This window comes from Vidua chalybeata, chromosome 6 (assembly GCF_026979565.1).
Source record: "Vidua chalybeata isolate OUT-0048 chromosome 6, bVidCha1 merged haplotype, whole genome shotgun sequence".
NCBI lineage: Eukaryota > Metazoa > Chordata > Aves > Passeriformes > Viduidae > Vidua > Vidua chalybeata.
Genome location: NC_071535.1, coordinates 43,448,745 through 43,737,102, shown reverse-complemented (window position 1 = coordinate 43,737,102; position 288,358 = coordinate 43,448,745). Strand labels below are relative to the sequence as shown.

General features: G+C 42.2%; 3 protein-coding genes across 7 annotated transcripts; 2 read left to right on the top strand and 1 right to left on the bottom strand.

The window, feature by feature from the left end:
* The first annotated feature begins 74,479 nt into the window (after positions 1-74,479).
* Positions 74,480-183,507, top strand: LDLRAD3 (low density lipoprotein receptor class A domain containing 3). Its single transcript, XM_053946230.1, has 6 exons — positions 74,480-74,554; positions 108,795-108,941; positions 127,580-127,705; positions 130,189-130,323; positions 176,695-177,031; positions 178,656-183,507. Exons 1-6 carry the CDS (start codon positions 74,521-74,523, stop codon positions 178,915-178,917), a joined length of 1,041 nt encoding a protein of 346 aa, XP_053802205.1. The 5' UTR covers positions 74,480-74,520; the 3' UTR covers positions 178,918-183,507.
* Positions 183,508-215,527: 32,020 nt separating this feature from the next.
* On the bottom strand, positions 215,528-222,275 carry COMMD9 (COMM domain containing 9). Of its 2 annotated transcripts, XM_053946330.1 has the most exons (6): positions 222,177-222,275; positions 221,971-222,096; positions 221,489-221,628; positions 220,782-220,816; positions 219,460-219,563; positions 215,528-218,643 (listed from the first exon to the last, which is right to left on the bottom strand). In XM_053946330.1, exons 1-6 carry the CDS (start codon positions 222,225-222,227, stop codon positions 218,503-218,505), a joined length of 597 nt encoding a protein of 198 aa, XP_053802305.1. In that variant the 5' UTR covers positions 222,228-222,275; the 3' UTR covers positions 215,528-218,502. The 2 variants fall into 2 exon arrangements, with proteins under 2 accessions (XP_053802305.1, XP_053802306.1); XM_053946331.1 differs by lacking the exon at positions 221,971-222,096 and having other exon boundaries at positions 222,177-222,261.
* Positions 222,276-242,539: 20,264 nt separating this feature from the next.
* PRR5L (proline rich 5 like) lies at positions 242,540-284,312 on the top strand. 4 transcript variants are annotated; one of them, XR_008431626.1, is made up of 11 exons: positions 242,628-242,804; positions 255,311-255,670; positions 257,045-257,125; positions 260,534-260,582; positions 269,384-269,441; positions 272,356-272,447; positions 275,748-275,888; positions 277,454-277,580; positions 280,726-280,903; positions 281,176-281,261; positions 281,413-281,486. XR_008431626.1 is itself a non-coding variant. In XM_053946571.1 (9 exons), the coding sequence occupies exons 2-9, from the start codon at positions 255,501-255,503 to the stop codon at positions 281,742-281,744; spliced, it is 1,050 nt and encodes a 349-aa protein (XP_053802546.1). In that variant the 5' UTR covers positions 242,540-242,595; positions 255,311-255,500; the 3' UTR covers positions 281,745-284,312. The 4 variants fall into 4 exon arrangements, 2 of the variants coding, with proteins under 2 accessions (XP_053802546.1, XP_053802545.1); XR_008431625.1 differs by having other exon boundaries at positions 280,726-280,934; XM_053946571.1 differs by lacking the exons at positions 242,628-242,804; positions 280,726-280,903; positions 281,176-281,261 and adding an exon at positions 242,540-242,595 and having other exon boundaries at positions 281,413-284,312.
* The last annotated feature ends 4,046 nt before the right edge of the window (positions 284,313-288,358 follow it).

The following is a 288,358-nucleotide window of genomic DNA, read 5'->3' as shown; positions in this document are numbered from 1 at the left end:
TTTCTGACAAAGCAGTCAGTAGCTTATACAAGAGCTAGCCTGCTCTTCTCAAAACCAAAGGAGCAATTCAGTACATGCTTTAAACCTAGAGGCTCCAGAGTAGTTCTACCAGTGTCCCACTAACTGGGCCCTGATATGTTAGGAATTTCTCTTCCCTTATGCTACACAAAACATTTGATCAGGTATTAAGCAAATTTGCACCTGGTGTCTAAAAGCAATTGATGATGCACAGGATTACTGTTCTTGTTACTCAAAAGTGAAGGAAAATTATTTTTGGGTTTGTGGGTTTGGAGGAGAGGTAAAAGAAACAAATATTTTGTATATTTTCCTCTCCATTCAAATAAGTTCATTGATGGGATTCTTGCAATGATGCTTGCAACTGAAACTCAATGTCTCTGTGAAGAGACTTCACAGAGCAAAGTCAAAGCAATGAAATTGATTGCATTTGTGCTCTGTGGATGGATCTCTCTTGTGCTCTCCTCTGAGTTCAGAATTAAAATCAACTACAAACAAATGTGACAGTGTTTCCCTTATCCATTTCTCCTGTGAGAAAGTGATATAAGAAAGACACACAAGATAATAATGAAAAGAAAACCATGTTTGTAGAATTCTATCTCTCATAGCCAGCCGTCTGGTGAATAGTTTCAGAGAAGGGGTTTGATTTCTAAGAACCCCCCTGGTTCCATGCTTGCCTACAGGCTTTGTGTTTTACTGTGTATCTCAGGTCTTTTGCAAGCCTTTCCCACCTACAGGGGTGAAAAACAGTAGGGTGAGTGAATATATACAGCCAGATTTCTGTCCTTGCCCTGATGGATGGTGAGGAATTAGCAGCAAGAGGATAGTTTATATAAATGCCTAAATACCAAGAATAAAATTATCTGTAAGCAAAGGTGTCTTAATGTAATATCTTTCACACTGATGTCCACAAGGCTTCAGCTGGCCTAAAAGGTGGTTTGAGCTTGAAGTGGTATGAGCTGTGCTGAGCTATGCTGTACATGTTTAGTTTCTTAGTTATGCAAAGCATGTTGAATTTGCATGCCTGCTTTGGTTTATGTGCTATAATTCCTTTCCAGATTGCCCAAGTAGTTAGAAATCAATGCCTGCTTAGTGCAGTTCTGTCACTCTGTTTTCTGGGTGAAAACAGTGGAGAGTAGGGAAAAAAGTGTTTTTCATGTGTGCCCACAGCAAGAACTCCAGTCTGCACAGATCTTGTGTGATTGATGCAGTTACCATCACCTGATACAGGTAATCTTAATTCCTTCTGTAACATATATGGCTTTGGAGAACACTGATTCTCTTCTGATACTTGCTTTATACCTCTGGTGTTATTGACGTGACTGGAGTTTGTTCTTATTGCAATGGATTGTGAGAAGAAAGAATCTGTCCCTATGTGTTTTGCAGCATTTGCAGTTTAATTTAAACCCTGCTATGAAACAGAAATGGGATCTCTGAAAAGCTTGGTATCATAAGGCTTGTGGTATTTACACACCATCTGCTTCAATACACAATGGATAACTGATTAGCTCTTTTCTGTAGCAGCAGGTAACATGGTGTTCCTGTGAATGGATAATATTGGTCCCAGTTCTCTACTAGTGTAAAAGGAAAGAAAACAGGTCTTAGAATGTATTCTCATTTTTCCTATATTGCTGTGATCACATATTGTTGTGCAACCTAAGTGCAGTAATAAAAGCATGTGGCCTGTTAGCTCCTTCATACACAGTCATCTGTAAGGATGATGCCCTCAGCCATCAGACTGTAAGATCTTGTCTCTGCTAATGACAGCAGGATAAAGACTATCCTGTTGCTAAGTGTTTGGTTCACAAAAAAGAGTTCTCAAAAGTGCTGAATCTAACACCCTTGACTTTCTCTCTCTCTTTTCTCTCTCTTCTTTTTTTTTTTTTTTTTTCCCCTTTTTGCCTGTAGAGCCAAAATGTGGAATGTGGGCAAGAATACTTTTTTCCCCTGCTGTTCTATTCCAGCTTTCTTTGATATCTGAAATTCAATTTTGAGAGAAGCAGCTCTTAGAAACTTGTATGAGCCAGTAGGGACCGGTCACAATATTAATGTTGTAAAATCTTCTAATGCAATTTGTTCCAAAAGGTGCTTGTTGTTAAAAGCCCAAACATATCTAAAAGCAGGCTGAAATGGTTTGTTCTTAGCGTGTGCTATGCATCCACAGGTCCCATTAGCTTTGTCTGGCCCTGTGCTTTGACTTTTGATTATTTGGAAACCAGTTTTTACACTACATTCTTTTATGCCTGTCAAGAACATTTAGACTGGAGTGGGAAAGAAAGCTTCTCATCTTCAGATGAGATAAGTTCTTGACCAAAAGAGGTGAGAGAACAAGATCCCAAAGAGTTCCAGCATTGTTGTGTTTATTAAAGGAATTGTGTTCTTGAATCAAGAAGAAGCTGGCAGAGAGAAATAAAAACTGGTGGACACAACGTGTTTTAAATGACTGTGTTACAAAGGAAAATTTAGCAAATAATGTTCTTGAAGTCTTAGGTGTTTGTAGGTATGGGTTCTTCTGCTTGCAGTATTACTTTCAATTTTATAGCTATAAACCTAAGGAAACCCAGCTAGATGATGACCCATTGATTACTAGTATTATGTATCACCTATATTCAGTCTGAAATTTCCCTTAAAAATGAGGAAATTAACAAGCACAAGATGGGGAGAAACAATCATTGGATATGATGTTTCCTACTACTTTCTATTTTTTATCAGTTTTTTTTTTTTTTTTAGCATCTCCATCCTCTTATCTGCTTACAGAATATATGTGCTCAAGTCCATCTGCTAAGGTTGCATCTGTGAAAAAATGGAGGCTCATCTGAAGAACATCTGTTGTGTCATTTAGGAATCTTTTTTTTTTTCTTGACTGATGTCAGCTCGTCAGCAATATTTAAGCTGCAAACTTGCAAGCTGACCTGCTGAAGGGCTCTTTCTAGTTCTTTTTCCCAGATTCCTGCTGGACTTTTAGAATGCCTTGCTGTTCTGCACTGAAGAACAGCAGAACTAGTTTAAATCTGCGGGGACACTCAATGTTCTCAGCTTCCCCAAGGAAACTCGTAGCATTTATAGACCATCAGTCCAGCGGAGACTTAGGAGGGATGCATACCTTTCTGAGGAGCCACTCACTTTACCTGGATGAAATCTTGGATATCTTTGATTTGTGGATAGGCTGAGTTGAATGCTGCAGTGTGAGAATGAGTTGGTGAAGATAACCTTGGGATAAAGCACAAGCAGATCTTCCCACTAGATCCTTGTGGGACTCTTGCTCTGGTACCATATGTTTTAATGCCATTTTGAGAGTAGAGACAGGGAATAGGAAGGAGTGCTAACTTCTTAGAAGCCAGTGATGGAGTGCTGCCTCTGCAAAGCAGCCCTGCTAAACTTGTTGGTGCTAATTAGTTTGTGTCTGTTGAGCTTCCTTATGACACAGTCTGTTCTAATTAACACTTCCCTGTAGATTGCTGCTGAACTCCAGAAATCTCATTCATTTGTGACACACATTTCACCATCCCAAGGAGACAAATTTATTTTGTTGACAAACAGGCTGATAACACTATCGGACTGCAGTTTAATGTATGTCTCAGAGATGGAGAGAGGTGACAAGACAGCCTGAGTGGGAGAATGAGTGAAAAATGCTACTCAGAATTGCAACTGTAATTTATCTACTAGGTTGAATTGTTTGAGCCCCTGTATTGGCTACAGACAGTTATGGTCAGTGTTTATTCCTTCTATCTCCACCTCTTTATTTCATGTAGTAACATCTATAGACACAATAGATACAATTGAAAGAATGAGATGCTCAGAAATTATAAAAATATACTATGTATATATTTGTAGCTAAGCACACTATGCACAAATCTCCGTGTCTCTCTATAGTCTATATATATCGTTTGCTTTAAAAAAATTAAAAAATTAGGAGCTACTCTGCAAGTTAAATATAGGCCTTGCAAATAGAATATAGGCCTTGCAAATAGAATATAGCTGAAACTACTGCAAAATTTAGATCAGAGGCAGCAGCACCCAGGGACCTTGCAACAGGTTTTAGAAATAATTTGCAACTAAATATATGAGACCTTTTTTACTCAGGCTCTGGCACCTGTCAGTGAGGCTGGCTGTTGCAGCAAAGAAAGAAGTAATTGCAAAAAGCTGTCTGACTCCATATGTACAAGGAAACAGAATTGGACAAGGAGACCTGTGCTATTTCCAAAGCAGCAAAGAACTCTGGAAAGTCTGGAAAGCCTTCCCCTGCCACCTTAATCCTCCTGCACTCACAGCATAAGTCTATGCTGAAGCCTATCTAAAAGTGGGAAATGCTGGCCAAGGATTGGGGCATTTTGTTCCTTCTACTCAGAGTGGGCACCAACTAGAAGGCACCACCCTTGTAGTTTACATGATGTACTCTATGTGAAAGTCCATATTTTATAGTTACAACCATTGAAGTCAGGAGCTTGTTAGCATGAGTTCTTCCCAAGGTCAGCTTTTCCTTGATGCTCACGGTCTTCTCTGCATCTTTCATTGCTCCCTTCTGAATGGCTTTATGTTTTACTGCTGTTCTGTAGCATGACAGAAGCTCCTCTGGAAATGCAAAAGGCAATTCCTCTACCTTAACAGCTAACTCAGAATGAGTTGACTTCTGCCATTTCTCTTCAATCCTCTCTGCAACATAACAAATATCTCATCCCATATTGTGGTTTCCTCTAGACATTTTGGTGTTGGCAATGTCCTGTACTGTGGTATGCCAGAAACTATACTTTCTTACCACATTTTATTTTTCCTGGGTCCAGTTAGTAATTATTCTAAGCATCACATATATCCCTGAAAAAGTTGAAGAGACCAGTGTAAAACGTACAAGGATAAAATGAGGCTTGAACAACCTGGTGCAACACATGTAGAAAGCTTGCATGGAGTTCTCTGAATTTTTCTGATATTGATCTCTAATTCTGTTTTTTGCAGCCCCATTCAGAAAGATTTCAATTTTGTATATCAAAGATGATCTCTGTTGTTAAAGTGACTTTGGACACTGCCTTTGGGGAGTCCAAGCCAAGCTAAAGCTGTCTTCCTCACAATAATAAAATGTTAACAGGATCGCAGCTGAAGAATAAATCATGAACCAGAACAATCTGCTCACCTTACACAGACCAGTATTGAGTTAATAGCTTAGCTTTGCTACTGGGGAGTGGTTATCCATTGACTTCCCATCTGCCCATCTTCTGTCTCAGCTTGATTAGAAATGTCTTCAGATGTGGGTGGAAATGGAGATTTAATTAATTGTAGTCAATTTAAAAGGGTTTTTGCAAAGAATGCCTTTAAAGAGTGGCTGTTTAAACAGGAAGCTTCCTATTTTGAATAAACATTTTTCTATTTCTGCTCAAGTTTTCTTTTTGTTCAGCTTGGTTTTGCCATTCTGCTTAATCTGAAAAGAAGATGGTAAATTATGGCAAATGTTTTAGAAAAGTCTACCAGCCCAAGCACGAAATCTTCCTGGGATCATGAAAAGGCAAGTGGTTTGCTTGATTTGACAGGCAAGTACTTACCCTATGTTTTACATCTCAAAAAGCAATATTGCAGCTCCCAGGCTTCATATAATGCTCATGTCCCTTTTTCCTATATAAGCCATATTTTGTTTTAGTAGCAAGTGGTATACCAAAAAAGGCACTAAGTAATTTGAAACTTGAGCAATAACTTCTTTGCAGTTTGCAGGTGCAAGAATACAGACCTTCAGTGTTTCCTGTGCCAGGACTCCTCATGGAAGGATATCCTAGCTTTAGAAACACCACTTTGCTCTTGCAGAGCTGATCAGCTTTCCCATACTTGGAACGGAGACCTGCTTCCCTTCATGCTGAGGTAAAAACAGTGTAATTCAAAAACTAATGAAAAGAGTTCCCAGCTGGCCTAGGAATACGTAACAGGAGATTCAGGCTTCTGTTTTCACTTTAACATTAGCAACATCTAATTAAGATAAGCAATATCTTTGTCTTTGAAGCATCATGGTTCATTAATCCTTTCCCTGCTGCTGTGCTTTAGATACACAAAATGTTTCTCCAGCCACTTTGTGGCCCAAAGAGCAAAAGTGTTACTTCAACCACTTCTTTCCATTTTTCAGATACTGGTCCATTGCTCATTTGTTGCATTGTCTTAATTTCAGTGCCCTTGTGAAGAAACACAGGCATGTGGCATGAGGCTAGGGAAGCATGAGATATGAGAGTATAGTCATTCATCATTCAAAGATATGTTGAGGCATTCCTGTAGGACTGACATGTGAGGGCCTCTCATAGGGCAGATAAGCTAAGTCCTTTTCCTCTTCTCTCGTTTAAGAGAAAAGCATTTTGTATAAACTTAGACAATTTTTCTTTTGATCTAATCTCTAGTCAAGCAATTCATTTCCAGAATAAACAGCTCAGTAATCACAGCTCTCACTGAAAGCTTCAACATGATTCTGACACATTCTTCTCCAAAGCAGTACATGTGAAGTGGCCTGTTAATTGCTTATAGTATTGATTTAATGAGGCCAGTTTTCTTTATGATAGTTTGGATTTATCAGAAATCTTCATGCTTGTATCTTCTACTAGCATCTTCAGTGGACTCACCTAACATGTTACAAGCTTCTTAGGCTTTTTAGTAACTTTTCGCTTCTTAGTAACTTTTTGCTTCTTAGTAACTTTTTGCATATTGATGAAACAGGAAGGAATATCAGCATTCACAACAGGTGGCAAAAATACCAAAGTAACAATACTTTGCTCTATGCCCTGTGCACAGCTCGAGGCACTTTCCAGAAGACATATCTCATCCATTTGACATATAGAGAAATGGAGACTGGGAAGTTTTGTTAAATTTCTACAAGTAACTGTGGCAGAAGCCAAAGATTTGAGAGTTTCTTGGCCACATTCTCAGGGAATTAGCACTTTTCTTATAGCTGCATGTTCTTGGTTATATTCACTACTGCCTTTGAGGAGGAGAGATTTTACAGTAGCTCCAGATCAAACTTTGGTCCACTAAGGACAAAGATAATTGGAGGATGTTTACTGATGCCACAGCTGGTCAGTTGTCTTCACAGTGAAGAACTTTACTCTGTGATGGTGTTCTCAAGGTGAAGAACTGGACAGTTGTTCAGAGCTGCAGGCAGCCAGGCAGTGCATTGTGTTGTTTTTTGAAGAACAGCAGAACACACAGGATGTGCAGCCTTGTCAAAAGGTTTCACTAAATGTCTCAATGCAAGTCCCTCTGGCATGTGTGGGCTATCTTCCTTTTTGATGTTAATTGTTTATCAAAAGCAGCTCAGGTGTCAGGAAACTAACCACAACTTGTAGTCTGCTGTGTTCAGACTATGCCTACATCATCTTTGAAGCAACTTCTTCTATGTCCTAAGGTCACCACAGTTAGTAAACCCTGGGCAGACCTCAGGAGCACTCCATCCATCCTGATGTAGCGTCCTCTGGTGTGGTCTGGATGACCCCTTGCCACAAATAGGCATGGTATGTAGACTTACTCTACACATTCAAATGCTGAGGCAATTTTTTAATGAGCACTTTGTTTTCAGTGTTAAAATGTTCCTTAACTCACTTTGCATGTAGTTAACCCAAGCATGTTACAAGGGCTTTTTCAGAGGGTGACCTGTTAGTACAGATGTGGCAAAAATCCATAATGATGGTTTGACTTGTTTTAATTATTGGCCAGTGAACTCTCTTGACTTGTGGAGGTTTGGCTGGGAGGCTGTTCCTGTTAACTGTGCTTCGTTGAAGTGATTGCCAGGCTGGGAAGGCGGAGGGAGATCTCAGCTTTAGAAAAAGCCAAGGAAGTAAATAAAATACAAGATTGGGGAAATGTTTTTTTTTTTGTGTGTGTGTGTGTTCAATATTAAACATTCATGTAGTTTTCAACTTTCTCTGCTCCTGCTGTTATCAAGTGGTTCATAATAAAGTTTTGTATTTGTTTTGTGGTCACTTTAGTTTATCTGTGAACTTACATTGTGCCATGTTTGTCAAAGTCATATCATTTTGTGTTGCAATAGGTGCAAGCCAGAGTGAGGTCTTCAATGAGTTAATTTTTTCTCACTAACTTAATCAGATCATACTGAAATGTCTGATTTTCCCATCTAAGAAAAACCCAAACCCCCCAGATTTTTCTCTAAGTAAGGAGTTGTGAAAAACGCCAATCCTTGGTTTTTAAAATTTTTAAAGTTTAATAATAATAAAATGGTTATAAAAATAGTAATACAATTAGAGTAATAAAATTTAGAGCTAGGACAATTACAAGACAATAAAAAGCAAAGAATTACGGACGTCCAGATGCTCTTGGGCACTTAAGCCACGACAAGCATGCCTTGTGAACAAAGGAATCACCTTAAAAGCAATAGCCTGTTGCATATACAAAACACTTAATGATTATGCATATATTTTATTTAAAACAAGAACTTCGTCTGGTACTTGTCAAAAAGTTTCTGTTAATTCCCAGGTGCCTTTGAGTCTCAGTCAGGCTTGAAGAAGTTCATTTCTGTTGATAAGGAAAGCCATAAATTCCTCTCCTCTGGAAAATTTAGGGGTTTCTGTAATTGTTATCCTTGTGCGAAGAATTCCTTGATTATCTCATCTCTTTCTTGAGATAGTTAAAAAGAATCTTACATAGTATAGTTTCTATTTTAACATTGTGTTATAACCTAAAAATACATTCAACACACTACTTGAGAGAATTAATACAGCATAACTTTCCAACATTACACATATAATATTCATTGTAACTATTGCGTAAAGCCAATCATAAAATATGCATTTTTCACACAGTTAACAAATCAGATGCACAGAAAACAAGACATATTCAAAATACTTTTTGTGCAGCCATGGCAGTACAAAGCTGTAAATGCCTCCTGTCCTACACTGAGAATTTCCCCTGAACTGGACGAATTTGATTGCCCAAGCAGAGGGTCTGTAACAGGTGTGCAAAGGTCTGAATACTGTTATTTCTCCTATCTAATCCATATGCTGCTGCAAAAGGAAATTAAAATAAGGGCCTGCATCCAGCTTTCCTCCTGTATTCAAATCCTACTTCAGACCTTGCATTAGCTGAATATGGCCATGGCCAAAATACCTCTGCAGTGTCTTTAAAAAGAAAATATAATCTGTGTAAAAAAATAAATAATATCTACATGACAAATAGCAGTTAACATTGCTGACTCTTTTTTTTAAGACCTGGATGATCTTTCCTGTGCTACTGAGTGTATCAGGTCTAGGGAAAGTATCTTTTAAAATCCCAACCATAGCTGTGCAGCGTTCATTGGAGTACACAGACAGCTCCTCAGGGCAACTCTCAAAGATGCAGCTGACAGCACGATATCAAACAGCAGAAGAAAGGAAGTTTGTCCTCTCCCAAAGCTGCAGGGACTGACGCATTAGTGGGGCAGGAAGAGCCAAGTGTGTGCAGCATCTGGGAAAGAGGTGGTGTAAGTCACTGCTGAAAGCTTTCCTGGTCCCTTGACTGCAACCTGTCTCATTGGATCACAAGCAGTTTACTGTGACTGCAGGAGGGCACCTGCTTCCATGATCACTAAACAAACAAAGGATATATTCCTGTCTTCCTAGCTGAGTTTCTCTTTTCAGTTGCCTCCTAGAGGTTCAGCAGCTAAGGAAAGAGGAATGTTCATTAGTCACCCTGTTGATGCAGGGTTTTCTGCTCTTCTCTACCCAGGGGTTTTGTTTCCCACATAGTGTAATAAAACAGGATATTGTGGGAGAAGATAATGGGTGGGTCAGGCCCTCTTAGTATGAAGCCTTTTTTAAATTAAAAGCTGCTGCTGAGAAACCTCTGGATTCTCACCCACATGTGCCCACTAACAACACAATCAGCACCTGAGAAAAGGGACTATAAAGTGAGAGAGGTGGGAGAAAATAGGTTTGGTGCTATGTGTCCCCCAGAAGGGATATGTGTGTCTTCTGTCTCTGCAACTTCTTTCCTAAGAATGGCTGAACTGGAGCTATTAATGTCATGCAGTTGTGGTGTTATGTAGGATTTGAAGTAAGTACTTGCATATACGATGCAGAAGGATCTTGTGTGGTAACAAGGCAGAGACGTACAGAAGGCTGCCAGCTGCTCAGCTGTAAGCACTATGGTGACCACAGTAAGCACTATGATCGGGTCATTCTGACATCAGGGTCTCACACTGGCCTCGCAATGTGGCCAAGACTTTGGTGCTTTTCCTTCTTCAGTTGTTGCTCTTACATGGCAAATTCACTGGAGGCCATTGATAGAGACCATGGGACACAGACAAAGAGGACGTCTGGGTACAACACCCTTCGGTGGAGTGGCTTTAAAGCCACACTGGATCACTCCTTTCCTTCTGCCCCTTCTCCTTTCCCTTCCCCCACTTTGACTTTCCCTTTTCCTAGGATCTCAGTGGTTGGAGATCCCTTTATTCCCTTCCTCTCAGGCAGATGTCTCCGGGCTCTTACTTCACACCTGCAGGCAAACTTTTTGTTGCTGGGTAAGTTTTCTGTTGTTAACACAACATCTTGTGACTGTTTCCCATTTTTACCCTCTTAAAAATTTATTAAAAATGCATCATTTTGTTTCTTATTATCTTTCTTCAAATACCTGCTTTCTCTTTTTTTTTTTTTCCCCTCAAGCTCCCACTTCTGCTTGTCCATTAACAAGTAAGTGCTTATTAGAAAGGTGCTCCTTCTTGTGTACTGTTCCCCAGACTTTTTGGAAGATGTAGTGTCAGAACTATTCTTCATATACCCATTCTTAGGAGTTGGTATGTATCAGCTGACTAACACTTCTGAACTAAGAGCAAAGGTCTGTCAGTTATCCTTAAATTCCCTTTGGGACAGGGGAAAGGGGAATGCCTCCGTGGTCTGGCAGTGATCTACAGTGATCACCACCTGAATTTCCTGCACAATGCATCTGCCAAATGATTACTGACCCAAAACTGTTAATATTTTACTGAGGTCCAAATTATGACTTGTGCATTTGCATCAAACCTTTTGTTGTAATCCCCATTTTCTGATAGAGGCCCTGGAAGACCAGAATTTTATTGTCTCACAATTCTTGGACAAAACATATGCTTTTCTTGCTGCAGAAAATAGAAGTTACGGCTGTATTTTACACAAACAAGGTACCAGGTTTAGGTTTCTTGTTCACACCTGCCTGTGTTTAGTTTCTGAAAGAGCTTGTCAGCTCCATTTTGTTACCAGATGGAAAGGTATGAATATTTGAAATGTGTTTCTTTAAGACCAAACAGGAATGTCTCAAATTTAAGAAGGGAGCCAAATGCCCTTTCTGAATGCAAGTTGGTGGCAGGACTGCAGGTGCCAGGTCATCTCACTATGGCATCTCACCTCCCACCTCTTCCCAGCAGCATCCCTCTTCACCCTCCTTCTGCCTTCCCTGTTCTCCTGGCCTGAGGGGATATTAAACACCTCTAGGAAACAGCTTTTCTTCGTCAGGTCTCCGTGTCTTATCTTGTAACTCCCTCCCTATTATTGCCTTGGTCCTTGGCTTAGGGCTGAGTGGAAGGACATGGATGTCACCTACCGTGCTTCCTTCGCTGCTCTGGTTTCTCCTCAGCCAGCCCTCTCAAGGTGCAGCTGGGCTTACCTCTGTAAGAGGTAAGTCTTACCAAGTCTTACCTCTGTGAGACTTGATGGCTCACAGGGGCTGTGGTTTGGCTTCATTGGCCACTGCTGGGGCTCAGCTCTGCTGCCTCTGTGGTGCCTCAAGGACTGCCTCCCCGATGGTTTGGGCAGGAGAAATTTTGGGGAGGAGACGTGGAAAGTGGATGTGCCCTAACAAAGTGACCTACTTCTGCCCATCCTGCTGGGATGTCTGCAGCTCCTATGTTGAAACAACAGACTCTATCCAAGCAAGGCCTCCCAGAGTTGCTGTTGGTTTTACTTAATAAGGGAAACTGCCTGGGTTTCTTGCCCCCTCCTCTTCCTGGAGTTTTACTGCTTGAGAAGAAGTTGTTAGAATTTGCAGAAAAGCAATTAATGAAGGAGTTGGGATTTTTGACTGACATAGTAATTACGCTGGAAAATGTAATTTTCCCTGCATATTAGAGATGGGATTATTTCAAGGAAATCTTTTTAATGTGCTGTTCACCAACAAAGAGCCCGGTAACCTCTCTCTTAATAAGATTAGCATGGGGGTCATAATGCGGGAGACTGCTAGGGTGATATATTCAAGGTTTTGTCCTAAAGAAATAAATTATCTTCTCCTGTCTGGTGAGGGCATACAGGAGTTGATTTCAGTTAAAAGACATATCCTCATTTCCTAATAGCTAGTGGATAACCTGTGCCCAAACTCCTTTGTCCAGATGCTCTACATCAGCAGTGAAATCCCAGGGTTCGGAGGGGAGCCTGGAGCAGAGGTCAGAGCAGCTGAGAATGAGCAGCCACGTAGTTCCTCTGGCATCCCTCCTTAGATCAGTGACTTCTTCCTGTAGCTGCAAGCATGACCCTCTACCATCTGCTTCTCTCTCTGTCTATAACATGGGGATAATAATTGTCCACAAGTCATTTAAGATTAATGGCTGTTTGTGCAGCATTCCAGCTCCCATGGAGCAAGGTCTGCACCCCTCATCACAGACTACAGCTACTGCCATCATATGTGACCTGTTGTGCTCTGAAGTGGGCAGGAAATGGGAATACAGAGGGATGGAAAGGGGTGTTGTCGGTTTGGTTGTAGTTTGATCAACGTGAAAATTCAGCTTTTCTGGGACACCATATAAGTGATGCAGATGCTTTTTCTGGTCACACAAAACTTCTTCCACTCCCTGCTCATGGCTGTGGGATGTTTTGGGGTAAGCCAGAGAGTGACACTGCTAAAAACTTTTCCAGGCAGCTTTCCCCTTCCTGACTCTGCTCATATCTGTCCACCATCTGTTTTGATTTTGCCTCTGTTGTGCTACATGTAAACATCCTCTTGAAATGTTCAGGGCACAGAATGTTTTGGAGATCCTCCCTTCCAGCATGGGGTGTGAGGTGCAGCCTCCTGCTGCTACATTAAACATGGGAGATGCTGCCCAGTGCCATAGAGGAAAACCAGCTGGCATTTATTATCGGCACTGCGGGTCTGTGTGAATCTCAGTTATGGGTCAGGGGTCTCTGCTGTTGGGCTAAATGTGCAAACAGCAACTGAGTCCAGTCCGTACTGTCCTGTGCTAACCTTTCCACAGCAAACCATCATATACAAATATTTTTAAAGTTAAAACCACAAGTTAACTCTACTTCAAAAAGGGAGATATGTCCAATGGTAGAGTCTTCAATGTCACTATTGATTTTTACCAGAAAGGCACTGATGTATTGTAATAAAGTGCAGTGGTATTAAACCCCTTGATAGTTTACCAGAGGAACCCAGGACATCTCTTGCATACATGTTATGTGCTTAACTGCTTTAGCACTAAAATAAATAAATGAAGCATTGCTTATCCTCTTGGTTCTTGATACCTCATTACCTTTCAAACAATATGCAGAAATAGGGGTAGGGAAAGGCTACTTCAAATTTATGTGGGTTGAAAGTTTGCTCAGCACAGTGTAGTGAGCTGCAGTTAGGAAGTATATTTTGATGCAGGTTCAGTTTGTTTATGAGTTAGATAATAGTGCAATAAATTGCAGAGTCATAAAGCTTTCAATTCTGGGTCATACGCTGAAGGTATTTGTGCAAGGTATTGTGTGTTAAATGTTATTAATTTATGGTTTGAGCCAGAAGAAGGATGCTATGTCTGAGAACATTGCTTTGCTGGACTTGGTGAAAATCTAGAACACAAGGTTTTCCCTATGCCAAAGAAATGATTTTTGAAAGGTATCTCATTTAACCTAAATATTTTGCAGTCTAAACAGATAAGCATGTTAGTGGTAAGGCAGAAGAGCCCTGAGGTGAGCGGAGGAGGGCTTGCAGTAACATTTCTTGGGCAAAGGAGAGTAATAGTTTCTCTTTTTCCCCAAAACACCTTTCCTAAAGGCCACAGTGAGTTACCAGTTAAGTGAAGCATTTGTATAGCTGAGAAACATCAACCCTTTTAAAAGTTGTTTAATATACTGCTGTGTCTCAGTGGAGTTGAAAATAGGATTTTCATATTTCTGGATAGGGAAATCATGGGAAGAGCTCTTCTGGCCACACAGTCTTGACTACTTTCTTTTAGCCAGTTGCAGGCATAACAGAATGTCAGTTATGCTGCTGTATCTGCTCATCCTCTCCTTGTTAAAAGAGACTAAATATAAAAGACTAATGATCAGGGGGTTCATTGGTGATAGTGGAAGGAATTGATAGCCAGTACAACTTCTCACTACTCCTAAATCTCAGTTACAGATTTTGGAAGTTTTCACTTTCTTCTTCCTAAAATACTGCTGTTATGTCTGTTTTTACAAAAGTCTTACTTGCCAAATGCTATTGCATTTTCAGTGTAGATAAACCAGGTCAGAGTCAGTATCAGCACAGATAACACTCCCTTTAAGTAAGTAAACAAAAACACTGAACATGTTTCTTTCCTCTGAAAGCTGTATACATTGCTTCATCATCCACTTGAATACTGGATTGGTATTTATGGCTTAACTTATGATTTCAATGCTAAGGCAAATTAATTCCACTGCTGTTTGTTAGGCAATGCTTCTTTAGAATCAAGGGAGTGTAAAGGCTCCACTGGATTGCAGTCCTAGGAATGGTGAAGGTGAATAGCATGATTTCAGTGAGTTACCACATGTTAATGTTAGAAGCGATGGTCTGATCATACCTCTTGATGTCCACAGAAGTCAAGGCTGGGAGTTTTATCTGGTGCTGCTGTGCTGGACCTTAGTTCAGCCAAAGTATACCTGTCCAGCAAAATCTCTGCATGGAACACAGGGTTTGAGATACCTGTTCAAATGCATTCTAGCCTGGTCAGAACCAGAAGAGTGATTGATTGGTAATGCAGGATGGGAGGAGGTAAACTGTCTCATAAGACAAGTGATATACTAAACTGCCTGACTGCCTTCTGCTCTCAGGGTCCTCTGTGAGTATACTAGCAGCCACATCACCCTGGTCTCCTTTGGGTTCAACCCTTTTTGTGGCTTTCACAGTATCACTTCTTTGCCTATCAAACCCTTCAGAGACAGTACTTTTATTATCTCTGTCTCATGTATCGTTGGATGTTCTCCTGTCAGTGTTTTACTGCTCGCTTTCATGCAACAAAGCAGAGGGAAGGCTGTTACTGGAAAGATACATGTTTAGTGTTTTGATTTTTTCCCCACTTGTTTGTTTTACGGTCACAGTGAGACAGATATGGGGGGAAATCCACAAAATGTGTACTCAGCTACTGTTGTAGTTGGGCTGTAACACTGTAGAATATTCTTGTGTTTGAAAAATAGAACTTTTCAGGCTATTGTAATTTGACATCCAATCTCAATATATGGCAGGATTTCCAAGTTGACTTTTTTTCTTTTTAAAACTTCCTAATAGCTCCTTTTTTAGCAGTTTGACTCTGCAAAATTTGCAGTTTTAGTGTGATACACTACTTGGTGCTGGTCTGGGGTGAAGTCTGGCACTGTGCATTTTTTTTGTTGTTGCACTTAGGAAGGAGCCTCTCTTGCCTGCACTTCACTTGCTTCAGTAGTGGAACTGGTCTCTGAAAAAGGGAAAATTGTGTCTTGAAAAGATAGTCTGACCAAAACCCAAGAATTTTATGATTCTCCCTTTGCATCCAAAAGCTAGGCACAGACAACAGTGTGGAAGGCCCAGAGTTTGGGCTTAGCTGGGCACTTGGGCCACTTCTGGAAAGGTCACTGCTAGCCTTTGCCAAGATGGAGTGGAAAGTCAGGCTCAGGTTCTTCCCATTGACTGGGGTCTTCAGAAATGGAACAGGGCAGCTTCATGGCTTTGTTTCAGAACATGGTGAGAGAACTGTGGGACTTGTTATTTTCTTTTATACTGGGTTTGAAAGCCAGCAGAAAAAAACAAGAAACAGGTTATCCTTTTTCATGAATTCACTATAGCAGTAATTTTGCATATTATTGAGCAATAGCAGCCAGTCCACAGCCTGCAAATGAATTTCTTGGTTGCTTTCTAGTTCCCTTTTTTTCAGGCCTGATATACAGCTTGGATGGAATGAGACAATTTTCTACAAAAACACTTATGTTGAAGCAAAGTGAAAGCACAAGAGCAGAGGTGCTGAATGAGAGCCTTTTTTGTATTACAATCCTCTAACAAATATGAGGTGTTTTTAAGCTAGTTTACCAAGTTTTTGTGAAATTGATTGCAAAAGGAGTCACATTTTAAAAGCACATAGGAACAACTTCTTCCTTGTCATCTACTTCCTAAAGCAGGTTAAAACATGAACACCACTAGCTTTCATGGAAATTTAATGACACTTGATTACAAAGATTGCTTTTGTGTACGAGAGTTCAAACCTATTTGTTCCTAGCATCTGAGCTTTTAAATTTTTTAATAAAATTGTTGAGGTTATAAATATTTTTGTTGTCAAAGCATTCTCAGGAGCATCGCCTTAAGACAGCACCAGCAAATGGTTCTTCTCATTGCAAGCACAAAAAGGAGAGTCTCTGGATCTTTTTCAGTTTATATGGCAGGCTTACAATGTAACTCCACCACCCTGCTGTGGCCTGTCTGTGTTAAAAAAGGAGTTTTGTATCCCAGGGAGAAGGTAAGGGACAACATAAGAGGAGTAGGAAAAAGAGATGTTTTACTGTGGATCATGGATATTTAATAAAGTGCTGAAGTCACTGAGCCAAAATTTGCACTGGTGGCACTGACCAATAAAACACCTGTTTTTCAGTAGTGCTGCACTCATTTACTTCAACAATTCCCAGGTGCTTTGTTTCCTGTTGGGTATTTTTGACCTGAGTTGTTGGGATGAATAGCTAACTACCTAAGATGTTTTCAGTCTTCCATCACAGGGATATAGAAAAAAGGAGTTGCCAAATGCTGATGCAACTTCTGCTGGTGGTGTGATTTGGTTACAGCCATTGCTGACTGTATAGATATGGCATTTGCATGGGAAGTCTGAATATCTGTCCCAGGAAATATTTTTTTTGCCTTACTGCTCTGTACATGCACACTTGCACATTCATTTTTTGCACTGAGGTGTGATTCATAGTAACCAATGCTTTGCCTTCAGTGAGATGAATTTGGTTTCTGCTGAATGGCTTCATGTAATAGTAGAGATAAAACTTGCATGCCTTAGGTGTCTTCTAATCCTGATCGTAGATAACAGAGAAATGATACTTGGGTTGAGTTACAGGTGCCTGTTCCACCCCTTAACCTTTCTGAGACTGCATAGAAGTTTTAAAATTTTCCAAGGGGATGGTTGAAAGCATCTCTTTTCAGAAGTCTGAAAATTGGGTTGGATACAGCAGTAGCAAGCATCCTATAGGGAACATTTCAGCACTGTAAAGTGGTCTACATGGCTCAGATTCAGAGACAGAAAAAATCCAGTAAGTACAGAGCAACAATAATTGTGCAGCTGAGGTGCTAAAAATCACAAGCATTTGCATTTGTCTTTTGAATCTTTGAAGCATCAGCTTGCCACTACCTGACTTCCTCTTAAATATATGTGACACAGCCATTTCCTTATTATCACTTTTATAGACAAGGGATCCAGTAGCAAATTACTTCTTAAATGTCCTGCCATTATGAAGGGATTTGCTGTTCATTGTAATAATGCCAATCATGATGAATTCATTTTGCATTCATGTAGATGTCATGAGCACTTTAGATTATTTTCTCCCCTAATTTAAATCAGTAAAGGGACACTTAAAAGCAGTATCTGTACCCCTGTTGCTCTGCCAATGAACAAAAAAAAAAAGCATGCCTGTAGATTCAGGCTTGTATAATCCCCTGCACAGCAGGAAAGCTTCCTCCTGGCTAGAAATTAGCAACCAACCCTTCTGGATTGATTGACTCTTCCTTGTGACAGCATGGACCTTAATCAATTTGTTGCATGCACACCGGGCACATCTGTGCCTGCCGAAGGCATTTCACTGTCATTTAGAGGCTGGCTCAATTTAATGGACCACTTACTGTATCAGATACCTGCTTTGAGGGTCTTTTGGAGCTGGGGAAGGGAAGGAGCTCCCTGTATTTATCAGAAGAACCATCCTCTTTCTTTTTTTGCAGAGTGCTCTGTGTGCTTCCCCTCACATAAGTGCACTTTATCTGTGAAAGGCCAGTGCTGCCATGATCAGCCTGTTGTCAGTGGATAAACTCTGTAGTTCAGTGATGCAGAATGTCTGCTCAGTGAACTGGGAGAGAGAAATAATTTGGTGGCAGATGTTTGGAGTTCAAACAGCACTGAACTTCCAAGTGCTAATGTGAATTGCAGAGTGTGTGGGGAGGGTACAGGAAGGGAGAAACATCGGGGGGACCAGAGGGCTTATGCAGAGTGAAGAGAGCCAAAGGAAGGCATTTAAATTACTCCAGAGTTCTCCTACTTAACCCAAGCTCTACTGGGTCATCACACTGCAAAGAAAAACATAGAAGTTTTTACATACCATACACTCACATCATTTCCTGATACTCTCCAAGATTTTTGAAGGTCTGAGTGCTTCAGTTGTCTCTGGAAACCCACCAAAGCTATTTTGTGTATCAGTGGGCACATAAGTTACTCAAGTTTCCCAACACTCTTGTGAGTCAGCTGACAAAACAGTGGCATTGAAGAACTATGTCATCATTGAGGGTCATTGATGAGGTAAGCTGCAGGAAAGATTGGAATGTTGAAGCTCCAATCCCTAGATTTCTGTCCTAGATTTTTAGTCTCCTCTGTTCTTTCCCCATGTCTTGGTAAGTAAGTCTGGTGCCATTTTACTACATCAGACCCAGCTGACTCCAAAATATCTGTGACTTCACAACAGGACTATAGGGTTCAGGACTGTGTCCTGAGCACTGAGTCATCAAATCAAGCTTTCAGGTATCCAACTGGCTGGTTTCATTTTCAGAGCCTGAAAGAGGGAAAGGCTGGGAAACAAAAGAACAGGAGACCCAGTTTAAACCAGAGCAGCACAGGTTGGGAAAATGCTGAATAGAAACCCATAGACATTTTTGATAATGCAGTCACAATCTCATAATGAATAAAACAATGTGTTTCACTTGACCACTCCATCTAATAAGGATTCACCTCCATGTGATTCTATAATTTTTAAAATAATGAAATCTCTGCATCATCTTGAAAGAGATAATTTGACCTTTGCATTTATATGCATGTGCATGACAGCAATTTCTAGAGTCGCCCAGTAGGTCCATTGCTACTTACCTTTTTGATGCAGGAGAAAGGCTGCTTCTCAGGTTTATTGGTTCAGACAGCTAGCTGGGAGTCATGGGCTTGAAACCAGCAGTCTGCCCCTGCTGCAATCAACACTCTTTTTCCACACCAAGAAGGCTACCATGTGGTTTAGGCATAATCATTTCAGACACTGAACTGCAAGGAGGAATTCTTAATGTGAAAGGGGAATGTGCAGATGGGGAGTGAAAGCAAAATAGCCATTGTATTTCAGAAAGAGATTCTTAATTCATTTGGAAATATTCCTTTATGGGTAAGTTCTTACAGGTACTACTACCTTTTATTGGTTTTTTTTTAGGTGGAAATTTATAACGATTAATATCTGCTGCTTTGTGTCTATGCTAGAAGAGACTGGGCAGGGGACGGGGACAATAAACCTGCTCAGGTCCTATGGTCACTTCTTCAGGTGGTCTTAGCAAATTAAGTCAAATCAATTACTGGTGCCAAAACTTCCATATACCTTATTTCATTCCTGAATCCAAGGTTTATAATTGTGGGACATTTTTCTCTCTGGTTTAGTAGAACTGAAGGGAGCAGATTTAGTTTGGTCATGCCCCTCCTGTTGTGTAATGTGTCAGAGCTGTGGAGATTGATCATACAGGCTGCTATAGCTTTTGGTCCTGGCTCGTTTTTAGGTTTTTAGCCATTCTCAAAAAATCTCAAGTATTTCCAGCACTGAAGGATCCTTCCTATCTCATGTTCCAGTAACCACTTCAGTTGAAGTCTAGGTAAATTGCACCTTTGGATGGAGATCGTATAAACCGTGGTGATTTTTTTTCTTGAATAGTTTTTATGGGTTTTTTTTAGAAATGTCCAAGAATCAACTCCAAATTCAATTTAGGAGCAGCAGCAGGCTGTGCAAACATATGTGAAGTTAGAGAAGAAAGCAGTTTGTTGTGAAAGGAGACTAGAATTTTTCACCTTCCAGTTTTGAGCAGCAGTGGCACACTGAACCTCAAGAGATTACTGTGAGTAAGAGTGTGACTACAGTGCTCTTTGCTGATCATTTACTTGAGATGCAGAATTCTTTTTGTGTGCTATGCTACTCTGCAAGATAAAAAAAGGAATTCAATATATAGACCAGTGTTTGCCCCATTATCTCTTAATTTAAGTTGTTCTTTGGCATCAGTATTTACAGGCATGGCATCAAAGTGCCACTCAGAAATGCTTGTGGAGATTACAGCTGGGAAATTACATCCTCTCTTAAGACAAGGCCAGTGCTACACGGGTAAAGGACAATTTCCTAAGTGCAGTGACAGCAGTGTAAGCATCAGTGCTGCTTCTGCCAGGAGCCTGCACTGCCCTAGAGGCAAAACTTAATGGTGCTCTAGCCTTGCAAACTACCTCAGTGACCTGGTGGTACCAGACTGTGAAATCTGTGTAGAAGAGCGTTTATGGTAATTAATCCACTCTGTCCCCAAGCCACTGGTGGTGGACTGAAATATGTTTTTTGTCCTGTTTTAATCAGAGGTGGATTGTATGGGAAATGGAAAACAAGAACTGAATCTTATATTGGATCATAGACTTGCTCTAGTTACTTTGCAGGGTTTAGTTTTAATTCCTGCTTTGGCTGTGCTCAGATGAACCCAGCCAAAGTAAGTAAACTGCACTACAAGAGGCCTGGAGACTTGACATTTCACCACTGGAATTCGGGAGAGTTTGAGGATGAAGTGTGGGAATCCTGAGCTGGCCAGTCTATCCTGAAGATTAAAAACAAATGATGAAGGTGAGATTAATCTGAAATACCCTACATAGTTTCAAGGGAGGTGGTTTTTCTAAACAATTTCTGAATGATTCTCAGCTTTTAAGAAATGCATATTTTGCAAGAAATACATAGTACTCACTCTTCAAACAATAAATGTAAATTACTCTCTTTAGTGAAATCATGCCATTTTATATAAGAGAGAACATTTTCCATTTTAAAGCTGCATTTATTCCTTGTTTTATCTAGTATAAAGCCTTTGCATTAGCTGGCAGAATGGCTCATTAAACACTCTCCAGCTTGAGTGTGTGTGTGTTGAGCAGGCAAGGGCACATGCCACTGTCAGTGGTGAAGAACACTTTCTGCCCTGGCTTCTCAGGAATGGCAGTTCCCACTCCAGTCCTCTCTGCTTAGAACAGGCCTGGAGAAACCTTTTTGCTTCAGAGGGACGTCACTACCCTGGTCCCCATGTCAGGATTATGCCACTGAGTTATGGCATATTATCAAGGAAAGGAGTTTATGTGCTGTGAAAACAGAGAAGTGTTTTAAGACATCTGAATACTGCGTTCCCATAAAAAATAGAAGTCTATGGGCATCCATATTATCCATATTGCCCAGGCAGCTTCGGAAACATCAGTTTTAGTAGTAGTATTAACTCTAGTTCATTAGCATTAATTGTAGAAGTGCTTCCAGAAATGAGTCAGAGGTCTAAGAGGAGAAAAGCCACTGTTTCGAAGACCTTGGTTAGCCATGTTTATACAAGAGTACACTTGACCGCAGTGGGAATTTTGGTTTGCTTTGTTTGGGTTTTTAGACAAATGTTTGGATTTGGCCAGTGTAACAGTAGGCTCTTTCCAGAGTTTCGCTGTCAGCTGCTTTTTCCAACTGTTTTGGAGTGCATGAGTCTTCTGAGAAGCACAGCTGGTTCCTGCAAGCAGGCATGCTGACCAGCTGTCTACTGGACACTTGGGCAGGGCTCTGGTGGACACATGGGCAACAGGATGAGGCCTGGGTCAGCTTGCTGTATCTCAGCTTTGTGCCTGCACACGTGTCAGTACTTCCTGTTGGATGTGCCATTTGTGTTGCTCTATTTGGCTGATCTGCAGGCATGCTACCAATTCTGTCCTAGCTACTGTCACATCTGAATGCAGTTCTATTTTGATCAATAATTATTAAAAGTGAATCTGTACTTTTTTCTGTTCTGGCATCTAATGGTTCTGGGGGTAGGTAATTTTATTGTCTGGTCTAGAAATGTGAAATTTTTGTAGTGCTACTTTTTTATTTATGGTCCCAGATGGAAAGCACTCAAGTCCTGAAAAATGTCCAGATGTCTCTGTGGCACATTTCCTCTACTCTTCTGAGGGCGTATGAGAGGTGGAATTCTATCCTTCATTTAGATATAAATGCTCTCCACTTTCCTCATTTCTTAAATACACTTCCTGGATACTTCATAATGGGAAAAAGTACTGCTCAGTTTTTCTGCTTTTCTTACTCTATAAAGTGAGTTGTTGGAAGAGGCATTTGCCTCTTCCAAAAATAATCTCCACTAAATTCACTCTTCTAGAGGAGCCTGAAGACAAGCAGGCTGAGAGCCTGGGGCACTATTAGGTACAAGACAGTTTATCTCTGCCCTTGGAGCTGTTGCCCTTTGGAAGTGATGGAGAGCTGCCAGAGCTCAGGTTTGCTCACAGCAGTCATAGGGCCTGTCCCAGGCTCCCTGGCTAAATGGGGGCCCCAGTGCAATGTGGCATCAGAAGCCCTCTGAGAACAGGGATTCACTTTGACATAAATACCTCTTTGTCCATTTTGTCCAGTGTTTCTGGAAGGGAAATTGCTAATGAGTCATGGTAATGGGTGGGAGTTCCTACACATTCAAGCAGAGCTAGTGAGCAAGCAATAACTGTAACCCTTTGTCTTCTAGTCTTCCTATCTTTTCCAATGTGTATTTAGTAGAAAAAAGTGTTCCTGGTCCTTCTCATCTTTTATTATTGTTGCTCATTATGTGGGATCCTGGGAGGCATTCCCAGTTTTAATGTGAGCCAGTGTACAACTTACTTATCAGATATTCATGGAGCTCCCTCTTTGTCACTGAGAAGAAGTGGAAGAATTAATTATGGAGACAATCAACTCTTCAAACTCAAAGACTGAATCAATATCAGTATGTGGTATCTCATGGGGAGTGAAGCAACATGAATGAGATTTGTTCTGAGAGTTTCGCCTGTTCTTCTCAGTCTTCAGGTCATGTAAGTTAGAAAAATCTTATTCAGAATGGATGCTTAAACTACAGTGAACATGATGTTGGACAATCTCAGCCTTAACATTACTCTTATCCTAAGGGTGATTCTCACTTTTGACATTAAAAAGTTCTAAAAAGCAGAAATTGAATTTTTAGGCCCTAGGTCTAAATTAATAATGTAGCTTAAGTAAGCATAAAAGTTTAAAACTAAGGGGAAAATTTCACATGCCACCCTAGAGAGAAAAAGCTGTCAAAATCAGCTTGAGCTGGACTCAAAGCAAAGGTAAATAAAGCAAATAGAAAAAAGATTTTGCAATCAAATAATTACAAAGTGAGGAAAGAGTGGGGAGGATGGGATAAGATACTGTGCAATAAAGGTGGGTTACAATTAAATGTAACATCGGTGGAGCTCCTAAACTGAGAAACTGCTCTGCCTTTCTGTTCAGAAAAAAATTATTTTGTTGGACCTGATCAAGCCAATGCTTTTCCACCTTTGTTCCTTATGGGGGTGGACAAAAGGAAGGTGACAGTAGCTCTGAGAGAGCTACCTTATTCTACGTGGTGTGGAACTTCGAGACTTCAGGGACAGGACTGAGGGGTTGGTTATACCTTTCCCAGGATCCTGCTACAATTTGGACATGAAGTCCTGGTGTCAAAGTAAGAATTTTGTGGATTTTTAAAATAAACATGTGAAATCTGAATTTACCCTGTTTGACTAAACAAAAGAAAATCGCAGGGATAGGCAGACATACTAATCTAACCTCAGCTCATATTCATGAGTGCATCAATTTGGGAAGCAGAGCAAAGTAGGAAAAAACTTAAAGATTATCCTGATTTGGAAGGAACCCACAAGGACTGACCAGTTGCTGAGTAGTGTGCACCTTGCTTCTCCCACTGGACCAGTGGAATGGCTTCCTGTGGAGAGGCTCTCATCCTGTGAACTGCCATGCCATGCCATGCCCTATTTGGCTGCTCTGTTCACCAGCAGTACCCAGGATTACTTATTGTGGCAGCAGAGGCATCCAGCATCCCTCCCAGTCCCACCCACACCTCTGCAGCCACTCCCTGGGGAGTTGCCAGCTCCCAGCTGGTGTTGGCATTCTCTGTGGCTCCCCTGGCTCTAGAAACTTGCCAGGTTTGCTGCAATTCCCTGCTCCACTGCAGGATGTGCCTGTGCCAGAGTTATTCTCCTAGGCAAGTGACCAAATAAATACAACATCAGGTTTTCAGAGATTGTGCCAAATGTATATGATACCTTTAAGTAATGAAATAACTGGTCATCTTGGCAAAGACATGCAATAAACAGAAATTATTTGAAGCAATTCACAGGGAGTTGGAGAAACTGGAGAAGATGAGGATTAGAAAGTAGCAGAAGCACATGGGTAACAAGGAAATGCCAGGAAGTGATAGGAAGGTTGGAGGGAAGTTATTGAGACTTTATCAGGGAATGGTTTGGGACCAATCTTGCTTAAAATTTTTATTAGTGATTTTGGCTCAGAAAGTAGAGAGAGTTAATGAAATGGCTTTATGTTGCTGACATGAAGTTGTGAGACACATCGATAAAAGGAAGATCAAGATACTGTGCAAGAAGAATTGGATGACCTTGAAGATTATGCAGTAGAAATGTTATAAAATGGCACGGTACCAAGTCCAAGGTTATTCACCACTTTGCTGGAAAATGGACTCATAACTTAGAGACGAGTGAGGCACTAGTGCTTGTGGCTTGGTCCAGATAAGACTAGCAGCATTTGTTTTGTCTAGAAATTCAATTATTTTATTGTAGAAAAGGGTTGAGCTAATTTGTACAATATCTTTTTTTGAAAACCTGTACCATATTTTACAGCATAAGATGCCAATGTGATGCAGCTGGGGAAAGGGCAAATGCAATAATGCAATCGTTCCTGTGCAGTTGATAGAGAGGAGCTTTACAGCTGTTATGTACCTGGAATCAAGAGTGCAGTTCTGGTCACTCATATTCAAGAAGGATAAACCTGGAAATGTGTTGACTGATGGTTTGCTTTAAGGAAAAGGTAATACAAAAAGAGAAGATTTGTGTCACACAGTAAAATGATGGCAAAGAGGCAACAGAGGTTTGCACCGTGTGTTGGAAAGAATAATAAGCTAACAGTCTTGGCACAAGAACAGCAGGGCATAGATTATTGACTAATACATTCAAGCTAGCAATTAGAAGAAAGTTTTTAACTGTAGGAAAAGTAAGGCTCTGAAGTGGACTTCCACTTAGAGAATTTGGAACAGCACAATTTTGTTCCTGACACAAAACAAAGGTGAAAATATTATTAGTTTAAGATGGAGCCTACAGAATGTATTTACCTGTGATGGATGGAAACAGAGCTTGAATGGTTCAGAGGGAGTCTTTGCATCCTGGAGTCTCCATTTTATCCCATTATGAGTGAAGAGTGAATGGAGCTGCCCTGTGTCCCTGCAGATCTCAGTTTTACATATATATAGTAGGAAACACTGCTCACTTGTGCTAAAGAGTATGGTTTGATCACATTTGGTGTGGCACTTTGAGAGCTTGAGGAAGAGATTTGGCTGAGGAGATATTTGGTGAAGCAGGTGAGAGGAGTATGCCAGCAGGTAGGAATCTGGCAGCAATTAAACAACAGGTTTACAGCAGTCTTTCTAATGAGAGCATAATTTGAAACCTTGTAAAAGCACATGAATACATGATCAATCACTAATCAGTTCTCTTTAGGGAAATGGACATGTGATGAGCCAGTGCATCAGAGTGCATGATGTGGTTTTGGTGAGTGCTAGGTGTGCTCTAGGGGTTCATCTCACCATCTTAATTATGTGGATTTTTTTTTTTTTTACTCTTCCTTTTCCCTCTTTCTGTAATTTCCCATCTGTCTTGTTATCAGATTGCATAATGAAATTCCTCAGCTCCTCTTTTGTTATAAGGGATATATTTATAATTGCTATAATATAATTTGTAGGTGTTCAGTTTTATAAAAAGAGGTGCCTGAGTATGAGCCAAGTGCAGCCTAAATAATTTTCTGATCTGAGGAAGTCAGGGATTGTACCTGGGAAGAACCCCAAATATTTATGATTTAGCAAATAATCGCATTTCTAGGTAAAGAACTTCCAAATAAAAACAATTTTGAGACAAAAATCAATAACTCAAAGAAATAATGTTCTCAAGTCATGCTTCTCTTGTCATTTTTATGTACAGCCTTGCTTTAATGTGTCTTTGTTTACCATAAGCCATGACTTCTCACCCACTGCAGGCACAGCATCATCTCCTGCGCTGTCACTTGCACCATTTTGATGAATCAAGGAGTCTGACATCTATTTCAGAAGAACAGTTTGGTCATGTCTCTGTTCTAGAAATCTAGCAGGGTCCTGGATATTACAGAAACAACAGTATTGAGCAGTCAGTTGGCTGGGTGTCTGCATCTTTCCCTTAAACTGTAGAAATGGACAAAGACAGTGTCTTGTGTAATAATTCATTTTTCTGCTGGCCCCAGTGCCCCTGGTCAAAGGTATCATTCCAAGATGCTGAGTGCAACATTTGGAACAGCACATTCTTGTTCTTATGAAAAATCAAGCTTGAATGGCAGTGACTGAGTCTTTCATGAGGCAATGAACTGACTGCTTGTCAGCTGCTTCTCGCAGGTCACATCTGCCAGGCAGCGAGAATGACTTGGAACCAGCCTGACATGGGCAGCAGGGTGAAATGCCCCACAGTGCTGAGAGCAGAAACAGCCACTGCGAGAAAGGGTGGGGCAGTGGTGCAGCTGGGGACCTTGTTGGGACCGTTCTGGTCTCTCCTCTTTACTTTTTGGATTTTTACCTACATCTGCAATATGAACTAAAGGCTTTCATGCTTGTGCTGGAAGTTGGCCTGTTTTAAAGGGAGCTGGGCCTTACAAGATCATTCTTCTGTTGAGTGGCACAGAAGATGTTCCACACTGTTAAATGTGGCAGTGGTCCTTGTCCTGTTGCAGCTCCGATGCAAATGACTAAGAACACTCCTGCACCAGTTGTGTGGGAGGAATGATGGCTTTCACTGGCTCTGAAATCATATGTCTTGTGAGATGCTGTGACAATTCAGAAAGAATCAAGTATAGGCACATTGTACAATTTGCATTACAATGCTTGTAGTGGTTCACAGAATACAAATAGGAAAGAGGTGAGAGGTCTGACTGTTCAGCAATATTTTGTAAATACTTTGAAAAGATGGTAGCCAATCTTAATGCAAAAGGCTCTAGCATCCATATTTGACTGCAGAGCTTTACCTGTAACATCTATTTAACTTACAGAAACAGTAAAACATAATTTTAAAAGTATCAGCACTAAAAACAGAAATGTGGGCTTCTGGTTACTTTTGTCCCCTCTGGTCCCCTTGAACACCAGCAGTACAAATCCAGTTCAAGCTTGCTTTCATATTTCCCTGTAAGGTGACTTCCAAAAACTTTTAACAGCTCCTTTGCAAGCCCACCTGAGACTTCTTTCTGTGTGCAGAGCAGTGGACATTTCATCCCTACTGTCACTATTTGGACACTTCATCCTATAATGACGCCCTGTAGCACTGTTGGGAGGTCAACGTTCCCAATCCTGTGATGTCTAGAGGTTTTTCATAAGCCTGTGTTCCCTGGGAAAACGAATCACTGCCTCTCAATTTCTCCTGATCTAGCCTCGGTTTAATGGTTTGTAATACTTAGGAGACACTGTCTTCTTCATATTATGAACTATTATCAATGATCCATGCTATTGGTGCATTGTCCACTGAGGTTGGAGCTGGTTTCCATAGCTTGGATCACATTGCGCAGGAGAGTGCAAAGCTGTGCTGGCCGCTTCACATGCTGGGGTAGGGTCCAGTTCTTTCAGAGTGTCCCTCTTGACAGCTCTTAGGCAGTGACACATTCATGGCCTTTTGCTGTGGACCAGGATCTGGGTTCATTAGTCCTGGATCATAAAAATTCCTCTCCATGACTCTGAATGGTCCAGCAGTTCTAGGAGTATACTGAAACTACAGAAGTTTGAGCTGACTCAAGGGGTTAATAAAAACAAACCTCCAGCTTGCTGTTTTCTGGCTGTATATTAATCAAATTATAGGGCAGAGGATTCCTGCCCCAGTCCCACTTTGGAAAGTGTAGATTCAGTACACTGGTTCTTATGTTCAAGTTGCATCAAAAACAGCCAAATAGGATACAAATCACTTCCTGTGGATATTTATGTTTTGTTCTTTTTTCCTGTAAGTAGTTTAAATACAAGTTCTTAGAATTTTTGTCCTTTTTCTAAGCTAAATTTTATTGCCTCTTAGTCTATTGCCACGTGCCTCCTATTTCTTGCTTGCTGTGATTTTATTGCTTGCTGTGATGAAGCTTCACTTGGGTATGTTCTCAATGCTGATCCATCAGGAGCAGTGCAGAAATCTCACTAGAGAATTGCAAGGACTTTGTGAGGCTGAAATGTCTCCTGTAAAACCATTACTGTCCCTATATAACTTACTTTCCTTATTCCTTTTCAGAGCTGTCAAATATCTTCGTTGGTGTCCTCCTTTCTTTAAAAACTTAAACATGATACTATATAATTACTTGTTCTTAGAACAGTGAAACCATTTGCTCTTTCACGAATTTATAAAATATTTTTAATCATAAATCAAACAATGAGTAATTTATTTTCCTTGGCAATCCAAAAGAGTCAGTCAATTAACCTCATGTGCTTGGTGGAGCAGCATCCAAAGGAGAAGCAGTACCCTTGGTTTACACAAACATCACTGAATACACTTGAGCAAGTATCTCTGAACTACCAGCCGTTCAGATGAGGCTGTAACTGAATTTCAGAAGTCATAGTGTCACAAAGATATTGATCTCTAATACTTTGCTTTTTTTACCTAAAACTTCCCTCAAAGGAAATGTTTCTTGTCTTAGCAGCAGTGACAATTTTGTTAGAGAATAGTTACAGCTCTTGAATGGTGTGTGTGCCAACCTGTCGAACTGAGGTCTCAACAGCTCTGGCTTCATCTTTGTCCTTCTTCAGTGGACAGCTCCTCTTCTTCAGCAGCACACTAAAGGTGGAACAGACCCACAAAGGCATATACAAATAAGCAACCAATCTGATGCAAACAATGTAAAGGGTTAACCAGACCCCAGGGCAATGGGAATTTACAGATCTTTGTAAACTTTAGGACAAGGAACAAGAGGTTGGTTGCATAAGACAATGTAAGATTAAAATGAGAGATCATGGTTCCCTCTGAAAGATGGCCTGTTAGCTCTGATTTTTTTCTGTGATTTGTATGAAAGGAGTCTGTGGCATCCTTTTGGTTGTCAGTGAGGTGCAAATCTAGATAAAAATAAGAAACAAGTTCTAACAGACACAGCACAAGGCAAAGTGTAGATGCCTTGTGTCACAGGAAAAATTCCTCCTGGCCAAGCTGGAGGTGTGTTATTGCAGGAGTGCAAGCATGGCTGCTCAACCAGTGAAATGAGTAATTTGGGGACTTTGCCTTTTTTCCTCCCCTCTTTTCTCGTTGTCCAGTTATAATTCATTATGTTATATCTGCATGTATATCGTAGTCTCATCCCAAAACCTTACTGTCCAGCTGTGGGGAGCCTCTAAGATCGTCTGTCTTTATGAGGAGATGGTAGAATTGTGTGTGTGATCAAATAAGTGCTGCACATGCCTGTTTCTGCTGTGGCAGCTTACAATGACGTAGACTTTTGTCATCCATCTGTCTTTCATCAAGGACCTTTCATATCTATTCTCCTCTTTTCCTAAAGGAATTGCAGGCAATTAAAATCATCCCAAGGTCTCCCTGGCTTGCTGCTTCTAATCTATATTCTCAAGAATGAAATAAAACCATGAGAGGCAATTGTCTTTCAGTCCTATAGTGTTTAGAGGCCTGGAGTGGAAGAGCAGGGAAGAAAAGAAATGAGATATGTTTATAAACAAAAGACATTCATCAGACAATTCAAGGTCTTACATGAGCACACACGCTGATGTAAAGAATAGGTGTGCAGTGTGTCACTTATTCTTCTTTCCTTAATAAGAGGCTGCCATGTTGTAACTGCTACTCCAAGTGACTTTAAAATATTTTTCCTATTTTGTCTTATTCTTTTGCTGCAGTGTTTTGTATGAAGTTGTCTTTTTGTTAAAGCAAATGTTTTTGTAGTTTCGTTCTGAATTAAAATAAGGAAAATGCAATGAAATAAGTTGCTAGTTTAGGCTAATGCAGGTGTGTTTGGTAGGCACCCATCATCTCTGCTGCTTTTGCTGTGCAGGCCCTTACCTCTGAAGGCAAGTAAATGTCAACAAAACCTGGCTTAGGACAGACCACCACTGAGGTGGTTTGCGGTTTTCCTTCTAAATGAAAAGTGGCTCTGGAAGTCAGGTTGCCTATGATAATTTGCATTTCTGAATAGCCAACAACAACAGAAAAAGTCAAGGAGGGATGTGCAGGACTGGGGCTTTGGACACACAGTCCCATCTACAGACCCCAGTTAACACTTGCAGTCTGTTTCAGCTGTGCAGACTGAAATGCTGCTGCCTTAGCGGTTCCCCTGCCAAAGCTTCATGTTAAAACAACTGCTAAATGGAGGACAATTCTAGTCCACAGCCCATTGTTTCAACACAGATAGAAAGGAAACTGCACAAACCAAAAATAAGCTGCAGTAGCAAAGGAGCATACACACCTCTTAGCCATCCCTGCTCCACTGGCATCAGAGTGAGATACAGACAGCTGAAATTAGAAATTTTATCCAAAGGCAACTCTACCTTTCTCTACAAATGCTGTGAAATGGAAGTGGCCCTTTTGTCTATTGCCGTTTTGGGTTTCTTCTCTGGGCTGCTTGATATGAGTCAGGTGTCTGAGTGAGGGACTGATGTGTATGAAGCTTTAATACAGCAGGGCCCTGATCTGGATCCATAAGGGCTCTTTAGCTCAACTGTTGAACAAATTATCCTATTTAAAAATACTTGCAGCTGGCTTCTGAGTGAAAAAATAGCATCTCTGCACTTTTATGTAAAGGGATCATTGGTTTCCAGGGAGCATGCTCATGTGTGCATTATTTGTATTTACACAAAGGTTTGTGAGTGATACATGAAACCAAGATTGTATTTCATCTACAAAATGGGAAGAAATGTAACTATTTGGGGGTTTTGGTTTGTTTTTTTTTTCTCTGAAACTGACTGGTCACTAAAATAAGGATGAATTCAGAGGAAATTCAGCTGACTTCCTTGGTAAATTGTGCCTGACACTGTGATCAGGAAAGATGACAGAATTTGAATTTTCTCAAGCAAGTGTGAAACCTCTGGTGAATGAGAAGGCAGATAATAGTAATTATTCAGGGGGCATTAAGGGAGTGATTTCATTATTGGCTGGTCCTAGAAGATGTCTCTCCCAGAAACAACGAGACAAGTAGCACAAGTGTTATCATTTCAGCCATTTTTCCATTTGCACACCAGGTGTAGGACAGCTTTGAGAACTCCTTGAAGTGTAAATGCACCTACTTGAACCACTGCTGATCTGCTTTCAGACATCTGTGTTTTTGCTGCCTTCAACAGGGTCACACTGAAAATGTCAGATTATTTAGTAGAAACAGGATATTACTGAACCTCAGATTTCTCTCTTTCCTGCAGGGCCATCAGTACTGCTTCATTTCTCTGAAAGATAAACAATATAATACATTCTCTTCTTTGAACATTTTACCTCTTCTTTTTTCTGGTCTTTTTTTTTTTTTTTTTTTTTTTTTTGTTAGTTAGTTTTTTTGTTTGTTTGTTTGTTTGTTTGTTTTTTGTCTTAGTCATACTGTACCAAAAATCATGGTGTTTGAACAAAGCCAAAGCTCAGAAATCAAGTGTGTTCAGCACTGCTGCATCAGTATATAACTGAACCAATAAGAAAGGTCAGCTTGTCTGACAAAAGTGATTAGTCCTGGATGAGATTTAGCACAAAGCAGTTGGGTAGATTTATTAGGCATAGTCTCCAATGTGAAACTGTCATATGAGCTTTGGAAGTGTATGGCTGGCATGGGAGATTTTGGTTCTGCTTTGGGATTGCTCATCAATTGAGACTGCACACAAGCTGATGGAAATAAGGCCTGCCACTAAAGGAATGGGGGAATTTTCACTCCAGCTGCCTTGGAGGTGACGGCCCAAGATGCTCTTCCCAAGCTCATAACACAAAGACTTCATTCACAAATGACCAAGCTGGCCTTTTGTCTCTCCAGTTGCATTCCCTCTTCTCAGCACTGCCATATTCTCTTTCTCCGTTTCCTTTCTACCCCTCTCCACTGAGGGGAGTGCTCACTGAGGGGAAGCTGCCCACAGCACCGTCACTCCACCCTCTGCCATTACCCCCTTGTGCAACTCATAAAAGGTGGGCTGAGTGTTTGTTTTCCTGCTCCCCACTTCCCCTCACTTCCCAGATGATGGATAGGCTGCAAAACAAACCCTGAGGAAAATAAATTTGACAGAGAAATTTCATCATGTACCGCAAAGTGGAGACAACTTACTGAGATTCCCTGGCAGAGAAATGAGTTGCTCCATTGCCTTTTACCACAGCTGCTCACAGCAGGCCTGAAGTTTTCCCTCATAAGTGCCCTTAACCCCCCTTTAGCCTCCCGTGCTGCTTCAGCACTTGTTATTGCTGCAGTCAGGCCAGCAGTGATTGTATGTCCAAAGCCCCTGGGCAGCACTGCTGCCACCTTCAAAAGATATGGTGGCAATAAAAATCTCCATAACAAAGGAGAGGGAAAGGCAACTGAAACAGTAGCATTGTAATAAAACATATATCCTAATAGTAAATAAAATGCAGGAGGATTCTGGAATAAGCTCTGTGTTCTAAACATGAATTTGCTTCATGTTGAATCTACTTTCTACAACAGTAGTGACGATAACACAAGTGGAAAAGCAATAAAAACCTCTTTGTGCACAGAGTCAACAGATAGGACTGGTTTTTAATAGAGTGGGGAGAATCAAAGTGGTGTGCAATCAATAATTTCTGTGCACTGTGTGACTGTCCCTTACCCAGAATGTGTTGTGATGTAGCCCCACACAATCACCCACAGTGGACTAAGACATCTCTGGGGTCTTGATCTTTCATGAGCCCTGAAGCTTGCTGAAAAGGAGTGAGCTGCTTGCTGGAACAGCATAGCCTGAGCTGTGTCACTGATGTGGTTCTTGGCCTTAGAAGGTCAGTTATCTCCTGACAATTTGGTCCCTTTTGCTGCAAAGAGGAAATGAGGGTGCTTGCCCTGTCTCTAGTGCTGTGGTGGGACTTTACTAACATACTCATGAATCTGCTGAAAAGCCCAGCTAGACTGTAAAGACAGATCTGTCTGTTTTCCATGCCTTGTGTCCCAGATACCTTCATGACAGAGTGGATAGGACAGATTATGGAAACTTGAAGGGCAGGCTAGCTGAATGCCTCAGCATCTCACCTTAGTTTTTTAAATACAGGTTTGAAAATACTTTCTTGACAAGACCAGTGTGCTAAGGGAAACTGCTTTGAAGGATTTCATCATCACACAGAGACCTGGCTTGTTTTACCCACAGCTTGCATGACTGGAAGGGACTAAAAGGTGGACAACTTTTGATTTTTATGATCGACGTCCCTGGTGGATTATTAGGCACATAGCCATCGTACCACCACTCTGGGTGATGTTCATCAGCTCTTGGTAGCTGCTCCAGGAAAGACTAAGAACTGAAAGGTCGTGGATATCTGACCTAGCTCTCACCAGCAGGACTTTCTTGCAGGGTGGGAGATGGTGCCTGTTTTAAGGTTTAATGAGACCTCACCTTCCAGGGCTGCAACAGCAGCATGTTGCAATGACTCCAAAGTCAGGCATCTAAAGAAGCAAATGAATTTGTCATTGCAAGTTAGAAATTGATTTCAAGGGTACAAATTGCAGCTAGATTTGTAGCACTAAAGATATGGGCCAGCCCACTCCTCAGTTATTCGTGGGGACTCTGTCCATACAGGCAGCTTCCTTACTTCTGTTAGTTTCCATTTTCTTTCCTCTGCATGTCTTAGCTAAGCATTAGATGCATGTAGTTTTGCATGTGTGTTTGCAGTCAAACAGGAGCCAGGCTGGTCCATGAGCTCGCACAGCCTGCTGAAGTCAGGATGTGCACTCTGGGAGCTTCTTATTGATGCACAGTGTCTGTGTGTGCCTACTTTTCTCCTATTATTTTTCTTGCTGATGAATTTTTCCCAGCAGTAATTCAGTATTCTTTATTATCAGCCCATCACCCACTTGTGTTGGTAGTCATGGTTGTTTATGGTAACAGATTTCTCTCTCTGATCTGCTCCTTAGTGTAAAGGTCCAGTTGTTCTTTATTTCAGTGTACAATGTGTTACTGTATATGGCAATTTGCTATATGTAAGCTGTGCAATGCCCCAGCTTTATGGATGTTTTCAAGAAAGAGGCGAGCAAAAGACAAAGCCAAACTCATTTTAACTGTCTCTTGGAGAAATCACTGCACATCCAGGACATGTCTTTGAAAGCAAAGGGGCTGCTGAGATTACGAAATTCTTGAACATTTGCTCAGCATGGCTGAGCCAGGGCATAAGGAGATGTGTGAGCCCATTAATCATTCCAGGGCAGCTGCCAGCTCCCTGACTTTAATTGTGACTTTCTAACATTCACCCTCTTTGGAGGTTTTTTGGTCCTGCTGATAAAGGATTTCATTCCTCTCCCATGAAACTGTGCAGAGACAGCAGAGGTGTGAGCTTAATTCAAGATTGCTGAATGACTCGCAGCTACTGGGGGAAATTATGTTACTCAGCATTGTTTTCCTCCTGAAATTGTTGCTTTGGCAGCATCTTGAGGACTTCTGCATATTTGTCTCTTTAAATTTCCTGTTCCTCACACTGCTCTATCTTCACAGTTTCCAGTCACTGCGTTTTTATTAAAGATTTCCATGGAAGTAAACAGTCTCAGAGGGTGCATCCTTCCAATATCCCTGGCTTGAGAGGAGGAAGCAGGAGTGGAAGTGTTTCTTAATAAGGGGAAGATTGGAAAATATGCTATTGACAGTGTAACAGGTTGAAAAATCATTCATGTGAACTCAGACTATGTCTCAAATGATAGACTATAAAAGATTATTATGCTGAAAAGAGCTCTTTTCACTCACCATGATGTGTGTGTCTAGGGACACGCTTCGATGCTCACTTGCAAACAAGCCAAACACAGAATTGTGAGTTTTCAAGCCTGCATGTGCCTCTTCTTTTACCCCCTCTTAGCTGTCACTCACTGTCTTCTTCCCAGCAGGAAAAGCCAGGAATGTTTGTGGGAGGAGAAGGAACAAAACACACTCCAGTACTTGGAAGGTGGCAATGGCCTACATAAACTCTGCCTTCCGTGGGGTGGTAGATGAACGGAGTTTTTCAGGGTAAATTTTCTTCCAGCTTCGCCCAGCTGCATGAGTGCAAATACAATAAAAGAAATTTTCTGGAAACTGCCTTCTCATTTTGCATTTAAAGTGTTGCAAACTTAATTACCAAGCACACACAAGACCATGGAGCTGTATCGGAGTGTTTATGCCAATATATCTGTTTTGATTTTTGTGGCATTGATCACCTCTTTAAATAGCATTAATGTGAGGGTCATCTACCCCCCTCAACACAGCTTGATGCTGCACTGCTTTTGCATCTGGTTGCTCTATCAGTTCAATGTGCAGCCCTTTGTGGGCTCTGAATATCCTTTGTAGGTCAGTTGCCATGCAGGGAGCCTACATGTGTGCGGGGCTTAATTGGTCTCTCAGCTCTTTCCCATTCTCTACTTTGTTTTGCTCACAGAGCTCATCCTTTCCCTTCCATTTCTCTTTCCCAGGAGGAAGGCAAGACAATGATGACGATGCATCCTCCACTAATGAACCCTGCTGAGACAGTGATTTTGGCTGCAAGGGACACTTTACATCTTGCATTTCACATACCAACCTTCCTGAGAGAAAAAATTAAAAGGATCACACACTTCCACTGATCTGCCTTTTTCCTGAGGACCATTGCTGAAACTCTTCCTGCCCTGCAATATCTGCATATCAGCCTGGACTTGGCTTTTGCCCTCCAATCCCACAGCATCTCCCACAAAGCATAAGGCAGTATGATCAGTCTTTATTGACTTCTCAGAGTTTCAGAAGAAAATAAACATGGAGGTTATTAGCTGTGAGCTATGAAAAATGTTACATAGCTAGGTTTCTAAACCATTCAGAGCCAAAAGGGATTTTTGGAAAGCACTTGCACCTAAAAATCTCATCCTTACCTAATAAATTCTAGTTAGCTGACAATTCTACAGACTTGATATAACTTCATACAATGAATGAGCAGGAGCTCATTGTTAGAGTCTAGGAATAATATCACTGTGTTTTAGCACCTTAGCCTCTCTTACTTTCTGTCATACTCTTATTGCCATAATAATGATAATAGATCTTCTTAATTTATAATTATGTTGATTCATATCCTTGGAAAAAATGCAGCTCACTCCTAGTTAATTAATCAGACATTTTAAAATCTGTTTGGATTTTCAATAGTGAAAGGAAAGACAATAAGATCTCACTTGATGTCTAACACTAGTGTAGGCTGTGGATGCAGTTCAAACTCTGCAGGGCTTCTGGTGGGAATGTTTCACAAAAGACACTTTGTCTCCTTTGGAATAAATGCCACCAAATAGTGGAATTTATTTCTTAACTATTTTTCCAGGCCCCCTCTATTTCCAGCATGCTCTCAAACACTTTGCATAGAGATTTGCTTCTTTGGAATGGCATGAGGGAGGACCAGCAGTGGGGATTTGCTTTCTATGCATGTCATGGTTTGCCTCATCTGCATGAGCTTTTTCTTGTTCCTAGGATACACTAGCTTGACTTAATTTATGGGCTTGCTTTATTATTTTTTCCCTTTGGCTGAGATCTGTTTTGACTTTCCCACTAAGCTCCTTTTGAGCAGTGGCAAAACCAACAACACTGAATTTATTTAAGTGGAATTAAAGGGCAGTCCTTGTGTGTGATGTTGGGACTGGGCTGCTAAGCATGCTCAGCCTCCTGAGGTGCTAAAAAACCTCATGTTTCATTCAAAAGCCAACTGCACCGAATAGCAGAGGACCACTTCTGAGAACTGCAGTGGGGCTCTAACACCAGCAGCACAGAATGAAAGATAGGGCTTTAGGAGATGATGGGATATAAATTAAAAAGAGAAAAGAGTTGACCAACCACATTACTTTAAGGTCCCTAGTTTTGTTGCCCCAGAAACAATTTGTGGAAGATGAACTACTCCCTCTGCTCCTATGCTGCAATGGTGACTTTTGAAAATGGGTGAGGTAGTAAATGCACGTATAAACATTGAGCCACTTTCACTAACAAAAATGAAATTCACCTTCTTCAATAGCATTATGAATTGCAAAGAGGGACCTTTATGTATTGAATCATCAACAGATTGTCCTTGAAAATTCACCCCTACTTTGCATCTGTGGTATTTTTCTTGTTCATATGCATGCTGTGTTTTGATTTTCCTTGTCCCCTTTTAAAATGAGAAGCAAACCGAAGCTTTCATCAGAAGCATGTAGAAATGCAGTGACTGGACATGAGAGCAGTATATAAAAACACTGGGGGTTTTGTGAGCAAAAAAAGGTTTTTGTTCTTACACACCAAGGGTACTAGGTATGTAAGAAGTACATCTACCCAGCAAACGAAGGGGTTGCTGATAGTGTTCAGGGCAGCTCTGAACTGGTAGCTGGTTCCTCAGCGTGACCCTGATGGCTGACTCTGATGCAGTAAATGGAAAGCAGTTTTCTGGATGACTCTCTTTCCATGTGGTGCCCTTTGTATTGGTGGGAGAGAGAGAGAATTGTCCATGTATGTGGGACAAGGTTTATTTCTTTTCTCCCTGTTTTCTCTGCTAGAAGAGAAGAGACAGAGCTGGAGTTCAAGAGTTCAAGGAAACATGTTTGTGTTGTTTATAAAAATTCAGTCTCTCTGTCTGATGCTAAATGAAAAAGGCAACAGGTAAGATGAATTACTGAATCTTTCAGCCCTACCCTTGAAGGGCACAGAAGATGGAGGAAATCCAGTAACTCCAGAGAGGCAAAAGATTAAGATTCCTTCTCATACCTGCAGGATGTAGCTGCTAGAGCAAAACTGAAGGTGTTGGGAGTGGTAAAAGAGAAAGTTGTTTTTCTCATCCTGTACTTCTCTTGCTCTGCACATTGAAAGACTGGTTAAACCTCAGAGGTGATTACTCCTACATTTCCAGCTGGCACTAGATTACTTTGGAAAACTAACAGAACCTTTATATAAATCACCTCCAGAGTATCATTCTGGTGGTAGAGATCCCAGAAAACTACTTTTCATTGCACCTTTAGTACAACCACATATGCTGTGGGTTAAAAGTTTTTGACCCAATCAGATGTTGGCTATGTGCAGCTGGGCTTGTGTTTGTCTTTTCTTATTAAAAAGGTTAGAAGAGGAATGAGAGACATCATGTAATACATTATTTGTCTTGTAAAGAAAAAAATCCAGCACGCTCTCCAAAGATTTCCCTGCATTTTCTACTTTATCTCTATTTTCTGAAGTTATTGTTGGTCTCGGGATTTTTACAGGTAATGAAATTGGAAGCCCACATGTAAGAAAGAAACTAGACAGAAAAAGAATTACTGTTATTGTATGAGGTGGAGGTGAATTTAAAAAGATGATGATTGGATACATTGCTGTTCCCCAAGGAAGAAAGCCCATGACTGTGTTTGACTTTAGGATACCGAGGATGTAGTGCTGGGTGTTTTAGTGTCTCCCCACGTGTGCTTCAATCTGAATGCTGGGGATAATTATTCTTGATCATCAGATATCAGAAATTACATTAGAGAACCTGAGATCAGTTTTCCTGCAAGGCAGTGCCCATACCATAAATCTATGAGGTATCATGGCTGGTGTACAGGTGTGTCCACACATCATGGCCGAGGAATGACTTTGGCACAAACAGCTGACCTGAGGAGCAAAAATGAAAATGTAGCATGAGAGGCTTCAGCATAGGCTAACAATCAAGGTAAGGGCATTGTCTTCCAATGTTTCACTGGATAGTGTGTGCTGTCTTTTGGTAAAATGTGTCTTCTGGTTAGGGAAAAGCAACCAGAGCTTGCTGCAAGGCAACCCCTTGTCACAACCAACCCTTTGCATTCCTAAGGAGATTTTTCTAGTTGCCTTGACCAGCTGGCAGGTCAGTAGGGGCCTCTGAAGTGGATTGGGCCACAGAGATGACATTTTTAAACATTTTTTACTCTTTTAACATTCCTGAATTTAGTTGTTGCTCTTGTGTACTGGTGCAGAGGAGTTTGTATGGTGGGTGTCCATCATCTAGACCACAGACAGACCTAGAAAATAGGATTTTCATGATGAAACATCTGTTCTTTGAATCAGAAAAGAGAATGGCAATAGGAAGACTGCAGTACTTCATTGTTAGGAGCCATTGGACAGATGAGGGTTATTTTGGACTGGGGTTATTACTTGGGTGTGTTCTGTGGCTTTGATTAGATATGATCTTGATTTCTTTATTTACGAATTTTAGCTGGCAATTCTTGTTATCCTTTTAGTCCATAAACCCTTTGTTGCAGAAGGTCTCTTTTCTCTATACAGAAAAAAATCTGCTCAGTACCTTTCTGGTAATGAACACCAGAATAATTTCTTGCACAATGTACACACTGCAGGAGAATTAAATTATATTTCCTCCTGTTGCTTTACTTTGACATGTCTTTGGTTCACCTAGATAACATGATCTTTTTTCCACATATTTCTCCTGCAAGAATTCACTGCTTTTCACACTTAATGATTAATGCACTTGTCAAACTTTTTTTTAGGTTGATAAATACTGTGCAAAGATAAGGCACTGCCCTTTGAAAATATGGTGCCAGTAATTAAAATGAAGAATGCATTACAGTAAAGGGTAGAAATGTGGATCTAAAGCCACACTAGTACTTTTAGTGATTGGAGTAATTGAGAGTTCCATTTTAATAATTCAGTGCAGCAGAGATTAATAAATGGTATGAGGTATAACTGGTCTTTGAAGACCAGGGATATCGTTAACAATTTATTTTAGTATATTCTGAAAGATGCTGCTGGAATTAGTGTATAATAACTCAGCACGGTCCAACAATTTCCAAGTCAGTTTTGTTAAAGGAGGAACACACTTACTGAGTGAGGATTATGCAAAGTGAAATGATCCATCTGAGAAGAAGCCAAAAAGGCCCAGTCCCCCCAGCCATACCTGCAGTGGGTCACTTTGCATCGGTTTCTGCACAGGGGGCAGCACAGGGGGGCTGTGTGGAGGACCAAACTCCTGCCCATCCACACCTGTGATGAAATGCTTGTTAAAGACACAAGCCTTCCAGGGCAGGCCAGAAGGAAATCCTCTCCTTCTTATACAGGCGTAGGTTAGTGCAGAGAGTGGGGGAGGAAATAATCAATGTATACGTGAAATGTGACTGGGCAGGGGAGAAGTCTCACCTACTATCTCACGCAGCAGGAGTTGCTAAAGGAAGCACTCCACATGTTCAAAGTTCTGGGTAGATGCAATAGTCATGATAACTTTTATTGTCCTTGCTCCATCTCCCATAAGTCCCAGGAGGTTCCAGGATGGCTTCCCCCCTTACTGAATAGCTCTTAGGATATCAGATCACTTTTCAAATGGAAGGGATGCTTCTATCACCAGAGTCCAGCCATGCAAATCTTACTTGCAAACCCTGTAAACTCTCTTTCTACATGTGGTCCCGTGGGGTTTGTTATCTTGTTGTCTTTTTGAATGCTGTGCCAGAGCATTTTCCAGTTGGACCCCTTAGCTCTTACCATGTTCCACTCACACAGGAAGTCTGCCAGTGTAGAAGCTGTGACCTTCATCTCCTTATGTTTCTTGGCTCAGCAAACCTATTTGAAAGGATTAGCTCTGTGTAGCTGGAAGATCCACTTGTCAGGATAATTTGTTGGGTGTTCCTTTAAGGATCCTTTAAGCATCGTGGTTGTGTTTGATGAGAATTTTTCTCTAGTTTATGAAAAGACTAACTGCAATAAATGATCATGCTCTCTGCTTAAGGTGAGGCCAAGCAGTGCTGATCTGTGGCTGGTAGGCAGGCTTATAGTCTTCCATTTGACTGAAAAATATCTTATGATCAGAAGCTGGCCCTGGACCTGCCAAAAGGTAGAAACCTTCACCAGTTAAGTCCAGTTTAGATCCTGATGGAGCAAGATGCTGTAAGCATGTGAAGAGTTGCCTGGGCTTCTTTTTGCTCTGATGTTGATAGGGTTAAACTCAACAGCTTTATCTTGTTACACTCAGACACTGGAAAAACCTTATTTCCTGTCTGTATGTTAGGTGGGTGAGTTACATTGCAGATGTCTGTTACAGCTGGGATGCATATGTTGCATTCTGCCCTGACTTTGCAGTGACGGTTATGCATGTGGAAATTATTCAGGCTTTCTCCCACTTGCTTTGCCAGGTATATTTTACATACCTTGTGTTTACCCCTAACTTACTCTTTACAGCAATTGACAGGGCACAGGCAAGCACTCTGACTGCCTTCTGAAGTCATGGAATGATCCTACATGAATGGTCAATTGGTTTGAACATAATGGAGAGTTTAACAACTTTCTATACTTCTGTTTCTCATTTCAGTTTCTAGGATAACCTGAAATTATATGAGAATCTTTTAGGAAGAATTTTCCCCTCTGCCCCTGAAATGCCAGTTTGCATCACAGGCTGTTGGATTTCGTGGGTTTGGTTTCATCTGCCAGAATGTGATTTTTTTTTTTTTTTTCCTCATTACACTTAGCTTTCTGCTATCACAATAAATTCCAAAGCAAATAAGGTTTTTCAATCCAGGTTCAAGTATTTCAGCTTCCTCTAAATCAAAATTTGTGGAACACTAAAGTCTATGATCTGAAAACTCTGTAATTATCAGTTAAGAGGCATGGCAGTAATCTTAAGAGAGTTTCTAATATTTTTTACAGTTTAATACTGTCTAGGTCATCTGATAAACTGAAAGCAGCAAGTACATTAAATATAGTGCAATGACTTATACAGACCAAGACCAGGGTTTCTGGTTTACTCATTTTATTGGTTTCAATCCCATGATAGTCCCCCTGACTGCCAGAGCAGGTACCCATAGGCTACACAGTGCTGTCTTAACTCTTGAGCAGGAAAATCACACTGTTTCCATTTTGTTCCTGGACTGTGCTGGTGCATTATTCAGATTTGGACTGAATTATGATTTGATTTTACCTGGCCTACATTGCACTTCTTGCCAAAACACTGAGTAAGCCAAGGAGGCAGGTTGCTCTATTGGCTTGCTCTCCTGATCTCAGGATCAATGATCAGCTCTTATTGTTCAGGTTTTTGCTGTTATCATAGGCTCATTAACCCCAACTGCAGTGTGTGGAGCTGTGCAAGCACGGGACAGAGCTGGCTGCTGCCCCCAGGAGTCCTCAGCCTGCACTTTGTGCAACAGTGCTCTCTCAGCAGAACAGCCACTGAGTTCCTCTCCAGGTTTCTTTGCTTCTCTCAGGCTCACAGAACAGACAATACCAAGGAGGAGAATCTGAAAGAAAAACAGTGATGCCACTTTTGAAATGAAACAATAGATATGCTCTGTTTGGCACTTGGCAAATAGTGACTCAGTCACTGTTTGCAGTGCTTCTGGCCCACAGATGGTACTATACTCTCTCTTTAGGCATACTGATCTTAGCCATTCCATTATACCACTGCAGTCTCTCATGCAGCTACATATAATAGTCTCTCTGCCAAAAAGAGCATTTCTTCTAAATATTGCCACTAAAAAACAAAAAAACAAAAAAACAAAAACAAAAACAAAAAAAACCACAAAAAAAAAAAAAAAAAAAAAAAAAAAAAAACCCAAAAAAAAAACACCTTAAACTTGCAAGCATGCTGTGCTGGGTTTGGCTGGGATAGAGTTAATTTTCTTCATAGTAGCTGGTGTGGGGCTATGTTTGGATTTGTGCTGGAAACGCAGTTGATAACACAGGGATGTTTTCTTTATTGCTGAGCAGTGCTTATACAGGGCCAAAGCCTTTTCAGTTTCCCACGCTCTGCCAGCAAGCAGATACAGAAGAACTGTGAGGGAACATAGCAAGGACAGTGGGTATCCATAGGATATTCCATACCACAGAAGGCCATGCTCAGTATGTAAAGCTGTGGGAAGAAGAAGGAAGGAGATGATGTTTGGAGTGACAGTGTTCATCTTTGCAGGTAACCATTACACGTGACAGAGACCTGCCTTCCTGGAGATGGCTGAACACTTGCCCATGGGAAGTAGTGAAAAAATTCCTTGTTTTGCTTTCCTTGTGAGCTTGGCTTTTGCTTTGCCTATTGAACTGTCTTTATTTCAACCCACAAATTTTCTGACTTTTACCCTTCTCATTCTCTCCCCCATCCCACCAGGGGAGGGAACGAGCAGCTGTGTGGAGCTGAGTTGCCATTTGGGATTAAACCACAACACATACATAGAATGGGAACACAGTGGAGATTTTCACCACCTCTTTGCACATCTTATGAGCCTCTTTGCTTATTTAGTTTCTCAGACTGTTGATCTGAATTAAATTTATTTCTCTAAAGACCACAAATCAAGTCCTGTCATAATGAGAGAGCATGATGTGTCATCATAATTGCTTACCTCTGAATGAACCTGAAAAGCAAGGGGATCAATAAAGACATAATTGTCAGTGTCACCAGTTAATTGTTCCTAAGTGACTGAAGGCCTCTTCAACTGGCAGCCTGTAAGTCTCAGAAATAGCAACAGTCTCAGGAACAGCAATGTAATGTGGCAGACTTTGTGTGGGATGAAAAGACCCTTTTGAGCAAATATCAGTTATTACCAGTAGGCTCTTCTTTCACTGCTTTGCTGTACATTTCAAACTTCACCATCACCAGATGGGGATGCCCTGTGCAGTCTGTACCTTTCTGCATATGGCAAGGATCAACCAATCTTGGCTAAGCCCTTCTTCAGCCATATGTTTAAGCAGGTACTTAGAGTAAAGCATGAGATTAAGTCACACTGAATTTAAAATTAGTCAGATACTTAAAGGCTTCATTCAAAAATTACCCAAATAAAATTCATTCTTGCTCAGTTCTTAATCACACAAGTTGTATGGAAATCTCATCCAAGCAGCATCTGGGCTGCTAAAAAATTAAGACATGAAGAACACAGTATATTATTTGTAGAAGATTTTAAAATATTTTTGACACTTAGAATGAGTGCTGGCCTTAGTAACCATGAAGGTCATTCCAGCTAACTGGAGTTCATTCCAGCACCGATCTCTGTGTCTCCATCAGTGGGACAATGAAACCAAGAACATAAGGGGATTTCCAGGAAAGCGGTTTCACAGTAAGCCATGTTACCCTCTGTAAGTTTTTGAGTTGATTTTGCATTTAGCCTTTATCTCTCAATCCATCTCTTGAACACAAATCATTTGTGGCCAAGGCTTATAGAGAGAAGGTCACTTTTTCATAACATGAGTGTTTAAAAAAACCCTCAAGATTTTGTCATGTGGCTTCAGTTTAAATGTAGTTCCCAGCTAATTAGTCTGGTAAAGTATGTATATTTGCAAACAAAGAATAGCTATAATACTATCCCAGTGGAGATCAGCAGAGGAATTTGGGGAATGGAAAGGTTGATTGCACTTCCTGTGCTATAGTTAGCTGGAACAGACAGATGGCAGCCCTTAAGAAGACCTCTCTTGGTGCCAAGAGTGTTACACACAGGACAAAAGGCAGTAGATCCAATTGCAGGATGAAAGGGCAGATTCTGATGTCCTACCTTATTTTATTCAGTCCTTTCTCAGATAAAGTTATTATGTGGCATTTCCTAAAGGACTAGAAAATTCGCAGAATTCTTAGGTAGATGGAGACCTGGTTCTTTAATTTCTTTTTGGAGAGGGCTGTAATTCTTCTTTCCTTTTTTTTTTTTTTTTTTTTAATCTGTGTCTGACTTACTAACTACCAATATCAGTTAGGTAATTCTGCCTGACTGCACACGTATTCCTGTGTGTGCATGTAGGTGCTTTCTCAAGAACGATGCATTTTAACACTTGCCATTCCTCTGGCTTGGAAAGTAAAAATAACCTTGTTTCTCTTTAAAAGCAAATAAACATCACTACCACCACCAACTCAATCCCACTGATAGACTGATAACTACCATTTTGGCTTAGTTTGCATTGAGCTTTTACTTCATAATATAGATTTTACCAAGCATAGGGATGGTTTGCAAGTCCCAGATAATGAATGGATGAATCAGATGGACTGATTTCAGATGGGTGTAAAGGCTCGTTGGACTAAGGCATTAGCAACATCAGAAGTATTTTACAAATTACTTCCAAAACTTTCAAATCCTGAGGCTTTTATCTCTGTGTGTGTGTGTGTGTATTTTCTGGCTCTGCATGGAGAAACAGTGTGCTGCTATTTGCTGCAGGCTGGTTGTCCAGAGGTGTCAGCTTACAGCTTATTTTGCTCTGAACTCACCAGATGCTTTGACACTGGTGCAAAATTGAAGATATATCTGTTCAGGGAGGCAACAAATGAAGTATTCAAGCAGGCAGTCTTGATGACAGAGGTAGAAACAGAGAGAAATACTTCTTGAATAAAGCCAGCAATAAGCCTTCAACATGGCTTAAACACTGCTGCCCCCATCATAGTCAATCTAACTTGGCTTTTGCTCTTGCAGTCTGAGTGTGCCTGAGCAAAACATTTGTCTCAACCTTGTGCCTCTTAATCATCTATTTTATTGGAATGCAAAAAAAAAAAAAAAAAAAAAAAAAAAAAAAAAAAGTTGGATTTACTTCATACTGTTGTTTCTATTGCAATGGAAGAGAGGTTCTCACTCACTCCCCAGTGCAGCTGAAGCATCCCCACTGATGCTGATGGCAAGTGAGGAGTTCACCATGAGCTCAGTGTCCTTGGGTGAGGTTCTGGGTCCTGAATTTGCATTGCTGCAGCACTCACTCAAGCCTCTGTGCACTCCTCCAGCTCCCAGGCACTGTCTGCTTCCCCTCCTCTCCCTCCCTGCTTGCCAGGCTTTGGGTATGACCACAACAGGAAGTGACATTCTCCTGATGGCCACATCAAACCTCTTCAAGCACTGGAAGCTGAATTTTAGCCAAGAGGCCTCTCCTGGCTGACAGCTTTCACCCCCTTCTTTCACTAAGTCTTAAATAATGAAATCTTCTGGCAAAACAAAGAGGTTTAAGGATGTAAAGTATTCCTTATTTCCTCCTTCCTTAGAAAGCATTTGGTTGAAGTTGATTTAATGATACAAATGTAAGGTTGTAGTTATCTTGTTATACCTCTATAGGCTTTACACATAAAAGGAGACCCACAGAAGGGAAGCAATTGGAGCAGATGCATGTATATGCAGTGTCTCATTTGCCAGTGCTGGTCAGCAAGCACTGCTGGATGGTGATGCTTCACACACCAGCTCCTGTAAATCAAACTGGCAGGAGGAGGCACAGATAAGGGCTATTTTGTGATATCTATGTGGCTGCAATTTCTGGTGACTTCTGCACGTGTGCAGTGAGCAAGAAGATGGTTGGGTTTCTGAAGCTGTGAAATGTTTAGCAATGAGAGAGGTGAACATGGGCTGACAAAGAAATGTAGCGATGTGAAAAGATGCCAAAAATTAACATGACAAATCTTAACCCAAAAGCAGCCCTGTTTGTGTTTGGTGTGCCAGAGGAGAGGAGGAGAGGGAGAGAAGAGATGAGGCTCAGGCACAATGATCAGACTGCTACGAAGAGTTGTACTGAGATCACAGACTTGCCCAGTACTTCGCTTTCCTCAGACATCAGCCCCTACTGTACAGCAGGAGACAGGGATGGTTTTGCTTCACAGCTCATCAAAGCCCAGCTTCTGTCCCGAGCAGACCAGTGGGTCAACTGGGGCACCATCCTGCTAGCAGGACCTGCAGCTCCAGCTGCTTTGAAGGAAGGTGCAGCATCCTTAAAGGGACATTTTTCCTACCTCCAGCCTGCAGATGACTTGGAAACCCAGAAGCCTGAGAGCTGATGAACATTGTCATTTTAACTTGGCAGAGCTGCAGATACTGCTCTGAATCACCTCAAAGCTGGATCTTTGTTAAAAACTTGCCTGCATGCTTTCCCTCCCTAATGGCTGATGGCTCTCACAGGTCACAGAAATCATCTGCTCCAGCAGTTGATACCCAGTTTGTGTCTCCAGTGCCTCCAGTGCATCTCGTGCAGCCTGGCAGTGGCTCCCCTCACCCACATCTGCTGTTTGCAAGGCAGGCAGAGTTGATCACAGGGGAAGAGCAATGCCAGACAGAGGAGTCATGCTTGCCTCCACTTCTGTTACAGCCAAGAAGGATGAGGAACATGCTTCTTCCCCTCGGGCAGCCGGAGAAAAAAGAAACCACAGAGGAGCACAGAAGAGTCCCAGTACAGCAGCTGTGAATACTGCGCACCGCCTCTAGTGGGCTGGCACAGAAGCACATGAAGACAACCCTGTGAGGCAACTTTGCATCAGTTGTTCTGTGGTTTGCTTTCACATGAGAGGAATTAAATGCAAGCTGACACAAGATTAGAGCCAAAAAATTATGTTTTCAAAGGCAGAAAAAAAAACCCTCACAGAAACAGAACATCTCATGGATGTATCCTTCTCTAAAGGAGCTCCCACCTCCTTTAATTGCTGGTTCACAAGTAGCTTAATTAGTCCTCAAACCACAGGAGTGCTTGTGTTCTTTGGCCTGAATCTGTAGCCAAGGGAAGGAGATTCAGCTCTTCACCTGTCCTTTCAGTGTCCAGTCACCTAATGCATATGCACTTCTGTCCTACAGCTGTTTATTTTGAACTTACCTGTAGCATTGTGCCTATGTTAAAGCAAATTCTTGTTACAGTTAAATGAGTGCAGCTCTCAAATTCTTTATTGAACTTCACCTGCTGCTAGAGGGGTTAAATTGTAATATGCTTTAGCACAATCGATGGTGGAGAGAAGAAGAGGAGCCTGACTGGGCTCCTGCTTTTGTTCAGGGTCTGCTCTCCACAGCACATTCACACTGCATCCAAACAATGCCAGGCACCTCTGGAAGTTCTCCAAAGGCAGCCTGTGTCAAAATGGCAATTCAACAAAAGCCAGGGTACACAGCATGCATGTCTCCTTGGTGAATAAATTCACACCGTTTCAGCTTTTCCCAAGACTAAACAAAAGTTTAATAATTGCTTCTCCAAAGCTAAGAAAGAGGTGGGCCTGGGGGGGGGGGGGGATGGATTGAGGCAATATTAAATAGTTACTCTTGGAAAGTTAAAATGGTGTTTGGACAGGCAAACAAAGAAACACTGTGATGCCAAGTGTCTGAAGGAAAACCTTTGGTCTTTAACAGCAGTCATCAGTGGCTGCCATGCTCCTGGGCTGCCTAACGCAGGCTTTACATTTCAGCTGGGAGGCTTTTTAGGCAGCAAAGTATTTGCAGATGGATACACACAAACCAGTGAAGTCCTGTGAGCCCTGTGGTGCATGGCTGGTGCAGGTCTGCATGGTGCAGGTCTGCAGCATCTGCGGTGCAGTTGTGCACATGGGGCTGACTGCAAAACACAGGGGCACGTGCCGGTGCTGGCACTTTGCTTTTCTATCTAATGCTTCTCTTAGTCTGTTAGTCTCATTCCTGGGGCAATGAGCTTCCTCTACTGCTTCAGAGGAGCTGACTTGCTCACCTGTAAGACAAATGCTGCAAGCAGCAAACTGGGGGCATTTCAGTGCAGTTGTTGAGGCTTTGTCCTCTCTGTTGAATCAGGCCATGCATTTCTGAAGGTATCAAGATGTTATGTTCAGAGCTCCTACACTTATTCTTTGTGGTTGTAGTTCAAAAACTGGTTTCAGGGCTGGTTTTCTTTCTCTGTTTTCTCCTTAAGAAGCTGCCTACCTATGAACAGTTCTCTTCCATTGACTTACTGAGAAAGAGACCTGGTTTCAGGGAGGGGGTCCAGGTAGATGAGGTGATGTGTTTTGGCTCCAAAACAGGAATTCAGGGTCTTAGCAGCTTAGGTTGACTGCCTAAACCAGGCTGAAACACCCACTGAAGCTGGAGGCAACAGGCTTGGGATTCTGCCTAGGAACACATGTATGTCCATCCCCTGCTGTTCCCAGAGTTGCCAAGTATTTAATTCTCTGTGGGCTGGGACTTGAAAAAGTTGTATTTGACCTCCTCTGAATGGGAAACGCTCCTGACAGGGTACAAAGGAAAGAAAATCAAATTCAAAGAAAGACAGGAATGTGGCTTGCTAGAGTTGTGATTAGATTTATAAGTTGCTCATTCATTTATAAGTTGTGTAGATTTATAAGGCTGTGTCCCACCCTGCTATTTGATCATTACCATGTTGCAATGGGTGGTGAAAAACACCTGGCTGTGGTCACCTTTTCCTTCTGCAGCACTGGGGCACCTGCCAGCAGTGTGTTGGGAGGCACTACAGCACAGGAAAAGAGATTTCAGACTTTTCATCCTCGATCTATCAGGGTTTAAATGCAAATATTGATGTTTTAAAACTTGGAATTCCCTTATATTTTGGAAAACTCCATATTTGAATACTGTGCTTCAAGCTCCTTATGGTGCTGCAGTGGTCTGAGTGAGGTTAAAAAAAACAACAAAAAAAACCACAAAAAAAACCCCAAAAAAACCCACAAAAAAAAAAAAAAAAAAAAAAAAAAACAAAAAACAAAACAAAAAAAAAACCAACAAAAAAACCAGAAAAAAAAAACCAAAAAAACCCACACCAAAAAAAACAACAACCCAGCTTTAAAAGAGCAGCAGCACTGAGCAGACCTTGTGTGCAGTGGGTGGCTTTGTCTTTTCTGTACAGCCAAATGTCACAACTGCAGGTAAAAATATTTATCTCTGTAGCATACATGAAGAGACCATGAGGAGTCATGGCATCTCCTTGCTGCTCTCTGTTCAGCAGCACTGGGGAGGGTAAATACCCTCAGTGTGCAGATGCCCCAGCTCAGGCCATTGAGAGAGAGCCTCCCCTCAGAATATTATCTCCCACCACAAAATTGCATTGTTAACGAATACCAGCTGAGATGTTTCCATAGGGAAGTAAATAAATAAGGGCCTTCCTCCCTTCCCCAGCTTGTTGCAGGGAAACCACCCACGATGTGTTTGAGGGGAAAGAAAAGAAACAAGCTCCCTGATGTGCAAATCCAAAGGAACTTAAAATGACTGATTCCTCCCTGTTGAGGGTATATTGCAAATAAGGGCTTTGTCTCCCACCCTTAGAAAAGGCAGTGTCTTTAGAGCAGGTCCATTTCCTTGTGCCAGAGGGGTTTCAGCAAAGAACACGGGGATGAAAACAAAGCAGCCTAGCTGGGGTTTAGGGAGGAGCAGCCCGTGCTCCTCTGTGGCAGAGGGTGAGGCAGCGGATGCTGATGTGGTTCAGACAGGGCTGAGGAGCTGCCAGAGCCGCCTCCTCACACACCCAGGGAGTGCCATGGCCAGAAGGGCAAGGGTGAATACCCAGGGCTGCCTGCAGCACTGTCTGCTGTGTGCAGTCTTGCCCTGTTGCTAATGCGAATTTACAGTCTGAACTGGCTCCAAAGCCCTGTTTAATACTAGCAGCCAGGTCCTGTGGGGCACCACTGTGTGTGGCCCTGGAGAGACATGCCAGCAGATGGTTCCTATCCCTGAGAGCCATGCAGCAAAGAGGCAAAACATCCCAGAGAAGGCACAAAAACCCTGTGTATTTTTAAGTGGGGAAACTGAGGCATGAAGCAACAGCCTCTTCAAAAATGTGATAAATAAATCCTCTGCCTCCACTGGCAAGGAGATAGGGAGCGCAGCCATATTCAGGGGCAGGCTGTGGGGAAGCAGCAGAATTACCCCATACCTGGATCTTAGAACCATAGAATAGTTAAGGTTGAGGAAGACCTCTAAGATCATCTGGTCCAACTGTTAACCCAGCACTGCCATGTTCACCAGTAAACCGTGTCCCCACGTGCCACATCCACACATTTTTTGAACACTTCTGAGTATGGTGTTCCATACTTCCCTGGACAGCCTGTTTCAATGCCTGATCACCCTTACAGTGAAGAAACTTTTCCTAATATCCAATCTAAACCTACCCTGGTGCAATTTGAGGCCACTTGCTCTTGTGCTATTTCTTGTTACCTGAGAGAAGAGGTCAGCCCTTGCTTGAGTACACCCTCCCTTCAGATTGTGGTAAGGTCTCCCCTGAACCTCCTTTTCTCCAGGCTAAACTGCTGCTCCTCAGAGGACTTGTGCTCCAGACCCTTCACCAGCTCCGTTGCCCTTCTCTGGATATGTTCCAGCACCTCAATGCCTTTCCTGTAGTGAGGGGCCCAGGGCTGAACACAGGACCTGAAGTGTGTCCTCATCAGTGGGAAGTACAGGGGGACCATCACTGCTGTTACTATTTGGGTTTTTTATCTCATTGGTTTTTTTTCCAGTAAATTGCACTTATCTCAGCCTGTGATCTCTGTCTGGTGTCACCCACCAGAGGGGAGTAGGGAGGAGCAACCCATGGTTTTCTTTTTAATGGGAGCACTAAATTGGGTGCACCACTCCTAAACCATGACACAAGGGCTTTATTCTACTCCCTGTTTCAGTTTTCCATCTCAAGGGATGGGTACTCCAGGGTTCCAAGCTCCCTGTGTGTGGCTGGGGCCACTCTTGATGCTCACTGCTGGGTCTGGCCAGCTTACCTGCATCAGCCTGGACATGCAGCATCTGGGAAGAGTTGGTGTTTAATCCTCATGCCTCAGGCCTAGACATGGCCTTGGTGGTTTCCCTGAGTCCACCGTGACCTCTTTGCTGGTGACACTGGAGATGCTAAGTCCCCACTGCATGCAGGCAAGTGGTGAGAGAGACAAGGAACACCCCATGCTGGAGCTTTGAGAGCCTACCCTGTGTAAGCCACAGAGGACATTTTTCCTGACATTGCTCCTCACCATCACATTGTTTCTTCCTCATCAGTTTTGCTGGAAAGACCCTGACAAAGGGGCAAAGCAGAAAGTGTTAATTACCCTCTCCAATAAAAATCCCACGTCCTATGGACCCCTCTAGGGCTGAAAAAACAACTGACATGAGGTCTACTGATGCACTCTGATGGATCTTTGTTGGGAGGTAGGAAAAGTAGCAAAGCCCCTCCCAGGAAGAAGAATCAGCTGCCTGCTTGACTGAAAGCAGGGAAGCAAAGTGATGGATGCTGCTGTTCCTCCTCAGGGAGGTACAGCCACAAAGAGGTGCTAAAAGCACTGGGAGAGCAGGGAGGTGGATGTGGCAGGGTCAGGACAGGGTGGCTGTACTGACACTCTCAGGATGCTGCTCTGACGGACACCAGGTCCCTCTGCTGCAGTGGGACTTCTTCCATTTCTGAAGTTGCAGTCATTAGTCACCAATCTGATGGCATCTCATCTCTTATACCAATTTCCTGCCCTAGCTGCTGATCCAGGCTATAATCAGTTTGTTTTTTCCCAGGGCCAGGCAAGAAGTAGACTGGAAATTAGTTGAGAGCTGAGGTGAAATGAAAAAGTATGATCCCCCAAGGAAAAGCATTTCTCAGTTAATGAAGTGTGAACCCAAATAGCAGGGAAGGGCTGGAGAGCAGCAAGCCATCATATTCATTAAACCTCTGTGTACTCTGAAACATAATGAGGGCCACAGCCATCCTGATCAGTAGCCACAATGTGAGGCAAAGGGTCAAGGCTGGTGCAGTGAGATAGTCAGAGGCATCAGAGTCACATATCTGCCCATTTCTTGTGTTCCTGTACGCCTGTTAATTTCTTCTCCACTTTAAAAAGAGGTGAGATAGGAGAAAAGATGTCATAGAGCCTCTTTTCAGGTGGGAATTGCAATGCCACTTCTGTTAGTTGTAGGTAGTGTTACTGGGCTGAGGGATGAAATTCCAAAGCCACAAATCCCACTGGCAAGCAGCTGAGTGTGTGGGAAGAGGTAAACTGGCAAGCAACTTCTGCCCACTGTCTGTCAGGTTCAGGGTATCTTTTGTGGCTGCTCTATCAGGGATCTGACAGCCACACTTCTCACATGCTGGGGCCTAAAAGAAAAATGTGCCACTCATTTTATGGTAAGGAGTAGCCTCTTGATCATGCACTGCACTCAAATATGCACACAATACATATGCATACAAATGTTGTGCCCTGTCTCTTAACAGCAGTAACTGGTCTCTTAGTCTTTTTTGGAGATAAAGTAAATCATGAGATTAATTTCCTCTCCTGTTTTTTTTTTTTTTTGGATACCCTTGTCAGCAGTAAAGTATATTAAATATATTGTAAGCAAAAGCCCTCATGCTACCCGAGAAAATATATTCATTTAAGGAGACACCATGCCAGCAGGTTTTCAGCATGTATCTTTATTGCTAACTGGTTCTTTGTAGGTATAGAGATAGGTCATGACCACCAAATCACTTGAGCTTCATGGAAAATCTTTTTTCATATAAACAGCATTTTCAGACAGGCAGGATGAACTTACCATCCTTCTTGAAATGTGGAGGGCTCTGGGTGTTGAGCCTGGGGCATTGGTGGAGCAGCAGCAGGATCCCAGAGCACCGCGTTCAACCTGGGACTCCCCACTCCAAGCTCCTGTCCAGGCTAGGGCATCCTGGGGCCAACCTGGAAAGCTGCTGACCCCTTCAGTGTATAGACACATCCTGGGGTTTTCCTGGCCTGTGTTATGTAAAACCCTGTCAACCACCACCACCAGAGGGACCAACTTTGGGGAGGGCAGCGTCTAGGGAGCAGGCTGTATCCAGCACCCTTGGAAGCTCTGTTCTGTCAAGCTCCAACCCATAAAACCCAAAGCTCCTCAAACTCCTAACAAGCTCTGGCAATACAGTGGCTCTACTCAGAGCTGGAGTAGAGTGATGTCTCTGATGAATGGGATTTCAAGTGCACACCCTGAGGTACCTCCCTGCTCCCACCTCCTACCCAGCCTTTGTACTGCTCCCATGGTTCCCACAGCCTTTCTGGGATGTGGGGTTCTGCTTGTGGACTTCTGCCACTCCCAGAGTGGAAGAGCTGTGGTGCTGCTCTCATTCTGAAAGACCAGGGTGAGCAACAGGGAATTATGAGGACCCCAAAGGCAAAACCCACGTCTCTACTGGGTGGGAGTGAAGCAGGGGTGAAAAGAGGGTCCTGCCAAGATAAACCCTGCTTCCTGGAGGCCCAAGAGCTCTGTGGTACATCCTGTCATATGGACAGCTGTCAGCTTCCAAGAGGGCAGGAGAGGTTATTGGCAACCCTAAAGAGCACAGAGTAAACCCTTCCCATGCCTCTCTGTTCTGGATCTTGTGGGATTATCAGCAGAGGGAGAAATAATTTTCAGTAAAAGGTGTATTTCTGTGGCTTCTTCCCCATCTGCAGAGCAGACAAGACAAATATGACCTAGTTTTCACAGGTGCTGGGCACCCAAGAATCTCACTGGCTTTAGCAGGTGGTGCAGATGCTTGGGTCCTCTGGAAGAAAGAAACCAGGTCATAAATCTCCCTGCCTCTACCAGTGTCATCTTCAAACTTTTTAATTAAAAAACTCTGCCTTCTATTGTTTCTGGGATCTAGAAATTAATTGTCATTAATACATTTTAAGGTTCTTTTGCTCAGATCCTTTTGTCCTTCAGGTGAATGGTATGATCAGAAATCTGGAAGAGACTGTATCCCTGTTGCCTTAAGGAAAAAACTTAATCTGTTTTTGAAATTAATTTTGCAAGTTGTGAGCCTCGTTGAACTCTGTGCTGCTGCAGCTCCCCTTTGGTGGCAAGTGGTATTTCAGGTGAGCTGGCTGTGTGACTGTATCAGGTCCATATCACTACTGCTGCTAAAACAGGTCCTGTGAATAAATGTGGAGAGAGGAGACAGCAAGTGAAATGAGATATATTTTCACTTTGTGAACCTAGATGGAACTTTTCCCAACATTTCACATCCATAGTCATATCTTTCTTTTTCTCTCTTTTTCCTCTTTTTCTTCCCCTGTATGTGTGTGTGTAATCTACAGCACATTCTGCATTGCTTTGCTCCTTCATCTTTGTCTGTCAACACCTCCCAGGCAGAGGCCTTTCCCCTGACTTCTTTCTCCCCACAGCTAAGTAACCATGAGTAACCATGGCCATGCCTCGTGCACTGTTCCCTGAGTCGTGTGTGGTCTGTTTGGTATGTAGCCCTTACAGCCTCCTGCGTTTGTTCAAAAGCAGATGGTGAGCAAAGAGCACAACAGCACTGGGCTGCCGGCGCTGTACCTCTGTTTCTTGCCTGCTCTTCTGTGCACCATGGGAGAATTTCTTATTTGCATGTTCTCTACTTCCAGGTGTGCCATGTGTGCACAGACATACACTCTCAAATGAAAGACAGTCGTGTTTCATGCCTTTTCTGCATCTTGATCTGAAATTCAGAAAACAAAAATCTTGAGAGTAAATGCTCCCTTGGTATATATTGCAGCTTGTCCAGATACAGCTTTTCTTCACCAGCTTTTCCCTGTCACTTTGTTCTGCCATCTTACATCAGTACTGCACTGCTCTGTGCTCTTGCAAAAGGGCACCACATTAAGGATGGAACTATTACTCATTAATAGCTAATATTTTTTTACATTGGTAACATCTGCAACATGGCAGTTGATTTTGATACAGAGAAGAAAATATATAATTTCTCCATAAGCTTTGTAGCCTGCTTTGCTCTCTGGAAAACAAAAAAAGAACTGTCAAGGTTTCTTCTTCATAGTCAAGGTTTGAACACACAAATGTTGAATGGCCCAGATTAACAGAGGGTGCATTATCATTTTCAGCACCTTGTAGGAGCATGTCCACATATCACACTAAAATGTATGGACTCGTGTAGCAATCTGATATTCACAATCACACACTTCTTCTACTCCCTCTGTTGAAGTGCAGCCCTACCTGTGCTCATATGGTGAGCATTGCTCAGACCATGGATGTCTCTGTCCATAGGCACAGGCTATCATGGGGAGCAAGGGCAAAAGTGCAACTGATGCTAGTTAGTTTTTGTCTGACATCAAGGCTGTTGAAGAAAAATGCCTACATTTGAGCAACAGCTTGAGGTGTCATCTATTAATGTAAATTTTCTAAAGCACTTACAGAAAAGCAATTCTCTTACTCTATGGATTATAGGTAACAGTACATAACTCCCAAGAGAGAATACTGGCAATTTTGAAAGCTACACATTAGTAAGTTTACATGGGAAGTGTATAAGGGAGGATTACAAAATATGTTTAACTGTAGTTGCAGGAAGCTGGCCTTGGTGGTCCATCAAGTCCCTTCCTTACACTCCTAGTAATAGTGTACTAATCTTCAAGAAACTTACCTTGTAGCCAGTAAATGTCCCAGCAGCTTGTGAATGATGGAGAAGCAGAACATTATAGTTGCCCATCTCTGTAGTCAGTGGGTGGGTGGCTCTTCCAGGGCCTTGGCTATAAGGCTCTGGATTGTGTTTTCTTGTTAGTCTTTACTGCAAATGAAATAACTGCGTGCACACAAATCACAACTACTTCTAAAGCAGACTACATTTTTCCCCCTTCATAACTAAAGTGACTGAAAATGAACATGCAATCCTTGGTTAGGGATACAGCTCAAATCAAATCAACCAAGTCGTGAATTGGCAGCAGCATGAAATGGAGTCAACAGTTGATCAAACCATCAAATAAGCACATACAAGGTTGGAGAAATGAAGCCACACAACATATGGTGAATTTTATGAAACAATAAGGACTGCTTCTCCTTACTTCAGTTACACTTAACATTTGCCCACACATACTTTCTTTCTCTTTGCCTTCCTTAAAATCTTTGGGTTTTTTCCCTTGGAAGTAGCTGAATAAAGTAACTTTGTTCATTTTAAGTCAGCAAGCATCACCTGTTGATGGTGGATTTATTTGGTGTGACACCAGCTGAGGAAATACTTAGAGTAGTTGGAGTTGCTTCTTGTTATTATATATGATAGTTTTATTAGATAAGCCTATTTCACAAGATGGACGATCAGAGTTGTTTGGAGAAGCAGGAAAAGAAACCAAGGGAAACTTTCTGTCTCTGCTTCCTGAGAGCTTAGAGAAGGTCCTGACCACAACCAGCTGACATAACTTCTGCCTTGGCCTAGGTACAACCCCTGAACTGCTCCTAGGTGGTGAAGGAGAGACAGCACAAGTCAAGATGATACCCACAAAAAAGCCAGGAAAAGAGGGCTGAAGCCCTGAAAACATAATTGGCATACATGCTGCAGTTTGACTTAAAATGTTTGGTGTGGGGATATAATGAGACATCTCATAGTTATTAAGCTAAAGAAAGTAGCTATGTTTCTAAAAGCAAAGATAAGCCGTGTGAATACAACATTCATACAGTGTTATTCATACATCCTCAGTTAAATTCTTACTGGCCTAACAGCAGCTTGCTATGGTAATACCTACTTCCCCACTGAAAATTATATTAGCTGTCTATACAGAATGTTTCTTTTCTCATTCAGGTGATCAGAACTGCCCTCTGTGTGTGAGAGAGCTCGAGCTCAAGGATTTAAGATTTCTCAGGAAATTAAGAAACATGGCATTTTAGATGCTGTATATCCACTGTTGTACTGCTTGTGTAGTTTCTAGGCTCTTGCTGTCACAATGAAGAACAGTCTTGCAGAGGCCCTTCAGCAGTCCTAGTGCCACAGAGGTTTCTTACTCCTTCCAATTTGCATGTCCTATTTGTTCAATGTGACATATTTATTGCTAGCTTCAGTCTTGCATGGTCGACCTACCTTACAGACTGTGCAGTGCAAAGCAGGAGAGAAAATTTAATGAAGGCAAGTCAGATGGCATAAGATATTCCTCCAGGCTTTTTCTGGGCTGAGGGAGAGACATTGAGTGCAATTTCATTTCCTGTGCAGATAGGCTAAGACCCCACCTGCCAGTATTGCTTGCTGAAGAGATGGGCTGACAGCACTTTACCGAAAGAGGCTGCTGTTATTTGCACTAGGAGAGGATTGCCCAGATTCTGAGACTCTGTTGGCTACAAGTGCTTCATGCAGTGGCAGGATAAAGGAATGAAGTTTAGATGAGAAGACAACTCATGGTAACTTTGACGGAAAGTACATTGCTACATTGAGTTAAACCAAGATTGGCATCGATCCTGGCTCTTGCTCCTACTTCACAACGCTGTCAGTGAGCTCAGGGCTCTGGATTGCTTGTGGTGACCATATGTTGATATGCAGAGAGCATCTCACCACTGTGTCTGCTGTTAATTAGCTGTAGTGATGCTTCAGTAATGCAGAGAAGCCGGACTAAGTGGCAGCAGAGTCTTCAGCTTGTAGGCAGTCCCAAGGCAATTGCTACCTACTTCGAGGCCGCTCCCTCCCAGGCTGCTAGTGCTGTTTACTGAGGTGACCCTGGCAGTTCTCTCCACTGTCCAAGGAGTTCAAGATAACTAACACAGAGCTGCAGTTTGCTTCCTAGTTGCGTGAATTAGAATTTTCCTTTCAAGAAAATTCTTTTTTCTGTTGTATGATTCAAAGGATTTGATTCCTTTCCAGCAGATACAAGATTCCTCAACATGTATATAGACAGTTATTTGGTGTACCAAGGAGGTGGAGCTTTGGGGCAGAAAGGGAAGCATCTTCCTAATAGTCTGCAGCAGCAATATAATGGAGAAAATGTTCCTGTTTTATACCTTACTTGGGAAACAGTTGCTCTCATGGCAGATAGTCACTGTAAAACTCAACTCTTACTGTGAGGAAGACTCACTGTGGTGGCTTCCCTGTGCAGGCACTGCTGCTGTCCCTGGTGGGGGAAGAAAAGAGCTGGAGCATCAGCCTGCCAATGGTTTACTTGAGCAAATCACCTTTCTGATTTTCCTGCAGCCTCCCTGGCAGCTTGCTTGGCCCCTTGAGTGCTACCCAGGTTTCAGCAGGTAAGGCCCTGACGTGATGTGAGTAGCACTGCCACCAGATGAATGTCCATGAGGACAAGTAATTCTTTCACCAAAAAGAGGGCTTTTCTTTCTGTTCTGTAGAAAATCAGCTAGAAGATATCTCAGAAGAAAATTCAGTTTCCATGAAACACTTGGGACAAACTATTGCCATTTTGGAGTCTGCTAGGATTTGATCAGGGTTCTTACACTGATGAAAAGTGGCTGGGGGAAAAGCAGAACATCTTTCATCTCTGTCAGCCCAGAACAAACTGTTCTTTGTTTCTCCCCCTCTGCTCTTTCCCTGCTGCACAGGTGTCCTGTTCTTGAGCTGCAAAGGAAAAACTGGTTTTGTTTTCTTCTTGCTTTAATTGTGCTTTCCGAGTGTTTGTGTATAGCCGAAGGGCAACATGCACCTGCTTGTACAAACTTCAAATAGACCCATTTGCTCTCATTTTTTAAGCAAGAGATTCAAGGGATGTCAAATGTGGGCATCTGTTTCTCAAAGGAAATAGTGGTGTCAGCTTGTCATAATTCACTCCTGCTCCTGCATCCTGTGTAGTGAAGCAGCAACCTACGCACAGCTGGAATCCTTGCCAACAAAAGAGCAACAGCAGGTAGGTGAAATCCACACAGTGCCTCATTTGGGTCTTTGAGCTTGGACTCTTAACAAGATTCTGGTGTTGTGTGACCTTTTGCTAGGTTGCCAGACAGAGGTGATTTTTTTTTCTTTTTTTAATTTTTTTTCTTCCTGACTTCAATGGATTCACTGTCAAAAAGCTTTCCATGTGTGCAGTATTCTGTTTGTTATTTGCTTTTGTCTTCTGTTCCCAAGGGGTTAATTAAGACATGTATCCTTCCTGGGCTATATTTTTACTGTAGAGAGACTGAAAACACAGGTTTGTTTTTATCTATGACAATGTAGTCGTATGTCCTGAATTGCCTCTGGCAGAGCCAGAAGCAGCTTAGGAGAGCAGCCAATATATTTCCCTCCTGATGCGAAGTTCCTCCTTGAAGGGCAGTCCTTGTGTTTTAATCAATATGATATATAGGAACTTAATTACTTCCCTTGCTACTGCCTGTTTCTCTGTTATTCACAAATCCTAGTTATCTAGAAACACTTAAGATTTTGACTGTGTTTATAATTTTGGCACTCCAATGAAGTCTGATTCTAGTCTAATTAATGCATATTAAGACTCATACATTCAGATTTGTTTCACCATTTTGCTTTTAAATACTGGAAAGTCTGTACTGCTCTGCCACAACATGTCTGCTGGTAAATGAAGGATTATATCCTCTGAGTTTTATCTCACACCATGAAGTTCAATATTTCCTGATTCCATAGAAACCTATTTGTTATCTTGCAGTTTATAGAGATACTGGTGAGCATCTAAATATCCCTGCCTCAAGGCCCTGGATAGCACAAGGGCTTGTGCAATCTGTTGTATTCACTTAGAGCCTTTCTCTTTAAAGAAACAAAACTAAGAACAGCAAAATCAAGAAGCAGGAATAAAAAAGAGAAATAAAAAAATCTCCAGAAGGGCTGGTGGGTCACAAAGAGGTAGAGGAGGAGGAACCTATAGCTGTAGTCTGGAAGACCAGAAAACTCAGTGGATTTTGGCTCAAATGCTATATGTAGGGCAAACTATTTGGCCTCTGCTCCAGTGAGGAAAGAAGAATTTGTCTCAAGCTAATTTGGCTGCCCTCATTTGCCACACAGCTACTGATTTTGTGGCAGCAAACCCAAACTATGAGGACCCTTCAGGTGACGCCAAATGGAACACTATGGAAGAAACCAGAGCCATATCCACTACCAGCCAGCTCCAGCTCTGGAGATCATCCAGTGGGATGCTGTGAGTCTCAGGCTGTTACAGTCCTACTTGCCAATGGCCTCTTCCTTGCTGGGTCAAGAGATACTTTTTATGTCAAGAGAAGGGGCTGTATCAGGACTACACATGGGAATGTTTCTTTAAAAAGAGCAAAAGCAGGCTGCCACCAAAGGGAGCCCAGTCCATTCTGAAATCTTAAAAAGACCCAGAGAAAGACAATGTCAGTGTAAGGATTTCTGCAGTTCTATATCCAGTCTATAAAGACCATAGGACCTATTTCTGGCTCAGTCAGCAACATGGAAGATAAGGGTGTTATATCTCCATTGAAGAGATTAATGTCAAGCATGAGGATTAGTTCTCTACATTGCAAGAGATTAAGTTTGGATTTTGCAAGATTTCCCATTATCGGCTTTCTCCCCAGACAGTCCCCACAGGCCTGTACCACCCTCCCTAGACAACACTGGAATTCTGGGGAGTGTCTCTCATTCAGCTGTATTTCCTTTTGCTCCAACTCCACATTAAAGAAACCATTGCACTGAAACTGTCCTTCACTGTGCAGATTTACCTGGCCCCTCCCCCATCCCCTCAAGGATAAAACCTATGTCCTGAATTAGAAAGGGGAAAGGAGCAAGTTTTCTTCTGCCAGGTGGAGGGCTAAGGCCACAAATCCCGTTGTCAATTCAACTGGTGTGCCAGTACCTCCTCCTCTGCCTATAGCCACCACTGTTCACCAGCTCACCTGGCAAACTGGTTTTGTGAGCACTTCTGGTCCTGTTCCAGGCAAAACCAACCAGAATAACTCACACTAACCTTTTACATTTTTTAAATTAATCCAGGTCATTTTGCCTGAAATGGATTAAGGGGTGCTCTGACTGGGAAGTCAGGGCAGAAATAAATTTTTCACCCTCTCTGAACCTGCTGAAGGAAAGGCTTCTCCTGTATTCAGATATCTGCACTACCAAGAGCCAGGAGCAAGACACAGGTGTATGCCAGATGGAGATCTGAGGGGATGTGACAGCGAAAGTTGTGCTGACAGCCTTGAAATGTAAAGTGCCTGTGGCCTGACTTCACCCAGGAGCGTATGCTCCAGCAGCTGCAGCTGTTTTGGATAAGCCTGGGATCAGGAGTTTCCTTGATTCTTCTGCTGTTAAGATGATTTCCAGCAGTGCTTTTTGCCTCACTGGTTAAATAGCCCTCACTTAAGGCAAGGGTAGATGCAAACCTGCCTCTTGCTGGCCAGGGTGCAGGGTGCAAGCCCCATGGTGCTGTTATCTCCTATCATTTCAGCATCGTTCTTAGCTTGGCTCTGTTCTTTGCTCTGGGTCTGTGTTCTACTGGCTGAGTAAAGTGCATAGATGAATACTTCTTCCTGTTTGTGTTAAATACTTTAACTTCTTGAGGCAGAGACCCTGAATAGGAGGAGCTCTACCTGTTGGCAAAGCTGTACTTGAAGAAAAATCAGGGCTTTGTTTGTGAATCTTTGAGTTGTTTTGATTGCATAGTAAGGTTTCATATCATAATAGGATCAAATACACTTTACAGACAGTAAAACCAGAGTCACAGAAGAGAAACAGATGTCTAACTTTTCACAGGAACACATGCCAAGGCAGAGAACATGAATCTCAGTGAAGAAAAGGTCAGACTCCCAAAATAATAAACCAATTTAATTATATTTTCATTAATTATGTATTTCGGTGCAAACTTGGGAACAGTTTTACTCTCCCTTAAATTAACATCTTGGCAAAGGGAAAGTACTTCATGGTGTGAGGTGGGTGGCCAGCTCTGATTCGGTGCCTCTCTGTTTTATCTGCCTAAAAAACAGCAAGGGAAGAGCACAGCAGCTGTTCTGACTGCCATCAGGAGGCACCTCCATTCCAGGACCCTCCTGCCCATGCTTGCCCTCTTCTGCAAAATCTCTGACTTACCCTCTAAAAACTGAAGGAAGAGGAAGGAGGAGATTTTATAGCTTTATTTATCACACTGGCTATAAAACACAGTGGTTTTTAAATCTTTGAATTTATTACATTGTTATTTCCCACAGCAGCTCTACATCAAGGCCCAGCATTTAGGCTGATGCAGGCAGCCAGGGACATTAGCATGACTGACCTGTGTCTCCTTTCAAATGACATCACTCTCTTTGCATACTTAGTCTGCAGGACCCCACGGATTTGTAACATGACCTAGAGCTGCACTGACACCATACAGTTTGTGATCTGTCCCCATTGAGCTGATGATGTAGCAATGAAATCTGACAGCTAAGAAAAATGCATCCCAAATTGAATAATCAAGCAGGTGTCAAAGGAAAGGTTCTGTTTTTTCATGACCTATAAAACAGTAGGAAAAGGCCCTGTGCATTTTTCTCAGTTTTTAATAGATTGCTTGATGGGTTGTACTGAGGTAAATACACGTGTGTATAATGATAGCTTAAAAGTTATTGTGTCCATACAAATGGTCCCTCACAATACAAAAAAAAAGAGTAGTAGATTATGTATGAAAATGCAAATACTTCTATATCTTTCTTGTCAGTTTTTATTTTGCACCTTGTGGAAACTTCATTTAATCTCTAGCAAGAACTAATTTCCCCTGGGTTCTTAGCCTTGTCCTTCCTGCCTCTAATACCAGATAGGCAACCTGCAACCCAATCACAAACAGTTAAAAGCACTACCATGGGGTGAATATAATCAGGCCAGTAACTGGGCAACTGCCCGCTTAATCTGATTACTGGCCTGTGATGCACTGTAGCCCGTTAACCTTGTTTTGACCAGCTTCCTGACACTTGTGGCACAAAGGAAGTGTGACATGATTAAATGAGACTGATCAGTTTTGCTCACCATGACAATACCCGTCAGCTGCTGTGCTGAGGATTTACAAAGCAGTGAAAGCTTTGAAGTCCCATGAAGTCCCATGATTATGATTGCTCTGTTCTGGCTGGAGGGATGGCTGTCCTCTCCAAGCACATGCAGTTCAGTGAGGACATGGCAACTTTTCCATGGTGGCTCCCTGTAGATCTCTGCAGGGCCCATCTCGTTTCCCAGAAGCGTGTCTGCAGAGCAGGGGTGGGTTTGGTACATATCTGATGCAACAGGCAGATGATGAACTTAGCAGATGAGAGAAAAGTGGGATAGTGCAATGGGAGAGAGACAAAAAGCAAACACAGCTCTAGGAATATATTTGGTATTCAAACTATATTTTAACATGTTTTTGGTGTAGTTTTTGGATAGATAGTTTAAAACTGAAAATATTAGTCATGTAATAATCCAAGTACCCTGTATTAGGTTGTTTTTCAATGGCTTCAGCTGCATTTAGGGGGTAGGCTTTCTGCTCCAAAAGGATCATTTCCCTTATGTGAAGCCTTGCATACTTTAAGGGCAAAACAACTTTTACAGTCATCCTGATCCTCTGCATAATGTTTTGGATTGTCTCCCCTGGGCATTGGAGGACAGTGTCTTTGCTGAAGAGCATACTGGGTTGCCTGCTGTTGGTGCTGTTGATGCAGTGTTCTGAGCAGCTACAGATGCTACATGTCCAGTAAGTTAATGTGCTGATGTGCCCTTCATATAGTAAAAAATATAAAAATCTCAGCTAACCTTGCAAGCTCTCTTGTTTACTGGAAAAGGCTGATAGCGAAAAAGGAAGGAGATACAAAGAGGAGCACTAAGTTGAAAAGAAAATAATTGCCATGGATGAGAAATGAAATCAATTAAAGTATTTTCCTCCCTGCCATGGCCATTTATTTTTGCTAATCCATGTGCATGCAGACACAGGACATCATGGGAGATGACTAAACACACAAGGGAGAGCTTGATGCTGGCAGGCCAGGGGAAATGCTGTCTGGGAAGACAGTAACTCATTCTTCAACTTTGGTAATTTTGTGAAAGATTTCAGGGCCAAACACTCACAAGTTCAGGATTACCTAGCAGAAAATTATACGACTGTCAACAAACGAAATGGTTTTGAGTAAAGATGAACAAGGCATGTAAGCTGAGTCAGAGACTACTGTTAACTTATCACTTGCCTGACCTTAACTGCTCTCTAATTACATTGTCTAGGTCCTGGGTGCTTTGAATAAATGCCTATAATAATATAATGCCTGTTAGAGGAGAACTGGCAGTGCTTGGTATGTAGACACATCAGGTGGAGAAGGGGACTAAGGGTATTAAGTCCTCTGAGACAAAGTGCAGGCAGGTCTCATGCCTGCTGCCAGCTTCTCCTCCCTGCCCACTGCCTGGGATGACACTGCCATGGGCCCAGCAGGACTTTGGGGGGGCCACCCCAGCCCTTGCTTTCCCTCCTTGCACCCTTCCCCTCTCCCAGTGAATGTTGCCTCAAAAGATAAAGCCTCAGATGGCCCAAGCATGGCCAGGGTCACTTCATTGCTCCCATGACACGTTATTAGTGGGCTGTGGTAGTGCAGGGAGCAGGCAGCAGGCCACAAGGCTGTTTTGCTTGGCAGCAGGCACCCCACATTATGGCACTCGTAATGTATAAGCACAGTAGGGCGTCCAGCTGATGTGTGCCAGGCTGCTATGCACTGCCAACCACAGCATGGATGGGGTGGCCTGGAAGACAAGGATGGAGCCTCTAATCTGTAAAATCCAGTCCCATCTGATGGTCCCTCAGTGGGGCATGAATCCCTGGCAAGCTAACACCAGGCACCAGTCTAAGCTTCTCTTTTGGAAAGGCTGTAGGGGAAGAAGCCTTGACAGGTACTTAGCCCTGGCTAGAAAAACCAGAGCGTGGGGGCTTCCCAGAGCCTGTGCCCCATGGTCCTTTTCTTCCCCTAGTGAAGGACTGGTCTCTGCCATGCTGGTAGGCTTTGGCCACCTGAGACCTCAAGCTGAACACTGCCTCAGTGCAGCAGGAAGGCAGCTGCCTGCCTCCCCCAAAACAGGAAGGTTGTCTCATCACCTAAGGCAAATAGCCAGGTGCTGCACCACACTTGCAAGAATGTTTTTATAGCAGCCTTGTACAGAGATCGCAGTCATGGGTGGTGTCTTCCTTGGGCTGAGCACAGGGGCAGCACCCTGGGAAACTGTCATCCAAACAGGTAAAGAGCAGCAGAGAAACAACCACAATGAAACACTGCTGTATCCCAAAAGGGAACATGGATGGAACAGGATATCCTCTTGGTCAGCTCACACAACTCACACTGGAAATGGGTAACAGCACACCAGTACGCCACCAAGGCAAAGACTTTCTGGGCTAGTTTTACAGTGAAATTATTTTTCCATTCTTGATATAAATCCCCATTCTCTCTTCTGAATGCAGATTAAATTCAAAGATTTATCGTCTGTTTTTAATACTCCCCCCCCTTTTTTTTTCCCCAGGTGCCTGCTCTTGCATTTCTCAGTGATTCCCTACAATGATACTCATGAAGACTCACTGTTAAATAGGAATCGCAGATGCCATGAAGAATTCCCCAATATCACTGCCAAAAGAGAGCTGGAGGAGGTAAGAGTTAATGACAAAAAGTTTGTTTGAATTCTACATGTTGCAAGAAAGATTATTTTAAATGTCATTTTGCAGTCTTTTAAGAGTATCTCTTTCCTGAAAGGATTTCTTGGAAGCTCTTAAGCGCCTTAAGAGTCTTTGCATTGCATTTAGGCCATACAATTCTGACATAGATGAACTGGGAACTCTATCTCCTGCTTCAGAACAATAGGGCAGATGCGACGGTGCGTTGTTTCTCCCGGCTCCAGGCAGCTCTGGCACCTTTCAGCACAGCCTCCCTCTGGAGCTTGGGCTTGCCGCTTCTCTCCCACATGCCGCTGCGGTGGCACGCTGGTCGGGGCTTGCCAGGTTCTGTCGCCTGCGCGAGGGTCCGAGGCAAAGAGGGAAGGAATTGTCCAAATCACCCACGAGGAAGGCGGGAAGGTTTTATTGGTCACGGAGAGCTGCGGCGGGGAGACTGCGACCCGCGCTTCCAGCGCCCGCGCCAGGGAAAAGGTGGCTGGGACCGGGGGGAGCAGGATGATATAGGGGGTGCGACAGGGAGGGAAGACGTCCTCCTGCCCAATTGGGATGGGCGCCGTGGCAATGACGTGGAGACAGTGACCAACCGGAACACAGCAGGGGCGGACACGGGGCCCCGGGGCGAACGGGGTTGCGGGATGGGGGTGACAGACACCGAACTCCCACGACTGGACAGGGGAGTGGTCACAGGAGTGACGGGGGAGGCTCCAATGGCAGGCAGCCCGGAGCGAGCCACCATGGGGGGGAAACACAAGGACTCAGCTAACTAACATAGATTAGAACCCCTAATCTAAACCCAAACCCGGGATGCAACAGGCAGACTCTAAACATTGGTTAAACTATTTATCGTCTATTTGGGACAGGATTGATGCAAGATTTGTAATAATATGCCAGACAGAAGTTGTCTTGACCTGGAGATGTTAGATTGCCTGATGTTAATAGCTGTTTCTTAGCATTCGTGTTGCCTGGCTTACTGTTTATTTACCATTTGCTTTACAGTATCTTAACTGACCTGATGTGGTATCAATTCATTAACTCCTTCTTCCTCTGCATAGAACAGAAAAAAATTGTGTCCTCCTGACTTAGTGATGAAGACAGGAAATTTGCCATGAGAGGCTTATGCTATTGCTATGCTCTGTCTCAGTCTTAAAGAAATACAACTTGTGTTGCTCTTTTAGAGTCTCCAACTCTGCTTGCCATAGGATTTTCCTGATTAATTTTTCGTTACTTCTCCATTTTCGATGCTTTATAATCTTTGCGAACTGTATAGAACCAAAACTTGTACTCAAATGTGTTTCCAAGATGGAGCTTTCTTTTTTTTTTCCATGCAGAAATTAGAGTATGAACAGTTATCTTTTAAATGACACCTCTCAGCTTGTTTCAAGCCAGCTTAATCTGACTTGCTAAATCTCAATCTGAGTCACAATTTAGCCATTAAAAATGTCAAACTTGGAAATAATTGATTCACTCAAAAATAAAGTTTTGAATAGAGGGTTAATAAAGACAAATCCCACTTTCATGCTATCCCAGCTATTTCAGACACCAGCATTTCAAACAGTTCTGCTTGGCCTGACTTCTGCTAATGTCTGCAAGCTCAGGGAAGCACTCCCTGTGTATATCACTAAATTTTTACAAGCTAACCCAGAGGAATGCCTATACAGTGCTCTAGTCAATCTTGAAGAGCTCCTAACAATACACAAAATAAACACTCAGCAGCTACCAAATAAATCAATCACCCCTCTGGCCATCTAAGTGTAGGACAAGCCCATGCTAAGGATTTGTGTAACAACTCATGCAAATCTGTAAGTGTAACAAAAAGAGTAATGAAGGCATTGCATGGGCACAAGCAACAGCTTCTAAAAAATGAACCTATTTGACTTTGGGTAATTTTGTTTTCAGATCCAGATTTTCATTGGTTTTATATCAAATTTCAAGCCAGTTGAAACTTTATTTTATCTTCAGTTTAAGTCTGATGCACACCTATGAGACCCTTGGGTCAGCAGAGCTGATTCAGGTTTACCTGGGTCCAAGCAAGGAGGTTCTCAGATATCTAAGTACGTGCTGCTGAGTGGGGAAACCCAAACCTTCTCCCCTACAGTTTCTTTCCTTTCTGCACAACCCTTGTTGTTATGCAGGCACATGTGGAGAAACAGGGATCTCTCCTGTATTCTGCTACATCCTCTCCTACAGCTCCTGTTAGACTGGTACATTTCTTCCAGCTTTTGTGCTGAGGTTTGATGGTAAGCCTACGTGATAGAAACAGTTTCCCTGATAGTGATTTTGTGGTGTTTCCATGGGGCTCTTTCCATGAAGTCTGTCCACTGTCCCATGAGGTCAGCTGAATAGTCCTTTACTGGGTATCTTGCCATGCCCCTGTGTAATGTGAGCTTCATGTTACCACATGTGGATGTGTGGCTTTTCACAGTGCTCTGGTAATTCTGGCTGGAGTATGAGAAAAGATGGCTTCTCTCCTCATCTGTGAGGCTGGAAACAACATTTCATAAACATAACTATCCTTTACTGTAACTCAAACCTGCTCTTTTTGTTGGACAGAGGAAGAGAGGGTTTTTTTTTTGCTGGGGGAGTCCTGCTGGCCAATGCTGTGCCAGTGGGAATTGCTGGCTGGAGAGTTTCAGGTGAGACTGGAGTTGCTAGGGCTCAAATTCCCATTCTGATTTGTGGCAAAGTCATTAATTTTGTTCTTGGCCCTGCTGATGTTGCAAATAACTTCTGGACCTGCAAAGTCTTTTGTGCTTCTGGCAGGTGAAGCAAATACCAATGGATGCATAAGAGAGGTCACTTTGGATTTCCATACAGACAGGTTTTCTTTTTTCTTTTTTTTTTTTTTCCTTTCTTTAATGAGATTTCAGGAGAGGGTGAGGGAAGGTGGGTGATAGAACATTATGATGGAGCTTGTAATTGCTTATACATGTTTCTAACCTACCTGTATTAACAAGAGTGTGATGGAAGAGAGGCAAGGGGTTGACTGCTTGCTGTAGAGTTGTGGGGGAGGGCAGGGATGCATGCAGGGGTAGAGAAGGGCCCTTCTGACATTGCATGCATAATCTAATCTGGCCATAATAATTTCCTACTGGCTCAGCATCAGTCACATTGTTAGCCTAATGCTGAAATTAGATCTTGTCTGTCACTGACATTTGTTTTCCTATCTGCACCATCTCTGTACTGCAGTACTTCCTGGCTCAATTCATGTGGGACCAACAATCCCAGTTATGTCGATCCAGACGTAGCAGAAAGCTTTTACTGAGCACTCCCTGCAGACAAGGCAAACTATCAAAGTGAGTGTTTCAATATGCCATTGGTCTCTTGTGTAAAGTAAGAGCAAATCCCCATTACAACTTGGGGTCTTATTCCCATCCAACACCCTGCACTGGTCACAAAGAAAGAGTCAGTAATAAAAATATCACAGAATCATATCCCTTATTGCCCTGGGTTTGGCTGGGACAGAGTTAATTTTCTTCAGAGTAGCTGGCATGGGGCTATGCTTGGATTTGTGGTGGAAACAGTGTTGACAACACAGGGATGTTTTCCTTGCTGATGAGCAGTGTTTACAGGGAGCCCATGCCTTTTCTGCTCCTCATGCACCCCGCCAGTGAGGAGTCTGGGGGGGGCACAAGAAGCCTTGAGGGGACACATCTGGAACAGCTGACCCCAGCTGACCACAGGGATGTTCCAGACCACAGGACCTCACGCTTAGCATATAAAGCTGGGGAAGCAGAAGGAAGGGTGATGGTGTTTGTCTTCCCAAGTCACTGTTTTGCGTGACAGAGCCCTGCTTTCCTGGGGATAGCTGAACAGCTGCCCATGGAAAGTGGTAAATTAATTCCTTGTTTTGCTTTGTTTGTGTGCATGGCTTTTGCTTCACATACAGAACTTTATCTCAACACAGAAATTTTCTCACTTTTACCCTTCTGATTCTCTCCCCCACCCACCAAGGGAGAGTGAGTGAGTGAGTGAGTGAGTGGCTGCATGGGGCTGAGCTGCTGGCTGAGGTCAAACCACAACAAATGTCTAAATCCATACCATACCTGTGTCTACGCTGTGTGCAGTAAAGCTGAGATGACTGAGCTGGTGGGACACATTCATTCAGTTGCTGCTTCTCTTCCTCTAAAGATTCCTCTCTAGGAAATAGAGATGCAGTGTTTCTGGCCCCTGCATCAGACCTTGGGTCATACAAGTCTGTGCTGTGATCTTTTATATTAAACATGATTTAGCCATTACATTTCTCCGTTAGGAAGCATCCAAGTGTTCAGAAGCTGTGGCAAGGAAATGGAAGATGCACTTTCCTCAAATCAGGGCTGCTAGAACCACCACACTGAGAATGCTGCAGATACTGAAGTTTTCCTTTTTCCCAAAAAGGGAATGGACCCAAAATTATATTTCATTAAGGGGTTCTTGCAATAACCAGTGAGTTTTTCATCCTTCAGAAAATTAGAGAAACCAGGACAATTTCCTGTGTGGGTCACAAATTTCTGCTGAGACACCTGTGCTTCCAAAGGGTGCAAACTTCTTTCTGTACTCACTACTGATGATTGTACCTCGGGGGTGGGAGAAGGGACCGGAGCCCCAGTTTAAGCACTCCCCCTTGCCCCAGGAGGGCTGCAGCTCACAGGGTCTTGGCTCTGGATCTGTATAAGCTCCAGACATTTCCAGTGCAGTTGTTTCCACTGGAGCCAGATATTGTGGGCTTCTTTCATATTTAATTGAGAGAACTAGGCATTTCTGGGCATTTAGCTCATCCTGAAGCAGACATTTAAAAAGCCAGATGAACCCTAGAAGTGCTTAAGAGGACTTTATCCGTTGACAGCTTGAGGAACATTAGCCATTGAAAAGACTGAATATTGGACAAACTCCAAATTTCAAATTATCATTTAAAAATAAAATGTTTTAAACACACATTTTAATGTAAAAAACCCCATTCAATTTACCCTTGTTAGCAAACATAGAATTACTTAATTCACAGTTTTTCAAATACCAGCCATGTTCCCAGTTAGGAACTGCAAACACCATGTAGGTTATCTTCTTCTGACATCTTGTTGCCTTGTATTTCAGGAGAGCTTCGAAGAGATGTGTTCCTTCCTTCACTTCTTACCTTATCACAAAGTAATTTTGTGGTCAAGACCACTTTAAAAGACTGATTTAGAACCTCAGGGTTCAATTCCAAAAGAATTAATTTAAGATCTGGCACTCAGAAAATTCGGTTTTAGCTTAGAGCTTATTTTCCTATGAAGTTTTTAGGATCCTGGCCACTCCATTGCCTCCCACCTTGTGTTTTTAATTACTTGCCTGCTTCTGGTTACATTTCCTCTGCCCTGTATACAAAGGCATCAGTGTGAGATAGCACCAAATATTTTGTGAAAATATTTAGAAAAAGATTCCCACATATACACTTAAAAGGCAGCTTTCACAATGTGATTTTTTTTTTTGATTGGAGCAAAGACAGGCACTCTACTTCTAAAATAGACATTTAACCAGATGCAGGAGTTAAACTTCCAGGCCTTCAGGTGACATAGACACCATATCCCCTCAGAAGTGATAGTGCACCTACATGTAAGATAGCTAGAAACAGGATTTAATTAGAATATAGGATAGGCTGTGGTGATCAAACACAGGGCTCAGCTAGATATGGCCAGCCCCTTTCATCCCTTTTTCCTTTATTTTCCCACATTTTTTCCTCTTCGATCCACCTCATAGATTTCCTTCTCCCTTCCTGTGTTCTTTGCCCTAAACATTGCACAGTAAATCTTGCAAGTTCCCAAAATGCTGTTCCCATTGCATCCCTTCATGTGTCCTATACCATAGGCAATAATCACCTTTAGTTTGCAAGGCATCTTGGAGACAGTTTCTTGGCAGACTTCACACCAGCTACCAAGGTTTAATCAGTTTTCTCTGATGTTCTTGGGAGCAGCCAGTGTTGCCTGGTCCATTTTCCCTGATGAAGTTACTGAGGTTTCTCTGCCTGTCTTTGTTCTCCCTGCATCTTTGTGTTAACAGGCATTACACTTTTAATCACATAGCCCAACATCCAAAAGGTAACGAGGAATCACACTGGACCTTTTATTCTGTGCTGGTTAAGAAACTGAGATGTACAAAATGCTTTTACAGACAAAGAGCTTCCCACTTAATCTCTCATAAAACTAGAAGATCCTGCTTTTTGGGAACTGCTGAGGAGGCTCCCATCCCCCTTGCTTTGCCTCTGAACCCCAATTGCTGCATATAGTCAGGGTGAGTTGGCTGGAGCTCACCAGGTGCTGAGATGGTCACACTGGGCTATCACACTCGGACCCCAGCAAGGAAAGGAAGCAGCTGGAGATCTGTGTCCTGACAGGCAGAGGAAATTCCCACAGCCACATCCCTCAGGAGTCAGAAATCACTCCTCCTTCTCAGACCTCCTTCTGGAAACTAGTTCCCAAGCTGACTTCTATGAGGGAATTAGCTGTGAGTGGTTAAAATACCACTGAAAAACTAACAGAAGCTACATCTAAGTATTCAAATAAAAGCCTTATTTTAAATAAAAAAATAAATTCATCTTTCCAAATGCTGTGAAATCCTTATCAGTAAATCTCCACAAGCTCCTCTGAGTATGTTAAACATGAATTGTAAGAATTCTGCTTAAATATTATTCTTGCACAGATTAGCTGAGCACAGTTTTAGAAATCATTTGGCAACTTTTTACTGTTATAAACTAGCTTTAATTCTTAGCTAAAATACCTTCGGCACTAAGCCTTCCTCTTCAGCTCCTAAATGCATGCTGGAAGCTTTTTAGAGAGTTAAACTTTATTCTATACATATGCAGATTTACTTATGTACTTGACACACATACTTTACAACCAAAAGGTACCACTTAATGAAGCATTCATGATTTTTCCATGAAGGCAGAATGGGGCACAGTAACATGGCGTTCTTCCTGGTCATCAAACACTGAAAAATGTTGTTCCTTAAAACAAGGCCCACTCCTGATCCCACTAAAGCCAAGTAGGGACAGGATTGGGCCCCTAGATTGAAAATGCAATATAAATTTCCCAAATGCTGTGTCTCAGAGCTTTACTAGGATAGTAAACCCCACAGGCTGGCTCTGATTTCCCTTTGTACTTGGCATTTCCCCATGTACTGGGCACTGGTGAGGCCAAACTTTGAGTACTGTGTTCAGTTCTGGCCCTCTCAGTTCAGGAAGGACATTGAGGTGCTGGAGTGTGTCCAGAGAAGGGCAACAGGAAAGGGTCTGGAGCACAAGTCCTGTGAGGAGCAGCTGAGGCAGCTGGGATTGTTTATCCTGGAGAAAAGGAGACTCAGGGGCGATCTTATTGCTCTCTACAAAGACCTGAAAGGAGGCTGTAGCCAGTTGGCCTCTTCTCCTAGGCAGCCAGTAACAGGTTGAGAGGACGTAGTCTTCAACTGAGCCAGGTGAGGTTTAGGTTGGATAGCAGGAGGAATTTCTTCACAGAAAGGGTGATTAGGTATTGGAATGAACTGTTCGGGGAGGTGGTGGAGTCACTGTCCCTGGAAGTGTTTAAGAAAAGACTGTACATGGCACTCAGTGCCAAGGTCTAGTTGACAAGGTGGTGTCTGGTCATAAATTGGACTTGCTGATGATGTTAGAAGTCCTTTCCAATGTGACTCTGACTGGCTATGGAAATACCTCGTCTTCTAGTTAGGGAATGAAGTTTAGAGGAGCATGCATCAGAGGATGTAAAGGGAGGCTTTTTGAAAGCAATATATCCCTTTGTTGCTGCAGAAGGTGTTGAGAGAACATTTATGCCCCTGCATGTCCGCAGGGGTACAGCTCTGACCCAAACTCTTCCAGGTGTTCCTAAAGGGCTCCTGTCCGCCGCTGTACGGCAAGCGGAGAGTTTATTGTAAGACACGCTAATGCCACCGCAACCCGGCCATCAAAACTGGCCGGAGGTGTCTGACGAGTAGCAGCGGTAAGGAAGACGAAGCGCCCCTTCAGCCGTGCGGGCCGGGGCGGCGGCAGCCGCGGGTGGGCACGACCGCCCAGCGGGGCGGGGCGGCGGCGGCACCACCCCCGGGCCCTCCCCCGGGCCGGCCCCCGCACCGCCGCTCCCCGCCGCAGGCTCCGTCGGGTCGGACTGGCGGAGCAGCCCCGAAGTTTGTGGGGCGGCCGGCGCGGGGCCATGTGGCTGCTGTGGCTACTGCTGGGCTCGCTGGGTGAGTGCGGGCGGGGGCGGTGCCCCGGAGCGCTGCCCGGGAGCGAGGGGGCGGCTCCGCTCGGCGGGGGAGGGCGCCGGGGCCTCCTCGCCACCCCCGCCTCCCTGGGCGGCTCGTGGCGGGCCGGGGGCGCCGCCGGCCGCCCCATCCCGGGCTGCTCTCGCCGCTCTCCCCTCCCCTCCCCGGGCGGGCCAGGCCGGGATGCGGCGTGTGCCTTTTGGCCCCTCCGCCCCTCGGGGCGTGCTCGGGGTGGTCCCGGCCCCAGCGGGGGTGAGCTGGGCTGGCGTGGGGCGAGGCACATGGAACGGGCGGCGGGGCCGGGCTGGCTTTTGGGGTCGGGCGCCCTTGGGCCGAACCGGGCGTCGAAGTCGCCGCCGGGCCGAAGGGGCCGCGGCTCCGGTGGTACATGCCGGGGCGGGCCCCCTTCTCCTTTGCGAGGCCGCCTCGGGGCGAGGGAGGCCGTGGCGGGTGCGGGCGACCCTGCGCCGGTGGGCCCGCGGCAGGATACGGCCAAGTGAAGCGCTCGGGTCCTGCTCACTTTACTTGGGGTGCGGAAAGGGGATTTCATACTTCTTGTTCATATTCGTCTGTATAGAAACTCTTTCTCCCCATCACGGTCGGCATATGCCTGCCAGAATTGGCGAGTTGATAATGTTTTGTGCAGCTTTGCTGCAGGTGTGAATTATTTCTGCAACATGATCTTAGCGGGCTCTTTTCCAGACAGTGTAAGTAGCCTGGCTGCATGCTGCTTGGTCTGTTTCCGAGTCACGCCTTGGCGATGAAGTGGTGACACAGTGTGTAAAACTCAGATTATCAAGCTCAAATTATTTTCTTTTCTTGTCTTTTAAGAGTATTTGTTGTCATGAAGAACTCGTAAGTTTCACGGCTTCTATGGTAAAAGTTCGAGTCTGGTGTAGAGGGGTAGGAAGGAGGCGAAGAGTGGAGTTACAGGACTTGCACTGGTTTGGGATTAGACAACTGCAAACTTTGACTGTGACATTAAGTTTTTGGAGGTTTAGGTATCTTTGCAAAACAATTTCCACCATTCCATTTTTGGGATGCTTCAGACAAAGCTCCAGTTTGTTTACCTGGATTGTGTGGCTTCTTCCTTATTAATTTCCATTCTACTACTGCCAAAATTTCATCTAATTATTCACAGCAAGTTATATGTTTCCATGTGTTGGAATATATTTGCTTGTAGTACCACCCTTGGATTAACACGGAGGGTTCCCATCTACAAGATACTGATCTTTACATCTGAAGGTTTCCCAGCCACCTTGGCTTGGGGGCAGTGACAAAGACCTGTTTCTTGTGTGGAAGTTGGTACTTCAGCTTTTTGACTGCTGGCTGCCACTCTTGCACAACATTCTTGCAGTTACTTAACCAGATACTCTGGCTTACTTTGGGGCAGATTCAAAGAAATTTCTGAAATTTCTTTTTTCATGTGTTCTGTTTTTCTTTTGAAAAATAAAGTAGGGGGTCTTCAGGGATTTGTTTTTTAGATGTTGCTTCCTCTGTATATTTTGGCATCCCTGCAAGCTTCCCACAGGGAGCATAAGCTTGTTTCTGCCTGGCCTTCACTCTTTTTGGAATTTTACTTCTGGTAACTCCTGATATAAAATATAAATACTTATTTTCCTATTTAATCTTTTTTGGGTACAGATGGGAAACCTTGAAACCCTAGGGATAAATTTCAGTTAAAAGAAGATAAACAGTGTATAGTGTCCCTGTCTAAACAGTTGTTCTGCTAGTGTACAGAAGTAACTGTGGACTTGAATTGGCAGTGAAAATTTGCAAGGCAAAGTTGATATTTTATTTTTGTCTTTATTAATAATATTGTAGTTGTATCAAATAGTCCTTTTCATCCTGAAAGAGCCTATCTGCATGGGAAAGGTTTTACTTTGTTATGATACCCGAGTTTGAACTTACACCAGGCTTGTTAATTTCAGTTGGTAGCTAACTGGTAATTGATTAGAAAGAGACTATGGATCTGAAATTTCAGCCTCTGTTCCCTGCACAGGAGCTTCCTGGTTACCTTCCTTTCTTCTTCTAGTCCCCATCTCATTTCAAGTCTCATCAAGCTCTTGGGCAGCTTGCACACCATGCACCCAGTTTCGTTCATCTCTCGTGCTCTTGCCAGTATAAGCAGGTCAGGCTCCAATCCCCTCTTGCTGCCCTGTACATGACATAGTGTGACCCAGTTTCCAGCACTTTACTTTGTCTCGGTGTCAGCCCAGGAGTTCCTGGATGTAGGTTAGGTCCTGCAAGGATTCCTGTTTCCAGCTCAGACTGAAACAACACTATCAGGTTAAGTTAATATAGAAGGTGGTCTGTTAGGTAGAAAACAGACATCTATGTTTATCTTCTACTGCGTGTATGAAGTAATGCAAGCTGATCTACACACAGTTGCAGTGAGTTTTGGAAAGGATTGTTTCAGAGAATTGCAAGTACACTACAGCTGAAAAACCAATAAAATGTAAACAATCTGTAACAGAAAAATTAGTTCTGTAATCCTAACTGCCACTGTACTATGTATTCAAGACAATTTTTTTTTAATTTAAAGAAACCTAAATCTACTGAACATGTTTTGAACATAGATTTATGTATTTTTTTCTTCAACCTGTATATCATCCATTAAGAAGAGAAACGATGGCAGGAGTCACAAACATTCAGGTAAGTTAACTGCTTTTAGAAGTATGATTACAAAGTGAGCGAAAAAGGGACACTGTTTTTTTCTGACAACTACAGACCTTTCTGTTTTAACTGAAGAAGGTTTTAAAATGTTAGTCTTCAACTGACTGGCAAATCAAAATGTAATGCACAGCTGGGATTTCTAAGTATCATCCCCAGGTGTCACAGTTCAATATTAGGGCCTTTCTGATACCTTAGTCAAGTGTATAAGGTAGATGTTATGCCTCTTAAAATATACTCAGCTTGCTCTGTACTGAGGGGAGGCTTCTGTGTCTTATTCCCTCCAGTCTTTTGGTCAAAGATTCCTAGCTTCAGGACCCATTCCACAAACAGCATAAACATGAAGGGCCACACGTGTGCTTTCATTACATTTTTCAACTTCACCTCAAAATCTTGCAAAAAACCAGAACATCCCTAAAATCAAGCAGAGGTAGGTGCTATTTGAAGAGTCATGTTACCACATTAGTGTGTATTGTGTAATATCTGCTAACTTAAAACCTCCACATGATGTTAAGGAAATAGCCATTATTTCCTTACATGGGTCTTCATTTGTACTGACATTCAGAGGTATTGCTAATAGCAGAATTTCTTTGCTGAAAACCTTATGTACTGCATGGCAGGGGTAATCAGCACTGCTGAGTAGTGGTCTCCACGGTTAGATAAGCAGAGAGAGAAAAAAATCACTCTCTACTTGAAGACTCATGTCTATGTTGTCTATTCAGTAGGTCTGTTCTGTGTTTTTCAAACAGTGTTCTTAAAAACTCTTAAACTGAGTCTAATGCTGCATAACCAGTGTTTGTCTTTCCTAGTACACAAGCCAGCTGTGAATGTGGGTAACACATCAGTGTGGGAGAGATGGAGAAAGATTCCTGTAGTTGGCAAGTCAAGAAACTTCCAGCTTGGGACAGTAATAAACAAACACTGGATATTTGCTGAAGATGTGAGTCTGCCAGTGGTCATAATGAGAGCAGCCAGGAGTACTCACTCCAATGCAAAGCTCCACAGCCGTGCTGAGGAGAATGTGGGATTTCTCACAGGAGCCTGTGCCCATGCACAAGTTGTCTTGAATCAGTTTCTGGTTATTCGACATTTGATGTTTGAGGCTGTTGTCAGACTTTACTCTTGCAAGTACATTTTTTTGTGCAGGGACTGAAATAAGCAGAGGATGATTTGGGGGAGGTGTGTCCTTGGCTAGAGTTAAACAGATTTCTCTTACTGACTGAATGTGGGGAGTTGCAGGGCCCATGACTTCCAGCCATGCCATCTTGCCTGGGATAATTGCTGCAAAGAGTCTGCAGTTGCCAGGTTGAGAAGGTGGAAGCATGACTGCAATGTTGCAGTCACATGTTGTGATAGGAAGTGGAGATTGTTATAAAGAAAATAGGTAGTAAAAATACACCTTTTGTACAAGTGTGAAATAAATTGTTACAAGCATGCAGTCAGTCTGTTGTGCCTGATACGCTGAGACCAGCAAGCTCCATACTTTTTTAGAGAAAAAAGTTTCCAAGTGATACTATAGTATTTTTATTATAACAATAGGAACCTACATCCTGCTTTCATTTTTATGCTGATAATCTACTGGGTGAGGAATAAAATGGCTCCCTTTGCTGTAAATCCTCTAGACTTGTTACAGGGATATGTTGATTTGGTAGGTAGCAGTGATGAGCTGAGATTTAAGCATCTCTGTATTTCAGGGCAATGTGGGAAGGCCTAATTAAAAATTAATTTGTCACCTGGAGAAAGAATTTGTTTTGTTTTTTGTTTTATTTATGGTTTTTAATTTTTAATTTATTTTTCCAAACTGGTACATTTTTATCAGAGTAGTGTCTGTCATATATCCTGTTCTGTGGTTACTCTGCCAATGTAAGCAGAAATGCAATAATGGATGGAGTAGGCCTGAAAAATCTGTAGCATGAGATCTGCTGTGATGGTAGTAGTGCTCTCCATTTCAGTGTCTTGTCTGTTGTGAAAGCTGATGAGTTTTATGAATTGTTAGAAAGCCTGGTAGGCTGTTGAGTTGTCCTGCCTGCTGCAGACTGGAGCTGTGGATATTCTACCTTTGGTCTAAGGCACTCTGTGATAACTATTTCAGCTGGCATTTTCAGGGTCTGAATTTGAGAACAGCTTCATTATCAGATAGCAGGTTTCAAAGATGAGGAAGGAAAAGCATCTTGGGTCTCAATAGTAGGGTTTTGGCATTTTTGTCTTTTCAAGTATTAAAACATAACTCTTCTACTCTGGCAGGACCTCATAATGGGCTATATCTAAGATGCAGAATGGAATATTTCAAGTGAAAACAGTTTTAAATGTGTATTTTAAGGTAGCTCTCAAGTGAAACATAGAATTTACTGACTGCTGTAGAATTTTTGAGGAGGAGCTCTTATATATTAAGAAACAAACAAACAAAAAAAAACCCAGTAACAAAGACCGAAAATTAAACAAATAGCTTAAGAAAAACAAGCAAAACAAACACCGTGGCAGAAAGTATTTCTCTAAATTAGTTACCTCTGATAGAGAAACTTTTGATTTATATGATCAATGGGGTTTTGCATTTGTGAGGGCTATGTGTGTGTCCAGCTTATTTGACATGTAGGATCTTGTAAGCTGCAGTAACTTGATCAAATGTTTAGTTTCTTTCATGTAACCTCTTGTGCTAGTGAAACTGTCAGACTAAAAGGCATTTTAGGCCAACCTCACCTTGCATGCAGTGTTGTCTATCAGGACAGAAAAATCCTTTTAAGGGAGAAGACGGTGTAAATAGTAGCTGGCTTTGTGTGTGGGTGTGTTTTAATTTGCACATGGGAAATGCTGAGGCAGTGAGATTTCTAAATGGAGCCATTGGTCTCTCCTTGTTCTTGTTCTCAGCTGCTTATGCAGATCCCCACTTACCCACTTCTTGGTTGCAAAGGAATTTGTGGAATCACATACTTATTTTAGTTGCAGCTTATAGAAATGTGTACTCTTTGGAAGTTGGAGAGAAATAATAGGTAGCTCCTGTTAATGTGAGAAATGTGTTGAAGGACTGGGGAATCATATGGGTGGATAATCAAAAGGCCCCAGATGAACAAAATGAAAATGGAAGCAATTTAGGGATGTGGGGTGCCTGATGATAACTTTTTCCTGTGTGTTTCTTAAGCCTTCTTCCAGCCATGGGCTGGACAGCTGTGAACTTGTCACAATTAAAACATATCAAGCAAAGCTGCTCTTTGTCAATGTGTAAATGGTTGAGTAAGTTGCTGTGTCACATGTCAGAGTGAACAGGTAGCTGAGGTAATGAATGCAAGGTGATGTGGCTGTGAAACTCTGCTAAAATCTGGGATCATTTAGGATTGGGAGTGAATTCCAAGGTCCTGATACTATGTCTTCTTAGCCAGAAGATTTCCATTTTAAAATGGCTTTGGTGTCTCTCCAGGAGCCTGTGAGACTTAATTTATTAAAAATTGGGAAGCATATAAGTTGAATATGGTTGAAGTATGCTGTTTTGTTATAAAATAGCTTGTTTCAATAGGGGCAAAAATTCAATTTTTCAATTTTTAGTGCTATTTTTGTTCTTTAAGTATGAATTCTGATTATTTTTTTCCTTTTAAATTAAAGGAGAAATCCTTAAGTGCCACACCTTGCTATGGGTCTCTGGTGTTACGTTGTTATCTATCATCTGCTTAGACAGATTCCAGATGGCTCCTAGAGAATGTGATGGGGGAGATTCCTCGTTCAGGGTTCTCTTATTGAAAATTTTAGATGGAAACCAGTTACATCACATGACGTGGCCTATGTTGGTCTGTTTTGAAACTGTTTGGTTTGTTGGATGAAAAGTTCGATTTTAGGTAACATTTCCATGTGAGAATTTATCTGTTTTGATAAAATGTAATAATGTTACTGCAGCAAGTAGGTTGTGGTTCCATTAAAAATTAAGATGTGAATTCTGACTACTGAGTATCACTTTGTGCTCATATTCTGTCCTTCCTTGGATTAATTTCTCTTACGTTATGTATTTTGGATGAATTTATCACTTCAATTGTTAATGAGTCAGAAGATGCTTATAGCTCCAGACAGAACACCATTGCCAGCCACGTGTATCTGTGTCAGCTGAAGACTTGTATTCTTCTGGGCAAAGCTGTTCATGGTCTTAGTGCTGCAGGATCTACTCCAGGTTGTGTTACTGATCAGCAGTATGACTTAGGGCAAGATAAAATTCTTTCCTCACCGTATTCTCTCCCCTTTTACCTGTTTAAACTTTTTTTTTTTTTTTGACACCAGCTCTCTTACCATCTTTTTCTGGTGCTGTTAGTGCTACCCTAGTTTTAGTCAAGAGCTATATGCCACAAATATCAGGCATATGTTTTTACAGTTCAAAATAGTGTTATTTTGCCTTTAAGAGATGTTCTGCCTTGCCTGGTATGGATTTGATGTGAGGTAAGTAGATTTTTCTTGATATGGTAATTTTTAGTCAAGTATTCCTAGTTTCTTCCTTTTTGTTGTTACCGTAAAGGTATTAAGAGTCCTCAAACACAGGAGTGTTCGGTGTACAAAGATGTGAAGCATGATAGAGACACACAAATTGATATACTTAGGAAAATCCATGTATTTGTCAAGTTGCACTTTCTCTCCTTTTTGTAAGGCAGGGCAAGAGTTGACAACCTGAAGTACTGTTGCTTGTCTGGGGTGCTCTGCACAGGTAATCTGTGGTTCAGGGCCGTGTCAAACCTGCCAAATAGTGGCTGCTTAACAGGGAATGCAGTCATTGCTCACACATGGCTACAGAAGGGAATACTTGAGCTTACACTTTTGAGTTTTGAGGCTGCTAATTCAGTCTCAGGGCTGGTATTCTGCTGCTGTCTTCCAATGCAATAAGAAGTTACGTTAATAGCTATTAAATGTTTCTGCTGCTCTTTGTATAAGCTCAGCTAAAATCCTGCATTTAAAGATAGCCATTATGTCTCAGATTGTGAATCCCTTTCTTGTCATATTCAAACTGCTTTCTTTTTCTTTCTTTGCCTACATCCTTGTTCCCTTGTTGTGAATCTGCATGCTGATGACTTAGTCTTTACATGCTTCTTTTCATAGATGATTTGCATCACTTCCTTCCTCCTCTTAGTATACTTTTCTCTTTTTTTTCCTTTGTGCCTCATGACCTTACCAAATTGTACCTATTTATGCATAGAGCTAGCCATGGATTTCCTCATCATGCCTCTGTACTTAAAAAGAAAGATGCTGTTATGTATACTTACTATATCTATGCCAAGCCTGCAGTTAGGAATTGTCATTTTTCCGTTGCCTCTACCTATTGCAAGTGCTCTGCTTCACTCTGCCACCAGTGCTGTTCTTGCTTTTCTTCTCCCTGTCCTCCTTAGCTATGCTGTTTGATAAGGCTAAGCTTTAGGCTGTGTAGGACTTTGCTGCTGAGTTTGGGAGGTGGAGTTTAGTAAGAGCAGACTACTTGGGACTTGGTCTTACTCAGTTTCTGTTACAATTTATAATTGAATTGTGCATCTTAAGCAAATGAGCTGTTTCTCAGGGATCATTTATGAAGGACTAATATTTTCTTGACACAATGCAAGGCGTGATTTATAAATTGCTAAATCATTAGTGAATGCATTGTTAAATATGTGCAGTCATAGACTAGTTAGAGAGTTAAATATGTAGAGTTTCTTCGTCTGCCAAAGCACATCAGTTTTTCATAAACACATAAATTGGTAGAGTCAGCATGTGTGACCTTCAAAGGAAACACACTGCAATAAATGAGTTTCAAGGGCCAAATAAGTCCAACCTTGTTAGCCAGCCTCCTGCCAATGGCACGAGTTGCTCTTGTGGATGGGCCTAAAACTGTGAAGTCTTAAAAGCTGGGTGGAACTGCACACTCCTAAACGGTATATATGGTTTTCTGGAACCTGAAGTGTATGGTTTTTGTCTTGAGGAGAATGGCTGTCCACCAGAAGAGTTTGGGTCTCTGATGGTGATCTTGGATGGGTGATCTTGCAGATGCCAAACTAAATCTTCAATGGTTTGATCAATGGCAAGAAACGTGTTTTCTCAAGGCCTTGGCATCGTGTGAAATCTGAACATCTTTGCTTGTTTGTGTAACTGGAAAGGCACAGTACAGATGCGGAGATTAAGATCTGCTCAGTCTGGCAGAAAGCAGACTGCACGTGTGAAATCCTGGAGACTAGAAGAACTTACTGCTCAATCACTTTTAAAAAGACCAGCTAATTAAACTAAGTTGCATAATTCAGAATTGGCTAAGGAAGAACAACAGTGTTTGTGGTGATTGCTGTCTTTCAAACTCAAAAGAGGCTTCTTTTTCCTTTCAGCAAGTTTTTGAAAGGTAAAAAGAAGGTGGAGAGGCAGGAAAACTATCCATATGGCTGAATTTCAGTACCTAGTTGTGAGTGAAATGAAAGCATAAATGGAGTTACAGGTAGAATTTTGAAAAAAGCCAACCCAAAATATTATGAACTTTAAAATGAACAGATCATTCATTTTACTATGTAACCAGGGTTCTAGATATTAAACTTGTCATTAATTGAATTGAGTCCTGTTGGAATTCTGATTTTATGTTCTCTAAGAAGTGTTTGATAGCCCTATCATAAAAGGTGAGATCTACCTACTTTTTTTAGGCGTTTTCAGTCTTGTGAATATATTGGCTTTGAATATCAGCAAGTGTGAAGGTAGTAGAAAAATGAATCCCTGTGATATTTTTCAGCTTACGCATTCTTAATCAAACCACAAGTATTTGTCCTTTTGCAGTCGGATGAAGGACTTCCCTCTGTTATCTGCAAGCAGTATTTAAATTTCAGAAACCTATTCTTTTTATCTCCTCTGAAAATGGAGCTACCACGTGCAGTATACAAATCAAGAATGTACTTCTGTCCAAAGATCAAAGTGGTCTGTCTAGAACATTAGCAGAGTGCTTGGAAGATAAAAAGGACGTTGATAGTAGAGTTCCTAAGAGTATTTTTAAACAATACAAGTTGGCAGTACCAGTTGTACTCTGAAAATCTTCCATTAGGAATGTGAGCTTCTAAACTGCAAGTTTGAAGTAGAGTGTTGTCAGATTTTTTTCCCTATAGGGATTACTGACAGCATTGTGTTTTTTGAAATGTTTTTCATTCCAATCTTTTTTTTCAAAAAGAGCGCAGAATAGTTTCAGTGACCTTACTTCGTACTTGAATTATATGTCCATTAAGGTTAAGAGCACAATAGCCATTTTTCTTCTTCAAGTTTTCATAAAATGAGAGACAGAATGTTTTGCAGTGTAATTTCCTATTTGCACTGCAATTTCAAGTGCTTGAAATGCCTGCCCTTTTCAACAACTGAGGTATAAGACATTTCATGGAATGCTCCTAATTCAGAGGTCCTGCATGTAGGCTTTTTTGAGGTAGCATGTAAGAGTGTGTCTCTTAATTACATCAACAGAATCCACCCAAAAGTGGTGGGTACTTGATGACATTGGTTTGCACAGCTGTACCTTGTCATCAGTCTCACGTTTTTCAATATAATACAGAAAGGGTTTGGCATTCTTATGGAAAATTGTGCATGTTAGTTACACAGGAAAGGCCCAGTGTCTCTTCCTGCTGTGGCTTTGATAATGTTCAAGCTTTCAAAGTTAAAGGCTCTTTACTTATGAATGGTTTCTACATGAGATAGAATTCAGTGTCTAATCGGATTGAATATCCTTAAAATTTCTAATGGGATACTTGAAAATCTGCCAATGGACTATATAGGTTTTCTGATGAATTGTTTTAATTGAGCTCTGCCTTGCTATTTGGTTAACAGTCTTCAGGGTAGCCTCAAGCTGCTTACTTTCCAGTTTCCTTGTGTTATCTGTAGATAAATGTCCACCTCATTGGAGCTTAATGGCCAATTAGCTGAGTCAAATAAAATCTGGAAACACAAGAAACAGTGCTGCTCATTGGCAGGATATTCGTGTCCTAAGTGAGGTTGAATCCAGAGTTGCTGACCTGCTGACTGCCACTGCTCCTTGTGAGTAGTCTCATGGGTAAACTGTTCAGCCATGGTTTAGCTAATTTTTCCCTGCAGTGTTGGTACTTTTTCTCATCAGTAGTTGCAAAATTAGGCAGATCTGTATTGTGTGCAAACTTTCCAGTTGAAGAAGCAATCAGTTTAACTTTCTTTGGGCCTATATCGAAGAGACCTCTGTAAGGCCCATTAGATCCTGTTAAAATTAAGCCCACATACAATCATAGACTCATCAAGGTTGGGAAAGCCTTCCCAAAGGCTCAAAGATTGAGTCTCTTTGACCAAACACCACCATGTCAAGTAAACTGTAGCACTGAGTGTCATGTCCAGTTGCTTCTTGAATACTTCCAGGAGTGGTGACTCCACCATCTCCCTGGGCATCCCATTCCAGTGCTCACCCTTTCAGTGAAGAAATTCTTCCTAATGTCCAACCTGAATGTCCCCTGATGCAACTTGAGGCTGTGTCCTTTTGTCCTCTTGCTGGTTGTCTGGGAGAAGAGGCCAAACCCCACATGGCTACAACCTCTTTTCAGGCAATTATAGAGAATGATAAGGTCCCCCTGAGCCTCCTTTTCTCCCCGCTAAACAACACCAGCTCCCTCAGGACCCATCACCTCACCTTGTTGAGCCTCACACAGCTGGCTTTGACACCAGCTGGCTTTGATCCAGCCTGTCCAGCAGATCAGCACTCCTGCCCAGCTTAGCACTGTCTGCAAACTGGCTGACAGGACACTTGTTCCTCTCATTCAGGTCATTGATAGAGGTATTAAACAGGACTGGCCCAACACTGAGCTCTGGGGAACATCACTTGTGACTGGCTGCCAGCTGGATGTATGTTCATTCCCCACAAGGCCTTGCTATCCAGCCAGTTTTTAACCCAGTAAAGAGTGCATGATTTAGACTTCTAAAATATCAGGTGGTTATCTCCATTTTGGAAAGGAAGCATGTCTGATAAAGGATGTCTCAAAGGAGCAGTGACATTGAGGAAATGGAATGGTCTTCACACCTTTGCCAGTCTGACCCTTGAAGATGGAATAAGTTGGGTGTTTGCAAACACAAGCCTTCCAAGCTACTTTGCACATTCCTGTAAGAAAACTAACTTGGCACAGATTTAGTTACTGTTCCAGTGTTGTTTGCTTTGGTTTAGAAGGACTGTGTTGGCCTGTTGTGTTGGAAAAAATGCATTACTGAAATGCTGTAGTAAATGTTTTAGAGAGCAGTTTGAGTGAGCGCAACTGTCAAAATTAAACCCTAGGTGTAAGCAGCTAGTCATTGCAGGTTTCCAGGGCGGAGTGGTTTTTGTACACTTTGAAACATACAGATTCATCATCTGTTTTCAAACAAGCTTCCCAAGTTATTCCCTTTTCCCACTAATCAAACCCCAGCATTAAACGAAATAAAGGGTAGATGCAAAAGGAAAACAGAAATTAAAACATACCAGTTGTTCTTGTTGTGTAAATAACCTGTAAGTGTAAATAACAGGGCAGTTGATTTCTGTATCTAAAATGATTTGAGTTTGTTAGGTCTAGGGGATCACTTATCTCTAGAGAGTTACTATGTGAACTGAGTCTAGTTGGGAGTTGAAGCTGCAATTTCCCAATCTCCTCCCTGCCTATCTGTTACAGGGTGGTCCTACCTATTTTAGTCAGAATCCCAAACTGTGTATCAGCTGCATACATCAAAGTTTTTTGGTTATAAAGATAGAAAAATGCCTATTTACTATTGAGGAATAGAGTTTGCAGACAACACGAGGCTGGGTGGGAGTGTTGATCAGTGTGAAGGTAGGAAGGCTCTGCAGGGGGATCTGGGCAGGCTGGATCAATGGGACAAAGCCAATTGTGTGAAGTTCAGCAGGGCAAGGTACTGGGTCCTGAGGCACTTCAGTCACAACAACCCCATGCAATACTGTAGGCTTGGGGGAAAGTGGCTGGAAAGATGCCCTGTGGAAAAGGACCTGGGGGTGCTGGTTGACAGCAGCTGAATGTGAGCCAGCAGTGCCCAAATGGCCAAGAAGGCCAATGGCATCCTGGCCTGAATCAGCAATAGTGTGGCCAGCAGGACCAGAGCAATGATTGTCCCCTGTGCTCTGCACAGGTGAGGCCACACCTTGAATCCTGTGTTCCATTTTGGGCCCCTCACTGCAAGAAGGACATTGAGGTAGTGCAATGAGTCCAGAGTAGGACAACAGAGCTGGTGAAGGGTCTGGAGCACAAGTTTTGTGAGGAACAGCTGAAGGAGCTGGGGTTGTTTAACCTGCAGAAAAGGAGACTTGTGGGGAAATCTTACTGCTCTCTACGACACCCTGAAAGAACATTGTAGTGAGGTGAGATAGACAGAGTAACAAGCAATAGACAAGAGGAAACGGCCTGAAGTTGTGCCAGGCCAGGTATAAACCTGGGAATAAAGAATAAGGAAAAAATCCTTCACTGAAGGGGTGATCACGCATTGGAACAGATTGCCCAGCAAATGGTGAAATCACAAGCCCTGGAAGTGTTCAGAAAACATGTAGATGTGATCCTTAGAGATATGGTGTAGTAGTGAACTTGTACTGCTGGGTTAATGCTTGGACTCGGTGATTATTGAGGCCTTTTCCCTCCTTAATGATTATATGATACACAGAACGGCTTTAATATTAATAGTTTGCATTTTTTATGATACTTCTTTAAAAACAGTTTATATATTTGGCAAACAGCTGATCAGCATATATCGTCAGGTACTCATCTTCTCAGCATCCAAGGAGGGTGAAATGATAAATTATGGATGCTGGCAGTATTCCCATGGGATAGGAGAGCATTAGTAGTCATTAACAGATTAGGAAAACTGAAGCCAAGGAAAGCAGAATAATATGATCATGTAAGACATCTGTGGCAGGGCTGAACCCTGATATCCAGTCATCTCAAATTCCACACAGAAAGCTGCCCTTCCCTGAAAGGCATCCTGTCTGCAAGGCTGGGCTATGTTGCCGGAACTGACATTCATCTTTCTCCTGAAGCTTATATCACCAGCATTCCTGTCAGAGAGCTGACTGTGAGTCAGCACATTCGCACGTGTGTAACCATGTGTGTTTGAAAGGACATAGTGGTGTTTCACACCAGTTGGATGGCATGTGGCTGCTAATTTGTAAAGCTGCATATGTGTCTGCCTCAGCTCTGGCAGCTGCTGTTGAGGGTGAAAGCTGTAGAAGTGTGAGACTTACCTTTAAGTGCCTGTAGACAATAGCCTGTCTGCTTGCTAAGTCTGATGAAAAATTGTGAAGGGGTAGGATAGATATTGTGCAGTGCATGCTCACATCTTCCTTTGTCTGTTTGGTTTTAAGTGGTATAAATAGATAATGGCATCAGCTGGAAAGCTCAGGTGTGAAGTATGGTAGGAGTAGAGCGAGTTCTCTTTCCTAGATCACTTTTATGTGTTAGTGATAGGAAATGGCATTACTGACAGACTTGAGTGGCTGGCAAGAGTGTTTTAATTCAAGACTGAAGTCTTGGCTTTCTTCTGAGTTTCTACTTGAATATATTTGCATTGGCAAAAAAAGTTGACTGACTTAAACACGTGTTAAGCACAGATTTAAAGTATCTTGAAATAGTAGGGCTTGAATACCTTCTTTGCTTTCTCAAGGGCAAATTCTGCCACTGAACATATGTTGTAGATCACATTTTAAAGTGTTTTTTCCCTGGCTCCAATATTGCTGCCCTTTACTTTAAGCAGCCTTTTTCTCCCCACCTCTGAAAAGGTAGTAGGATGTGGTTACTGAAATTATTGAATTTTGTAGCTGGAGCATTCACTGTGCCTCTCTGAAGCAGGAATATGTTACAAATCAAGGTGATGTGTGACCATGTACAAACAGAACTGAGATAACATGCTAGAGATAAGTGGTCCTCGGCAAGGCGTAATGTCGTGGACTTGTTTGCTGTCTGCCTGGCTTTGTGCCGTCTGCAAAATGGGGATAGTGCTTACCCACTTCAGTTTCTTTAGTTTCATAAATGCTGGTTAAGTGCTCAGTTCCCCAAAGTGAGTGTCATCAATAATTCATTATAACTTAATTGCTGGAGCTGATTTCCGATTGATTTGCTAAGTGAGACGCAGCGTAGTTGCCACTGTCAGTTCCACTTCTCTGCTTTTCTCAAAGTTTTACGAGGTTGTTGTGCACATGCCTTTTCCCTTCTCCATGAATACTTTGCCATTGAGCCACAATAAAATTGGAGTAGCTTACAAAAAGAATGTGGCAAACAGCATCAGATGAGATGGTGGATTTCTTTTTGCATCAGCAAAGCAGCAGGTCCACAAAGGGCTGAAACTCAGGCTGAACTTGGAGGACTCAGCCCTGCATGTGTGACACACTGTCACTGTTTGTTACTTTTGCTTCTTTTCTTTGTTCAAGTAGGCTACTTCTGGACTGCTGTCTTTTCCTCTTGCTGGTGCTCAAAGTGCTTAGAGGTCTGCTTCTTTTGTCTAGTGCTGTTGTCTCTAAGCTTGTGTGAGGAGGCTATTTCAGTTGTCCCTTTTATATCCGTACTTTGAATCATATGTGAGTTATTTCTGATAGTTTTTCATTATAATCAGAATATGTAGGTTGGGAGTGGACAACAGTTGTATATGTATTGCTTTTTTATGTGAGGAGTCATAGATGAGGATTTGGAATTGTGCAGGTTCTCCTTCCAGTGTTTCCTGATAGGAAGAAGTTAGCACCTCCAATCTACTAGGGTGGAGCAATGGCAGATTTCTTTTCTGGATGCTAGAGAGGGGAGCATTAAAATAGATGTCCTGAAAAATATGTGGTGCTTATTTTCATTAGCATAGGGTATTCTCTGTTCTGTGTAAGATATGAGCTAAAATACAAATGAGGAAGCAGGGTAGGATCACACTCTCTGATATGTAGAAATGAGAGATGGGGGAAAAGTATTCATTTATCTATATAGCTTATCCCCTAGGATGCTGCAAGCATCTTTCATCTACTTTCCTGGATGGAGGTCCAAAGATAAATAGCTACAACTGGACTTTATTCATATGTTTTCTGATCACTTTCTTAAAATTTGGGACATTGTCTTACCTTGCAGAATCTGAACTGTTTAACACTTGTGCAGGGTTTGGCAGTGCTGAACGTTTTCAGACACTGTGCTACATCCTAAAAACCAGTCTGTTGGAGCATGTCTTTCATCTGAGTTTGCCAAGGAGGTTTGCCAAGGAGGCATTAAAGGGAAATATATAGTTTGTTTTTTGGGGTGGGTTTTTGGGTTTTTTGTATAAACATACATAGCTTCCAAAATTATTCAGTTCTATCTTAAACACACATGAAGAATGATTTTGTTACTATTTTTATACATTCTTGAGAATTTGCGTCATGATTCTTTAAAAGAACCTCAATGGGTTTGTTTCAGTGCTTTAACTTTTTGCCTTCAACTGCTGTGGGAATAAAAATGAATTGACATCTCAGTTCTCAGAGATGACAGAATATCCTTATTTGGAAGGAAACCACAAGGATCGCCACATCCAAATCTTGGCCCTGCACAGGACACCCTGAAGAATCACACCCTATGCCTGAGAGCATTGTCCAAATGCTTCTTGAACTCTCTCAGGCTTGGAACTGTGACCACTTCCCTGGGGAGCATCCTTTGTTGGTTTTGTTGTAATGTGTTCTGATGTCTTTAAACTTCATTAAAGGGACTGGGCTGGAAACAATATCAGTGTCAATCAGCTGCTTTGTGGGATTACTTAAAGACTTACTGCATTCTTGCTTCAGTTTCCATTTACCAAGCTTCCTTTAAAAAGTGTTGGTTTCAAAATGAAATTTCAAATGATGATATTTCATTAAAACTAAAAAGTTAATCTTTTCAGCCTGCTGCACTTTGTTCTGTCTGTAGGCACTCTTGCCTCTCTTTAGGGAAAGAGGACACAAATGATGCTGCTACTTTGAGTAAATAGTTTTACATGGAGGAGTTGTCAAACTGAAAGTTTTGACTTGAATGTGTTGCAGCTAGGGTGTTTTGCACAGCAGTGTACTTGAATTTTGCACAGCATTGTGTCTGCCTTATGTACCTAAATCTGTTCTTCCATGTATTAAAAGGAATATTTATTGTTAACCTTTCTAGGCACCAAACTGAGAACGGGAAAAGAGTATTTTTAAGTTTGTACAATGGCTTAAAACTTCACTTTCCACAAGCAAAAGTATCCTTGAATCGGTGCTTTTCTCATGTGAGATTTTAACATCTTCAGTGGAGAAGCTCTGATATAAAGGTGCAGCAGAACAAAGAATTAAGACTTGGGAAAGGAGTACTTAGTTTCTGGTTTCCAGTGGCACAATGAATTTTGTGCTTTTGGTTTGGGAATACATGAGGGAAGGAAACTTTTTTTGTCATACATTCAAAGTTTTACTGTGGTTTTGATCTTGCCATACTCAGCACCGAAAAAATTTGTAAGTGTTTAACCACAAAGCATCTCTGTCAGCATGTGCTTCTTGTTGTCAAGATGCTTCTGAAACACAGAAGGTACGTGGACATACTGGAAAAGTTGTGTCACCACCCTTCTCTGGCAGTCACTGTGATTGATGGTCTGTTGTGTCTGAAGAATGTCAGCCAGGTAGAGGGTAATCTGCAATACACTGAAAAATTCATAATAGCCACTCAGCTGATGGCAGTGATGAAGCTGCAAAGTTACCTTGTGGTAGCAGTCTCTGTGAGAACATCTTCCTGCTTTTTGGATGAAGCTTCCAGACTGCTGAAGGGATACTCTGTACCATTTCTGATCATATGAATGAACTTAGTGATCAGATAAGGTGAAAGGAAGAAAAAACTTCTATCCTCATCTTAAGGATGCCTGTGTTTGGGGTGTTGTATCATAGACATTGTCACATGACCCTCTTTTGAGTTCACACATGGAATGAACGGATGTTGTTTGATGGAGGTAACACTTCAGTTTGTTTGTGTAGTAATCAGCTGTAATGCAGTCAATACATAGCATATTACTTCTAAGTTTATTTTTTGGATAATCTGGTGAACACACAGCCCTAGTTCAAAGAGCTAATTGATAATATTAAGTGCTTCCGGTTGAGCCATATCATCTGCTTTGTGTGTGAAACACAACAATATGATCTAGGACACAGCTTGAGCAAAGTTTCTTGGTCCTGGGTGAATCTTAGCACTCCATTATATTTTCTGTTTTAGTTTCCCCTTTATACTTCCAGATTGTTCATAGAATGTGAGTCAGTATACATGGTCAAAAGTAATGCAATTTTTGTGTTAACCCCCTGAATCAGAAATATCCATACACAAAACTTGTAGTGAAGCAACAAGTGCATAAATATTTCTTATGTTATAGACTATATTGTGATTAAATATGTGAAAATTAATTGCCTAGGAGATGAGGAAAATGGGAAAGACTATAGTAATCACATTCAGCCTTTCTTGAATGATTAAAAATGAAGTTAAATTAATTCTACTTATTAGTTGAGCTTCATCCCTTTTTTCTTTTTTCCAAAGGAACTAACCCTTGAAATAAAGTGAAGCCCTATTGCTTAAGTAGAAAGCAAACACAACTGAAGTGCTTTCAATATAATAGACAACTATACAGTTATTTTTTCCTGTGGCCACTCCAGTTACATGGCTGTTAACAGTTAAATTATGAATGAGGCATTCTGAAGGAAACCTCTCCTGACTTGAGGCATCCTCTTTTGTTTGGGTTAGTCACCAGGGTCACAGGAGTCTCATTCCACATGGAGCAGTATGAGATGCAGACAGGTTTTCTTCCAGACTTGAAGAGCATGTGACTGAGTTGTCAGTGCCATTCACAAAGCTCAGTTCTTCTGGGTCCTGAATGCAAGGAGTTTACGTTCTGGTGCAATGAATGATGAGCATCCTCATACAGAGTGATGAACAAAGGCGTGTCTGGAATGATTCAGGCTGCGAGATGCTTGCTTGGGGGTCTCTGAAAACAGAGCAGCCTGATGTCTTGTATAATATATGAGGTCACAGGTTAGCCAGTGACATCACCATTCTTGTCATGTTGCTTATCCTGTGTCCTAGACAGTATGACTTACTGTCTTTTTGTGTTGTGTAATGTCTCCTGCTAACAGGATGGCACAGCTGACCTGTTAAATTGAGCATTAGTGATAATAGCAATGAAAGCATCCCTTTTTTTGGAAGCATCTTGAAAGATAGTGACTTTTTGTGTGTAATAAAAAGAATATTGAAAGTGGTCCCAAGTTCATGGTCTTTATGATATAAGCACAGGATTTGTCTTCTTGGCCAAATATTTTTTGCTTTTGTGAGAGTAATTTTTTTTGCTTAGGTGCTGATCTCCACATACTTCAGTAATTTGCCAGTATTGGGGAGTAAAACTGAAGGGAAAATTTAGGGAAGATAATTGTGTTAAATGAAAGCTCCCACCTACTTCTCTTGTAGGAGGAAAGTCTTTGCTCTCTTTAACCTTTTTTTTTTTCATTTGCTTTACATCTTGTCTGATGCAAAGTGTGTGAAACCTTTCTGAAGTGTTTAACTAATTTTCTGAAGTTATAGCAGGGTCTGTTACCTCAAAGCTTTGTACCTCACCTGTGAGGCCTGTTTTTCTGATGCTAATGGAGTAGCTTCAGAGAATAGGCAAAACCTCAGTGTATGGATGGTTGGAGTTTACTGGGCTTTCCAGCAGTGAAGGAGGGAGCTGTGACTGCAAATCTTCAGAAGATTGGAGCAGAATGTGTCACCTTGACTTTAAGAAAATTACTGCAGTAACTGGGAATCAAAATTAGAGAAATGAGTCTGTGAAGAATCTCAGGTGCCTTTTTAAGAACTTCATTGCTCCCAAGTGTCTTTAATTCAGGTTTCCCCAGGAGAAAAGTGAGTTTTCAATGTTCAGCAAGATTCCTGTTCTTTTAAATGCAGGCCTATGTTTTTAAAGGGAGGATATGTGTGACAGAGGCTCTGGTGCTGAAAGACTGAAAATCTCAGTAAGTCTGCAGTAAGTCTGCTTAGGTATTTGGTTAGAAAATTCAACCCCAAATGAGCAGAAGCAAGTAAGGACTGCGAGTGGGTTGAGACATTGTTCTGCCAAGGAAGAATCCGTTGTCATAACAGCAGTGATGCACTGCCACGCTGACTCTTTCTTTGCTTTTGTTGCTTCTGTTGCACACTTCTGTTAAGTAGGAGAAACCTCAGCTAGTGCCTGTGTGCATTACACTGATGGTCTCTTTTGATGGCAGTGGCAGTCAGTCTGGCACTGTGTATTACTTAACAAAATGTCCTTAAAATTACCAATTATGTACAGTTTCACTACAGTTTCACTACAGTCTTTTGAACTTCTTGTAGTGAGTGAGAAGGACAGGAAGGTGCAAATGTATGTGTGATTAGTACTGGGAGAGCCACAATTAGAGCTAGCCATTTGCTGATTTCTTGGGGCTGTGAAAGAAAATTGAACATTTTTGTTACAGAGAAAATATGTCAGGTCGTCCTTGTATTGCAAAGACATCTCCTGCTGCTTGTTTTGTCTTACCAAGATTTGATAGCTGCTTGGCAGAAGTCTTGGTATTGCTTGGCACTAGCAATTCTCTGCTCATCAACTTGAAAAAAATGACTGCTGAAACTCAGAAATGCACAGTTTTGAGTTGCACTGTTTCCATCATTATCAAGTCAATACAGTTTGAGTTTTCTTGCATCTTTCTTTCCAGAGATTTGGGGAAAGACTAGAAAATCTTTCATAAAGTGTAGTGTCTTTCTTTTAATTCTCATTAATCAAATACAGTCTTCAGTAGTAAAAACATAATGTGAGACCCACTGTGCTAAATTAACACCCTGCAATTTTCAAACATTAGTTGCCACTAAATTGGTAGAGTGACTGGAACCAAATATACCTGCTTTGCAATTATATCTGCTGGGTTGGTATGTATGGACAGAGCCAACCAGGCCAACAAGAATCAAAATTAAAATTAACCCTTATGGCAGCATGCTGAAACTGCTGTTCATTACTGTGTTGAGCAAAGTGCTGAAGAACCTCTGTTCTGGCCAGCCTCAGGTGCCACTGCAGCAGCAATAATGCTTACTTTCCAAGAAGCTTGAAGAAAAGATTGGCAAATTTATGAGCTTAGCACACCCTAAGTTCCAGTTTGGATTTTTTTGTGGAAACAAATGTATCCTGCCTTGGAACCGAGTAGTATGTACTTTGAGAATCAAAAATTTATTACTGAGTATGTAGAATCCATATCTTTTGTCTATGCATTTTGAGTTCTCTGGATTAAGATTGTTGTTTTGTTGAAAATTTTCATGAGGTTCCTGAGATCTTGTGTGTTTCTTCTGACACCAGTCTGTGCAGCTCTGTAGGTGATTCCCCAGCTCATGGGTTTGCTGTGCAGCCCTCACAGTGTTTGCCAGTTTGGCATGATCTGTCTGGACATGTCTTCACCCCTTCTACAGAATGTACACTTTGTGGCATACAAAAATATGATGGGTGCCAGGAGGAATGTGGACCTTTCAGTTTGTTTAGCCAGGAAAATGATGTGTGGAGTTAGAGCATTGGGTTTAAGAGATCTCCTGAGTTTTGATTTGGCTCAGGGGAGAATACCTGATGCAAAAATTTTTGGATGAAGCCTCAAAAGGCAAGAATGGTTTTGTAGTTAACCAGAAATGTATTCATTTTTGTTAGCTGAGTTGTCCCCTGGATTGACTCATCTGAATGAAACACATCCAGGTTTGGAAACTGCAAGAGGGCTCAAGTGAGACACTAAATATTTGGATTAGGGGCTGAAATATATGATCTTTCTTAACTAGAGCCTACTGGCAAGCTTTTTTTCTGAGACTTTTTGTCTCATGGGTACTTTGAGTAGGGTAGATAGGATATTTTTTTTCTTCTGAGACCAGGATAGGTATCTAAAAAGCAGGTACCACTTTTTTTTCTTTTGAGAAACTTTGCAGAGGATTTTGGGAAATACAGGAAACAGGACTGTCAGGAAGCAAAAAGTGGGGAAAAGAAGAAAGTTATTATACTACACATACCGAATCTTGGTCTTTTTGTTTTGTGGCCCTTTACAGAGTCACTTGTCTACAATTGGATCCACTGCCCCCGGGAAATTTCATTTTTCTCATGCTCTCATGAAAAACTTTTCTGCTTTTTGCTAAATCTTCCTCTGTCTACCTTCATTTCAGTATTCTTCACTCTTTGCTGTGCTGTTAAATACAGCAACTGTTGAAAAAGCCAAACTCCAAGATTATCTATGTTGCATTCAACCCCCTGATTTTACTGCTAGCTCAAAAGCAGTTTGGGGTACGTGGTATGTGGAATGGTATCTTGCTGTGATAGTATTTGCTGGAAAGAATCGGTCACCAGTGCCTTGCAGGAAGATTGCACAGTACTCCCCATGTTAATGTCCTGTTGTGTGGAGGCGCTCTCTACATTCCTCTACAGGGTAACATCATTGCTCTTGGCTATGGCTTCTGGTACAAAAAGTGAAAGATATAAGGTGATATAAACTCCAGTGAAAAGAGTGAGACCCTCACTTCAATATAATCCCTGCCATATATCTGCCTAACAGCACATTTCCTATTGACAAAATGCAAATGACATTTTTTTTTCTGGTTTTGATTTGCTTACAGAAAGCATCAGCAGTCTAATCCATGCAGCAAACACCAAGTAACTTTTATCTTCTGGATAAATTTTTATTATTGCTGTGTAAAGCACATCAAAGAGCTTAGTTGGAATGGGAGAAAATCATACTTTAAGTGGTTGTAAAAGCTGTTATTTCTCACTTGAAATGATTATTTTCCAGGTCTCTGGTAGTGATGATGGAAAATTTCCAATCTCAGATAACCATTACTTGTCTGTCATTCCTGAGCCCCATCTTCTGCCCTTAACTCTCTCTGAGGCTTACCTAGTGGAGGACATGTAACCAGAGGTAGAGGAAAAGGGCAAATACACAGTCTTCTATAAAAAGAAACCTCTCAACTCTAAAGTAATGGCAAAATCTCTTCAAGTGGACCTGGAGCATGACATTTGAAGAGGCTTGTCTCCTGTGGTCAAATTAGACTAGTATGTTAGCAGGGGTCTCCAAAATACTGTGAGAGCGGTGAGAGTTCCTGGACAGTCTGAAGGGTGTTGCTGTGGCCGCCCCATGGCTTGTCATGGTTTCATATATATATATAGGGTAGTTTAAAATCAGCTGATTATAACCCAGCTTGAAATCAAGGCTCTGTTTTGGCTTGTTTTGTTAAAATTGTTTTTTCCTAACAGGGTCCAGGTCTGCATTCTGCAGCTGGTGTGCAATGAGTTGCCTTTCTCTTTAAAGATTCAGGGATGTTCTAAGTTCACTTTGCATCAATTTTTGTCACCCCGTATACATGGTCTTCATGTAATGCCCTCTTTTCAGTCTCACTCTTACCTCTTTGTTGGATTTGCATGTATATGAAGAGGTTATCATCTATTTCCAGTTGATGCTTCTGTTTAGGAATACTATCCCATCTTCACTGTCACTACTACCTATTACAGTCTTTCCCTTTTCTTGAACTCTTGCCTTTCCTTGACTCTGATTGTCTTCTGGTAGTTCTTCTAATTTTAACTGTTGATTCAGTGTATTTAGAAATATATTCTTGTCCCTCTTCCAGATTTTTTTAGGAGCCTCAAGAGAGAGGTTTCTGGTCTCCTTGTTTTCTTTTCATAGGGTAAAACTTCAAAGCAGGAGCTGAGTTGCCTTCCTAGGGTAGGGAAGTATGCAAATCTGTGTCTTGTCTAGATTAAAATCATGATTATCTGTCATCAGTCTCCTCACACTTGGAAATTAGCTCAGTGTTGTTGAGTGAAGGGTTATGAGTTTTTTCTTCATTGTTAAGATCAATGTTTATGTTTTGTTTTGTTACTCTGTCCTGCATCCTGGCCTTTCTTGGTCTTGGTTCCTCTGTGGAGCCTCACACACATCTGTCTCTTCCAGGCTCTTTTTGAGATGTGACCTTTTTATGCATTGTCAGAGCCCAGGTTCTCCCCTCATGACCAGTAGCACAGCTTATCTTCCCCTCCTGATGTGCTGTCACATCCTAAATGCAAACTCTGCAGAGGGGAAGGTCCCTCTGCCATTCTCTATCATCAGGAAGATAATCATTACCACAACTTCATCTTGGTTTGCCTTCTCCGCCATTATTCTACAGTGAGTTTGCTTTCAGAGCCCTGCACTTTGTGACTGTAGCACACCTTTGAAATTGTCAGTGACCAGTGCTGAGGGATACAATTGGAGCAGGTGCTGGGTGTGCAGCTGCAGTGAGAGCTGCAGGTTGTGCCCTGTGTGGGAGAAATGTTGGGAGCCCCAGATAAGGAAGGGGTTGTGACCTGGTGCTGACCCTTTGCACAGCAGAGGGCACAGGGACCTGTAGCACTGGCCAGATGACCAGACCCTGGGACACAGCAGGAGCCAAGGACTCAGTAGGAAGACCCCAGACTACTGGCAGCACAGACTGAGGTATGAAAGCACGGGAATTCCTTTGTTCAGGCTCCCTCTCCAGAGGCACCAGCTCGAGCTGGTTTTGTGTTATGCACCATTACTTAAAGGATCCAGAGATTTGAGACTGCACTATGGGAAACCAGGGTTAATGCAGTAAGGAGACCTTGTCTGATGGTGTGAGTGTGGGGTGTGCAGAGAGTCAAGTGCACCCACTGGATCACTGAGCCACCCACTGTGTAGGGGTTACAGTCCCAGCAGTGGCAGTGTCTGGTAGTAGGAGTGTGACTGCCAGAGTGATTCCTGGGTAGTCGGACAGGAAAGTTCCTGTGACACCAGTAAGATGTCAGTGTGGGAAACCAGCCTTTACCATTTACACATTTGCTGGGACACAGAGTGACATGTTTGGTTCTGACAGGCAGCTTTCCTTACTGGAGAAGACTGATATACAGCTACCAAGAAGAAATTAGTGCTCTTGAAAACTTTGCTGCTTAAAGAAGCAGTCATGGCATGGTTGTTAAAGACAAGCAACTTTGTAAAACTAAGTGGTGTCTAGTGCAGTTGAAAATGGCAGAGGTATTTGCTTTAGGTTACCTGACTTAGCCTGAGAGAAGGCTACAGTCCTTGTTGTGGTCTTAATTTGGAGGGGGCATGCATGTTCCTTTCTCTTTTGTGATGGTGTAAGCTCTTGAAACTTCGTGGTGGGTTGATTCAGGCAGCACTGAGAACTACAGGCACTAAGTTAACTTACTTTTAAAGCTTCCTCCACCTGTGGTGGAGGAAGAAGAGGACAGGAATTTATGACCAGGGTTAAAGAAAAATGGCTCTATCTGCTCTGATTTAAATCAGCTTGAACTGTTGAGGATATGCACCTTTAGCTAATCAGCTTTGTACAGAAAGCAGCATAGAAAAGTTTGACATGGTGTTTCTGCCCCTGACCAGCAATACCATTCCATACTGTCATCATTACATGGACTTGGACTCTATGGTCTCTCTGTAGGTGCAAAGGTTGTCATTTTGTATGGTTGGATTTTTTTTTTTCCTTTCTGGCTGAAACATTCTTTTGCCTACTAGTCAGCGATATCAGTTTGTTTGTTTGTTTTTCCTGTAATATGTAGCTCTTGCTTAAACTGCATTCACTTGCAAACGTCGATTCTATGTCTGATCCATGTGGTGAGACATAAGACTACAGAAATATTAAATATTGTTAAAAGTGCTGAGTGACTACTCACTGAAGAAGAGGCACGATGATACTTTGTTAGCATCCTGTTGAAGCACTCTCTCTCCTTCTGTGTTTTTGTACTGCTGCATATTTGGGCATTGATGTTTTCATGTGCTGGGATGTAAAAGAGAGGGGAGTGTGTCCAGTATCAGCTACCAATTCCAAAGGACTTCAGTGGGTTTTATGCCTGTAAGTTAGAGCATACTTTAACCACTGCCATAGTAAAATGCTCCTAGAGCAACTGACATTGTGGAGATTTTTTTTTCCCAGAGAATTAACACTTTTACAGCCTCACAGTTAACTTCTGCCAGTCCTTGTGATTACTTCTCATTGGAGCAGTGCTTTAAGTGATTGTCATGTGACACAACAGAACAGCTTGAAGTACCACTTGCCTGTGGGGAAATAACCTAATAGTGAATTCAGTTGTTTTCTCCAGACAGAACACCTGTGGGATTTTTCTTATATCATGTGTAAGGCCTAGATGAATTTGCCCAGCTAGTAAGGGTAAACATTCCAGAATTTGCACAGCTAACTATCTTCTCTGAAGGTCCTGAAATGCAGGTAATTCAATACATGTTTTTAAGCAAGAAAATATGGTTAACAGCAGCCTTTTATGATCTCTTGCATCTGTACACCGCAAAAAAAGTCCTTGCAGAAACAAGTCTCAAAGGGCAATTATAAGCTTTTGATCTTTGAAAGCTAATGTTCTGATTCTGATTGGGAAACATAAACTTAGTTGTGGTAGGCAGGTTTTTTATTGGCATAGAATTTCATGTGAGAAAATTTAAACCTAGCCCCTCCCAATTATTAGAAAAGCAATAGAATACCCAGAGTGTTAAATGGAAGGGTTTATTTCATCACTTCTGTTGCTCTTCTGTTACTCCTTTAAATTTGATGCTGAATGAATCAGACTCAGTCTTGCTGCTATCACATTTCAGGCATGATCTCAGTATTTTCTGGGCAGAATGCAGAGCTTTGCCTGATTTATGGGAAATTGGAATAGTGTGATGGATCACATGAGCTTACTATCTTCTTGTTTACCCCTGCTCCCCATTTAATTTCTCGTAGGTACATCTGTTTGATACAAAAACTGATGCTGAGTAATTACAGTATTGTTAAATGAAAGACAGGAATAATGAAACCTAAATTCTGTCCTAACATCTGTTGTAGGTTTTTTGCATAACTGTATAATTTCTTTAGTCTTTTGTTTTTGTGAAGAAAAAATAATGTTTTCCTCAGGGTGGTGTTAGAGCAACATGCCATAGAATCATAGAACATGCTGAGTTGGAAGGGACACATCAGGAACATCAAGTTCAACTCCTGGCCCAGCACAGAGCACCCCAAGAATCCCACCCTGTGCCTGAGAGCATTGTCCAAACACTTACTGGGCTCTGTCAGGTTTGGTGCTGTGACCACTTCCCTGGGGAGCCTGTTGCAGTGCTCAGCCACCTCTGGGTGAAAAATCTTTTTCTAATATCCAACCTAAACCTGCTCTAACACAGCTTCAGGTCATTCTCTTGGGTCCTGGCACTGTGCACCAGAGAGAAGAGACCTGTACCTGCCTCTTCTTCCCTTCATGAGAAAACTGCAGACTGCAATGAGGTCTCCCCTCAGTCTCCTCCATGCTGAACAGACCAAGTGACCTGAGCTGCTCCTCACACAGCTTCCCCTCAAGGCCTTCACCATCCTCATGGCCTTCACCATCCTCATGGCCCTCCTTTGGACACTCTCTGATAGCTTCATGTCATTTTTATGTTGTGGCACCCAAAACACAACATAAGTGTGTTTTGCCTGGTGAGGCTGCCCCAGTGCAGAGCAGAGGGGACAATCCCCTCCCTTGCCCGGCTGTGCCTGATGTCCCCAGGACAGTGTTGGCCCTCCTGGCTGCCAGGGCACTGCAGACTCAGATCCAAGTTCCCACAGACCAGGACCCTTTCTGTGGCACTGCTCTACAGACTCTCATTTCCTAACCTGTACACACGACCAGGGTTACCCTGTCCCAGGTGCAGAATCCGGCACTTGCCCTTGTTAGACTTCACATAATTGGTGTCCTTCAAAGGTATTAAAAATAAAATGTTTTTATCTTTGCCACTTCTTTAAGGGAGCAGTGTGGGTAGCTCTAGCTTGGATAAGAGCAGCTTAAAATCTCCATTTGACCTTCTTGCTGGAGAATGCTTGTCTTTCGAGGTACACCCAGTTCAGTAATCTAAAGTATTCCTTCCTCCTTACTTATTTCTGCTTCCTTTTTCTATTTAAATGTGTACTAGTTTGGAGCTGTGTTCACTCTGCACTGTTAATGGCCCACAGCCTGTTTCCCTTCCACCACGCTGAGTGTGCCGAGAGCCCGCAGACCTGGGGGATGTATTTTTGGTGTGTACTCAAGCAGCTGCACTGCTGCTGAGACAAGCGAATGGGGAAGCTTTAGTGAAATGCCCAGTCCCCCAAATATAGAATCCAGCCATGAAGGGTGCAGGATTAAAGTAAGCCTGTTCACCTCAGCTCACTTCCTGTGTGTGTTGTTGCAAGGAAAAAGCAAATGTTTGTTTAATAGGGAATGGTTTAGAAGATTATATTTAATTAAGGTGCTTCCATGGCTAAGTGCTGAAATGCAGCCACCTACTACAGGGAATGTGTCAGTTGCTTCAACTAATGCTGTAAGATATTTAAAAGAAGATACTCTGTTCTATGCATATTGTGTTATTTGTAGTGGGGACCATGATGGGTTAATTGATCTCCAGTTCATCAAAGTCAGATTTTGCAGTGAGGAATGAATGGTGAATGATGGGCATTGGATAGTAGTCAGTGTTCCTCGCCACAGTAGTTTTTCTGTCTAAATTAAAAGAAACTATCCATTTTAGTGCTCTGAGAGGGATGGTTTTCCCATTGTCTTTGACTTGCCTCAGTAATATTTAGTGTTTAATTTGAAGTTACCACAGGAGTTTCTGATCTTTTGGCTAGGACTGATCCATTTTAAATCTTGAAAATACCAGATACCAAATACCACATCTCATGGAAAATGAAGGAGGTGAAGTTGAATCTGATCAATGAGGAGTTCCTTGAGTAATCTGTAATTACCTGTTGCTTCAATGAAGAAACATTTTTGAGCACTTGTATTGCAGTGAGACTGTCAATCTGCCTTTACAAATAACCCTCATAACTTCTAACATAGTATAAGCCCTGTAATCATCAGGCAGTTTAAATGAGGATAGGGGAGTATAGGGATTAAAACTATTCAAGGGGATTTAAGTTATCAGATAATTAGTGGCAGGTGTCCTTTACTTGTGGCAGATGGCTTAGGTGTTGTCTGAGGTTTCACTGCAGAGCAAGAGCACTTGTCTTACTCTTTGCGTCCCAATGCCAGCCTGAATGTGCACAGGCATGCTTTTCTTCTGTTCTGGCAAGGATCTTTGTAGCAGTGCATAGGAAAGCAGATTAAACTGAGACTGGCATTTTTGCTGGTTTACATGATACACTTATGAACATTCAGCTGCAAACAACTTTTTAGGTAATCCCAAAGGTGTTTATTTGAGAGATGGAAAATAAACTTCATACTCATGATGTATTTTCCTTTTTGGTGCTGTTAATGAGCAATCTTTTTATACGCTATGTGCTTGAATTCAGTATGGGTGCCTTCCTCTTCAAAACTAGTGCCTTGTTTTCATTTTAACAAGGGGTGAAGTGTAATAAAGAGATTGAGCATGTTTGTCCCACAGTCTCTCTGGGTGACTGTGTTAATCCTGACTTTTTCTCATAAGCACAAATTGTCTCTGCCTTCTGTTTCAGTGCAGTGAGCATTAATCCAAGTCTGTCTTAATGCCACTGGTGTTACCTTGCTGACAACATACTTCTATTGCCAGTGAAGCTTGTGCATGCACATGTTAAACTGAAATTTACAGGCAAAGCACTTTCTTCATGCTCAGGTTTTGAATTCCTCCTTTTGAGTGCATCACCTGCAGTAGTAGATCTCTGTAAAGCAGACATGGAGTGAGTCACATGCTTCATGATTTTAAGCAGAAATTAAAAATGAGTATGGAATATAATGTGTGCATGGTGTGTCAGGAAAGTATCATCAGTAACCCTCAGCCTCACAGCTACATACCATCCTGATCAAAATAATTCTCTTCACATACGTAAAGCTTTAAGCAGCAATCCATTGAAAATATCTTGTGAAGATCCCACAAAAGACATGCTAAAGCTTTGGTGGTGAAGAGTTCATGCTTCATCCTTGGTGAGAGATCCCTTTTGCCATGAGGTTGTCATTACTGGCATTGTTCATGAGGGCAATGAACACATAAGTGTCCTGTATTTCTTCCTCAAAACCTCCTTGGCCAAGCTGATTGCCTGCTCTTACTGATACAGAGCTGTGTGATCAGTTGTAAATTGTTCTGTAATGTGCACAATTCTCTGGAGTGCTTTCAGGTAAAGGTGGTTTTGTGAAGGATATCCTTGACTTGCTTTCTTAATACAGTGTGAAGTGCTTGCTCAGTAGGACTTGTCCTTTCATTTGGTTTTCCCTGATTCTTTTTTGGGGAATATTAAATATTTAGATACCAACATTTTTGCAAGTGGCTGCTAAAACAGATTGATTTTCCTTACTCAGTCCCCTTCAGAGTGAAACACGAGTCCGTTTTTTTATATTCAGCCCAGATGGTATGCTGCTTAAAGTGAGCAATGTGATACAGTGAAAATGGACTACTTTCCCCTTCTTTCCTTCCTCCTTTACTTAACTGAACACATCCGTGTAGCTCCTATTTGGGTTGAATTAAAAATTAATCAAAGAGGCTGCAGGGTAAATATGTCAACTTCAGAATGCCAGCTCTGCCACATTGAAGGAGTTTCTGCCTCTGCCAACAAGCAGTGCAGCAAGTTGGCTACACAAAACCTGACATCTTTATGGACCTTGTTAGAAAAATGGACATGATGATGTAGTTTGGTCCTTTCTATGTGTGTTCTGAGTGTGTCTGTGACACTGCTTCTCCTTGTGCATGTGCAGTCCTGCATTGGGCCGTCTGCTGAGTGGGCAGGAGCATCACATTCCTGAGGGCTGGGAGCTGAGGACCGCACTGAGGATTTCTTTGAGGTTTTTTTTTTTTAAAGGGGAGACTTGCAAAGTGTGAGGGAAGCAGAAGGAATAATACCATTTAAAACAGTTCCACATGTGCCATTGTTTTGATAGTTTTTTATCCACCAATGGATTTTTTGGGCATGGAGTAATGCATACAAGCTTCTAGATGCATTGGCTGTGACTCTCAAATTGCTCTCTGTAACATGCTGATGAAGGTCATGTTTTAAGAGAAGTATTGGTTGGCTTTGAAACTGGATCGAGTCAGAGTTCCCATGTTCCCATTCCGCAGCAAAGCTTGAGTAAGGCTGTCTGCAACTATCTTCATCTGCCGCTACCTTTTGTTTGTTCAGTGAAAGAGTTAGTAATACATCCTTGCTTTAAAAGAATATTGATGATGAGGTTGTTATATGACAAAGGAAATCCTGTAAACAACTTACTCAGTACAAAATTTGGTATCTGTTCCTGGAATGTTGCTTCAGTCTAATAGGGTAGAAGTATGTCATTTATTTAAAGGAGTTGGTTAAAGAAACAAGGACTTGGTAATGCTTTTTTAGGGAAGTTGGTTTTTGTTTGTGCTTTTTGCTTTTTGAAACTCTAAAAATCTCTAAAATTAGTTAGCTTGGTTGAATTTTTTTTCATTAAAAGAGTGTGGAGATCATGGCTGAAACTTTTCAGCAGGATAACAGCAGTAGATCTGACAGGAGCTGATGTTTGGTTATTCTGCACAGAAGGTGTTACAGTGCTTGAGATGCATCCAGTTATGTTTTCTGTTGGGAACACCAGGAAGCTTCATGGAGCAAAGGCAGTTCTGTAGCTGGGACAGGTGGCTGTGAGACCTGCTGTTGGTTCTTAGCTAGCAACTTGCCCAAGTCACAAAGAAATCTCACTTAAATATTGACAGAAGGACTTCTTATTTTAAATAGGTGCTGCTTCCATGTGGAAAGGGAGCAGGTTGGATGAGAGATATATGAGGTTAGATAAGAAGGTAGCGAAGAACAATGGAGAGAGGTGACATGAGGTTGGCACCTTTTTGATGTTGCCTAAATATACTGCCTTAGTTGCTTAGGTTCTGAGAGAGCAAAAGTCTTGGTAATTTCTAGTTCTGTTGTCAAGCTTGAATAAACTCTGTTTTATATCAGAGATTTATTCTTAGCCAGAACATTTCTGTTTTGTAACATCCAAGAACTTGTAAATTCTAATGAAAGTTATGAAAATTACCAGGAAAGTCTCCCAGTAGTACCATACTGACCTGAAACTGCTTTTAAGGGGGACTGTGGAGAAGGGAGTTAGATTCTACTGTTGAAGCTCTTACTTGCTTTATAACTAGCTTGAGTACGTTGACTGAACTTCTGCATTGCAAAGAATGCCGTGGTATCTCTTTCCTATCTTGATCTGACAATGGCATCCTGTAATTTTGTATTACTGTGGTAGATTTTCTCCAGTTGCAGGCAGAGGTTGTGTTCATGCACTGGGAGTGGTTTGCTAATAAAAGGTTGTGTAAATGCTGAGAGCTTCACCCTACAGCTCTTTGAGTGTGGTGATTTTCATTCAGTAATTACTAAGCAGGTACATGTTAGTGATACAAAGACTGAGCTCAGTGTGTTTGATTACTGTTGCAAGGGGCAAAAACCACCAAAAACAACATCATAGTCCTTGCTGGTTGAACACTGAAGTGCAGAACTCAGTTAACAGGGATGCTGTAAAGCTGCATTAGCTGGGGGTGCTGATTGACAGCATGGTATCTGTTCAGTGTTTCATGGCAGGTGTAGCCAAGGACAAACTGTTGCCATTGCTGATTTAAAGTCAGGGGCTTGGGCATGAGGCAAAGTTGGGTGCATTTCCCCAGGAGCTGCTGGGAGCAGTGAAGGCCCTGCCTGACTGAGCTGGAGATGAGTCTGTTCCAGTGTACTGCAGGCTGCAACAGTGTAGATAGCAAACCTGCTGTTTCTCCATGGGAAGAGCAGTGATCCAGGGAATGAAACTGAGGTTTGAATGACACTGCTAAAAGATTGCCAGCTGCATGTCTGGACATGCTTTTTGGTGGCTGTCACTCTCTTTCTTTAAGGTGCTACATACAGCATGAGAGTTACAGGTGGCTCTGGAGACCTTATTTCCACCTTTTTTTTCTGAACTACATTGTCTTTTAACAGCTCACGGCAAACTTCCATTAAGGCATCTGCTATGTGCTGGCAGATTCTTGAAACATCCCCAGGAAAGTCAGCTATTTGCAAGAAGTAACATTTGAAAGGAAATACACTGTTTGAGCCAGACATAGGCTTAAAGAGACTGCCTCCCTGAAGCGTTCCTCTGGTATCATTTGAAATAGTGATGTGAAACTTAGCAGTTTTGCCTATGTCATGGATGGAGCATTGTGATATGTTGTGGGGGAGGAAGGGAACAATCTACATTTGGCTGATTTAGAAGTTTCTGAAAAGCCTCATGCACTAATCATGCTATAAAACTTATTATTTTGGTAGATGTGTTCTCCAAAGGTGCCTGTACAAAGCAGATTCCTCCCTGGGGCTTCAGGAATGAGCTAGGCAAAAGGTCTTGCCTGAATCTTCTTATGCTGGCAGTTGTGATCTGCTCTGTGCCCTGTGCAGTACTGAAGAATGGGGCACTCACCATGTTATGTTCATAATAGTTTTCCTTGCCCTTGGTGTTCAGGCCTTCCTGGGAGAGGAAGGAGTTGGACTCTTAAGAGCAACAGGAAGCAAGATAATGTAGGGATAGGCAGTGGAGGGAACCAACTACAGCTCTGCCATTCCTCCAGAGTTCCAAAAATAATGTGGCTATCCTCAAAATAGAAAAATGACAGGTAAGTGGTTAAGCTTAGTTTGTTCTTCCTGGTTCAGAACCATGAAGGTATGCAGGTTGGCAAGGAGGACATGTTTTTGTGACATCCTTACCTGGGAACGTTTGTATTTCTAGGGTTTTTACCTACTCCAAGTGTATGTTGCCTGGCACTAGTCTGAAATATGACAGGAAGACAAGGGGAAGGATATTATTTTTTCTCTTTCTGGTTTGTCTTTCAGCTTCCCCAAGCTCTGTGACAGGTCATGCCATTTTCATGCTTATTTAAGCCACTGAGTGTCATTATCCTTCCTTCACTGAAGTTCATTCATGTTTCTGTGATATCTGCATTCAAAAAAAAAATTGCACAAAGTGAGGAAAATGGTAGATTCAAATGGCTGACTCTCGACAGCAGATCTCTAGGTTTCTTTCTCTCACTGTTCTCTTGATCTCCAGTATCCTACTACTGTGCTCCCTCCACCTAGCAGACTCAGTGTGCCAGCTGCCTTACTAGCCTGTGAACAAGTGTGTGCCAGGGGACTGTACTGACAGCAAGAAGCTCAATTCTAACTTTGATCAGAAGCACTATATTTAAAACTCAATAGAAAATCTAATACGAATTAGTCAGTGTGTTACCTTGTGCGTAGCCCTTGGCTAGTAACAGCAACAACAAAATATTCTGCAAGCTAAGTACTAATCTGACAAAAGCATGGGAGGATAGAGCTGAGTTCATGTAAGCCTCATTTTTTTAAATTCTGTTTAGACTGACCCTGTGAAGAAGAGAGAATATTTTTAAACAAACATTGCTTTGACCAGCATAGAGGCTGCACATGTGTTCCTAGAAAGAAAATAGCAAGGGGAAATCTGCAAAATAGTGTGTGAGAATGGAGAACAGATAAAATGAGAATTTAAGAAAAAGAAAGTGCTACCAAGTAGCAGGCGCAGGATACTGATAGGATAATGACAAAATAACCAGGATTAGGGTCCATTTGTTTCATCTTCATTCAACCACTGATAAACAGCTTGCTCAGTGACAGCTTTTGCTGCCTTTGTTAAATCCTCAATGAACTTACCTCTCTCTCATTTGCCACAGACTGCCAACTGTTGCCTGGGAATAATGTCACGAATGAATGCAACATTCCTGGAAACTTCATGTGCAGTAATGGACGCTGTATCCCAGGGGCCTGGCAGTGTGATGGGCTGCCAGACTGCTTTGATGACAGTGATGAGAAGGAATGCCGTAAGTGACCATTGCTGTGACCTTATCATGCTTTTTATCACAGGGCTTGGCTAACCAGTGCTACTGCTGTGTTCTGTGTTAGAGAAGGAATAAAGCTGCTGCCACTTTCCTCATTTAGATCTTATTGGAAAAAAACATGCAGGCTTTAATCTTTCAGGTCTTTAATGTTCTTCAGTGTCCAGTTTTAATACAGCACTTGGGGAGGTACCTGAACTGATGGCTAAATTGAGATGGACTTGACTTACAATTCTTCCATGATGCTCTGTGATTTTTAGGGATCCTGCATGTACTGCTTCAGTGCACTGGTGTAGTGCTGTAAGTTGACCTTCACTACCATCAAAGCTAGTTCCTTCCATTTCAAAATTGAGTGTACCCTGTGATTTTTGTTCTCTCCAATCAAAATACAATTCTTAACTCTATGAACTTTAACAATAACTTTATAAAAAATAGGCTAAATTAATTTACTAATAGGTGTTTTAAAGTTTTAATCCTTCCTAAAGAACTTTTAGTTCTAGAGAGCTAAAAAGTCTGATCTGGTTCTTGTCTGTGATTTAATCTTTTTCTTAGCATTAAGTAAGATTTAGTTGATGTTACTCAGCCACAACGTGAAACTTTCTAGCCTACATGTGTTAACCAGACAGCAAAATTATGCTGTAGCATAATGCTGTGATTTGAAATCCATTTGAGAGTGAAAAAAATCAAATTTCATGTGATTTTAGAGCAACTGAGAAATTTCTGAGACATAACTGATTTTCATGTAGCAAATGTAGTTTCTCTATGTGTATACTTTACAGAGGTTTTCGTTACACTTAAACTGAATTTATAAGAAGCTTACCTTTCCCAGGACATTTCCAAGACATCATTAGCTTTGCTGATAGAGCAGAAGGAAAAAAAAATAACTTCTTTCAAATTACCTGACTAGAAATACTTGAGTTGTTAAATGCTCGTGCTTTTTTAAACTTAATTCCTCTACTTTAACCCCAGTAATCCATCCCTTTTAAATAATGGGACTTTAATACCTGTGCAGTGTAAATCTCCATACATAGTTTTGCTTTAAGCCAGTGAGTTTTGCTCACTTTCTAAAGAATTAAAACTATCTGTATGAAGTATCTAATGCTTTGCAGTCTTTGTAATGCATCAGACTTGTATTGTAACATTGAAGACAGGTTTATTTAATTTTTTTCACACTTAAATGTTAACATTAAAGGATAGGCCTGCTGCAAGTATTGATCAGTGTCATGCATATCTGTTTAAACCCTAGCAGAAGCTATATCAGTGGGAGCTTTGGCAAGAATAAAAATACCTAAAGTTCAACCTGTACCTTTCAGTGAGATGTTCCTGATAACAACAGCTGTGTGACTCAGGTTCCTCATTACTTGGCTCGTAAAGAGACTGCTGGCATGACTTTTGGTGTGCTGCTTTTACTTTTTAAAACAAGCTGAATGACAGTACTTCTTTGTATTTATAGGATGCACACCAGGAGTTTTTGTGTCTCTAAGAATGTTGTTGTTGTCGGCCTTGCATATTTTTTATTCATTTGATACAATTAGATGATGTTTATGAAGATTTTCTTAATGAAGGCTGGACTGGGTATTTACTCAGGAATCAGTAAAAAGAAAATGTGCTTTGTGACTCTCTGTTCAAAAATTTCCTTACCAAAATCAGTTGGGTCTGGTGAATTGCAGACAGTAATAAACATAGTAACTGACAATAAAATATAAATAGCTGTAAAAATGGCAGTTCATAAAAGCTGTTCTTGTCACCACAGACTGAAATAAACCTCAGTGATGTAGGCTATGCTGCAGCTATGAATTTTAAGTCGCTGCAGAACTGTCCTTCCTGGGTTTTTTTCAAATACTTCTATCTGGCTTGGTTGGCTGACAGTTTCCTGGATGAGCATCCTTTTGATCCTGCACAAATTGATGGAGATAATTAGACTGTTCTTTCCTCTTGCCATACATCTATCTATTGGATCACCCTCACAAATGTAAAACTAGCACACAAAAGAGACTTGCAGGGATGTGAATCGATGTGAATCTTATGCTGGCCTGCTGTTAACAGGTCAGATAAGCCAAAACAGAATGGAGCTAGTGCTCATTTGAATCTCCACATTTGTAGTGTTTCCGACCAGTCTTTTACATTATAAAGTAATCAGAAGTTGGATGGGCTTATACAGACCAAATCTGGTGTTAGATTTGTTCCTAGCTCAGATATAAGGCACTGAAAAGCAGCCTTATAGATATAATTTTTTTTCATCATTTTAGTCTACAGTTTACTTTCCTTCCATCGGAACAGGGCTCTACTTCCTAAAACTTACCTTGCAGCGAAATTTGAGTTGTTTTCTGCTGTGATTTTGCTTTGCAGTAGCTGAGCTGTTAATGGTGAGCACAAAGACATAGGAGTTGCGTTAGCAGCATGAGATGGCTGAGTTCCCCGTGTGTTACTACTCACAGCTGTACTTTAAGCTGCTTTGTCTGTGATTCCTCATCAAGTAACTATTTCACACTGAAAAGTGTTAACCTTGCTTAAACATGTCTGTGTGTGAATAGGAGCTTGGTTACAGAGTTCATTTGTTGTGAAGATGAGTATGCTGTGTTATGGCATGACCATGAGGGAGTAGTCATGCACACATGTGGTTATGTGGAAAGTCTTTCTCTTCTGATTTGTCTTACAGTTGAATGTGGATGTCCAACAATATTTTATCAATTCTGTTGCTGTAGCATCTCATCCTGTTTGTCCTCCTTTAAACAGGAAAACTTTGATCTCCAGTTCTGGTCCTGGATTTTTGTGGCCAGCAAGTGGAAAAGTGATGGTCTGGATGTGAGGAGGAAATAAGATGCAAAGCAGAATTACCTGCACATTGTCCATTCATGTCTTATCTCTTCCCTCCCTTCCTTTTGTCCCTTTTCTGTCTCCTCTTCTGCAGGACCATCTCTGTTAACCATGTTACTTTGCTTATGGCCTTTCCTTCATCTCCCACACTTGCCAGAACCCACATACCCATATACCATTTGTCATCTTCCATGCTTCCTCTCTACCCTTACCTGTCACCTTAACACGTCCCATGCCAGCTCTCTTTGTGCTGTTTAGTGCCCAGAACATTTCTCATACTGTTGCCTTTTGTGATGACTGAAAAATGTTACCTGGTTTTATCTGGGGAAGAGGGTTGAGGAAGAGCATGGAAGGGAGGGAATAAACTGAGACAGTGACTTCTCATTGTTGTTCATAAGAACTACTACTTGAAAAACAACCTTGCTTTGTTTTTTCCTCCAAGCAACTAATTGAGCTTGAAAAAGATTAATTTACCATATCAATGTGAATATTTTGTGAGTACTTCCAGTTCTCTGTAGTTTGAGTAAACTGCTATCATCAGTGTATCTCCCAGTGGAGAACTGGTTTTTAGTTCATCCCCATCTTCTGGTTCTCGTCGGTTGGATTGCTCCTCAGTCTGTCTAGTATCTATCACACACATTTCTTTGAAGTGTTGCTATTACTACTGCTTTTCACCTGTGTAGATGATTTATAAAGGAAGCTGAGGCTCTTCTTAACAAATGCAGAATCTTTACCAACAGGACTTTCCTGTGAAGCTTTGAGGGATTGATTGCATGGATCCTAAATCCTCTTCTGGTTGCATACCAGGCTTTACAGATACCTGGGGTTAGTACTTGCCCTGGTCAGGTTGGGAGCTGCATGCTGTCAGCACTCACTTCTTTCTGTTATCAGGTATGGAAGATACAAAATTTTGCAAAATACAAGAGCCTGAATGGAAGGAACCTAGAAATGTATGCTTGCATGTTTTGAAACATTTTGAAGTAAATGGATTATCTCTGGTGCTGACTTCTATATCTACCTGCTGACCTATTCCTTAGGAGCCAAGACCTGTATCTCACTCTTGGAAGGACTTTCATCTTGAGATTTAAGAGTGCACTAATATTCTTAGTTAAGCTCATAATTTACTCTGTTATTTCTGTTTCCTCTTTCTTTGCTCTTTGTACATCTTTGTATTAGATTATTACAGAGAAAACATTGTGAACACAGAATGGCTTTTGTCAATAATGAGCAGCATCTAGTGGGGAGATGGCATGTGCTGCCTTTGTCAGCTAACGAGCAGCAGATGGTGGGGATTCAGAGCATGGCACATCATCCACGCTAAGTGCCTGGCATGACAGCAGCCAGAATTAGAGACATACCAAATACCTAGGAGTCTAGATTTCCTTTGTCGCTCTTCTGAGAGATGCCAAATTCATATGTTTAGCTATTAGCATATAGTGGCACACAGTTAATCAGTGACTATCTGTGTTAATCCAAGGGCTAAAGAATGTTGGCTGTGGGCTAGAAGAAAACTGTGTGCAAGGGATAGCCTTGGGGCAGCGTTCTCACGTTTGAAACCTCCGTCTCACTTGTTTCTGTTTCCGGTTGGCGCTGTTGCTCATTCAACACAAACATAAAGGTAAAGCAGCTGTTTTCTGAGTCAATGCTAAAAGCTGTGACTGGATTATATAGATATCTGAACGATGGGGCATCATCCATGCTTGTAAGTATGTGCTGCCAACACACTCCTGGGCTGGCTAGCAAGAGCTGGTCTGTAGGAACATCCAGAACTGTGGTAATAAAAAGCTCATTTCATCACCAGCAATCCATCGTCATCAAACCTTGGTCTCTGATCGTCCTTCAGACAGAGCAAGTCTCCTCCATGGGGGAGAATGTCTTTATTAAATGAAGTGCTGCATGAAAATGGTCCATTATAATTAGTATTCCCTAGACAGGTATTGAAGCCACCTGCCAAGCAGGCTTCCGCTAAATGTCAGTTTTGTCTCTTTGCCTGACACACATGTGCTTGCAGGGAATTCAGTGCAATCAGAACTGAAGGTTGTGTAATACCTGCACTGGTATATACCTTCCTGGGTTGCACTCAGCATGGTGTGGTGAGCCAAGCTTTTCTGCAGTTGCACAGTAGCAGGCTAACTCTCAAGATCCTGAGCACTGTGACTTGTATTTGGGCAATCTGAGAAACCAGTTTAATCCAAGTGTCCAGTAGATCTGGTAAGAACGTTTCTGTTTCTGTGTCAGGAAATTGAAGCCCTTGGGACCCCTGCTGAACCCAGGGTCTGGTGACAAACACCGTAGGAACTCCTACTCTGGTAGGCTGCATACCATAGTTCAAGGATGAAGGTATGAGGTGGGAATGTGCTCTTGTTATGGTTTTGACCATGCTTCTGTTGCTGGTTTTGCAAGCATTTTTAACTGTCTTAGTCAGGTAAGTAGAATAACATTTGAGATAGTCCTGTAATTACTTGTTCATTGCTGATGTTAGCATATTAATCTTTGATTTCATCTTCTCTTGTGTGTCTCTTAACTATGTTCTTGCTTTTACCCTGTAGAGTTGGAACTGTGTGTTTATGTATAATAAACATGACCTATTTTGTCATATTCCATTCTGTGTCTATCTTTTCTATGCTGAGTATGTTTGCATTTCCATTTAATCTATCTAAATGCACACAGGGTTTTGTATAATGCTTTATAGTCTCAGAAGATTTTATAGATCTGGTGTCATCGGGGTGGGAGATGTGGCACAAGTAAGCCTGCGTCATTCAAAGTGTTTGTATCTGCACGCTTGCTCTAAATCTTCGTTGTCTCTGCACTGGTGGGGACTTAAACTGGATTAGCAGTATACTGTAGTTTGAAAGTACAGCACACAGTAACCATTTTAATGTTTCCCCGAGGTTTGTTGTACCTTATTTTCCTTGGCTTTTTTCCACCCCCAATATGAAGCTTTCTTACCAGACAAGTGTTTACTGCTCCCTCTGGTGTTCACTTGCAACAGGTGTTGGAGCTCCCTACACTGAGAAGCAGCGAGGCCACGAGTTCGTAATGATCAGCTACACACAGCCCTGGGGAAGAAAGAGTCTTTTCACAGCAATGCCAAATGAAACCCGCACTCTGCAATTAGTAGCCCGGGTTTCCTAGATCATGTGAAGAATATTTTGCTGTGCTCTAAACCCTTTCATTTGGGAAACTGAAACTCTTGCAGAACAAAGGCAGATTAGCTAGGTTTCTTCAGGTGAATTTGACTGACTTAATTGCATTCAGTTTCTACAAAAGAGGTATTTTTTAACAACTGATCTGAGGGCTGGAAAGTATTTAAAAAAGAAAAAATCCCACTGGAGCCACAGTCATGTCTGAGGAAGTTGGTCTGTCATTGGAGAAGCTCTTGAGTGCAAGAACTCCTACACTTGCTGGCATGGGCTGCAATAGGAAGAAGGTGGTTTAGGTGGTCGCTGCAACAGCTTCAAAGCCATGTCATATGCTTGGAAGCCTCAAATGAGGACTGTCAGGCTGCCTTGTCCTGCCCTCTTTGATGTAGGATATGTTTCAGGAGGTGGCCTTTAGATTTGTTGCTGTTCACTACTTTTAAAAAAAAAAAAGTTAAGTCATGGCGTTTGCCCTCAATCAAGAGCATGCTTTGAGTCTGCTCTACAGGAAGTTCATAAGTTGATATACTTAGGCATATTATGTGTGCTTTTCTCTTTATAAGTCCCAAAATTACTATAGAGGCAAAGGCAAAATTTAGTACTAAATGGTCATTACTAACAGCTCAAATCATTCTGGCAACAGTCTGAATTTAGATGTGTGTCCTCACCTTGTTAAGGTTTGCTCTGAGAGCAGTCAAAATCATGACTTCCACACTGCTAAGAAGAAGTAACCAGCTTTAATAGCCACTTTAAAAGACAGAGAAAAAAAATCTTGCAGAGACAATGAGTGCTACAATCTTTATAAGGTATTTAGTAAGTGCTTATTATGATAGTATAGTTATTACAGCTGAAGATACTTTGCTTGGATTTAACCATTTAGCAGGGTCAGTCTAATGAATGGTTTTCATGTACAGGAACAAAGGGCACAAAGTAACTCTGGCTCCTATCCTTTTAAATACTAGGCTTTCAGTTAGGCAGAGCTCAGTGCACTGAAGAGATGTGGTGTTTTGTTAAAAAGAAATGTCTGCCTCATTCAGAGGGGATTGTCTAAACCAGTTGAGATCTAGAAATACAGCAGTGGGCCAGGACTTGGGCAGGACTAATCCTACCCATCAGTAAAGATTACTGACTTTGATTTAATATTCAGTAGCCCCAGAAAATTCTTCTTAAAACATCAGTTAAAGCCAGGTGTAGACTAAATCTACAGAAGATGAGATGCAGGGTGATATTTTAAAGAGATGCTTACAGATTCCTGGGATTAAGATCCAGCCTTGCATACCTGCAAGTTTTTGGACTGCCCCATCATGTATAAAGGTGAAGGCATCTCAGCTGCTGCAGTCCGTAGTTGCTAGCCAGGTGCATTTTTTAGCTTGGAGAAGTTACCATTGCTGCTAAGTTGTATTCTGTCTTGCTAGTGAACAGCTTACAGGCAGTGTGAGCTAAATAGCTGTGAAATGGTCTTGTATCAAGACTCACTACATTTTGGAGAAGGTAAGTATTCATTAGTTGCTTATTTACAAGTAGGTGATTTAGTGACCTGGCACTTAAAAAAACTAAGTAAACCCAAAAAATCTTAAAAGGGGAACTACAGCATTGAAATCACGTTTTCACGTATGAAGATTTTGTTACAACCTTAAGATTGTAACACAAAAAGTATTACATCTGAACTTGTAGTCTTTAGTTCATCAAACCTGTCCGCTACTTTGGAAAGTGTGGAGTGGCTGTGATAAGGTTCAAAGTACTTACCAGAGGGTTAGATGGCTGTGAACTTTGGTCACTGTCTATGTGTAAGTGTGGAGGTGATGACAAGCCTCTGCTGCAAATGGATGTGTCCCAAAACAGACGAATGGTTGATACAAACAGTGGAGCTAGCTGTCAAATACTGACTGATTTGAAGAGCTCTGAGATCCCCTGTGAGCATGAACAAGGGTGATGCAGGCATAACAAAAAAGGTAAATAATAAATACATTAATATAAAACCAGTGTGTTAAAGTAACTAGTATAATTACAGCAGATGGAATACTCTGTAGCTCTGAGTAGTGCTAACATCTGTGTGAAAGGTGGAAGTGTGAGACTTGTGGCATTTTTTTGAGAGTGTGTTCTGGGAGTTTGACTTTCCTTGTAAACCGGACTAACAGTCTACCTTTGTGGTGCCCTGCTTTACGGTACATCTCCATCTAGTGCATTTTAAATGCTTCCAAAGGAAACAAAGGAGTCACAGAGTCTCAGTGTCATGAAATGATTTGAATTGGAAGGGGTTTCTGAAGGTCTTAGTCAAACCCCCCCTGCTAAAGCTGGTTCACCTGGAGCCAATTGCACAGGATCATGTTCAGGTGGATTTTTAATATCTCCAGAGGAGGAGACTCTAGAAGTTCTCTGAGCAGCACTAGCTCTGGACAGAGCTCTACACAGCCTCTCTAGGGCAAGGTAGAGGGGCATTGGCTTTTGTCCAGTGCTCAGGTACCTCTCCTGTTCTCCATGGTCTTTCAGAGATTATAGAGAATGGCTTAGCAGTAGCATCTCTCGATACATGTCGGTGCATCCCATTGGGGCCCATGGATTTGTGGGTGTCAAGTTTGCCTGATCTCTAACCTGTTCTTCCTCAGCCAAGGGAAAGTCAACTTTTATCCAGACTTTCTCTCTTGCCTCCATGGTTTAGGATTCCCAAGGGTTGCCCTTAGCAAAGTGTGAGGCAAAGAAGGCATTCAGTATCTCAGCCTTCTATGTATTCTTTGTCACCAGGGCACCTACCTCATTCCCAAATGGGCGGACCCAAATTTTCCTTGGTCTTCCTTTTGCTAGTGATGTACTTGAAGCCCTTCTTGAGGTCTTTGACATCCATTGCCCTTTAATTCTAAATGGACCTTAGCTCTTCTTATCATTTTCTCTGCCTACTCTGGCAGTGTTCCTGTGTTCCTCCCAAGTGGCTTGTCCCTTTTTCCACATTCCAAACTAATTTTTTTTTGCTTGAGATTTGCCAGAAAGTCCTTGCTCATTCATGCAGGTGTTTTGCCCTCTTCACTCGATTTCTTACTCATAGGGATGTACCTGCCCCCTTTGGTGCATCCCTATGAATAAGAAATTAAACAATCTGGAGGTTGGAGGAAGCGCTACGTGAGTATTAACCAGTTCTCTTGGACCCTCCTACCTTCTAGGGCCATAACTCATAGGGTTCTCCTCCACATTCCTTTGGCCTTGAGGATGCCAAAGTTAGCTCTCATGTAGTCCAGGCTGTAATTCCAGTTACTGCCTGGCTTCCTCCACTCAGGATCTTGAATTCCACCATCTCATGATCGCTGCAGTCAAGACTGCCCCCCGTCTTCACATCCCCAGCTAGTCCTTCCTTGTTTGTCAGTACACCTCTCCTTGATGGCTTCTCCACCACCTGTGTCAAAACATTACCATCAGTGCTCTGCAGGAGCCTCCTGGGTTCCCATGTGTCCACATGAGTTGTTTCTCCAGCAGAGATCAGGGTGGCAGAAGTTCCTCATGAGCACCAGAGTCTGTGACTGTGAGGCTCATTCCAGCTGACTGGAGAATTCCTCATTGACTTCCCCTTCCTGACAGGGTGGCCTGTAGCAAACACCCGCAGAGGTGTCACCCACGTTGTCCCTTACATGTTGACTTCTTAGCTGTGAGCTCTTGTCTGGTTCTTCACCCAGCCCAAGGCAGAGCTTGATACACACCAGTTGCTCTCTCACATAAAGAGCAGTTCCACCACCTCACGTTGCTGGTCTGTGAGAAGAAAATAACCTAATTTCCTAGAAAGTATGTAGCCATCCATGACAGCATTCCAGTCATGTGAGCTATCCCACCATGTCTCTGTAATTGCAGTGGGAATGTGCACACAGATCTCTAATTCTGCCTGCTTTTCCCCAGTGCTGTGTGTGTTTGTGTACAGGCATTTCAGAGAGGTAATAGTTCCTGCACATTTTCATGAAGGAAGGGATGCAGGAGAATCCACCAAACCATAGACACCCTTGAGGTGGTTTTTCTTCCAGATCTCACCTTGGTAGTCAGATAAGGAACATTTGTTTTTGCTGTGGTTGGCCTGTCTTGTTCCCCAGCTGGATGTGATGTAGTGAGTGTTGACACTTTGGAGCTCACACCCCGAGTCCTTCAGTTTAATGCCTGCTCACTGAGTTGGCCAAAGATCCCCTTTGCCAAAGATCCCCATACCTCTTCTAGACAGGTGGGATACCTAACAGGATGATAAATAGGGATTATTTTTTATATTGACACCTTTTGGTGGGGATTGTGTTAATATATATGGAAGGAGAAAATTGAACAGCAGGGCCTGAACTTAGGAAGAGAGAAGCCAGATGCTAATTAGCATCCTGAAAGGATCATGGCAATGAAAAGCTGCTGTCAGTAGATTTTGTGTATTAATTTTAATGGAATAAGTATTGTCATGTGCTAGGATTCCAGCAAACCAATCTTTAGATGTCTCATTCTTACTTAGAATGCAGTAATAATTTGTGTAAAAATCTAATGAAGTTAACTCCTCTTTTTCTAGATAACTAGAATATATAGCAGAAAGCTAGGAATTTCTCAATAAAGGTAGTTGTATGTTTTGTAGTAGGTGCACATATACACACGTGGAAGACCTCTGGACTTCTAGTCACATCTCAAAATCACTGAGTGCTTTTAAGTCTCCTTCTGTGTTTCTTGCTGCTTCCTGTCATCTCCTGGTTGACCTGGAATATTTCTTGCAGGTAGGTAAAAAACATCAGAATTCTTAAGCAAAGCTGGATATTAAACAACACATGAAATGAGCATCAGCATTAATTGGGAAGATGCTGTAATGCAACTGTTGATCCTTTTGCCACTTACTCAGATGGCTCTCAAACATGGTCTATCAAACTGGAATTAGCTCTTGTTTTTACTCATGATTAAGCAACCAAATACTTAGTAGTTATAAGAAGATTTGTAATTAAGTGACCATGGTTAATGTTTCATTTGAAGCTCAGTTACACATGAGTGCTTATGTTTGATAGCTTTTTATACATGGCGATCAAGAGGGTTTGTGGTGCTAATTATTTAATCCTCTTGGTGGAGGTCAGTAAATAGTCCAGTTGGAGAGCTTGGAATTGGACGGGTTTAGCAGTTGGATGGAATCAGTGGCACAACTGAAAGAAAAAGAACAGGTAGGTAGTATCCCAGAACGGAGTGAGGGATTGTAGGCCATCAGACACACAGATGTTCCTGAGGAGTACTGCTGCTAAAGTGCCTTAAGGGTGATGTTCTGTCCTGCCTGTTTGCATCCTGAGTAACATAACTCTAAAATTGTGCTTACTTTGTCCTTTAGTATGATGTTAATGTTTGGGTTGTTTAGTGAATACAAACTTCTAAAATACTTCTCTTAACTGAATGTCTGAAAACCAAGGCTTTTGTTTGTGCTCTCCTCTGACATCTCTGCTTTGTTATGATTTTGAAGGACTAAAACATAGACTCCTAGACCATGAAAGATTATTTTAGGGCCTTATTGTCTGGCAAGAATTAAAGGCTGCCAAACCATAGTAATTCAGCTCTGAAGTGCTTTCTTTTTTCACCTTTTAGAAGGAAGCCATTTACTCTTCATGGCCTTGGCTTTTTTTTTTTTTTGCTTTAGCATTGTCCTTTCTGTCTTACTGCTAACTACAGTATAAATATTACTCATGTAAATGGTTGATAGTTTACTACATTGGAGGCAGCCTCTGAGGCTTCCTACTGGGCTAATTTCACTACTTAAAAACCCATAAAATTGCTTCCTTTAAAATAAAGCACATTTTAGGCTCTTTTCCTCTGTGTTTGCATTAGCAGTTTAAATATAGCAACTCTTTCACCTGCCTTGTTTAACAGGGAGCAAAAGCAAGAGTGACCCAAGGGCTTTTTGTAGGTACAATGAATGCTCTGCAGTTGGCTGTGTTTTGTATCATAACTCAGTAACTTAAATTGTTGTTTAGTTTTGAACTGGAGAAGTTCTGGCATAGTGGACTGTTGAGTACATTTTATATTGACAATATTACTCAAGTGCTAGCTTTTTTCTAGATAGGAAAAAAGCAAGCAGAGGAAGTGAAACTTCTGTGCTGTTCTGCAAGACAGCCCTGTTCCAGAGCTCTGTGAACCAACAAATGATACATTTGCTTTCAGTGCTGAGGCAGCTGAGTGACTGCAGGTAGCAGTGGCTTTCCTGTTGGGAACAGAACTGAAAATACTTTAGAGTCCAAACAGCAGTTAACTGATGCAAAATAACTGTAAGTGTTAACAGTGTTAGGGTTTATATCAGTTCTTGGGGTGAAAGGAATCATATCCTGGTGCCATGTAGCTTGTGTTACACATTGTTATCAAATCAATCCTTCTTTGTAAATTGAAGTTGAAACCTTCATCTCCTTCATGTAAAGCCTTTACTGAAATGCTGCATCTCACCACGCATTCATCAAAAGAATCTGGTTTTACAGTGCTGTCTGATGTGGCTGTAGCATCCCTTACCAAAATTAACCACAGCAGAGGAGTTTAATGTGGTTTATTATCGAAGTCAGAAAAATACTGATGGCTGTGCAATAATGCAGCATCTGCATACAGTGGTTTCTGTCTGGAGAGTTGCTCTTGTTGCATGCAAGTAATCAAGCTTTGATTAGCTGAATAAATCATTATCTGTTGTTGAGTTGAGAGGTGTAGCTGTGAAGCAGCATAAAGTTACTTTGCTTGATTGCTCTTGGAGAGGTTCTAAGGCAACAATTCAGTTCAAAGATGCTCAAGTTCTGTGCAGTTTACTTCTATCTGTACATTGCATCTGTTACATCCTGTTTCCTCACTTCCGATTACAAAATAATTGAGACACATTTTAAAACAGAAATGTTTGTAAAGTTAAAAGAAGGAAATAGGCTTCTCTGCTGGCCACATCGTGTGGGATGCCTGCTGTGTGCTCTTCACATGTTGTATGCAGTAATTAGTGCGCAGTTCCTGCTGTGTGCTCTTTGCATGTTGTATGCAGTAATTAGTGTGCAGTTCCTGCTGTGTGCTCTTTGCATGTTGTATGCAGTAATTAGTGCGCAGTTCACTGTAACTACCTGTGAAATGCTTGAGGTGTAAATAAGCTGGCTCAACAGTAACAGTCATAGACTCACAGAAAGGTTTGGGTTGGAAAGGATCTTAAAGACCATCTAGTTCCAGTCCTCCTGCTCTGTGCAGGGATGCCTTTCATTAGACCAGATTGCTCAGAACCCCATCCAACATGGCCTTGAACACTTCCAGGGATGAAGCATCTATAACTTCCCTGAGCAGCCTGTTCCAGTGCCTCACCCCCCTCACATTAAAGAATTTATTCCTTATATCCAGTCTAGATTTACTACTTCCTTTCAGCTTAAGTCCTATCACCACATACTCCTGTAAACAGTCCCTCTCCAGCTTTCTTGTAGATCCCCTCAGCTACAGAAGGGTCACAGTAAGGTCACCCCAGAGGCTTCTCTTCGTCAGGCTGAACGACTCTCTCAGCCTGGTCTCATAGGAGAGGTGCCAGCCCTGTGATCCATTCTCTGGCCTCCCTCTAACAGGTCAGTGTCCCTCCTCTGCTGAGAACCCCAGAGCTGGATGCAGTACTCCAAGAGTCTCACAAGGACAGAGTAAAGAGGCAGAATGCCCTCCATTGCCCTGCCGGCCACATTACTTTGGATGCTACCCAGGATGCTTTTGATGTTTTGGGCTGCAGGTGGACCTTGCTGGGTCATGTCCAGTCTCATCCACCAGAATCCCCACATCCTTCTTGGCAGGGCTGCTCTCAGTCCATTCACCCTCTAGCCTGTCTTCACATCAGGGTTTTCCTTGACTCAGGTACAGCACCTTGCACTTGGTCTTGTTAAACTTATAGTTAATACTTTTAATTATAAAATGCATTTGATGTCTTTGCTGTTTTATCTATGAAAAGAAAAATCATCTGCCCATTGCAGATCAGTTGTAACCTTCAATTCAGGTTCCAAGTCATTGTAGCCTTGAGTATCAAAATTGCTTTTATTGAAAAGTATTATCTATATACAGCATAAGGCTTTACAGAGTGTTGCCAAATCTAGTTTCTTTTCCTCTGCTATTGTGAATCTCTGCTGAGAAATAATAAAATGGATTACACTTTTTTAAAAATAGTACAGTTTCACACTTGGGATCCTAAAGGTAGCAAAATGTTTTTTCTGTTACTGCTGTAGAGCTGTGCCTGCAAACTGTCACATTGTTAGTGGAGTGTACTACTGGTCCTGATTGGAAGTTAGTATTTTTTAGAGCTTTGAAAGTAGAGGGTGGGAGGATTAGGTTCTGTGTAGCATAAGGAACAACTTCACGCACTCGCACGTACAACTGCCAAAATAGTTTTTTTGAACTTAAGCAAAGCAACCTGGAGGGAACATTTGGCAAACTTGTGCTGTGGCCAGCAACTCTCTGCCACCATCTTCGCCATTTGCTTCATGTTTGAATTTTAAGAGATGAAAAGAATATTTTAGTGAAGAGCAATTTCTTCCCATGGGTAATGGAGTCATAGGAGGCTCCTCAAGTTCATGGTAGTTCACTGTCTCCTCTTTTTAAATACCTCGGCAATACAGATTCACATTAATCTTCCAGTCCTGGGTTGCTTCTGCCATGAGTAGGTAATGAAAAGTGGAAGTGGAGTGAATTGATCCTTTCTGCCGTAGGCTCACAAATTGGTTGAATGGCAGTTTTTTGGGGTATTTTTTGTACTTACTATATTGAATCCAGACAGGATCTGTATTTGAGTAGCCTTTTTTAGTGACAGTTTTGTAAGTTGATCTGTGGTTTCTTGTTGTATTTCACCCCTTCCTGTCCAATGTGTGGTCTCTCGGTTTCTTCCTTTCTGGAGACATGGGTTCAGGGGGACTTGCCTGCAAGTTCTTTTAAAAACAACCAATTTCCTCCCTTCCCTTTCCTTTAGCTGGTTGTAACACCTTGGATAAATAAGGTCAAACAATCCACATGTGCCTGTTCATTTTTTCACTTCTCTTCTGTCATTTCCTGATATCCCTGTAATTCTTGATTACCCTGAGCCTGTTGCAACCAAGCGTAGCAGAGAAAAATACAGATTGCAAAGACAATGCTGTCCTTGAAAGCTTACTGAGGCTGAAATAACTGAAATAGCCAAATAGATAGCTCCTGTTAGATAAACATAAAGCTTCTCACATACAGATTTGCCTGAAAAATCTTAACCTGTGCAGTAGGAGACACAATGATGGGCAAAGGAGAAGAAAACTCTTTTTGTAACAGTCATGTAATGGGAGTTGGAATTGCAGAGGAATGCTGGGATAGTGCAGCGCATGACTTGAATGTTCTGTAGGCTGTCATGATCCTGGTATATGTATCTGCTACTTGTTAGGGTGCCAAAGACCTGAAGAAAATTATAGCCCTTCATGGTTAGAGTATTTCCAGAGATCCTGTGGAATGGGAAGGTAGGTTTCTGCTCTGGAAGAAATGATTGTCATTTCCATAGGAACTTTATGAGCAATGACCAAAAAACACTTACTTGAAAACCTTGGGAAAACTATGCCAGGGGACAAGAAGGATGTCAAATTGAAAATGAAGCTGAATTTCTTCAGTGGAGTTCTCCAGAGTCAGGGGATGTGACTTGGACTAAGCCTTTACTGGTTGCTAATTTTTCCTGCATTTGTGTACAGCATATGAAAAACACATTTTGTGTCTGGAATTGGAACTTGGAAAACTAAGTTTTGTTTGGGAGCAAGACTTGTGTCTAGTAAGCAACTGACTGACTTGTGAATCACCTTGGTGGTTGAAATGCTCTTTTATATTCCTAGGGTCTCTAATGTAAGTGTGAGTTTGAATTGGGATTGGTTTATATATCACGTGTGTCGCAAATATAGAGAATTGAATTTGAATTTTCTTTGTTATTTTTTCCTTCTCTCCAGATAAAAAAAAAAATAAAATCAGTGGACTATAGAAAAGGAAAACTTGGAGATAATTTGAAGGTGTTTAGTTCCTTGTTTGTTTTTGGTCTGTGGTTGCTAGTGTGCGTTTTTTAATGAACAGTTTTTCTAAAACTGAATTTTCTTGTTCTCTGTCTGCTGTCTCCGGAGGAGGAGGAGAAGATGGAAGGATGTCTGGGGATAAAATCTTTAATTAAACATTATATAACTATCTAAGTAATACTTCTATTAGATAATTGTTCTGAATGGTTTCTCCCTCTTTTTTTGATGGGGTATCTGTATGCTTTATACAGAAGAAAGAGTTCTTGACTTTGTTCCTGGTCATTCCAGCATGGTTTTCTTCCAGGTGTGGCCAAACATTAAATATTACTTATGGCTTTACTGTGGTAGCTCAAGGCAATGTCCCAGATGTGCTTTTTACCCTTTGGGGCCAGAGCAGCCCAGGATGCTGTGACCTGTGCTTGTCATAGCTGGAGCGGGGGCCTTGCAGTGCTCATCGCCACTTCTGGCTGCACATTCATTCTGCTTAGGAACATGCAGCCACATGACCTCTTCAGAGGGCCAGAGGCTCTGGTTTTGATGACTCAGTCTGAAATCTGTCAGGAAGAACAGGCTACAAGAGTAAGAGAATGGTCCATGCTAGAAATGTTAGAAGTAAATAATTTTGAAGCCTTAATTTGTCAAGATTTTCAGAGAGGACGAAGAGCATCATTGAGTATGATTTGCCAGAAAATTGATAGCTTCTGAATTCAGACCCCAAGTGACAGAAGTAAACCTGCTTGGAGAAATGGGATCCAGTAAATGTTAATAGAGGCAAAAGTACAGTTGCTTCCCCCTTTTCTTATTTCTTCTCCTTCTTGAAACTCTTGGAACTTCTTCTTTTTGTGCCCTCTGGAACCATTCTGGCTCAAAATACATCTCTAAAATAAGTTGTCCAGAAGCACTTGGGGAGTGTTCACTGTAGGGGTTGCAGAAAGACGTTAGCTCTTATAGAAAGGAAAACAAAAACAAAAGCACAACTTGTGAAACACTGGGCACCACTTCACATACATGTGCTATTATCACTCTCTTCCAGCAGCATCTTGACTGGCTTGTTAGTGCATAAATACAGACTGTTTGCCTTGATGACACTGAATCTGTTGCTGAGGTTATTTTGCTGGCTTTGTTTAAAGACTTTGGGGGTATGATGGTGCCTCACACCTCGTGGTTACGGAATTATTTAGCTGAGATCTGTCTGTCTCAGAACTCTAACACAGAAGCTGCTCTTTGAAGTTGTGTGAAGAATTGCATGTTTCAAATGTCTCTGCTGATGATTTTCTATTGCCAAAGGTCTGAAACAACAGTGCCTACTTCAGGGTAATTTATAATCTTTTTCTGCAAAGTAATGGCTCACTGTCTTTTCCCCAAGTGGCCCTTGGATACTCTTCAGAAAAAGTGGTAGTTGAATATATGAAATTTAGTGATACCTCTTACTTTGTATTTCATAATTCTAATTGAAAAGTAGTTATAAAATGAAGAAAAACATGTAAGAAAGGAACTGCAAGAATTTGATTTTGGAGGACACTAAAGCAAGTGAGAATTACTGTAGTTACGGTTTAAAACAATTTATATGCACTCTGTTGAGTGATGGAAGAAGGCTTTGCTACAGCTGTACTTAGTTAATCCTGGAAGAGAGGATTCCTTCCAAATTAATACTGTTTATCCCTATTAGATATACTTTTTTTTTTTTTTTGTCTGTACACTGATAGTCCCTGACCTTGTCCTGGCCTTGTAAAACTGTGCAGGTTGGTGTATTGATGTGCCATAGGACCACATTAAAAAACTTGGCTCTTGCTGTGGAACCCAGTCTGTCATAGTTCAAAACCTGTGAGTTGTAAGCACATCTTAGATTTGGTAGATTTGGTGTAGGAGTAGGAAACATCTGCTTAAAAGGCCAGCAAGCTCTGGATCTGGCTTTTTTCCTGATGTTCTCCCATCAGTGGCCTTACCACATTGCACCATACACACCTTCCTGCAGTTACCAGCATACTCCTCCTGCAGAGACTGCCTTTGCTTTAGAGTGGATTGTCTGAAGTCTTCGGTGTCCTGTGGTGTGGTCCATCAAGTCATGAGATAATTTGAAAAAGCAAAAATGTAACCATTTGTCTTGTAAAATTTTTTTGTTTTGTTTTTTTTTTTTTTTTTTTTTTTTTTGTTGTTTTTTTTTTTTTTTTTTTTTTTTGTTTTTTTTTGTTGGGAGTTGTTTTGTTCTAGGCTGGTGATATGATAACAGTACATAACTGGTGCTTGCCTTGAGCATCATGGTGGAACCATCTGCATTACTATGGCTGAGGGCAGCGTTCTCTTGTTATGAAGAGTAGTTGTGCAGTAATTAAAAATGTGTAGTACTTGAGATCATAATGAGATTCTGTAATCATGTGTTAAACACATTTTGATGCTATTGTTAGTATTTAATGTTTTATGAATAGCTGTGCTGTGCAACAGGAGATACAGTGGTCCTTTTGCACCCAGTTTTATATAAATCATGTTGAATAAAGACAGTCTTATTTGTGTCTGCAGCCTGAAAAATATTTTTATGAGGATCTCTTGTGTTTCTTAGTCTCACAAAGACACTAATTTGCTTGGAAGGCACCTAACATCAGTGCCAAAAGTACTGCATAGAGCACTCTTAACTGTACTACTACAACAGGATCCCTAACCCTTGTAAATTGTTTCGCTGACCTCCGCCCACTTCTGTCTCTTCTCACAGCAAAAGCCAAATCCAAATGTGGTGCCACGTTCTTCCCCTGTGCCAGCGGGATCCACTGCATCATTGGCCGCTTCCGCTGCAACGGCTTCGAGGACTGTCCCGACGGCAGCGATGAGGAGAACTGCAGTAAGTGGGAGCCTGCTTGCAAGTGAGGGCACTGCTGCTTATTTCAACTAATTGATGCTACTTAGAAAAGAAACATTTGGTAGCCTTCTGTTTCTGAGTCAAATGTTCTCCATGTCGTTTAGGACCCAGATGATCCTTGGCTTTTCACTTTATGAAAATGAGTCTGCCTTTTTTTTTTTAAGGTCCATCTCAGTCTTGCTTTGTATATAATGCCTGTGTGGTACTCTAAGCACCTGAAATTAGTTTTAAGCTGCATGTTTGCTTTGAACATGTTCTCTATACTCAGATGTAACTCAGATTGGACAGATATTAAATATAATTTGAATTGTTCCTTTTTTATTTGCCTGTTTTTTGTCACTGAAGAATATGATGTATTTGGTCATCAGCACATCTGAGTTTCTCTGTTTATACATGTTTTTAAACAACAAAAAAGCAAATAATGGTATATTTAGTGAAACAAAATGGTATATTTAGTGAAAAGCAAATAATGGTATATTTAGTGAAAGAGGTTCTTGGAAGGAGAGGCAGATTCTTGAAGCCAGACACGCCTCCCAATGCACAGCAGTAGGGAACTTGTAGCAGAGAGATGATCTGAAGTACTGCTTGTTTTGTGCTAAACTCTCTGCATGTGGCTACACAGATCCATTTGTATCTGTAAGTCTACCAGGGATATATCATAGCAGTTGGGAAACATTATGTTGAATGGAGCAGCTCTGTTGTTACTATCAAGAGCTGGTAAAAGCATGGGTCTCTAGGTGAAAGCTTGCAGCAAAATACTTGTTCATTCTCCTGTCACAGGCATGCTGAGATTTTGTTTTCAATGACTTTTAAAGGTCAGGAGGAGGACAACACACAGCTGCTTTCAAAGATAACAAAAGGGGCAATCTTTAGAGTGATCTGTCACTGTCTGCTTCATGGAGGACTTGCCTTTCTTGTTGATGCTTGGTGCTTGTTGGTGGCTGGTGCAGTTCCACAGCATGAATCTCTCTTAAGCTGGCATCTGTTGTTGTCCTGGAGAGTCCGGTTTGGGCCATGCAAGGACTATGTGGCTGTGGCAGGGAATCAGCACTTCTGTGGAGAAAGTGAAGCCAGAGAAACGTTGAAGGCTAAGGGAATTACTTTGGGTTATGCTTGAACAAATGGACTAAAAATAAGATTTGACAAAAGGGCTTTGAATATCTTTAAGGTGGTGGACTGACAAGTGGCAGGTCTCAACTGAATGTGCACCAGCTTATGGAGTTCATTAGGAATGACACAATTTCCTGTGAGCTTGTAGTGTGTAGCTCTAATGGGACCTTACAGCTGATAACATGCTACTGATCTCCCCATTATTCTATGCCAGTGAGGCACTTGGTGTTTTTTAGCATGTCTAAATGTCTAGTTACTGCTTATGAAGAGGAACAACCATTTAGGTTCTAAGGTGACCTCAAAAATCAATGTGCTATGTAAGTGTGCAGCAGTTTCAAACCAAAGGAGTTTTAGCATGTTTGTGCTAAACAAGCTCTTGGAGAGCTGGAGAAATTGGGAGTGTTTGTTTTTGTCCTGCAGGTTATATGCAGGGAAGACTTTAAAGTTTAATTTTATTTATTTATTTATTTATTTATACTCTAAATTAGCTCTGACTTTAAAGACAAAAAAAGAAATGGAAGCCAGTTAGTATTTGGAAACTAATCCCCCTTGTTATTGTCATAGAGAAGCAGTTTGAAGTAGACATGGCATCTAAGCAGCCTTTTTAAGATTTTCAGTTGGTAAGTTGCATTCTGTTTCAGTTACCCCAATACCAAAAACTGTTTGGAGTTCAGAGAAGAGTGCCAAAAAGTATTAAAGGACAGAGTTTGATTTATGAGTAGATATTAAAACCAGCTAAATTGTGCATGTCTCAGCTAAGTGATGACTTTGTTGAAGGATATGGTTATATATGATGCATATGAAGGGTGCAAACACTGTTGCTTAAAAAGGGGTTGAAATTCAAACAGTGAGCGGCTGAGAGATTTTAACACTGCTGTTATATCAATTTAAAATAGTGAGGAAAATGGGGAAGAGAATCAGAGGTAAATAAACCACTGTCTGGCAGTTCTCAGTCAAAATTGTTGTCTTATAATATGGAACTTCAACTAAACTGAGTCTTCTGTAATGGGAATCAACAGGCAGTGTTTATGGTAGGCGCTTCTACCCTCCATATGTCTTCAGTGTGAGCAAATGTGGAACAGTGATCATGATTGGGCTCTCATGAAAATGAACAGAAGGCTTATCACAAATGTGGGTGGGCTAAATCTCTGCTAATTGTAATGAATCTTGCATAAATTAGAAGTTTCAGCTCTCCCTGATTAGAGAGCCAGGACTGGTTTGATTGCCAAGTTACTCCCACATACCAAGGAATTGACCAGCTGTTGAGTTGTGACCTGTGGTTGATGCTTATCAGCTATTTTGCCGCCTGAGCAAGAAGAATTCCTAATGAAAGGTCGCACTTTCTCTTTTTGCAGCAGCAAATCCCTTGCTTTGCTCTACTGCCCGATTCCACTGTAAAAATGGTCTTTGCATTGATAAAAGCTTTGTGTGCGACAGTCAAAATAACTGCCAGGACAACAGCGATGAAGAAAGCTGCGAAAGCCCTCAAGGTAGGCACAGGGGTTTTATTCTCTTCTGCAATATTCTGCCAAGTCAACACAGACTTGGCAGAAAATATTATTCTGTTGGCTTGCTCTGTGTTGGCTAGCACTGCAGATAGTGAGAGTGAAATGTGTAGAGAGTGTGCACATGCATACATTGCATTCTCAGAAGAGTGGTATCTTTTTCAGGTTAGTAAAAACACACTTTTGCAGGAAGCGCTTGTAATCTGTGATCCAGTACTCACTGAAGTTGCTGGGAATCCATTTAGTACTTCTGTGAGATGGATTGGACCTGGGGGATTGATAGTAAAACCTGAGTTGGAAGTGAATTTGTCTGTTTACCAGATGAGTAAATCTTGTGTATGCTTAAAGCTTTAGATGTTCATTTCTCAGTTACCTTCTCAAAGACATGTTTAACTGCAGGACCCGTCTACAATGAAAACATTTATTCCTACCCTTCCCCTGAAGGCAGGGAAGAAAATTTTTATTTGAAAATTCTTGTGTATTGAGTCTTGGGAGAATCTCTAAACACAGTGACATTTTTATTCTTTTTAACCTATCATATACATCTACAGGTAGTGTTTTTCAGTTTTGTTTTCTGTAACTTAATACCACAGTATTTTATAAAACAAGAAGTATATATGAATGACTCAAGTATGTATTGGGCATCTGCTGTCAGACATTTTAATATCTGAGTTCCTACCAAAGCAGAAAAAATATGGGAAATGGTGGATATTTTCAGGGGAGATGTGGTGTGCTTCATCCTGTAGAAAGCAGGACAGATGAAGAGAGATAAAGCAGCATATGAAGGAAGATGTAATTAGTGAAATTGAAAGATTTCTAGATTACTATCTACCTGCTCTGATTAATTAGTCCTTTGTGGAAAATAAAATAATCCTGAGCTTAGGATGCTGATAAATATTCTTGACAACTCACAGAGGAAGAGGAGGAACGCACAAAAGCAATGCTAACAAAACAAGGGTTTATAGCAGTGGTGTGTGACAGTCTCTTCATACCTCTGTCATACCTCTGCCTAACCTATGAGCTCTTTCCTTGGTTCCACATGTAAAAGTTGGAGGAGTCGTCTTGCTAACTCTTCTGTGTGCTAAGCTACATCACAGCCTGGGAATGTAGCTGTGCTCAGATCAGAGCCTTGGAGAGGGTCTGGCCTGCCCCTGCTCTCTGTTGGGAGTGGGACGAAAAGGCTGCTGAGGGCTAACGTGTGCCCAGGGCTGGACTGTTCTTCACTGAGGCTCTAAGGCAGCCTAATCACATTAATGTGGGTGGTAAGGTTTCTTTTGCTTTCTCTCTTTTTTTTTTTTTTTTTGGCTTCTGAGGCTTAAAGCAGCAGTGCTATTCTCTTAGATTGGGATGACTGCTTCCTCTGCAGATTAATTGGCTGGATTGCCTCCAGGTTGTTTGTTGTCATGACAATCTGCTTTTGGAACTGACTGTTAGGCTCAAGAGAAGAAAAGAGCTGTATTTCATGAAGCTGTTACTTTTGTCTTTGCATTTGGTCCTTCTGGAAATGTTAGATTAGTAAGAGGGCAAGCAAAGTAATTCTTTCTGATTATATGTGTGAAGGAGGCCCAAACAAGGAAGAAGAAACTCTCTCCATTAGGACAAGAACAGCCATGGTTGTGGGCTTATTTAAAAAACAAATAGTCCAAGTATGGGGTTGGGAATGAGGAGTTCCTAAAGTGAAATGCTGGTTGTGGGGAACCTGTGTAATTGGCTTTTCCCTTTGGCAGCTCACAGCCTCCCTGAATTGCTGTTTCACCATCTGTAAGTGGACAGTGTGTGGGTACCTGTCTTTCAAAGCTAGGATTAAAACAGTGTGATGTGTTCAACTTCCCATCTGAATATAAATTACAGTTTCCTCTGGAGCTTGCAGCTATGGTTTGTCTGTCCTGGCTTGCAAACACAGCAACTACTTTGTGTTAATTGGGAATTAGACACTGCTGTGGACAATCTTTAATTTCCCACAATTCTTTCCACAGCAGATGTAATTATTGTAATTACGATGTGTTTGCGTTCACACAGTACCCAAGAATCCTGGTCATTAACTAGAACTCAAGTGCTCTGGGTATTTAGGGACAGAGCAAGGCAAATCTGTAGAGTGTTATAAAATGAAGATAGAGGGGTTTCTTCCCACTGGCTATGTAATGTCAAATGTGGTAGCTTTAGTTCAGTGTAATTGAGTGTAATCTGACATACAAGATTGTCCTTGTGTGCTGTTTTTCTGTCTGTAAATGTGTTGATTTAGAAGTCACTAAGCTTATGAACCACTACAAGATAGTGTTGTTATCGCCATTTAACAGATGGGAAAAAGAGGGCATAGATCAGCTAAAGGAAATGCTCCCAGAGTGCCATCCTGGCTGGTAGGAATACAGCTTCAGCTGTGCTTGTCTGCTTCAGGGGTATGCCATTAGACTTAATCATTGTTTGCAAACTGTTCTGAGATACTAGGACAACATGGGAAATAGAAGTGTGAATTATTAATTGCTACTTTGCTCTCTTTCTGCTCTTGGGTATACTGACAAGCTTTTTAAATTATCACCTCTTCCTGCTCTTCCATGAACTTCAAAGGACTCCTTTATCCTGCTGTCATTACTGCAAAGCTCCAGTAGTATATCAGTTTGGTTTGTGTCAGATACTCCTCCATGCATAAGGATCCTTTCAGTCAAGAAGGGTCACTCTGCAGACAAGGAAAACAGGAATGTGGCCTCCTACTGAAAAACATACTGACCCAGCTTTAACATGGAACACTTCAAAATGTGCCATCCTCGATGAATAACAGCTTTGCTAGCATGCTGCAATTTGAAATGAACCTTAAGATGTGCATTTAGAAAGATTAATTTTAGTCACAAATAAGAGCAGATTCATTTGACAGGAGGGAGGGCCCCATGATTTAGTTGTGAAAATGAGAAGATCAGATTTCAGAGGAAGTTCCTGCCCTCCTTTCTCCTTAACACTTGTAACTGAGTGTTGTGTATTTTATAAAGGTTTGTATGTCATGAGGAAAGTGTCAGATTAAAAAGTGCCAATTTAGCAGCAAGTCAAAGAATTCTTCTCTAATTCCTCACAGAAGTTATCTGCAGCTCCTGTCGCTGCCATGATAAACTTCAGATCAATTCTTTTAATCCCACCCCAGCTATACTTTGGTCATCTCCAAGTTTTCCAGCAGTGAAGTAGCACAGCAAAATATTTCCCTTAATTTGGAATGTGATGTATTCATCAAAGTTTGTGCTTGAGTCTTGGGATTGGATGGAGGATATAATTGCTTGGATTATTTACCCCAGTCAAATACATGAATTACTTAAGAACTGTTCTTTCTAGGGTGTTACTCCAGGTTTAACAATACCAGCAGCAATTAGAAACTTCTGCTCCTGTTCTGTGTTTAATTGATCTCAGTTTAGAGGAAAGTTTCTCTCCCCCACAGACTTCTCTCCTATGCCTCTGTTTAGCTGACAGTGTTAATCTTAATCATTCATAGCATCTACTCTGGATGTACTCCTCAGGCCTGTCTGTTGCTGGGGGGATTTCCGTTCTATGACAGGCATCCACTCAGTTCAGAAGGAATTACTCCTTCTCAGTATCTTCCAACAACCATATATATTTGTTCAGCTCTAGGACTGTGTTTGATTTATTCTCTTAATTGGTTTGGGTTTTTTTTGATCTAAATGTGTCCTCACAGTTCTTCTTTTCCTCCATTTTCTACTTTAAGTTTAGAAGACTTCAATGCTAACAAAAGCATACTGGGTAGTTTAATTCAAACCTGTTTTTCTTTCACAGCCCTTCTTTTTTCTCCATCTAAGTTGCTAAATACCTTTACTAGTTTTAACCCCGTTGCCTGGGAAAGGGAGTTTTATTGCTGCTAGTCTGTATTCACTCTGTCTGCTGCTGTAAAAAGAGGCTCTTGGCTTTAGTAATATTCCTGGAATTCTAGCTATGCAGTTGTTTGTAAACAGTAGCATTGTGGTCAAGTTAAAAACCAAATGTTTTGCAAGTGTTCAGAAGTTAATTCTTGTCCTGTGTATTTGGTAATATCCACTGCTGTCCGTGTGGATACCTCCTCCTTTTATTTTTTGTGTATTTTTTCATTGAATTTGCATTATGATTTTTATATACCCCAGTATTCTAAAACAGATTTAGAAGTATACACAGTTTTAGAAATCTCTGTTCTTTTCTCTGGGGCATTTATAAATTGCTTATATAAAACTTGTCAGCATAGTAAAAAATAAAAAATCTGAACCTGTACTGAATAAAAGGAAAATAATTCAAAATGTTGAGTTCCTAAAATTAATATTCACGTGATAATATAAATTCTGTGCTGATAATTTCTGTGGATTAAGTTATAGGCAAAGCTGGAAGTGGGCTGGCTGTAGAGGTAAGCACCAAGGCTATTGCTAATGTTTGCATGATTGAGTTGCAATGCACAGTGGGTTTTAGAACTGACAGCTAAGTGGAACACACATACTCTAAATTTCAATGAAATACCACAAAACCTAGTTTATGAAACACAAATAGCTCCCAGAACATCCCGCTCTGTATGGAGCTTGTAACCAGCCCTTTACACTTGATAAATTGAAATTCTGAAATTTCCAAATACTGTGGTATCACTTAGACATCCCAAGGCTTTGTAGTCTGATCCTGTCTGTATACAGGGTTTTAGTGAGTCTCTCTGACTCATTATTGTCTCAGTCTGTAAACTGAAGCTCAATTTGCAATTATTGTGCATAATCTTAGCCCAGATTCAGCCTGCAGCAGGAATTTAATACTCGAGGCAGACTCAATAGAAACAGAAACATAAAAAAGGACACAAATAAAATGTCACTGAATGTTTTATTAAATGAAGGCTTTGCCTGACCATATTTAGGTCTCTAATATCCTTCTTTCATAATACTTACTAATAGAAATGGTTTTGTTAGCTGTGAATTTTTTCTTTACTGTGTTTCTCTATTCACTGAATCCATGCTTCCTCTTCTTTCCCTTTTTTCTCCTCAAAAGTTTATTTTTTTGAGAGGGTTCTTGTCAAGAAAAAAATGCATCCATCCATTGGGGATTAACATGGGGTCTAACAGGTAAGGTGAACTATAGGAGGCAGGTGTTGATGTGGCTGGTACTGACCTTTCAGGTGACAGACGAGTTCATCTCTGTGTTACTTTGTCAAATTGTTATTTAATAAACACGTAGACTCTGTGGTCTGTGCTGCCTCCCAGGGCAGGCCATCATTTGTAAAATGGATTGTTGATCATTTGATAAGAACAGCTGATAATAACCCAGCCATTATGTAGATGGGCCCAGACTCATGCAGAAACATCTTCTGAGTGCGATTGAGAGAGGAACTCTTATTTCACTGTGCATGGAGGCTTTGGAATTCAAGCAGTTTTAAATAGATGTGGGGATCTCAGGGAGAGGTCCAGACAGGTGGTGCAAGTGGATTGAGTTGCTATGTCTCTCAGCTCCGTCAGCTTGTGAGTGTAACAAGGTTTTGTTGCAGAACAGGCAAATGTAGATGAGAAATAGTCTTCTTGTAGACCAGCACGTTGCTTCTACAGGCCTGTCATTTTGGCAGAATAATAAAAGACATGCTGCCAAAATGTTACGCTGCCCCTGCTTGGAGTGCAGATATTCTACTAAGAGCAACTGTGATGTGGCAATAGACAAGCAATGACTTCAAGTCTTCAAATGGACAACAAATTTACTTTAAAAGGTGTTTCTAGATCTGGGAGGTGTCCAGACTCTTTACCTAATCTCCTGCTCAGCTCACCTTTGATGACTTGAAGCTCCGAGTTAGCAGCAGATGATGACTACTGTAAAAGTCAGTTTTATGATCTAGGTCAAATCTTGAATGTGGTGTTGTGTCACCAGGAGTCACCATGTTTACCAACAGCTTTATCAGGGATGATAGGGAAGAAAAATAGGATCTGGCAACAATCACCTTGACCTGAAAGCAATTCCTTGAAGATAGTAAGGATGGAGAACTGCCATTGTGCCTCCAGCTTGTGTTAAGTATGTTCTGTAGACAGATGTACTTCAATATGCCTTCCCTTAAGGCACAGCTTACCCCATCATGGAAGCGCTGGTCTCACTGGAGTGCCTTACTGGACTTTTATTGTAATACTATGATTTTTAATTCTGGTTGATTGGTTGGGTTTTTTTTTTTTGTTGCTGGAATTGAAATTGCGGTTCTCAGGCTACTTAGAAAAACAGGAGGTGCAGGGATACTTTTCTTTCATCAAGTGGCTGATGAGAAAAGCTGGGAACTGAGCCTGAAAAGGCATGGGGTCTTCTCACCTGTGCAGAGATGAAATGTGAGCTCTGAATGCTTGTGTCCAGATATTCTTACCTTCACTTTGTAGCATTTATGTCTAATTAAAAGTTCCAGAAAGAGGTGATGACATGGATATCCAGTTTCATTGCCTGTGCTTCAAAACTTCAAAAACAGTTTATAAAATGTTACACTTGAGGAAGACTAATGTGAAATAAAGGATATTCTTTTCCCCCATTGATCTTGAGGCTCATTAAATTATCTCTTGAGCTCTCATTAGTAAAAAAAAAATAATTCCTGTGATATTCATTTTCCACAAGTTTATGACATCATTTTGGTGTTTGAAATACACTGTCATGCCATGCCCTGGCTACTGAATTGCATTAACTTTTCATTATGTCAGTGTGATTTAATTATGCAAGCAGCTCCTGTTGCTGGACTGTAAGTGCCAGACCCAAGTCTTTTTGCTGTCACTGGGGGAATCCAAATAAAAGGCACAGATGTTAATCTTTGACTTGCTGTGAAACAAAATCAGTTCCAGGTAAGGTGACAAAGTGTATTTTCTACAGTTACTGTAGAAAATTATTATAGCATTTGTATTTAAAATGAAACCTTCTGTTAGTGCAGTTTCAGTACAGGGATAACCTGTTTTTTGTTGGAAAATGGGAGTTATAGCAAACACATGTCATGCAAGAGCCTCAACAAAGGTTTCCTGGGTTAAGTACTGAAGAGACACTAGCAGAGTGGGAGTTAGCTTGGCTGTGTCTTCTGTTTCACATTCTAACCCTCATTCATCAGACTGGCCCTCCCCAACCTGTAATTCTACTTTCACGCCCAGCTGGGAGCTGGTCTGCATGGCTCTCCCACCAGGTCTGGCCCTATCAACCCTGTACAAAAGTTAAACTTTGCTGTTTAGCCTGATTATTGGCATTAATCTCCAGTAAGTAATAATGCTTTAGCCTAAATCTAGCTTTGAGACCTGTGTGCATTAACCAGGTCAGAAAAAGGTGTGAGGTTAATTTATGCTTCAGTGCCTTTGTTAATCTTGGTCTGGCATTGTCATGTCTGTAACCACTAGTTAGAAATGATTTCCCAAGATGAACTATTGAGGAAGGTGGCTGCATTCAGCAGTTTGCACTGGGACTTGGACAGAGAGTACCACTGTCCCTTTCTTTCTTTTTAGGAGTTGGACTGGTTTTTTGTGCAGCAGTGGAATTGGCAAGAAGACCAGTTTTGTTGCATATACTTGTGGGGGGGGGGGAAACCAGATCTCAGCTACTTGAGTATCAGACTTGGGGGTAGATTTTTAATTTTGGTTTAGTTTTTTCTGCCTGCATCTGCTAACAGTAAAGTTGAAAGATGTGAATCCTAAAATGTCAGGCTGCAACTCTGTCCCCAGCTGTAACTAGTTTTGCATGTGGTTAAAATCTGTATCTTTTCACTACTTCAGTTATATCTGGGAATAATTTGTGGCATGTGAGCTCTGTCAGAGCTCATATGTGTGTTCTTACACAAAGCTAAAGCCACAAGCAGAGCCAACATAGCCAGATGTAAAAGGGTCTCCATTCAGATTGTGTAGCAGTTTAGTACATAGCCAACTATGTGATTGTGTTTTCAGTGTAGAGAGTCCCCTAGAGCAGGGTTACCAACCTCTGCTGAGAAGTTTTACTGACATTTGCTCAACAACAACAAATTCAGTAACTCAAGGTTAGCCAGATGTCCCTTTAGCTAGAATCTGTGCTGCTGCAATGCACTTGGTTTGTAGGAAGGAGAACAGGTAGAAATGCAGAATTGTCCCCAGAAGTGCAGGTGATCCCATGAGTGCAGGACCTCAACATGCCTTAGCAGTTTGTGTCTATTACTTTGAGAAATCCTTGTTTAAGGTGGTTCTTGTTTTTCCCTAAGTGGTTTCACTTCTGCGTGCTAGCATAGCTGCAGAGGCATTTGTTTCTTTATTGTAGATCACACTGAACTTGCTACGCCAGTTTCCTGTATTCACAGACTGTGAAGCACACATTCCTTGAGGATGACTTTGAAGCCCAAGCCAGTTGCCAGCCAGGGTTCCAGAGAAAGGTATTTCATACTGCCTAATCTAAAACTAGCAAACGAAACTTGATGAGTAAGTGGATTATCATGAAAAAGAAAGTTTCTTGCCAGGCTTTAGATTAAGCTGAGATTCGTCCTCAGCCAAGCATTTCAGTACCTGTAAATGTGTGAAGGATAAGGCTGTTGAATTCTAGATTTTCCTTCTTTGCTGCTCTTGCATTCAAACTTGTGTCCCAGAGTCTGATCAGGCTTCCTAGCAAAGCTGGGAACTACAGCGGATTTTCTTCTGCCTGCTGAAAATTGTGAAGTGATGAGAGACATCTCACCAGTATTTAGTGTTCATGCTGTTCCCTGAGATTGCCAAAGTAAGTCATGCTCCCATCTCATGTTACCAGATTTTTGGTGATAATTTGCTATAAAGCATTATGTTTAAAAATCCATATTTATGAGGATGTTAAAACATAAAGTAATTATATGGTTTTCAATTACATAAACATCAACATGCAATGCAAATTAGAAGCTGAATAATTAATTTTCTGTTTATTTGTAATATAGAGTCTATGCAAACAGTAAAACCTGGAGAACAAGCAGGGGGAGAAGTGTGAAGGGCATGGTGCCATAAAGGGCTTTTAGCATCTCTGTTCAGTTCAGATGTCAAAAGAGGTATGGGTTATTAAGGAAGGTCACAACCTGGTGAGTGGGAAGCATTGGGTTCAGAACTCCTGCTGATTTGTATGCCCTGTTGTAGGCACAAAGTTTGTGGTAACTGGGAATGGGACTGCAGCCGAGCCTCATCCCCAGTGGGCACAGCTGTGAGAAGCAGGTGAGCAGCATTGACAGCAATGAGCCATGGAGTGCCCAGGTGCACTGACCAACCACCAAGGGGAACAGAGGGCACACGGGTGCAATGCGTGAACAATGAGGGGTATGAAATATTGGGCTAAAGAACAAAGAGGAGCAGATGCTTGCAGCCTTCTGAAGTGATGCTACTCTGTATGGGTAGATGCCTGAAGCCTTCTGAAGTGGTAAGGTGTTACTCTGTATGGGTTGAAGCTTTCTGAAATTGTATGGTGATACTCTGTATTGTGGTCATCTCAACTGCGACATATGCTGCAACACCCTATGATTAAACAGTGTTTCCATTAAATGTGGTTGAAGGCAGGGGCTCTTGGGAGTGCCTGTTACCATGTCCTGAGCACAGAGGTGGCAGCAGCTGGAGTTGTCTGATCACTGCTACTTGTGTGGTAAATAACCTTGAGTAGTTTGGGTTGTGTGTCTCATCTCTATTTTGCATGGGAAAAATACCAAACTTTTAACTTTTAAAAGGTGTGTACAATATTATTAAGTCATTTGAAGAAAATAAATTATTAATAATTTCTGAATATTTTCAGTCAGCTGCAGTGCACCACCATCACTGTTTGGTCTAGTTATTGGTGCTGAAGTACATCCTCTGAGGCTTCAAAGCAGAAGCTTTCAAAGCTTCTAACAGCATTATTGCAATTATTATCATGCTCTGAAGTGGACATAATTTAGAGGATCTGGTGGTTTTGTTAAGAGGTAGGAAATGTTTTACACTGCACTAAAACCTGTGGGAATTAAAAACTAATTCGTTGCATTTGCTCAAGTATTTTTTTTTTGTAGATTGTCATTTCCCTTTGCCTCTTTTACACTGAATAGCAAGCAAACACCAGCCTTGATTTAGTGATGGCTGTCAGGAAAAGACTTCAAAACTTTTTGGGGCGGTTTTTCTATGGCAAATATTGTTTATGGTTCTCTACAGAAGACTTAAGGACTGTGCTGCAGCACAAGTTCTAGACCTCAGAGGTTTTCTGAACTAAAACTTGAACCGTTCTGCAGTCAACTTCAAAGTCCATGGTGGCTGGAGCCTGGCTGACTGGTTTGTGAATATGTGGTTTGGAGTTAGAGGGAAAAGGAACATTATGTGCAATTAAAATGGAAGCTCTGCAAGGTATCTTGTGCTGATACTTGTAAAAAACAATAGTTGTGGGAATACTGCAAGGGACTATTGTATGGGTCCTTACAGTAAGTGGCCATCAAATTTAATTTTTTTTTCATATTCTAGAATTAGAAAACAATAAGTATGTGACTTCAGGAATGCAATGCTGTGAAGGAAGTTGTGTCTTTGCTTAGAAACTGGTCAACTGTGATCAACCACAAAAAGGGGTTGAGAAGACCATATGTTTCATTCAAAACTGAACAAATTCCAGGTTGATTTTCTTTGTTGTTTTTATTTGCTATTAAAGCAGAATTTGTCTGACCAGTTTGGAACAGGTATGTTTGGGATAGGTTTGATAGAGAGGTTTTTCAGAGATGGGCTCAGACAGCAGGGAGGTGACAGCAGGAATGAGAGGGTGGAATTAGATGTTGTGATAAAAGATGAGGCCTGGTCCAGTGAGCAGAGCTTACTGTGCAAGTAACAGCTGCACATCGCAGGTAGAGGATTAAGCCATGCTCCTACTTTTTTATTTTATTGCATTTTATGAAAGGGTCAGTTGCCCATAGTATTGTCAATTGCTATTGTGTGGGAGCCAGCTCATATAATCAAGACTGAGGTGGTAGTAATGTGCTGTTCATATGCACACACAATCAGTTTTGTGATGAATTAGCAGTCAAGGTTTACAGTCCTGAGCCCAAATTCTTGCTTTTTTCATTGTGTACACAGCACGTGTGATTGAATCACTGTCTGTGGAAGCCACTGCTGGCCTTTCTGTTGTTTTCCAGACTACCTTTTGCACCTCTTGATATGTAAATCCCAGTTGATGGTTAGTTGGCAGCCATATGAGATCAGGTTCTAGCCATGACTGATAATTGCAAGAAAATATTCAAGGAGTGCCTTCCTGGCCAAGGTGGATGTAATTCAAAACTCTGTATGTGAAGGAGCGCTGGCTGGAAGTGCCTGAGGAAACGTTTTGGAGACAGATCCCAGCAGATGCCTCTGCAAACTGTATGGCCTGTCTGAGGTGGAAACCAAGCACATGGAAAAGCACTGTGCAATGAGTTAAACTTTGAATAATGAATTTCCCAGCAAGGTACTGGAATGCTTTTGGTTTGTGTCTTTCTTACCTGTACATCACCATTATGGTCAATCTTTCCAGAAAGCCTGGTATAAATACAGAGTAGAGGAAACGTACTGAACCTGTTTCTCCTGTTTCTGTGCTCTTTCATTCATCATTTCACCCTCACCATATTCTCTACTTTCTTTTGTTGGAAAAACTCTTCAAGTAAAGAAATTAAGTCAAACTTATGCTGCTTCCCCCCGACCTTTTTTTTAAATTGCATTCTTTCCTATAACACATCAGGGGCTCACTTGTTTCTGTTTGTTTGCTTTGGTTTCTTTCTGTCTTCAGATTTTGCATCTTGCTCTTCTGTCACATGTTTGTTTTTTGCCTTTTCTGAATGTGTTAGACAAGGGGAACTCTGCACTAAGCCATATCCAGACTTAACTCTACTACCTCTAGTTAAAACATCACAAAGTTTTGTTGCCCTATTCAGGTAAATCTCTCCTACACAATCATTATTCTCCTATTTTAGTGTCACCTTGGAGGGGCAGGAGATCATCTAGGCTTAAAACATAAATATAAGAAAACCTTCAAAACCCACAGGCAGGATCAATCACACATCTCCCTGAGAAGACTGGGTATAAGTTTTTTTCTCTTCCATCTCTGCACCACATCTCTTCTATCCAATGTGCTTGCCAGATGCACTGGCCCGCTACAAGAGCATTGCCAGATGGCAGTATTCATAGCAGTTGTGTGTTTCTTGCAGCAGAGATTTAATGTAAGTTTAGTGGTGTCTGCAGTTCACAATCGGGTGAGAAAAGGAGTTAGTTTCTGCTCTGGCTGTGCTATAGCTGTTAGAGCAGGAATTTCCTTTCTACCTTTTTAACCATATTATTTGTACTGCTAATGTTTTATGGCCATGATTTAGAGCATATGTCATGAGTTTCTCTGATGCTGCTAGCAGTTCTGTGCCTGTGGTTTGCTAGGTGGGGGCAGTGTCCTGATGCTTTTGACATGAGGTGTGTTTGTTGGCTGCAGTACCTTCCCATTGGACACCAGAACCAAACCCCTGCAGTGGAAGGAGGTGGTGGGGGGAGTGTCTTGAAAGAAGTTAGTGCATTAAACATCTGCTAGAGGAGGAAGTTTCCACAAGTGCTGGGTTAATAGTCCTCTTCTGGAGTGTAAGCTTGGGGCAAGCTTTTGGCCAACCCCAGCCATGTGCAGCACACATCAGCAAGTGTGGCTTTGCAGAGGTTGGGGTGCAGAGAAAGAACTGTTGCCCACTCATACATTAAAAGGGAGGAGGAGGAAGCCTTTGCAGCAGTTTTCCAGAAGCATTCCTCGTGAATTCTGTGAGTGATGCTTCAGAGAAAAATCTCCCTTGGCTTTTTTCAACCACAAGTCTTTGTCCTGTGTAACAGGGTGGAGGTCTTTGCTGTGCTCTTCCTCAAGTTTTTCAGTTGTGGGAGGTAGGGGAGGGGAAAAAAACTAATCAGACTTCTTCAATTTTTTTCCTTTCCAGGGGCTGCAGGACTCTTCAAAACCATTACTTTACTCTTATTGCAGTTGTCTCTGGAATTGCAATCACATCATATTCTGTCTCTTCTCCTGATAGTTAGGACAGACTTCTTTAGCTTTTTGCATTTTCTTTCTCTTGTTTTCCATACCCTTTTCCCTTCTACTTTTACTATGCAGTGATAAAGCCAAGGAAATGAAGAGGTTGCTGCACACCTCTGCCCTTTTCACACTGAGAAAGGAATGTGTCTCTTTTATGTGTGCTATGGCTCTGTTCCAACAAGAAAGCCAAAAATAATGAAGTGGATTTTTTTTTCCAAAACATATGTTTAGATGCACAAGTAAGGTCAACTTCTAGTAGGTTCTGTACTCTTAGGCAAATTTGAAAAGATCACCCTTTATATAATGTCAGTGGGGGTTTTCTTTAAAGGAGGTAAATAATGAAGCACCAAATACAACTTAATACAAGCAAGGCTTCTCCCTGCTTGAAAGTATGCTGACTGGAGCAGATATCACAGAGTCTTTATTTCCACTTAGTTCCTTGTTAAAGGCTTCAAAAAGGATCACCATATCTTGACAATTCAATTTGCCCTGTCCTGTACCACTCTGCTATGCTTTGTTCAGTCTAAGTTTCAAGGCCTCAGGCTGTGAGGATTTAATTACTGTTTCTGGGGGATTATTGTAACTGCAGCTCTCACGTGTTTTCCTGTTCTAACTTCACCTCTGCTCTAAAGCCAAGGAAAACTCAAGTGTTGCATATCCTATGTGGTTTCAGGGCCTCTACAAGCCTGTAGTGCAGAATGACTCTTAATTTTTACCTTTCCTTTGTCTTTTGCATCCAGAACAAACTCTCTAGGTCTTTGATTTATCCTGAATAGGATAATTAATTTATCTCAGTTGTTTTGGGTGAAAACTGCTGAGATAAGTGAGGTTTGCCCTTCACTGGGCTGCTTCCACTCTTTCTGTGAGCTGTACATTAAATGTGCTTCCTGCTTTTAATGAACACTCCATCCCAGCTGCATTTTTTTTATTAAGGTCTTGTGGACCAGTTCTTGCTAAGTCTTGCTGAATTACTCTTTGTCGTGGTTTGACATGGAAGTGAATTTTTTCCAGGAAGTTGGGTCAAACCAATCAGTGGTCAGGTTTGGATATTGGCACCTGGAGTGACCACTGAAAGTATGGACACACCTCTGAGAACACGGGGTTAAAAGGAAGAACTCCCAGGAGAACTGTCTCTTTTGGTTCCGGTCGTCAGAGAATGCAGACTCTCCCCTGCCCAGCCTTAGGCTGGGTGGGGGAAGGGAAGCCACGCGGCCTTGTCCAGGTAGGCCGAGGGGCTGAGGGTCTGGAACGGAGCCAGCTCCTGGACGGAAGGGTGGAGAGAAGCGGAGATGCCTTTGTTCCCCCCCCCCCACAGAGGGAAGGTGACAGAGAGCCTGGCGGCACCTGGAAATTTGCCGACAGAGGAGAAGGAGAAGGGGGGGATGATGTCCAGTGTGGGAGACGGAATGCTGGACCGAGATATCAGCCGTCCCGGGAGTCTGAACTTTTAACCCTTTCCAGGAAATGAGGGCTTTGTAAAATATTACTCCTCCTTGATTTGTAGTGGAAGAGAGACAGTCCGGGACCTGAGATGTTAGAAGAAGAAATATTTAGGTGGGAGGAGATGATGAAGTAGCTTTTGGCTGGACTTTTCTTGTTAGCCACGGACTGAACCAAAATCTCCTGCAATAGAGACTGCATTTTAGGGGGATGCAGTGGTGACCCAAGGAGACCTGCTTCAGCTTCTAACCGCACAGGAATGGCAAGAACAGAAGAAAGCTGAGGAGGGAATGGTGATGCCCTCTGTCTTCGGGAAAGAAGATGAGTTCTGTTCTTGGACCCTTGGCCCCAGGGGAAAATGGGGGGGACTGTAGTCCCAAGATGAGAAGCTGAACTGTTGTATCTTTGGGTCCGTGGCGAAGCATCCTTAAAGGAGCCCTATGAGCAGTCTGTCCGTGCACGGTGGTGAGAGCACTGTGACATGGAATGGAGAGTGTCACACTGGCAGATTTTCTCCGGGCGGTTGCCATGTGTGACAGGGAAACACAGGCGGTGGCAACTGTGTTTCCTGGGGGGTCTGTGGTGCAAGAGAGACTTCTCTCTCCCTTGATAGTTTGAGTATGGATTACCTGAAGGGTAGTAATTTGATCAGGAATCCTGGGTGATGTTTCATGGTGGGTGTTTTTGGAAATTGGGAGGAGGAGGGGTGTTTTAAAAGGTCTTCATCCTGGATTTAGTTTATGTGTTTTTTGTGTTAGTAGTAGTTTAATAAAGTTTTTTTTCCCTTTGTTATTAAGCTTGGGCCTGCTCTCCTCTGTTCCTGATAACATCTCACAGCATTTATTTAGGGAAGGTGCATTTTCATGGGGGCGCTGGCATTGCGCCAGTGTCAAAACATGACACTCTTGCAAGAAGATTCTCATTGTCCAGAGTTAGGATCGTGTAGCGCTGAGCTTGTCTTTTAGCTTGTTACTTTTCCAGTGGTTAGATCAGCTGCATTTAGGCACATTTTGTCATTAGGAAGTTATTAAATTGCTGCCCTATGGCTTCATCTTCAAACACTGACCTTTCTGTTCACATTTTGTGCATGGTTCAACCTGGCCTGATCTCATTCTGTCCTCTGCATTCTATCTGCTACAAGATTTTTTTCCCTGCAAGTCTCATGTTTGCATAGGTGCTTCATTTCAGAGGAGTACAGGAGGGATACAGATGTTATGACCTCATTTTTTATTATTTATTATACTGTTTGGGCTTTTTTGATCTCTGGAACTCAAAACAATGATCAAACAAGGATTCTCTTTCATTTTTCTTGGACTAGTTTTTCTCTCCATGGATTGAAGTAACTGAGGTTGATTTTCACATTCAGTGACTGGTAAATCACATGAATCCATCCTCAGTCTAGCTGAATTTATTACCTATTTATGTTTTTTGTTGGATCTCAATTTCTAAACCTTACTTTTGCCCTTACTTACAGTTTACATTTAGTGTTCCAGAGTGAAAGTGTATCTTGTGAGTCTAGGGGTAAATGCTTGGGTGTTTCCTCCTCCCTATTTAGCTGGTTCCTTGGGCAAGATCCAGTTCCAGGCCCTTGTCCGCTGCCTGGCCCAGGAAAATGGCCAGGGTTTGTTGCGGGGAGGGAGCTCTGCCTGGTGTCCACTTGCTGTGGCTGCAGCCTCAGCAAGTGCTCAACAGCATCTGTTTTCTTAGGCACTTTCAGGCTGCATGAAAATTATTTCAGGCCGCAGAAAAGCATTTGTACTAGCCAAGTATTGCATGAAACATCCACAAAGCAGATCTGGTCAGGAGACCTTCCATGGGAAGGTAGAAGGAGAAGAGGAAGAAAATAATAGAAACTTTGAGAGGGAATTCAGTGAGGTAGAAAGGGAGATCTCTTTGGCCATAATAGTGAAATCTGTGAGTCCTACTTTTCCTTTCTTCTGTCCCACTCTTAAAACTTGTAACTGTTGCTGCTGCTTGTTAAAAGGTTTTCCTTCTGTCATTCCTTGCTCCATCTCACATTCATTCACTGGCGGTACTGTACCAGCCCCTGTCTCACCACTGCTGGTGAAAAGCCTTTCCTTTGCCCTTTGGGCAGAGTGTCTGGAAATGCAGGTAGATGTTCAGTGATATTCATTTGCTGAGACAGGGGTGCTCTGCTGAAGTGAGGGAGTATGTCACCCAGTGCAGAACACAAAAAGGAGCAGCTATTGCTTGTGATGGTTATTCTGAGGGCTTGACTCTCTTCTCTCTCTTAACTGGGAAAAATCCTCTGGTGTCCTCTACACCAGCTTATTTGTAATTTTCTGATGAATCTGAAAGGGGTGCTGACTGATGCACAATGTCTCTTAGTGACATGAGAAGTTCTAGGTTTTTCTGCTGGGCCTTGTGGGCTTGGCAGTTTGGTGTCACCCTTCCCCTGGACAGTTTTCCCCCTCTGGTGATAAATGGTGTGTGGTATGGCTGCTGTTTGGCTGATGTGATTTTTGTTCTGTTGGTGGAGAAGTAATTGGAAAAGTGCAAAAGTAGATGTAAGGGGGAGACAAGGTCCTTTACCACTATGCAGTCTAAGAAAGGAGAAGGTGAGGTCTGTTCTCTGGCAGCAACGTGTGGGTGGGAGCATTTTCAGAAAAGATTATCAACCCGTCTTTTCCCTCTTGATTTCATGCTGCACCTTACCATCTGTTCTGTCAGCCCTGGAGAAAGCTGCTGCTTTCCCTGGTTTCACCTGCTTAACCAAGGTTGTGAGGGTTCATTCCTTGCAAGGACAAAACTCCTGTCTGTTGTCATTTAAAAGCATTTACTATTATGAATTATGATGCCACCTATGTTCTGCCCAAGTGGGCTTTAAATGAAGCACAAGTTTAGTTCATCGCGGTACAGCTGTCACTGCAGCAGGAGTCCATAGTGTTGGTGTAGCTCTCATTCCTACAGGAGAGAGGGAATTTCCTGTCAGAGTGTCGGTGGGTAGGACAGTCGCAATGAACAGAGATGAGCGATCTCTGAAGTCAGGTCTTGGAACATGCAGCTTATTACAAAGGGCGTGGGTGCAGGGGCCCTGCTTAGAACTGTGAGCTGCAGCTCGGAGGAGGCCCGAAAGTGCGAGAGAGAGTAAAAGAGGGAAGTTCCCATTACAATACAATAAATCTTCTGTGCTGAATATTCTAATTTTCACTAACCAATCTAATACAAGATGCAAATCCTATAGCATTTACATACAGCCTATAAGAATCATGACATTACCATACTGTGTTCCATTTTAAACCCTAAAAACTACTCTTTGGACCCCTTCTGCCAAGCTAGTAGGATCTGCTCTGACCCTTGGACCTGTCTGCAAGCAGAGGGTATTGTTTCATCAAAAGGGGATTACCTGCAGCTGGCCATACCATTGTTTTTCAGTTGTTCAGTAACTAAGGCTTGGTATCTCAAAGCTTGCTTTCATTTCAATCTCGCTTATAGTTTCTATATTCTCAAAATCTTTTGCCAGGCAATCATATTTGTAAGGCTTTCCTGTTTCATCTTCCCCAACAATTTCCCACTCTACAGACTCACCATCATTTTTTACAACTTACCACTACATCTTTAAAATGCTTCCAAAGCTCAGGGTTTTCAGTCTGTCTTCTTTTGGGTACATCCTAATGTCAGTTTTTCCTTGCAAACTACCAGTAGCTGAATTCATTACAAGAGCTTGTTTGGAAGAGACATGTTCATAGAAGTCCAGAAGGCAAATTGGGAGTCCTGAGAGCTTGCACAGAAGTGCCTTGCTCTCTGTGAACACTTGGTGCTGTGGTAGTGGCAGTTCTGGGTTTTTTTGTTTTTGGTTTTTTTGTGGTTTTTTTCTGGTTTTTTTTAGTTTTTTCTGGTGTTTTTTTGTTTTTTTTTTTTGGTTTTTTTTTTGGTTTGGTTTTTTTGTTGTTGTTTTTGGGGGTTTTTTTGGGTTTGTTTTTTTTTTTTTTTGCTTTCCAGAGGAATTGCATTGAGGGTGATGGGGCACAGAATAAGGGAAGTTGTAATCTGGGTCCTGTGAAAAGTGCCAATAAACTGCAAATCAGGTATGGACACTTTAAATACAGGACTATATTTCAATGAGGATCTTGTGCTTTCATCTGAGACAAAGCCTTGAATATTGTGAATCTTTTAGCATGGTGGTGTGGCAGTGTTCATGATGAAAGTGAGCATTTAACTTGCTGAATTCCTGTTTCTACTGTTGGCAGTAGCTTTTTGATTCCCTTTCTTTCTGTCTTGCACTGTCACAGGCATCTCAGGAAACTCATTTACCCTAATCCTGTGTTTGACTCATGAGACCCAATGAGCTAATAGCTTGAGAATAAATTACTGTAGCAATTGCATTTGTAAATATCATGAGCAGCCTCCTTAAAGTGGTGTTTGATTACTTGAGACAAAGCTTTCAAAACATTAAAATAGTTTAAAATAATCACTTGGCTAAAGCAATAACATTCTGTGGATGCATTTCATTTTTCACAGCCCTCTATTTATTTCCCTTTTCAGAAAATGGACAAGAAACCTGTATTAAAAGTAATTAAATCTGCAACCCAAGCAAGACACAGAAAATTCAAAATTTAATGCTAATGCAGTTTTTTAATTTTGCAGATGATTGTTGCCCAGTCACATGCACACAAGTATGCATGTCATTAACATTGACAAAGAGCCGACTGTTAACTTTGAGATTCTTGGTTTCCAGGAGTTTATTACACAATCCTGTTATGTAAATGTGGTTTTGTTAACTTGTGCAGTTGCCAGGAGAATTAGTGTCTGTCTATAGAGCTGCATGAGATGCATTCGCAAAAGCTGGGTAGGACTCTCTGTTCTGTTGAAAAAGAGTCATGTTGCTTTGATTTATAACTAATCTTTAAAAGTTTAAAGCATCCTGACAATATAAACCAAACAAATCTAACAGTATAATGGTGGTGTTTGCCAAATGAGACAGTGTCCTGCATAGCACTGTGTGCATCCCACTAAGGCTTTGGGGGGTTACTGCTTTCTTTAAGGAAAGGGATGTGTTGTGAGGCTGTGTGGAAATACATAGAAAAAAAAGTTCTGGCTATTTGGTTAAAAAAAAAATAGTGTTGTGTCCCTATTTTTTTTCTAGTACAATACAGGAAGTGTTCACCAGGGGAGTGAGGTTTGATAAAGCCTTCTTCCTGTTCTATCGGGAGACCTGATGTATTTGTTTTTGATTGTATGTCTGATCCAACATGAGGGGAATGAGAACATCCCATGGAACTTTCCTGGCTGGAGGGCAGCTCTGGGAGTTCCCATGTCAGGTAGTTCACCTACCAAAAAAGTAGAATTAGAAGGTTCATTAGAGTCTAGTTGTGGGTGTTAGTCATGTACAGGTAGGAACTGATAGGGACAGGTGATGTGCATGGGAGGATTTATTTACACTGGGAGAATAGTGTTCTTCTGTGAAGGTACAATGTGTGGTACCAAAATTACTTTTTGTGAGTGCTGTCAAGTGCTATTGGAAATAACATTCACAAATTGTCCCATCCTTCTGTGAAAACAAATTCCTTCTAGCTTTTCACGGCTGGGAAGGGGATTCAATAGGCAGATAGTTCAAGACCATACTTCAAGGCACATTAGTTAACATGTCTTTAACCTTTAAAGGTTGTCAGTCCATGAATTCTGACTTTGAAGCTTGCAATGGATGAAGTTGGGATTGCTGTTCAGGATGGAAGTGAATTTCACCTGTTAAATTGAGAGTTTTATGTTTGGCAAAGAATTTTCCTCCACAGCTCTGTGTTATGTGGAGAGCATGGACAATACAGCTTCTTAGCACTACTAAACTTGTAGTTTGATTGTTGCACAATATTTAATAAATTATATATATAGCTAGAGGTGAGGGTCAGTTTTTTAAACTATGAAATCTGATGACTTCCATGTGGTTTTAAGCTTAGAGTGAAAAGCAGTAACTTGATAATTACTCAACATAACCTCTGTAATATCTTTACAGCACAGTCTGATTTGAATACTGCTCTTCATCCTCACACCAGTAAGGTAAATCAGTTGCATTTTTTTGTTCTCCTGGCATCTGCAGCCAGGTAGGGCTTCATTCTGAAGCAGTGAACCATCACAGGTTCTGTCACACCCCAAGTGCTGTCTCGGTGTCAGGGGAGGCTTGTGAACTGCAGTGTGAGTGTTCAGTGGTGAAACCTGCCACCCTCTTCAATGAGCATGGTCTTGGCTTCCAGAGAGCAGCAGATCCAGAGCATCTTTGCTATTAGTGGGCTCATTTTCCATTATCTAGTTCATGCATATTCAACTCATCACCGTGGGCTTTAACAGTCAAAGCTTTTGTTTTGCTCCTTGTCCAATACAGAGATTGATTTGAAAGCTGAAATAATGTTGGCGTGCTTCCCATATTTTGTCCCAGATATTTTGTTGTGGATATTCCTGTTTCATCACATTTTTAAGACTTGAAAATAGGCCACTTCAAACACTTTCCTGTGCAAAAATTAAGCTAGACCTTTCTCAAGATGAACCTTTAAAATTAGAACCTTCACACTTGAATGTCAGAGTTGTGTATAATTTCCTGTGTTGACAGCTACATTGCCACTGTCATGGATGAGTGAAATGTCTTGAGCTGTTGCTAAGTAAGTTTGTGCCTGTTTCAAGAGCTGCTGTGCCTCTGTGGCACAGATAAAGAAGTCAGCTCTAGGTTGTGTTGTGGCTGAGCTTTTCTGGTGTGTTACAGTCACTCTACAGGGATTATCAACCTTTCATATAATTGTGCCATGCCAGGGTTATGGTAGTTATATTTTAGTTTCTGTTTTGCTGTTAATAGTATCATGCACATGCTGAGTTTGTTTTGTGTTTAAAATTGTTAGAGCAAAGATAAGATCATTTTTCTCTGGGCTACACATAGAAAACTCTGGAATAGCATGTTTGATTTTCTATCAGAATAGCTTGCCATAGCCTCTGTCACTCCAGTGGGTAATGTTTTCCCTCTGGTTCCCATTACTATAATTAAATGCATTCAGAGCATTCTCTTTCTGTCTATTAACATGTAATCATGTGATTGATTTTTGTATGCCAAGTAGATATTTTTTCCAAAGGAAATATTTATTTACATGAGTTTTCAGATCAGCTATGTAAATCAAGTGCTTATGAGTGGCATTTTGATGTGCAGCTTGAGCACTGGTATTTCCAACTTCTGTCCTCTGCACTTCTCCCTCATGTACTTCCACAGCTTTCTGCTGCTTTAATTGTTAGTTCCTCACTACCATGCTTAGTCAGATGTTCAAAGCACTGGTTATTTAACTTGCCAAGAGAAGATCTTACTGTATCCTGTGGATTTTTTTATTGATCAATTATTTTTTATTGATAGCGGGAGGCTGACTTGCCTTTCTGAAAAGATTGCTTGTGTCAAGGAAAGCTGCTGACCAAGGATATTTTTAGACATAGTTAATGATCCAGAGAATGTACTGTCAAATATTTTCTTTTCACTCTGTTTTATTTCTTTGGCATCATATCAGGTTAACATTAAGCTTTTTTGTGTTTGCATGCTTTTGTACTATAAATGCTTTGCCTTCTTTGTTGTAACTGTCTATGCAAACCTTATAACTCTGTTTCTCTGCCCTCCATTTCTTTTGTTCCCTGATCCATGGGAATAATGTTGCCCCTGAACTACAGCAGAATTTCTAAATGTAGCCAGTAACTGTAAAATTGAACAAACCTAAATCACTCATACAAACACACACCCTATTTTTCAACCCCAAAGAATTAAAATGTATGCCCATGGATAAGGCATTGATGATCAATATTGTCTTCCTTCAAACTGCCTTGTATCAGAGGATAGGATTGGTTTGAGACCATGCTTCCAGAATTGTTAATCCTGGGAATGTTTGCTGTTCTGTCACTCAGAGGTACAGATTTGGCCAATATTTCTGTTGTTAACTCTAGCATTGAGTTTAGGTCAGCTGAAGAAAGACTGATGATGATGCCACAATGTTTTCAGATGCAGGCACTTGTTTTTAAGAAATTTCTTAACTCAAAGTAGCACTTTGTATTATGGCCCAGGTGTTTTTGATTTCAGGCTTGTGCTGGGGATGCAGTGGCTCAGCAGAAAGTTGCTAATCTAGGAAAGGTACTGAAGCCCCATCTGTGAGCAGATACTGCGTGCTTCATTTACTGCCATCTTATGCTGAATAGATTTCACCTAAAAGCAGGAGCTGTCTTAATCTTCAGAGATGTAAAGAAGGATGTTTTAATGTCATTTCTTTATCCTGAATCTTCAAGTCCATTGTGGCTTCAAGACTTATTGTTATTTGTACTCCAGACCAAAAATGAGAACATCCCAGCTACTTGTGCTGGCGTAGCCGTGGCTGCAATGACAGACTCGGGAGCAGGGTATTGCTGATAAGTCTTGTGGTCTTAATCTGCTGCTTTATTGATATTGTAATGATTCTAATGATTCCTCTATAACAGAGCATATTCCTAGGGAAGAAGGATTTTCTAGGTATATTTGTGGAGCTTAGCTTTTTGAATGCAACCTCTAGAGAAGGAAGAGAGCTGCTGGAGGGAGTTAGACATTTAATCACGCATTTGACAGTGCAATTCAGAATGCTTACTTGCTGAATATGTGAAGGTATTCCTTGCTCTTGATCCTTCTCAGTCTTATTAAGAGGATCTGCATTGTTGGCCACTGGTTTTGCAAATCAAGGAAGATATAGTTTTTATTTAAAAAAATACTTTCTTTCTATTCCTACTCTGCTTTTAGCTAGAGGAGAAATATAGGAATGATCTGTCTAAAGGCTTCCTGACCCACTGTAATCATCACCAGAGATCATAAAGATGAAACAAGGCATCCATGACAATTGGGCCATCTAATCAAAGAATTGAGAGAATGAATTTAGTTCCTTGATCATCTGTGATCCTACTATGTGACTTACAGCAAGTTTCTGTTGTGATAATTTTTTCCCCAAATTTTTAAGATAGCAATAGCACTTCCTTTATCTTCAAAGGGTATAGTTAGAGATTTATGTAAACTATCTGTTGATTGCTTACTTAATCATAGAATCATTAACACAGGTTTGGGTTGGGACTTTAAAGATCATCTAGTTTCAAGCTCTCTGCCAGGCGTAGGGACACTTTCTATTGGAAAAATATTGGAAAGGACAGGATGGTGCATCCATGACTTGTCTGGGCAACCTCTTCCAGTGCCTCACCTCCCTCACTATATAAAGAATTTCTACCTAATACGTAATCTGAATCTGCTCTCAGTTTAGAGCCACCCCTTTGTCCTGTCGCTACATGCCCTTGTAAAAAGACAGTAACCATTAGTGTCTTGTCTTTTATATCCAGCAGGACAGAAACATACTGTCACAAGTTCACAACTTCACTTGTTCAGGAAGAAGATGGGAATCCATTTCTCCTTTGGACATGCCCTTGGAAAGGTTGGGACTTAATTCATGCAGTTTCCCAGGGCACCTCCAACAAGGTTTTTTGGAATAGGGTGATCTTGATTGGATCCTGCTGTATGTTTGCAGTTCAATTCAAATCACATTTCTCCCAATAGATTATTTCACTTCAGGCAATGTGGAGCTCCTGTATGTGGAGTTTCCCAAAAAAGCTTTTAATACTTCATTATGCTGACTGCCAGCAGAACTGCTGTGTGACCTCTGCATGGCTGAAATGGGTGTTTTTCAATGTGGAAAATGCTTGTATCAATCAGCAATTTGAAGTGCAACAGGAAAAATGTAGTTCCCCTTCGAGTCAATACAGTCTGATTGTAGACATTAGTCTTTGTTTTTTAGCGTGACTCCTTTATGCCTTGTTAATCCTCTTAGGCAGCAAGAAGAGTTTAATACTGAAGATCCATTTCACCTAGGAATTCCTATTAGAACACTTAAGAGTTGTATAAAAAATGATGTGGTGACAAGAGGCTTTTTGCAAAATAAGCATTTACATTATGATCTCAAAATACTCTGGCCTCTAAATCTCTCTATCAAATGTTTTTATCCCTTTTCATATTTTTACATTTCCATTTGAACTTAGTCCAGTGATTAAATGGAAGTATCAGAACATCAGAATATGATTAAGTCAGTCTTTTGCTTTGTGTAAGTAAATAATGATAAATCAAAGTTTGTAATTTGTCTCTTATTATCTGTTTTGTTTTGGGGTTTTTTATTGGGGTTGTTTTTGCTTACACAGGTAATTTTTGTCTCTGGAGAAAATAAAGGGCTTGGATAGCCTTTTTGTAGTCTTGACATAAATTTTTAATGAGTCTAGGTATGTTATTCCTGCTTCTGATTTTATCACTTTTTTTTCCATAAGGCTTGGTGTGCATTAGAAAGTCAGATTTTAGTTCTTTGAAAGACAGTCCTTATTAATTAAATCCACTAATTATCAGGAAGAGGTTAATACCTTCTCACTAAAACAATGCAATTAAAAGTGTTTCCAGAGTGTGCTTCCTCAGAAGATAAATTTATGCTCATTCAGATCTGCTCTTCAAGGAAATAGAGAAAGGGATTTTTGTTGCAGATCAGTGATGAAGGCCCAAACATGAAATAAATATGAGGACGGGGAAGGCACTGAGGCCTTTTTTTCTATTGCAGAGGTGGGGGAGAATTTTTGCTGTTACTAATTAACCGCAGGAAGAAGCATCTGGTGTTCTACTTGGAAAGTAGTTTTTGTTGGCATCTTCATAATAATCATGCTCACACAGTCTGTGTATGTAGTGGCCTCCATTCCCCTGAAATTACAACATACAAGACCCATGGAGTTTGGGGGATGACACAAGTGCTGTGGAGGTGCTAGGGAGAGACTCATTGCTTCTTAATTTATTGACAGTCCAAACCTGGCACACTCCTGTGCCCCCTCAGCTTGACAAGGAACAGCTCTTGTTTGTGAATTGCTTATAATCGGTATGTGAGAAGACACTGTTTTGTTTAGGCATCTTCAGAAGTGGAGTCTGAAAGGATACTTGTAAGCCATTAAAATTTAAAATCATTTACCATTCTGAAGACAATTGTGGATTTTATATGATTCTGTACATCCTGAAGAGAATTAATGTAAACCCCACATCACGTAAAATACTATGTGGGTTATGCAGTTCATTGATGTGAATTCTGTGTTCAGTGCTGCTCATTCACCTGCTTCGGTTCAGTTTCTCTGCATAGCTAAGTGAAACAGTCCTCAGGTTACCCAAATTTAAAAGATATCATTAATTCTTTCACAAATAAATGTGGTAGAAATACAGTGTCTAGCACTTTAAATCATCAGTTCAAAGAAATGACCAGTCAAGCTGAAAACCAGCAAATGGGGTCAGTATGTTGTTGAGACAAAAACATCGTTCCCTTAAAGAGTATGAAAGCAGTAAGAAGAACAGAGGCTGGAACAGTTATTAACATCTATAGTAATCAATGAGCAATAAAACAGTTTTCTGTTTTCCAAACAAGTATGATGCATATATCACATGCACATCTCTGATACTGAGCTAAGCAAAAATTAGAGCAATGCAATAATCAGCTCTGAGGAGGAGATCAGATGCTGGTGGTGACAGTGTTTTTTCACTTTACCTAGTTGGGTGCTGAGTTCCTGAGTTCCTCTGGATTGTGTGGTCTCAGAATTGCCCTTTTGCTTGAAAAACAGTATATTATTACAAGTTTTATACCAAGATAAATGCTGGGACTTGTATAAATTAGATGTAGGTTTTTTTTTTCACATCTGTAGAGGTGTGGGGGAAGGGAAGGAGAAAAATCAGCACAAGAAAAATTCATTTATTTAAAAGTTCATTAATATCAAATTTTGAGTAATTTTCTTTCTAAGTAGATCTGCAGTGCATGTCATTATCCACCCATATCCTTTTAATGCAATTAAAAGAAATGCATACCTTGTGCTTTAAGGGGAAATGTGCTAAGAGGAAGGTTCTTGGTGTTACCCCTTTTGCAGTTACTCCTCTCACAGGCCAGGTGAATTTTATAGTATTGTAGAGAATACCTGGTTGACTATTTTCCTTGTCTTTCAAAATGAAGTATTAATCATTTAAAGATAGAAACAGCTGTTGGCCATAAATGAAGCCCAGCGATGAAGGAAAATGAAGCTGTGCAGGTTTATGTGTATGAAGACCTGCCCAACAATACGGTGCTACTGACACGGTAATTTAAACTCAGCCATACATTTATGTACACCTCAACTTCAACATTCAGCTGACAGCTCTTGGATCACTTGGGCTCAGCAGGAGGGGAGGAGGGTGTGTCCCTACCATTGTCTAGGCAGATTTCTACCAAGGATACCTGTTCACATGTCCTAGCTGGAAGCTGTTGGCTAACCTGCAGCCCACAAGACTGGTTTCTCACTCAGATGAAGGCTGTCTAACTTGAGCAGCACAGCACATTAAAAAATTTATATTTGCGTCACTGTGAAAAATGAAATGTCTCTGTTGTTTCAAGCCTCAGGAAGTGCTTGGAAGTACCATACTAATATTGGGGCATGAAAATGTTACCAAGTACTGATCAAATTTGTTGTGAGTGCTTGATAGCCAGTCTTGAAATTTCGTTGGTGGTATTGCTCTAATTTTTTTTTTTTTTTAAGTAATGGCTTTCTAGATATTACTGAGAGGAATTCTGCAAGACTAGATGCTGTGGGGGAATCAATATTAAGATTGTCAAAATGTTAAGGACCTAATCTGAGTATAACATACTCCATTTAAAATGAGTAGTAAGTCATCTGGTATTGTAGCAATTAATCTGGTGTAAATGAGATTAAAATCAATATCAGATTGGTGGCTAATGGGATGCCACTCATTGGTGTGGGTGTGATTTCAGGGACTGGGGAGAAATTCCTATGGCCTGTTCTGCTGTGCAAACTTTTCTTTGTTCTTTCCCCTGTTTTCTACTGTGCTTTTTCTCTGTGCTTGAATTTGCAAGCTCTCATAATTTATAAGTACAGTTGAAGAGCTCCCCTTAGGAGAGAGCATTTCAAAATTGCCTTGTAATCCCTGCTAGGAAGGATAAACCTGAAATCGGAACAGATGGTGAAATTTTATAGTTATTAAATAGATGTTACAAACTCAAATCTTTCTGCCTGATATTGATGCAGTTGACTTATATTCTTACTGGTTTTTGTTGAGCCCCAATACCGTCTGATTTTTTCACACTCTTGCTTTATTGTTCCTTGCATTGAGGTTGCAGTGCAGCTGGCTGACAGATGAGGGGGAATTGCATTTGTTTTTCTTTGAACAAACTGTATTAATTATAATGCCTCCCACTGGGCTTGCAGTTTGCTTTAAGTAGCACATATCATTAGCTTTTAAAAACTGACAGGATCATAAATTTCATATTATTTTATCTTAAATGGTGTATGATTTAAATGCACAGTATAACCATGAGGCAGAACAGTAAACTGGCACTCACATTTTGGGGTACTACAGAATAATGTGGTTTTCTTCCTGAGGAGAAAGCATCTATATAAAGTAGAAGGGGTAGAAAGTTAATTTTTTTTAGTCAGCAGTGCAGGTTAATTGTTAAGTGTTTGTCCAGAACAATCAAAAGTGAACATTAATGCAGTCTTTTTCATATACATGTACAGCTATTACTGAAGAACAGGTTCCTGGCATGCTTTCTTCCTGCCAAAAAGCTTTTGGTAATGAACAGCAGACTTCATCCATGAACATGTTTTGGCTTGAATAGTGGAGGTTTGTATCTTCTTGATACACTATTTGTTTCTTGATTTTCAACCTAGTTCAATCTATTCTTCTAGACAGATGAAAGCACTTGCTTGCATCTTTTTCTGATATTTTAATGATCAGGAGTTTGTCAGCATGGAGGGATGAAAGGAAAATTCCAGGATACTTGGTTTACTATAGGGTATCAAGAAAAATAGTTAAGAGCATGTACTATGTGTTTCATAAGGTGTCGTTAGTTACAGGAGAAAGTCAGAGCCTTGGGCTATTTCCATACAATTCAGTCTGAGTTAGGATTTATTTAAGTTACCCCTTGAAGTGTTAAAAATACAGGTATAGGATGGATAGGAGCTTTCCTGTGCTGGAAAAGAAGGAATTTGCTTTAAGTATTTAAGATGTTTATCACAGAGTATGTATTGCCATGCAAATGCTTATGCTTTGTGGCATGCATTCACCAAGTATAAGTAAATAGCACCAATGAAATTGGTCTGTAGGCTTCAGATGAAAGGAATTTTTCTTTATTTAAGAAAGTGTTTGCCTTGTATGATGTAATGCAGCAGATTTTTCACTCGGTCCCTTATTTAAAAGCAGTGCAGTATAAAGGATTGTTAAATAAGGATGTACAGTTAATTGAGTGAAATGCTCTATATCCTGTTAGCAGTGAAACAACAAGCAACTAGTAAACAAAGGAATAATTACATTAGAGTTTCAATAAAGAAACTATGCCAAAGACATAGAAAGTTTGTTGCTAATCTGTCTGCTGTACGCTGATGGTAATGGTGGAGAACATGGCATGAGAAGGATGTGGTTTTGAAAGATCTGTGCCACTGTTTAGCAAGAAGTTAGTCCTAAGAGGGACCTAGATTAATGCAGCTGGAGTGTTTTGTATTTGCTTCCATTTGGGTGGAGCAAAGCAGTTTGGCTTTTGTTTCACACTTGTATCTGACTGAGATGCTCTCAGATGGAGTTCATTTATCAAAGACTTCCAAGGTGGAGGGCTCACATGCACAAATAGGATTAATTTCCACCAGAAATATAGCATTTGCATTCACTTACCTCAGAAATACCCAGGATAAGCTGGTTTTCCCTTTCATCCCCTATCATAGTTAGTTAAATCTTTGTTGGAGAATGGAACACCTTACTGCCCCCATCCTAAAATGTTTATGAGCAAAACACCTTAAGAGAGAACCTTGAACTCTATAGCTTCAGGGTATATGGATGGAAACACTCTTTTTATGACATTTTATTGCTTTGTAGGAGAGAATTGGAGAGTCCTTGGATGGGTAAGGGAGAGAAAGAGGAAGGATGATCCAAAAGAGGCGTGGGAGGAGGCAGCTCTGTGTTCCATGCTCCATAAGAAGGGTTCATGTATTTATATGTTGCACTGTGTAGAAAAGCAAAACCAGTCCTTGCAGAAGAGATGGACTTGGCATCTCCTGTTTCCTGGGTGAACTCTGTAATTGTTAGGCCACAACCTAAAGGCTAGGTTCAGTAACTTGGGCGAGATGAAAGAATCACACAGCACCAGTTGCCTTTGTTATCAGATGCTAGTGAAGAAGGAGAATAGAAGAATACTGATTTTGTGTTGAATGTCATAATGCTGCAGTTTTGTTGCAGAATTAGCATGCAATGAAGAACATGCATAATATTTGTTCTGTACAATGAGTGTCAAGTTTGGAGTGTTTGTGTAAGATGCAGTGTTAAAAAGAGGGTGTGCAGCATAGAATGTCATTGTTTTCTCCTTGATCTCTACAGGTCCTATTACTTCAAAACTGGTTCAGTTATTTTCCTGGACGTGATCTCTTGGTACTCATCCTTACAGCATCATGGGTTTATTCCCAAGGGCAGAAAACTTTTCCTTTACTGAAATTTGGCAAGTCACTTTCCAAAGAATGCAATTTTTCTGAATCTGAAAACCTGATTTATTGCTTAATCCCCTCAGAGGATATAGAAAGTGTCATATGTTATACATTCTGTGGTGTTTTTGTCTAGACAGGGTATTAGAGTAGGGTTGCAGAGATACTCAGGAACATCTGCAATTTTTAAATGCAAGATGACTGTATTACAATGTACCTTCTCAGCTGCCAGTTGCTTTTCACTGCATACTTAGTTTTTTTAATAAATACAAACATCTGTAGCTGCTTCCTACTAAACAGCTTTGCCCTGTTTTCAGCTACTCAGGTTTATCACTAAGCAGGTAATTGCTTTCATTGCTTGGGTTTTGCCCAGAACCAGAATCATTCTCTGTATCTATCATAGAGCCTTTGAGATTCTTGGTCAAAAATCTTAATGCAGAAAAAGGATGAAGACATACACAAATTTTCCTTCATAGAGGTCTGGAAGTCAGTGGGTGGGTTTCAGATTGCTGACAGCTATCCCAGAAGTCCCTGTAGGACATATCTCAGGAGAGAACAGAACTTCTTACCATCATCATGGTGGGTGTGTTCTTGGTCTCTTACAAGCCTCTGTGTGAAGAGGAAGAGGCTCTGCTCAAAGTGACAATCCTCACTCATGTCTGATGGGAAATGCTTTGAACTGATACCATGTGGCCTGAAAGACACCTCTTTTCTTTCCCCTTTCCTGTACTACCCATTGTCCCCTATGAGAGCTCTGACCATGTCACTTGAAGTGACCTGACCCTGACTCCTGTACCAAGAGGGCTGAGTGAAATGGTCACAGTGATGAGTCAGAGGAGAAAAGTATCAATCAAACATGAAGATGTTTGGGGACTTCTGCATCAGGTCCACTCTTACTGATCTGACAAAGTTAATGCTGAATAGGCTGTTTCCCTAAAATGGGTTGATTTATTTCCATCAAATATTCAGTTGCCGTAGACCTCAGGTATGTTTGGATTAAACTTGTAAAACCAGTACTTCTTTGTGAGCATTGTATTACTGAGAAAGATATTTAAACTGTGCCATAAGGGACAAATTTGTGTCCAGCATCCTGCCAGACTGAGGATTTTCCATTATACTGAGGTCATCCTGCTAACCTTCACTGGCTTCAAGGGAAAATAAGCACATTTTAAACCACAGCAATAATTAAATCTTCATGCCTACTTGACTGATTTAATGTTTAATTAAAGCAGAAGTATTGTGGTGGGGTAGTTGAAATAAATGACTGTCAACATTTGTAATGCTGACGGGATCTTTTTTTTTTCTTGTTCTTTTTGGGTTTTAAAAATGCTTCTTAGTGTAGCATGTAGGTATGCACTGAGAAATCCTTAGAACATCTGAACTAGCATGAAATTTTTGAACTGTGTTTTCTGAGGTTCAAATAAGGGCATAGAAGACTTTCATCAGATAAAGGTGCAGAGTAGAAAAAATCATTAATTTCACACCAAATCATTTGTTGTATTTTTGTGTATACATCTGTGTAACACTTGGTAGCCATTCGCACAATGAAGTTTCTTTGGTTAAGAAAATGCGAGACTGGTTTACAAAGAGCTTTGCAATTTTATATGGGTAGAAGCTTTTAATTATAGTCAGTCTATGAAAATGCACAAGTGAATTTGTGTTTTGCTGGACATAGGAAACAAGCAGGGATTTTTCCTCATTAAATTGCAAATTATCTGTAAAACAGAAATGATTGCTTTCTGACACTGTACCAGTCTAGTTTGTTCAGAACCTCCGAGTTAATAATACACATGTGGCTCACAGGTTCACAGCTACTCACAGGCAGCTCTTAGTCTTTCAAGACAGAACAAATACTGCATTCATTTGCTTTACTGGTAAGGAATCACTTGTCATGGTCTTTATGACATTGCTGAAAGAGCTTTCTTGGCATTCTTGGGCTCTTGACTGTTAATGCTTTTTCTTATTAATTACCTTCTTAATTACTCACCAACCACCCTGATTTTTGTTGCAACAAGATACTGTACTAATCTACAGAAATTGAAAACAAGATTTTAAGAGAAAAATTACCTATTGAGTCATTGGCTTATGGAAACTATAGTGAAGGAGTAAGGAACAAGTGCTCTCCTAGCAAAGTTGTCTTGTGCTTTTGAAAATCTTCTATCTTATTAGAAATTTGCAAGATTTCTTGACAGATGGAAAAAAATAATCACAGCAAGATTGAAGCTTTGAAGGTAAAATTGAAAAGGTGTTTTAAATATAGACTTTGTTTTGTTTAAAACAATAATTAATTATTTTAATGGGCAAAACCCACTAATATTGCCACCATTATAAGATCCTAAGGACATAGGTTTAAATGAAAATAATAGTTGTTATGAACAGTTTCCAGGTGTTCCCCAGAGACGGCCTTCCTAGTTCCCATGGCAACACTAAAAGAAAACTACTATCTCTAGCTAAGTACCGATATTGAAATGCTAATTAGCTAATTGCTCTGTTTGTTTTCTCTAAACTGCCTGGGGACAACCGGCCTCCCACCCCTCCACGCTGCCACTCTGAGACTAACATGCAAATAGAAACCCCTTAGGATCATGGGAGTATTTTTAGGAGGAAAAAAAGAATATAAATCAAAAACTGAACACAGTAGAGGAGTCTAGGCAAATGCCCTAGCTGAGGAAGAGGGAAACACATCCCCTGATTGACTTTTAACTGTCGCCATCACCTAAGAAGCAACAGACTATATTAGGCTCTGAGAAGCAGGGCGATAGAGAGACAGAGAGCCCTGGTACTGCCATCACGGAAGGAGCGGGGACAGCTGTTGTTCTGGACTTCAGCAACAGACTCTGCACGCCACGCCTCCTCATCCTCGGGCCACCGGTGTGCCACAAGGAAAGGAGAAAGGACAGCTGCTGCTCGGGACTCCAGTGACCGACTCTGCACGCCTCCTTCCTTTTGGCTGCCTGGGAAAGCTACGACCGCGGGGGTGAGCTCTGCGTCGAGCCCCCTGCCCAGCTGATCTTTTTAATAAAGAGCTGAACATTAATAAAGGCATTAGCCCTGTTCATTTCAATAGTGAAATAATAAAAACAGTGGAATTAGTTACCTGGGGCTATATGGTATGGACCCCCGAAATGTCCTCTGGTTTGCTGAGATGTGTCACTGGTCCTCTTTGAGTACCAGTTGTGTTTTGGAAATTGCTGGGATCCCCATCCAGGGGTTCTCCATCTTCTGTCTGTTGTCACAGCATGGCATTTGGATACTTCTTTAGTTGATAGGAAGATTTTGTATTGTCCTTTCTTAAAAGCACTCCCAAATCAATAGGTCACAATTGATTACAGAGACTACCCTAGAAAATGAGGACACGGTGTGATTCCTGGGCTAAGTCAAAATTTTTCAGGCAATTATTTTTCTAGAGCAAGTCAAATGTTGGCTCTTCCCCTACCTCTTAAGGGAGGAAATGTTCATTACTTTTTCAAAATCAATTGTAGAACTGGGCATGCAAAATCATTAGTCACCCTTGAAATATTAGGCACAATGCTTAAACCATAGTCAAATAAAATTCCAGGTTTGAGCTTGATCTAAGCTGACTGTGGCTGATAGCAGTCTCTGTCTCAAGGGGTGGCATGCTAAAGCACTGCATGAGAGGCCAAGTGGCACTGGGCAATATTCTCTGGAAAGTGTAGCACTAGCAAGCATATGGTATATATGCATTAGAGCAACACTCTCTTATTTTAAATGATAACATTTACACTACTCCCCTATGCTGTATTACTAAAAGCCATTAAACTAACATTTTGGCTATGGTACCATCTGAGGTAAAAGCACCATGCTTTCAAGAATGACTGGTTTGAAAATTTTTAATTTTCAATTAAGGTTGAAAGGACAAAGTGCAAAATTAACTAACTTGCAATTAATTTCAGTAGTAATTATGTAAAAAGTTCCAGGCATATAGAAGATGAGAAGCATGGCATAATTAGTTGTGGAGGTTTTTTACTGCTGTAATTACAGTGATAAATATGTATGAGGCTGTTTGGGGAAGGGAAGCACAGCAAGCAATTGTATTTAATTAAACTTTTAGCTGGCTTAGTTATGGAGACTGCTCTTTGTTTTAATCCCTTCGAAACTGCAGTGACACTCCCAAGGATGGGTAGTTACACCCCAGAGTGTGAAAATTGCATTTTAGGATTTACATTTCCTAGGTAGAGGTATCCCAGGTTATCTGTCACTTTATCAATCACAGGTAACCACTATGTTCCAATTCTACAGCTCTTGAAACTTTTGTGAAAAGCCCAATGAAAGCAAATTGCACAATTTGTTGTTTGTGTATTTAAAATGTTCAAAGAGAAGGATGTAGAATTGCACAGGTGAGCATGATAAAGAGGAACCATCAAGCACAAGGTAAGAGTGACTGCTAAACAGAGTAATGTTAGGATCAGTCAGGCCTTCAGCATCCAGAGGTCTTTGTTTATGGAGTGCTTATCTACAGGAACAAAATTAGCTGAAAAATTGAAGCAATTTGTAAAGGGAGCAAGGAGTTGTGCAGACCAGTGTGTGTCTGTGGTTTGTTTTGCATTTTTATTCAGTATTTTTTAGGTACTTGGTATGTTCCACTTAGACCAGAATCCAGTGTGATTTGGTTGGGGTTTTTTTAATTTTCTTTCCTAATTTGTGTTTAGACAAGTTTTTAAGCTGAGATGCAAGCATATTAAATCAGCCTCCATCTTTAATGTGTGAACACTGTATGTAGACAGCTTGTTAAAATACCACAGAGTGCTGGGGAGGACAGGACTGGGTTGCTCAAGGATAATTAAGTGCACCTTAGGAGTAAAGCAATAAAGCTGCCTCCTCTTTGATAGTAAAGAAAAAGTAAATAATTCATTAAAGTCTCTTTGTGTTTGGAGAGGAGGGTATGGCTGATGGAAGCTGAGAACTCCCAGTTTCTGATCCTGGCTGACAATCTTTAGCTCTGCAACTTGAAGCGAATAGTTTTATTAATTTAAGTCTTGCTTTTTAGGTAAGGAATACGTTTACCTATCTTGTTGGATTGCTGTAACATTTATGTGATTTGTCTTTAAATACTTAAAGAAATAGTAATAAAAAAATACTATATTTGGCCATTTGCATCTGTACTATAAAGGAGTAGTAGCAAATGGTTTTGTTTCTTCCTCTTTTAAATTAGATAAACTCTTAACCTTTGTTAAGAATGATTTTTAAAATTGCAGCAGATGCTTTTGTGTGTGTGTAAATGGAAACATGTCTCAACTATTACAAATTATGCTCCCTACAAGCTTTTACCCAGCCCACACAGTCCCCCAGCGTTTGTTTAAATTTAGTCATGAAGCATAATTTTACCTATTTTCTCTTCTTTCTGAGAAGTGTTTCATTAAATTTGTCTTTCATCTTTTCCATTTTACCCTTCTTCACCTTTAGTTCTGATCTGTCCAGTAATCTAAGAATTAGTCACTGAGCTTATTTTTTATAACCAGTGGCTATTATAAATACCTCAGTCATATCTCCTCTTAATAATATTTTCTCAATACTAAATAAAGCATGCTTTTTTTCTCTCTTGATATTTAAGCTCTGTTTCCCCCATTCATCATCTTTGTTTCTCATGCTGCACTCTCCATCAACCTAATTCTGTCTTCAACTAAGCTGGCCAAAACAGACTGCCAGTGTTCAAACATGGTTTCATTGGGGTTTTGCAGAATCATGCCATAATACAGTTAATATCCTTTCCTTGTGATAAGCCAGTTTTCTATTAACCTTCTTTACCACTGCTATGCATTAGCTGAAGTTTCTGTCAATAAAGGTTCGTTCTCATGTGACACATTAGCTAATTCAGTGCCTTTTAAACTATGCTAAGCTGTACTAATCATTATTATTTGCCTCCAGTCTTTTCAAGGAGAACAAGAACTATAAGTATGCCACCAAAAATCTCTTTATTTGCCCTTGCATACAGTAATTATCTTGACAAAGTGATTAATAATTATAATTCTTGCCTCTTAATACAAATTTTAAAATACATTTTTCTTTCTTGCATTGTACACATGCTTTTCATATCAAGAATTGTACAATTCAATATGACTAGTTTAGTCAGTCAGCCAGGGTCAAAGGGAAAATAAATGTTTCCACAATCTCTCTGGAAACAAAAAGCAAGACTACATCTTCAGCAAGAATAAAATCTGGCACTCTCACATTCATTAGGCTGCATTTGTCAGTGCTGAATAAACAGCCTTTCATCAAGTGCAGCAATTTTCTCTGTTCTGTAATTAAAGATATTTTTTGCTTAATTTATTTATATGAAAACTTGCTGAAGTGAGACCAAAATTTTTATAATGCATATTTAAAAAAACAATTCTGGGTTAAGTCCCAGGTACTGTAATGTCTTGATTTACTGTCTGAAATGTTACGCTAAGTCCATCCATGGGGTAAAGGTATCCAAGTGTCCTCTGCACTCCAGAGGAGGAGATGAGCTCCTTCTTCCCTTCTGAATGCATGGTTAGCTTCTAAGGCTTAAAGAATTTATTGATTTGTCAATGAAGTATGAACTCCCACTGAACTTGGGAAAATAGTGGGATCATTTAACAAGTGATATAATATTCTTTACAAGAGGACCTCCATCCTTATTGTTAGGAGCTGATTTTTGTCTTTTTTTCTGTTTATCTGAAGACAGGTTTGGTGAAACAAACACAGGTTTGTCCGCTCAGGAGAAATAACCCAAATTTAGGTTTTATGGGGTGTTTTGGGTTATTTGATTGGCAGGGTTAAACTGTTGTTATTTCTGACTGCAGGCCAGTGTATACATGAAGGACTATTGGAGTTCTCAGGATATTCCCAAAGCACAGCTAGACCATTGCTAGCTCGAGGGGATCTGTTCCAGTGCTGCATTCTCCTTGCCACTTTTCCAAGTTGCACCTCACACCAGAGCTACACTTGTAGGTAGTAAGTTACTGTGGTGCTTTGCCTTTGGAGGTAAGTGGTTCAAATTCAACTTGGACTGCCCATACTTAAAATTTATAGGGTTTTTTTAATGTAAGTCAGGAAAACTTTGAGAAACTCTCCTGAGGACATACACGAATGATGATCCCATGGTAAAACCATCAGAGTGGTCAGTGTAACTGAAAATCTATAGGCATGGAGGCACATGGTGCTGCTACTGATTATTCACTGGCAGAGGTGACAGCTCTAATCAATTAGATGTGTGAAATAAAGCTGTGATTTCTCACATTAGTCATTTGGGATACTTCCCTGCAGTGTTTGAAAACCCTGCACTTACACTGTTAGAGCAGACATGGTTTTGATTGTCATTAATTTCAAACTTCTGTATTTAAAAATATTAAAAGCTTCTCTGCAATATTTTCCTCAGCCTAAACAATCCCTTCTTGGTAGTGTCTATGTAGGCAACTGATACTTCATGTTTTTCTCCATCAGGCTCTGATTCACCTTTGTTTTATTTTAAAATAATTTTTAATTTTCATCTCATCTAGCAGGGTTGCTGTTGCTTAACAGCAAGCTGAATAAGCATCCTCTGTCATTCAGGTAATTACTGAATAGTTTCAGGTTCAGAGCAAAGCCTTTTGGACCCCCCTGAAAAGCTTTCAATTTTCTAATGAGCCACAGCCTTTGAATGTTTCCCTCCCACTCCCTATTTTCAGTGTCATCTTCTCTGATCAAGTGAGATTTTTATCAGAGGGTGAAAAGCACATGTTTATCTTCTTCCTGGTGTTAATGCCTTCCAGTTGCTTGTTAGTGTCCCATTTGTGTACACTAGCTTTCAAATGCAGCTTTTTTCTTTTTCTTCTCTTTGCCTCATTTGCTTCTCTGTTCTTTCTTCCTCCCTCTCTCTTTCTCTGGCATTTGACAGTCTGAGTCTTGTGATCAGAAAGGCCAAAAAGGGCTGTGCAATAGCTACTTTCACAGCCAATTGCTGTCTTCTCTGCTTTTGTATTTTGCTCCTCTTTTTTATTTTCCTGTTGTATGTAACAGATAATATTTAAGGAAATATTTAGAATTTGATTTGCAGCCAGGTACAATGTTTGTTAAGACCTTCCTGGAGGTGGAACCTGAACACAGTGAAGGTACCGAGGCCACTGTTTGGCAAGAGTTCCTTGAGTTTCAAAAGCTTGTGGCTGAAAGGAAACATTAGTTTGTATGTCAAACAAATGTATTGCAAAGTCAGGATAATTTTAATAGGGAAAGCATCTCATAATGTAACTTCATACAGGTGCATTGTTTGTCAGAACCAAGCACTGAGCTTATCTTGGTTTGGACTGAGTGTCTACCCACATTGCTCAGTTGCTGTAGTCTTGCTTTCCTCTCCAGTCTCCTCTTGATTCCTAGAGCCAGAGGGTGTCCTGCGGGCTCTTGCTGGAGTGGATTTGCTGCTGGTTTCTTCTGTGGCATCCTGGAGGCAGTCATTGAAGGGGCATTGAGTAGGTATGAATGAATGGGTGATAGAAAGGGATTAGGTGACCTGGAAGGTACTGTCTGTCTCTGCGGATTTGTTTCTTTTTTTACTCAGGATCACAACCTGCTCATGGTTTCTAGATTGTTAGTAGCTTCTTGAACAAGTGAAGCTATGTGTACTGTGTATCTGGCAACATCTATTCTTCATGATTCTGGGAAATAAGTAGGATTGACAATATTAATATGTAAAGCAGGACATGGATGTTGTACTGACGCTTTTTCAAAAATCAGAGCCATTAAAATACAGTTCGTGAATGATTAGACTAAATTTATAGACTGATTATAAACTTACTCTACAATAGATTTAAATCACATTTAAGTAGTATTTCTTGCCATGTATACCTGACTGCAGGCTCCATAAATCCTGCACTGCATTTCTTCAAGCCTTATTATCCTTCTTATGCTCCAGCTGTTCATAGTGCTAATCAGGACCCAGGAAAAAGTTAATGTGCACATTCTAGCTGAGCACTGTGTGTCTCTTCTTGCCAGCCTCCAGAATAAACACTATAAAAATGCAATTCAGCTGTCCTGCACAGCATCCCACATTCAGCTTTTTCCAGACATTCTCTTGAAACAACATGCTTTTTTTTCAGGCATGTAGATCACTCAAGATAAATTTGTAACAGTTTTGCAATGGGTGTAATTTCTTTTCAGAGTTGACAGATGATAAAAACACAAGCATTTCATCCACAAATTTTAATTAGTTTACTTTTTGTTTTTATTTGTTGGGGTTTTTCTGCCTCCTAGATATTCACATGATTCCAAGGAATGCTAGTGGAGTATGTCCTGGCAATTTGGATTCTAAACACTTAGGGAATAGGAAAAGCAAAGCCACCCATGGCCTTTGCCAAACCTGTTTTCCGTCATACTTTTGACTTGGAATTGTACTGATGACCTTTCAAAATTAATCAAGGTAGGGCATGTCTTTGCACTGGCAGGAAGCTGATACAATGTCCAGGCTCTTACCTGGCTCAGAGCTCAAATTAACCTTTGCAGAAGACAGGACAGTGCATTTGCACATACATTTGCCAGTGATGCCAAGGTTATTTGGTAGAAAATAGTATAAATAGTTAAAGAAGTGAAGATGAAGCTGATGTTACAGAATCAAAGAATCACTAGGCTTGGAAGGGACCTCTTGAATGTCTCCAGAGAGGGAGATGCCATGATTTCCTCAGACAGCCAGTTCCAGTGCTCTGCTGCCCTCAATGTAAAGGAATTATTTCTCATGATGAAGTGGAACTTATTTTGTTTTAGTGTATGTCCATTATTCCTTAGATATTGGAGAATGAGTATGCTTGGGTCTTGCTGGTTGAATTTCAAAGTTATGTTAACTTCTCCATTAAAACATTATATTGTTTTAACTTTCAAGACTATCCTGTACTACTCACTAATGGTACACAAGAGATTACACAGCAACCGAAGACCCCAAACCTGGACATTTATGCAGTTGGGGAATACTGTGTGAGACTGGAATATCTCTTGGGAGATTGGAGGGAGGAATAGGCTATGCTTTAGGATCAGTGGCTATTATCTCCAACTTAGGCACCTTTCTTGTAATGGCACTAGAGCTTCAGTGGTGTGTAGTTGTCATGTGTCTCAGCAAGAGCACCAGAGCATGTTTTTGCTATGAAGATAATACTGTTTTTCTTTCTTTGAAGCAGATTATTGATTTATTTTATAAACTTGGTCCACCAAAGAGCCTTCTGGTGGGTGCAGTTAGAGATTTTCCTTCTGCAGAACATGTTTAATTTAGTGCTTGGGAGGGGCCAATAGTAGCACAAGCCCCTAAAGCTTTCAGTGCTGCAGACTCTTCCTCTCATAAAATGTTATAAGAACTCCATAGTAACTAATTTTGTGGTAGCCTTCTTGATAGTGACCCTACATTTACAAACTAGAAGGAGGAGACTAACAGGACAAAGTTCTTCCTTTTTATGTTTTACCTGTGATTTGGACCTGTTTTTTGTAGTGGCTATGATTTAATCAAAGTACACCACTATCCTATCATGTGTCCAGGAACTGCTGCATAGATCAATGCTGGAGTAATCCTAAATTACTTTTGAGTAACACTTTAATTTCCTCCTTGGTCTCCCTCCAGCTGCCAAGTCTGGACCTTTTGTTTCTGTGCTTTATGGCAAGTTTTGGCTTTGCAGGTTTTTACATTGCTGCCAAGTTATTTTAGAACTTTGGTTGCTATGACTACTGTTAAGTATTTCTTAGTTCTCCACTTATTTGCTCAGTTTGCTGCTTTTCTTTTCTCTATGTGTGTGTGAAGTTCATGGAGTAATTATCCTGCCCTGCAGAAGATAAAAAAGGATGGCATGTGAGAGGTGAGGCTCTTGATCTTCAGGCTGACTCAGCTGCTCATTTAGAGCAGCTGCAAAGACTTGAAAGCACAGCTCTTGTAGAACGTGGTCAGGATGAGAATTTAAGTCTGGGGAGGAAGGCACTTGTAACGCACCCATTCTGGTGCACTGAATGAGACATGCTGGCACTGCTTCTAATTCTGCTGACTGCTACTCTCCTTAGGTTTATCTGTGTCTTGCTAGCTACTTTTATAACTATATATAGTTCCAAATCTTACACTTAGTTTTACATTCTTGGGACCAATAACTGTTGTTTTGCTCAGAGCCTCTAAAGTGCATTATACAGAGAAATTTTGTTTCATTGCTCAGAGCTCAAGTTGTTACACTAATGCCAGTAGTGATGTAAATATATATATATATATATATATATATATATATATATCTGTGTACAGCTAACAAGTTCTTCATATCAAGAGATCCTACTGTGTTTGTGCAGGCAAGGTCATGACTGTTTTTCCACTCATCTGAAAGAATAGGTAAAGACAGAGCATCCAGTGGTATTTAAGGCTTGTGATTGATGTTTGAAACACTTGGACTTTTCAGGAAAATGTAGTTCTTGTCAGTATGAAAGAGCTTTGGAGAATGTCCTGGGAATGTGGGAACATCGCTATCCAGTTTTCAGGTGAGGCTAGCTGGGCAAGGAACCAGGCAGAGGTGGTGAAAATCACCTCATGGGCAACTTCAAGAGCTGGGAATAGATCCACCCTTTGTTCCAGCTTCTTAGATCAAAGGCTATTCTGTTTGCTGTGGTTCTGGTCTGTGGGCATTAGGGACACTTGTGATTAGCAGGGAGTTAAACCTTGGTGCCATTTGAAGCCACAACATCTGTGCAGATGCCCATTGTCTGTCTTTGTCTGTGAAGCCATCACTGTTATAGACATACCTGGAAGGAGCTTCATCCTGGTGCCTTCCCAGCAATCTTAGCTATTTACTGAGTAGCTGTTGAACAAAAATGTAGTCATATTGTATTCCTCTGGCCAATTCCCATAGATAAGGCCTGCTTAGTATGTGCAACACTTCCATTAGTGAGTCTCTCTTCTGTGCCTGAAACAGAGAAAGCCATAGCAAGGCAAAAACATGCTTTGAATGCAGTTGAAAACAAATCCTTGTCTCTGGTGTCTATGGGAACTGTAAAGCTGTTCAGGAGGGGAGCAGTGGTAACCTAGCAGGAGGCTTCATGAGGTCAAGGTGCTGTGTTGTCTGAGAGAGATCTTGTTTGTAACACTGAGAAGGGCACCAGGGAAAAAAGATAAGTCAATTAGAAAAACATCACTAGAATAAAGAACACTCTGAGTTCAGTGCACAAGATCTATGAAAGACTTGTTTTAGTGGCACATAAAATCATCAAGAATGAAAAATTTAATAAGAGTTTTGGGAGACTTAGCTGGATGCCGTAAGAACTCCAAACACAGAAAATAAATAATGTGCAGAGGCTCTGCCTGCATTTGATTTTTGTTGTCTTTAACCTTCCAAGCTGCAGCTCTGCACTTTAACCAGTTGGAATTTAAATGTGTTGTTACAGTAGCATCTTTGTTGGAGATGGTCGGTGACTCGTGCTCATTAAGGCTACAGATGTCTGCTCAGATTATGTATTTCAAAAGCTTTTTCTCCAATGAACTGTGAAAAGCCAGGCTTGAGCAGAGGATTGTGAAAGATAAAATAATAGCCTCTCATCCCTATGTCTGGCAGACTTAATGCAGTTACTCTCAGATTTTTTTTTAAACTTTGAGACAGCAAATTTGTTCACAGTCAGTAAAATAGACCTCTAAGCACAACCTGCTAAGTTTCCTTTATCAGTATTTTCCTAAATTATTCACAAGGCTTTTTACACTCCAAAAATCTCTAATCTGTGAATTCGGTATTTCCCAGATACCGGGGTTTAATAGGCATAAGTGGCATTGATAAACTGTTTGTATGTGGCATGATAGAAAACTGATCTTCTTAAGGGGAAAACAAAAAAGACATAAAATAGTAAATACTCCATGAATCTAAATGAAATTTGTTTGCCCACTCACTCTTTTTCATGCATTTGCACTTAGTAGCAGAGCAGACAACTTTTTAAACCTACCTGGATATAGTGCCTGCTTCTCCTGGGAGATAACTGAATTACCAAGAAATTCAGTTAAATTACTTTTGTGATGTGTAAACATTTGCTGAAAGTTATTAGAGCAGAGCTAAAGAGTCATGGATTTTGTTTCCGTAAGTAGTCGTGCATGTCCAAGAGACAGTTTTCAGATGTTCTCTATATCTCACTTTCTCCCTTTTACATTGAGTGCAAAATGGATAGAGGGTCATCAGGCAGTCTCAGCTCAGTACCCCTCATTCCCTTCCAAACCTCTGAATATTCACCAGGCTCTACAAAAAAAACAGAATGTTATCAAGGCATTCTAAAAATTGCTTATTTCAACATGATCAGCTGTATAGGATGACAAAGCAAAAACTTGATTTAAAAGTCTCCTATATGCAAAACTGTCTCATAGTTCTCTACTATGTTTTGTTTTAGCTGTGCCATAGAGCAATTTTCTTGTCAAAGCATTACTTTGGAAGACCATTAAGAGCAGTTCACCTCTCTAGGACTGCGAGCCATGCAGTGTTGAGAAGCTCAGGTTCCATCTTTTGCAGACTTGGATTAATTGGCCTTGATAGCAAGAGAGATTAGGTACAGGTTGGTCTTTTGTGGAATAAATTATATCACAGCCAAAGTGAAATGCCACTGGACTTCACTTTTGAGTGTGGATTGCTAAGAGACCTTAAGATTATATCTTCTTGGCCCAGAAAACCCACCTATAAGGCAAGAATAATGTTGTTATTGTGGTGAAAGAAGACTTAGTTTCAATGGTAGCTGAAGCTTCCTAGTTAGAACTCCATCTCAGGTAGTCTTTTCCTTGATAGACATAAAGACTCTGCATGTTTAGGGAGCTGGATTCTTTGTATGGGGAGGGTGCCTCTATGCAAATCCTCAACACTGCCTGGGGTGAAAGAAAGAGCACTTGACAAATGAACCCGATTCTTTCCTCTTCACAGGATATATCTGTACTCCTGTGTGCTGCTTCATGTTAGAGACACATGGGCTAGAATTAGCTGAAATGACAGAGATGCTCATTCCAATTTTAAATGCAATATTGCTGTGTTGGCTGGTTCAAGGGTTGTACCAGACAAGACTGTTCAAAACAGCACCCTAGTAGCTCTGCTTCTGGTTCAGACACCTCTACACAGATCCCTAGGCATGCCCTTAGATTGCTCTGGGCTTCAGAAAGACAATGAACTAAATAGGAATATGAGAAACAGATCTAAACACTTGAAAAGGAATAGAGTTACTGGTAAATAAATGATGCCACAGTAATCACAAATCTTCAAAACAGCATGTTAACTGCAAAGTTATCCCAAATCTCTGCAAAATAAGTTTATGGTTGTCGTATGAAAAGGATTGTAAAACTAGTTAAGAGATGTTTTGTTTCACACTATTCTGAAGGTTATCAGATCCCATCTGACTTTTGACAAAGGAGTTTTTCTTCAGCAGTATAGTTAACTTGTTTGTATTTGTAGAACTGGCTCTTGTAGGACCTAGAAGATGTTATCCTAAACAGGTGGATAACTTTAAAAGTTTGGGGGAAAAGTTGATGGATAATTCACTTCTCATTTTTCTCCCCTTTTAGTAAGATGGAGATTATACAGAGAAGAGACTGTGCTGCTGCAGAATGACTCCATGGTAACTAATTAGGTCTCATCAGGTCTGCAAAGGCATCTGGTTTTCAGCCTTATGCCAATGCAGTGTAACCAGTGAGCCAAGTTGAATGAGAGTCTTGTGGTATTTTACTGGGCTGTCATAATAGATTTACCTTCCTTCCACTTGTTGTAGGTATTAGTGTTCATCCACAGGTCAGTCCTTGCAAATAAACTTCTTGATGCTTGCATAAAAGTGATCTGCTTGTCATTATATTCCCTGTGCTGGCCCTTGTCTGTGATGCATGACATGAATTCATTTCTCAGTTGTTGAATTTAGGGAGTGTATTAAAGGAGCCAGAGTAATATGTGATGAGCTGTAATTAAAATTACTAATGCATGTCAGTTCCTTTCCTTCCTTCTGTTCTCATTTATATTCCTCATGCAGACTTGGTTCACTTTGCTGAGTGAGCCAGAGACCAAATGTTGACTGGAAACAGTGATTTCTGCTTTCTCTAGCACAGTTGCACAGGGAAATAAAGTTAGCAAAGATCCTACCTGAGGTGTTACGCTAAGTATCAGGAAAAGTCTGGCTTGCAGCTGGCTTGCAAAGCTCTGGTCTGTGGTTGTAGAGGCATCATCAGTGAAGCAGCTCTGAGTGGTAACTTTTCATAGCTGGTGGCAGGACCAATAGTCACAGAATGGCTTGGGTTGGAATGAACCATAATCATCTCATTCCAACCTCCCTGCTGTGAGCAGGGACACTTTCCACTAGACCAGGATGCTCAAAGCCCCATCCAGCCTGGCCTTGAACACTTCTAGGGCAGGGATGGGGCATCCACAGCTTCTCTGAGCAACCTGTTTCAGTGCCTCACTACTCTCATAATGAAGAAATAATGTTTTCTTTGTTCTGTTACAGTCTTTTTTTTTCCCATCTCATCTCTTCTTATGAAAGTATCTATGCTTTAAAATGGAGATGTTTAAAGGATTAGCCATTTTATCTTACTGACAAATGCAGAAACTATTTTTAGTGATGCTGGAAATTGTGGTTTGGTGTTTAACCATGGAAGTGAACTACCAAAATCAAATATTGAGAGAGATACCTAAAGCATCTTGGATGAAAACAATGGGTGCTTGAGTAAAGGTCTTCCATTATGCTGGGCACAGTCAGTGTATATTTCATTATCTGTTGTTAGAGAAATATGTTGGTGGCTCTGTTGCAATTCTGAATGACTGAAAAACAGTTTTGCTTGATGAGGAAAAGAAAGGAAAATCGTATGCCAAGACTTACCGTGCCAGCCTTCTGTAGTAGGAAATTAAGAATTTGGATGGATCATGCTCGTTTAATTGTGTGGATTTGAGGTTCTGTTTGTTTGGTTTGGTTTGTTTTTTACTGAGCCTCATATTTTTCTTGAGGTGGATGAATGTCAGAATAGCCTGTTTGAGGCTATAAGGAATTACAGGCTGCACAGAAAGAGAAATTCCTGTCCAAAAATAAATTGCTCAATGGCTGCAAGACCTTGTGGACATGGGGCTTAAATGGTGTCAGTGGAATATATAGTCAAAAAAAAAAAAAAAGTGTTGTGCCTTCTACATCTCTGATTCTAGTGAGCTTTGCCAGATGCAGCTGAGATATTGTGGTTATGGCTTGGAACTGGATATCTCGCCTCTGGAAACAAAAGCTGTGACTGTTAGGTAAGGGTGGGGAGATACTCCCATGATAATGCTCATGCTACTACAGTGTGTATTTTCCTCTTTCTCAGCTTGTCTTTCCCTATAGTTTACTTTCTGGCACTGCTGTGAATGGGGATGGACTGAGGGATACCTGCCAATCTCCAGTTTGCATGCATGTGCTTTTAATAAGCTCATTTTTCAGAATCTGAAGGAAAAAGGGAAACCTTCTTTTGTCACACAGCGTTTTAGCAGAAAACACAGCATAGGCCAAAAGCAGTTTTGTATTGAAACCCATCTGAGGCTTCCTTTTCCTTTTGTCTTGCAGAGGCAGGCAGCGGCCAAGATTACGTGACCTCTGAAAATCAGCTGCTTTACTACCCGAGTATTACCTACGCCATCATTGGCAGCTCTGTCATTTTTGTCCTTGTGGTGGCCTTCCTTGCCTTAGTGCTGCACCACCAGCGCAAGCGCAACAATCTGATGACGCTGCCAGTGCATCGCCTGCAGCACCCCGTGCTGCTGTCCCGCCTGGTGGTGCTTGACCACCCGCACCACTGCAGCGTCACCTACAACGTCAACAACGGCATCCAGTACATGGCCAGCCAGTGGCCAGTGGAGCTGGACTCCCCGCCATCCTATTCAGAGGCCGTGCTCGACCAAAGGTATGTACAGGAGCTGATTCTGGGCTCACCAAAGCATCCCTCTGCTGGATGCAGCTCTGGTAGTCTGTGCTGCTGCTCCGCACTTTCTGCTGCTTTTGACAGAAGTCCAGTGCTGCGCTTCAGTTGCCTGCACAGGATCAAATTTCAGTAAATTTGAGCTCATTCTGTGTATGAAAAATTCATGGTTCTCAGGTCTGTTTACTGTTACTGGTATTAAAAGGGATTTGAGGCAAACTCAAATCTCTTAGCACATATTGGTAGTAAGATTTTAAGAATAGCAGGAGAATGTATCACTTGTCTAGTAATGATAACCTGTGCCAGTTTGGAATCAAAATGTGAAAACTGAATTTAGAGTTTCACCAAAAAAGCCCAGGTAAATTGTAGGTCATAGCAGTGAAAAAATACAGCCCTGTTCATTTATGATAAGTATATAAAGGTGAGAGCGTTCTTCAATTCTTTTATAAAGACACTGTATCATTCTTCTGCTCTGCACTGCTTTACCTTTTACCAAGAGAAGAAAAGAACAGAACTTTGGAATGGAAAGGACTCTTCCTAATTTAAGTAGCTGAAAATGCTTTGAAGTTCCGTGTGGGTGTGGCTTGTATGTGATGCTTTTGTGGTTATGTAGTTATGACACTGGTTTTATTTGTAGATTATTAACCTTCATTTTAACCTCTGTCTGTAAAGTCTTTCCAAACAAAACTTGTAAGCAGACATCCCCTGTACCTAAAAAGGATATGGTACAAACTTCAGCAATTCAGATTGTTGACTATCACGTTGTTGATATTTACAGTACGAATTGTGGGATTTAAGAATAATTGTGAATTCCTGTTCTCTACTGCTTTTGGCTGCAGGACCCTTGTCTTAATGTTGACTTTCATAATAATGATATCTTTTCATTATTAAGGACAACTAAATGAGCAGGTGTTCAGATTGTAATCACTTCTCACCTGAGCTGATAAAACCATCAGCAGTTTTGGAGCTACTTGCTCCCAGTGCCTGTTACCAATCTGCTCAACCCTTACTTGCTTGCTATCAGAACAGTTTTCCTGAATGCAGTGCTCATCTTGCCTGTGCCTACTTAACAGTTGCTCTGCATGTGATCTCATGACAGCCAAACTGATCTGACAGTGTGGAGAATTCAGTTTATTTATTTGTAGACTGTAAGCCACTAATGTCTGTCACTTAGTGGAGGTTTCCTTGGAGTTTTCTTCTGCTCACATCATCATCTCTAGGTGTAAATCCGCCACTTAATATTACTTCTTTTAGTGTTTTCTCTGGTGTAAATGTTAAACAGAAAAGTTTTTTACCTTTTGCACAGCTGTCTTTGAGCCAGCTTTGTTGGAAGTCCATAGCCATCTAATTCAACATGTGGATTGTTAAACAGGTTGTAATTACTATGTTGCACCTTGGCCAGAAACCTTGCTTCCCAGTGGTGGTGTGGATATTTTGAAATTACCTGAATAATGTGAGCAGGTCTGAGATCTCTTGATACATCATAATTGAAAAGCTAAGAAATACTGTTTGTTTTTTTCATCATTGGAATACTATGTACTATGGAATACTATGTACTATCTTCTGTCCGAGTTTTCAGTAACTTCTTACTCTGTTGTGTGTCTTACAGCAGACCACCTTGGTTTGACCTTCCTCCACCACCTTATTGTTCTGAATCAGAATCCCCTAATCAGCCAGACCTTCCTCCTTACCGCTCTCGCTCGAGAAGCTTATCCAGCACAGACACCCCCGTGGCAGAAAGTCCTGTGGGTACATCCAACAGCTGGACAAGAGATGTCCATGGCAGCATGGATGGGCACAGAACTCTGCTGGAGAGGACAGTAGATCAGAGTGATCCTCTGGTCAGCCACACTGCTGAAAGAGAAGTGTAACTGCTCCAGTAGTTGGGATGGCCAGAAGGCATTTACTGTGTCTGTGTGGGTTATTCTGCTGTGGTTAATAGGTTTCAGGGGGACATGTGCCTGAACAATGACTTACTTTGAATTCACACTGATTTAATATTTGAATTCAGCATTTTGGGCTCATCAAAGGCAGAGCAAGGAGAGCTAAACCTAGAGTCACATCCACTCTCCACAGTATTTCTGTGAGCAAGTTCTGGTTCAGACAAGTAAGGGAAGCATCAGTGCTTTGTCAAAAGAACTCATGTGGTGTATTTATTGGACTGCTTACTGTATATGAATGTATATATGTCTGTGTATAATATTTACAGAAGTTGCACACGAGAGTTCTGCCAGAAGGACTCTTGTTTTCAGACTGCCTTCCACGTGGCAGACTGCCTTTCAACGTGGGAGCTATTTCTTCTTCAGTCTGGTGCCAACTGGTGGTCACTGAAGCACATGAGAGGCACTCAAGCTGCTTGGAGGTCTGGTGCCAATGCCAACCTCCTGGCAGTGCCCAAATTGCATAAAATCTCCTATTTGACCCATCTCTGTGTGGCCTGGAACATTCTCACTGTGAAGGAGGCTTAAGCTTGTGAGGATCCAACAACTCTTAACTAAGCAAGGTTTTTTTTTTTCCCAGATGCCAGTATCTAGGCCAAATTTGCATGGGTTGTCTCAGCAACACCACAAAGGTTGGCTTACCTGTCAAATGTCAAAGCTGAGTACAGAGGCACCAAAGCTTCTCAAAACAACAGAGCAAGACTTCTTTTCCTGTGTGGCATAACATTACTCCATGTATTCCCTTTAAAAAAAAAAAAACCACAACTAAACAACAAAACAAACCCCCAAATTGTTCCAGCAAAATTTTCAACACCAAAACTGCTCTGAGGCAAACACCCAGCACAGAAAGCTTTAATGTCAGTGAGTAGTTGTTATATTTATAAAATACCTGAAAGCAGGTCATGCAGTGAAAGGTGTGGGCTTGGCATCCCATCTGCAGCATATGTGTGTACATGCATGGATACACGTGTAATATTGTGTGTAGGTATGTACATAGTGTATCACTTGGGTTTAGTTCTACTACACCACAAGAACTCTAATGTCAAAGTTTTGGTTTTGATAAACTCATTGGTTTTCACAGAGTTTGTATTATTCACATTCATTTGGTTGAAATTCTAGCTTCTGCAGCAGAATTATTTATGTCTGTTCTGTCATAAGTTTTGTAATGGTCTCCTGTCAAATGTGTTTCAGTGCACCTTGTTGAATCACCATGTGAAAGCACCTCTGAGGTTAAAGGTATTTAGAGAGGCAAGAGGGAAGAAGCTGTGAATTTAAATGCCACTGCAGTGCTGTACTTGTGCTCAGTATACAGAAAAGTGCAGTGTCTTCCTCTTGTCTGGGGGGAAATTTGAAAAATTATTTATTTTTGTCTATCCCACATTTCCCACTCTTTCTATGTAAAAAGGAAGAGTGTCATTAAACAGACCTTTCTGTTTAAAGGAAGGGAAGGAAGCTGACTGCCCACACCTTCTGCTTTCTTCCTCCCCATCTTTGTAAGGTTGAGTCTTTTGCCCAAAGGTTACATGCTCAGAGCCCAAGAATTTGGAGTGTAAGTAAGGCAACAACTCAAAATCAGTCTCAGTTCTCATAAATACACCTGAATTTTTAGGGACGGGGTTAGGGTGTTGTTGTTTTTTTGGTTTTTTTTTTTTTCCATTTCCAGCTTTGGAGTCTGTTGCCACAATATGCAAGAGGCACAGATCAGAGAGATTTACAAGCACAGGTCATTCCAGGACTGAGGACATGGTGGGGAGTCCTGGAGAATTCTAATGCTGATGGGCTAGGCTGACTTTGGAAGCAGATTAAGGGCAGCTTTCATTACAGGCTTAGGCAGCCTGTGGTGAAGTGCATTGGTCAAGATGCTCCTAGGTCCTTGCAAAGTAATGTACAGGAGTGGCTCAGATTTCATCCTTGCTGAGAACTCAAGCAATGTAATTATGCTGTCCTGCACAAAGCAGGATTTAGCTTTATTAGTGACTGACCAAGGTCATAGGCAGACTGTTGTCTTTGCACAGAGCAGACAGCTATTCTTTATTTTACAGGTAGATCAGGCTCAGGTATGTGACTGAGTTAATAGTACAGGTGGGTGCAGGGACATCTCCTGTGATCACTGGACCCTGCTGTCTCTCTTGCCTTTCAATAAGGTTCTGCTTGGCCTCTGTAAAAGAGCTGTGTTATGCTGTATAAGAATTAACCTTACTGGTTTTCTGTTGCAGTTTTAGAAACTTTGTATTAGTCTTGAAAACACACCATTGAAGAGTTTGCAGTAGTTTCATTGTAATTAGGTATCTTTTTAATTTTAAAGTTACCTAAAGCTGTATTAGTGAAACTAAATCTTTGTGTCCACTACCCCTCAAACAAGCCTTCCACGGGGGATTGCATTTCACCATGTGTATTCTAAGACACCAGAGGGTGTGCAGCCCAAATATCGTGTGCCTATGGCATCTGAAAAATGTTGCCTCACATTACTAAGATATAGGAAAAGAGTAAATATAGCCTGTTTCTTCTGTTTTCTGTGTCAGTCACTCTCATATATGTACATACATATATTAAATACTCTTTCAGGATGTATATATTCATGTAACTTTTGCATTAAGATAATCCATTTGGACTTTAACAAAAAAAAAAAAAAAAGAAAAAAAAAAGAAAAAAAAAAGAAAAAACATTCTTAATGGTGTGATGTTTTCCCTTCCAGCTAAGGGTGTATTTATCTTTGTATAGGAATCCTCTAGTTTTTGAGAACACAACTTAAAAGGAGATTGTGCCTTTCTGTTCGAATGTCAATTGGAAAAGCTGTTACCTGCATTTCTGGGTGTTGTTACATATGGTTGTCTAGAAATCCAGAAAGAGCATCAAGTCTTGTCTTCCTCTTTGTTGTTACTTATGGGGACCACTCAACTTTAAGGACTACAGCAATTCAGTATCTTTTTCCAAAAAGGTGTGCTAAAACTTGGGGTGGCTCATCTTACTCTAATTTTCTGGTAGTAGAACAGGTTTGCTACACGGATTTCTTTGGAAATTGCTGTAGTATCACACAGAAGTTGTTTATGATGTATCATTTCTTGTGTGTTAATACAGCATTACACTGCATTATTCAGTGGAATCTTTGGGAATTGTGCTGATGAAATTAAATATTTAATTGAAAATCCTGCAGCTTGTAAGGCTGAAGTTAAATGTTCATCCAATACCATGTGGTAGGGTTTCTTTACGGTAGCAGGTAAAATTGGAATTGATCATCGCAATTGTTCTTAACCTTTTAGTTTGATGTTAGTCATCCAAGAGCTTTCCTTTCTACTTAATATTTCAACAAATTGATGTTATTTCAAAGACTTATTTTTACAAAAGTAAAATCAATTAAAGTTCTCTTCAAGAGCCAAATTCTGTTTCCACATCTGTACTGAATGGTGACCACTGTGTTGAGTAGTTCTCAGTGCAGCTATTAATGTATTTGAACAAAAGAGTTTGAAGAAATGACTACTTGAAGTAAGTGAAGGCATGTCAGAAAGAAGGTCATTTAAATACAAATACAATAAATAAAATTCAGGAGCTTCAGCTGTAACCTCTGCTGAAATCAGTGTGCTGTATATTTAAAATGAAGCCAATAGTGATTCTACTTGATAGTAATCTGAAGTTCCTTGTAAGGCAAATTACCATTTGCCTCTCTGGTATTGGAAATGGAAAACTGGCACTGATGCTTTTAAAAGAGAGCCTGTGAATAATTTTCTTGGCTCTTGTCTGCAGTGACATACACAAAAACACTGACTGTGTTGCAATATATAAATAACTGCATTCCTTCTTCCTCTACTTTTAAGCCAAATCACTTTTATTTACACCACTTCACTTTGATACAGCTAATAGGGCCCTTGTGATAGATTTAGAAACTGAGTGGAGGAAAGAGATGACTCTCACTTTAATTAATGCTGCAGCTTGTTAATCTTGTGCTCTTTCCTTTTAGACATCGTAGCAAAGACAAATGGTTTTAATAGATAAGGAAAACTATTAATGATGAAAAGGATGGAGGGACACTGATTGTGATTTTTAATGAACATTTAAAATTGTATAAATGAAGAAAAAATTTAATGCTGTATTTTTAATGCGGTGATCAAATGACAAGTACTGATTTTAACTGTTGCTTATTGGAAGCTACTTTGCATACAATGCCTGGAACTGGCATTATATGGAATAAATGGTAAGACAAGGGCTTTTCTTGTAGTTCTTACTAGATCTGCAGTATTTTTTTTATTAACAAAAGGTTATATTACACCCATGGACTAAAATATGGACTGCAGGAATTTCAGTACTGTGCTGGATCCTGCCTGAATGTATCCCAGTACAGGACTGTGGCCTTCATTTGTCTTTTTTCCTGATCTGAGGGGTTTTGTCAACTTGAAATGGAGAAATTACCTAAATGCTTTAAAAGAGGTTGTATGTTGAAAACCAACCTTGTCTTAAACTTTTGTAAACTGGAAATCTTCAAAAATGTATTCTGTATTCCTGAATAAAATTGGTGTTTTAATAGTGTTCACAAGTGGGCATGTCCCCTGTCTCATAGAGTCTCAGTTGTTCTAGCCTCCTACATGAGGCTTCTTACAATTTCTTTTACATTCCATGTTAAGTTTTGTTAATCCTTTGTGGGTTTTAAGTATAGTTTTTAAACAAAGTGATATTGGAAATCACATGCACCTGTGTGTAAAAAAATCTACTGATCCATATTTATACAAATGAAAATTGCTTAATATCATAATTTCTCATTTTGCTGTCCTGTTTGTGCTATCAAAGATGAGGCATCAGAACCAGTTTTGTTGTCTGCTTTGTTGCAAAGCTCTAGAGGCCGCAGCAGAGGTTGGTGCTCTGTGCTGGCTGCTGTATATGGATTTAGCAGCAGAGCTCAGGGGCTGTCAGCATTAGCCTCTACCTCCCCCTTTCTGCCTGCCACTTCCCCACCACTCATGTGCCCAGCACAATGTTCCCGTTTATATCCAGGTCTGTGATCCACGTGCCGGCAGATTCAAGTGGAGATGCTCTGGGGAGGCAGCGTGTCTGGCTGTGGTCCCGGGTCGGGACTCTGCCCCTGGCAGATGCCTTGTGCAGGCATCACCACTGTCAGGGGAACCATCAAAGTCCAGACCCACTTCTTGTCAAAGTCCTCTCACTCAAAGGATTACTGTAAGAAGTACCCTGATGTTAAAAAGTTATTTTCCCAGACTAAGGAGAACTAATTCAAATGTTACGTCTAAATAGTTGAATCTCTGTAGGTATACAGAAGTTGATAGATTCCACTTCCATGATTCTTCTCCACTTGCTAACTTCACAGAGGCATGCCAGTTTTATTGTTATCCTCATTAATTAAATCACATGCCCTGACTCAGATTCTCAGATGGAAATCTTTGTTTGGTGCTGGCAAGCTGCCCCAAAATAGCTGTGGATCCAGAATTCACACCAGCAGCATGAGGGAGATGGAGCTGTTGAGGCTGCCACAGTGGGCTCTCTGCAGGAGAGGGAATGCTGCGGTCTCAAGGCTGGCTCAATCAGTCACACCCCAGCAAAAGCTGTGCTTGAGAAATGTTGATGATAAATACTACAGTCTCCAGCTAAGCTCCCTAATTAATCTTTTTCATTCTCTCTGCTTTGATTTGTTTAAAGATCCTATTTTTTACACCTTAAAAATTAAATAGGCAGCAGTGATTTCTGAGTGCAACATCTTTTCTTGCTGCTTTGCAAGCAGTCTGTTATTCAGTCAGCCTCAATTATCTGTTGGAGAGAGAACTAAGCAGCTTTTCACTGTTTGGGGAGCTGTAGTCCAAAATGATGTATTGTTATTAATTGAAGCAAAGACATCTTCATGCGTAAATTCACAGCTCTTCTTTGGTTTTCAAAGCAAAGTTGAGGGTATGCATATTGCATAAAGCACTTTGGAAAAGTACTGGGTGGATCTCTCTAGGGAATTAACTTTTCTGTTTATCTGCCAAACATACTGTGAATAGATAAACTGACACATGATTCTCTACTCTCCAAAATCCCAGTAGTATTCCTTACCGCCTTATTGTGGGGACCACTGGAGAAGAAGACGTAGAGCAGTTTTGGGGCTGATCTGACCCTTAGCATTTCTATGGGAATGGGGACAAAGTGTTTCAGAAGGTGCAGTTGCTTTGATGCTGGATACCATGCAGAAGACCCCCATTCACTGAGAATTGATTTGGGACCATCACTTCCTATATGCTTCCCAACAGCCACTGTAAAGGTGGGTTTTCTTTTTTTTCCTCCTACTCTGTTCTTACCTAAGGTTAATTCCTATCAGTTACCCTGAGGTAAAACCTTTCATCTCTCATTATTTGATACCACAGCCTGTAATGCCTTCAGATTTAAACCACTTTCAGCACACAAAAGTACAATAACCTTCACCTGTGCAGGAGCAATGGGAGTAACATCTCAGCTTTACCCAAACCTCTCACTTCTCCAGGAGCACCCTGGCAGCATCATTTTGACTGAATGAATCTGAGCCTCTTACATTTATTTACAACACCTACTATTTCCTTGACAGATGCAGGTGGGTCCTGTAGTGGCACAGTGATGAAGAAGTACGATGTTGTGTTTGACAGAGTAGATTTTTCTTCTCATTTGTTGTTGACAAGAGTTATTTCAGAAAATGCTCCAATTGCTTCTTGCCCAACGCTGCATCCAAAGTAGCACTATCTCACAGAGATGTGGGGCAAAGGGAGGACAATAAGGTTGGCTGTTTAATGTATACGTATTATATTGTATATGTATATATTGTATATGTATATGCTTTGGAGATTTCTTATGTGTTCCAGCTCTTGTACCTGAATAAGAAATATTTAAGTACTGCACAATAAGTGAATTTGCAGACTAAGGAAGTATAGTTGATAACTTGGCTGTTCTTTTGCTAATTTCTGTTTACTCAAATATGATGCATAGTCAAGAGCAAAAATTCTCCATGCATCTGTTGGCTGTGTTTATTGTTCTCCCTTGGCAATCTGTGCAGAGCAGAGGAGTTAGCAGAACCAATGAATTACCTGAAGTGGATTTGGAGAGTGCTTTGCTTCAGAAATAAAGGAGCTGGCTTACATATCCACTTGCAAGGTGTCACGTTAGATACACTGGTTAAGACATGAGTTACATAAAATAAAATCGTACCTGAGCTTCTACAGGAAAAAAAAAAAAAAGGCAGCAAACCTGAGAGATGCAGCAGATCTTCATCAGCAAGGCCAGTCTAGGAGCTGGCTGCAGGTCAGGGTTAGAAATTCCTGCACTGTGACCCTGAGTGAAGCTGCAAGTGCAGCACCCACAGGAAAAACCAATGGTTGTTTCAGGTTTGATAGCATGAGGTAGTCTCTCTAGTATCTCATACCTGAAACATGTGAAAATCATTCTAGACCAATTGTCAGCTTCCTTCAGGAAGCTGCATGGAAATTGTTTGGCTGCTTTGGTTGCATCATGTTTCTCAAGCAACTAACCACTCTCTCTCCCTTTTTATCCATTGCAGAGATGGGAGGAAGATTTGAACTGTTTAAGTAGGGACAGCTGAGACAGGGAGAGACATCAAAATGAGTTTCAGAAATAACAGAACATGCATCTTCCAAGATCTAGCTTCCTGACCACTGGATAGTGTTGTCTTATCCGTGTATTTGAAATCTTTTAAATCCATTCCATTTAACAGAAGATTTTTTGCAGATTTATGGAGGAAAAAAAAAAAAAGAGGTAAGTCTGGATGTGCAGGTAACTGTTTTAAGTTCTTTTTCTTTTTGTGAAAATTCACGTAGTCGTCAAAAAACATGAACAAATGTTTGAATTCCTTATTTGCTTCTATCTTCTAGGTATTTGTTAGCTCTGTTACTTCTGTAGACTTATTGAAACTCTATTTCACATGGTGGAGGATTTTTGCTCTAGAACAGGATTCCAGGCTAGGTCTTAACCTAGAGTAGATATTTCTGTAGGTTTCCACAAAGGAAGCTTGTAGCTTAATGAATATGTGGACTCCAAAAGGGAGCTGGGGAATATACTGGAAATGGATTGCTGTAAATAATGCTGGTTTAAAGATGCACACTGGAATTACAGTGTGTGGAGGGGAGGGCCACAGGTAGTACAGGCCCTGAAGGAACACTTTGTCAGGTGGCTGGCACCAACATTTTCTGCTTTATGGAACTGGGAAAAGGAGGGGGAGGAGGTGGGAGGGAGAAATGTAATTTTGACCCCGAGTTTATAGGTAGCCCAAAGAGACAGAATGAACTGCAGAGAGAAGACTGTGACCTGGCTGCCTTTCATGCAGGCATTTGAAAAATTAGCTCAAGATAGTGCTTTGAAGGGTAATATTATTAAAAAAATAAAAGAAGTCCCCACTTTTTTTTCTTGATACTGATATCGAGAACAAGATGGCTAACGTGGGCAAGAGTGATTCAGAATGATTTTTGGATGTTTTTTTTTTTCCTTTGAAAATTTAGGTGAAATTAATTATGGAATGCCAGCAGCATCCTAACTAAAGTGAGTGCTTTCATCTCACCTCCTGCTTTTAAAATAGCTGTGCTCTTATCTCTGCTTTGAGGAAGGGGGTGCGGGGGGAGAGCACCCTGGTGCTCTTGCAGCCTGACAGTCACCAGATGAATGAAATGCCTTAGAAGACCTGAGGCCATTAAAACCTGCCAGGAAAGATATTAAGAGCCTGCCAATGTGCTGATAGCATGTTTTGTGTTAATCTGATGAAGTAAGCAGAGGAGCTGTTCCCAGCACAGGCCAGGTGCAGCCTAGGGAAGCACTTGCTGCGCTCAGCAGGATGGGCTTTGAACTGTTCTGGGCTGTAAAGGGAAGGTGTGATGTGACACCAAGATAGAGGACCAAATGCAAAACCCTAAGAGGATGATGTTCTGGCTGGGGAGGAAAAGGCAGACAGGGAGTTGGAGTGCTAATAGCATTGCTGCCTGCTAGTCCCAACAGGGCAGCCCCTGCTCTTGGTTTTTTCCCTGGGGGCGTGTGTATATGCCACATGCCTGGTGAAATCCCAGGTCAGGTGAGAGTTGAAGGCAATACGACTGTGTCAGGGTGAGCCTCCCTTCAGCTCCTGGGTAATGAGCCTTATAACCCCATTGTAAGCAGAGGTTAATCCTGCTGCATGGTGGGCTGGTAGCACCAGCAGCTCCAGTGGCTTTCATTACCTCTTAGTGCACAGGATATGCCTGCACAGGCACACCCCAGGGTTTCACATTCCTTTGAAGTAACAGGCACTTATTTCAGTGGATGCAGTGTGATCTGGCATTCTGCAATCACCTGCAGCCAATGGTTCTGGGATCCATGTGAGGAGAGATCTTTGATTGCTAGATATGCTCAATACAAGGGCTTTGGACTTCAGCCCTCTTACAGTGACTGAGGACAGTAGCTGAACCTCTGTGGCAGCCCCAGGACTAAGTCTATCTGAAAGCCCTTAAAGCACATTATGGGATTCAATTATCTCCTTTAACAGAAGCAGCACAGATCATTTTTACCACATGGACTGTGACAGGTCTGAAAGCGAAGGGGAAGAGGGTATAGGAGCATGAACTGTCATCTGGAAACAGGTTTGTGCTGTACTCTTTGGTGAGTGTCTGACTTCACACCATGAGTCACCTATGAAGGATCCCTGAGACTGTGGGGAGGCTTCCCCTCACCACCATGTACTGTTAGGAAATTGCTGAGAGTTTATTAAGATGCCCTGAAGAATTTTGGATTTTTGTGTCTGTGGTTGCATCTCTTCTGTCAGCTTGGTATTACATGTCCATTTAGTGAAGGTCTGGTTCTCCTGTGCATGGTCTGTCTGAAGGCTGCCTTCTGCCCTTGCTTTCTCTTCAGCTTACATGACTGCTTTACAGTGCCCTGCTGTTGAATTCAAGGAATTAAAGTAACCTCTGAGCTTTGGGATATTTTCACAGCCCAACATTTGCCTAATATCCAATCTAAACCTCCTCAACTTGAGGCCATTTCCTCTCATCCATGTCATGTGTTAGCTGGGAGGGGAGGCCAACCTCCACCTGGCTACAATCTCCTTTCAGGCAGTTGTAGAGTGATAAGGTCCCCCTTGACCCTCCTTTCCCCCAGGTTAAACAATCCCAGCTCCCTCAGCTGCTCCTCACAGGACTTGTGCTCCAGACCCTTTCCTGTTGCTCTTCTCTGGACACACTCCACCATCTCAATATCTTTGTTGCAGTGAGGGTCCCAGAACTGGACATAGCACTTGAAGTTTGGCCTCACCAGTGCCCAGTACAGGGGGACAGTCTAGCTGGTCACACTATTGCTGAAACTAGTCCTGATAATTTTGTCCCAAAGCTTGCCAGCAGGGAGATCCGGCTGCACTGTTATGGCTTGACCAACTTCTTAGGTCTCTGCTCACTGTCTTTAGGCAGCCAGTGGGAAGAAGCAGCTAAGCAGCCTTCTTCTGAAGTGGCAGGTTGGGAAAGCCTCTCCCTAGCAGCACTCTGGTGATGGTTTGGTAATTCAAGACATGCCTGGCCTCTGATGCACCACTCATCCTAATGCAGCCATATTTTCAGCCAGCAGCCCATGCAAGGGGTAGTGTACTTCTCTGTAAGCAGTACTCTGCATTCAGAAAGATGAGCAGTGAATTAGTTATGATGTGTTTGTGGTTTTCAAGTGTCTTGTTTTTTCCAGCAGGAAATTAGTAGCTTCAGCTGTACTCTGGTGAGTCTAGGAGTCACAACTTAAAGAAGAACCTTTCAAAACCAGGTTCCAAACAATAAAACATCTTAGATGGTTACTGTTGTGTTAATGACTCGGTGAATAAACAAATCACTGTGTGGCCCTTCATGTTTCTAGACTGCCTGGTCTTCCTTTTCCCCCTGAAGCCTACCTGCATCACCCAAAAATCAAACACAAGGCAATATAATCAAATACAATTCAATAGTCTCCTTTTCCTTCTCTGGCAGGGCTTGTTTTTCATCCTGTGCTACGGAACAAGGCGGGCATGAAGACATGAAGTTGAATTTGTTGCACCCTCTCTGGTTCAGCAAGAAATTACTCAGATTTTTTTCCAAGGTCAATGAGTTGCCATCATGTCCCTACAAGCTTGCACTCCCTGGTAGAGACATGAAAAATGATCCTTTGTCTCTCATGTGACACTGGCACTGTGGGTGACAAAGGCTTCCCTCTTTATGCCTGCTTATGTTTCGGTGTTGTGCATTTTTCTAGATAAGCTGTGTGGCAGCCCTCTCGTCAATCAAACTTGGTGCTGGCCCATGAACTGCAGCCCTAGAGCGCTCCCAGCTGGATTTGACCCCGCTGAAAGCAGGGTAGAAGGAGCTGGTGGTTCTGGGGGGCTGGGATTGTGTCCAGTAACATCACATTTCTTTGCTGAGAGCTGTGTGCTCAGATAAATAAGTGGACCTGTGGAGTATTAGCCTGATTATTTAGCAACCTCTCCTTGAACTGTGTGAAGCATTTAGTCTTTAGTCTGCAAGTAAAGCAGTGATTCTCAGTTAAGGTAAAAGAAAAGGGGAAAGTATCAAGAAATTGGCACTGGGTTGCTTTTAGACAAGCTTCTGGAAAATGCCAAAGAGAAGCACTTTGTCATTTTCTAGTTGAAGAATATTAGTTCTAGGCTTTTAATTTTGAAATGTTGAATGACCTCTTCAACACACCCCCACCCCCCAAATGAGACTGCTAATGAAACAAACAGATGGTGATTTGAATAGAGTAAAAGGACATCATAAGGATGTGCTTTGAAACAGCCAGACAGAACAAATTACGCAGGACACTATAGAAAAGAAAGTGGTGGAAAACTGAGGGCAAACCACCACAGTATTCATATAGTTCACCAAATGGCCCAGCATGTGAATGGAAAGCTGTTTAATTATCTTCCATAATCTGATATGAAAAAAACATTTTCTGTGCAAAAAATGTTGGGCTGATAGTTAAATAATTGTAGTCTTAATCAAGCACAGAGGCCAGTCACAGGCATCTGTCTGTGTCTGTGCATCTCACTGCTGTCTGCAGGGCTGTGCATGTCAGCAATGACATTTGTTTGCTTTCTATTTTAAGCAATGCCTGGAAGAAAACTAACTTTTTTTTGTTTGCCTCTCTCCTAAACTAATGCAATTTGAAATGCTATGCCAAGGAGCCTGGAAGGCCTGAGGCAAAAGTTGAAACTGTGACCTTCTGAATATTAAACTGTATCATGGCAAGCTGAGCATCCCTCGGTCGGGGAAGGGGCTGGGGAAATTGGCCCTTGGGCTGGTTGCTTCATCACTCCCCTCTTTGTGCTCCCTCTGCCCTGTGTCTGAACTCCTTGTGCTTCATGACAGCACTGGCTGAGGCTGCTTGCTGGCCTTTCATTGGTACTTTCTCTCTGGGAATTGGTGACTGCTTTGCAAACACTATGACTTAGGCTTTATAAGCTGCTGTGAGGAGAGGGAACGACAGAACCAAATAATTTACTTATTTCAAGCTCAAAGTAAAAAAGGTAATGAAATTTGCCCCAAGACTGCAGGCTGAGGGAAAACCCTAAACTGATTTTTATTTCTGCTCTTCCCAAAGGCTTCTGGTTCTGAAGCAATGGAGTGTCTCCCCTTTACACCTGTTTTCTTTGTCCTAGTCCATTGCAGCCTGCTTTGTTGGTCCTTACCATGGCACTGGAAGAAGTTACCTAGATGAAACACTTAGGGAAGTTGGAAGTGATTCATTCGAACTAAGATGAAGTCCCTTAGGAAGGGAAGAGGGAAGGTGGCACCTTCTTTTGGGCCCAGCTACCAAAGCTGGGAGAAAAGGAATGGGGTACATTTAACTGCAGAGTAACCCCTACCTCATCTGCACTGAATAGATGGAGGGGACGAGTAAATCAATTTCCAAGCAGCACACATCTCCAAAGCTTTGATATTTCAGTGTCTGATGTTCCAATACTTTCAGTAAAAATTAATTGTGCTCTTCTGTTGACCCAAGTCTCCACAGCAGCCTCATTAACACACAGCCAAAAGTTTCTCTCTTCCAACTTGAAAGAAGTAGAAATCAGTTTTGTTTGCTTGGCTGTGATTTTTTTGCTGTGAACAAAATGCTTCCTTGTTTCTCCTGTACCTGCAGTTGCACCCTGAGAGGAGGAGGAAGAGAAAACAGCCTTCAGTCTCTCCATAATCATCAAACAGCAGTTTTGCAGTCTTTGAGCATCATCTCGCACCTTCCCTTGCTGTATGGCAAGTTCTCTGATTCCCTCTAGCTTCCTTCTGTCTGATTATTAAAATTGTGACAATCATATCCCTCAGGAGAAACAAGAAGGAGCTGTGGGTACCCTGATGGCCTGACTTGCTGCTACTCCAAAACAACAGTGGCAGCTGCTCAGTCTCAGAGACAAACTTTAGCATCGCTTTGTGCCTTTTACTAGATTTAGTGAATAGTAAATATGTAACTTAAGCAAGAGCAGATTCCTCTCATGCAGACATATTGTAAAATGCAGGGGAACCCAGTGGGAAGAAATTATGATGTCCTGTGGGAGGGGTTCCCGCTCTCCCTTGGGAGGCAGCAACAGTCTAGAAAAGGTTGCCAATCAACTGCTGCCCTCCACCCCAGCTGAGCTGTTCGTCAATGCTTGGTACTCTCCCCAGTTCCAGAAAGTTCAGTTGTTCTGTTATCCCCATTGGCCCCTATTAGAATACCACTCCTCCTCTGTACCCCGATTGGTTCTCTGTATGTCACCCCACTCTGTTTCCTCCCCTTTACCCATTGCCCGTTGGTTGTTTTGTACCCTAACCACTCCTACTCCTGTGCCCTTAATACCCAGCCCCGCCTTCCCTCGGGGCTCCCGGAGCTTGCTCCCTCCTAGAGTGCTTGTGTCCCTTCCCTCCTTCTCCTGTTCCTGCGACTCTCCTGAAATAAAGCCTCTAGGAATACAGCTACTCTGGAGTCCTCCCGTCCGTCCGGTGGAGCTATCCAGGTCCCGCCACCTCCTCCCCACGGACCAGTCAGCCGAGGGTTTTCCCCCGGACTGGCTGGGCACCCGGGTGAAGCCCGGAGGATTTATAATTTAATACAATTGGCACCCCGAACGCGGTGACCACTGCCCTGGTCACCGAAGAGCATCTCCTGCAAGCGTCCGGATCCGTGACTTTGCGCTCCAGGATCTAAAGCACCGTTCGCCACCGCTTCCAGGAGCAGCTCTCCTATTGTTAGAAGGCTTCTGTCTCCTGGCGCTGCTGATAATTCGTGGATATCCGACCCTGCAGCTTCGGGGGAAGCCCCGGATTCCACGAGATCAGCAGCCCTCCACCGCCCCGCCAAAGCCTTCTTCATTTCACCACGTCCCAGTGTCGGTGAGTTTCACTGCTTGACGTGAGCAGCCGACGCAGGCTCTTCTTTTTTCTTTTCTCTCTTTTGCTTTGGCCGGGGATCTCTCTTGCAGCAGGAAAAATGGGAAACCGCCTTTCCCCTGCATGACGGGAGTTTTATATCCAAGTTAAGTCCGCCCTTGTGTTGGGGAATGTTTCCGTTAAAAAAGGGGTTTTAAAATCTTTTGTTAATTTTATTTTTGAGCACTTTCCTGACGTCTCCATGGACAACGTCTTTTCTGTTTCGTTTTGGGGGAAAGTTGGACTTACATTTATGATGTTCAGGTTACGGGGAATTTTAAAGTGGGGAGGTTTTTTCCAATTTATGATTCCATTTTTAATTTAGTTAAATCGAAAGGGGAAAGTTTGGGTCCCAGTTCTCCTACCCCTCATTCCGCCCCCCTCGCTCCTAACCCCACTTCCCCTAAGGGTGGATCCTGAGACAGATCCTGCCAGAATGAGGCACAGGGTTGCTGCCGTCTCCCTGCTGCCTCCCGTTCCACCCTGTTCTCTCCTTGTGTTGGGACTGGCCACCCCAGCACGAGCCCTACCCGTTCCCTCGTTCCGCGAGTCCCCGACCCCAGTTATATCCCCAGTTGCAATAGTTGTTCTAATACTGTGTTAACACCACAAAATGGCAACGGCCTCGTGGTCGATCGCCACTTTTCACAAAATGGCGCCTCTTCCTCCTCCTCACCCCCTCGGGTTCCCGCCATTTTAACATCTCCGCCCCCTCTGTCGGTTGCCACCCCTGCGTCGGGTGATGCGTCGACATCAACACGCGTTGATGTCTGTGACGTCGGGACCTTCCCATCCTGCCTCCTTGACCACGCCCCTGGGTGGGCCCCTGGTGGGTGGGACAGGCCTGCCGGAAGGCCACGCCCTGGTGGGTGGGTCAGGCCATGCCCCCTCTCCTGCCGCTTCCGGTTTCCATGCTGCCAGAACCGGAAGTAGGCCCAGCCGGAAGCAGGCCATCTTGGCCTGCAGGGTCTCCCGTCACCGGGACCCACCGGCAAGGGAGAGGCTCTGCGCCCTAGCCCGCCCTGCCTCATCCTCGGAAGAGGATGAGGACAGCAACGACCCCCGGCCCACAACCAAGCTGGGGGAGGGCTGGGCCCGGATCCGGGCCGAGGCCATTAAGGATGGGGACCTAGGTCTCGCAAGGGATCTAGGTCCATTTGCGGCACCAATTGTGTATAAGAGGGGAAAAGAGCCGAGGTGGGAACAGTTACCATACACGGAAGTGAAGGAGTTGAGGAGAGCCGCCAAAGACTATGGAAGGAATTCTCCTTTCTTTAAAAATGTTTTGGACCTTACCTTTTCCGGACATTCCCTTGTACAACACGACCTTCGCTATATAGCGAAGGCCCTGCTGTCTCCCACAGAAGAAATTCTGTGGGAGATACATTGGAAAAAATTAATTAAGCCACTCCTAACAAAGTATAATCTCAGGGAGGTGTTAGGAGACGGCGCGGAGGGCCTTGAAGCCTTGGCAGGGGAAGGGGAATTCAGCAGACCTGAAGACCAAATCCTCCTTCCCGAGAATTTGTTACGTGACATAAGGGACGCTGGGAAGGAGACACTGCTGAAAATCCCCGATGGTACCACCCCCCTCCAAAACTTTTCATCAGTTCTTCAAGGCCCTGATGAAACTTTTATCAAGTTCGTGGACAGGTTAAAGGAGGCCATCGACAGGCAAATTGAGAACGTCGGGGCCCAAGAAGAACTTCTGCGAAAGATGGCCCTGACCAATGCCAACCCGGAGACCAAGAAGATCCTGAGAGTTCTTCCCCAGGATCCGGAGCCTACCATCGCTAAGATGGTAGAGACGTGCACCAAGGCAACTTCGATGGAGCAAACAGTGGTATTTGCAGTGAGCAAAGGGGTGGGGGAGGCGATGGTAGACCTGATGAACACTCGCTGTTTCGGCTGCGGCCAGTTGGGCCACATCCAAGCGAACTGCCCACACTGGCCGCCAGATAGGTCTTACCACCCTTACAACCCCTCCCCGAGACCAACATACAGGAATCCCCGCTTCCATCGGCCGGGAAATGGAAGGCGGAGCGCGATGAGGGGCTGCGCCATGACACCAAATGGCCCGTCCCAGCGCCCGGGGCTGCCATCTCTCCTGGAGAACCACTGCCCAGCGGTACGTTTCTCCAGACGTCCGCAGCCAGGAGGACAGGCTCCAGCTCCTCAGAAGAACCAGGCAACTGAACTGCGCCCGTCGCCAAGTCCTCCAGACCAGCCTTCACGTCATGTTTCCAGATGAGGACTTGGTTCGCGTCCCAGCGGGATTCCTGCCACCGCCCTACTGTGACTACCTTGCCACTGTTTTGCTGTTAGGAGACACCGCCAACACGCCGGATGACCTCACCATCATCCCAGAGGTCGTCTACTTCGAGCCGGGGACAGAGCTCACCGTCTCCGTGGTATGTTACCAGCCTCCGTTCTCATTGCCTAAGGGGTCTTCTTTAGCCCTTTGCTACATCTTGCATGTCCACACAGAAGACACCAGCATGGACCTTTCAATGGACCTTTCTTTGGATTTGGACTCTTTGGCCTTTCTTGTACAAAACGTAAGCAGACAGAGACCTATTATTAAGCCTTCTTTTGTTTTACAGGGAAAGTCCATCTCACTAGACCTGATGGCAGACACTGGCGTGGATGTTACCATCATTCCCCAGGCAGACTGGCCTCGCGACTGGGAGTTGGTGTCCCCTTGTGGCACAATCTCCGGCGTGGGAGGTGCTGTCAATTCCCACCGGAGCAAACATCTGGTATGTGTGGAGGGGCCGGAGGGTCAAGTTGCCGCGATTAGGCCTTTTGTGGTAGCTTCCAACATCAAATTGTTAGGTAGGGACGTTTTGTCCGAATGGGATGCCCGACTTGACATCCCTAGCCCTGCGTGGGACTTTTAGTCTGGGCCACTGCAGAGCGCACCTCCCCACCGCTCAATTGGAAGACAGATACACCAGTGTGGGTGGACCAGTGGCCCTTACCATCTGAAAAATTAAAGGCGCTCAATGAACTTGTGGAGGAGCAGGTGCGCCTGGGGCATTTAATACCTTCCACCAGCCCCTGGAACACACCTGTCTTTGTGATCAAGAAACCCGGCAAGGACAGGTGGTGCCTGCTCCAAGACCTACGCAGGGTTAATCATGTCATCGAAGATATGGGCCCCTTGCAACCAGGCCTTCCTTCTCCCTCCATGCTGCCCCGGGATTGGCAGCTTGCAATCCTTGACATCAAGGATTGCTTCTTTAACATCCCTTTCTATCCCAGAGATGCTCCCAGATTCGCCTTCTCGGTTCCCTCCATCAACCGAGGAGAGCCATATAAACGCTATCAGTGGACCACTCTGCCCCAGGGAATGAAAAATTCCCCTGTGCTCTGCCAAACTTTTGTGGCTCAGGTCCTTTCCCTGGTTTGTCGCCTCTTTCCCGAGGCAATCTTTTTGCACTACATGGACGACATTTTAATTTGCGCTGCTGATGTGAAATACCTGTGAGCAGCATTGGAAAAGACAATAAAGACCATCAAGGACTCAGGATTCCAAATTGCGGAAGAAAAGATCCAGCTGTCGTCCCCCTGGAAATATTTAGGCTTCCTAATCACAGGAAGGACTGTCGCGCCCCAGTCCCTCACCATCAAGGACAACCCTCAAACCCTGCGGGACTTGCAGCAGCTCTGCGGGACCATCACGTGGATCCAACCTCTCCTAGGACTCACCACAGAGGAGCTGTCGCTGCTGTTCCAACTGCTGAAAGGCGACGGCGACCTGGCATCCCCACGCCATCTCACCCCGGATGCCTGTGAGGCCCTGGAGAGAGTCGCAGCTGCTATCAAGTCCCACCAGGCACATCAGGTCGTGCAGTCCCTCCCCATCAACTGTGCCATCTTAGGTAAGTCCCCAAACTTACATGCCCTCTTATTCCAGTGGTATGACAGCCAGAGGGACCCACTCCTGATCATAGAGTGGTTGTTCCTCCCACATCAGCCTGCAAAAACAATGACACCTTTTCCGGAATTAATGGCAAAACTTATTATTAAGGCCCGCCAGCGCCTCCGGACCCTCGCAGGGTGTGAACCAGCATGCATCTATTTACCATTAAATTTGGACCAATTGGATTTCCTCTTACAAACAAATGAAAATTTACAGATTTCAGTAGACAGCTATCCTGGTCAAATTTTAATACATTATCCCAAACACAAACTTTTTAAAGACACCTTGTATTTGGCCCCAAAATCCTACAAAAGTAAAACTCCATTGAAAGGTGCTCTCACGGTGTTCACCGATGGGTCAGGTAGATCCCACAAGTCAGTGATCACCTGGAAGGACCCGGACAGTCAGAAGTGGGAGTCTGACGTCCAAATAGTTCAGGGTTCCCCCCAGATCGCTGAACTTGCAGCGGTCGTGAGAGCCTTCAAAAAATTTCAACAACCTTTTAATCTCGTCACTGATTCGGCTTATGTGGCCGGGATAGCAGAAAGGGCTGAACATGCCCTATTTAAAGAAATTCACAACAAAGCACTGTACAGCTTGCTCTTGGAATTAATTTGGCTTATCTCTCACCAGGAGCAACCGTATCATATTTTGCATGTTAGGTCACACACAGACCTGCCAGGCGACATCACTGAGGGCAACCAGAGAGCAGACGCCCTAGCAATGCTGGCCACCTCCACCTCTATAAACCCTACAATTTTGAGACCCACCTTGCCAGATGTCCACAGGCAGGCTAAGATGAGCCACGCCTTTTTCCACCAAAATGCTCCGTCGCTTTGCCGCCAGTTTAAAATCTCCAAGGAGCAGGTAAGGGCCATTTTAGCCACATGCCCCAATTGCCAATCCCACGCCTTACCATCCTTAGCGATGGGGGTTAACCCCCGGGGAGTGGGGGCATTGGACATCTGGCAAACGGACATAACACACTTTCCCTCCTTTGGGCGGCTGAAATACGTCCATGTGTCTATAGACACGTTCTCAGGGGCAGTGTTTGCCTCCACCCACATGGGGGAAAAAACAAAGGATATCATCAAACACTTAATACATGGCTTTCTCCACCTTGGGCGTCCCTAAAACAATAAAGACAGACAGTGGACCAGGGTTTGTGTCCAAACAGTTCATGGAATTCGTGCAACAATGGGACATTGATCACATCACCGGAATTCAGCACAACCCTACAGGGCAATCAATCGTGGAAAGAAAACATCAAGAAATTAAAAAACTGCTAGAGCAGCAAAATGATTCAGCCCTTACCACGAGCCCTGTAGAGAGGTTGTGCAAAGCCCTATATGTTCTCAATTTCATGAACTGTTCGGACCGCGAGCCAAACCCCCCGATACTGCGCCACTTTCACAACAACACCAGGGCACAGTTAAAAGAAAGACCACCAGTGCTCGTGAAAGATCCTGAGTCCAGGATCATCAAAGGTCCGTACCCTCTGATAATGTGGGGGAGAGGGTATGGCTGTGTCTCCACAGAACAGGGCCCCAGGTGGATACCCGGCAAATTCATTAAACCATACCGGGAAGACATCGTGAAAGAAAGCCACCCCCCGGACCACTCCCCCGAGACGTCAACTCCGGCCGATACCACTGTCACCTGGAGTCGGAGGAAAAGGAAGGGAAGCAGGCCCATCAACGCCGCCACAAGGACTTTGATAACTAATCGATACTTCCCACCGGCTTGGACAGTTTACCCCCTGCCCCCATCCCCAACCATTCCTTACCCTTTCCCGTCCTACCACTTTCCTCGCCCCCCTTACCCTCACACCTGACCCCACATTTTTCTGTTTCAATGTTAATTTAAACGGGGGAGGATGGGGATTTGAAGAGACCCTTGGTCTTATTTTCTTTTTGTATGTTTGAGTTATTAGGCTACCGACCACCCAGATGGCAATTACATCAGCCAGAACACCCCGCAGCGACCGGCTTCCTGCAGCTGCCTTCGTCACCATCTTATGGCTCCACCTGGCAGGAAGCTGGCTCGTGCCACAGCCCAAGGAAAACGTCTGGGTCACGCTGGCAAAGTCTATAGGACAAGAACAGCTTTGCATAGCCATGGGCAGTGTAGACAATCCGTTGTCTACATGCCTGGTGGGAGTCCCCCTGTCCGAAAATGATTTTCCGTTCACAGGGATGAAACTCAACCCGGCGGACTCCTGGATGGGTTGGATGAGGACACTGCCACAGGCACCACAGGAACCCCAGGAATTGGACCTACTGGGGTCCACAAGGGCCCACCTTTGTATTCGGTTTTATACTAAGGCCCCACAAACAAAACCAGGGCAAAACATCAAAGACGTAACACCAGCAAATAGAAAATACATCAATGAGTGGTGCAATTACACAAGCCCTGTGTTGTCTAAGTCCTACCCATTCCCTAAGGAGCTCCCTTGGGGTGTGTTTCTCATCTGTGGGGACAGGGCGTGGGCTGGGATCCCCTCCAATATCAAAGGGGGTCCCTGTAGCCTTGGCAAGCTTACGACGCTAACCCCCAATAAAACCCAAATTCTGGATTGGAAGAAGAAAAGTCAATTGGCACACAAAAAGCGATCGTATGTTGAATTTGACCCAAATTGCGATTCCGAAATTTATGATTGGAGTAAGGGAAAGAGGGTCGCCGCTTCTATTTTTCTACCATGGTACGTGGCAGCGAAAGCCCTCGGTGAGATTTCTCACCTGGGGTGTTGGATGAGTAAGCAGGCCAACGCTACGTCTGCCGCATTATCAGACCTCTTGGCAGAAGAAGAGACCACCAGGCACGCCACCTTACAGAACAGAGCGGCCATCGATTTTCTGCTGCTCGCCCATGGCCATAGCTGCGAGGACTTTGAAGGGATGTGCTGGTTCAACTTGACATCAAAGAGCACATCCATCCAAGCCAGCATCCAGCGGATCCAGGCATTAGTCAAAGACTTAAAGACTGAAACCAGGGCTGTGGACGCGGTGAACAAGACCTTCTCCCAGTGGGGTGTTCCTGGGTGGGTCGTGCCAATCGTTAAAGGTTTAATTTGGATTTTGATTATTATTTTCTTAATTTCTGTAGCCTTAACTATTTTTAAGAAAATGTTAACGAGGAACTTGAGGAATGTTTTTTTAATAAATCAGAAAGGGGGAGTTGTGGGAGGGGTTCCCGCTCTCCCTTGGGAGGCAGCAACAGTCTAGAAAAGGTTGCCAATCAACTGCTGCCCTCCACCCCAGTTGAGCTGTCCGTCAATGCTTGGTACTCTCCCCAGTTCCAGAAAGTTCAGTTGTTCTGTTATCCCCATTGGCCCCTATTAGAATACCACTCCTCCTCTGTACCCCGATTGGTTCTCTGTATGTCACCCCACTCTGTTTCCTCCCCTTTACCCGTTGCCCGTTGGTTGTTTTGTACCCTAACCACGCCTACTCCTTTGCCCTTAATACCCAGCCCCACCTTCCCTCGGGGCTCCCGGAGCTTGCTCCCTCCTAGAGCGCTTGTGTCCCTCGTCTCCTCCTCCTGTTCCTGCGACTCTCCTGAAATAAAGCCTCTAGGAATACAGCTACTCCGGAGTTCTCTCGTCCGTCCGGTGGAGTTATCCGGGTCCCGCCACCTCCTCCCCGCGGACCAGTCAGCCGAGGGTTTTCCCCCGGACTGGCTGGGCACCTGGGTGAAGCCCGGAGGATTTATAATTTAATACAATGTCCAACATCAATTCAGAAGGCTGAATGATTTCTTTCTAATAACTATGCTATAATACATTAATATACTATATAAAACTACATACCTACTTTACTAACTACCATATCTAACTAACAACTTGTGACCCTGTTCGCGAGAGTCCAGACACAGGTGGATCCGATTGGCCACCAGGCGCAAAAAATCCTCACCAGAATCCAATCAAACAATCACCCCAGCTAAACAAGTCTCCAAACACATTCCACATGAGAAAAACAAGGAGCAGAAATAGAAATTGTTTTTTCTTTCTTTCTCTCTGTGCACCTCTATGAAAAATCGTGAGAGCAAGCTTGCCACACAGACACACATCAGTTCTGTGTGCATGCACCCACTCCTGTCTCTCTGGAGAGAAACTGAAACATCCTTCAGTCAGTCCTGCCTCAAAATCCTTATGCAGGCTATTACACAGTCTCTTACAGAGAACTAAAGCTTTTCAGCTTCTGTGTGTAAGCTAGCAGGAAATTATGATCCTGCTTTTACCCTGGTGTACCTCATGGGCAGGGAGAGGTGAAACAGCCTGAGCACAAGGCTTGCTGTGTGAGCCAGGACAGGACCCCTGGATCCTGGCTTGCTTTTTTAACATCTGGATTGTGTGCACTGGCATCAGCTTGAAGGCACGATGATGGAGAGATCTTTGAAAGCATCTGAGGGATTTAGAAGTGCATTATGTACTCCAAAATGTAGCACTTCATGCGTGTTCAGTATGCCACTGGCGCGGCTTTGTGTTACTACAGGATGTGTAAAAACATACATTGCCCACAATAGTTTTGAGGACTAAAGGTGGATTATCAAACACTGGACATAAGTGAGTGTCTAGTAAAAAACTTGATCAGCATGTGGTTGTTTTCCATTACATGGAATCAGCTTTTTGATGGTCTGGGCATTATAAGCTCAGTCCTGCTGACAGTGCCTAGAGAGCTGCTTTTAGCTAAGGAAGTGTCTCAGTTTTCCTCCTGTTTTCACTGCCTGCCACATGCCCTGATGGCCAAAGCGTCCCACCAGCCATTCACTAGTTCTAGCTCTGTGTGTTGCCGTCTTTCTGCAAGGAGTAGAGAGTCATTCCAGTGATGTTGAAAAGTGAATTTTGCTGTACTTTGGAAGACTCGTGGGCCAGCAGCTGAGGTCAAAACCTCAGACTAATGTGATTTGAAGTTGGATTTATTACTTACACTTTCCTAGAGGTTTCTGTGCAATGCCACTGCTTTTTAACCTCGTTTCAGTTTGCCTTGCTTAGACAAACTTTTCTATGGTCTTCCTGAAGAGCCAGGGCCTGACAGGGCATCTCCAGGATGGTAGAGACCTGCCCAGTTTTCCGAAGTGTTTCTTCATACCCTCTGATGGCAAATGACTCCCTGAGCTGGATTGCAGGTGAGGAGCAGTGTCTGCAGTGCCCAGAAGGAGAGTGGGGAATAGGCACCACAAACCTCTGTGGCCAAGATCACAGATCCATGGGGAAACAGGAGTCTGCTTATCATTGATAGAAGTGAGGTATTAAAATATAGCAGCTGGCTTAACTGACAGGGCTGTACTCCCTCTGCTGTGGGACTGGGATGGTGCATGGGGTGCCTGCCAGGCCTCATCAGTCTGTGTTGCCTTGGCCAAGTGAGCATCCAGGGCAGGAAGGGGATGAGGGAACACCCTACCACTGGGGCTCCCCATTGTTTCTACCTGTGGAAATGGCTCCTTTCTTAGGGGTGATAATTGCTATGGGGATTTTAGTGAGGCAGGAGGCAGCGTGGGATGGCTACAGCAGGATGGCAGCAGCTAAAGTGAGACTCTGGCAAGGGGCAGGGGGAAGGCAGATGGCTCTGAGCCTCCAGAAGGATGGTGAGGTGTCAAGGTCAGGATTGCTCCCTGAGGTGACCTTGAGGAATTCAGTGTGTCAGTGCCTGCTCATTTCACAGGGCTCTCTCAAGCAGCCTCAGGAGCTGAGAGGAGACTTCAGTGGCTGCAGGAAGGGGAGAGAGGGTCCCTTCATCCCACCTGGGTGGGATGAGAAGCAGTTGGCTGAAAAATCACATCCAGGCTGGGAATGGAAAAAATACCTTTGTGAAAAAGGCAGCAAGGCATGGGTTGGGCTGCAGGAAATGTCTTGTGCCAGCTGAGGGAGAGTCCTCAGAGTCCCTCAAGTGCCTTCTGCCCAAGTCACTCTGCAGCAGCCCCTGCCAGACTCCTTGTGAGCTGTGGTACGGCTCTGACCACTGCTTAGTCATTCATCCTGTCCTGCTGTTACACTTGCTGTGGAGTCTTCTCCATACATTAGTGCTTAGGTTGCTATCTTGCTGTCTTTTCCAGATGTCCATTATTTCAATGTTTTCAGCCAGTGGTGTGGGAAAAAACAGAGCATGGTCTCTAAAGAAACATTTCCTAGCCTTGGGCAATTCCCAGCCTGACCTGGTGAGATGCAGGCAACAGTGTAGGGGGGAAGTAATGCAGCCCTAGTAAAGAGTTAACCACTGACCCTTTTGAAGCATTGTAATAACCCACTGATGGAGAAAGGATAGGGAAAAAATCAAACAGTCTTTACTCCAAAAGGAGGAGAGAAGCAATTAACATGGTCAGATGTGGGAAATGTGACAGGGGAGGTGACCAGAACCAGAATTTGCACTGATACCCTTCTCCTGTCAATCTTGCCAGGGAACATGACAGGCAAGAAGAGTCAAAGAGCAGCCAAGGGATTCTGAAATCAAAGGGCTTTGAAGGCTGGATCAGAGAATAGAGCAGTTTCTCCATCTGCTTTGAATTTATTGTTGCTAATGAGGAAGCACGCTCTGGTCTGAGTGAACATGTTTGACCAGAGGGGTCACCTGATATATCAATCACACAGGTATTGAGAGACTCTCTCCAAGTTAACCCTTTCACTGTCAAGTCCTTACAAGTGAGCAGTTCAGAGGAGGGAGAGACATGCTGTTTGGACTAACAGATCCTATTTATCCATGTGACTGGTGGGAGCTCCTGCAGGCAGAGCTGAAAATCCCAGCATCAGCCCATCCTGCTGATTGTGTCATAAGCAGGTGTGAATCTTCTGCTTCCCTGCTGATGTTGGCTGTGGTCAGTCTTATTTAGCTATGAATCCAGGATCATGACTGAGCATTACTTTGCTCAGTGACATACAACTCATTTATATACAAAGCTGGAAGGGGTTGTTTCAAACACTTATATACAGCAAGGCCACTCATGCTCACTTTGGATGCTGTCTCTGTCAGCAGGAATTGCATAAGGGGACTGACCTCTGTCCCCCAGCGTCCCCATTAGGGTTCCTAAGCAATGGAGACTACAGTGCATTGGGGTGAAGGAGCAGATGGAAAAGTAGGCTGATGAGAAAAAGAGGGTTGGAATTAGAGGCCTTTGGCAGCCCATGAGAATTTATCTTGAAATTGGTAGCCTCATTATCTAAATACCAAACACCAACCTTCCTATTCCAGATTCCTAAAAACTCTTCTGTCCTTTCCTGCCCTAAATGCTGATGCCATCACATCTGATTTTCTCTGACTCCTGATAATGCTGAAGGCACAACAGCCAGAGATGAAAGCCATGGGGATCTGCTTGCTGAGGTTATGATCCCCAATTATCATTCCAGGCTGCTGCCTGTCTGCAAGGCAAGAGCTGTAGATGAGGCTCAGAGAGCCTCAAATCCTCCAAGAGGGATAGAGTGTGCATGTGAGCCACATCTCTGACTCATCACTGAAGAGATTGTTCAGGGAGCCTCAGTTACTACTGAGAACTTGGTGGCTCACACTGCAGAATTACAATCCATTTATTCTTCTCTTGAGCACTGCAGAGCTCTGAGCCAAGCTGGCCATTAGAGCAGACATGGGTTGCAAAGGTAGGTTCAGGGGATGTGTTCAGAAAACTTGCAAAGCAGGTGACTGGATGCTTGAGTGGGTCCATCTCCTGTGAATCCTCTTCTAGCTGAAGTTGCTAGCTGAACTAGCAACTAGCTAGTTGAAACTAGTTGAAGAGATAGTTGTGTTAAAAGTATAGAAATCTGGCAAAAGCTTAACCCCCCTGCTGTCCAGCTGGTCCTCAAAGATCAGAGGGGTTGGGTGTGGCTGGGCTTATTTTCTGGTAAGTCTGGTTGCATTTAATATGATCCCAGATGCACAAATTCTGTGGGTCACACTTAAGTCTGGTCACCTTCACTACCACTGATGCACAAATAGTGCAGTTTCTTGGAGCAGCATGTTACAGTTTACTGTCAGATTGCTGGTGATAAATTCACCAGACTTGCAAAACATAAATGGATAGCACTATGTACAAGTGTTCCTGGGAATATTCCAATGCAGTCAGAGGCAAAATCTGATGAAACAGGCTCCCTGCTTTGGGGAGGAGAGAAGAGCAAATTGATCTGTGTGCAAGGTAGGGTCATATTCTCATCCTCTGCCACTGAGGATTTCAAATGCCCCTTTATACTTCTGGCAGAAGTGGAGGTGAAACTGTAGTCGAAATATCCTGTTATTGCCATAATAAATTGAAGGGGAGAGGCAGCCATCTTATGTGGCAGTGAGGGATATGGAGAATTACAAAGAGTGATTAGACAGTCTGGGGTTTGTGCAAGGGTAGAACAGAACCCTGATGTGTTAGGGTGTCACTCCCTCTTCCACCACTTCCAGAGAGAAGGGTCCTCCCACCTGATAAGCTATCAGTCAGCAGGCCATCATGCCCACTGTCATGCCAACATAATCCCTTCACCATATAATCTCTCAGCACATCTGACGGAAATCCTTTCACTACTTATTTGAGGGCATATCTCATTGTTTTAGGCCTCTTTCCTGCACTGCAAAACACATTTAAACTTTTAAACCACATTTAAAGCACAGGATGAGACAGATTAGTCCCATCCATTCAGAAGGGGATACAGTATGGCCTTAACTTGGCATTTCCAGCCTGACCTGTCCTAGGTGAAGGGTGTTGGCCTGCCTATGGCTGCAATTTAGGTCAGTGCAGCTGTGTGTGCTCTCAGGCACTGGGAGCAGAAGTCACTGTGAGTTAGCATGGTTCAGCTGATGTGCAATAACATTAAAAGGTGGTGGGCTGAGTGTGTGGCTGAACCCTGAGATTTGCATGTGCTTAAAACCATGAAATGCCATTACTCTCTGGGGATTCATTTACAGGCAGTCTCAGTTTGTGATCAAGTGAGAGTGTGTGACAATGTCTTTACTGTACCTTGTTATCTTTTTTCTCTTCTGGAAGACTGTCTTTTCTGAAGTATTTCTCTTCAGTTGTCTCCTTGAATGTCAGGATATGTAGTTTTAGGGCAATCTGTCATTTGGCTTCATCAGTGTTGCACAGAGTCTCTTAACAACACTTCTGGGTCTGCTTCAGTGGATGGTGATAATGTGGTAGACACCAAATAGAAAAGGATCTCGGAGTGGATGAAGGGTGTTGTGGCCATTGGTTAATGAGATATTTAGGATTATGTTTTCAAGTAAAGTGTTGGGAATTAAAGAGACAGTGAGTTTTCAAGGGCATTTTATCTACTGGGAGTGTTTAAACCTGGAAATGCATAGTATTGATAACACAGCAGGATTAAAGTTTGCTGCATCAGATTCAGCACAAATTTGGTTGTCAGCTAGCAGATAGAGTACAAAGTCCTTAAGCAGCAGTTAATTCTCTTATTTGGAGGCTTTCTGCTTGCTGACTGCTAAGCTCCAAATACTAGCTGACAAGTGTCTGTTTAGAGCATTGTCTATTCTTAAATCTCCCTTCTGAACTGCTCCCTGCTGCTGTATTGGGTCTGGCTCACTGAACAGCTGACTGAACTCAGCACTGAAATCAGCAGGACCAGGTGCATTCACTGCATACTCCAAACATAGCATGGCTTGGGGATCTGGCCTTTCAGACCAGAATTAGTAGATATATTTTTAACACAAATTGTTTTTTCAGTTGAATAGGTATTGTTCTTCTAAATCCAGGGCTTTGCTAAGTCCAGCCAGAGTTAGATCAGTTAAAAGTCAGGTCGTGTATTAAAATAGTCCCATGGTGTTGGTTGCTCTCAGCCTGCCATTTCTCATCACTAGGCTGACTAGGGAACATTTTCAGTCTGGCTGCTTGCAAAGAGCAGAGTACAATTGATCCTTCCCTTCCCTGCATCTCTCTCACTTCCTTTCCTTTTTTCCCCTGTAATGCACTTAGCACCAAATAAAAAAGGGAAGTTGTAGTCACTGGAGCAGTATTGATGTTGTCATTGCCTTCCTAACAGCACCTGTGACAATGTGTTATTTTTCCCGGCCCCAGTCAGCTCTGGAGTGCCCGGCTTGGGCGCCTCTGTTTCTCGGTGGGACTGGTGCTTGTCGCAATTCCCAGGCGCTTCTGCTGCCGCGCACTGGGGTGGGCTGGCCGCGTTCTGCCATTGGCACTAGGGAGGAAACAAAGAGGTAAAGGAAGGTAAAGAAATTGTCCAATTCGTCCACGAGGGAGGCTGAAAGGCTTTAATGGCCGCGGGAGCTGCGGTGGAAAAGCTGCGAACCGCTCCCAACTCCACATGGTTGATAATGGCGCCAGGACTGGGGGAGGTGTGGGATTTTATAGGGGGCAGGACAAGGAGGGCAGAAGCCCTCCTGCCCAATGGGGACAGGTGCCGTGGCGGTGTCGTGGACCACGGTGACCAATGGGAATGCGGCAGGGGCAGACATGGGGCTCTGGGGCGAATGGGGCTGGCGAGAACGGGGTGACGGGCACAGAAGTCTCTGGACGGGACAGGGAGTGGTTACAGGAGTGGCAGGCTGAAGCTCCAATAGTAGGAGACCCAGAGTGAACCCACCACGGGGTGGGGAGAAACACAGGGGGTGCACAGGGGTACACAGAACCAACTAACTAACATAGATCAGAACCCCTAATCTGAACCCAAACGTGGGATGCAACAAGCACCCACCTGGATACAGAGCCCTGTGCTGCCTTCAGTCCTGTCACAGATTAATTAACACCAGACAGTTCAGTCCTGTGTCCTCACAGCAGAGCTGCCCTCCAGCCTGTGCTCCAAACTGGACAGGAAGGTGCTACCACGGCATGAAAAACAGCTGGGGGTAAGGAGGCAGAATCTGTGGAGCTGGCTTGGGTTTGCCTGTGATTTCAGGAGTGCAGTAGGACTGTGTGGTCATACAAAGGCAGTACGCAATGACAGGGACTTTGGGGACAAGGGATCTTTTTGGTGATGCATTTAGAAGACTCTTGGTGGAGGGCTCCTGAGAGATGTGAAGGGATGAAGAGAGGCAGAAACAGTGGTTAAGGGGTTTATAATTATAAAATGGCTTGTGACATTTTCTTTGGTAGTCGACATACAGTAGATCTCAAGAGGAAACTAACAGACACGTGAAGTTCTTTGTAGGTCAGCCCAAATAAAGGACAACACCTGAACATAACTAGCTCATTGCAGACATTTCTCTGTCAGGTGTGGAATGTCCAAATATCATAAATGCTATAATAAAAGTGAGTTAATAAGGCAATAAATGGCAATTATGAAGTCCCTGGTTGATTTCAGAAGAAACAATAAATGTGTATTTCTATTTCAGTTAGGATGGCTGAAGGCCCCTTCACTGTTCCCTGCATCTTCTTCATCTCAGGTTTATTTGAGCATTATGTCATCACTCCCCCATGAGACATCCCTAGTATCTGCAGGCTCTGCAGACCTCCTAAAGGCCTGCTGAGGCTGTACTGTCTCCCAGGGCACATTTAATCTGTACCAGATCCTATAGTAAGTGCCTGGAAACCAGCATTTAAAACAAAAAAAAAACCAAAAAAACCAAACCAAACCAAACCAAACCAAAAAAAAAAAAAAAAAAAAAAAACAACCAAACCAAAAAACACCCTAGGCAAAAGGGACCTTAGATGTGAAAATGGAATTAATATCAGTGAATCGATCAGAATCATCCAGGCTTGGTTCAATCCCTTTCCCACTCTGCATGCACATGAGCTTCATACAGCAGGGACTTTAAATACCTGGAACTTATTTCTTGTGCCCATTCATCTGCCCAGTCACAGCTACATGAAAGGAGAGACAAGATGCTACTGGATAAGATGCTACCTCACCTACTGGAGAGGTGGAGAAAGGAAAGGGGAGTACACAGGGAAATCGTCTGGATAGTTGCTGATTTACATGGAAGGTCTGAAATTGAGACAAAGCAAAGGGCTGGTCTAAAAAAACAAACAGATGGGCTGGTCTTTCATTGTGGCCTTTATTCAGTTTCATTCTGAAGTCTTTCATATGAATGAGGTAGCAGGACACCCTGTTAAAGTGGGTCAGGGAGAGGTGAAGAGTTGCAATCAGCTATAAAGCCCAGCAGGATGCAATTCCTTTGAAGAACAGTTGTGATAGTGATTTAGGTCCAGGGGTTGAACCCCCTTGTATTTTCAAAGGCGTATGGTACTATGATCCTGAGGAACTTGAGAGAGAAATTCTGCAAAACACTCTTTTCTTTGTAGGCAGCAAAAAATAATTTCAGCCTTCTCTGTCTTAGGGAACAATACTCCAGTGTTGACATCTCTGTCTTGGCAGAATGCTCAGTACATGTGTAGGTACCTTTACCTACACACTGCAAGAGGCTTAATACCAAGTGGATCAGTTAGTTATTCTATCACCACCACAATAGGTGTAATGTAGCTTTTTACCTGCTAGGCAGTAGCCAGAGGTAAAGTGAGATATTCAGAGACACTGCAGAGACAAGCACTCGGCTCAGAAGTCTGCGTTTCCAGGCCTCACTCTCACCCCCACCCGGGCTGCCTGCTTAAGTTTTATTGTGGTCCCAGAGGTGATATCCAGGCCTCCAGGTCTGCTGTAAAAGCCAAACTCAGTCCCACTACCCAGGGTTGGACATGCTGTTGAGCCTGGATAGCTGCAGCTGCTCCTGCACACTGTTTGTTTCTGCAGCCAAGGAGCTGTGAAAAGTTTGATTTCTTGTAGGGCATGCAGAGCTCTCAGCAAAACCAGGCTGTGGTCCAGAGTTGCACCAGTGCCTGCTGTTAGAACAGCCCTATGCTAGAGGGTACTCCTTCCCAAGAACACTGCTGATGTGAGTAAGCTGCCTGTACTTAAGAATAAATATGATTAATGACCAGTGTGTTGATTTTGTATGCAGAGATTGTCCCCAAAGATTTTCCCCCTCTCTAGAGAAAACCAATTAATTGAATTTCATCACCTGAAAGTCAAGTTCATTTTCAGTTACTAGAAGACTTCATGGCTCTCTTCACGATTTCAACAAAGGACAGTCTGTGTAATTTATTTTTTTTTAATTTTGGTGCTTTTCATTTATTACTGAATTTTTGAAAGAGGAAGCTGTTCTTTCACTGCCAGAGTGTAATCCACTGTGGAATGGAGAATGACAGTGTGTATGATACAGAATGATATAGAAAATGGAATTGTAGAGGAAGAAGAAATTTTTACCAAAAATACCATGACAATTGCTTCTCTTGGGGGATATTGTAGTGAGATCCCTTCTGACACTGCAGATTAGATGGGCTTAGAGGGAGGGTTATCAGAAGTATATCAGAAGTATCTGAAGTTCCGAAGTAAGTATTCCACACCTCTGAAAATTGGACCAGTTCTCTGTGAGCTGCCAGTGGTGATACAATCCACCCATTAAACTGCATAGATCAGCCTTATTTATCTAGGAAAAGATAAGACCACTGCTGTGTCAGGCAACTGGATATCTGATCCTGAAATAACTACAATATTTTGGTGATGCATTAACACCAGGGGACAGAATCCTTGGTGTTACTGATGGAGTACCAGCGGCAGAGTCAGTCTCCTGTACAGGGCTGTGAAGAAAAAGTCTCTGCCTCAGAAAATGTGCACTCTGGAGAGATGGTGTGCAAACCACAAGGTGGAATGAAGGTTCACTTTGATTAGATTTCTTGCTTAGCTGTTTTATTTTATTGTTTTGAAAGCACAGGGTTTTATTTTTTACTTGCCTAAGGACAAGGGGAAAATATGGCTAGCTTTCATTTTGTTTAAAGGGTCTTTGCTTTATTGAAAATTATGTTACCACACCCACAAGAGAGTGTTGGAAGTGTCTATTTCAGTGCCTTTAATATTAGCCAGAACTTCCAAGACAGCACCAAAGGGAGAAATGAGGTCACTGGAAAGCAATGGCAAGAAGTTGTAAATAAGATTGCTTACAGGGCTTATGTGGTAGATGGGAGTGATAGTGATGTTTGAACTTTACCATCTGTGCCCAAGAAAAAGAAAACATCCTGAGATGCAGATGGTCAAGTCCACTTTCATGCTGTTCTTTTCAGAGAGGAAAAACAGTAGTTTCTAAATGTAGTTCTCTTAACTTTCAGTTATGCAGTACATTAAAGACATGCTTTGTGTTTCTTTGATTTCAGTTTGATCTTCTAATTATTTATTTGTCATCAGACACAAAAACCTATCAGTTATCTGTTGAGATCCAGTTCAAATTTTTTAGACTTTCTACCGTTCTGGCTTAATAGAACGTGGAATAACTGGCTGACACTAGTGGATTGAAAAAAAAGAAAACATTCAAACGTAGGGGCCATGCCTCTGTGTAGGTGTGAAAATAAGATAAACAGGCTTGGGAATGAGGCCCCTAAATGCCACCATGCACAAAGGAACCAAGGAACCACTAAGGAACCAAGAATACTTCAGACAGTGGGTAACTTACTGATTCTGGTCATAAATCTGCAGTGAGCTTTACGTGGGTTGAGCCCTGCCACTGTGTGGAATAGAGATACAACTCGGGGAGCCTTGCTGACCTGTACAGTGATTTGTGGAAGTGAAGATGCCATTTGCCTCAAGACTTACGGATACAGAAAGTGTATTTGAATACCCTGGATCTACACTCACTGATACAGTTGTAAAGAAATCAGCATTTCCAGTTAGCCCTGTCAGTGCAAAGCGCTGGTATGTTGCAGTCGTCTCATCCAGGTTTCTTATCACTTCTTTTCAGCACAGTGAAGAATGTCAAAAAAAACCCCGATTTTTTTTTCCCTAAGAAACTAAAAGGCCCACTGCAAGGTCCAGATTTTCAGTGTAGAATTCCTCCTGCATATTATTTACAAGGCTGAGTTATAGCCCTCTAAATTACAAACAAAAGTACTGGCCAACTCCAGCTAACAGCTCTGATGGATGCTATTATATTTCTGCTGCTAGCTGGCACTCAACCCTCACTATCTCATCAGCATAAAGGGATGCTGTCAACATGACAAATTGTGTCTTCCTTGGGGGCGGGGGGAAGAAGCCATACCTACTGTTGTTCCAAAGCAGCCTTTACAAGAACAGTGACTAGAGAGTAAGGATGAAAGCAGGGTACTATTTCACTGCTTCATTCTCTGTGTTTACTTTGCATATTTGACAGCGTTGTGTGGTGTGTCAGTGTTGCTAGTGTGCATTAGCACTTCCCCTCCCAGAGTGGCAAGATGATGCCTCCTGGGAGGAGGGGGTGCGGAAAGGTCAGCGAGAGGAGGGAATGCTTTCATCCCAGGCCTTGTATTAACAGCAGCAGCAAAAGTGAGTGGAAAAGCAACAAGAGAATTTGTATATACATTGCACAGGATGCCATTGTGCTTCTTGCACTAAATTGTTTTCTAGCATGCTTGGGAAAGAAGGAACTCTCCCTCTCCCCATCTTATTTCCTTCTCCAGACGTGATTTTTACAGTGTCCTGCTCACCACTATTTAAAGACAAATCCATGCAAAACTCACATGGTCTGAGAGAGGCCAGTTTGGAAACATTCAGTGTTGTCCTCATTCCTTTAAATGCAACATTGTTCTTACCCTTGTAAGTGCCGAAGCTCTCCCTGGAGGACTATGCATCCTATCTGGCAAAAAGAAGAGAGAGTTCCTCCTTCTCGGTGTTTAAAATGACTGGCACAGTCCAGAGAACTGTCTGCTACTTCCATCTCTGCCAGCTTCCCCTAAAATGTGCTCAGCTGCCTCAACCCGCACTATGGGAGCAGCTGGGAGACCTTTTGCTGAGCAGTGAATAATATCCCCCTTCTGTTCTGGTGCTGTTTGGACTCCAGCAGTTATTGATTTGCTCCCAGATTCTGAGGAGGACAGCCCAGACTGTTGCGTCCTGCCGAGAAACTGAGGAGGGAAGAGAAATGGGAGACCGAGCTCGCCATCTCCTGGAGAAAAAGAATTTGCGCTTTCAGGAATATTTCTTTTGTTGTGGCATCCTTTGATTCTCACTCTGCTTTCATTCACACCTGCCCAGCATGTCGGTGGGAGATAGTTAGGTGCTGTTCCGAGCCGAGCTGGGCCAGCAGTACCAGTTCAGGAGGTCGGAAGTACTCAGCTAAGTGGTTAATTTATATCAAATTCTCTCAGTGCCATTTAGGCTTGAGTGTTTTAGTAAAGTAAGAGGACTGTAAATCTAGGCTCATTTTCTTGTTTTCTGTTAAGTTTAGCCTGGTTATTTGGAAAAGGTTCTTTGTCCAGAGGGTTGCTGGGCACTGGAAACAGGCTCTCCAGGGAAGTGGTCACGGCACCAGCCTGACAGAGTTGAAGGAGTGTTTGGACTGCTGTCAAGCACATAGTGGGATTGTTGGAGCTGTCCTGTGCAGGGTCAGAAGTTGGACTCCATGACCCTTGTGGGGTCACTTCCAACTTGGGATATGCTGTCGCTATCGAGCAGGACGGGAATATCCACAATATGCCACGATTCTGTCTTTCCTAAAGGCCAGTGTTACAAAGCTTGGGAAGCTTGTGAGCTCTGACCCTGTCGTGGTCCCTCTTCTTCCTGTGATACTCAGTAAAATACACCAGCAAATTGTCACAGGGTGGGTGTGCTGTGTTGGTATTTTTGTTATGTATTTCATGGGTACTTCAGCAGCAGTATTGTCAGTGGCAAGACTTATAGGCACTAATAAGTCCAGAAAAGAAATTTATAAAACATCGAGCAGCAACAGTCAGATTCTTATGTGCTTAAAAAGGCAAGGGCTGTTTGGCCACTGATCCTTACAGGCTACTAGTGCATACCTATGCTTTTTTGAGTGTAACTGAAAAACTCAAGACCTTTAGCACATTCTCATCAGCCTTCCTATAAATGTGTCCCTGCTGTAGTTTGTGAGGTTTAATTGGTGATGGTAGTGCAGCTGCCTTCAAGCAGGGGCCAGATGAATGTGAATCATGAGAGCAGATGGAAACATTGGGCAGGATGAGCACATATTGATGGTGGGTAAGCCAAGGTCTTGCATTGTAATGATAGAGGGCTGTGTTGGTGCAGTGATATTGGAGACTAAAGTACATAATGTTAACCAAGTTATACCTTGGAGAAGTCAGTTAATAAGGCCCAAGCGTCACAAGCATTATTATAATTATTAAAAACAGAGCAAAAAATCAGCAACTACCTGCACAGCATTTGTGCAGACAGGGGGAAAATACATGACAGTTTGTGCAATTACTGTGTCATGGACTAAAGTTTCTGACTAAGGGGTCAAAACATTAGAAAAGGGTCTGGGGAGGTGGCATTCCTCAACTTCAAGTGCTGCCACTCTACAGCCTAGTGAGATTAATCTTTTAAGGGTATATAAAAGAGTGGTAAATGTATTAAACTGTGGATATTCTCAGCTCAGTCAGAGAGAAAGAGAAAGGTTTTCTAACCAGGCAAGAGCCTTGGAAACAGTTGGGAAAGAATGTAAATAATTCTCTAATCTATCCTGTTATTCACATTGTTTATAGATATGTTCTGCTGCTGTGTGTCATTCACTGCACACCAATGGTGTGACATGTTTTTACTCTATGACCAATGAAATTAGTCTTCTTGATGTTCTCTATATATAGAGCGGCGCATTTGAAAGAAATCAGAGCTCATTTTCTTAGCCTTCTGATCTGGAGTTCTCTGTTCCCGTCCTGCTCAACAGCGTCATTAAACCGCTACTTTTGTAGGGGTTATTATGACTCAGAATAACCATAGTTATAGAACAGCTGAGGAAATTACACCACTAGGTATGTTGTTCCTAGTACCAAACACTGAGATTAAGCTGGAGTGTTGTGCTTTTTAAAAGAGATATTCATTTAACAAGAGAACTATCCCAGATAGATCTCTTGATCCCAAAATGCCTTCTTCAATCCTGATCTGGGCAGGTGGCCCCATTTATATTAAAAGAAACTTTATTGTATCCAGTGAAAATTAGATTGCAAAAAAATAGAAACTAACATTTTTGACTTAGGTCAAAACAATTCTAAACCACATTACTAGTAAGAAAATAACTTGTTTGAAGTGAAACAGTAAGACCTCAGTTATAAACAAAGCAAAAACTTTGTATACATGTTAGTTTCAGAAGAGCTTGAATATATAAATTTCATGTATTACATGCAAAACTTAAATATTGAGTAATTATTATATCTTTACCAAGCCATCATGAGTCTCAGAAAGTCTTCTACTGTTTTAAACCAGTGTTTAAAGATCAGTAGTTGAAGTAGAAGCTAGGAACCTTAAAGGCATTTTCTTCCTAAGCTTTTCTTGCTCTCAATCACATCTGCACAATTTTTATTATTATTATTTAGGGTGTCTGAATACCCTAAAGTGCACATTTTCTTGCAATAAAAGGTAGCATTGTTTGTATTGTTTTGAATAATACAAAGTAGGCTTTAATATTTGTAATGCTTTTTCAACACTTTGACACAGATTCAACACAATGTCTGATTGTGAAATTACAAATTGAATTTAACTTGCATACCGTGTTTTACAAATAAATTTATCACTGTTTTGCTTACTGTAACTGAATTATCACCATTACCAAGTACACATGTAGAAAATGAATTTTCTATTTCTCAAAGACTGGAATGAGGATGGAGCTTTTAAGCTCCACTTCACAATGAAGGCTTTCGGTTTCCTGGCAGGAGTTCATTCAGGTGATTCACATACTATGACAGTTCATTCTTTAGTAATGTCCTTGGACAATTCTCCAGAAACACTTGTGGTGATGACCCCATTCAAGAGAGATGCAAACTGTTAAGTGAAGAATGGCCACTGCAATTCTGAAAGGCACAGAATACAGAGCTTACAAGGCTTAGTCATCAAAAGTGGAGAGGGACTTTACTGCTTAAATAGGACAGAAAAATGGAAAGGCAAGAAAGAAGTAAGCAAAAGAGGACAGTGTTGGCACAGTAACGAACTGGTAATAGAGTAGATGAATACATCATCTTTTAGGCTAGGCCTACCAAATAGCAGCAATATGTGGAGGGAGGATGAAAATCTAACTCATTTTAAGAGAGCAGTAATTTTATGAAGATCACATATGATTGCCTGCAGTAGCAGGCAGTTTATTCTCTTCCTGTGTAGCAGTCTCCATAAAAAGGACTTTAATGTGAAGTTCTCCTGCTGTCTGGGTAATGATAGTTCTACTCAATCTCCCTTGTTTTATATACCTTTTTCTGAGCAGTCTCAGCTCTTCTGGCTAAGGAGGTAAGAGTCCACAATAAAATACCTAACAATTTAGGCAAAGATTTGAAGGCAAGCTCTCACAGCATCCTAAATATTTGTCTAGAAAATACCAGTGTCTTCTTGCAGAATTACTTGACATCTACCCCTTGAAGTCACCAGATGTTTGGCACGTCTCTGGTCCAGTGAGCACGCTCCTTTTTGTTAAGACTCCACAAGCAACTTTTAGCTATCTGCAGAAAGCTCCACTCCACCACCAGAAAAGCCTTTTCAGTAAAAAAAAAATATCTTCCTTTACAACTATTCTATAGCTGTGTAATTGTTTTACATGAGAATAACTATCAGTTCTTCATTGCATTGGACCCTAGATTTTGACTGTAACTTCAGTATTGACCTCAAGGATTTCCTCTGTGTTTTGACTTCCTCAACTCCTCTAACACTGCAGTACTTCATCCTGAATTATTTACCTCCTCAGTGATTCTTACCTTCTAAAACACTACTATATAAACTATTCGTTTTTAGTTTTTTTTAAGGCTAGGCTGCAAAGGCAACAAAGTTTCCTCAAACTGAAGTACTCTGTTAGAGATGTTTTTCACAGCTTGAATCTTATAGAACATATTCGTAAATATCCATCTCCTCCATTGAGATGTCCCTATTATACATGAAATGTACCAGTTTGCCTTGATACCATACTAAGCATTATAATCTTTGCTCAAGACATTAACAAGGGACTTGACACAGTTCATCTTGATGCATGAGCTGCATTTCACCATTATCTTTTAAAGGCACAGCCTTCACTTATACTCTAGCCTGCACTTTGGGGAGATATGTAGAATTAATTAATAAAGTTCTTGTGGTTTATGCACTCTTCTTAAATGATTTCGTGTTTCCAAACACAACAAACAATGTTTTGTGTCTTGAAGGAGAGCCCAGTATTGTAGGAAAGATTGGATTTTGCCATAAACACATTTGGATACAGACTTCTACAGAAGCTTATCAGAAAGAAGAATCTGAATTTTGTTGATATTCTGCATTTAATTCCTCCACACTCACAATGCACATACATTTATAAACTTCTAGGTCAGGGTAATTACCTCTAATATTATACAGACATGATGCCCATGGAAAAAGGTACCCTGAAACTGTATTACAATGAAGAGAAGGAAGTTTAAAACATTAATCAATTTGAATAGGAAACACAAGATCCTTCTTCAGCAATAAACATGAACATCCATTAAACCAGCCTAGAAACTTGGCACCATCACAAAGAGGCTGAGGTAACTGAGGACAACATCTCATTTTGAGACTGAAAAGGATTCACAAAATCAATTAGGAGTTCATTCTTTAATTAAATGAAGATTTACTCAAACAACAGAACACTCTGAAGAAGTATAGGCACATATTGCCACAGCGGGGTTTCCTACAGCACAGACAACACCCTTCAATTCTTTATTCTCCCAGTTTGGTTTTTGTGCAGCAAAGACAAAGCCCGGAGTCCAATAAACCCCAAATGTGAATTACCTGAACTTCTTTTTTTCTTTTCAAACAGAAGGAGACAATTAGTTCTGCTAAAGATGTTCCGAACAGTCATTTTGCAAATGGTGCTATGAAGCTGATCAGAAGGGAATGTGTTGTAACATAACTGCCCTGTTTCAGCACATCATCCTGTAATAACAATCTGCAGCATAGCTATGCTTCATTGAGAGGGAGAGAGTGCTACATCCAGCAGGCATCTCAGTACATGCACATCCCAGAGAGAAGCACCCTCCTTTTGTTGGAAGGCAGCCCATTACCCAGCTTGAGCCTTTCAGATTCTCATTTCAGGACAGAGACTGAACTTGCTTCATTGGCTGCAGCTATTTGCTGTTTCCAGTTATGACCCTTGTGATTAAGCCAGGCTCTGAGCCCTGAAATCCTCTTCTGAAACAGTGAACAGTTTTTGTTCAACAACATAATAGGAAACCATTTTTTGGCATCTGACCAAATGAGTATTTTAGTGTTAGCTTTTCAAAAGCTATCTCATTAATTCAAGAAAGAAACCTCTTTAATTTTGTTTTGCTGAAATAGACAACATGTTACACTAGGCTGCAACTTCTGACAACTGTACGTAGAGAATACTTCCCTTCCTTGCTGCTGGAATCCATGCCCTTGAGCATTCATTTGTTTGCAACGGCAGAAAGTTGGTCCCGAATCCTTCCCAGACCTTCTAACATAGTGTCCAGGGTTTCTTTGCTCAGTTCCACAGTCAGTGCAGAAACAACAGGATTATTTCCACATAAGGCAGCATCTTCCTGAATCTTAAAATAGGAATGCAGATGTTAGTTGTATGAAAAATTAATTTGTGTTTTTCCAGAGCCACTACAAAAGTCAGCGCTTAATACATAGATTAAACAAAATGGTCTGAATTTGGAATCCAGCTCCATCCCGAAGAACCATGGCACATTTTCTAAGCTGTGTGCCTCACTAGTAAAGTGCACTCCCATTGACAGAGTGCAAGTGAACATCTACTGCTATGAGTATTGGGATATTTTGAAGATATCTGTGGCAGGAAGCCACATCTGTATCAAAAGCATCTCAGCAGATACCACATAGATACCACATTAACCCCACCCCACACACAGAAATTAGATTTTAATTCTTCCTCTGAATCCCACTCATCTGATTTTTATTGGTTGGGGGGATCCAAAACTCTGCAGAACACAAGCAGTAAATTAGGTATAGTCCCCAAATGATAGATGTGGCCAGTGAAGGAAGTTATTAGTAATCTCAAGTAATTTCCCAACTAATGAAATCAGCTAAACTTGCTGATGGAGTGCTTAGAATTAAAAGATGATGGCTTCATGATTTATCTTCTTTTTTTCTGTAGAAAACAATGGTGACTAGGAACAAACATGGTGACTTCTCACATCTTCATGCACACAAAACTTCTGTGCAAGAGAGCTTTCATCAGAGAAACCACTCCCATGCTCTGTGGCATTTCAGGTATCATCTCTGAGAAAGTCTAATGGCCCACCAGGCACAAGACAAGCACCAGATGCCTGTCTGAACTGGTTTTCCTGTCAAGTCAGGTGTTGGACTTCATTATTTCAGTCCTTCACAGCCACTGCCATTACCTTTAACTGCAGCAGGCAGGTAGGGACCGCCATTCTTACGATACTGTCTGAAGATGTCTTGATGTCCACCCTCCAGTCCATGTCCACCAGCCGAGGCAGGGAGACTGGGGGATTTAAAAAATGGCTCTGTTAGGCTCAGCAGCACACAATGATACCAGACCCTGCAACCTGTGACTACCACCATGCACAGGACTCTCCACTTCTGGCCCTGGGAAGCATACAAGTTTAGATCCTACTGTGTGGTTTCCCATTATTTTACTCTAGAATAAGCCAGTGTCTGAAGACCTCCTCATGACTCTGGAAGGGCAAAAGGGGTTCTCCCATCATTACATGCAATGATAGTTAAGTGCAAGAAGCAGAGGTAAATTCCCAAAGCAGCTGGGAGAAGGAGAGCAGTCAGATGTCTTCTCCACATCTTTATGCCCTGCCTTACTGCCTGCTACACTCAGCTAGTGTCTCATCATGAGTTGCTCTGGCACCTGCATGCTTATTGCTCTGCTCTGAAACTGGTAAGAAAGTACTCAGGAAAGCTCGTAAAATCTAGCAGTATAAAACATGTTATTTCAAGTTCCCCAACCAAAGCATCCTGCAGTACAACAAATATACTGACAAACTGCAATCTTCACATGCCTTAAAAATATTTCAAATATCATCCTAATTACATGCAACCTAACAGAAACCATTTAACAGGCGCAATACTGACATCAATAACTCAGCTGGAGACCTCTTGGGCCTACCCAAGGAAAAGAAAGACCGGTCTAACTTGCCTGCTAATGAAAGAGCTGTCTCAGCAGGCAATTGCAGCCTGTCTGGATTCTGCCTATTATAAGATGCTTAGTGTCTTCCTCAGGGGTTGATTGCCAGCCTTCCTACTGACTACAGACACTCACGTTGCTTCCTCTCTGTGCTTTATTGTCTAAGTGAATTTTTTTTCTGTATGGGGAAAGGCTCTCTCTCCCTGCTCCTGCTGCTTCCTCGCGCAGAGCTCCAGGGGGCAGTGCACAACTGGCTGCCTTGCTCCTGCTTTTGGAACAAATTCCAGTTCACAGTCTGTTAGGGCCAGCACTTAGCAGCATTTGCAACAACACAAAATACATCTGTTAAGGTTTGTATTTTAATTTGCAAAGACTGATTGTTGGTGGCTTGGGAGGGGCAGGAAACCATTCACTTTTTTATGTTAACACAGATCAATCTGTTGGAATGTCTGCCTTGGACCACTGCCTCGGTCCCTATGCAATGCACGTCAGATACTTCATAAACACAATACTAAGATAATCCATTATTTCCTAGCAGACAGTCTCATTCCTGAGATTACTACTTACTCTGACTGGCTTGTGCTTCATTCCTCCAAGCAGAGCTGTGAAAAAATGGAGAAAACAGTATCAACAGTGCTTTGAGAAAAAAAAAAAAAAAAGAGATAAGCATCTAGCATTGCTTATCCCCGACTGAAGGGTCGCCAGCAGTAAGAAGGAGACAGAGACTGCCTATGCTACTGAGTGCCATGGAAAGGCTGGGACTGGTGGGTAATGGCAGGCAAACTGGTGACCAGCCATGGGTTCTTCTGGAAGGGCAGCTCATTTAAAGTCCATACCTTCCTCCCTGGTTTTATCAAAGCAATGGGCTCGAAGCATTGAGATGTGCAAGCAGAACTGCCCTCCTCTGCCACCACCTCATGTATGCTCTATCACATACAGTGCTGCTGCACCTGAGCCATGGTGCCAAGGGGATGGATATCTGGACACTACCTAGATCTTCTACAGCTGAAATCCAGCCTTCTAAGTTTTATCATCAACAGTAGCATTTTTTCACCACACAACTGTTAAAATAAAAGGGGCTTTGCATATCGGGAATGTGGCCCACATCCATTTCAGAAGTCATGAGAAAACTCTGCGTGCCCATGGCTGTGTTTCATTGGCTATTTACAGAAACAAGACTCATGTTGCCAACTATTGACCAACTATTGTATCAAACCACGTGCACAGGCTTTAAATCTTCAGCTGAAAGCAAATGGCAGGTGGATAGCACTTACATATTCTCCAAGATTATCTTAGTCAAGAGGTTTTTCAGATTTTGGTGGAAGTTTTCTGGGAAGAGACAGAGGATGTCTTCTGCCCCGGTCAAGCCGCGGTACACCACGTGCCTGGTGAGGTTGTGCAAAGCAGACACCAGCTGTCAGGAGGAAAGAGAAGGGGCTGGTTTGAAAAGCATTACATACAGCACAGGACGGGCCCTCTTAGCCAGGACACACAGCTTATGCTGCGAGACTCACACCACCAGAGCCTTGGGCATCCAAGTACGGCCGACAGCCTTAGCAGGATAGGGCTGAGCTCCCCAGCGCCCCCCGGTTCGCAGCCTCAGCCCGCTCCCTTCTGCCGCGGGCGAGGGTCGCTGTTACCGCGCACGTCTCGTTTCCCGCACCTTCCCGAGGGCCTGAACCACCCCCGTGCTGGCACCTGCACGGTCCCGCGCGTTCCCTCCCGCCGGGGCCCGCGGCTGCCCTGCCCGCCCTACCTGCTCCGCTTCCTCGGCGCTGACGGCGAGCCCGGGGCAGGCGCGCTGCGCCAGCGGGCCGGGCGCGGCGGGCGGGCTGGAGAAGCACTCCTGGCACAGCTGCCGCACAGCGTCCTTCGACGGCGCCTGGCGGGGAGCAAAGCAGGGGCGCTCAGCCGCGGCCCGGCAGCGGCGACCCCGGCCCCCCGCGGCCCGGCCCCGCTCACCTTCAGCAGGATCTGCAGCGCCGCGAAGTCCCCGTCCCCCAGCGCCGCCATCTTGGCGCCGTCAGCGCGGCTGCGCTCCGCCCGCCGCCATCACGCGCCCGTCACCGGGGCGGGGTCGGCGACAGCGACAGGGACTGGGACTGACACGCGGACAGGGAGCGGGATAGGGACACGGACACGGGCAGGGACCGGGACTGGCACACGGAGAGGGACCGGGATAGGACACGGACAGGGACTGGCACACGGACAGGGACTGGCAGGCAGACAGGGACCAGCACACGGACAGGGAAACCCTCGGTGTGTGGCACTGTCCCTGCCTCTCCACTCGGGGCGTTTTCTACTCTCAGTGCAAAACTCTGCTTTGGAATTTTGCTGTAAACACGCTGCTTTCAGCCAGCGGGAACGGGAAGTGGAGGATCTCGCATGGCACTACCGCAGCGATACGGACCGTTACCTTTGCATGCTGTCTTTCACTTTTTAAGGGATTGAAATAAGTCCTCTTTCTAGGAGAGAACGTCTTCTCCTTGCCTTGTGTGGCTTCCAGCACATCTGGATCCGGGCATCACTAATCTATGGTCTTTTCCCATCACTGCCTCTGTCACATCCCATCCTTATTTCCATCTCCATTGGTTTGTAAGCAGAATACTGCACAGTGAAAAATGCAAACATATAAACGCTTCTTCCACTGGGCTTCACCAGCTTGACAGGGAACAGGGTTTACTTTTGTAGAGGAACAGATTCCATACCACATACTAGGATAGAACAGAAACTGAAGGGAGGGATGGCAAGATACTAATTTTTGGTTTCCAGAATGAAAGGTTTGCAGCTAGTGGGTGCAATAGCACCCCAGTGGGGAAAAAGCATGGGGTAGTGGTTAGAGGTGGGGTTTAAGAGCTAGGAAACCAGAATCACGTTCTCTTGACCCTGCTTCAGTCTTTAGATGACTCAAGGTAGGTCAGTTTTTGTCACGAGTGCCAAGAAGGTAATGGAGCTCTCTGTATAATACATAACGTCCTGCAGTAGTAAATATGGGCATTTATTAACATCAGCAGTAAGCGTGGAGGTTGTGAAAGGATAAACAGAATGAAGGCACTGTGAAATAAACAGCACTGTGTTACAATCTCAGGAAGTATGCCTAAAGGAAACAAGGATTGTTCACAGAATATACTTGTCCTTGCATCGTTGACCTCTTATAATGTGCCGGCTTGTCTTGCTCCCAAACCAATAAGGCTAACTTTTTCTAAGAGGTAAGCAGAATTTTTCTAAGCAGTAACACTTCTGAAATGCCATATCTAACTGGGGGAGAGGGACACATTTTTTCAAAGTCTTTCTAAAGCAACAACTGTACAAGACTTCAATAAAATCAGCTTGATCCATGCCTAGTGTATTAGGTTTCTGTGGCAAGGTTCTGGCAGTGGGAGGCTACAGGGGTGGCTTCTTTGGCAACTTGTTAGAAACTTCCCCCATCTCTAACAGAGCCTGAACCAGCTGGCTCCAAGATGGACCTGCCACTGGCCAAGGCCAAGCTTATCAGTGATGGTGGGAGCACTTCTGGGATAGCAGGGCTAAGAAGGAAAAAAAAAGTTATTGCACAGAAGTAATTTTGAATCAAGAATGGAGTTAAGTCCAGGTAGCAGGGAGGGGTGGGGGGAAGGTGTTTTAGGATTTGTTTTTTCCTTATCCTGCTCTGATTTTGACTGGTAAAAAATTCAATTAATTTCTCTGAGTCAAGGTTGTTCTGCCCGTGATGGTAATGTGAGTGATCTGTCCCTGTCCTTAACTCATGAGCCTTTTGTTGAATTTTCTCTCCCCTATCTAGTTGAGGAAGGGGGTGATAGAGTGGCTTTGGTGGGCACTGGGCATCCTGCCAAGGTCAAACCACCACACCTGGGCTAAGGACTTAATTGTACAGAGTAACTTTGTCAGACAAGTAGGTGGAGTGATGCAAAGGATGGGAGGGTGTAGGGTGGGGAGAGTAGGTAACTGTCACTGCCAGCTCCCACAGGAGTGTGTGGCAAGAGAACATTTACCTGTGAGTCACATACTCAGAGCAAAGATGCAGTAAGCACAACTGGCATTCTACTGAATTTGTTCTCCAGTCCACCTCCTATTGCTGCCATTTCCTCACTCTGGGAGCCTTATCATTATGGGGAAATAATGACAGGTTTGATTTAATATCAAAATTTAAATGCTCTTTATTTAGTATCAAATTTGAAAAAGCTGAAGCCAACAGAAATGCTTAGTAAAATGCTTTATTTGGTTTGATATTTTCTTTCTTTTCTTCTTCCCTCCCTTCCTTCCTCTCCTCCTTCCTTCCTTTCTTCTTTCCCTCTTTCTTTCCTCTTTCTTCAAGGTCAAGGCCTCCAAAATGAAATTATCAGGGATGAAGTGTGAGACTGCATCCTGTAAGGAAGGCTGGCCCTGTGATCAGTATGATTATCAGGAAGGTTTGAGAAACACCAGTTCAATAATCTGCTGTGCCAGAGTCTGAGTCTGAAAAAAGAAACCCACTTAGGGGAGGGAGATGGATTGGATGACCTCCAGATGTGTTTTCTCACAGCCCTTTTTTTACCATGATTTCATGTCTGTATCACCCAAGGGGACTCAGCTGTGAGTTCTGAGCCTGCAGATGAGTCACAGCACCGTGTGCAAGAATTGGGTTGGATCTCATGAACCAAATTGTCCAGTCATTGAGTCTGAAAATTAAATTCTGCCTCTGGGCTGGCAAATTTGCCCGCACCCAGGCCTGGGTGATACAGCTGGAGTAGTGACTGATGTGACTCTCTCTTGGTTGAGCCAGCCTAGGGTATCTCCAAATGGTTCTCCCTAAAGTAGTATAAGTATTTTTTTTTTCTCCTTGAGAAGTGAAAACAAGAAATACTAAATTAACTTGCCTACAATTCTTACCTGGAGAACTGTAATTTTTTACACTCCAGGGAAACAGTTCTAGCTCACTTTGTCCATTCAAGGGTCCCTGGGAGAGAAATCCTTGGGATATCAAGGATTTGATGGTAAGAACTATTAGTTTTTTTCCCCACAGCATGTGTAGCAGAGGAGTGGTCTCTTCCTTAAGGGCTTCCAGCTGCAAGGCAAGGCTCTGCTCTGTAACTTCTCCCTGCTGGGTGGGTGCAATTTTAGTAAGAAAGTTGCCTATCCTTTTCCAAATTAGAAATGCGGGATTTAGCTTCAAGGGAATGCCTTAGAGAGATGACATCAAGTGTGTTCATGGGCCTGAATGTAGACTGTGTGAGAGAGGAAAGCTCTGTGTCCCAGCCAGTCTGTGGCTAAGCCCTGCAGCACTTCAGAGAACAGGATTTCCAAACAGTCACCCATAATTAGTATTTTGACACATGTTACTTTTTGCTGGAATTCAGAAAGACTGATTGGTCTGTGTTATTGGAGAAAGTTTCTGAACTGATCACTGGACTTGACAGGTAATCCTTGCTTTAACAGACTTAGGTAAGTCAGGTTCTTTTCATCTTCCAGTTTCCTACATTTATTTGTTGGTGAAAGCCATTAGCTATGTGATAGTGAGAATAGGCTAGAAGCACTGGGGATACACTATGGGCATCATGAGTAGTGCTGGCCTCGCTCTGCATGGCTGTGCACCCTGTTCATTGCCAGGTTTCTTGCAATGGCCCAACAAAGTGCATGTAATGTAGAATGAACACCTTTCCTATTTGGCCCCATCTCTACTCACTAAGGACTTGTCATCTTGACAAGTCTTTTATTGTTAGGGTTTTTTAAGAAATGGAGCCAAACCATGTTGTTAACATTCAGGTTTGTACTCTTCCGTGTCAGTTTTCAATCACCCTTCAGATGACAGTCTTCCTTCCTCCCTGGTCTCTCAGCTGAAACAGCTGAACTGCCTTTTCAGTTTGAATTGCTGACTCTTCAATTGGGACTGCAAATTGGAGGGTAAGACCACTGCTGACAGATGTGATCTGTAAGGCTCGTGCCAACAGATACTCTGTGCTCTGTAAGTCTGTGGACAGTTGCCTGCATTACAGCTGGAAAGTGAGCAGCCTCACACTGCTGTAAATCTGTATTAAAACTGGAAAGCAAGCAGCCTAACACTTGTAAAGAACACATTGCACATTAACAGCTCATCTAAGGTAATTTTCTTTGCCCTCTGCTGCAAGACAATCCCTATAAAATTTGATGGGCAGCTCAGACTGTTCATGAGATTATGAATGTGTTCAAACTGCAAAACAGCATTGGGACAAAAAGAAGTTTTTTGAGTGTTTTCCAGCCAAGTGTATTTGTCCTAAGCATCATACCAAGCTTTTACCATTGTCTTTATTCAAGGTCTCATTCAGATTTAACAAGCATTCATTGATGCTCACAAAACTCCTAGGAAAATATTCTGTATAAGAATCAATGGAACTGCATCTGGTTTTATTAAGCAAATTAAAGCATGCAACGAAACATTTTCCATGAGGTATTTGCAGCCCCAATGGTATAACAGAGTCAGTTCTGACAAGACAGGAGGAGCAAGCCAACACAAACAAAAGCAAGACATTTAATAGCTCTTATAAAAGCAAAAAAGTAAACAAGCCTTTCCTCCCCACTCTCCTTTTTAATGTCAGTGTCCCTTAGCATGATGTGGTCATGCTGAAGGTGAACAAGGAGGCAGAGGCCAGGACTAGCGTGGGCTCCCAGCTCTCCCTTTTGGCTGGAGGCGATCACCTCTCTGTGCAAGCAACTCTGCCAATACAGAGAAGAAGGCAGCAAGGGAAAGTTCAAACATGCTGGAGCTCACTGGTAAACTGGGCAACACCAGCTGCCAGAAATGTGTCCTGTGAGACAAGGTATGTAAAACAGCAAGCCTCAAATGTGCCTGGTTCAGTTGCATGGCTTCTTTCTTCAAGCAGAGGAAGTTTCCTTCCATAGCAAGTAGTTGATGAGATCTGTTACTGGGAATCATTGCTGGCAGGAGAGCAGTTTCTGCACATCTGTGGGGCCTCAGGCCACCTTGGTGACTTGTGGCAGTTTAGCCTTTAGAATGAAACATCAAGGGCCAGCTCTGGAGCTGCAGTGATGCTAAGTATCAAGAAACCAGCTGTAGGCTCATTTCATCAGTTTAATGTTCTGTACTCATTACAAAGTCTCACTAGACCCCAGCCCATTGCAGTCTGCAATATTGCTGTGACACACCTATAAACTCTGTCTAACCATTCTCAGTCTGCTACGTTGTCTTGCTTCCCTTCCACTTTTCCAAAGTCTTAAGTCCCACTCGAGCACTGTCCTCTGCACTGCCTGCCTTTAACCACTGGGTGCCAGGGGCCTCCCAGCAGGAAGCCACTCGCACACTGGCTCGTTCTCCTGCGTCAGGAGGAGAAGCACCAGCCTTGAACCACTTCACCCAGCTGTGCATGTGCTCAGTTTACATTTGTGGTCCGGGCAGGTGTGTGAAACAGCCAGTGGCAGATCAAGGCAGCCTCGGGCACCTAGGGACTTCAAGGAATTGCAGTGTGTCTGCTCCTGCAGCTCAGGCTGCCTGCAGAGAGGGAGGTAAGGAGAGCTGCAAGATCGTGGCTGTTACCCAAAACCGCAACGAGTGCCCCATCAGTTCATTTCATATGAGAATAGCTCACAGAGAGAGAACAGTCACCATTAGTTTGTTACATCTCAGTAAGGCAAAAGGATTCATATCCCATTATCAAGGAAATACTGGAGTCATTCAGGCCCCTTTCGTTGTGATTGCTGCCTTTTATTGGTTTGAAATGACACTTTTGGAGGGCTTATTTCTGCCTTACTAGCTATGATTGTCTTTTCATTCTGTGTTAATATGCTGGCTAGCTCAAAGAACTCCAGATTAAGGTGCTAAGAAATAGCAATAAAATCATAAAGCCACAGTTTATTTAAACAATGCCTTGATCACACATATAATTGCAACAGAAAACAGTTTCAACAGCAGTTTTCAATAAAAAGCAATTTCTTTCTCTATTTTATATGGCTTAAAACTCAGAAAAGAGGAGATATAACACAAACACTCAGAAAAGCCTCTGTTAATGCCTCAAAACAGAAGAGCAGAATTGTAAAAACTAACAAACTGGAATATAAATGATTTCTCTTTCTCTAGAGAGGTAGAGGTAGAGGTAGCTTTAGCTCTACCTCTCCACAACCACATGCTTAAATTACCAAGTCATCATAAGGGTAAATGTCAAGATAAATGCTTTGAAAATGTCATTCCCTATATTATTAACATCACTGTGGACTATTAAAATTAAAAGGCTCTTTAAAACGTAATTGACTTTTTCATTATTTATCTGATGCTGCCACTGTTCTCTTCCATGTGTAAGCAGTAAATCCCCATAGGGGTGTTTCATATCTATATAAATGTATATTAAATGCTTTGCCTCTGGCATTTTAGAAATAGGACAAATGCAGCTGTGTTTGTGCAGCTATAATTTCAGGACATGAGCGAGCCTCTCGAAGAAGTTTCCACTTGGCAGCTTATATTGTCTTCTCTGGAGTTCGCAAAATATCCAGTGTTAGTAAAAGGGTGTGTGAGGCGACGTCAGAACAGCAGAAGTCATCTAATTACATTAAGACTTCAAACTATGCTTATGTGAAACATTATGCCACAAGTAAATTGAATCCAGCTAGCTGTCTGCTGGGCTCTTACCAATAGGATAAGAATGATATGCAAAATAGTACAAACTAATTACTATCTTTTAAGGGAAGCTCTTTAAGCAGATTATGTAAAATACACCAAAACAGACTTTATCCCTAATGCCTATCATCTATTACATAGCAAATGCAGCATGTCTAACAGAAGTGAATACTTTAGAAAAAATACCTTTAACCATCTTGTGTACATTCATCGTAACTCACAGAGGGGGAAGCATGAGAGAGGTGATGTTTGGAGGTGAAAACAAACAAAAAATTGCAGTTCTGCAGGTCATGCAATCACGCTGTGCTGTGCCCAGTAGCTCTGTGTCTCGAATGGATGCAGAGCAGCAGCTGTGACCCTGTAAGCACACGAGGTGCAAAGCAAGCTGTGGTGTGGCAGGAGGGAGCTGTCAGTGGTGTGACTCTCACGCTCAGCGTGTGAGCTTTGGCAGGTCTGGTTTGTCAAAGATGGGAACTGTGTATTGGTTGCTTACTTCTGAAAACAGAAAGTTCTGGTGTTTATGTAATGCATGTCCTGTTGGCTGTTACTAATTTCATGAGGGTTGTTTTCTTAATTCAGAATGGTTTATGGCTGTGGTGTTTTATGTTTCTTTCCTCTCAGTAAACTGCAGAATGGAGCTTGCAAAACCTCCAGCCTCTTAGGACACGCTGTATTTAACCCTGCCATCCCAAGGTATGTAGTTTGATGAGTTAGCTGAGTCTTTTGCTATGCTGAAAAGAGCACCTAAGCATTGGTGTGCTTGTTGTTCTGTTTCCTCCTGACTGATACATCCGACAAACAATCCAACTTCATTCCTTGTCCCCACAATGAGAGCATTGTACAGCGAAACAGATCAGCATCAACTGATATGTGATGCACGGTGCCTCATCGTACCACAGACTGAATCAAAGGGCTACTGAAGAGTGCCAGAGCTTTAAAAAAGTGACGTAGCTGAATCTAGAATTTGTTTTATTTTGATAGCTATTGTTTAAACCAGGCTCCCCAGTATATTTTCTGTTAAAAACATCTTTTGACGTGTCTATAAAATTACATTAGTTGAAGCATAAACCAAATGATCACGACTCTAACATCAACCCTAGGAAGTAATTCCCTGGCTAATAGCTACTGATGCTGCCCTGTCACTGGGGTAATTGGTTGTTTTTATCCAGGCTGAGCATCCCCACTCTGACAGGTTGTATCAGCAGAAGAGCCACTGCATGGGGAACCAGAGCTCAGGGGAGACAGCTGCAGGCATGGTTTTACTGGTCGAGTGTTCCTGTGACAACAATATGTTTGCTGAGGATTTGTGTCATCTCAGGAAGAGAATCTGTGCATGCAACAGAGAGGCTGGACATTGGTAGCTGACTTTATAATTTCAGTGTATCCACATACAGTACAAACCTGTGATATAAAATGCATATAGTATATAAAATGTAAATACAGTGGTGTATTTAAAAGAAACTTAAAGGTTTCTTCACTCTTGCCTGTAACTCTTCGTGCCAGTGCTACACAGGAGCACTGCTGTCTGAATCCTCCTGTTACATCTTGCCAATGCACAGTGATGTTATGCAACTTCATTATGCAGTGACACAAATACCATGGAACTGAAGCACTACTTTCAAGAAAAAATTCTTCCAGCAGTAAAAACAATGTTTATATCAACACAAGCACACAGTTTTGGTAATAAGGCAGCTGTGGAGCACCAACTGTTCTGAATCAGCGTGCCTTAAAATGAAGCAGAATGAATTCTCATACCTTCAGATACAAGCTGTCAGAGTTTAGAGAAGTGTAGATGCTTTACACCTCAGGAAATGTGCCTAAAAGTAGGACTTCGTATACCAGTTTGGAAACAGAACCATGTGTCAGGCTGTTGTGCCTTTGCTCTGCATTGTGGCTCTAGTGTGCAGTTAAGTGACAGAAGTGTGGGACAGAGCACAGCCACTGCATCAGTTCTGCCAGCAATGCTTGTGATGTGGTTCCATTGGTGTTTTAGTTTGGATCAGGACTGTATTTTTGATGCAAATCTCCTGAACATCTTTATTGCCTGTGCTTCATTTGGCATCAGGGGCTGATTTTGAGTGCAGGGGTTAGGTTCTGTTGAGTGAAATTAAACTGAAAAATGTTCTCCAGAAGTGTACTCAACATGCTCAGACCTCATTGGGCATTCACTCCAGGGGATCCTAATGAAGGTGATTTGAATTTAAAACAAACTGGAATATGCACAGTGTGCATGTCAGATCCTCAGCAGCAACTGTTTCTGTAGAGCATCTATTTTACAGATTCTTGGTCTGCTTGACCTTACCAGGCAGATGAGACTTGATCTGATTTTTAAGAGTAGTTGGGAGAACCTACTGAAAATTAGGCTCCTAATTTTTAATTTCATTTTCCCCATAAATGAAATTGACCATGTGAATTTTTTACTCCTCCACAGACTACGATCATTAGTGAATTAGTGCTTACATAATATTACTGAAAGTGATTTGTCATTTCTGTAAATGTGCTGGTAATGGTGAGGAAAATTGCTAGTTTATTCTATAACATTCTCTAATATTTCACAACTTATACAAGTGGTAAATATTTCAGTTGTTGAGGAAAATGGACTCCCTTCAAGAGTAGAATGTTCCAGCTGAATCAGCACACAAAATTACAACGTAACTATAGGAAGTTGGGGGGTAAAAGGGGAAATTGCAAAAAGAATCCCATGTACTAGGTAAAAATAAGCATATTGCGACCTAAATTGGATTTGGACTAGCATTTGCCTCTGCTTTTATTGTAAGAGTCAATGTGATTTTCAAGTAGCGAGGATCCTACCAGCTACATTTTATTGGGAAACAGTCTGGAAATGCTCTAAATCCATAAACTGAGGCAGAAGTCCTAGAGAAAACATGTTTTATACTGTAGAACATAAAGAGTATTCACGGCACCCTTGAGAATTTTCCTGAGTATTTCTTAAAGGAAAGGCATTTGAGATATTGTTTAATGTAAGGACTTAAATTAATAAGTAAATGTTAGACAGTATTTGGAGAAAGGTGGATGTTAATTAGTTACAGCTGCATTTTCAACAGTTCTTATTAGAACTTTTTCTTAAGCAGAAGCAAACAGGAAGCATAACTCTTTCAGTATCACCACTGATTCAGGTTTGATTCAACTAGGAAAGAGAAGTCTATAGTAACAAAAATTTTAAAACCCTATTTCCTTCCTGGAACAGGAAATGTAAAAATAGGAATAGTCTACTTCCAAATCCTGCTAAAAGAGGTGAAAATGTCTCACTCAGTTCCATAAAAAAAAACACTTTACAGTGATTTTGAAAAAGCAAGTACAGTGACCTAACTAGCTTCATATGCAGTATATTAAAAGAACTGACAGAAAACACAAAAGCACACAGAAATCCTAGCTACTGTGGTTTTCAACATCACTATTATAAGCTCCAAACCAGTATCAATTTAATCTCTGTGAACTATGAACCACTATTGATCCATAAAATGTAAAAGTCCAGACAATGGAATACTTGCTGATTTCTGACTTTTGGAAGAGAGCAATATCAGTATTCCACTCAAAATCCCAGTCAAAATGGCTGTGATTATAACATGTAATTTAATTTTTGTAAAATCACAAAATTTTATTAATTAGATGTTAGGTGCTTTACTTATTGAGCAAATTGGCAAACACTAGTAGTATGTAGAACGCTCCAGAGACTCCCACTTTCATTTTCTTTCTTTTTTGCCCTCAAAAAGTATTTGGCTTATTAATTACAAAATGTTGAGAAACAGTTTTCTTACAATCCAGGTTTGGGCTTGGATATTAATTCTGAGCTGGAAACTTCCTGTCCCAATTCTCTCTTTGTCTCAGTCAGCTTAAACCCACAGTAAGCCCCAAATACTACATAGTTCCAACCCCAGTCATCTTGAAATGGGAGCCTCAGAGTCTAAAAATCTCCTTCTGCTGGAGTCATGAGTATCACTGTGTTTGAACAACCATTCCCATTTCTCAAGATAAGGAGGCAGGAGAGGATCTTTAATGTTTCTGAGGTCTAATGCATGGGCAGCTACTTCACTAAAGAGGCAGTGTTTGGGGGCACTTGAACAGACAAAACTCTCTCAAAATGCTGAGGCCAACTCTCCTCCCATCTTAGAGCAGGGAGGTTTCTTCCACTTTCTTGGGAGCATCCAGCAGCCTGCACTTACCTCCTTCTGCAAATACAATTTACATGATTAGCTGGAATCGAGTCAACACCCCCAGACTAGGGCACAGGATACAGGAGGATTTTAGTATGAGCTGGGTTTCCTGGAGGGAAGTCCAGCTAAAGAGGAGTCTTGCATTCTCCTCAGTCTATTGTTCAGTCTGACTTGGACCCTGTTCTTTTTTGTTTATTTGCTCAGACAGCCCATCTCCCTGCATACCAATCTGTGTGTGTACAGTAAACACTGGAAGCTCATTGTAGCGGTAATAAGGCATTGCAGGTACAAGAATCCAAATCTTCCTGGGTCAGCTGCTGACCTTGGTTCTTTCTGCCCTCTTGTCCCTGCTGGCAGGCTCGTGCAAGAAGGTAGGTGCAGGCAGTGTATATCCTGTGCATATCCTGAGCACTGCTGCATACTGTAACTTTCATCAGATGAGAAGAATATCTGTATGTCAGCAAAATGTCTTTTTCAAGGTTTATCGAGGTGACAGAAATTTTGTTGCTTAGACTTCTGTATTTATAAGAGAGGAAAGCTTTTATTTGGTTAATTTTGTGACCACTGTGTGTTGAGAAGGGTACAATATGGAATCACATTAAGGCTGGTTCAAATTGACTTCATTGATGTTGCAGTTCAGGCTGTGGCTGTGTATTTGGCAGCAACTCCTATTAGCACTGTTCTTTCTCTTTGCCTCCTATGAGGAACATATGCCATGGAGTTTTCTCCAGCAAGACACCTGTCCTTCACAGACTTTGGAAAACACAGACGTGAAAATAAGTTCAAAGGTACCTGTAACGGAAAAGTGATTGAACTGCAGGGAGCACCTTGTGCTAGCTTAAACTTAGCTAATACAGGTTAAAATAGTGGTGGAGATGACTGAGAGAAGTCATCTTTCCATATGCTTTTCCTGTTCCTATGGTCCACCTAAGGCATCTGTGTTTGGCTACTGTCAGACAGAAAACTGAGCTAAAGGGACCCCTCAATATGTTACATTGCCTAGTAACCATATGCAAGCTGGCTGGGATGCCTGCTAGCCTACCTGAGCCAGATTTATGCAATCAGACACGTTTCCTATTTCCAGTTGCTTGTAACAATTGTATAATTGGATAAGCAATCTTCTCTTAGTGGTAGAACAACTAATTTTTAAACAAGCTGATAATCCATGGTGATAATGGATCTTTCAGATATCATGTAGGTGCCCTTGCTTTTGTACCTCACTTCCAAATTTCCCTGCCTAGTCCTGAACATCACTTCTCCCTCCCTGAGCAGTCGTCTGTGCTGGATGCAGCTTAATGCAAAGTCCCTTAATGAAGCACATGCCCCAGCTGCAGGAGAACACCACAGTCTGTCACTGTCACTCTTTGCATTTGTACCTTGCTGGGCAGACCTCCTGGCCTGGGAGGTGACACAGTGCCAGCCAGGCATTGCTTCACTGAGCTGTCACCAGAGCTGCTTGTCTCCACAGGTCAAGACTGTGCCTGTCCTTAGCCATGACCTAGCAGATGCACTTTCTGTTGCAAGGGAAGGATGGGAGAGAGACTGCCTGCTCAGGGCATGGTGTGCATAAATCCAGTGAATAATAATCCAGAGTAAATTACTGTTTCCTTGGAATGTTTTTACCATTTTGATTTCATATATTTCAGCAAGGTGTGAAAATAGTGGGGAAGAAAAGCAAGGGGGGAGGGAAAGAGGAAGTGAAGGAGAAGAGGCAAGCTAGTTTATTTGCTGAATTTTATTGGTTGCAAAGCCCAAGTGTTGTCTCTGTGTCTGTTCTAGTGAGTTGGCACCACATACACACACACAAATCTCATATTTCCTTTAAACGGCTGAAATTCCAGTCTGGCCTGGCAGAAGGGTAAATTCCACATAAAAAGAGCAGTCTCCATGGAGAGTTTTTGAAAATAAATCAAAAACCTGAGAGACTGAGAAAAAATCTGAAAGCTGGTGATGTGTCAAACTGATTTACCCAGCTTCATATTGGCACAGTTGGGATATGACTGCCCCCCACAAAAATGCAGAGCCTTAGACACAGATTCCACACCTGGTGTTCAAAAACCTGTGTTAGCTCACTGGAGAAGTGTGTCTGTACACACAGCCATGTGGCCACCATAAGGTGTCACTCATAAGCCATATGAACATGTGCATATGGGATTCTTGAGTTAAATGCATTTCTTCTGGCAATCACAAGCTGAAATCCACAGGTGCACAGACCCTTCTGGCTTGCAAAGTCTCATCCTATGCAGAAGGTCAATATACAATCTGCATCTTCCTTTCTGCAGTGCTTTTAACATCTTGTAACCTTCCTCCTGCATTATGGTGCATTCTGGGACAAAGGCTCTATGTGATAACAATAGATAATTTGGGCAGAGGCATCTGATCACATGGAGGAATTCTATGAAGTTGTCCTTCATTTTACCATCCACATACCTCACACAAGCTGTGCATATTATAGGTGTTTGCATCTTGTTCTCTGTATTGAAATGCAGTTCGCATTTCAAATGCTTCTACTTGTTCTCCAAGCCTTCTCATCCTCCCTAGTTTAATCCTACACTGTAGCCTCACTGTACCCATCACTTCTATGCTAGGGGTCACTGACACTTCTCTGTGAGACAAGGGTTGGTCAAGAAAGAGGCATGTAGTTACTGAGTTGTGACTCACTCATTCTGCCAGGCCCTTTCTCTGTGCAGACAAACTCAGAATGGCCAAGGGTTTTCTCCTCCCCCAACACAGCCTCCAGCCATCTTCCCCACCGCACAGCCCCATTCCTGGGCAGACAAAATAAGATCCTTTAGCCAGTAAAGGCATCTTCCAGTGTGCTCAGCACTGCTATGTCTGGAAAAGATGACCTGGCAATTACAGTGGAAGTCAAGAGCAGATGAGTAAGTAAGCACCAAGCTGTAAACATGTATGTTCTGTCTGTGGCACCTGGCTGCATTCTATCATTCCTCCATTTATCAAGGAAGGCAGGGTCACCTCAGGGAGGTGAGGAAAAGTTGTCAGAAGCTGTGCCAAATCAACAACATAAGCCACAAAACAAGTAAGAATCTTGCTCCTAGAGGAAAAGGCATGTCTGCCCCTCATCCCACCAACTGTGGGATGGCTGAGGCTTCAAGTTTCTCTCACATACTCTCTGAATATAAATATAGGCAGAGCTACTCTGCCTTTTGGTACAGCACATGATTTCCTCATGGCCCTTGACTAAACTGATTATTGTGCCAGTCAGCTCAGGAGGTGAACATGTCCTTCTGCTATGTGCACACAGATTTGTTTTCAGATGGCTCTGAGAGCTACATCAAAGTGACAGTTCCAAATGCATTTAGGAGTTTTAAGGAGGAAAGCCTGTTTTTTTCTCACTAAGAGAAGTCTACCCCCAGTAGTGACTTTCACTGTTTTGGAGTGCTTCTGTCCTGCAGAGCATAGCATGGTCTGCAAATGTAGAGGTGTAGAAAATGAAAAAAGGACAGACTGAAAACCAAGAGATTAATCACACGTCAAGAATGAGTAAAGGAAGACACCCTAGAAACCTCCTGTAATTAGAACAGTGTGATTTGGTATTCATTCACCAGTGTTCACTCATTTCACCTTAACAATGATGCCAGCTTTCAAAGACAATATAACCCAAAGCTGGTGCCAGCAGACAGCTGATATATGAAATATCAAACCTCTCTGCAGCTAGTAACTGAGCCATTGGCCAGCTTGCCAAAATTACCCAAATTACCCCCTGTGGTGAGATCTTTACTGGCACAGCCTACAGAACATAAATGGCCATGAAGATGGCTCACAGCAAGGCAGCACACATGGCAGAGAAGCTTGCAGCTGTACTTCCAGGCCTGTCCTTACACTGAGAGAACACAGTGAGGTTCTCCTGGACTCTTAGGCTGGTATCATGGTGGGACTAACACAACACTGGATCCAACTGTCTTTTTCAGATGCCACCAACAGCACAAAGTCAGATCAAGCTCCCTGTGAGCAGAGAAGCTGTGTCATCTTTGTAACCCAGCTCATCTTCCTGGTCCAATTTGCTGTGCAGTCACAGAGAAATTGATGGCACAAAGGAGGGGCAGTGCTGGCCAGAGCTAACAGCCAAACCAGTGTGAGATTGCTTTTTTCAGTGGCAATCACAGCTGACTTTGGTGCAACTAAGATATAAGAAACTACAGTAACATGAAGACAGTGGAGGAACTAGTGATAAGTAGAGAAGGACAGGCCAGGAAAGGGAAGAAAGTAAAAGGTATTGCTTTCAACGTGAGAGGTGAGTGCAATGACATTTGTAGCACTGCTCTGTGTAAATATGAGTGAAGATTATATTTTTGAAAGATGGAGGAAAAGATATCACCGTAAACTTGATATGAAGTGACTAAGGTCAGGGTGAGATATCTTGCTCTGTGGGTAAGAAAGGACATTATTTGAAAGAAGACACCTAGAAAATATCTGGAAAATTTAGACATTGCCTGAAAATGAGAACCTAGAGAAAGAATAGTCTGACTTAAAAACAATGCCCAAATAAATGTGTGTGTGTATTTATAGTTAGTATAGTAAGCTCAAAAAGGAAGAGAAGGGACTGAAGCAGAGAAGGCAACCATGCACTGGTAATTTAATTGGTCTCTGTCTGTGAAATTACCTGAAGTCAAGATGAAGAATAGAAATGACCAAAAGAAAAAAAGCCCTCCCTGAGGAAGCCAAAGGGTGATACACTGATGAAGAAATTACGGAGGAAAAGGAAACTGTAAGATGGAAAATGAAAGGCAGAAGGACTGCCATGTGTTTCAAAGATTGCTGACACATCAGAGAAAATGCAAACTGCTCTGAGGATTAACTGAATCATGGTAGTTAGAAAATGGGACATACCACTCTGATGCAGGAGGTATAGAAACCAGATTGGAGAGGGTTTAAGTGGATGTGTAAGATTCCAAGTAATGAGTTTAAAGATCAATTAGTAAATTGACCTCGGGGATGAAAGGCAAGAGGGAGATGGAGCAGATGGAGATGCTGGAGAGACAAATGAAGTCAAGTGGGATGGGAAGATTTAAAGCAGGAGGATGGAAAGAACAGTGTGTTATGCTTGACCTTTGGAAATTTATATTATGGTTTCTAGCAGGGGTTAGTGTAAGGAATACTGGCTGCCACTGCCTTTGCCTGGCTCTGATTTGTGGTGTGACTGTAAAGCATCAAACACAAACATACTTCAGTTATTTTCTCCGTTTAGATCTCTGCCCGTGGGTTATTTTGTTTGTCTTCTCATCGAGGTTTGCCACTGGAGTGACAAACAGTGCTCTACAGATGAGGAAGCTTTAGAAACACAGAAATTAAAGATGGAAAATTCCTCTGTAAAAGATCAACTAGCCCACTGTGCTTGGTCGGCCAAGGGATAAACACTGTGTGGTGCTTATTTAAAATACCGCAAGAAGTCTTCCACAGCAACTGCTCCACCAAGGAGTGGATCTTACAGCCAAGCCATTGTGACAGTACTCCTTTTTGCCTTGTTTCATCCTAGTTTCTCCCTCCTCACAATAAAAATGCTCTCACTTCTGTAAACCAAAATAGTTGTTCTCCCACAACTGCGTTTATTTTTTTGTAGCATTGTGTCCTACACACCGTGCACAGCTGTATTTAGTTCTTTCAACTCACATGACAGGGTCTCCAAATCAATCCTCATCACTTCTGCTTTTTAAAAAATAATTCATTTATGTTTACTGATGTCTTTTTGATGAGAAGATAGTAAGGACTGAATGCAGTATTCCAAAGAGTTTCCACTACACTACCAGTAACAGTGGCTTTTGTTACAGTTTCTGTTTATGAACTCTACTATCCCATTGTTTTCTTGTTTCTGTTTTTTTTTCCTCCTCCCATCATGTCAAAGCCAGGGCCTGTCTAATTTACTGTATGCTTTCTTGCTATTTTAGGTCTCTCTCAGCATTACAGCTTCTGAGAATTCATCTTCTCAATGAATATCTGTGACTTGAAATATTTTTTGACAGATGTAGTAGTATAGCTGCATGTTTCCCTGCAAAATGACATTTTGTTTCCTGGATATCATTTGTGCCAGAGCTTTGACTTGTAAAATTAATAGAATAGTGTACCCTCAACCGCACAGTTTAGAGGTGTTTCCTTCCCATCCCCTTCCGTCCCTAAGCTTGAAATAATAAAAATGAACATTAAATGGCAACTAAAGAAAAAATAATTTTTTTATTATCTTTGAAAGAGTTGTTTAAGCTTCATGGCATCACTGATACATGAAATTTTCTCACTATACTCCCAAAAGAAAGATTAATTGCTTTGTTAAATAATTTCCAGTGTCACTGAGGATTACCAGACGTGTCCTCCCTGTCTGAGATGTGATAGGAGGTTGCTGCTCCCAGGTTCTCCCCATTTGTCTGCCCCATACTCTTTGCTAGAATCTGCAAGGCAACTTCCAATGTAGCTATTGCCTAATCCTTTGTTGCCAAAATCATCTACTTTAGTTGAAGTAAATTACTTTTTTTGCTGGCCCCTCACACATTGGACACACATTGGACAGATGCAGTAAATACTTGCTATCCTTTCAGATGGAAAGGGCAAGAGATGCTTGTGGATCGGATAAGAATAAAACGTAGGTTGGTGACTTCTTAGCCTGTTTTAGCTTCAACCCTCAGCTATTTGAAATTAGTGCCAGAATTGGTAAAGCTCTTCAGAAATGATGACTCTCCTCACTGCCCTCCTCATAGACTACACCGTGGGTTTTCCCAGACTGGTTTATGGGAAGCACATGATGCTGAAGACCTGTTGGATCACACAGCCAAAGTGAAGGCAATGCATTGTGGGTTCATCCCATCCTCAAGTGCATTATAAGCAAACCAATAAAAGGTCACATCTGTTAGTCACAACTCTTGTGGTTAGGCTCTTATTGAACAGCAGGCTGTGTGACAGCAGGGTGTGTGTGTGCTCAGTCTCGCTATAGAGCGTGCTACAGAGAGGATGTGTGGTATTAAGGCAGAGTGGCAAAAACAAAATTAAGGCTGTAGCTATATTCTATATGGCTGTTCATATAGAAATGCCTGTGGTAACATTGTTGATGTCAGTTTGCCTGCTTTTCAGTTCTCTGAGACAATGCTGTAGGACAAGGCCATGGAAGAGTCCGTTCCTCTCACAGAAAGCACGCAGCAGTGCATCTGCACCACACATTGCTTTTGGGGCAGAGAACAGACACCTGAGAATTATCACTTGTCTGTGTAAGGCAAAGAGTTTTCTTCAAAAACCACGTTCTTCTCTTCTTGCTCAAACCACAGCGAAAAGGGGAAAAGGAGCAATTCAAGGTAATTTTTCTCATTTGTCAACCTGAACACAAGTCTTTTCAGATCCCTTTCACTGCTACCTTATTCCACTTGGGCAAGCTGTAGGGCAGGATACCTTATCTAACTTTGAAAGCTAGGTGTGTTTTTCATGGACTCAGATAGCTAAAGTTAGGTAAAATGAATCCCACCTAAGTCTTTTATCTCTTTCTGCTGGGCTAATATTTCTAGTTGTCTTTCTTGTCTGCCCTTGCCATATATTAAAATCTTCCCAGTACCTATGCTCCCGCATGACATAACTGGAGGCCCTCACTCTCAGAGACAAAGGCTATTTTCTTTCCACAGAATCCTCATTTCTTCCTAATGAGGAAATTAAAGAGGACCTCCCCTTTCCTTCTGGTGTGGTAGCAGGAGTCTTTTCAGCTCTTTCTTTCCTCTTCTCTCACAAGTGGGAGTCCAGCCATACATCAGGAGGGCCACAGTAAGTCTGTGCTTGTGGCAGTGATGTCCCTCAGTGGTAGTCCTGAAGCTAGAACCACGTGGGTATGACAACCACCTTTTCCTTCAAAAACCTTATGCAGGAATTTGTCCCACACCTGAAATGTCTTGTCAAATTTTGATTCATAAATATGTGAGTTAAAATCTGGGGAAAGATGCCAGCTTGTGGGATGGTGTTTTGTTTTTTTTTTTTAGAAAACCTGGGAATTTCTCTTAAATGGAGCATGCCACCTGAACAAATATGTCAGGTCACCAGACTCTTCACCTGAAAATTCCTTAGGATTTTTGCTGGCCCATGGAGAACAGTTCAAAGTACAGTAAGTCACATCCTTGCTTTGCAGCCGATCTACCCGCAGTGATGGTCACTTCCCAGCTATGCCTTGAGTCACAGATTGGGATCACCACTCAAACTGCACTTCAGCAATGCTGTCTCTGAAAAATAAGTAACTGTTGGCTTGAAAAGCAGGTGCAGAATGAATGACAATATGCACTTTTAATTATTAGTAGATTAACTGATTTTATATTCTGGGTAGGTATCAACTCTCATTGTGTGACACATGAGTCTGGAATGGGAAGTATGTTTTTGTATGGTGTTCATACAGCTTACAGTAAAGTCTCGTTTGCAATCTCTAGGTAAGATTTTATGTTCATAACAGTAAACCCTAACTACTAGAAGCAATGGAGAGCAGGTAAGGTTCACAGTACCTCAGTGAGTCTTTGTTTTAAACATCTGGAGATAAAAAAAAAGAGACATGAGAATACCTCTCCTACAAACACATATGGCAGCTGTTCTTATCTAAGCTTACTATGGATATCGACACAACTTAAAAGTGTTAAAGATCCCAGCATGAGCTAATGGATTTACTTACTGGTTTCAGAGTAGCATTAGCTCTTTTCATTCTGAGACCAGATACAACCAGTTGTAAAGTTACGATTTGAATTCTCTTAACAAGGAGTGCATCAGGTTACCAAGCTTCACCAGTATGGTGCATAATTTACAAAAGTCTCTTAAACAGTTCGAGAAAATTACACTATTTTACCAATTTGGTTTGTCTCCTTTAAGCACTTAAAAGTCTCAAGTGTTTTCAATTAATGAGTAGCTCTCCAAAAGGTAAGTATTTGACTTACATATTCCATGCAATTGCTGCCTGATTGCAACTAATTGCGGCTTTTAATCTCTTTAAGGACCCCGAATTACAAGTGGTTTTTTTTCAGCAGTTTCCTGTCTGATACCTGCTGTAGGCTGTGACAGCAGAACAGAGCAAACGCACGGTGCTGCGGCTGCCAGAGGAACCTTGAACCATGAGATCAAAATAAAATAAACCCTAACTTTAAACGGCACATCCCTTCCCCCGTGCTACACGACCCGTTGTTTTGGCTGGGTGCGCCCCGAGCCGGGCCAGCGAGAAGCCGGCGGAGGTCCAGCATCTCCTGGCCGAGCCGGCGAGACCGGGGACGGGAGCGCCCCGTGGGACCCGGGCCGGCCGCCCTTCCCCGGCAAGGGCCTCCCGAGCTCCTCCATCCTTTCCATTCCCTGTCTTTCGCTTAAGGTCAGAAGAATTTAAACTTCCTGACTCTGATGGGACGGGAGGGGTACCCCCAGGCGGAGCGGGGTGGGAGCCGGGGAAGGCAGGCGCCGCTGGCCCCGCTCCGCCCGGCCCGGCCCGGCCGCCTCTTGTCTCGGCGGGGAGGAGCCAGCCCGGGGCAGGCTGTAGCAGCAAGGGCTGGCCGGCCGCCAGGAAGTGTAAAATCCTGGCCGGTGGTTGGCAAATTTTGCCTGATCGCGGCAAGAAGGCAGCGCGTCCGTGCGTGCGTGCGTGCGTGCGGCGGGCGCGGGGAGCGGCAGCCCGGCCCGGGTGAGTGCGAGCCGCGACCTCGGGCGCCGGCCCCGCTCGGCCAGGAGGGCTCGGGCGGCCCGGGCCGGCCGCCCTGCCCGGGGACAGCGGGCCGGCGGCGATGCCGCTGGCGGCGCGAAGGGGATGTTTACCGGAGCGCGGTTGCGGAAGGGAGCGGGCTGGGCCGGCTCCGCGGTGCCTCTGGAGCGCAGTGCAGGCGTGAGACCTGGGTAAGTTCTCCATTTAAAAATATTAAAAATAGACCCTCCGGCTCCATAGCGCTGACGAGTGAGTCATTTCCAAACCAAATGTCTCAGTCTAATCCTTCCCCCCAGGAGATGCAATAATTCTGAAACCGTGGCGGAGGGAAAGAGATTATTCTCCCGTCTCTCTCTAAATAAATTGAATTAGCACGTAGAGGAGACAAAAGCCGTAAGAGTATCTGGTCACCTGTTTAACAAAGTGAAGCGTAGCTCCATCCCTTTCTTCCCTTGTACCTCTCCCATGCTGTCGACGCCCATCTTTCCCCAAAGTGCACTCAGAACCTCTGTGTCCTAGGAATATTTACAGTGCTTTCCAATTTCGTGGGCATAATCTACTTTCCACATCCTTCCACTACTAAACACATTCACTGCCACCGTCTTCTCCATGGGACATCAGCCACAGCCACATGTCATTCCAGCAGTCACCCTGGTCAGTGCAGCTCCTGGCTGTCTATGCTGAAAAGAGTAGTCCAAAGCACAGCTATTTTTTTCTGCCTTTTCCAGTCATATGATGATTTGTTCATGTAAGTGAGCTGTCTTGACTAGAGGGATATTTTGTTTGTCAAAAACAAGTGCTGAGCATATTTATAGGCAATGCTGCAATTTTGTGATGTGGAAGACCTCGGTTATGCAGAGCTCACTGGTACCTGGATCAGCATGCAGGACCTGTTTACATCTTGCATATAGCGCTCTCTGTGTGTGCATATTTCATGTATATACCCACAGGTCATATTTCATGGTGAGGCAGTGTGCACAAAACACAGGAGCTGATACGCAATTTAGGTATTTCTTTTTCTTAAACAGTTGCCACAGCCCAACTGTGGTAGTAGCCCCTGACAGTATAGCTCTAAATCAGAGGAAACAAGACACTGTGGTCTACTAATGAACTGACTTTCCTGAATATCCCCTAGCTGCAAGTAAAATCCTGTCCTCTTACATCTGTGAAGAACTTTGTTAGCAAAAATTTTGACAACAAAAAATGACCTATAGTTGAAAATCTGTGCAGTAAATTATGTCAGCTGTTTTACAGCCATGGCAAGGATGTTAGATTTGAGACCATGATTTGTAGTAGTAACCCAAAACTTAATGGCCTGTCTGTGTAGGTAAGTGGAGAATTGTGTTGTAAAAGCACTGGCATCCTTTTTTTTGCTGCTCAGATTAAACTTCTCCTATTAGAGCTATGGATACTTTTTACAGCCAAGAGAGACCGTTGTGATTGATTGACCTGTCACATAGGGTGAAGAGTGCTAAGAAATTCCTGCAGAAGGCATGCAACTTTTCTTTTAGCTGTAACATAGAAGAAACTAATGAACTTAGGGGTGCTTACCAAAGTATTGAACTTAAAAAATGAAAAGGTTATTCTCTTGTGCTCCAAAACACAAGAAAAAGTAGACTTCAAATCCCAAGTAACTGCAAAATTCACAGTAATCTAGGATGAGGTATGCTCTTGGTGCACAATTCATTAGCATTCAGACTGGCATTCTTGCTAAGATAAAACATCTGAGGGAGCAAAGGTCTTGGGCTTGGGTCAAAAAAACATGTACATTTTGATAAAGCTAGGAAGAAACTTTTCCAGAGGTGGTTTATTCTTGGTTGTCTATGAAGAGGATGTCCTAAATCTCGGGCTGAAGTAACTGTCATGTCAGATATGGTATGTTGCACTGGGTTCTGCACGGATGGCCCTGGCAAGCTGGCAGTGACAAGGGTGGGCAGGGAAGTACAGGTGCACTCAGCCCATTATTGGGAGTCTTTTTTGATATGTCAGCTTAATAGTAATATCTCCTTTTGGCAGTTTTACAGCGCAGTTAAGGTGACAGTTTCACATTTGTCTTCCGCCTTCAAGATAAAACTCTTCGTAATAATTTCATGCCGTGTGTTTAGGGGTTGTCTGATATCACCTGAAACTCTGATAAGACTTTCAACGTTCGCTTTCAAAGTTCAGCTGGAACACAGGTAGTGTTTACTGAGTTCTTACTCCCTTTTGGAAGAATTTCAATTCATTAAATTTCCAGCAACCAAAGACAGAACAGGTGAGATATTTAACCTTTTCTTTGATGTAGCTTTCATTCTTATGGAAAGAGTGGAGGAATGAGACTTGCATATATCAGCAAGGATTTAAAAGTAGCACAGAGATAAGTACTAGAATTTGATCCTTTTTGTAACTCATATTCAGTGAGTTCAGTTTTCATGTGACTTTTTTAGGCACCTGTAGCATTTGTGGATTTTTTTTTCCCATAATGTATGGCCTTTTGTACTCATCGTTTCTGCTGATGTGAGTTCAAGCATAAATATACACTGACTAAATATGTGCTGGGTTCCAGGGCTTATTCAGTAGGGCATAACAACCTGTTTTTACTACACAAGATGAGTTTAAGTGCAGTTCAGAAGATGGACTGAGCATGGGCTGTGATGTATAAGCAGCTACTTAACTGCCAGGTTTTGTAGCCCCAGGGTTAAAAATGTGGGGCATGTTTAGGTTTTTAATAACAACAACAGGAATGTGAAAACAAAAATCAAACAAAAAGGAATAAGAATGAAATGCAAGAAAGCCCAAAAATAATAGATTGCCATTCTAGTTGCAGTAGAGATAGTTCTTAAATAATTTTTGTTGCTGACTTATTGTTTGATTTTGATAAAGTATATCTTGCATGCTGTCTGATTAACATTCCTGGAAAATTAAACATGTTATTACATTTAGACTGATAATGACCTTTTTGCTTCTGAAATTACATTTTTCTCTCACTCCATGCTTTTGCCTGGCATTCAATCATAGAAACATAGAATGTTTTGGATTAGAAGGGACCTTAAAGATCATCTAGTTCCAAGCCCCAGGCATGGGCAAGGACACCTTCCAGTAGACCAGGTTGCTCAGAGCCCTGTGCAACCTGGCCTTGAACAATTCCAGCTTCTCTAGGCAACCTGTTCAGTGTTTCATCACCCTCACAGTACAAAGTTTCTTTCTAATGTCTAATCGAAACCTATTTTCTTTGAAGCCATTCCCTCTTCACCTATCACTGCATGCCCTTGAACACAGTTCCTCTCCAGCTCTCCTGTAAGGCCCCCTTTAAGTTCTGGAACGTGCTCTGGGTCTCCCTGGAGCCATCTCTTCCCCAGGCTGAACACCCCCAACTCTTCCACCCTGGTACTCCACTCCTCTGATCATCTTCATGGCCCTCCTCTGGACTCCTTCCAGCAGGTCCATGTCCTTATTGTGCTGGGGGCTCCAGAGCTGGATGCAGCACTCCAGGTGGGATCTTGGGAGAACAGAGTGGAGGGGGAGAATCACCCCCATTAACATGCTGGCCACGCTGCTTTGGGTGCAGCCCAGGATATGATTGTCTTTCTGGACTGCAACTGCACATTGCTGGGTCATGTCAAGCTTCTTGTTCACCAGCACCCCCAAGTCCTTCTCCTCAGGGCTGCTCTCAATCCATTCTTGGCCCAGCCTGTATTTGTACCTGGGATTGCTTTGATGCAGGTGCAGAGCTCTGCACTTTGCCTTGTTAACTTCATGTTCAGGCCCTCAAACCTGTCTAGGTCCCACTGGATGGCATCCCTTCCCTCCAGTGTGTCGATTGCACCACACAGCTTGGTGTCATCAGTTAACTTGTTGAGGATGTGCTCAGTGCCACTGTCCTTGTCACTGAAAAAGGTGTTAAATGGTGCCTATCCCAGAACTAACCACTGCTCTCCACTTGGATAAGGAGCCATTCACTGCAGCTCCTTGAGTGTGACCACCTTTAAGAAAGCATACTGTGGCTTGTCTGTTTCTCTCTTGTGAATTCCCTTAGGAATTTGTTTGTGAATTTCACCACATTTGACCAAGGAAGGAATGGTCTAAAAGGTCAAGTGGTCTAAATGGTCAAAGTTTCTCTGAGATTTGTGAAAATATTTTTAGAGACTATGCTGAAGGAATGGCTCTTTGTGGGTGTTATCACTTCGCACATGGGTGAAATTCAGAAAGGAAAGCAGTGCTAAGTTAGTTTCTGCGTTAGAAAACACATTTGTCAATTCAGTCCAAAGGCCTTTTCTACAGAAAGAGTTTGATGGCTTACTCATACTTGTGTCATTCAAGTGATACATTCTTGGGTTGTTTTTCTCCAGTAGGGGTACATTTATTAGGGCATCTGTTGAATGTCGGAATACTGCCAGTGGAAGGAAATAACTGTGTGTGTTTCATCTTCCTTGTTTTTATGTGTGTTCCCATTTAGCTGTATTTCTGGAAAATCACCTGCTAATGAAGTGAGTTTAAGACTGATAGGTCTGGTAACAACATGAGCTACTGAACTGAGGGCCTGAGATCCTTGGACTACTGCTTTGCTATTAAATCAGCTGTGGTTTTTGGAGTGTTAACTGCTTGAGTAAAGCCTTGCTATAGAATTAGAGACGAAGCAGTGGTGATTTTACATCTGCCATGTGTTGGTGTGTGAAACTCAAAAGACAGATGCAGGTAAGTTTGGTGCTGTGGATTATGATAGCACCACAGTGAGCAATTTTGAAAGGATGGTTGCTCCAGCTGTTATGGATGCAACTATATGGAATGCCTAAAATACCCTAAAGCTTTCAGTTGATCAGAAAATGGTGATAGATCCTATCTTTCCCCCTTCCTATCCATTCCTCCTTTCTGTTGGATAGGTTTTTTATTGTACCAAAGAAGTGAGTGTGTTTTTTCATCCTCAAACCACTCCATCGGTTTTATTTTTCTAAGCCTGTGTGACATTTTTGCTTCTTGCCTTTTATAGCTAGATTTTGGTGTGGTAATTGCTTATTGGGGGATACAATTTATTTCAACCAGATTAAATCATCTGTTAGTGCATCTCATTCAAATTTGTCTCTACCTTCATTCTGGTCAGCTAAGGAATTCTAATGAGCTCTTCTCCTCTTATTCCCATCCAGGCATGTCAGAGTGTTTTGCAACCATATCATGCCCTTTAATAGCCATAAAAATTTACTCCATTTTATGAATGATGTGAGTCCTAGGAATTTAAAAAATTTGTTTGAAATAACACAGAACATCTATGGTAGAAAACAAAATAACTTTGTTGTCTTAGATGCTACTCCTATATAGGAAGATATTTATTTTTCTGTGTGTTCTTTACTATGAGCGGATCTCTTTAGTTCACATTGAACTGGCTTGCTCTGTGTTATTATTGATTTCTTACATTTTTAAATGAGTAGTTGTACTATCATGTATATAGATGTGAAGTAGCAGTCTTACTTTGAACTGGCTGTAAACTCCAAGGGGACTGCAGGGGTCTCTCAGCTACAGAGAAGGTTCTCAGACCATGGTGGGATATACACAAAGGTTTTTTCCCCCTCTTCGTATATTTATTCTCACTCTTAAGCAGAGTTTCACTTTGAGTTTCAGGTTTGATTTAACCTCAGAAACTCAGAGCACAACTTAGTGGATACTACTGAATTTCTTTATAAATGGTTCTGTTACCAAAGCCAAGTTAGATCTGTTTGTGAAGTTGTTTGAGACATATGGTGAATAAAGGCATGATGTGGGTCAAATTGGAAGAGGGAATATGCAAAAGATGGGGATAGAAAACAGGGATGCTGTTGTCTCTGTTGTGGAGATGAGTGTGTACTAGGAAGATAAGGAAGGTGAGATCTTGTTTTGGGTAGTCAGTGTTTTGTGGCAGTAAAATTGTTGATTATATGATTGCATACCAGAGTGTGAACTTTGTATCAAGAGGGCTGGTTTTCCCTATTCTGCTGATGTCACTTTGATAGCATATTTAAGCTCAATAGTTGAAGTCTATCCATTTTAATTACAGATATGTGAGGCCAGTAGAACACCATTATTTATGGGACATCAAGTTGCTGCCTTTGTGGTGTTGAAGCCAGGAAAAAAAAAGTCACCTTTTGGTATTCAATCAGCTTGGAAGGGAGAGGTAAGGAGAGGTAGATCAGATTGATCCTTTTCTCTCCAACACTGTCGAATAATTTGAAAGGTTCATTAAAGCAGCTTAGAGGGATATTTTTGTTTGATGAATAGGATCCTGGCTTACAAGGTTGAAGACCAGGCTAAGTCACTTCACTGGATTAGCAACTTTTATTTCCTCAGCCAGAAAATTGAGCTAATTATTTTTACTCCTATTAGTATGCCTCCAAGAGCTCTTGATGAAAGGAGTGATTTGCAGGACTGAGTGGCCCATCTGCCTGGGGCTGAGCCTCCCTAGGATCCCTCAGGGCTTTCCCAAGGTGCAGGGAGGGGTGGGCAGGCTGCAGACCTGGGGCAGGCAGACAGGCAACCCTGGCAGCAGCTGGCAGTGCACAGGCTGGGGGCAGCCAGGGGCTGGCAGCAGGTGTGTGATGGGGTTACAGGTAATGTGCTTTGGCTGGCTGAAGCCCTGCATTTCCAGCTGGCATGAACCTGCACAAAGAGCTTGAGGAATCACCTCGTGCTCCCCCATGGAACAGCACCTATGGCACAGCCCTTCATTTGGCTGCGCCCACTGGAAGTGGAGCATTGTCCTGCTTCCACGTGGATCCTGCCCTTGTGGCATGGTCCCTGAGCCTGCCTATGGTTTGTGATCCCTCATCATAGCCTCATAGTTTCCCCTTGCAAAATTTCTGAGATGATTTTTGGGATTCAGAAGCGAATGCCATTAATTTATGGGTGGAAGAAGCTGTCTTTTAAAGTTTGTGACTTGAATCAATCCTATTGATAAGACTGAAAGACCTGAAGGCTGGTCTTGCACTGTTCCACTTACCTTCCTGAACTGGGAATGTCTCCTGGCATGGGCTGTGCTCCTGGTGCTGGCATGAGCACACCTGGAGATAAACTCACTCCTCCTGAGTGAGGAGCTGCTCACAAGACAAAGTGTCACCACTTTTCCATGCTGCTTCAGGACTTGATTTAAACCATATTAAGATCAATATTTAGTTTGATTCCTGTTGTTTTTATGGCCTGTAGATGAAGCACTAAACTTTTCATGGGTCAGATAGCCAAAGGGGTGAGGCGTAAAAGGATGAGAGTGTAGGAAGGATTTCAATGCCTTGAAATTGGACCCTAGACTGCTTGAATATTTTTGAAACTTTTGCTTTCAATAGCTTCTGAGGTGTATCTAAGACACAGCTTCTGATCATTGTTGACCAGAAATAACCTCTGTTAGTTATTGAGTGAATCGCAATTTTATCATCTTCTCTCCTGAAAAGTAGGAGAGATGATGATCAAACCTTGTTTAATTTTAAGAAACTGAGCAATTGGGAGCTATAAGAGGAACTGAATGTGCTGTTAATTTAGCATTGGCAAATACTGCCCGTGTAAGAATATAAATGAAGTTCATGCATGTGACTTGTGTAATTATGTTGACCTATAAGACTCCAAGTTACAGGTTGTGAGCTGCTTTTCCACTTCTCAGTGTGGCTGCATAGCAGGTAAATGAGGGATTTTTGTCAGAAGTAGTATCTTCATATCTTGTCAGTTGAACTCTCAAAAAGGGTTTTGCCAATCACATACTTTGTTAAAGATTTATTGGGCTGGAAGAAGAATCACCTAACAAGAATCTGGTTAGCTCTCTGCATACTTTTTTTGTCTGAGGCAGGATGGGACTGCTCATTAAGCATTGTAGGCTTAGTACAGTGGGGCATTTTTCTAAAGATTACGTTTCTTCAACACTCAAAATGATTACAAAATACTCAGGTGCATGTTGCAGTGTCCAATTTGTGTATTTTATGATCATAGGTTATCAATGCCACAATTGCATGAAGCATATAAAAGACAAATATAAACAAATGTATGTTTTTCTTTGTGAAGGGGCCATTTTTAACACTAAAAATAATTAAATGGCAAAACATCAGTTATGTCGGGATAACCCATCATTCTCTATTGCTCTTTTTCATTCTCCACTATTTCTTTCCCTCCTGTTTTGAAGTTACTTTTGGACTTGTGGCTTTTTGGCTTGAATTTGTTGTGAAGTAATGTTCATAAAAGATTTCTTCTAAGAAGCAAAAACAGTTGTAGATTTTTCTGCCATGTCACTTCCGTTAGCAGTTGTTGCTCTGAGTTTTGCAGAGCAGACATCAGAGGAATTTTTAAAGGTCTGTTCTGTTAAATCTCAGTTACCATGTGCTTTTTGTTTGTTTGGCCCAAGATTATCATGAAGATTCATAATTTGGAGACCTTGCTGCCAATTTTAATTTTTAATTTGGGTTATTCTTTAGTAGAGAGAGATGTTGAAGCAGGGGTGGCTCCTGATCATGCTTTTCCTCCAGGCAGTCAGATGTATTATGATCTGTTGGGAGGGAAAGGTCGATTCATGAAATCATTTTATAATGATTTCTCTGTTGTTTTTCATGGCTAACAGAAAACAAATAATAAAAGTGTCCTAGCTTCATGACTGTAATGCTTTTATAAATATCCGTATGTATGTGTGTTGGAAAAGGATTTGTCTCGATGCTCAATTATTTTCTTTGAAGATTCATATTAATTCTAAAAGTGTTTACTCAGATGTGATGAATTACAAGTGGATGAAATTACATTGTTGTCAGATTGACTCATGGTCCTGCTGTGCTGCCTCAGCTGGGGACATTGACTTTCATCTTTGCAGAGTTAGCTCCCCTGAAGACCTGAGTTTTACACAGATGACATATCTGCCTTGTTAGAGGTCTAGAGGGTTTTGGTAACTGGACTTTGAGATGATAATCAGGGATAAAGAAAACAAAAGGACTGGTGGGTAGGACATCTGGAAGGGAACGAAGAGCAATACCTATCTCTCTGACTTAGTCATGACAAGTGTTTTGCCAAAAAAGATGTGCAGGGTCACTAAGCAAGATGAGGAGAGTGGGGAATGTTTTAGGATATATCAGCTGGCAAACAGTTTGGAATCCCCTGATGCCATGTAAAGCATTATCCCAGCAGCTGAACCACGTGGCAGTGAAAAATTCTGGTGTGGCTGTATGTCTTATGCAGTCACTGCACTTCAGTCTCTGACGCTTAATGTCTTTTATAATTGCTGGAGAGAATGTTGCTTGGTGCCTGGAACATGCTGCATCTTGGTGTCTCCCATCATTCTGTGTAAAAGGGGAAAAGTAATTGCTTCTCTGTAAAGCTTTTTCAAGTTCTGTGATTGCTAATAGGATTGTGATTATTAGAAGTTAAGTTTTATTTTGTAGCCTTCTGAACCACTTTAATCCTGGCAAGAAGAAACTGCAGATGTGAAGGAGTTTATACCGAAAGCCTCTAGGAGAGCAGTGTCTGTTTCTGAACATTTCTGCATAATTCTGTGAGAGTTTTCACAGCAAGATGAAAATTGTTCCTTGCTCTGCATTTTACTAAATGCTGTTTGTTCCAAATAGCTCAAATAGCCTGAATACCATGAGGGCTTCTTACTAACCTATAACTATGTTAATGCCTTTCTTGCCACAGGGGTAGTTTCTCCCAGATAAAAGCCAAAAAATTGCACACTGCAGAATGCACACCACAGATATTGCCAAGAAACTGCTGCTGCAGCCTCCCTGTGAAAATGAAGCATTATTTTTGAAGCTTCCTTGCTTTGGGGAAAACTTTCAGTGGAAGCTAGTTGCTGTGAAAGGAAAATCTGGTGTGATGGAAGTGTTTGATTGGGTTCAGGTGCTTTGTTGTACCTTCAGGTAGGTGCACAGGATCTGCAGAGTACGTTACAGAAGTCAGTTTTTTAGTAAACTCTCTATTACTTTGAGCTTTATGGAACTCTGAAAACAGTTTAAATGGGCTGTGGGCATGGGGAGAGAATGATCTTTCTTGCAGGCTGGCATTTCCAGTTCTGGTAACATGAGGGTCACTTATGCATGGATACCATTTAGGGTTAGTCTGCCTTCAAATTAAGAGTTTGATGTGCCTGCCATTTAATAGTTACTGGGTTTAGATAAGATAGGAGAGATTTGTGTCTTTGAGTCCTGAAGAAATAAGACTATGAATCAGGTCCTAAAGCTGAAGATCTTGCTTTAAATTCCTAATGAGATTCCAAAGTAAGGTTGACTTGAGAGTAACATACATTGCAGGCTGGGTTGGGAAAGGAAGAGGGGTGTCTTATCTGCTCTTCCCAGGCAAGAGCTTGTTTTTATCTCCTGGTGACTTTTAACAGAGATTAAAGAAAACAGCATGTATGTTTCAATGAGTTTAAGCACATTCCCTCGGTAAGAAGTGCTCAGGAAATTCATCGTGGAGCCCACTGTAATGCCATGGTTTTGCTGTGTGGAATGAATCTTGTAAATCCATAGCCTAAGCTCGGAAGAGACCTTCCTGACTGTGGTGTTTTACTGTTTGCACAGAACAGGCCAAAGACTTTCCTACCCATACTTAAATTTATGTATGTTAAGGCACAGAGGTTGTTATATTGTTTTACATTTCTGAATTTAAGCTTTCCCCTTGCAACTTAATATAATTCAAATGAATATGAATGCATCCTATAAAATGATTTCATTGCTGGGGAGAAAGGTGCTTGCATGCCTTTCTGCCATCTGGAGTAGTGGTAAGAGGAGGCTTGTGGGTTAGCACATCTTAACCACTGCTTTCTAGCCCTGCTAAGTGCCCGCTAGAAATAATGCTTATATTGCATTTTATACCTCTGAAAGTGAAAGGTGTCTCTGCCTGTGTCAGGGGGGCTGGAACCAGATGGTCTCTAAGGTCTCCTCGAACCCAAATAATTTTGTGTTTCTATGTGTAAAGATTGTTAAGTGAGATGTTTTACTGTGCTGCTGGGAGAAGTGAGCTGTCATTCAGCTCCTCATGCTGTCAGCTTGTAGACAAACATTGTCATGAGCTCTTGTTTTGCAACAGAAGCAGCCTCTATACTTGGCCTTTGCCTTTTGGCCACTCTTTGGTCCGCTATGAAAAGAACCTGCCTTGGCTCTCCAAGGTGCTGTAGCTTTTTCTTCTGGTGATTTCTGATGTGGTTACAGTTATCAATGGAGAAATTGCTGGCAGATTGAAAATATGTGGGCAATGTCAAATGAACTGGTGCTCTGAAATGCACACAAAAGATCCTGCTGATGTGTTTGTACTAGTTTACATTTAATCTTAATGTCTAAAAGTTATGGCCTTGTTTTTATCTTAATTGTGACAGAGCAGCCAAAAAATCAACAGACTGCTGCCCTTTCAAGCAACAAGAATTAAGGTTAAGCTTATGTCACAAAGACTGTCTGGGCTTTGTCATCTCTGAAGACAATCAGGAGTTGCCTAAAGGCAGGAAAAAGTTGCACTTCTAGCCATGTCCCAGTTCCACAGAGACCTCTGCAAACTGTATTTAGCTTGTGAGGGTATAACAACTTTATTTATTTATTGAATAGCACCAGGAATGATAGTACTATGTGTTTCAGTGCCTAAAAAGTGGAGTGTTTTCTCCATTCAGCTTCCTCATTGGCAGGGCATGTGGTGTCCGTGGCACAGCAAGGGCCTTGCAAAGGCTTCATGGTAATTGATCAGAATCTGCCAAGGCTGTGCAGCACTGGGGTAACAAAGTCAGCTCAGCGTAAAATGGGGTTGGCCAGGTGGGAAGAAAGCGGTTTTCTTACATGTAAGAGTTAATTATAGTTTGGGCAGCGGAAAGATTTTCCCTGGGCTGAACACCAGTCAAGTTAGTGCAGACACATAGCATTGTTTTTGTCTGACCATCTCTCTTTTCACCTCATGCTGAAGATGTTGTAGAAAAGAGATTTACATCTTTCATGTGCAGTTCAGTTACACAACTTTTTTGTTTGTTTCTTTTCCCCTCTGCTCTCCTGTGTCCCACATCTCGTTCTCAAAACTGCCAACTACATCGATTGCTTGTATTCATCTAAAGTGGGAGGATTTCAAAGTACAGAAGCTTTGCCAGTTTTTTTTGTGGCTTTTATTCAAGCTCGCTTCTTCTATTTCTGTGGTTTACTTGGGGCTACATAGTCATCTACATGGAGATGATGATCAGAGTGGAAAATATGGGCATTTTGTAATTGGCCTAGCAATTATTTCTCATGCTGTAGAAAAAACAGAAACATAAAAGCCCTGCTCGTGCTCAAAATATCTGGATGCTCGAACTCTTTTGAAGAAGCTCATTATTATATTCTTTTTGTAGTGAACTGATAGCAAGTGGGTTTATTCCCTTGCACAACACTTCTCAAAAAAAAAACCCCTGTGTTAGTCTATTCATCTTTTTTTTCCATTATTCATCTTTTGTACCTCTCTAGTGGAACAGTTTTCTCTTTCTCCAGTTACTACTGTTTTATATACAAGCTGAGTGGCTAACTGTTTTTAAAGGTATTTGTAAGTGCCTCTGGCAGAAGAGTTGAGACATCTCTGTTCTTGCATCTCTGCTAATTGAAGTCAAAAGAGAGACTGTGTTTGCATTTCTGACTGGCTCTGTTTGGTCTTTGTTTAAGGGGCAAGATGGGAAATGGGGCTGTTGAAGAACTCTGGAATTCCAGAGTCTTCCCAAAGCGGCTCTTAATGGCACAGGATATTTTCATTCCTCCCTTCTCTTCCTTACTCTTCTCGCTTTGCGTTGCAGGACTGCTTCAGTTCCTTCATCATGCAGCACACGTCACAACCCAACATGGTGGGGAATCGCTAGTCTGGGGCTGATTCTTCGGTTTTGACTGAGTCCTTGGGCTGAAGACTCATGGACATTGCTGAGACTGATGCTGGAACCTTTGAGAGAAGAGCCTTTCTGATGGTCCTGCTCCGCTCCACCTGACCCTATGAAAGGAGGGTTCACCATAGCTGTGTCCTTTGTGCTCCAGTTCCACAAGATGGGCTCGTTCAGAAGGCCTCGACCTCGCTTCATGAGCTCCCCTGTCCTCAGTGATCTGCCTCGGTTCCAGGCAGCCCGGCAGGCCATGCAGCTCAGCTCCAATTCTGCCTGGAACAGGTGAGCAGGACCCACCTGGGTGAGCTCCTGCCCTGCAGCAGCTCCTCAATGAGGGCCATGCATATCTTACGGTTGTGTTTCACACCATTTAAGACTAAGCTCATCTGTTTATAAGCATGCACAATTTTTTGGCATGTCCAGGCTTTGCAGGCATTGAAAGCGTCTGTGGAGTTGAAAAATTTAGACCTAGTAGTTCTCAGTTGGTTTTGGGCCACTGTCATAATGGGCCATAATGTTTTTCAGCCATACTGTCTTGAAAAGCAGAATTGCTTTTTGTTAACAGTTGCATCTTTTAAGTACCATTTAGGAAAACACATTCCTAGTACTTTAATAAGTGCCAGTTTATTAATTCACAAAGGAATGTATTTGCATATTATGAAGCTTTTATCACAGTCAAGTTCCTCTGACAACTACTAAGCTTGTGGCTTGAACCGGCATTTCCTATTGATAGCTAAATCCTGTCTGCTATGTGTGTCATGCAGCAATGGCAACTGGAAAAACAGTGTGAAAGGTGAAGAGTGAGATGTCCTATGTCTTCATGTGATGTAATGGTCTGCTGCTACCAGAAGTGGGTGTTCCCACCTTCCCTTCTGCCACACGGCTCCAGCTCTGCGCTCTGCAGACTGTTCTTGCTTGCTGAACCTAGCTCAGTTTACCAATGTCAGACAAAAGTAGCCCGGCAAAAACATTGCAGTTTTGTGCCATGATAGTGAGCTGAGGTCTGTGAAGCATGCAGATGCCATAACTGGCCCACAGAAGGGAATGTCTGTTTAGGGAATGACACATGTCCTTGTTAGCCACGTCAAGCTTTAGACCTGCTAATTGTTATGACTTCCTCTGTGCTGGTGAGAGAATTAGAAGGTACTCCAACAGCATCTTACAAGGATTAACAGGGCTTAAACTCGGATCTGAGGTGATGCTGGCTGCAGAACATCTTCCAGCACGGCCAGGGTCTTGCCAGATGCTGCAGAGTAGGTCGTTCATGGTAGGAACACTAGATAATGCAGCGTGATGTGTTTGGCAGATATTACCAAAAGATCTATGTTTCCTCATAGCAACTAGCCTGCAGCATGCAGCAAAGAACCCCCAAACAGTTGTGTTCAAGAGACATCTGGCGCCAGGAGTATCCCTGTGACAACTTTCCCTTGATTACCCCAGGCAGAGCTTGAGGTTGATTGTGTTCTGTCTCCCAGGGGAGATGTAGGTAATTAAGAGTAACAATTTCAAGGTGAGAAGGGGTGGAACTATTTAAGGACAATTAACTGCACCTGGTTGCAATCTCTCTGCTTTTTGGTGCCTTGCTCACCTTGTGCTCTGTGGTAAATCACGCTGTTATTCATGGATGTTGTCCTCTCTTATTTCTTTTTTTGGCAGCGTACAAACAGCAGTGATAAATGTGTTCAAAGGGGGAGGCTTGCAGAGCAATGAACTCTACACCCTCAATGAAAATATCAGGTAGGTTGCTGAAATGCATGAAAATGGACTTTTGTTGCTGCTTGTTTGGTGTTTGCTGGGATCTGTTGCCTTCAGAACCACAGTTCAAAGATATTGGTGGGAGGAGAAGGGCTGAGAGCAAATTTATGCACAGCTTGGGGGTTTTTGGCTAAATTACTTCTTTCTTGCTATCGAGTGACATGAATGGCATGGGGTATTTAGATAATTTTTCTCCAACTTGTGTAGCTTTAATAAGGTCAGGTTGTGTATTGGCTAGGATTGTTAAGGATTTTGTTCCTTTCTAGGAGCTATGCCTCATATGTTTTATACATAATAATATTGGCATCTCTTTTCTGAAACCAAACTTCTCAGAACCGTGGACTGTTTAAAGTAAACCACAGCATTTTGTTTAAAAGCTTAATCTTCACATGATAATTACAGAGCAAAACCTGAAAATATGAACAGGAAAGATAAAAAAAAAACTAAAAACCTAGCTAACATTTTTGTCACTGATGCTAGTGATGGTTAGAAGTATAATTTTCTTTTAAAAGCAGGTTTCATGATTATTTGTGGTTTCATTCTGATTAGTTGGAAAGTTTGATTAGCAATAGATAGGACTGTAGAGTAGATAAAGAACTATTTATTTTTGCCTTGGTTTCAAGTGCTGCTGAGAGGAGTATTGTCAGGGCTAATGGATGTAGGTTCCTCCTTCTCTTTTTACCACTGCATCCATATTAATTCATCAACAATGCTGTCACACATGTTTCTTCTTCTTCTTTTATATGCCCTCCCCTCCTTCCTATTGCATTTTTTTGAGCTCGAAAAGATTCAAATGGCAATTTGAGCTAATTGTGTACTAAACAGCATTCTAAACTACCCCTTTCCCCACTTTCAAAATAAATGCAGCTATCAGGGCAGGAGACTCTGTCCAATTTGGTCTAGTCCCAAACCCAAAAAGTTAAATATAATTCCTTTTGAGAGTTGAGCAAGGGCAGCATCTTGCACTTTAATGATATTTTAGTGTGTTCAGGTCAGAAGTCTTCAAATTAGGTTTAAGTACTTGGAGCAATCTTAATTCTCCATGGGATGAGTATTTGTGGACATGAAAATAAGAACAGCTGTCATAAGGCTTGGGAAATACCTAAAGGCCCAGCTCATTAGCAGACTTGGGGAGTGACTTTGGGCTTTGTGACTCGCCTGTTGCCCATGGCAGTGGCTGCATCCTGCTTTTCCCCTGAAGCAGGTGCTCCTTCCCACCTTTCCAGGGAAGCAGAACTGCTGTGGGGTCTGGGCTTGGCCCCAGAGGCTGGACCATGCTCTCTTCATGCTGGTTGCTGAAATGAATGCAGTCTGGTGAAAACTAGGCAAAGAACAGGAAATTCTTTATGAACTGTGTGTGCTTTGAGAGCAGTGCTCCTGGTGGGAGGGGAAATGCCCTTTTCCACAGATATGCACTGCCAGGCTGTACTTGGAAGCACTCACCTTGAATTATATGATTAATGTTCCTGCAGGTGCCCCGAGCATTGGTTACATCTCCAAATGTCACTCTTTAAATAGACCATTTCACATCCAAGTAGCTCATTAATGCCCATCTAAGGAGCAAAGGACAGGCCTCTGCATGTGTGTCTGTATGAACACCTGCAGCCTCACACCTGTGGGTCTTGATGGAGCTCCCAGCACAGGGTGAGCTCTGTGCACAAGGTGAATCTCTAGCTTGACACTGGAGAAAAGCCAAACCTCCAAGACAGACAACTCTTGTGTGCCATGAAGTTGAGCTGGTGCATTTTCCTTGCCCTTGCCCATAGTTGTTCAGTCAGCTCCTGGGTTGTAGTTTGCAAATGCAGTAAGAGGCTCTCAGGTTCTGCACAATGCCAATGCTTCATCATTTGGCAGAGGAAAACATGGGACAGTTTCAAAGGGGGATGGTAGTGACAGGACCAGGAGATGAGCAGGTAGTAACATTTTGTTCTGGATTGCTGCCTGCTTTTTTTTTTTTACTACTCTGAAAGTCAGTTGTCACAGTGAGAGGAAATGTAAAAAATGCCTTTGGTAAATGGAATTTCTGTAAGTGGGAGGTGACCTGGCCATCCTTAGGAAGAGACCCCTCCCCTAATTTTTTTCGAAGGTGCAAGCCTCTGGTTGCTGGTCTTACCTGCATGAAGCCATATCCTGCTGGGCTTGTCAGTCAGCTGGTGGAGAGCCTGCTGGATTTGGCTGAAGCCAATGGAAAAGCTTCTGACAAATCGGTGCCTAAAGATTTACCTGATTTATTGATCTCATAGACATTGGCTTTGATTTGGGTGGGTGAATATAAACACTCAGAGAGAGAAAGAGTAAAGGCATGTTGGCATGCAAATAAATGTAGAAGTATTGTAAAATGGTTAGAGAGGAAGGCTGTCAAATTTGACTTTGAGCAGAGATGAGGTAAAGTGGCATAGTTTGGTGGTAAAAACCCAGCCTAAGAACTGGATGGTTGCTGATTCAAATGCTATTTTCAAGCACTCTTGACTATACTTCACATTGGTAAAAAGCAAAACTCCTAGAACAGAAAAAAAATTGCAGTGTTTGGTGTTGGAAAGCGTTGGGCAATCTTTAAATTTACGTAGAATTTACTGCTACAGAATTTATTCTCAATCACTGAAAGCTTAAAGTGCAAATGCACTGAACTTCCTAAGTTGTTTTTTCAATGCTGCCTCTGATGTAAACCAATCCCAATTTTTTTTTAAATATGACTGTGTATTAGAATTTAAAACTTTTATCACAGCCTGATTTAAAAGCCAACAATTTTCATCAGAAATACTTCTTTAGTGTGGCTTTTGCCTGCCTGTATGTATTAAAACACCTCTTGTTAAATTTCTAGAATTTTTTCCTTGGAAAATATGCCTTCTTTTTTGTTGTTTGAAATATGGTAGTTAAAATGTGGGTGTGGCTTCTGTTTCATTTATCTTCTCCTTATCCTCACCTTCTACTTCCAAAAGAGAAGGAAATACAACATTAGGGAGATATGCTGTCTTCAGTGACATGAAAGGCATCATTGTTTAAACAAAAAAGCAGAAAATATTGTGGATTTCAATCTAAATAACTCCAGATTTTCTGCCCAGTTTTCTGTTCATTCAGGGGGGTAATTTCTTTTTTTTTTTTGCTTTTTTTTTTTTTTTTTTTTTTTTTTTTTTTTTTTTTTTTTTGCTTGTTCTAGGTGTGTGGTTTATAATTAGAAGACTTCAGAGAAACTGTTTAATTTCTTTATAATTTGGAAATAGCCTTTGTAAAATACATATGTAACTATAAGAGAAATCTAACTGTGGCCAAAAGCACCCATTCCCATACATTCCTGTATCTTTGATATGACTGGTTGTAAAGTGCAGATATAGCTGTAAGAAATGACCAGCAGTGGCTGCTGCTTCATGGCTCCATTCCTTCTGTCTACAGACGGCTGCTGAAGAGTGAACTTGGATCCTTCATCACAGATTACTTTCAGGTATTGCATGACTTGCTTGCTTTATTTTGAGGTTTGCTCCCTTCAGCTTTTTAGCCTATAACAAAATTAGGATCCCTTTTTACGTGCATGTAGCCTACAAGTTTTGCTTTTGTTTTACTTAGGAAGATGATGGATGTACTGGACTTTTTAAATGTGGGCCATATAGCCCTGGGAGTAATTATTTTTATGTGAGTGCAGAATTAAGGATAATCTTCCTTTGCACTTAAGAAAGGCTGCTAGTAGACTGCCAAAATCAACGAAGAATTCACTTGAAGTTTTAAAAGAAGATGGGATGCCTTTTCTTGAATGTAGAAAATTCAAAAGGTTTTCTGCAACAGCGGCCAGCCAAGGGAAAGAGAAGAGATAATGATGACTGCCTGGAGGCAGGAGGGGGCAAAGAGAAGGAAGTTTCTATCAGCAGGAAATCAACCTGGGTGCTGTTTGCCTTTTAGTCCCACAAATATAAATGCAGTTTCTGAAAAAGGAAAATGTGCAAGATGAAGACTTGAACAGTCACAAATGTGAATACGTGTTGCTGTGTTTTATTGATACCAGCCAGATAGAGGTTCACATGTAACCACTTGAGAGCCGGCTGATGATTTTTAGAAGGCACTGATGGCTTTCATTGTTTTAATTTGTTCAGTTTAATTTGTTGATTAAAAAAAACCAAGAGGGGCTTCTGGAAACAAGAGGGTTTTCTTCCCTTTGAGTAAGAGAGAGAAAATTTCTGTACTTTCTGAAGTGGCTGATGCTGCTGTGTGCGTGCTAACAGCTTAAAAGAGGAAAAAGAAGACTAGTCTTGTTTCCTATCAGATTATGTGATTTATTAGATGACATGACTTTAAAAAATTCCCCTGCTGTGCTATCAAGTGAGAAGAGAACTCCTGCCCCAGGGGTAGTTATGTTTCACTTCCTCAGCCCCTCTCTGCACAAATTGTTTACTGCAGAAGCAGCTGCTGGCGGCACAAGGCAGGATGTTTCCGAGACCCTGAGTGGGGTGGCAGCCACCAGCACTCACATTTAATTTCTGGGGTATTTTTGCTCATTGTCAAAAGGAGCAACTTGGCATCTGTCAGACTTAGCCTGACGTAAAACTCTTGGTGCAGGCAAGTTGTGAGAGAAACTATGAGATAAAGGCTATTGTCAGAAGTGAGATTTTTCCCTCTGTGACCTAAGATGCAGACTTATTTCTGATTCTAGACTAACAACATATGGCCATGATAAGTTACCACTCCCTCCTGAATGTCTTTCCTCAAAACTCCTAGGGCCATGGAGTGGGGAAAGACTGTTCTTGTGCCAAAGAATGGCTGACAACATTTTTCATTTGTCTGTGGGTTCTGTTTCACTGCTGATGCCAGCTGAATTATGGCAGTACTGCTGCCACCAAGATGAGCAGAGTTGAATCAAGCTGCTGATTTGGCTGAAATATAACCTTGAAAGAAAAAAAAAACAAAGTTTCCAACTACTTCCTTTGACGTGTTGTGGTCATCACCTCTGACATGGGGGAGGTGCTGGGAGTGGGTCACCAGGATGCAGAGTGGAGTGGAAGTGCATCTTTTGGCAGTGACTTCCTCTGACATCTGTTAAAACCCACTGAAAACTATTCTAAGAACCAAGTTTTCTGTCCTCTTGCATTGAAATGGACCTGGCTCTGTGTAGCCAGGAAGTTTTAAATATCCTAGCAGCAATTAGAGCAACTAACTGGATCATGTAATATTTAGATGTGATAAACTGACTTGAATATTTTCTATTTCTTATGCCATGGCACTTACAGCTGGAGCCATTAAGAGGAACGTTAAAATCACATTTATTTTCAGTGTTGGGGATTTTACATTATGTAACTTTTAAACACTCACACATGCACATTTTTTATAAGCATTGAATATTCGAGTCTAGAATGGAACAGAGCTTTTATAGTGGGACAGAGCTACCTTTGTGATCAACTTGACTTAATTACTCACAAGTCCTTTTCATCAGCACTCATACAAATTAACAGTTTTTATCTCCTGAAATTGCTGAAGGAATGTTTAGGAAATGGTTGGAGTTTATGCAGTCTTTTTCTGCTACCAAGCCATCATCATATCAGAGTTAATGAGTCTGTTTTGTCTTTGAAAGAGAAATATAATTCCTGTAAGGGCTGCAGTGCAATCTCAGATGTTTCATTCTGAAGGGAAGTTGTGTTTATAAGTCTGCCGCCTTAGCAATCCTACTGTATATACAAACTCTCTCCTTGGATTGAAGCCTGAGTGAAAATGCCAGATAGTTGGGACTTGCAGCATTTACTGCAGATCTGCCTTAAAGCAGTGCTCCGTGCTCCAAGTTTTTCAGTACTGACTTTGCCCATGAAATTATTTGAGAATTTCCTGAAAAGGGGCATTTGTACCTACCTCTCTGCTCAATAACCCAGCAGGGCACCCACCATTTGCTCTCACTGCTGGGTTAGTTTGCTGGTGGTCAGCTAAACTGAAATAGGTGGAAATCCTATGATCGTGGAAGGTAAGAGGCAGGATTTGGTGGAACAGGGTGTACTGGCAATTGGACTTCTCTGGTGCAGTTGTGTGATTTTTCAGATAAGCTCCCTTCATTTTCCTACTGTTTGGCCGTCGTGTTGGTGGAGAAAAAATTTTAAATATAAAATTAGCAAGTGTTGATAAATTGATGCGTTATCTGCCTGACTCTGCAACAGCCTGAAACAAAACCTCTGGAAGTGATAAATTGTATCTTTTCACTCTGTGTGGGCTTGTTAATCTTGAAACTCATGGGGGCAAAATGGAAATGCATTTATGTATATTAACTCCAAACTGTCTCCTCCCAAGGCAGAGAGACCTAATCCCTTCCCAGGCACTGTAACCTCTCCCAGAACCCATAGGCTGCAAATGCACATAGAAAGTCAAATGCCCAGAGCTGATGCCTGATGTCCACTCCCCGCACTGGCAGAGCTGGTAGGTGAGGAATGGCAAGTGGACTGTTTCATCATCTAATCCAATAAGATCTTTGATGTCTCAAAACCAGAGGCAAGCTGTTACATAATTTCCAGGCTGCTGCAGTGGAGAGCCACTGGAGGCGGCAAGTCCTGACTCAGAATTAGACCCAGCTTTCTGTTGTGCGTGAAGCTGCAGCGTGCGAGAGCGCACATTGCTGAGGTGTCAAGCAAAGTCCAAGCAGCAAATGATAATAAATAGCTGAAAAGTAAGCAGTGTCGGCAATGAGGCGAGCCTGGGTCCAAACCAAAGCTGATTTTATCTTCTGCCTTTAGAGCAGTCAGTAGTGGTGCTGGTGAACCTTCCTGTGTTCAGAGTCCCTCTCGCTGTAGGCTCCCCAGCTCTGCAAGTTGGCTGCGGTGATAGGGGTAAACCTGCTCTCCTCCCTCTCTTGTGGCACCATAAAGCTTTTGTTTAGGTCCCCACTGCATGTTTTCCTGGAACTCCAGCCTGGAGAGATGACTCCAGCATCTCTCATGATGTTTGCTCACTCCTTTGAAATGCTGCTTTGTAAAGCCTAGCTAACAGCATGTGGCTGCTTAGCCAAAGAGAAAAATACAGGGTATGTGATGCATCCTTTCTTGATGCCAGGTTTCTTTGTCTGCCTGTTTCAACAACAAGGCAAGTAAATAATTGTGTAGGCTATTGCAGTGATGGTTACTGCTGGATACAGGCAGCACCAGCTTTTCTCTGGCCTATTGCTGTCTTGTGCCTGCTGCCAGGGGCTCCAGCAGCTCGGCTGCTGCACAAGGAACAGAATTCACACTTGTGTGATTTGCAGAGCTCAGCTATGTGTCTGCAATACTCTTTTGGGTCAAGCTGCTCTATATTATTGTATTTGTCTTCTCATTGGCTGGGAACCTCTGTTCGTGCAGGTCTGCTAATTATTTCTACTTCATCTGGCACTTTTTAGAGCAGCTTTCATGGAGCAGCTCCAGAGGCTCCATAGCAACTGTCCAGGTTCGTCATCATGGATGGAGTCCTCTGGCAGCTCAGCACTGCTGTCAGGCAGAGGACCTAGTCCTGGGTGGCAAGCAGGGACACCTCCTTTCAGGCCCTGCTCTCAGGGAGTCACTAGATGTGTGTGAATCCTTCCAAAGGGAGCCAGGTTGCTCCCACTCAAACCATGGTCAGGGTGCCATGGCCTAGCTGAGCAGGATCCCCCCTGGAGCAGTGATAATCAGGGTGAAGTCAGGGGCCCTGGCTGTGGGATTTTCTCAGAGCTGCTGCCTGGTCTAGATTGTAGCAGTGCTGCTTACTTGGTCTGCCTGGTCTGCTCTCCTTCTTACTCTCCCTTGCCTCACTTTCATCTCTTCAAGTGGGCTTTCTCTTTTATCTGTTATGAACAAAACCAGCTCTAGGAAGAGTAATTTTAGGATGTGATTTCATATTTATCTTGCAGGTTTCTCCTCTATATGGGATGGAAGTGATCTCTCTGCTTCTGTTAGTATTTCCCCTCTTGTTAAAAAAAAAAAGGATGGGGGTGGGAGGGTGCTCTAGATATGAGATGCTGCAGCTCACACAAATTTGTTTTGTGAAACACTGCCAAGAATTAGGTAGGTGTTTGTGTGAAGCTGGCAATGACTTTGTAGAAAGTACTTGCCAAGTAAGTTTGAGTGATGCTTTTTTTCTCAAATTAACATCAGATTATCCACAAAGCAGTGGCTCTGTGCTTGTAGAGCCTGTAGAAGTGTGGTTTAGCAATAGAACACAAAACCTCAGCTGCCTATAAAAGGGGGCTGCATTTAAGAAACACTGTAGTGTTCTGTAGAAAAATTTTTTTTTTGCACCCAGCAAAATGAGGTCAATTATTTTGTGTATGTTCTGGATCAGTTTACTTCTGTTTCAAGCTTATGACATTTGATGAACTAATATTAATCTGTTGATTTGAAGGTGGCTTTTAAAAGGCATACTGGCCACGTTTGGCTTGAAGGCATGAAGGGAAAGCAGAATTTATCCATAATTAAATAGATGCTCATGTAAACCTTTTTCCCTCAGAGATTATGACTTAATTGTTATTAGCAGGGGAATTCATTTGTACCTTGCTGTACTGCATACATGGCTTTCAGGCAAGTTGTGAAGTTGCCTGTGGTGGCTTGAGCCTCCTTGATGTTTTCTGTGGAGTTGCAGCCAAAGCTACTCAGCTACTTTTCACCAGCCTCCTGCTTGCATATAGCACTCACAGCAGAGCAAGTGGTGGCTGTCACCCCAAAATCCTTCCTGTTGGCTCTGTATGGAGGTTGGCACCGCACCCATGTTGCTGACTGTTTCTCACAGGCTGCATCTGATTTGCCTTGGACACAGTCCCATGGGTACCATTTTGCCCAGGGTGTACCAGGGCCATGCACAGGAAGGGCCCCCACTGGGAATGCCCAGCTCCTGCAATGGGAGGGGGAAGGTGCTGGGCACTGCTGGTTTGAGAGAGGAGCCCCAGCTGTTGTGTCTGGGACAGGTTTCATCTTCTGGGAAGATGGTGGGACTGGTATTACTCTATTGGGCACGCATGGAGAAATTTGCCTCAATTTCTCTAACAGGGAAGGGAAAGAAGAAAATACCTCTGCCAGAAAAAAAGGAATGAATTATCAGTAAAGTGTGTGTGTTTTATAAGGTGGTATCTGACTGCCTTCAAATTTTTTTTATTCCCAATGATTGGAGTATAACTTAATTTAAAGAGTAGCAAACACAGACATGGTGTGAGAGGATCTTTACTGAGGAACAAATGAAAAGTGATTCTTTTCAGTTTGAATCCTGTCTTTACAAAAAATAGGGCATTTAAACATTTACTTAAGAGCTTTCTTTTAGCTGCCCTTACTGGTGTATCTGAGTGAGCTATTTTGGTTTTCTGCTCTGAGAAAAGAGGTCAGCCTGTGAGATTTCACAAGGTCACTTCTATCTGCTGCAAAACATCTCTCTCCAGATTTCTCAACTGCACGTAGGTGTTTTGAAGTTGGGACTTTGTTTCTCTGCACAGCAAAGTAGCAAAGAGTAAAGGCAGGTTTGCACCTCCCACAATGAGCATATAGCATCCCATGGTGTCCCAAGAGCAGGGTGAGGAAAACACCCTGGGGAACCAGGAAAAGCTCATTGGGGGAGGGAAGGGAATCCCTGCTCCCCCAAGCTCCCATCCCTGTTCAGCTGTAACAGCAGAGATGGAAGGTGGCAGCTGAACTTTTTCAAATAAATGTACCTTTCAAGCTTACTTGGTATGAGTCTTTATCTAGTATTGCTTTAAATAGAAGATTTCTTTTTCCTCTTAGATCTGTGCAAGCAGGGATGCAGCAGAAAATGGGACTTGTAATGTAGACAAGGTCTGATACAGACCTCCATTGCAGCTGCATTGAGTAACTTGTATTGATTTGTCAGCAGAGCCTGTAGGGTGTGTTAATGACAATTTGCCTGGCTTGCTCTGAGGGATTAATGTTTGGATTGAATCAATTCCTAAGCCTGTGACTTCTTGCAGAAAAGGCAGAGAAGTAACATTTCCAGATACTTTTAGGATGGGGAGAAGGGAAATTAAGTGTGGTTGATTTACTTAGGTTTTTTTTAAGTCTCTTCCACAGGAAAAGGAAAAATCTGAGAGGATAAGTGAAAATTCTGCAGTAACTACAGTAACTACATAGCCCTAATCTCTTTTTTTAAGGAAACCTTTAGAGTGAGATTATGCAATCTCTTTAGCACATGGAATTGCTATAATAATACATTTATAGGAGCATTAAAAAATTGTTACCATGGAGTAATGATTAATATATCTATTTTTGCAATAGATACAGCTGTACAAATGTGTTCTTTGGTTGCTGACATAGCTGCAAAAGAAAAAAAAATCTGTAAGTAAAAAATATCAATAATATTTACTTCAAGGCAAAGTATCTGGAAAATTGTATCCAGAGTGGGAAACATACGTAAAATGAAATCTAACATTCTATGGCAGATAGAGAAGGAATTCATATTTCCTGAGAGAAGCACAAGAAAATAAGCATCACATCCTCGTATGTGTGTGTATATATATATATATACACACACCTTTATATTACCAAGTAGTTTAAAATAATACAGTGTTAAAGACCAGCTGTAAATTTCCCCTGCAGTATATGAGAAGTAATTGCCTTGAGCTACAGGTTGAAAAATAAAGAAATTAAGTACTTTTATTAATGAACTGAAAGCATTTGGAAGGATTAAAGTGCCATATCACTCCAACATTATCTATTGTTCAGCAGAAAAATATTTATAGTGTGTGTTTCACTTTTTTTCCCCTTATGGTTTTCTTCATTACAGATTACTTTCTTTGTATTTTTTCACACTGTTGGTTTTTCCTGGCAAGTTTTTTTGTTGTTGTCCAGAGCAGGGTATGTGTAGTCATTTATTTCTGTTGAACAAATCTAAAACTTGAATGGACATCCCGACAACTTAATATTTCCCTCCAAAGCCTGTATTTCTGTTTGAGGATCTTCATAAAACTGTCACCTTCTACTTATTGCTAACATTTGGAAATGTTGTAATTTTTTTTCATAGTGTGAACATATTTACCTGTTGTCATTGCCCAGGTATAAAATATCTCCCAGCCTGAGAATGTCACAGAGCAACATTTCCTCCTGTTTATACCCAGCTTTGTGTTAGCTTCTTGTTGAAGGGAAGATGCAGCAGTGCGCTGCTCTCTTGGCTTGAGGTGCTTCCACAGATGCCTGTCTCTGTGTCAGGGCTGAGCCAGGCTGGTGTGTGGTTCCAGGAGGTGGGTTTACAATCCAGAGCAGGGGCACCAGGGCAGGATGCACTATGGCAGCTCATCAGGAGGCTGTGGTGGTGTCTGGGCAGTGAGGTAACAGCAGTGTCCACTGGGAGTGGAAAGAGATGTGCCTTGCTCCTTGGCTGATGGAAGGTTCAGAAGTGCAACTTTGACCTGAATCCCCATCAAAAATAAAAACTGAACAGTGGGGGAGTAATCTCTGACTGTTGTGGGCTATCCTGATACTGAATCCTTTCAGAGAGGCAGAAGGCCTATATTCTCTATCAGTATGATCTCTGTACCTTTTTTAGGATGCAGTAATAGTGTGTTGTGTGATGATTGCAGTGCCTTTCTGTGGCATTCTCAAAGCTTTTCAGAATAACTGATTCACCTGGTGCTCTCGGGAAAACAAAAAGATAGGTGTTGTTTTTGCATCATTCTTAAGTTTGGGGAAGTGGGAACAAAAAGCTAATCAGGTATATTAATGTCCTGAACTGCAAACAGGCATATTGATATCTTGATCTGTCTGGTCCATGAGAGTTGAGTTTATCTAGAAAGACCAGGTCCTGCCAGTTCTTCTGCACCTTGACACTGCATACTGAGATGATCCAACTTCTCAATACAAAAAGAATAACCTCATGGAAAGACAATAGGTAGGAATAGAGAAGTAGATGTTAGGGAGCTGAACTTGGCCTGCTGTGCAGTTAGACAAGCAATGAGCAAGTGCAAAAAGAAGAAGAGAGTGGGACATTTTCATAGCATTTGACTCTTTGATTGCCTCCATCATGTAACTGACTTATACGCATATGTGGGTGCACCATTATGGTAAGAACTATTTTATTTTCTTGACTCCCTCCCTCTGACCCTTCCCATTTTTGGGAGATGTTTCAACTGCTGTGTCTGTTGCATTCTCATATCTAGCTGAACAAGAGTGGGTTAAGGAATGTCTAGCACTCACACTGAGACCAGTGCTGGAAGAAGGTACTACAACATGACTAATCTTAAGCTTAATGCATGCAAAGTGGTTAGTATCTGACAAAAATGCGTGTTCATTATAAATAAATAACAGGCAAATGGATGTCTCTCTTTTCTCTTGGCAGAACCAGCTCCTTGCAAAAGGCTTGCTGTTTTTGGAGGAGAAGATCAAGCTGTGTGAAGGTAAGTGTAGTAGGGAACCTGTTTTGGAAGAGAGTTGTGCTTTGATGTTTGGTCAGATGAGATGATTTGCATGTCTGGAAAGTGTACAGCCCTGTCTGGTGCTGTCCTGGGGTGTCACACAACCCCTCGGGAGCCCTTGTGAGGCTGAAGAGAGGGTGGGCTGTTTGAATAGCCACAGAGCCACGATGCTCCTACCAGCCATAACTGCACCTCAAAGGCAGCAGCGTGGGTCTCGTGTGGCAGTTGAACCTGGGCTCATGGCAGTTCTGGTCTGGACATGGATCCTGTTGCAAAACTGCTTGAAGGTGTCTTCTGCCTTTCATTTCTCAATGTGATTTGCAGCTTGATGTAAGCATAATTTTGGTTTCTCTGTCATGCTTTTGAGAGCTGAACTATCATGCTTTATGTAAATTTAAAGAAAAGAATGATCCTTCCACTGAGAATGAAATCCTTCAGGAAAGAAGTTGATCACACATGGAGCTGTGTTCAAACTGCTGCTGCAGAGTCTGTGGGCCAAGGCAAGTGTGGTGTGGCCACTCAGTGCTGGATGTGTGGGAAGCTGCTCACATTTAGTAACTGTTTGTTCAAGTGAAGCCAGCACATCTTTATGCAAAACCAAGCTGCTGTTAGGTTTGACCCAGTTTTCTAGCCTGCAGGGAAGATCTCTTGCTAATCACCAGTGTGAGTGTGTTGTATGTGGGTCATTAAATGCCAATAGATGCTTATGATCTCACATCATTGCTGGGCCTGGATTCCACTGCACCATTCTTCACCGAGTGACTTCACCCAGCTGGCAGGCTGTAGGATTTGGGCCCCAAAGGAGTTAAGGGGTTGCCAGCCTCCTCCTTGGGGTGTGCTTCTTCAGCATTGGCCCTGTGAGGGAGGAAAAAAGGCAGACTCCTGTATTTTCCAAGATGTGGGTACCTGCCTTGCCGCTACCATCTCTTCAGAATGAATGCTGCACAGCTTACCAGAGACTTTGGTTTCTGTATTCATATAAAACTATTCCAGGATCTGCTTTAGCATTATGAAAATTGAGTTTGAGTCTGTAATAAGCTGAGAGCGGCCCAAGAGAATTTTGCAGATGCTCAGGTAGTTTGGGCCAGATGAAGTTTCCCAAGCAGACAGCAAAACACCTTCTATGCCTCATTTTTCTGTCCCTAGCTTGAAGTGACACTGGAGCCACTTAGCTGTGCAGGCTGGCATTACTGCAGGAGATGACTCATGGGCACCTTTCTTTTATAATGTGTGGGCTTGTTGCAGGTCTTGTGGTCTCAGCAATGAGGATTTCTTGTACATGCTTCTTGGTTAGTTCTGTCTTCCTGGAAAACTTACACTGCCCCTGCACCCAGACAGAGTGGCTGCAGGGCATGGCAATGTTTTATCTATGTCTATTTTTCAATCACACCCTGTTTAACACGATTTTTCTTTATACAGTCTATCAGAATCTCTTTCAATGCCTGCAGGATCTACAATTTCTTAAAGAAACAAACCATCCCTGTTTCCCCTTCAGAAGGAGAAGTGATCTCTGATGTTTCATTGTGTCTCCAGACAGCAAAGCATTGTAGTCCTGGGTAGGAGGCAGAAGAGGACAAAATTTAAACATTCAATTAATCTGTTTCCTGCTGTCTTTTTCACTTGCACTTGGTTGTTGTGGTAATGGGTAGCTGTTGTGGGAGTGCTGGGTAGTTTCTTGTCTGCCTGCAGTTCCAACTTTGAAGCCATAGTCATACCTGACACAGTGAAGCATCTCTTTGAAATTTTCTGTGGTTGCTAGTGGGCTGGCTCTCTGCTCAAAGGGAAATATCTGCAGGATCTAGTCCTGCTGGCTCTTTTCTCTCTGGCTATATCCTAAGCAGCACAACCCATGGGCAAGTGAAAGTCTGTGTGGAAGTCTGCAGATGAGGAAAGCACTTCAGTACAGAGTGATAAGGCTCCTTTGAGTTACAATTTTACATGTATTCCAGTTCCTCATGTAGGGCCTTTAGTGACCTTGAGGATGAGCCTTCAAACCTGTCTTCAGTGACCATCTTCCATTGCTGCTCCTTGAGTCGAGACTGCTTCTGAGCTTCAGCTGAGGCTTTGTGGGAGGTATCCTGGAAAATTCTTTTGTCAGAAACTTGTGGTTTAAACCTTGAGTCTATTTACACCTGAGATTTCCAGAGATGTATCTAAAACTTGAAATAAACATTGCAAACCTTTAACTAAAAAATTTAGAGGCTTTGGGCCAGATGCTGAGGAGTGCACAGGTCTGTAAGTCAAACCTATGAACATAATTTGATCACAATTGTATTTCTGTTATGGGAATCCCAAGATTCGTAGCTTAGTCTGCCTTGGTTTTAAGTACCCAGTTACATTTGGAGATGTTTGTTTGAATTAGAATCATACAAGCGTTGGATTTTGTTTGGGAACCTTCACAAGTGCCTCATTTGTCATTAGTGCTTTTGTTGGGGTTCCTGACAGGTGACTGACTGCTGCTTGATCCTGAGTGGATGCTGGAGGGGGCTCAGCTCTTCTAAAAGCTCTCCCTGACTCAGTTGCAGGGTGATGTTGGATGATCAGCTTTTGTTGGCTGTGACCTGCTGGTTCTCAGATTCAGCTGTTTTTGTGCTAGTTGAGCATGTTAAATGTGAGCTGTGCAATTGCACAATCCTGTGCTGTGGAGTTAAAGCCTCTCGTTCAAGAGGGGCTTCACTCTTGTTGGAATTGGTCTCATGTTCTGCATAGAACAAACAGTGGTCACAGCCTTGTGTTGCTGTCAGTTAAGGGGAAGCTTAGCTGGGTGATGTCCAGTTTTGGGCAGAAACTGCAGAAATAAGTCTCTTGCTTGGGGAATTAGAGAGTACTTAGAAAATCCAACTTGCTTTTAGTGTCCCTATCACTAAAGCTCTTGCTCCAATCTCTGTTTCTGTAGGTGAGGATCGCATTGATGTCCTGTCTGAAATCTGGGATCACTATTTTACAGAGACTCTTCCTACACTCCAGGCAATATTCTACCCAGTCCAGGTAATCCTAATTACAGTTTAGTCAGGTGAAGCAATGTAACTGCAATGCCTGCTAATGGAAATGGTAACTTCTCTACCAGCAGCACTGTTTGGCCAGTGGCTAAATACACGTCAAAACCTTTAAACAAAATCTTGGAGGAAGTAGAGTTTATCCAAGTATTAACTGTAAGAAGGACTGCTAAAATCTACTGGACAAGCACGGTGTTTTGGGCTGAATTTATTCCCAGTTGTCTACTCTCTGTGCTTAGCTAAGTTTGCACACTGAAACTGTTGGACTGTACCTTGCCTAGACTGAAGCTCTGGGCTATTTGTTTTTATAGTCTCTTCTCTTTTAAATAGCTGTGACTGTTGGTACAGATGACAATGCTGACAGCTTGTCTTAGAGGTATAAATCTGAAGACTAGATCAGGAGAAAACGTGTTTAACTCACTCTAATGACTTTTGAAGGGCATATATCCCATTTGTGTCTTTGGGAAATCCTCAGTTGGATTTTTTGAAGCTTCAGTAATGGGACATGTAAGTCTATGGGTAGAGGAAGAATGAATACTTTATGTAAAACCTTTTTACACTGGGTATTTTGAAGGCTGACTATCCATTCAGAAGTGTTGATCTGTATCATTTTTTAATGTAGTTTTACTCAGAGTTTCTATATGAACAGACTTATCACCTCCCCAGGCTATTTTGACTTTTCTGCCATCAGAGAAAAAGAAAAATATACCTCACGTGGAGAATGATGTTCTTGGAAATGCTAGCCTCCTCCCCTTGACTTTTGCCTCTTCTGGAAGACATTATTTCCAGAACCTTTTAAAATTATTTTTCCCTTGTATTGTTTGAAAGGCAGCAGGTAAAGCTCAAAGCTTGCCCTTTTCCTCTAATCCTATTAAAGCTGGCATTTCTTAAAAGAGAAAGGACTTCTACAAAGACAGACACTAACCTTTCTACTGTGTTTATTTTTGTTCTTTCCTCGCTTCAGATGCTTGAAGGTAGGTGTTTGACACGTAAAACTGCAACTATAATACCCTCCCTTTCTCTCCTTTTGTAGCTAACTCTCAGTGAGGCAGTGACCTGTTTAGACAGGAGTTTGCACTGCAGCTACCTGTGTACTGTGGAAACAGTTGAGCTGGCTGTGTCACACCCACTGATGCCAATAATTCTGCCTCTTCCCAGAAAAATCTACTGCCCTGCTATGAAATGTCTGTGATGAGAAATGGGACAGAAGTTACAACACTGTGGGTGCAGCTTTTGGAAGTAACTTAGTCAGTGGTGAAAGACTGATTATGGGATGTTGAGATTCTTTGAAAGCTTATTTTTTTTTGCTGTATTTGTCTTGTCACAATATCTGAGTCACTCAAAATATATCAGCAAAGCTGTAAAGTTTGGGAAGTATTGCCACTTTCTGGAAGAGGAACTGAAAGGTAAACAGGATATTTAAAGTTTTGTAGGCACCTAAGTACTACACTAATGTATGTATTAAGCTGCCTAAATACATCCAAGAATTTAACTCGGAGTGAACTACTCTAGGCTACCACAAAAAGAGTTGCTGGTGCAGCAAGAAATAAAAGTTGCTCTTATGCCAGGCCAGTGTCCTAATAACAAGATTGGGCTTTTCCTAGAAATAGGGAACTGTATGTAACCACTTCTGTGGTGTGTTACAACATGTGAGGAGAGCACATCCAGCGAGTGCCTTCCATCACGCTGCAGCTCTTTAAACGCTGCTCTGGTCGATGGGAAAGTCAGTTTGTTCTTGATTCCCTATCCTTTCCTGCAAATACCAGCAGGATTATTTAGTTGTGCTCTTTTGTGATCCCAGCAATTACACATTCAGAATGAAACTGAGCCACATGTGTGAGCATATGTTACCAAAGGTAGTAACTCACACCAGCCTCGCATCTCAGCCAAGTTTAACCTTAAGGCTTGTAGCTGTTGTGGAAATATGACCTTTAAGCAGCCAAGTTGGTTAAATTGCTGTACAGAGGGAAACTATGCAAACAGGTCACTCGCTGGCTTTTGTATAGTTGCAGATGTTGATGTGACTATTGGTGTGGAAAAAGGAATAGCAAATCTTGTTTTGCTTGGCACAGAAATATATTTGCATTTTGAAATGGGATATGAAGTTAATGGGACTAAACTGCATAATATAAATAAAAAGTTTGCAGCTGCTGAAATATAGTTTCAGGATAGGTATTGGTCTTTCCTGCATGTTTTTTCCTTACACAGTGATGGTTTAAAACAGCAAACTGCTTTTATTGTGGCTGAGCTGTCCTCCATACTATTGGTTTTAATTCATATTTACATATGCTCTTAATTATGACATGCAACCTGTTACGAATTAATGATTAACTGTTGTTAATTTCTTCCAGCTAAATATTTGCTATGTTGAGTGTGTTATGGAGATCATAAAATGATTCCCAAGCAGACCATGGGGCAGAGATTAACATACTGAGAGGAACAAGGCAAACTTTTCAGGCTGGAAAGTGCTGGGCAACACTGAGAGGAAAATTTCTGCTATTGAGTTGCAGTGGGACAATAGAAAGTCATGCAGATACTAAACATAGCAGAGGGGAAGGTGGTAACACCAGAATGCCAAATGGAATTAGACTATGTTTAAAAATGCTGAAAATACTATATCATCTGTTAAGCCTGCTCACTTGTGTTGTTAATGTAAAATAAGAATGCCTTGCAGAGAATATTAAAGCTGTTGCTTTTTAAAATTATATTTGGTTCAAGCAGTCTTGCTAGCTTCACTCCAGCTTAAATCCTAAAATCTGTAATGGACTAACTTGTAGATTGTTGTAATATCAGCAAGGTCTAAAGTGCAGACGTTGAGCAAAAAGAGGGTACAATATGGGTCAGAGGTAGGTTTAGTTAAGAAATATTCTGAGACTGAGAAATATTTTGAGTTCAGAATTATTCTGAACTTTGTTCCCTACCAAACCTTCTCTGCTTTTTCAGCTCAAAGTGCCAGAAGCACAAACTACTGGGCTTTTTTGTGAACAAATTGTATGGCAAGTGGGTTTTGTGAATACATACATAGTCATTTGGTGAACTACAGGCCTGTTTCTGGCTTCACTCCAAACCTAGTGGTGCCACAGATGAGGCAATGCCCACTTCAGAATTTGTGTGAGACTGAGAGGGAAGAAATTAAAAGAGTATCATGAATCCTCAACAGGAATGACTGGGAGATCTTCTGCCACAGCAGCGATGGGCATAATAAACCCTCCTGTCTATGTGCCCATATGCTGGTATGATGCTCACACGTCCCTTTATCTACACTTGGATTTTGCTTTCTTTGTGTTTTTAGGGTCAGGAGTTGACTATCCGTCAGATTGCTCTTCTTGGCTTCAGAGACTTTGTCTTGCTGAAAGTAAAGATGGAGGAAATCCTTCCCCTGGTCCAGACAAAGGTTCCAGCTTCCATTGTCCAGATGCTGTTAATTCTGCAGGTGGGAACCTCTGCTCTTCTTTGTCTGATTCACTTGGATATCTTGACCTTGTTGAAATCATACAAACACTGGAGGAAAAGTGGGGAGAGTAGGGTGTGATGAAGGGGGTGTGATATGTGCTTATTTGGGAGCAGTCAGTGTTAGAATGAAAGCTGAATTTGGATGCCCTGAGCTTTCCTGGGGACAGGTAAAGATGTTGCCTTGAAGAGCTGTTTTTTGGTGGTTTTTTTTGGTACCTCTCCTCCCCATCTAGGAACAGTGTCAGGACACTTTTTTCACACAAATTTTCATCTTCTAGCTTGTCTGAATGTCTCATTGTGCCCTAGTTTTCCTGATTTCCCAGCTTTTCAAGGACAGGGCAAATCTCTACCATTAGAGGAGAAATACCTTTTGGCAGCAGGCAAAATGAGACATCCTCTCTCAAAGGCTTCTCCCAAAAGATCTAGAGCATCTGTAGTAACTATCCTCTTTATCCATATCTCAACAGAATACTTTCCAAGCATGCCAAATACAACTGCGTTTGGTTTTTTCTCATATTGCCCAGCCTGACGTTCCTGAAAAATGCCATCTTACATGTTTGAGTTGATAGAATTGTAGAATGGTTTGGGTTTGGGGGGGATCCTAAAGATCACCTAGTTCCAGCCTCCTGCCATGGGCAGGGACACCTTCCACTAGACCAGGCTGTTCAGAGCTCCATCCAGCCTTTCTCTGAACCACGTGCAGGACCTTTCATTTGACCTTGTTGATTATCATGAGGTTTGCACAGGCCCATATCTCGAGCCTTTCAAAGTCCCTCTGGGTGGCATCCCTTCCCTCCAACACACCACACAGCCTAGTGGCTTTCATTTCTGCTCCAACATAATGGATGTCTGAGAATTAAACTTCATGAAGCACAATCAAAATTGCAAAGTGACTAAGCTGGTAGTTCTGTATGAGTTCTCACTGTTCTGATGTTCCAGTGACCCAGACTGGAACAGGAGGTGATACTAAAGTGCAACCTCAATTTCCCTGAAATGTTTTTTAATACAAGAATTTTGAGAGCAAAGAGGATCTTGAAGCAACACATTTGAGGAAAAAAGCTTATTGAGGCTTTGCAGGAAGTGAAGTCTGAACAGTTTCTGAAATTGCTGTTAAATTGGTTGGTGTTATCTACCATCTTCACAGCTGTAAGCTGAACCACAGAGGGTGCTTTGCCTGCAGTCCTGCCTAGGGAAAGAGCAGTGCTTTGCCCAAGGCATGTTAAGGCTTTTCTACAAAGAGGTGTTTTCTGGTAGCACCACCCTGGCACAATTACACTGCTGCAGTACACTGTGCACATCCTCAGTGTGAGCACACCTTGTACCTTCCTGTCACTTGCTCAGAAAAAAGAACTGTCTGCTCAGTGTCCATAGGGCGTGGCCGTAACTTGGACAAGGAGATTGATTTGAAAGGCACTCAAACCTCCATCAGCTCCAAAAGCTTTGCTGACACAGTTGGGATATTCCAGTACAGAGGGAATTGACAGACCCCAGGCTTTATTCCAAAATCTTTTAAGGGTTATGTTGACTTTTGTGTTTGATTTTCAGAGTGTCCATGAGCCTACTGGCCCCACTGAGGGCTACCTACAGCTAGAAGAACTGGTCAAGCAGGTGGTATCACCATTCTTAGGTTTGTGTGAGGATCACAGCTCCTCTGGTAGCACCTACTTGCTTGGTAAGACATGCACATTGTACTGAAGCTATTATTGGGGTGCACAGGTTGGAATGGGAGGCATTTGTGCTGGAAAAGGAAACAGTGCATGACTTCATGAGAGACAGAAAACCAAGGCTAAAACACCCTTGAGAAGGCCCTGATTAGTGTTTCTGGATATAGATTTTTGTGACAGGCTTTTTCTTGTCCATGACCTAGTGAACTATTGGTGCCCCATCACTGCACACAGACCCCACAAAGTCTCCCCTCTCTCTGGACATGGACTGGATTTTAAAACCCCTTTGCCCATGCCTGGTGTACTGCTTCCACCACAGTGAGAGACTGTACTGGTCCTTTGCTGCCTGCTTGCTAGCCTGCTTGAGCTGCTGCATCAATCAGCTTTTGCAAACAGTAGAACTGTTGCATATTAATTCTGAGGGATGACAGGGATTTTCTTCCTTTCATCTGAGGATTCTGTTAAAAAAAAAAAAATCCAAAATAAAATTCTCTGTTTCAAGTATGTACAAACATGTCTAGGTGAGAGAATGGCACCTCTCTTAAGGAAGAGCATGATTATTCTGGGAAACTTTTTCACATGATGCAGGAGCTCTGCTTACATGTGGCCAGCCAGAAGAGATTGGCTAGCTAATGGGCATAGTGTTACTGATTTGATAGTCAAGAAGATTTAAATAGAACAAGTGAAGAAAGCTCCAGTCTCCCTGTGTTTTCACTAGCTTTAGTCTTTGCTTCGATGCAAAATTGTAGCAAGCTGGAGATCCACAACCTGCCCTGTACTACACTTAGCAGCGTATGGGCAAAGATGGTCTTGTGGTAGAAGACCAGAACTCAGAAAATCTGTGCCTGTAATAAACCCATGGCATTGCTTCAGGAAAACTGTGGCTCAGGATTTTTGTTCTTGTGGTTGCTGGGCAATCCTCTGTGCAAGTGAACATGGTTGTGCAGTTCAGCGTGGATTTGCAGATCTGATCCTAGGGCTCAGTCTAGACCAAAATTCCATGTAGAAGTTGGACTTTGACAAATTTGATTGCTTTGCTGTTTATGGACATTTGCATGCTGCTGGGATGGTTTGAAAGGTAGCTGCCTGACCTGTGCTGAAGTTTCTAGCCATCCTGGATTTCTGTCAGCTGAACGAGGCATTTGTGCCATTTAAAAAAAAAAGAAAACCTACATAAGCTGGCCTTGTAAAGTTTATATGCCTTAAAATAATTGAACTTAATTTGATTTTAGCTGTCATTTATTTGTGTATATTTCCAAGGTGGCCTTTTACCCTTGCTCCACCCTGTGCTGAGCATGAGGAAAGAAGGAATTTGTGTTTGCAGTACAAGACAGGGACTGCAAAACTGCACTTTTCTACAAATAATCTTGGTATTTTCACAGTGCTGCTATGGAGGTGGCTTCTCGTCCTTAACTTTCACTTGTAATCAGACTTCTTTCTCTTCTCTCTCCCTCTTTCAGTCACCTTTTTGCTTTCTCAGAACCAGTTTCTTCTCTCACTAGGCAGTGAGAGAAGATACTGATATAAATGGCAAGCAATTCTAAAGCTTGTGATACAAAGAACCTACAAAAGAATTTCAGTTTCTCAGGATTTTCAAACAGCAGCACAGTTCATAACAATGAAGTAACTGCACTAAATAAATTTGAAATTTAATAACCATTTAACACAGTCACTTAATTTATCAGTCATGGTCAGTTGATTTACTAAGTATTTTACATGGTCTCCTTAACATCCTTCCCTCTAAATAAGAGAGAAATTAATTTGATGGGTGGAAATGATGGTGAAGCCCAGTAGGTTCCCCATAGTAGCTTTTGGGAAGGGTGCTGTTGGGCTCTGGGTGTGCTTGCATTCTACACAGCTGCTCTGGAGGCCAGACTGCCATCTGGTCTGGAGCCTTCAGGGTAAATGAGAGTTGGGGAATGTGACTGAAGGTGTCTGCTCCCAGCTGTGAGTGTACATAAGGCTTCAGCCTGCAAGGCTGCTGTATCTTAAGCTGATTTAAAGCAGAGAGATGTGAAAGGGACAGTAGCCCTCACAGAAGGGAGTTGTAGATGGCAGCATTTCCACCTGGTCTGTTAGCACCCTTTTGCTTTGCCTGTGTAAATTAGCCATAACCTGCATGGTAAGGATGGAATATGCCAGAGGGATCCAGCTGGCTAAGAAACAGTGTTTAGATAAAACAGCCACACATCACTGCTGATCTGAGATTGCTTGCAAAAAAGTCCCAGAAAAACTCCTCCCAGTTAATATTCCTGGTCATAAGGCACCAAAATAAAAATAAAATTTCTAGCTAAGCCATGCATAATAACTCCCTTAAGAGACTGTATTTTGTGGCCAAGAAAGTAAAGGGGAAAAAGTAAAGCAATATATGCATGTTCAGAGTTCAGACTAATTTCACCTAATTTTTTTCTCAAAAGAATCATATCCTAATGCCCTTTAACACTACAGCTTGCTGTGGCTGGAGCTTCAGATGAAACCTAAAAAGTGTATTTGCTGTTACCAGCCTCAGGAATGATTTTTGCATACCCTCAAGTGTGAATGAACCATTTTGGATTGATGTATTACTGGCAGTAACAGGGTGAAGGCTGCTCACCTGTTCCTCCTTGCAATAAATAGTTTGTTTTCTGCTTTCTCCCTGATACAAGCTTCCAAAACTCTTATAACCTTCAGTGACAAGTGCTTTGCATTTTGTTACTCTTATCTTCTGCAGTCTTGATTGGAAGCCTTTTATAAGGTTTAAAGGCTTCTGACTTTATGAAATGAGACCCTGCACTTCAGTGAAGTTTGTGAGAAACAAAGAGACACATGGAATGGCTCCATCAGCTGCTGCAGGGATAGACCCACAGCAGGTGTCCAAAATCACATGGAACATTGCAGGGAGGTGGAAGCCAGCAGGTGAACAGTAGCAGTGTCTGATTCAACCTGCTGGAGTGGGATTACAGTGAACCAAGGCAAAACTCTGACCCCTGCCTTCCTTCAAGCTTTTAGTGTCAGAATTGACATGTGCTTCATGACACTGCGCTGGGGACTGTGCTATGTGTCTGTGCTTTAGACCTGGCATTTTTCCTCCTTAATGTTTTCGCTGAACAGATCGTACAGCCCACACCCACCCCTTCTGTGTGACTGCCTTTCCCTTGTGCTCCTTTTCCTCAGGCTGTTGTGGACTGTTCCTGTGCACTCTTAGGTGTTTTTTGTGTCCAGCCTCCAAACCAGATGTGTCACAGTGGATGAAAGGATGAAATGTCCTTTTTCTGGCATGATCTTTAAAAAATATGGCAAGATAGTACCAACAGAATGGCCTGTTCCTAGGCAGATGTAGAGACAGTGCAATGTAAGCATCAGGAATTTCACATTGACAACAGGTAATGGCACTTCCTGAGAGAAATTTTTCAGAGACAGGGATGGCAATTCAAATCCCCACTGAATGTCTTTTTTGGAGACATTTGGAGTCTTTTTATGCTGCTTTAGTGTCACTTATTTTAGTGAACCTGCATGTGAGAGTACCTAGTTGGTATTCACACCTTGATAAAAGAGAAGACTCTCAGGATGCTAAAGAGAGTCCCTTGGCTACACAGCTGACATTTTGGCTCACTTCTCTTGCAGGCAGCAGCCCCTAGAGCAGGATAGGAGCTCTCTCCTTTCTGGGGCAGAGGCAGATCTCCTTTCCCAACACCTAGCAGTATGAACTAGTGAGCTCCTGACTGTTTTCCAGTGGTAATGAAGTGGGGCACTCTGTAGCTGCATACTGAATTCTCTCTGCTCCCCAAGGCCAGCCCAGCAGTGTGAGCAGTGGCCTGTTTGTGTGCCCTTGACCATTCCTGCTTCCTCTTTCTCTTCCAGAGAGACGGTACTCCAGATCCTGCCCTAAGGCCCTGACCCCGCTGACAGAGCAGGAGGGCGAGGCTTACCTGGAGAAGTGTGGAAGCATCCGTCGCCACACAGTTGCCAATGCTCACTCGGATATCCAGCTCCTGGCCATGGCCTCCATGATGCACATGGGAATGGTCGTGGAGGAGTCGGACCCTGCTGACAAATGCCTCCTGCTGCAGCCCAGCTGCTTCGGCCACAGGCAGTGCTCCAGCGAGCCCAGCATCGCCGATGGCCCCGAGGGAGCCATGGCAGCAGCCAGCAGGCAGGACCCTACTGAGCTGAACTGCACCTCTGTCAGCTAGAAGGAGGCTGGCTGAGGAGTGGAGAACTCTATGCACCAACCTGGACAAAGTGGTGTGTCATCCCTGCTGGGAAAAAAAGAGAAAAATAAGAATTTTGCTCATGTCATTGAAATGGGCTCAAGGGTTCATATGGCTGAGAATGCTATCTAGATAGGTTCTTTTACCAGTCTGCGATCATTGTTGATGGAGGTACCAGGCTGCTCCCTAATGACCACTGAGGGCTGCAAAGGTTTTGCTGTTGAACAGCAGTCTGCCTTCTGTAAGCTTTCTCTCTCTATTAGTGTAAACTTTTTGGCATCAGGTTTCCTTCTTTTTCTTTGGTATGATACCAATTCAGTTCTTTTCACTTTTCTCCATCTTTCCCAGTTGTGCTTCTTTTTTGTTCTTTGTCCCTGCAATGGAGGCCTCTGTGCTCAGTGTTCTCTTTGCTTCTGGTGCTAGCATGGTGAATGCTGAGCACTTCATTTCTCTTTTAAAGTTTAACTCAAGGATGAAGCCATTTGCATCCTGCAGAAAGATCTGCTGAGCTTGTGAGAGGAGGAGATCCTTCATTTTGCTTCCCATGGGCATGGATGAAAAGTCCAAATCAGAATTAATAAGACTGTTTTCCCAGGCCCAAAGAGAACTGAGTATATGTGGAGTCTGAGCTGAGTACTTCATATGTACTTTATTTGGTTCTAGTCATATCTTGGGAGTTCTGGTATAAATTGGGTGCAAAGGATGGCTAGGGGTGTGTAAATTTGGTGCAAAATAAACGGAGCATCCTGGCATTTGGCATCAATTTGCTCTCAAAATGTCAGTGTTGATAGGGCTATGATGAAAGAGAAAATCAAATGCATAGGAGATGCTGCACTTGTGTGGGAGATGTAAAGGTGCTTCTCAGCACTGGGCCCCCATGACTGCAGATCAGCAGGTGATCAGTATTTCATCCTGGGCCTACCCTGGTACTTTTAGCACTTGTGGATTTCGTGAGGCCGAGGATAATCAGCAGGGTGTGGAAAGGAGTCCTGTCTCAGTGTATTCATGAAGTGCTCCTGACCTCCAGTGGTACCTGACTCAGTGCGGTATAGCTTCTAAGATAAAGTGAGGGCTCTTTGCCATCTTTGGTTTTGTTTTTATGGTGAAGATTAGGAGTGGATCTGGTTTGCAGGTGTCTGTGTCAGGCACTGCAGTCTGCAGTGTCTGCTTTGTAGCATCACTTGGTACTCCAATGGTGCTTCTGTGGGGAAGATCTGATCTGTTTGAGCTGTCCATGGGATACTCTGCTGATATCTTGCTAAGCAGATTTGCAAGTGTTATTATAGCCTTAGAGGTAAACTGCAGTGCTGCCTTAAATGTCAAATCCCATTAAAAATATGGACATGACACAAGTACCACTTGAATCTACTCCTAGTGGTACTTGGTAAATAAGTGTGTCTTGACAAGGAAACAGAAGGTTAGGATGAGCCTTTGGGATGTTTTTTTTTTGCATTCTGTGACATTAACTGTAGAATTTTCCCTGCTTCTATTGGGCATTAAACATCTTCTGCTCCACTGGCTGCACTGGAGTACAGCTTTGACCTGTCAGGATTTGGCACATGCAGCAAAAGGAGAGGTGGTTATTATTTGGCAACAAAGCATCAGAAATACCAGCTATGAGCACAAGCCATGTTGCCTTGATAAATGAGGGTGTTGATTTGTCTGCTGTGGTTTGCAGTGTTGAGAGAGATACTTGGAAGAGCCTCTTTTTCCCTTCTGTCACCAGAGCTCTTGGAAGAGCCTCTTTTTCCCTTGTGTCACCAGAGCTCTTGGCCTTTGGGGAAAGGCTGACTGTTTGGATCCCCAGCTGTGCTTTCCATATCAGGAAAAGAGGTTCAGTTGTGCTGGCTGCCTCCTCCTCCTCAGAGCACCCACAGTCCAACAGAGGCCAGGAAGATTTGCCTTTAAGCAGCATTCCCTTCAGATGGATTATAGGATAAATTGCTCTCCTGTTATAAATTGGACTGACCAGGCCAACTTACTGTCATCTGCCTCAGGGGCAGCCATGGATTGTGGTGGAGCTTCAGAATCTCTGTGGTGGCAGCCACGCCATGCTGGTTTCCCCTTGGCACAGTCCCTCCAGCGTGAAGCAGATGATGGTGTCCTGCTCACATGTAATTTCTTTGGCCTCTTGCTGTGACTAAAGTCTTCTCTTAGTTGCACTGAGGTGTGGGGGGAGGTGGTCACCCTGCAGCATTTCAGTTCACTTTGAATGAATGAATGCTTTTCTTCTTTCTGTTTCTCCTGTAACCCATTTGCCTTCTGTAAATACCCAAACCATTTAGAGAGCAGCACCCTCTTTTATGGTGAAAACTAGAACAATGTATTTATTTCCTGACATATTCTTGGATCATCTCTAGGGCTAATAGAAATTAGTCCTGGTTTTAACTTGAATTTCTTTTGTTTTACACAAATGTATGATTTTAATTATTTTGGTTTTGTATCTGTTACTTTGCAAAAATTTGCACCAAGCCCTCTGAATCATGCACTTCCCCTGTTGTTTTGTTTTTATGGACAATTAAAGCTGGTGGCTTTACTTTGTAAACTGAAGTTAACACAACCTGTTCTGTAAACCACAGAGTGTATGGTCATGACCACCACATTTAAAGCCATGTGAGATTTCACAAGCCTCTGCAAGTGCTTTTCTTTTAGAGGCTGGGTGAACCTGAAGGTGTCTGGAAGGCTGTGCCATGGTAGCAGTGTGAGGCTGGCCTGGAAGGGCCCTGGGAACAGCTCTGAGGGGCAGTGCTGAGTGACTGCTCTCTGCTGAGGAAGCTCCCAGTCCTCTGGAAGCAAAGACGTCCCCATGCCAGAGCTGCAGCATGAGAAACACATGCATTTTGGATACAGGGTTCTGCTTTGGGGTTGCACTGTGTTTGCTGACCATGTCACATGGCTGTGACAGGGCCACAGGATGGGTCTTTTCTACTCTTGTGGTCACCAACTTGAGAAAACCTCCTGGAGGAGCTGCCAGAATGGGAAGAAGGAATTTTTCTCACCACCTCCTGAAGCCTGTTACCTTCTGCTTCAATAATGACCTAGACTGAGTCACTTCTCATCACCTAGAATCTGTCTTCCTTTTTTACTCTGTTTCCTTCTTAAGGTAAGTGATTTATTCTGTGTCCATGCAATTCTGTCATAAACTTATTGATGGGGCTATGCTTAGTACCACTGGCCTTTTTTCTGATATTCCCCATAGCCAAGCACATGGTTTTATTGCCAGGAAGCAGAGCTGCTTCTGGTCCTAGCCATGTGGACAGCAAGTTGGTTTATTTTTAAATTTTTTATCAATCAGAAGGCTTGCAGTATATATTACTGATGGCAGCAGGGTGAACACTGCAGAGTTTGGGTTGCCTTTTCTTTTTAGGTCCAAGTGGCAATGGGTTCACCTGGAAGGCCTTTTGGCACTTGCCACTGAGTCAGCAGATGGAAAATATTTGGCTCTTAGAGGCAACCTGTGTCCCCCAGAGGAGAAACTGCAGGTCTAGTGAGAGGCAAATTGTGGTATTTATAGTGTGCTTAGTTATGCAAACTTCTTAATTTTACAGTAGTCTCAGAGTAGGAAACCTTCCTAACTGGATTCTCTGTTCCTTCCCAACCTGGCTCCTTCCCCATGCCAGCAGCAGGACTCTTGGGCCTGGCAGAGTGCACCTCCCTTGCCCTGAAGGAAAGTTGTGCATTAGGTAAAGCCACCAAATGGGTGTCTGAGCTCTTGAAAGAGGCCAGGCTGGCTGTGTTCTCTGGCTGTCCCTTCCCCACTTGGGACAGGTCCTGCACTCAGGAAAGCAGGTGAGAAAACAAGACCCACCCAGGCATGGATTCCCCACACTGCCCAGGGAGTTTCCCAGGGGTACCTGAGCTGGAAATTCAGCCCACGGTCAACATTCTCTGTAGGAAGGTCACTGCAAATTTTCCTGTTAATTAAAAGTGTGAAGGGCAGGGTATTTGGTATTTCCCTGAGTAAAGAGGAGGTAATTAGTCATCCTGTTCATATTTCAAATATGGAAGGTGGATCTGGCAGGACAAAAATAGGTTAAATGGGATATTCTTGTTTGCCCACACATTTGGATAGGGCTTTTTCTTCCCCCTGTTATCCCAACAACTCCAGGTAAGGGCACCAAGCATTCAGCTACATAAACAAAAGCTTTAAAACAGAGGTAGCATCTTTAAAAACAACTTTCCAGCAAAGGTACAGCTCATTCTCATCAATGTGGTGCTCAAAATGGCATGCTGTAAAATAACTGCCACTTGCCACCTGAGAATTGGCTGCCTGTTATTCATTACTTGCATCTGAAGATATCTGGAGTACCCTTGTTAGTTATTTCCACTTGGGAGAGCAAGTGCTGTATCAGGATTGTGCCAGTTTACATATCTCCTATGTTTAAGCTCATCCCTTCTAGGGGGCTAATCCTGCCCCAAGCACTTCTTCAGGTCTTGTGAAAGCTGTCCTAAGTCCACAAATAGTGGCAGCTCAGATGTTTGAGTAGTTTGGGTGCATTTCTCCAAACCAAGTGATGAAAAGAAGTGACAACTCCACTGCACAAGTAAGTGAATTGAAAACGGTCATTATTTATCAACAGTTGCTTGCTGTGCATGGCCAACACACTCTTGGGGCCACAGATATGGGCTTATGTGTAGGAGACTCACCTGTATGGGAGAGAGCAGTAAAGAACGGGTATATGCGCAGGTAAAGGAAATAGCTGGCTAGATTAATCTTCACCTGAATAATTAGTATAACAAAAGGTAGAGGCTTAATTATGGTTTGATAACCAGACTTTGCAATGAACAAAAGGAAAGCAAACTCCTTAAACAAAAAGACAATGGCTTGAAGGGTCCCACCTACCCTAAACTCCTGCCATAGCACAGAGCAGATTTTCAGTAGCTGTGAATTGCAAGAGTATTCAGGGAGTTGCTGTTTGAAGTGTCTCTCATTTGGCTTCAAAGCTAATTCCCACTTATGCCAAGAGCTAGTTGATAATTCTTGTGGCATAATTATTATCGACTGTGCAGTTAACAACCTCTGTTACATTGGAAAATAGATTGGAGTCAGAGATTTTTTCTGACCTTGAAATTTATGAAGACAGCTGCATTGGCTCACACACAGGAGTTTTCTGTGGTTGCTGAGTTTTTTGGTTTTTGCTTTTTTTTTTTTTTTTTTTAATTTTTAAATTTTTTTTCCTTTTTTTTTTAACCTGAAAGGTTGAGTTCTGTTAGAATTGCTTGGGCTTCTCAAAGACAGACCAGTTATAAGATGCTCAGTCTTCAAGTCAGTACTGCAACAGGACTACCTAGAAAGTGACAGAATTTATTAAATGTCAGTAAGAAACCACAGACTGTGGCACAAATCACCTGCCCTGCAGGCCTTTGAAACTGATTTCCATCCATCACTGGTAAGCCAGCCCTCTTTTTCATGAGGGGTTTTTAATCCTCTTCACACTAAAGACTTATTGACTAACATATCAATGGTTCCTGGAGTAGAAAATTGTTCACCCTTGTCTCCTGTGCATCTATCTCATGGCTTCACTATGACAAGTGCTAAACCTGTCTTTCTTCAGGTACATCTCAGGCTGATGGATTTTGTATTTGCTGTATGGTTGGATATAAGAGATGAGAGGGTGGGAGAGGCTGTTCTGCAGGAGAGAACTGATGGCATGTGTGAAAAGTGCCTCTTAAGTGGTCTATGCACCACATCTGAAAAAAACTCTCTTCTAATACATTTTTTTTTTTGTGGGAATGGGAAAAGCATTCTGATGTGCATTTGGAACTTTGAATCTCAGAGATTCAGAACCACTGTCCATTACAAGTTTGAGTGAATACAGAGGATTTCTTGTGATTTTCCCCATCTTGTTGCGTTTTTCAGGAGCCAGCAGTGGATGGCGATTACATGCTGAGCATTGCTGTGTTTGGCAGTGCAGATGGAGCTCCTCTGAGCTCCTCCATTCAGCCTGTCACTGAATGTCATCAGTCTCCCTTCTGGCTCTTAAATGTTCAACATCTCTCTTCCCTGAAAGCCCTGCAGCAGCCTGGAGAGATGCTGCCTGCTGGACCCACAGTCCTGGTTAACTTCAATGGCTCATCCTCAACAACACTGTTTTAAGGAACCTTTCCAACTATCCAGGAGCTGCTCTGGCAGTCACACTCCCACCCCCTGAGCTGTGGGAAACCCAGAACTGAGCTGGTAAGGAAACCTTTTCTCTGACTGTGAGTGTGGGGTGTGCAGCAAGCCAAGAGGGGCACCCATGGGGTTCCTGGAGCCACCCACTGTGAAGGGGCTTTGTTCCCAGCAGTGACAGTCTGGAGTGGTGGGGGTGTGACTGCCAGAGTGACTCCTGAATGGTCAGAGAGGAAAGTTTCCTTAACAACTTCAGGGAAAAGGAGCTGCCACCATCCAGCCATCCCCCTGTCAAAGAGTATCCTGTAGTTCTTAAAAAAGTCCTGCTCTTTGAAATCAAAGTAAATGCTGCAGTAAATGAGACCTGAGAGCATTTGTCACAAGCCTCCTACTACCTTATTGAAATGTATGAGCTGGTGTGAAATGACATCCACGCTTGTCAGGCAAACAATCAAAAAAGCCCATTTTCAAAAGCTCATTTCTG

Bases quoted from the DNA above. Each gene is read 5' to 3' on its own strand.
- LDLRAD3 (XM_053946230.1), top strand. From the start codon at position 74,521: ATGTGGCTGCTGTGGCTACTGCTGGGCTCGCTGG. The intron at 108,942-127,579 runs GTAAGTGACCAT...CTCTTCTCACAG, and splicing joins CAGTGATGAGAAGGAATGCC to CAAAAGCCAAATCCAAATGT. The intron at 130,324-176,694 runs GTAGGCACAGGG...TTTGTCTTGCAG, and splicing joins AAGCTGCGAAAGCCCTCAAG to AGGCAGGCAGCGGCCAAGAT.
- COMMD9 (XM_053946330.1), bottom strand. From the start codon at position 222,227: ATGGCGGCGCTGGGGGACGGGGACTTCGCGGCGCTGCAGATCCTGCTG. The intron at 221,629-221,970 runs GTAGGGCGGGCA...TCCTCCTGACAG, and splicing joins GCGCCGAGGAAGCGGAGCAG to CTGGTGTCTGCTTTGCACAA. The intron at 220,817-221,488 runs GTAAGTGCTATC...ATTTTTTCACAG, and splicing joins AAGATAATCTTGGAGAATAT to CTCTGCTTGGAGGAATGAAG.
- PRR5L (XM_053946571.1), top strand. From the start codon at position 255,501: ATGAAAGGAGGGTTCACCATAGCTGTGTCCTTTGTGCTCCAGTTCCAC. The intron at 255,671-257,044 runs GTGAGCAGGACC...TTTTTTTGGCAG, and splicing joins TCCAATTCTGCCTGGAACAG to CGTACAAACAGCAGTGATAA. The intron at 277,581-281,412 runs GTAAGACATGCA...TTTCTCTTCCAG, and splicing joins TGGTAGCACCTACTTGCTTG to AGAGACGGTACTCCAGATCC.